The 218,039-nt window shown below is 35.5% G+C and overlaps 8 protein-coding genes across 12 annotated transcripts in view; 5 read left to right on the top strand and 3 right to left on the bottom strand.

Annotated features, from left to right (window-relative positions):
* Positions 1 to 13,501: 13,501 nt before the first annotated feature.
* Positions 13,502 to 24,813, bottom strand: LOC137400095 (centriole, cilia and spindle-associated protein-like). Its single transcript, XM_068086403.1, has 5 exons — positions 24,745 to 24,813; positions 19,964 to 20,179; positions 18,604 to 18,804; positions 15,205 to 15,404; positions 13,502 to 14,247 (listed from the first exon to the last, which is right to left on the bottom strand). Exons 2-5 carry the CDS (start codon positions 20,175 to 20,177, stop codon positions 14,053 to 14,055), a joined length of 810 nt encoding a protein of 269 aa, XP_067942504.1. The 5' UTR covers positions 20,178 to 20,179; positions 24,745 to 24,813; the 3' UTR covers positions 13,502 to 14,052.
* Positions 24,814 to 25,164: 351 nt separating this feature from the next.
* On the top strand, positions 25,165 to 89,298 carry LOC137399459 (tight junction protein ZO-1-like). Of its 4 annotated transcripts, XM_068085585.1 has the most exons (30): positions 25,165 to 25,190; positions 26,944 to 27,070; positions 28,926 to 29,157; positions 38,455 to 38,533; positions 53,945 to 53,992; positions 56,641 to 56,765; positions 57,304 to 57,491; positions 57,752 to 57,855; positions 58,370 to 58,512; positions 59,301 to 59,450; positions 61,117 to 61,251; positions 62,545 to 62,580; positions 63,887 to 64,040; positions 66,151 to 66,292; positions 67,221 to 67,340; positions 67,625 to 67,822; positions 70,891 to 70,941; positions 72,580 to 72,725; positions 73,646 to 73,787; positions 74,516 to 74,655; positions 75,686 to 75,908; positions 76,651 to 76,821; positions 77,065 to 77,171; positions 77,263 to 77,417; positions 78,361 to 78,510; positions 79,581 to 79,745; positions 80,415 to 80,577; positions 83,235 to 83,419; positions 84,908 to 85,070; positions 88,378 to 89,298. In XM_068085585.1, exons 2-30 carry the CDS (start codon positions 27,061 to 27,063, stop codon positions 88,678 to 88,680), a joined length of 4,128 nt encoding a protein of 1,375 aa, XP_067941686.1. In that variant the 5' UTR covers positions 25,165 to 25,190; positions 26,944 to 27,060; the 3' UTR covers positions 88,681 to 89,298. The 4 variants fall into 4 exon arrangements, with proteins under 4 accessions (XP_067941686.1, XP_067941687.1, XP_067941689.1 ...); XM_068085586.1 differs by lacking the exon at positions 62,545 to 62,580; XM_068085588.1 differs by lacking the exon at positions 84,908 to 85,070 and having other exon boundaries at positions 88,378 to 88,537.
* A 2,977-nt stretch (positions 89,299 to 92,275) lies between these two features.
* Positions 92,276 to 104,667, top strand: LOC137399460 (protein STPG4-like). The gene is made up of 9 exons (XM_068085589.1): positions 92,276 to 92,337; positions 94,505 to 94,589; positions 96,918 to 97,033; positions 98,585 to 98,659; positions 99,480 to 99,658; positions 100,287 to 100,439; positions 101,611 to 101,665; positions 102,394 to 102,501; positions 104,133 to 104,667. Exons 2-9 carry the CDS (start codon positions 94,553 to 94,555, stop codon positions 104,244 to 104,246), a joined length of 837 nt encoding a protein of 278 aa, XP_067941690.1. The 5' UTR covers positions 92,276 to 92,337; positions 94,505 to 94,552; the 3' UTR covers positions 104,247 to 104,667.
* Positions 104,668 to 107,010: 2,343 nt separating this feature from the next.
* Positions 107,011 to 135,705, top strand: LOC137401209 (BTB/POZ domain-containing protein 9-like). 2 transcript variants are annotated; one of them, XM_068087608.1, is made up of 15 exons: positions 107,011 to 107,147; positions 107,443 to 107,570; positions 108,072 to 108,177; positions 111,122 to 111,257; positions 112,456 to 112,686; positions 113,472 to 113,612; positions 116,055 to 116,172; positions 119,234 to 119,462; positions 127,167 to 127,286; positions 127,610 to 127,719; positions 131,047 to 131,181; positions 131,812 to 131,974; positions 132,094 to 132,172; positions 134,626 to 134,776; positions 135,123 to 135,705. In XM_068087608.1, exons 2-15 carry the CDS (start codon positions 107,492 to 107,494, stop codon positions 135,317 to 135,319), a joined length of 1,995 nt encoding a protein of 664 aa, XP_067943709.1. In that variant the 5' UTR covers positions 107,011 to 107,147; positions 107,443 to 107,491; the 3' UTR covers positions 135,320 to 135,705. The 2 variants fall into 2 exon arrangements, with proteins under 2 accessions (XP_067943709.1, XP_067943710.1); XM_068087609.1 differs by having other exon boundaries at positions 107,017 to 107,147; positions 107,481 to 107,570.
* Positions 120,446 to 124,473, bottom strand: LOC137399644 (uncharacterized). The gene is made up of 4 exons (XM_068085832.1): positions 124,353 to 124,473; positions 121,406 to 122,492; positions 121,187 to 121,294; positions 120,446 to 121,072 (listed from the first exon to the last, which is right to left on the bottom strand). Exons 1-4 carry the CDS (start codon positions 124,471 to 124,473, stop codon positions 120,547 to 120,549), a joined length of 1,842 nt encoding a protein of 613 aa, XP_067941933.1. The 3' UTR covers positions 120,446 to 120,546.
* A 26,438-nt stretch (positions 135,706 to 162,143) lies between the features above and the next one.
* Positions 162,144 to 188,339, bottom strand: LOC137399963 (protein angel homolog 1-like). The gene is made up of 11 exons (XM_068086238.1): positions 188,271 to 188,339; positions 183,573 to 183,698; positions 183,032 to 183,110; positions 181,435 to 181,655; positions 177,748 to 177,847; positions 175,795 to 175,911; positions 173,367 to 173,531; positions 168,596 to 168,756; positions 167,172 to 167,664; positions 167,027 to 167,072; positions 162,144 to 162,819 (listed from the first exon to the last, which is right to left on the bottom strand). Exons 2-11 carry the CDS (start codon positions 183,624 to 183,626, stop codon positions 162,711 to 162,713), a joined length of 1,545 nt encoding a protein of 514 aa, XP_067942339.1. The 5' UTR covers positions 183,627 to 183,698; positions 188,271 to 188,339; the 3' UTR covers positions 162,144 to 162,710.
* Positions 188,340 to 199,223: 10,884 nt separating this feature from the next.
* The window catches only part of LOC137401163 (complex I intermediate-associated protein 30, mitochondrial-like), a 29,149-nt gene continuing 10,333 nt past the window's right edge, over positions 199,224 to 218,039 (top strand). Inside the window, exons 1-6 of the mRNA XM_068087545.1 lie at positions 199,224 to 199,235; positions 200,673 to 200,851; positions 202,847 to 203,023; positions 207,043 to 207,207; positions 208,809 to 208,901; positions 208,987 to 209,079. Coding sequence (XP_067943646.1) covers positions 200,726 to 200,851; positions 202,847 to 203,023; positions 207,043 to 207,207; positions 208,809 to 208,901; positions 208,987 to 209,079 — 654 coding nt within the window. The 5' untranslated portion in view covers positions 199,224 to 199,235; positions 200,673 to 200,725. The remainder of the gene's footprint in view (positions 199,236 to 200,672; positions 200,852 to 202,846; positions 203,024 to 207,042; positions 207,208 to 208,808; positions 208,902 to 208,986; positions 209,080 to 218,039) is intronic.
* Positions 201,063 to 218,039, top strand: part of LOC137401162 (sodium/calcium exchanger 3-like) — a 69,075-nt gene continuing 52,098 nt past the window's right edge. The window contains exon 1 of the mRNA XM_068087544.1: positions 201,063 to 201,068. The gene's annotated coding sequence lies outside the window, so the exon portion shown is untranslated. The remainder of the gene's footprint in view (positions 201,069 to 218,039) is intronic.

The raw sequence follows: 218,039 nt of genomic DNA, 5'->3' as shown, positions 1-218,039 counted from the left end.
CAAAGATTCAGAAGAAGCTGGAAAAAGTGCACACAACCGTCTGAGAAGAGAAGACGGTGTTATAATGTGGAGTTTCTTCAAGGTGGTTTTATTGTACAGTCATACTTCAACTTACGAGCTTAATGCATTCCGAGACTGAGCTCGTATGTCAATTTACTCGCATGTTGGTGCAATTCATTTATATATAGAACAATTAAATATATATTGATTGGTTTCCATACTCTAAAAAAAGCAAATGAAACACTCAAAACAAGATATTGTAACAGAAAGAACATGTTGGTTATTGTCCTTACGTACTACATGCTTTCAAAAAGCAACAAATAATAAATAATGCAAGGAAATGTGATTAATTAAAATGTAAAATTAAATACATACAATAGCAGTTAACACTCGTATTTGCCAGGGAAGGAGATATAAGTTATCCTTCGTTACAGCAGTTGTCCTTGATAAATTTGGATTTTATCAAAGTGTTAAAAGACAAACTTAGAAGCAAACCTAAAAGCAAACTTTCATTTTCAACTAAACGTAATTAAAATTTCTTCGGCGTTCATAGTTTGAAATTGCTCGCTGGTTAGCGAGAAATTTTTCCTTTTTTCGCTCTCACGACTAGCCGGCCGTTTTAAGATAAACCTATCTAAGGACGTTTGCCTTTGTCGTCCTTGCAACATGTTGCGACTAGGACGAACACAGGTGTCGTCACAAATGGTTAACGCACGACTACTAGCCAACTTGTCCGAATGTCTAATAAACAGTTTGGATAGATAGCGCCGGCCTTTTCACATAGCATCGTTTCAGTTACGCTGTCACCGGCCAATTGTTTGTCCAATGCCATCAGCGGTCGTAAAGTTCGCTGCACGGTTTAGAAACTATGGTTAGTCCTTTTGCGAACTAAATGCCTTGAATATAATCCTTCTGTTTGATAATTATGAATGTATTTCTGTCATATTGCCGAGCTAGCTGAATCACGCATACACATTTCGCATATTTTTCCGTTTAATATCGACTGTTATCATTTGCTTTCTCTTTGTATTATCTTTCATTTTACTGGCAAACTTTCGGTCTACGCACAGTACTTTTAATTCACATAATTCTGCACAGAAAATCGTGCACAAAAAACACGGTACAACAGTATAACCTGAGCAGTTGAAAAATACAGAGTGATGCTGTTCTCATTAAACACCTCCGGCATACTTGGCAACTGACTCAAGTGCTCGTATCTCAAACATGGCTCGTATGTTAGTGCTAAAACTTGCTTGAAAGCTGGCTCGTATCTCAAGTTTCTCGTACGTTGGAGCACTCGTAAGTTGAAGTGTTACTGTACTTGGCAACTGACTCAAGTGCTCGTATCTCAAACATGGCTCGTATGTTAGTGCTAAAACTTGCTTGAAAGCTGGCTCGTATCTCAAGTTTCTCGTACGTTGGAGCACTCGTAAGTTGAAGTATTACTGTTGTAATATGTTGGTCCTAAGTTGCTCAAGTAAGGAATATTGCTTGGAGAATTGAAACGCAGTTTATTGTTTGCAGGTCTAGACCAGAAGAGAAAGTTTCAGTACAAGACACGTAGTTATAAACAAAGCTGATAAAGCAAAGCTGATAAAGCTAACACACAGTATAATACAAGGCTAATAAAGCTAACTCATAATATTATACAAAGCTGATAAAGCTAACACATAATATTATAATTGTAGCCACGTGATTAGTAGAGTTAGAAGCCACGGATGCATAGAATATACATAGAATGTTACATCCTTCCCCTAGTCGCGATATCGAACTGGTTTAACAACTGCACGCCCTGATCTAGTCACTGTCACAGGAGTGTCAGTTGCGGCGGCGGAGTCGGCGGGTGTCGAGCGAGCTGGCGGGTCACCTGGCTTGTCATCTGAGGTAGTAGACATAGTAGGTGGTGGCGGAACCCCAGTATCAGCGAGATCAGGAGTCGGTACGTGTAGCAGGTGGCGACGGTTACGTCTGTATGTTTTGCCGTTCTGCTGCACAACATACGATCGGGGGTTAGCTGTTCCGACAATAGTGGCGGTGGTGTCACAGAAGCCTTTGTCGGTCTGCATACGCACGGTATCACCTGGTGTGAGTGTCGGGAGTGTAACAGCAGAGTGATCAGCGTATGATTTCTGACGAGCACGCTCTTGTGACAGCTTATGTTGTACTGCCTCAGAGTCTATGATTGTGGGTCGTAGGAGCGTTTCGGCTGTCGGTATCGGTGTGCGAGTTCGGCGAGATATGTTTCTCTGAGCTGGCGAGCCCATATCCTTTCTCGGCGTGTTGCGTTGGTTAAGTAGAGCCATGTAGATGTCTCCACCCTCCTTGAACGTCTTCTCAAGCAGGCGTTTGGCTGTCTGAACAGATTTCTCTGCCAGACCATTGCTGGATGTGTGGTAGGGGCTAGATCTTACGTGTTCGATATTCCACGCTCGCATGAACTTTCTGAACTCCTCTGAGCTGTACGGCTGACCACAATCTGATATTAGAGTCACTGGTCTACCAAATCTTGCGAAATGGGCTTTCAGTTTCTTAATCACGGTCGCTGCAGAAGTGTCACGAAGTGTGTCGATTTCATACCAGCCTGAGTATGAGTCTACAGTCACCAAATACGTAATCGATCTCCAGTAGAACATGTCAGTGGCTACGATGCTCCACGGTTGCGACGGTACAGGATACGATAGTAACGGTTCTCTCGGCTGGTGATTTCTGGATGTCTGGCATATACTGCAGAGAGCTAGTGCTTTGTCGATGTCACTACTCATGCCTGGCCAGAATACAATGTCGTTGGCACGTCGCTTGGTTGCTTCGATGCCAATATGTCCTCGATGGAGCTGCTGGATATAGTCGTCTTTAAGCGATTGAGGTACAATAGCACGCTCACCTCTGTAGACTACACCATTCTCAACAGCGAGTTCATCACGAAATGCGAAATACGGCTTGATTTCTTCGGCTACACTGGCCTCCTTTCTGGGCCATCCAGCCAGTATGAGTTCACTTATCTTACTGAGTACGGGATCACTGGTTGTGGCTTGCTGTAGCTCGAGATACTTCTGGTCGGTTATCGGTGTTACTGCGAGTACGTCAAAGTCTATGTGTTCGTTATTGTCATTGTCCGGTAGATAGGCGCGAGACATTGTATCAGCGAGGTATAGTGTCTTGCCCTTCTTGTATATGATGTTTAGACGATATGGCTTCAGCTGTAGTAACATACTCTGAAGTCTCTTAGGCGCTGCGGATAACGGCTTATTCATAATCGATACGAGCGGCTGATGGTCGGTTTCTACGGTAAAGTCTCTGAATACATAGTCTCTGAATCGGTTGCAGGCGAATCTTACGGCCAGCAGTTCTTTTTCTATCTGAGAGTAGCGTTTCTCGGTATCTGTCATAGCTCGAGAAGCGAAACTGACGACTCTGTTGTCCTGAAGACAGGCTGCCCCCAGCCCAGATTGCGAGGCATCGCAGGTAAGTGTCACTGGCTTATTGACGTCATAGTAGGTAAGAGTCGTTGCATTAGCGATCTCATCTTTTATGGCTTTCAGCGCTTGTGCCTGCTGTGACTCCCAGGTCCACGCTGTGTCTTTACGGAGTAGGTCATTTAGTACGGCAGTCTTCTCACTCAGGTGCGGTATAAACTTGGCGAGATACTTGACCATGCCCATGAATCTCTGTAGTTCTTCTACATTAGTTGGGCTTGGCATGTCGGTGATTGCCTTGACCTTAGCAGGGTCAGGTTTCAGTCCCTGATTAGTTAATACGTGCCCTACATATCGGACTTCTGTCGTCTTGTACTTGCATTTACGTGGCGACAGTTTGAGGTTTATCTCCTGCAGTCGTGTCATTACTCTCCTGACGTTGGAGTCGTGTTCATCCTCAGTCTTACCAGCTATAAGAATGTCATCCATTATTATTTGGCACGGATAGTCGGTCAGCAGCTGTTCTATAGCGCGCTGATATACGTCTGAGGACGAGCAGAGTCCCATCGGCATACGCAGATATCGGTATCTGCCAAACGGTGTACCAAACGTGGTAAGGTATGACGAGCTCTCTTCTAGTGGTATATGGTAGAAAGCTTCTTTCGCGTCAACTACTGTAAAATGCTTAGCTCCAGGTATGTTTGCTGCTACCTGTTCGATTGTCTTAAGTGGGTGATGAGGTCGTTTAATAGCCTTGTTCAGGTCACCCGGGTCGATACAGATACGTACGTCGTTACTGTCCTTCTTGGCGGTTACTACGAGTGCGGATACCCAGTCGGTAGGTTCGGTTACCTTGGTGATAATCCCGCGATCCTCTAGTCGGTTTAGAGCTGCTTCTACTTTGTCACGTAGAGGCGCTGGTACAGAGCAGACAGGTCGAATGACTGGTGCTACTTCCGGATCTATCGTTATCTTGTAGTTACATGGCAGTGTACCTAGTTTGCCATCAAATAACTCTGGATAGTCTTCTAGTAGCTTGGCTGGAGCCTGCGGCTTTTGCTCTACTTCGAATACCTCCTGACTGAGTGTTACAAGTCCTAATCGTATACTGTCACTAAGTCCTAGTAGGCATCTGGCGTCACTATCGACTACTTCGAATCGCAATTTCGCCTGAGGGTGCGGTATAACTACAGATCCTACTGTTACTGTCTGAGCACCTCCAAAGCCTAGTAGTGTGCTAGTACGTGATCGGTCAATTTTACTGTGTAGTCCTATACGGCGTACTTGATCGAGCGAGATTACATTTACTTTTGCACCTGTGTCAATCTTAACATCTAGCGTGGTGTCATTGACAGTAAAATGAGTTCGTATATCTCCACGATTGTTACCCGGCAGTGATACTGTTTCGATGCGGAACTCTTCGTGACACGATTCTGTGAGTTCATCTACAGTTCCTGGCTGCTTTGCACCTGACCTGCACAGCTTTGCATAGTGATTGAGTTTACCACAATTGTTACATTTACGACCATATGCTGGACACTGTTTCGGTGGGTGCCGTTTCCCACAGTTACGGCATGACGAAGTGTTATGACTACTTGCAGTTCTGGGTCGCGTTGATGATTTAGCGTGATTACTACTACAGTTAGTGTTACTGTTACTCAGGTGTTGCGTATACGATTTGCGTTTTACTACGTCTACGATCGGTTTACTGAACTCGGCTGCGTTTTGCTCTGAAGACTCGTATATCTGACAAGTTTGTATAGCTTTGGCTAGTGTTAGGTCACTGTTTCTGAGTAGTTGCTTACGTACATTATCATTACGAATACCGGATACAATTCTGTCACGTAACAACTCATCTTGCAAGTCTCCAAAATCACATTGCGCAGCTTTAGTTCTAATGTCTGCTAAGAAAGTTTGGAACGGCTCACCTTCCTTTTGGCTGCGTGCATTAAATCGATGGCGTTCTAGGATTACATTGGTGATCGGCCTGCAGATCTCTCTGAACTTCCGCTTTAAAGTTGCTACCTGCTCCCTTGTTTCTTGAGGTACAGCTACAATCCCATGCTCCGCATCTTCTGTTATAGCTTCATTGTACGTGAACGACCGTTCTCTCTCTATTGCTTCTGGCCCTGCCAAGTTGAGCAGCATATACGCCCTGGCAGCCTCTGGTTTGTCACTATATATGGCATTGACATAAATGTCATATTCTTGCTCAAATATCCTCCAGTTTTCAGACACATTTCCCTCGAATGATAGCTGCTGTGGCCTCCTCAGTCCACTGTCCATGATTGACTAGTAGGCAGACTCTTGACACCATGTAATATGTTGGTCCTAAGTTGCTCAAGTAAGGAATATTGCTTGGAGAATTGAAACGCAGTTTATTGTTTGCAGGTCTAGACCAGAAGAGAAAGTTTCAGTACAAGACACGTAGTTATAAACAAAGCTGATAAAGCAAAGCTGATAAAGCTAACACACAGTATAATACAAGGCTAATAAAGCTAACTCATAATATTATACAAAGCTGATAAAGCTAACACATAATATTATAATTGTAGCCACGTGATTAGTAGAGTTAGAAGCCACGGATGCATAGAATATACATAGAATGTTACAACTGTACGAGTGTTGACAAGGATAATTCAAGACGACTGCTTAGCTAGGCTGCTTGATCAGTACTGATGAGTCATAGAGATAACACCAGCTAGACCACCCATAACATTGCTTCAAGGTCACACATACTTAGTGCTTATATAACAGTAAATCAGTGTGGGTTTCAAGGCTTAGTAAACCAGATAGGGCTTATGCCAAGATGCATACTCGAACAAGACCACCAGAGTTCTCAAGCCTTACTAATTCAGAAGTTTATATTTTGTGAGTCAATTGAAGAAACATTCTGAGACAGCAATATTGTTTCCCATTACAGATATATAAATTTTTGATTAAATATAGCCAAAAAAGTTCCTAGGCAAACTTAAAGTTTTAAACTCGATCATATATGAGTCATTTTGCTATGTATAGCCTGAGATTCTACGTTAGTTAAATGACTAGCTTTGGTTGTGCTGCTATGTTATATTGAAGTTCATTAGTTTACAGGTTTGCAAGTCAGTGCTCCACTTTTGTTTATGTTGTAGGCTATGAGGACATATCTCCTTCTAAAAATGAACCTGGAAGAGAATGTAAGGTGTCATGTGATGAACGTTGTAAAAGTGCTAACAGGTGTCCAGTGAATTTCTATTCATCGTCATTGATAGCTGCTGTAAGTTTGATGTATAAACTTTCACACTTGTATGAAACTGAAAGTTTTTACCTTTACTTGCAATTTTTACCCCACACTGTAGAAAGCTATCACTAGTTGATAGGTGTAATATTTACAGCTTATAAGGAAAGACAACTCTCAAAGCATGTATGAAGTTTTTGTTACGTAAATTGCAGTTTGTCGTATATCAACAATTTTATATATGTGAAGGTCAACATGAAAATAACTGCGATTGGGAACTTACTTGTAATGTAACTGAAAAGTTGTTCCACAGTGTTTCAGTCACTAATTGTTAATTATTTCTGTCCAATGAGAGCATCGGGTACCATGGTTGATGAGCAAGCTCTCAGAAAAAGGTTTGTCCATTGTATATTATATTGTGTTTAGATATCATTGCATAGTAGTACTAGGTAGATAGTACTAGTACATAGTAGTACATATTACTAGGAAAGATGACTAATTACTAACTAGCTAAACTTGTTGCTCCTGTTATAACACCCATGGTCCAAATACTATGGTAATTCTTTTATTGAATTAATTGCTTTATAATACTGTAATGATTTATTGTACAAATAAAATTTTGTAGTGAAATTTATTAAATTAAAAAACATATATGATTTATTATGTCATGTAAATTCAAAATTTTTATCTTTTAATTAATCTACCTCTTAATCTACAATGTAAATTAATATCTCTGCGTACCGATACTGAAAGCTTGCTGTTATAAGAAATCATCGTGTTGTTCATGTTGAGCACTTCTCTAGAAGTTTTATTGGTCTTGGAAGATCAACTCTATAATCTCAACTTGATGTTCAACTTGATTAAACAAAACGTAACTTTAATTGACAAGAAAGACAATTGTAGTCATTTCAAAACTACGAATAACAAGAAAAAGATTTACACTCATGTTTATTTGAACATAAGTGGAAATGAGATGTATCAATTTCAATTTTTGTCGTACAAACAATTGCTTAGGCAAGGTCATCTGGTGCATGTGGTTTTTTAAATACCTCTTTTTGATGGCTTTGCAAATATTTTCTCTGTTTATTGCTATAAAATTTTATTCTAAAATGCAGCTTTTTTATTGAAAGCAAAGTAAAATCTAATGATATAATACCATTTTATATCTTTTTCAAATATTGCTACCAACAAGACACAGACTCTGCCATGATTGGTTTAGATACTTTCAACATATATTTTATACATGAGAAGTTGAGATGCTTTTAAATATTGTAGACATTCGCTCTTAGCCAACTCTGATGAGACAGAGATGCTATAATGAAAATAGGGTTTTTGGTAAAAACTCGGTAAGTATTGACTATGTTATATATACAAAAGCCTAAAACATAGCAACGCTGAAATCACATGAGGCAAAATAATGTCAACAAACTGATAGAGTACCACTTCATGCAACTTTTAGAAGTAAAGAGTAAAATCCAATTACTTTCACGTATGAAAATAATTTGCACTCGTAAAGATTATTATAAAAGTGTTCACAGCGTAAAAATTTTTATTGTAATTATATTCTTTAAAAGAGTTTTTTGAAGTTTTGTGATTAGTTCATATTTAGGCCAGCTCTAGCACAAGCTCAGCTTAACTTGGTAGCTATTCAGTAATAGATGCATTTAAAATTTTCAAAAAAGACAACAAATTTTTTTTTTGTAGATGGGATCATCACGCCGTAATAGACGAAATCTTCACAGTAATCAAAGTATTTTGTACTCAGCCTTTTGCTGTAGTAGTGAAAGTTTGTATTTATGCTCTAAAATATTTGAAGTTTAAAAGTTAAAATAAAGCTCAACCAACTAACGATATCAAAATAAGCTGATTGTTGTAGTGAGCTGTTCAACATACCATATATAAACTCTAAGACCATGCCTCTTATTTGACTGAATAACTTATTGGTGAAAGTGTGATGAGTTAGTATGCTTGTTCTTACTGGAATTACATGCCCTACAATGTTTACATACGGGGTCAATTCTTGTTTGCTAGTTTTGATCTTCAAAAAAATTCATAAAATGAACTAAAATGTTAGTATTTTAATGAAAATTATATTTATGGTATACAAAAAGATGGTACACTTAAAATAGTTTTGGCTTGCATAGCTTTTATTCAAATTGACATATTTATCTGTAAGCCAGCTTTGCAAGTTACCTGGTCATCAGAGGAAAAGAAACTGCAAAGGTTCGCTTGCATCAGCATTTTGAGAACTTGCAAACTTCGTCTGATGCACCAAAGCACCAAGTTTCTGACTAGTTGCCATTCAGCTGACAAGCTTTTTTACACTGATTTAACCAACTAAGCAATTTGAAATATTCTATTGAGCCTTTCATTATTTGGATTTCAAATGGGCCCATGCACAACCATTCAGTGTGCCACAATAGCTTCTAGCCAATGTCACGCTGTGTAGATAAAACAGTTAATTGTGTAGTCTATCAAATATATACAATATTTATTTGTAATTGGTAGAGTTCACATCAGTGCACTTGCTACCATTTAGTTTGTATAGTGATTGGCTCCCATTTATGATTCTGTCCCATCAACTTCTTCCGCAAATATATTTGTGTTGTCCCTTTAAAGTTGATAGTTTTTTTCATGTTATGGAAAAAATTATCAGTGTTTAAAAAAGTGGGCTTTTTCCTTAAAAGCCTAGTAACACATTTAACACCAACTATTCATGTCAAACTGATCAGAGTTGACGAGTGACCACCTAGCAGCGAAGAAAAAATATTTGCCCTGTGGTCCAGGCAGCTGGTGACAGTCAACTTCTCAGATAGTGTCCAGCTCAACACTTGGGATTCTTGTCCTAGCTGACCTGTGGTGCCTCCAAAGCTATTAGCCTTTTAGCTCTGCTGCACCAGCAAGTACATTTGTGTGGTGAAAGGCAAGACTTTCTGTGCAAATATGACCAGCTTGAACTGTTCCATAAAAATATAAACCTATTTTCCTCGGTAGGATATTACAACTGCAAAACAAGGATTATTAAAGTCAGCATTGCCTTGGTGATCCTATAATTTCAGCCTACTGTGGCAGCATTATGATCTTGACATAATCAAGTGTTCATGTGTCATGCTACCGGCACTGCTCACACTCTTTCCAGCAGCCACTCTTAATACTCTTACTATGCATATTTGAAGATCATGACAAACCTTTTGCATAATCATACAGCCTACACTTGCTATCAAGTGTACGTCTAGCTAGCTCTATCTATTGACTGAGTAAAGCCTGGTTCCCATATCGATTGCGAGACTCCGGCGGTAACATGCGCAGCAAAACGCTTGCGACGCTATGCTCGGCGGGATCTGTTCACATAAAAGCCACATCGTTAATAATATCGTAATAAACTATTGCGATGCCGCTGGCAACTACCGGCAGTCCTCGGCGGTACCCGGCGCATACGTTCCCATTTCATCGCTAATAGCCTGCGTGCTGTCGCCGGTGCTTTGCGACGTATATGGGAACCAGGCTTAATCAGCTGAAGTTATATTCAGGAGATTCAAAAACAGAAAGCAGATGGATATTCTATCATGTGCTGTCCAAACTTGACAGCGGACCGGAGGACTACCAGAGTAATTTCTTAACACCTACTTCAGGTGCAGCAGCAACTTGAGTTGCTGAATTCTTAATTCAGTGGTCACTGATAAAAACTAAAAATTTATGCTGCAAATTCTGGAGCAGTACTGTGTAGGAGACAAAAATATTATTTGTGTGTAGCGTGTGTTCAACGTGCGATCCCAACTCGATGGAGAAAATTTTGGTACATTCTACACAGGCATTCTTAAGCTGGCTAACAGATGTGGATATACAAACTATCAAGCTGGGAGAGTTGGAGAATGCTAGCGGATGAGATTTTACAGAACAGAATAGTTCTTAGCATTTGAAATAATATGCTCAATAAAAAGTTAATACCAGAAGATAACACTTTAACTTTGAAAGTGCTGTGACTCTGAGCAGAAGTATGTAGTTGCTGCTGCAATGAGGTCTATGGTTCACTTAGCTATTGTTATGGTCTATAATACTGTTCAATCAAACCCTAAACAATGGAAACAAAACAAACAGCCCAAAAAGCCAACCCAGATTGGTAAGCTAGCAGCAAAAGTAGGCAGGAAAAATGTGTTCACACCGCAGAAACTTAAGCCAATCAAAAGCACAATGCCCTGCTAAAAAGTAGAATGCTATTAATGCATGGAGTTGATGACCGCTAAAATGTGCTGTCAAAGGGCGCTGTAGAAGGTGGAGGATATTAGCAAAACGAACGGCAAATTTGTGTATTTAGGGGAAATAGTGTTTGGAGAAGCCAGTGGATGGCAGGCACAAATTTCAGTGACAGATGACAGTGGTAAACAGTAAAGAGCCATGGATTAAAGGAATGATACTGCATAGACTATTTATCCAGTTATACAGTCCTGACAGCCAGAAATTAGATGTCATCAGTGCCTATTATAGGCACTGATGTTTTTAGATGTCGATTAGTTTTGCTTTATAATAAAGCAAAACTAGTCGACAAACATCGTAAACATCATGAAATAGCGTATGTAATTAGAAGCCAGAAAACTTGACTGTGGAGCAGAAAAGTTAAGTTAAGAGCTAATGATTTATACTGTAGCGGAGATTCTCAGCGACAATGGTTTCCAGCGGTTTCCTTTACAATAACATTGAGACCAGTTATTAAGCTTACATCTATCCATACTCCTGATCTGTTCCTCTACCGCCTAGAGAGAAATTGAAAACTAAATAGAAAGAGAAGGTTGTCCAAAATTGTCATCTTATTTATGGAACAGAGATGAGATGACATTTGGAGCAACTTTTATAGAGTGGTGTAGCCAATTGCTTGTAGTACAGAAACCATTTGGAGATGTTAGAGTATGCGTCCATTTTACTGACTTAAACAAAGCTGTCCAAAGAAAGGTTCATCTTATGGCTTTAGTAGAGCTAAAGCCATGGAGAGCATAGAGAGAATTAGCGTAATTTTATGCATGCTCAATCGTAAGAGCAGGTAGTTAGCTCTAATTAGTAAGCTTACTCAAATTAGCCATTGACAATGTGCCAGGATAATGGCATGTGGCAGGTAACTACATTATCTCTCATTGTTTAAAATAGGATTTTTAATGCCCGTGCAATGCTGAGCATTCCACTAGTATATATATATATATATTTCTAAAATTTTGTATGTGTGTGTGCTTGACCTTTGGTATATCCGGCTGTAGCTATTAAAATCTTAGAATGAAAATCCTGTATCGCAGAAGATTTGATCTCGGACCCTCCCGTTTGCCAGTCTAATCCCTTACCAATTAATCCACACGAGCTTGGTGGATTCATTAGGCGGTATATCTCGTTATATGGGTGCAAATTTGCTACCCCTCTCTGTTATGGTGCAACGTCATGGAAAGTGGTAGCGTCATTTTATGGGTGCTCAATGTGAGAGCAAGTAGTTAGCTCTTATTAGTAAGCTTACTCAAATTATCCATTGGCGACGTGCCAGACTAATAGCAAGTGACAAGCAACTACGTTACCTCTCATTGTCTATAAGCTGATTTTTAATACCTATGCAATGCTGGGCATTTTGCTAGTCATCTATATATATAAATCTAAGTGTTTGTTTGTCATCTGTACGCCCAGCTATATCGATCAAGTTTTAGGAACGAAAAAATGCTTTGCGTTGGAATTATGTCATTTAGTCACGAGCCATTTATGAGGACTCCAAACCCCAGCTCTGCCAACTTGCTATCCACTGAGCCACACGGCCTGATTGCCATACAATGGAATAATTATGCACATACTTATTACACTTGCCAATGTTTTACTGGTGATCAGTAAAATACACATGCTTCACGTTTCATCTTTTGTTCGCTTGAACTACCGGAAGAAAAATACATGCATAAACTGGTTCTATATTGCAAGGAAATGTTAAGAGCATATGCTATGTTGTGAAGAATTTGCAAAGTCTAGTTTTCCTGTGAATAGCTACAAATGCCAGTTGACTTTATAAACCAAATGGACTAACACGCAAAACTTGCTATACAATCTACTGTGCTCCAGTGTTATGGGGAGAATTAAGAGCGCAGAGCAAAGCTTAGTAAAACAGGGTGAAGAACTGTCAGCTACGAAGCTAGAACTACGAGGCAAAGAATTACTTTCCATATCAAGGTAAAGAACAGCACGTTGTGCACGAGAGCTATAATAACTTATTTAGTATAAGACAACCTGTACATAAAGCCCTCTTGCAAGTGGCCACTCAGCACTGACTTGTACAACACTATAATAAGTTTATTAACAGCAAAGTGTGTTTTACTAACACCAGAGTATTTGTCTATAATGACTACTCTCATGTAAGTAACTTAAGACTTGCCTGCTCTTGTTAATAATCTGACAGAATCAATTGCATATAATGCAATAATTATTGCAAAGAAAATGGTTTGACCATTTTGACCTCATACGCAGATATGATTAGCAGTTTTATGGATGTGTTCCACATAGCATATTCGTTTACAACGTTACATAAAATAACTGTTATATTATATAATCTATTGAAATATTTGTATAACAGGAACAGTAAACAAATTATAACATTTTTCCATTTTTCCTACTTAGCTGTTAGAAAATCACTTCTTTCATTTACTTTGACTGTATTTGTAAGCGAAACATTGCTGGTACATGTCCTCCGTGTTGTTACAAGTCTAAAGAAACATCCTATCTGGGTAATTTAACAGACTGTAACACTCTAAACCATCCTAGCTTGTGTTTTAAGAAAAAAGAGAAGCCTACAAACCGTTCACTTATTTGAAAATACACTAATTTTATTTATGATTTTATGTTTTGGTCAAAGGCTAGCACAAGGAGGTGCTCATGTCATCACTAGTTAAAAAGCACAGACAAAGACACTGCATCATCTCTCTTTAGCTGACTCTAACAGGCAATAATTAGTAATAAAAACAACTGCAATAAACAATGAAGTATTCGCATAAAGTAGCACAAAGCATTAAAAATAAATATAAGCAGTAAATTCATTGAGCAAATAATAATAATAAAATATATGTTAACCTTACAACAGAAGATGAAAAGGCAAAAAACACTAAGATCATTTATAAGGCAGCAAATTCTCCAGATTGTGAGTATCTTTGGAGTCATCTAAAATGCTAATTCGGCAGTCGACATTAATAAATGACTATCATAATATATAGATAAATATACAACTAGACTATTTTTACAGAAAAACACTCAGAACAACTTGAAAGCAAATGAAATTCTTAACAGCAAAAAAATTGAGTCAAGGCAAAGTCCTATGTAGCAAAATATATGCTATTGCATTCTCTAAAAGGTTCGCTTGTGTCAATTGATAGACACCCGCCATGGCTTGTCAGTCAATAAAGAGGGTTGATGTTATTACTTATAATGACATGTCAGATACTGCCTGAATCGCTTGTTATACTCGGACTGCCAGTTGGATGTCTGTTTATTCATTTGTATATCAAATTTAGGATCATGCAGAGTTGTCTTACTTTTACACTCTCGAGCAGGAGAGCGCAATCTCTTGCTTACTACATGTCGGTTTCTAGCTTCCAATGCAGTCGGGTAGACCTAAATGAAATAAAATATATAAGAACGATCAAGACCATTAATCAATAGCCGATTATTTAAAAAGGAGTTTCTACTCCAGTTTACTGCGGAAATAAAAATGGTTTATTTATTCAATAATCTTCTTACTACGATAAGAGTTGTCCACCCATAACCATGGTTGGAAATTGGAAAAAAGATTGCATTGCATATGGATTTGAACTCGGACATTCAGTCTATGCCGCTCGACCACCTTGCTGTATTTCAGAATAATTGTACATATAGTTATTACAGTGGACATTCTCTCACAGCACGCTAAACTACTAGGGTACTAATCTTCATGTATGGATGCACCAAAGAATGGAACGCTGCAATTGCGTATCGTTAAAGACCAACTTAAACAATTTTATGGAGATTATATCAGAAAGTATTGATATTTTTCTATCATTCGTGAGTTATGTATGAGGTGATCTGATTGCGCGAATGTTTATAGATTAAAATTGATATCACTTGATCACTATTAAAATGCTCAGAAAAAAAATGTACAGAATGACATCATTAGTTGCTATAGTTCATATCAGCTATTGCATTCAAGTTGAAGTGTTCTGCGTCTCTATTTTGTCGGCCTCTTGGTAATTATAGACATCATACTAGCACTTTTGATTGATCTGAACGTTTTAATCGCAATCAAGTTTTATCAATTTTAACTTGAAACATCCTGGCAGTCAGATCAACTCACGCATCAAAAACTATCACAAATGATAAAAAATACGGATACTTTGTGTTAAGATGTATAAAATTTTTGTGTTAGTTCAACTTTAAATGGGTTTGTGGAACATGTGGCTGAACATCATTGTGAAAAATCAGTTGATATATATCTATTTAAAACAACAAATGCATTGTGTCTGTCAGTGGTTGTACTTCTACACTTCTTGCCAGCACTTTTACAGGATGACAAAAAACTTTTTTACTTCAGCTTACCCCTTGACGTGACAAGACATTGTGAGTCCTTTTGTTTCCTGTTTCTTCCTCAGAGTCCCCAGCGCCGTACTGAACAAATGGAGAATCATCTATGGGGGCTGACTTTGGCCTTTGCCCATCAACTTCAACCTGTGCGGATCTCTTAGAAACCTTCTTCAAGGACTTTGAGATGGTGTCTGAGAGGAACCGCGCAGGTGGACCTGTGTAAAATCCGAGATATGACGAGAGTCTTGCAAGTGTTGCATAGTCTGACAACCATTGAGATAGATTAAAGCAAGCCACTGGGCCTATTAGGTAAGATAAAATAAAGGCAGCCATCTGGCTCAGCACCAGACAGGCACACCAGTCATGGATTGCATTCGAGATTATAGGCTACATGGCAGTTTTGTCTATGAGTTTTTGCAGTTTTCAATCGTAGTCTTAATAGAAAGATCTATCTTTTGGGAGCCAAAACTATTAGTAAAAATAGTTACGCTAAATTACAGACGGTCCCCCTACTTACGAACATTCGAGTAACGAACAATGGTACATACGAACAGGTCTGCGCGTATGTCCGCCGTTAATACCGACGGTATTACCGACGTATTAGCGGCAGAAAGAGGCACTACTCAGAAGCACCACCCAGCATCCACCTTCTTCTGCCCAGTTCGTTGCAGTGCATAAGTGCGTGAACGTATCTCCAATGCGCAAAGAACTTTTTATTTTTACTGTACGTATTGTAAAGGAATTTGCTGGCCTTCACATGGCACGATCTAGACTCATAAATAAAGAGAAGAGAGTGCGAGTAGTTTCATTCAGCTTTTTATTAGCGAAGGAAATTTCACTAGCCGAGGAGCGTACGGCTATCTGCTCTGCTCAACTAAATGGGCGCGCTCCTTTATATGACCCCCAGTAGGGGTCATATATGAGCGCCTACATATATGAGTGCCTATATGAGCGCCTAAAAATACATATTAAATTTTTGAATATCGCTCCAATCAGGTATGCATCAACCTGCTGTTTTACCTGCTTCAAGCTGGCAGATGACAAAGTTACACCATGCCTCTTGCTTGAGTATGGCATGCCCAGCTGTCAAGTCAGTCTTCATGACTTCCTGCTGGGAAGCCTCACTGACCCTCATCATCTCATACAGGCGGGCAGCGCAAGCGCCAAGTATGTGAATAAGTAGGTCCGTCGAAGCCAGCTGCTCCAGTTTGCAGAGCCTCTCATAGTCTCCCTTGCATGCAGTAATCTCTTCAGCCACATCGCTAGTGAAAGGGTTTAACAGCCGCCTTATTCAATCCAAGATCGATCCTTGAGCCCGGCCCAAGATGCTGGCCAATGTGCCAGCATTCCCACTACAGACGATGGCTCCCGTGTAACCCACGTCAATGGCCCAACATCGCCTACACCCCTACTGGGGTGTAGGCTCTTTATATGAGCGCGCAACCGTTCTGGCTAACGACAAACAGTAAAAACACCGGCTAACAAGGTGAATAAATAGGACCGCTAGCGCGTTGGTATGACAACAATATAAGTGACGATAAGTGATAGTGTTATGACGGGATATCACATATAACAATAGCATAACGAGTGAAACAACGATATATTAAAAGGACAACACATACAAAAAAAGACAACAACGATAAGTGATAGCATAACGATTAAAACAACGATATAATAAAAAAGGACAACACATACAATAAATAATAAATGCAGTGTCATGGCCCGGCGTCTACCACAGTATTCTCTCCATTTCATTAAATTTTTTTTCAGTACAAACCAATACAGGTTACTTATACAAGCCTTAAACATACTTATATAAACCTTCAATATACTTATATAGGCCTTAAGCATAAATTATAATACAAAATATAGCACTGAAGCAACTTACGAACAAATACACCTTACGAACAATCGTTCGGAACGTAACTCGTTCGTAAGTAGGGGACCGTCTGTATTGTCACAGAAAAGGAAACAGTATAGAATTAAAATAATTCTATCTATAACTCTTTGTCATTTACGCATCCATGTAAGACATATACATGTATGTCACTAACCTTGCAAGATTTAACTAAATAATGTTTTGGCCAGAGATACATGTATGTTGGTTAGCGAGGCTTATTTACTGCTTATACAAATCAATAGCTGAAATAAATGATCATTTTTCTCTTTATAGATTTTATTTGATATACATGTATGTATATGATTATACCAAGGTCCATTGAACTGACTCTATATTTATGATAAGATTCAAATGTTAGGGAATTGATTTGTCATAAATGACTACAGTGGAACCTCGGTTCTCGAACACAATCCATTCCAGAACGTTGGTCGAAAACCGAGTTGTTTGAGATCCGAAACAGGTTTTCCAATTAGAATTAATATATATAAGTTTTAATCCATTCCAACACCCTGAATTTTTACTTTTTTAGTATTTTATACATTATTTTATGCATGAAATTGCACATTAAAATGCTGACCAACACATAAAAAGCAATGTATATCTCAGAAAATGGCAAAGACACAAATACCATAAACATAAATGTAACCCAGGCTAATCGTACGTTCGCGTTGTCATAATCTTCCATACGAAAGATTACGGTAACATGAACGTGTAAAAATAAAAAAAGGATAAAGAAAAGAATTATGAATAGGATTTTTTACTCGGCTACAGGATGTTCTTTTCTCTTAAAATATCTATCCAATGACACTTGCTTCTGCCTTCTTTTTAGCACTTTCCGGAAGTGGTTCATGATAGTGTCATTAAAGTCATTGATGACTCTGGTGGCTGCAGCTTTATCGGGTTGGTGGAGTTCGACGAAATTCTGTAACTCGGCCCATTTGCTACACATTTGTTTAATCTCGGACAATGCGACAACAGTTGGTCACGGAAAGAGCGATCTACACCCGTACGCCGCTCGGCATCCCACCCTCACGTACCCACTCACGCGTCGTACCGGCGTTCGAACTCCGATTTTTGTTCGAACTACGAAGCAAGAATTTCTCGAATTTTTTGTTCGGACTCCGATTTGTTCGAACTGCAAGTCGTTCGAAAACCGAGGTTTCACTGTATATGCATAGGAAAGTAAATTGATTTGATAAAAATAACTATATTCGAACATTATGGAATTGATTGATATAACTAGCTGTATGCAAATGTTATTGAACTGATTTGATATAACTAACTATATGCAAAGGTTATGGAATTTATTTGATATAAATGACTAAATGCAAAGGTTATGGAATTGATTTGATATTAATGACTGTATTAAAAAGCTATTTAATTGATTTGATATATATATGTTTAAGCATAGAGGCCATTAACATGACCTTAATGGCTACATCCTAGCTATGCAAACTACTAGGAACTTGTCATGTCCACTTTGGTGCATGGCACAGTTTTAATGGTCAACTTACTTTGAACTTTTCCAGCCTGGCGAAGGTCAGCCCCACAATCACATTCGCTATCACTGTCTGATAAGGTATGCCTGCGACTCAAATCTTTCGGTGCTTGTTTACTTCCTGTTGAATGGTTCCCTTCAGATGAGCTATCACTGCCTGAACTTGACGATTGAACAATCATTTCTGGCTTCTTTTTACGTTTTGGACGACATTTATCTAAAATATTAAAGCTATATAAGTGAAACTTCAACTACCGGTATACTTCAAAAATATTGTTTCCTATCTAACTGTAGAATCGAGATATGGCTGCAACAAAGTCAGCTTGCGCCAAATGCAGAATTGTGTTCTACCAACACCCAAACTCAGTGACACTCCAACTCGTGAACACGTGTTGTTCCAAAATGTTCATGAGCTGAAATACTCATCAGCATTTCAGCTCATGAATACTCCAGTACATGAACACTCCAGTACAACAACAATCCAGCTCATGAACACTGTAACTCATGAAAACTCTAGTCCGGCTATGGCCAAATGGCGCATCTAGATCCGGATTTTTGAAGATTTCTTGTGGATCTTTCCAGTTGCCTGTCAAAAAGATTTTTTGAAGTATTTTTTAAAATTTGGTTTAAAAATATTGGTAAACTTTTCTTAGAATTTCTGTAAAATCGTTGTTTTCAGCAAAGAAGTGTGTAAAAAGTATAAATCATAGAACATGACTCACAAATACTCATCTTCATAAACTTTAAGAGTTGCTAAAAGTAGCAAAAACAGCGTTTTGATAGTATTGTGAAGTCAAAGCCCCACTCATCATTTTTCTCACTGATATCAGACATTTTCATTGCAGCACATTTAGTCACTGATTTTTAGTCAAATTATAAATTTAGTCAAAAGTAATTGCATATTTATGAATGGTATAATATAAAAATGCACATCTTCAGCTCGTTGTGGATATTTAATGCATCAGATTTGGCTGAAACGGATCATGGCCAAAAAAACTAGAGCAGGGATGGCCAAAATCATTTGGCCATCCCTGCTCTAGTCCATGAACACTGCAGCTTATGAACACCCAAGCTCTGGGTTGATAGCAGACTTCAAGCAAAGGTTCATCATAAAAGACTTGTCTGAGAATGCACCATTTTTCGAAACATGCCAGCTTGACCGAAAATAAAATCAGGGTTCATCAAGTGTCTGAAGTTGACACTTGTGAGTTACCTTTTTTAGCGTAATTCAAATTACCGAGTTTCCAGCAAAATCGCAGTGACTATGGTTTATGTTGGACCAGAAATCCAACAATTGCTTTCCGGTTCCAAAGATTAGTCCTGCCACAGTTGACTTACATATCAGCAAAACAGCTTCATGAAACTAACTGTTTTACCTTCCACTGGCGTTTCTTGTTCAAGAGGATTCTCCAGTTCATATTCCCAGTCATCCCATATAAACGGAGACCTGTGATGGCCATGCTCTACTTGGCGCCTATAACCACGGTAGTTTAGATTGGCGCTAAAATTTCGAACTGCCGCTGGCTGAGTGGCAGATCTTTCAGGACTAAACTCACGTCTGTATGTTGTTGTGACCTTTTTCTTTGTCATGTCTGCAACAGCAACGGAATGTTTTTAATGTTTTGCACCTGAGATTAGGTATTGAAGTGTTCTTGTCTAATCATGATATACTATCAGTTACAGTTTACTGCAGCAACATGTTTAAATTGCGATGCAAGATCGTAATATACAATAAACTCTCACTACTCCGAAGGTTCACCATTCGTGCTTCGGTACTTCGCAGGATAAAAAAGATTTATTCAGAATTTAAGCATTAACGAAAATAAATACAATTAAAAATACATAGACATCTTTCATACTCTGGCCAGTGAAATACCTTCGTGAGCATCACCAAGCCAGCAGCCGTTGCAGTTCGTGATTTTCCTTTTATGTTTTGTAAAGCGTAAATGTGCTAAGGGCTCGCGATGCCCTTATATTGTCTCTTAAATGCCCCTGAATTTAAATCATCTATAAAACCTAAGAAAAAGTGAAAATTCTTACAATTAATAAAAAGGTGACCTCATTAGTTATGCGCTTTATTTCACGGATTTTCACTTATCATGGCGCCAATTTACTGTAAAAAGTGAGAGGTTACTGTACTTCTTTTACTTTAAACCATAACTGTCACAAACAACTTTTATTGTATTTACTAGGTAAATCAGACACGCTGATTCCGATTTTGTACTCAAAATAATGATTAGTTCACTAACTTTCAGAGTAATGAAGGCTTTTTTACAGTGTTTTAATATCGGTCTCGAAAACAACTCGATCGGCATAACAAGCTCCGCCCATAAATACGTGACGTAACCTAGCTTTTTAGGAACAGAAGATACGTAGGGATGTTTAGACCGATTTAGAATAATAGAAATGGGTGTTTTAAAATCCATTAATATCTAAATTCAGCCTTAAATATAATATCAGTCTTTTTTGAAAGATAGATAAGCTATTTAGCATTGCATATTAAAAAAAGCGCGATAACAACGCTAGCTTGTGATAAAACCGCGCTTTTTGAGCTCACTTTTCTCGGCGTTCAGCCCATTTAAATGGCATGTAACAAGCTACGAGCAATTTTAAATAGTTTATATACCTTTCATAAAAAACTGAAATTATTTTACAGGCTGGATTTAGATAATAATGGGTTTTAAGACACCCATCTCTATTATTCTATATCGGACTAAACATTCCTAACTTCCGTTCTTGAAAAAGCTAGGTTTCGTCACATATTTATGGGCGGAGCTTGCAATGCCGATTGTGTTGTTTTCGAAACGGATATTGAAACGCTTTAAAAAAGCCTAAATGACTTTGAAGGTTAGTTGACTAATCTTTATTTTGAGGAAAAAATCGGAATCAGAGTGTCTGATTTACATAATACATACAATAAAAGTTGTTCGTGACAGTTATGGTTTAAACAGTCAGATCTCCATATACTTGGTATGAGAGTAGGTTTGTTTTATTATCTATGATGATGTTTCACAGCTTTTTTAAATTGTGAAACAGAGTGCCTTTAGATATCTTATAACCGCTAAAGATGAAACTCTGTGATAGAATATGTTATATTTTTAACGCGTGTCACTTCGAAACAGACAACTTCATGGTTTTGATGCAACTAACGAACCTGTTAAATTTCATATTAAAATCTTGGACAGCAAACCACTTGAGATTTGTTTCATCGAGTCACACATTTCAAGAATGTACAAGAACACACCAGAAGATATGAACAAGAAACTACTGACCAAATAATTATCTCCCGCTTGTACGACTGTCACAAATTTTGAGCTTAGCTGACCATGTTTGGTGCATAAAGATGTGTATGTGGTTTTATGAATATCCACCTTTGCTATTGCTTCTGATGACCTTACTATAGGAAGCTAGCACCGTGCGTTGTTTGTGACCATATAGCATGGTTTGCTGTGACTGCTGCATAGTTTACTTGATTGCACAATTGATGTGGAATTTTCTAGAAGTTTTTTTATAAGTCGGCAGTGCTCTGCGGTAAGAATCAACTCTATTTCAAAAGTTATTCAATCAGGTTACTTAATACAGTCAAACATGGATAACTCGAACTTCAAGGGACCGAGCAAAAGTGTTCGAATTATCAGAGCGTTCAAGTTATCAGAGCACTGTCACAAGTCCATATATTTACTTATTTATTAGTAGATACATGTACATATACAAACTATAATATAAATCAAAAGCACAAATGGCTTGTTTCAAATTAAATGCTTCTAATGTAAAGTTTAAAACGTTTTCATGAAAAAGTATAGAGATTTTTCTATCACTTGAGATTGGTTTGTTGTTTGAGGTGATGTTATTGCCAGGACGTTTTTCAGATTGACATTGGCAAAACTTGATCGTGGTTGAAATGCTCAAAAGAAAAGACATTTTTTTCTTTTGGGGTTTTACCCACGATCAATTTTGCCGTTTTTTCTTGAAGTTTATGCAGATTACCTTACTTTACCTGGGATTCGTTAAGAGCAACACTCCGAGGCAGTTCAATTAGAAGTTTTACGAGGTTTTACGGTACATTCTATATCACTCACGCTTTTTTAATAGATACTTATTGAATGTACACACGTATTCTGTGTTTAGGTCAAACGATGAATAGTTTTTTTGTAGCTCAGACAACGTATACGTTTAATTACAAGAATTTTTAAGACGATTTAAACATTCAACATTCCGACGTTGATTCAACACGGAATCAACGTCGGAAAACTATTCATCACGGGCTAGCTGGGTTACGCCACGCACTCAGGGATTTTCGCCACGCACATACAAAACAAAAACAACATGCGATTTTTGTTTTGTATGTGCGTGGCGAAAATCTTTGCACGCGTGACCCGGCTAGCCCGTGCTATTCATCGTATCGCAGTATAAATCGAATTTCACCAAACTTTTAGAAAAGTCGTTGACAAAAATATTTTGCCGATGGTGGTAATAACGACGCTTATGAATTATGAAAAGATGAAGTTTACCTCTATGGCTTTGAATAAAGTGATTTTCTAAAGCGATAACAACCGTTTCGGTAGCCGTTGGGCAAAAAAACAGTTCGAATTAACAGTGTTGAGTTCGAGTTATCTATAGCAATTTATCATTACGTGGGAACGGACCAAAGGAAATGTTCGAATTAACCATGTGTTCGAGCTATCCGTGGACGAGTTATCCATGTTTGGCTGTATTTTGCTGAGACACCATACCAAACGAAATTTAATTATATTCCAATGACAAATCGACTGTGATCGTCTTATCGACCTGGTTACAATGATATGTGTTCAATTAAGTTCAGTAACAAAGGAGGTCACTTACAACTACTAGTCCTTGATCTGTGTAGTTCATTAGTTAACTATTACTCTTGTAGCCCTGCACTACTCCATCCGATAAAATTGATCTACACAAAATTGAAGCTAAAGAAGTCAAGGCGGACGAAAATGAATGTCAATAAGAATAAAGTTACTTAAAAAGAGTCATAAAAACCGTTGGTTTTTTACATCAGTTGTAAAAAATGCTTTTACAGCATTTTGTAATGCCCAAGTTTGTATCGCACTGCTATTCTAGAAGGTTATAACGAGTTGTTAACGTTCATTCCCAACTGCATGAGTCTTTTCTACATATAAAAGCTGGACTAGACAGATTCAATGAAAACAGTTACATTGGCAACTCAATTACAGTTTTGGTAATCATAGGACACACTTGAAGAAAGCTTGCCTGCTGCCCTTTCATAAGAAGGTAGAAAAGTCAGTAAGTAGCAGTAAAAGTTAAATAACATACAAAAACCAATATATATATATCTTTTGCAATTTTGAACTATTCTCTGGAAGTTGATTTTTGAAATAATATTGAACACAGTCAAGTCATTATTGCTGACTAGCTTAGTGTAAAATTTGAGCAATTATCTCACTGTACATCCAAGTTAATTTTCAACATTTGATGTTTGCAAATGTTCAAGAAACTTGTAGCTTCATCAGTGAGTACGATGAGGTTGATAAAAATTAAAAGTAAATAAGACAAACATAAAAAATATTCATGTAAAGTTAAATAAAACTTTGCCTAATTTATCACGTATCACGTATTTTTAAAACGGCCTCTACCTCTGTTTTTACAAATCGCATAGCATCCTACTCTTCTGTATCTAAGGCAAAGCAACAATAAAAACCATGTCATTGATTACTACAATATTGTAAAGTTTGTTACATGTATAATCTTTAATATTTACATTTAGTTTCACATTTATTTGTAGGATATAACAATTTTCTTGAAATGCATAATTATTTACCTGCAGTATTTAAAAAGAGTCATCACACGTTTGTGTAGAATAAATTAAACGAATTTCATTTGTTCCTAGAGAGTTGAGGGTAAACTATGGCACTTGTTGAGATCGCTAGCACCTGTAAGCATCTGTCTTAAACTGACTTTCAATAAATATTCGTTATTATGTGAACACCTGAACATTGAAACAACATCCTAGTGACTCTGAGATCTAATTATTTTCCTTTCGGGAAACAGATCCTCGTTGCATCGTTCTCCTACCCTCACATATCACTATCACGCACTATAAAAATAGATAATTAACAGCACAATTAGAATAACATTTGCTAGTTGCAACTTAATTTGTTTCACATACTTATAAGAAAACAACGTCTTTTAACATTATGTGTAAATGCATATGCGAAAAAGCGAAATCTGGATAGACAGGATGTTGAAACTGACGTCTTTTTATGTGTCCTGGTTACCGCTTGAAATCATCGATGCAGCCAATGAGATTTCTTGGCACGTCATTGCCGAAGCAATTAGCACTTTTTAAGGATTGCTTTCCCATGTTTACGTGGTAATTCATTGAGTTTACAAATTGAAAAATTTTTTTATGGTTTTATTGTAAATAATTATTTTTACAAAAATTTAAAAATTACATGTACAGTATATTGACCGACGAACGAGTAAGTCTTTGAAGTATTTTTTCAAATCGAAACTACAAAGCTCAAAAATTACTCCCAGAAGTCTCTCACAGGAAACTGCTTGGGTTGTTTTACTTTCGTATTAACCAACAAGAAGCATTCGGGTTATTCAAAAGTAAGTGGCAGTAGTGCTATTTGCTTTTGTTATGTATGGAAGGCTTTGTATGCTATAGTTTTATAGCTATGAGCAAACGAACTTAAAGTGTAACGAGTATCTGCTATCTACATACGCGTCTAAAACTGACGAGTAACAAGATTAGATTTAAACAATGCAAGTGAGAATGTATTGTGAGAGTTCTTCACCAAAATTTTGCACGTTGACTGTATAACTCTTCATTTTGTTGGCTTGAATAGTAATGTCTAATAACCAATTACTTTTGGTATTGAAAACTAAAAAAGGATCAACGTTTGTCACATTCACGTTTGTATACATGGCAAAAATTCTATGAAACATGAAAAAGTATGCTGTTGCGTGGTGAGTTGTTACGCTGCTTAGTTCTATGGATAGATTCATGTGCCATAAATTGGTTTTTATCCAGAATGAGTCTTAAGTGCTGTTTTAATAAAAGTTTTACGCTTTTTTTTGTTATTGCAAACTTGCAAAGCCCAGAAATGTTCGATTTTTTTCTAATTTCAACTAAAAGGTAGGTACATTCCGTAAATTTTTGTTTTATTTTCTCACTTGCCTTCAATTCGGGATGCTGAAACTAAACTTGATGTTGCTTTGAGATTGCAAAGGGTTTCGATGCTCGCATTTTGCATCCAGTTTGGATGCGATTTTTGTGTGTGTTGTAGTCCATAAGTTGATAATCCATAAGATCCGTAGACCCTCTATCTAGACATCAATAAATATTAAATCAACGCATAGTATTTAACATTAGTTTGTAGGGTGGTAAAACTTGTACATATGAAGCTAATAGAAGTTTCTGTACTGGAACAGATAAAATCTGGCATTGTCAAGCTATGTTACAAAGTATGTTGAACTTTTTTTTAAAGATGACATATTCATCAGGTTCAACGATGATTTCAAAATTGCTCAATAGTAGTCTATTATATTAAAAGCTGTTTTGCATCTAAACACGTTTATTAACATTGATTTGATTTAAAGATTTAACATTGTTTTTCATTGGATGCCCTAGGAGAGTCAACAAATTTCGCAATGTAAATTTTAAAATGAAACCGCACTAACTAAATTAGCTTGAAAGTATTGCGCTGTGGCACATTGCGTCGAAACTTTTTAATAGTTTAAGTCATCATGCTCTGCACACATAAAACTGTCTACAGTAATATTAGACTGGGCAATGTGCAGCGGCTAGGGCAAACTTTTTACACTCTGCAGGCAGGAAAGGAAATTTGATATGTGATATTGTGCAAGCTCATGGATTTGCATAGATTTGTATTGCGTGCCCGATTTTATTTTATCTACACACATATGCATATTGTGCACCGACCGGGCAGTTTGCCAATGCTATTGTTTTGACTTGTTTGATCATTACTAAAGCTTAATGGTTAGCGTACCTAATGTTTTCATTTGTTAAGCTCTTACTCGAATATACACTCATGCACATGAAGAATAAATAATTGCTTCAAGGCAAATGCTGAATTAGGTGCACATTGTCTGTCATTACTTATGCCAGCCTCATATTTGTATCATGTAATCTTACTGCTATATGAAATGCTCGTTTCAGGGACAAGTGTTTGTCAGATTACTTCTGGCACTTTTTTTTGACATGCCAATGTCAGGGTGATAAATCTTTATTCTTGCTTCTGTTCCGAGTGTGTGTTAAGGCCAACCTTCTTTTCATCAGTGTCCAAGTTCTTAGCTTACATTCCTTAAGCGAGGCATCGATCACTAACTTGTGTTGTAGTATTGAGAACACAGAGCTAGGAAAAAGAAACGTGTCTGGTATGCATTGATAGCTCATAGACAAGTTTGGCCATAGATGTCCTTTTGTCGAGCGTTGTACGAGGTTTAGAGGACAGTCATGGATGTCGGTAAGTAACCTTGTTGTTCAATTTCTTAACTCTCTGTGTACCACGAGCCGGTCGGGTCGGCACAGCATTTGTGTATGGCCAAGAATCTAGTGATGCGGCTTTAGTAGGCTTTGTACAGAACATTTCTGATTAGTAAGCAGTTAATTAACTAGCCTATCATATCTGTACATAAACAAAAAGAAACAATCATCTGCCTGCATCGAGCCAATAGAAAACGTGTTTACAGCCGATGTTGAGTTGAGTTTCGCTTTGCAAAAACTGCATCTTTTATTGTGACTTCTTCGCAATGACCTGCCGTATCAGGCCCATAATAATTACGGAGGTTTCAGTAATTGCAGATCAATGGACTTCTGATAATTATCAATTGAACAATCCTACTACTGAAGGTGATAATTTCAGCAGTGATTATAACGTCGTAAGCTGTAACAATATTGACAACTTGTCCCGCTCGGAACATACGGGCAGTAGAAGAGAAAGGGGTTGACGAAATGTCTGAGCTCATTTTACAATACATTTCTAGCCTTGTTGATTTATTAGCAAATTTTTTTATAAGTTATCTAGTTAAAATGATACGATAATTTATATGCATCTTTGTCAAATATTAGGTTTTACCAAATAATTAATTATGCTTTGAAAATTATGCTAATACAATGACTGGCAATATTCTTGCCTAACACAATAGGGCACAAAAGATACCATATACTTTTAATGCTTCAGTCAAACTTTTCAGCTTCAGATTATCATGTTGGCCAGAGCTAGTCAGACTAGTCTCTGTAGTCTAGCCAGGACGTCCGCTGCCATAAAGACGTCACTTTTCACTAACTGCTGCTGGATTTGGAATGTATGGCATCAAACAGGCGCATTTAACAAACAAGGTGTTATGACTGTTTCACTCTTGAAGCAGTATGTACAAATGTGGACTTCTTCTCATATGATTTTAGGACTCTCCTCAAAAGAGTGATTTACTTGAAGATAAACATCTTCTTGTTTTATCTCAACATTCGTCAAGTCAGCATTTCGGCGCACTTGGTTAATGGTTAAAATCTTGATTAATGCAGTTCGTATTTTCAAGCTAGACGTTTTAACATTTGATTGCTCTAGATCATTTTTAGGAACTAATGAAGGAACAATTCTTCTTCTGATTTTTACCGTGTTTGAAGTTTCCAATACCTGAAATTCCTACAGCAAGCTCCTGCCTGTTGTTTATGGCAAACATCTGGCAAACCATGGTACTCGACATTAAATGCTTTTCCATTTACCAGAGATTTGACTTGTACAGTAAACTAGAAACAGCAGAAAGCTTTTTATCTTGCACAGGAAGCTCATTCTCTGATGGTTGCTATTTGAATAAAACGGTTCTCATGAAAGGTTGTTCGATGCATTAAAAAAATCTACAGTTTCAGCACATTACAAGCGGCAGCCTATTTAGTTGCACGGGCAGCATGCTATGTTATTAATTTATATTGACTGAATTTATGTGATTGGCTATTTATTTAATTTTAATTTAAAATGAAAACACCAAATACTAAATTAATTGTAAATAAGCAAAAAGCTGGTCCTTGAATAAGTAAATATATAGCAGTAAAGCCTTTAGCCTGTGAACTAAATAGCTTGGCCTGTGAACTGATAGGTTTCTTAGTCATAACAATCGTGTCAAAGTTAAGCACCTTTAATTACATGTAATATTCTCCGAATATGCCGAAATGTACATCTGCAATGGGATAACAACTCCTAAATGGAAGGTTAAAAGCTAACATGGTACATCATAAGCAGGAATCGTTGTCATTAGTTGTAAAATTGTCAAATCTTGTGACCGTAATGTCCAAATGTTTCATGAGAAAGTAATTTTATTCAGGCGTGGTACCACCTGAGGATGTAACATTTGCCGCCACCGCACAGTCTGACAACCAATCACTGCAGCTGACTTTAGAGCTGGCTCTGAAAGAGCGAGACAGCAGCTTGCGGGAGAATTCCAAGCTGAATGAGGAAAAGCATAGCCTCCTCGATAAGTTGGAACAATTGCGAGTGGAGAGAGACCGCGCTATCGAAAGTTTGAATGGAGAGCTAGCTGAAAGAACCAATGATCAGTAAGTAAACTAGGTCAAATGGATTAACTAGGTCAAATGTATGGTGAAAATGTAAAGTATATGGCACCGCTATATTAGTTAAGTAAGTTATGCATAGAACTATGCCAATTGTCTTGCAATGTCTGAAAATGAGGTCACGTTGTAAGTACAACAATGTTGGTTGAGTTGTAAACTTGTACAACAATGTAGGTTGTTTTAAATACAACACTGGAAGTCAAGTTGTAAGTGCATCTGTATAAGCCGAGTTGTAAGTGAAAAATGTATATTGAGGTGTAAGTACAACACTGGAGGTCAATTTCTAAGTACGACAATTTAAGTACAACGATGTAAATACAGCCATGTAAGTCACGTTGTAAATAAAGTACCAAGTGGAACTAACCAACAGCTAGTACAACTTGTCCTAAAAAATATTACTAACTCTTCCATATGATGAGTAGAAAAGCGTTTATCATATTGGCCTATGTCACAGCTACAATGCTGTATAGATCAATTAGGAAGTGGGTATATTGGCTTGGTTTCAAGTTGCTTGTAGGTTATACAACATAGTTTTAGTAATCGACCTTTATGTCAGTCGATAGTTATTACGCTGAGGTGAAGCTGTAAGTACAACGATAGGGTATTACAGGGTCACTCTAAATACACCATTATGTTGTATTATTAAGTCAAGTTGCTGTAAGTACAACAATAGATTGTACTAGTAAGTCCAGTCTGAGGAAGCCCAGCAATTGGAGAAGTATTGAATGACATAAACAGAATGTGTTCAGGAGGATAGCACGCTCCAGCTGTTTATCCTCTTCGTCTCTGTCAAAATTGGCTCGTGTTGCTAATCATTCAGATTAATCATCAGTGTCATTAAATTCTACACTCGAATGACTTTGTCAATTTATCTTCTGCCAGCGAAAAAAATGCTAGTGTTTGCATTTTTAATTTGGTTTTGTATTCAAATCTGCTTTGACCCAATTTTGTGTGACATTGTCTTCTCTCAACAGTGTTGGCTCTGGATACATGAGTTTCACTCTGCATCAAGGTGATATTTTACAGTTCTACAATCCACTCTTTACAACAAAGTAAAGCCACTTCCTTATAGCTTAATCAAAACAACTTTAGTCCTCGATTTCTCTTAATAGCCAGTCACAAATGTTGAAGTTGACACAAAAAATAGAGTAATCTATAGAGCTTAATGGAGTGTGACAACTTTATTGTTTGCACTGTTGGAGTCATGTCATGTTGGCTGGAAACCAGTACTCGAGTGACTATACCAATTGTAGTAAGTAGCTCCATTCTACCAAGGTGTTGTGCACCATGGACTGTCGGGATCTGTTATGTCCCCTTGTTTGACTTACTGCAATGGTTTACATTCTTTTGAATGAAAAGCAGATGATTAATGATAAATTTAGAAGATTCTCTTTCCTACTATCAAATTTGGGCAATGTCACATAAGTGTCACAGTGAAACGATAGGATAGTTGTTGTCAAGATATCTCTTAACGAGCAGTCGTGGACTAGTGGACCCGCAAACAACAGGTTGAGTTCGATTCCCAACAAAGTCTATTGGTGGTGACAGGAATGATATCCATCTTTAAATTGCTCTCTGCAACTGGGCATGTCTCCAATCGTCAAGGTTCCCTCGCCACGGGACTCAGACATGTTCAGCCATGTCCGCAGAGACTTTGATTGTGTACGAATGCTGTTAAAAACATGTACAGCCTCTGCTGGCAGTACACTAAGCAGAAGTCACAGTCCATCTTCAAGGGATTGCTCATTCATCTATTAAATAGCTTCTCTTGCTATTACCTGCTACCTCTCCGCTCACTCGTCTGGAATAACTCTATTAGTCATTGCATAATGGTCAAAATCTAAGCTTTGTCCATGCCCTCAAGGTCTTTAGATTATAAGGCAGTGTTTTCATGACTACTCCGTAGTCCTACCTAGCTTTGCATCATCGTTAGAGAGAAGAATCGCTCTATTATAAATGCTTGCCGTCGGTCCAGTCCTATATTCATGTTCTAAGGTTCTTTTATTGAAGGAAAGTTCACTTGTGATTCTCGAGTGCTCTTATCTGTTGTGCGCTTCTATTCAGTTAGTGTCACATGAATAGGTCATTTCTGGACTGTCAAGTGTTTGGAATTCATTTGACTGGCTGGTTTCATACTTAGTGAACTATTACCATTAATGATTTCTGTTGTGTCTATAAAGCTCTAACTAGTAGAATGGTACGTCATTGGACCATGTCCTGTGTCATGAAAGAAGTCTCTTGATTTTAGTAGTTTGATGTGTTTTCAATAAATAACATGTCGCTAGTCGTAACGAGGAACTGGACTTTGATGGCTGTTTTTGCTGATAATTGAGCAGCAGACCCATAAGATAATCGAGCAACTGCAAATGGCTTTTTTCGCTAACCTCACAGGCCTAGTTCTCAGAAGAAATTTGATCATGCATTTCTTTTTGAATTCAAGTACGCTGTATTTGATCTCTCTATGGGGTTAATTAACGTTTTAAAGGGTTTGTGCACTGGATTAAACTAGGGAGTGAACACCTCTCTTCCCAGAGTGGGTATCATGTATCTTCAGCACACTCATGTTTTATCACTGGGTGGTTTGTTTGTGTTTTTAGCTTGTTGTTTTCCATACTTGAGCCTTTACTAGTCCACCAGTCAGACTCTCCGGTTAGACTCATGATTCATGTCTATAAGAGAGAAAGTTACATTTTTTTTGTATTCACGGACATTGTCATACTATAGCTACAAGGGTAGGCTTTCTGCAGCGCATCATTTGTGAGAGTACAGAGATCATCAGGTCCTTCAGGTGCTTACATATTCTAACGATTCAACACTTTTCAACTTTTCATAACCAGAAGTCATCTTAAAATAGAGAGTGGTTTTGAAAATAAGCCAAACAAAATTGTCAGATGGTTCTCGATGCAATCCAATTTCCACTTACAATCTATACAATATGCAATTTTTTCAACGTATACCAAATTCCAGCTCATTTCATTTGATCCATCATTTTTTTTTATGTCATCAAGTCGTTTGCACATACGCTCGCTCATTCACGAAAAAGCCGCCATATTTGTAGAAAACGATCATTATACTTTTGTTTAATAGTATTTATTGGTGTGGTTTTGATACTATAATAAAAAGAATTGCTAACAAAAGCATCGTTTTGAAAATTCATTGCAAAAGATTCGTGTTTTAACGATAAAAGTTGTCTATAAAGATGGCCGACAACAATAAAATGATGTCACAAAAAAATGAAAGATACTAGAAGTTATTTCCAGCGTTCAACACTTCAAGTTTTCAAAAACTTCATAGTTTTTGATTGAACGGGAAGAGGCTGGCAAAAATTTTAAAATTTTAACAAAAATAGAAAAGTACATAAAATATTGAGTTTAGTTCAAATTTCACCTAGTCAGCGTTGAGCAAGTTACATAGCATATTTCTATCACCCCACATCTGAGATTATGTGTTGCCATGGCTACACTTCTGATCACATGTCTCTGTTAATGGAACAATAAAGACTTATCTTCATTGATTATTACTTTATTAATTCAGTTTTTTTTCAAATAGTTTAGTTTTTTGCTTGTAGTTTTCTACTTTGATTTATACAGTGCACTTACTCTAAGTTGATACGTGATTAATTACCTGCGGTATTTATTAAGGAGTTATCCCATGTTCTCTGACTGAAATGAATTAAAGTTTTATCGAGGAACTAGCATTAAGTTCGATGCTGCTCAGGATTACCTTTATTTTTAATCCGATAGTCCGGAGTCAGTGTGTCCATTTTCACCACACATCTCTACAATGCTTTACGTCCACAATCCATTAGCGTGTTCATTTAAGGCGATCTTCCTTAATGGTTGCGGAGGCGCAATTTTGAGTTTTTAATCCGATAGATCATGGCGTAATTGTATGGAAAATGACAGTTGTAAGATTGCCAATTGAGCCGGACGGTTGCTTGGAGCGGGCCATTAAATAAGCCGTAGATAATCTGTGAAGTTCTCATAATATGCTCTTCCAACTCTTCCCTCGCATGGGAAATCTTCAAGTGTCCCTGGAACACCGCTCTCATTATAATAAGGCTTATTCTTTGATCTCTGGAGATGGTCAATTAGCATAGGTAGTGGAATGGTAGTCTACGAAGCTGATTGTCATGAGTTCGAGTCCCATGCTAAGCGATCTTTTATGAAGCACTCTAATTACCACCTATACTGATTCTTCAGTACGGCAGGTTCAAACAAGATTACAAGTTGAAAGTTTTACAAGTATGTAGGTGGATTTGCTTCAACGTGGGCTGATTTTAACATTTGAATCAACTTCACACTAGAGTTTTGAAGCGCGTTAAGTCCAGAGACTGTCCAGCAAGTCTAGTTGAGTCCGTTAAGTTCGGCAACTGTTACTAATAGTATATGATGTCTCATCAGAGTTGGATCAATAGTTTCCAGAGTAGCTGTGTTCTTTTTTTCTTATGTTCATTATGCTGGATACAAGTTTGGTAAGATAGCGTCTTGAAGTTGCGTTAGTCCAAACCATTCACCTGTATCTCTCTTGCAGTCGGCCGTTTCGAGAATGACTGTCTTATGGTTTAGACCAGGGTTGGCCAACTGATTTTGGCCATCCCTGGCCTAAATGATCCGTTGCAGCCAAATCTGACGAATTGAAGATCATAATGAGCTAAAGATGTGCATTTTTCTTCTTTACCATACATAAACATGCCACTATTTATGTATATTTTAAAACAAGGCATCAAATACAGTTTTAAAATTTGTTTGTCTATATACATAATTTAACTAAAAATCAGTGAATAAATGTGCTGCAATAAATATGTCTGATATCGGTGAGAAAAATGATGAGTGGGGCTTTGACTTCACAATATTATCAAAACGCGGTTTTTTGCTACTTTTAGCGACTCTTAAAGTTCATGAAGATGAGTATTTGTAAGTCAAATTCTATGATTGCTTTTACAAAATTCATTGCTGAAAATAATGAATTCACGAAAACTCTAAGAGAAAGTTACAAAAAATCTTTTTTAAACCAAATTTTTAAAAAATACTTCAAAAAAATTTTTGATAGAGAACTTGAAAGATCTACAAAAAAACTACAAAGATCCAGATCTAGATCCGCCATTTGGCCATACCTGGTTTAGGCTTTATTGCTGACTTCCATGCAGCTCTGTTTTCTGCCTCTTCCTACCAACCGTTTATGTCTACTCCCCTCAACTTCGTGTTACGCTCAGCTACATATTTGTATCTCAGTCTGGGTCTGCCCTGATTCCTCTTTCCTTCATAGAGTTGTGATTATAATAGTTATCTTGGTAGTCACTCATGGACCATCATGTGTACAAGTGCCAGCCCTCTTAGGCCTTTTTTTATCAGGGTGTTCTCCATAGACGGAAGGCCAGCTCGTCTTAGGATTTGGTATTATACTTTTGTATTATACTTATTATTATTTTGGAAGTCATGGCTCTGGTAGGCATCAACAAACCAGTTTTGAGAATAACACTACTATTCCTGTTCCTACACAGACAGACCTCATAATGGATATTCATGGCTGATGACTCTGTTTTGAAATTTATATTAATATCGCAGAAATTTGGGTTTGTGAAAGAGATAAGATTTCCAAATGTTTTTATATAAAGTACTTTACAATGCCGTACCCCCATGAACTCGTTTGATAAATGGCCTTTCAGTATGCTCTCAGTGTGGAGTGTAACCTCCACTAGATACTGTCAAAGGTTCATTATATTTTTCTGTATAACTATACTCACGCTCCTATTTTGAATAATTGCCTTCTTCAACAGGGTCTTGTACTAAACAGCGCGATTAGTTGTTTGAAAGGGCTTATGCCAAAATACAATTACTTCTCAACAAACAAAGCTAGTCTATTTCAATATTTGTGTTATACACGTATGTCGATATCATTGTGTTGAAAAAAATAGGTAAAACAAAATAAAATATATTGTATTTTATAAAATAAAATATATTGTATTTTGATAATTCATAGAACCCAAAAACAATGATAAATACTTAAAGTTATTACCTGGAATATGAAAACAAACACATTATATGTATAAAAAAACTTGAATCAAAAACATGTATTTATTAAAATTATATTATCAAACCAAATCGATAAAATGTGGATTTAGGGGTTGCGTTACCTTGAAAATAATTAAAGATGAACTTTCACAAAATTTTTAGTAATTGTTATCAGAAAGTATCAGTATTTTTCTCTCATTTGCAATTGTTTTTGATGTTTGAGGTGATCTTATTGCCAGGATGTTTCAAGATTAAAATTGTTAATATTTAATTGTGGCTAAAATGCTCAGATCAAGAAAAGTGTGATGATTATGTCTATAGTTGCAATGAGAGACTAACAGAATAGAGACGTGTAACACTGCAACTCAAACGCAATAGCCGATATCAACTATAGCAATGATGACAACCAATGATGTCATTTTGCACACATTTTCTTTCTGAGTGTTTTAATCAATTTTAATCTTAAAACATATTGGCCATAAGATCACCTCAAACATCAAAAACTATCTCAATTGACAGAAAAATACTGATACTTTATGATGAAATATACAAAAATTTGCCGCAAGTTCTTCTTTAAACCATAACTGCCACCATCCTGAGTAGAAGTTTTGCAAATAGCAAATCAACTATGTTGATCACTATGGTCACACTATTTTTCATATTTATTGCTTCAATAAAAAAATTCCAAACAATTTTGAGATTAATTTGCATTTTGTACCCAAAACGATGTCATTTAGAACGCGTTGCTATTTAGCGGATATCGTTAAGTTAGTGGCGTAACCTAGCTTACAATTGGCCAATTAACAACGCTAGCTTATAATAAAATCGCGGTTTTTTGAGCTTTATTTTCTCGGCATCCAGCCCATAAAACATCCGGTAACAATCTACAAGCAGCGTTGCATATCCTATCTACCTTTTAGGAAAGACTGAGAGTATAATACTGGCTGGAATTAAAAAAGAATAGGTTTTAAGACACCCGTTTCGATAAAATCATTTCACCGCATTCTCTTATCTGCCGTGTCATTGGTCAACCATCTTTTAAATAGTCCTGGAACACAATTATATCTCGGTAAAGTTTCCATTGAAGACAGAAATGTAGACTCAGCTGTAGGTTCTTTTACTAGATATACATTTTTTGTAGCTGCACTTTGTCGCTAAATTTTTATTGTTTTGGTGGCTTATTCTCAAGTTTGACCAGCTGTTTTGTTTTTACTTAGCAAATCATATGTTTTAAAAAATGTTCATATCGTGTGTTAAAAATTACGCCATATACAGCTTGCACAAATTTTGACTGCAGAGGTGACCATAAAGCCTGGTTCCCATATCGATTGCAAGACCCTGGCGGTAATCTTGCGCAGCAAAACACTTGCTAGGCTCGGCGGCTTCTGTTTACGTAAAGCTGCATCGGTAATAATCGCATAAAAATGTTCGCTCGTCATGCCTTTTCTATAATGCTGACCTTCACCTGTACAGTGCATTTCGGAAAGGTTTTGTCTCCGGCTCTTCGCGAAAGTTGAACAGTGCTGAACTCTTGCGTTGACTGCCGGCAACTACCGGCGGTACTCAGTGCGTAGGTTTACATTTCTGATAGCCCTGCGGTGCTGTCGCCGGTGTCGCCGGCGTGAATGGGAACCAGGTCTATCTAGATCTACTTGTTTATGATTGACTAGCCAGATACTCCAAGTTGATGCACTGTTTCTGATTAGAGAATAGAACTGCCCAAACATAAAATTATTGCAAAAGTATGAATCATGGAGCTGTAAAAGTAGCTACTATTCTGAGATGCTCCATAAATCTCCTCAATTGGCTTTTGTTGAGGAGAGTGAGTTGCTGCAAGAGGTCTCAGTCAGTGCGAAGTTATTAAGAGTCATATGGCTGTTGTTGTTACTCTTTGACCTCACATGTTAATCTTCTGGGCTTAAAATGAGGGTGCTATTAGACTATTCCAGCATATTATCTTCTTGCTTCCGCCGTGTGATTGAAGTCTGAGTTAATCTAGTACAAATCTACAGCGTTCGTAACCATGAATTCATAGTTTTCCTGCCTTTACAAAGACTGTTACAGTTTAACTAACCTAACAGGGTTTTTACTCCTCTTTACAATCATTCACCTGACAACTTTCAGAGTCTTCTAGTTAGATTCAGTGTAAGACTTTCAAGTAGTGTATACATGAAGTAATGTCGGCTAGAGTGGGAGAGCCCAATGCGGCTGCTTATGCTTCCAGTGGCGTTATCAGCCATATATGGTACATAGCTCTGTGACTAGCAAATTGCAACAGGGACAACATATTGACCTTCATCAAACTACTAGATGCATGCCTGGCGTTGCCCGGGTAATAAAAAAGTTTTTGGACAGAAATTGATTTGTATTTAACATATAACAGCATTTGCCATTCTAACTAGTGTACATATCATGAGAAAAGTGTTTTGTGTAGTTGAAATAAATTAAGAGGGAAAGTAAAAACAACTGTGAAGGTTTTCAAATTTTGTCAAACAACTAATTTTCACATTTCATATAATGAGGAAAATGTTTTGTGCAGGTCAAATAAATTTAAAAAAATAAAACGACTATAAAATGTTTAATTTTAAATGTGAAATAATTAGCAAGTAATAGCGAAATTAAGTCTGTTTTGCTACAATTACAATAAAAGATGATTCGGCAATGATACAACTAATACAAACTGAGAAACTAAAATATAAATCTTGAATATGTTGAATTAATAATAAAAAAATTTTGCATAGATGAAGTAAAATATATTTTACGAGCAGGTTCTCAAGCTAATTCCACTTTGAGCGGCAAATTTAATGGCGTGTTCCTTGCAAACACATATTTCATATCAGACCAGTGAAATGATCGAGTGATGTCACCGATAGTAGAAGGGCACCATACTAGGCCTTTTTATGTTTAGTATATGACATAACTCTCTCTAAAAGGCCCTGTGTAAGACTTTTTGTGATATATAGATTATACTTAGCATCCTGTAGATGCTGGATTATATCGACTAACACGCATTTAGCATGTGGTATCAGATCACATGCAATAACATGCAAGTCTATTGCATTGTTTCCTGGTGAATTATTAAATTGATTTGCTAAATGTTTATTATTTTTTATGGCTGTTTGGAGAATAGTAGTTGGGAGATTGACCGACCATTTGCAGCTGTTTCAACATTCAGTGCGAGAAGCATTACTATTTGTAGTTGTATCCTCTATAAATTCGATCAGGAAAGAGGACAACTCCTGTTATATTAATTGCATATCAATTGTAGAGAACAAGAAAACACAAATCGAGATATGCTGGACATTCCAGAGAAGCTTGGTCTCATCGAATCTGAAATAATTGACACGGTGAGTCATTTTGGATCCTGGGTAGTTCACACGCCTCAGTTATTCGCTAATGTTATTGAGTTGCACTCTAATTATGGCTTTTCCTAAACTCAGGTTAAAAATTACCCATCCGTTTTGGAACCCAATTCTTAATTTCATTCACAGCTTATTGCTTGATTGTCAAATTCAAGTGACACTTCTGTTCACCATCACCTCGGCATTTTAAACTTTTCAACATACTATTTAGAATTTGAGCAAATACTCTACAAACAAGTTTCTAATCTAGTGGTTTTAAAGTTCTTCAGAAGATTGTAGTTTTCTTCGCGAAAGTGAAGAGGTGGCTAAAAATAAATATTTTTAATTAATATAAACTTGACCTCGTCTAAGTTGGAGTAAGTTCTCAAGTAATGTCAAGTTCTCAAGTAATGTCAAGTTCTAAAGTAATGTCAAGTTCTCAAGTAATGTCAAGTTCTCAAGTAATGTCAAGTTCTCAAGTAATGTCAAGTTCTCAAGTGATGTCAAGTTCTCAAGTAATGTCAAGTTCTCAAGTAATGTCAAGTTCTCAAGTAATGTCAAGTTCTCAAGTAATGTCAAGTTCTCAAGTAAACAAACTCTTTATTTATTATTATTATTATATTAATTTTTTCATTTTGTTTAATTATTCTCATAGTTTTACGTGATGCATTCACTTACGTAAAGCTATTCGTAATTGCCCGAAGTATTTGTCTTTAGGCTGTGAGGCTATAAAATTTTCCAGAATTATTTGCTCCTAATGCGTAACGTTTTTGACAGACAGAGATCTTGAACCAGATTAACCCCATCTGTAAAGGGGTGGCTGTAATCAAGGTGTTTGTGATAATGCCCAGAGGGTGACGAAGAGCTATAAAAAACCTCTAACGACAAGCAATCTTGCAAATATTTTAATATAATTATTATAATTGTAACAAGCAGTTTCAGAATTTTCAGCATTTAGCTTTAGCGGATGTTCATCTCATGTGTGAATATAACACTAGGAGTTGGCCATTCTGTCTCAATTTTTGGGTTGTTTACACTTTTCGGTGTACCTTCTACGGGGTTTGCATTGATAACGGAAGGGTAAGAAGTAAAACAGTTTTCAAGTTCTTGACCAAGGCAATATTTCTACTAGCTAAAGAGGAACAATATATACTTGCTCAAGAGTGTAATACATTCAGGCAACTGGTGTTTAGTAGAGCTGAACTATTACTAGTCAAGGAAAGATGAATACTTGTCAATAGATTGTATTGTCCCGGGGATCGTTATGTTACTATTGAAAGGCCACGCACTTAATCCACTTGCCCTATAAAATGCATGCCTACATCAGATTTTATTATAGGTAATAGTTTGCTCTCCTATACTTATTTCCTTATTTTGTAAATAGGTTAGTAACTTACTTATTTACAAAGTAAGTAAATAAGTATAGGAGACTCATTTTGTTTACTTTGTTTATTTAATACAACTAAATTATTTAAGTTATTTTAACAATCAGTTAGACATTTAAATATGCATATGAATGAAAAACTGGTTGGTTTCATTAGGCTTATGATTAGTTTGAAGCACTAGTTATTGCTTGAAAACTAGGACTTATTTAACTAGTTAAAACATCAATATAATCAATCTGATGGTGATGAACAAAATAAATAGGCCTATAGTATTCTTGTAAAGAGTTTATATGATTGGTTGGTTTGTGTGAGGTCATAACATCACAAATAAACAATATCGAAACATTATGTGTAACGGCAGATTTAATGTCAAGATTAACCTATATGTAGACACAGAAGATAGTGGTATTGCGTGTTCATCTCTGAAGTCTCCTTCGTGATTTTGAAATATGTTGAGAGAAAAAGAATGAGACCAGGGGTGTAGAAACTGGAGGTTGGTTCATGCTGAATGCCGGGTCAAATTGTATTTTCATGTAAAACATCAAAGTTATCAAATTTCATTCGCATATTCGTATGCGTCAGTATCATGGTGAAGATCTTACATAATTGTTTAGTCACAGCTCTGGTTAAAACTCCATAAGATGCTAGCTGCGGCCAAAGGTTTATTTGCAGAAAGGTCATCATCGTTGTTCAGGCCAATCATTTTTGTTCGCGACTAGCATTTACACACGTAGAGAGTCAGCAAAGTTGGCTGCATTGGCAGAGGTATCTATTATACCTATCTACGTGTCTTGGCGACCAATATCTTCTTTCAGAAATATTTGTTACAACTATAGGAATGGTAGTTTATATTACGGATAGCGATCTGCTCTTCAGTTGGTTTTATAGTCAGGTCAGTTTTGGGGTGTTTTCAAATACAGTGAAACATGGATAACTCGCCCTCGGATATAGCAAACACATGGTTAACTCGACTGGATTTGCTTGGTCCGTTCCCACGCAATGATAAATGGCTCTATATAACTCGAATTCAACACTGTTATAACGAACTGTTTTTTGCCCAATGGCTACCGAAACGGTTGCTATCGCTTTAGAAAATCACTTTATTCCAAGCCATAGAGATAAACCTCAACTTTTCGTAATTCATAAGCGTCGTTATTACCTCCATCGGCAAAATATTTTTGTCAACGACTGTTCTAAAGGTTTAGTGAAATTTGATTTATACTGCTATACGATGAATAGCACGGACTGGCCCGGCCACGGGCGCAAGGATTTTCGCCACGCACATACAAAACAAAAACAGCATGTTGTTTTTGTTTTGTATTTGCGTGGCGAAAATCCTTGAGTGCGTGACCCGGCTAACCCGTGATGATTAGTTTTCCGACGTTGATTCCGTGTTGAATTAACGTCGGAATGTTGAATGTTTAAAACGTCTTAAAAAAATGTTGTAATCAAACGTATGCGTTATCTTAGCTAAAAAAAACTATTCATCGTTTGACCTAAACACAAAATACGTGTGTACATTCAATAAGTATCCATTCAAAAAGCGTGAGTGATATACAATGTACCGTAAAACCTCGTAAAACTTTTAATTGAACTGCCTCGGAGTGTTGCTCTTAACGAATCCCAGGTAAAGTAAGGTAATCTTTCCATAAACTTCAAGAAAGATCGGCAAAATTGATCGTGGGTAAAACGCTCAAAAGAAAAAGATGTCTTTTCTTTGAGCATTTCAGCAACGATCAAGTTTTGCCAATGTCAATCTAAAAACGTCCTGGCAATAACATCACCTCAAACAACAAACCAATCTCAAGTGATAGAAAAATCTCTATACTTTTTGATAAAAACGTTTTAAACTTTACATTAGAAGCATTTAATTTGAAACAAGCCATTTGTGCTTTTGATTTATATTATAGTTTGTATATGTTCATGTATCTACTAATAAATAAGTGAATACATGGACTTGTGACAGTGCTCTGATAACTTGAACACTCTGATAATTCGAACACTTTTGCTCGGTCCCTTGAAGTTTGAGTTATCCGAGTTTCACTGTACCTTGTGCATACACTAGAGGAGCAGGCATTATGAAATATTCACATGTATCTGTCGTTGAATAGGTACAAGATAAGCATTCAGTTAGTCCTTGAAGATAGATCTATAAACATGGAGGTACCCTTTATATGGTGATTATAACTACCTTTACGCGACTGATGCAGTGATTACGGTATCCAATAAAAACATTTGTATGTTTGGTTATCATACCTTACAAATGTTAAGCTAGCTATAAAATCATGGTCAACCGCTTCTGCTGATGTATTGACACAGATGTACTTGTACACTCTCAACAAACCATGTCTGACTCAGTCATTGCGTACGGTCATGTACACTCAAATTGAGGCACAAATGACTGATTCTGCCACAGTTGTAAAAGGTACTTCATTTCAATTCGACTGCCACAACCATACCCCTTACACATATATCCTCTTCTCATAGGAAATCTGGAAGTGCCCTCAGTCGACTATATTGTATAGAGAAATTTAAACAGCCAAAGTACCAGTAACTGCCTCTAGAAATTAGTGTAAATGTTTCAACTTAGTTAATTTAGTAAAATATGACTCTGTTCATTATTTGATGCCGTTATTGTTCATGGAAAAGTTTTTTAAGTCAAACATTAATATTTGTGACAGGCATACCACATCTACTATGTCAATGTACGACAGATGTATATCTATTATGTCAATGTACGACAGATGTATATCTATTATGTCAATATATGACAGACATATATCTACAATGTCAATATATGACAGGCATACATCTATTATGTCAATATATGACAGGCATACATCTACTATGTCAATATATGACAGGCATACATCTACTGTGTCAATATGTGACAGACATACATATACTATGTCAATATATGACAGGCATACATCTACTATGGCAATATATGACAGACATAGGCCTACATTTACTGTGTCAATATGTGACAGACATACATCTACTATGTCAATATATGACAGGCATACATATACTTTGTCAATGTATGACAGGCGTACATCTACTGTGTCAATATATGACGGGCATACATTTACTATGTCAATATATGACAGGCATACATCTACTATGTCAATATATGACATGCATACATAGATCTACAGTGTCAATATATGACAGGCATACATCTAGTGTGTCAATATATGACAGGCATACATCTACTGTGTCAATATTCGCACTCAATTCTCACCAGTTTTCTGTCAATACACTTGGTATTGACAGAAAATTGGTGCAGGCAGGTTCACATTCAACTTTTCAAAACAGGAGTGTTGCTTAATATCAAATGACTTGCATAGATAATCCTTGTAACCAACATCCGCTCAGCTTCTATTACATAACCTTTGTCCCTGTTTTTTATTAGTTATAATACTGTCAGAAAAAGTGTTATATTATAATATTTTCGATTGTAAGTGCACATTTCACCACAACATATGGCTCCGTGAATTCATATAGTAACTCACTTTCTTTTATCTAGTTGAAATAAGGTAAGGTCGGTTGCCTGAACTTGACTTGGCTTGCATGTTGAGGTTTTTTGTTTTATGTTGCAGTTTTGCTTCTCACCATAAGACTTGCATGTCGATGTCTATGGTCAATTTCGTGTTAGACACCTCACTAGTTTTATATTGGTCCTTGTATTGGCTTGTTCATGTGAAGTTATCTTCTTTTCACCGATAGCGTCTACTGTATGATGGCTGGTTAAAAATCGTAAGCCTTGATATAATCGCGGCTAGTTGTATCAATGCTATCTTATAAGTTGGTCAACTACAGGAAGTTTTTAACAAAAGGGCAGGAATGGGGTTGCTAGAATGGCAGAAGCCCTTAATTTTAGTAACAGAAGTCTGATACCTGTTCAACAAAGGCTTTTCTAGTCATTCAGGATATGGATCACGAATAGGTCTTAGTCTCTAATCTATTGCTATCTATGAAATGCAAAATAAAGAGTCATTTCTTCTCTCATGTCAAATAACATTAGGAAAAGAGAAGATGACTCTTTTTATCGTATTATATTTTATCGTCATTCGTTAGTTATGCGAAGTATTGTTTAAACGCATAATTTCTGAAAGTTCTTGTGGTTTGAACGCTCGGTGAACAGATTATGAACTTATCTTGTGTAAATATTGTTTAGTACATTCTCTTATAAAATAGCCCTGTTAATAGCATGTGTTGCGCCCCTCTCATTAGCCGGTTATTAAGGTAAATACATTATGTTATGAATATCCATTTACTTTTGCCGTACCAGCCATATATATCCCATACACTTCTTGCTGTGCTGCCATTTATTTTAAGCTGCTTTTACTACGTCAGAATTAGTCATATCATTGTTGTACCTTCACGTAGTCAGGTGGAGTTTGTATTCCACAAATAGGCTGGCCTTCTTCATTGAAGGAGGTGGAACAGCAGTAAAGCTATACATTTTGATAGAATGATTAGGGGCAGACAACTTTATTTTAATTCATGTGAAATATTTATAAATCATTCGGCATGCGTGTACAACAGCAGTTGCGCGGGTCAAGAGCAATTATTGTTGATAAAAATTTATTCAATGGGTCAATTTCAATTTAAATGGGTTCAATTTATTCAAGGAGTTATTCAATTCGAATCATTCCTTCACCATTCTTTACATGCAAGGCTTTAAGTATCTTTCAAGGATGTAACTTTACCCAATATTGGTGTGGGCGCTTCGTTATCATACCTAATTTCCTGAGTATGTATGGCTAGGAATTCTCTGCTGCTGTTATCATTAGCAGGTATGCTATTATCAGCCATGGTATTTCACTATTGCTGCATCGCAATATTTTGAACTTGGTGAAAAAAGTCGTAGTTTGTTTTCATTCAGGTTTATGCTGAAGAAATAAAAACGTAAAATTTTCTAGTCATAGCGGCACGAGAAAAAATAACACAATCCTTCGTGTTTTCGTGACGTCATTCTATCGTTGTCGGCCAGCTTTATGGACAACTTTTATCGTTAAAAACACGAAGCTTCTGCAATTAATTATTGCAAACAATGCTTTTGTTTGCAAATTTTTTATTTTAGTATCAAAACAACACCGAAAAATACTATTAATCAAGAGAATGATGATCGTTTTCTATAAAGATGGCGACTTTTTCGTGGACAAGCGCATGTGCAAACAGGGTGATGACGTAAAAAAAAAACGATGGATTGCTATTTACAAATTTTATAGTTGCAGCCGAATGATGAAAATGTGCAGCTAGCAGTATTAGAACATATCAATACAAAGGGTGAGCCAAGGGAGACAAATCCAATTTTAATTTTGACACATCGTCTTATAAAAAAGTTGCCACTTTTTAAATTTCTTACTGTAAGCTCGCTTGTCATGGCTTTAACTGATGAATTAGTTATCTGAATGCATTATCTGACAGTCTTCGCTTCTGATAGAAGAGACTGAAGTTTGGACTTGGCATTTTCATAGCAAAGCAATTTGAATGTTCGGCACTTGTCAAAATTGGTTGTTCATCACTAAGTTCTAGTCAGTTGTTCTTTGTTCTTTTGCTTGTACGGTTATGTTACCTTCAACTAAATTTGGTGTATCAGCTGCCAAGTGGGTCTCGTAATTACTGGTGGGGTGCGCTTAGACTCAGTTTCTGTAAGCAATAGGAGAAGCCGTATCACTTTGAGATATTAACTCCTTAGTCCTTATAGTGAATAATTAGAGGAGGTGCTTTTATCGCTGCAGAGATTGAAGGGAGGGCAGCTCGCAGGCATTGCTGGTATTTGCTCAAATTAATTGCGAGCACCCTTCTTATACAATCCTATTACCACATCCATTACTTTGTGCTTAGACTAGAGTACTACCCGCATTTCCTCTTAGCTTTAGCTGACTAGATGAGCTACTTCTCCACAGAGGACAATTATCACCATTGCTAGATGTGAATGCGTAGCCTGTGATACAATTTACATTTGGAAATCAGAAAACCTTCGGGATTATATAAAGCTGTATCGTCCCGTATGCTTTGATATCATGGATCCTTTGGCGGTAAATAAAGTCGATAATAACAATCACATGGAAACGCTGACTTTATTACAACCTTCACCGGTGTCATGGTACGGAAGTCATGAAGAGGAGTCTGAACAGTCATCGCTGCAGCAGCGCGCAAGCTCGACAGTCTCGGAATATGCTACGCTGCCGAGCAAATTCGCCAAGCCTCCCAAACCTAGGAGACCGCTTTCAAGCCTTTTTAGTAACACCGCTGGTTTACAGAGATCATCAGAGAGATTGTCAATGGGCGGTAGAGGATCGTCTCGTGTTTACAGATATTTTGATTTGCTGCCTCGATACCAACAGGTTTGTTAGACTTGGAAGTCTTTTTCCTGACGGGGCACATTATCACAGTATCTACATATAATGCACTTTCCTGTCAATAAAAACAAGCAGCGATCTTCTGGTTAATCAAGTCAGACATGTTGTAAGTCGCCTCCCAATTCTCCACTGACTTGAATTTAATGTTACTTTGAAATATATAATAACTTTAATATATTTAAACTTCTCATATATAATAAAAAAAATATTAAAAAGAAAGTAAATTTTCCGTAAGAGCGCTACGAATCTGTTTCGTGCGATGCACTCCTCAGGCCCGGTTTGACTAAAATGCCATTTTAGTCAAACCGCGCATGGGGAGTGCATCGCACGAAACAGATTTGTAGCACTTTTACTGAAAATTTTCTTTGTTCTTAATATTTTTTCCATTATTCTATACTCCACTAATTATCTTTTAGGTTTTTAGTATAAAGTTCTCTTTTTATGTGCTTTTGCACCTGCTTTCAGTTACTATATAGATATATCTATATATTTATATTTAGTTTAGATTAGTTGTCAGATGAAAGCTCAAATTTTAAACAATCAGCTGCCAAAAGACAAGTGAAAATGAAGAAGTTGTTAAAGTTAGCTATAACTTTTGACCTTACTAACATAGGTTATATTTACCACAGCAAACTATGTAATGTTCTAATAGCTAGTAGAGATTGCGGCAAGGTGTGAATATGTTGAGGGCTGTTTATTTGAATGTAAACACACTTGGTTAGATAGTATCTAGTGGTGTGAACAACATCTTTATCAAAAAGTAATTTGTCTGTTTTTCTCCTTTCACCATTTAATAACTTTCATTAGACTTCCTAAAAACGAACCGAACCCGTTCAGTATGAAATGCTAAAAATAGTCATTGGTGTGAAAAGCAAGAAATTTTAGCGTATTTCTATTTAAGTGAAGAGCACACGAAGTTAGTTGAAAATTAATACCCTACAGGATGAAAATATTTGACGGATTTAATAATTCGCGAGTTCATGTACAGTCAAATCTGCGAATTATTAAAATTTGCGAATAATTAGTTTTATTTTTAACACAAGAGAGAATAGCTACTACCTCAAATTGAAAACTAGCCGCTAGGCAAAGTTAGTAAAAGTAGCTGAGTTCCAAACTTCTTTAAAATTTTCGCCGGGGCTTTGAGTTAAATCCCATTGCCAATGCATCACACTTATTTACAAAATTTTTCATGGTTGTTTCAAGTTATTTGGAATTCAGCACGGCATCTTCATCGAAAAAAAATCTGCAGTTCTTTACGTTGAAAAACTCATGACTTACCACAAGTTGTTGGTTCACCAAAGGCCTCCAAATCGATGAACATTCATGAATACCTCTGGATGCTGCCAAAGATTTATAGCTTAGCATGGTCAACATAAAATTCTTAGCTAAACGGAAACCTAAACACATGGTAAACGCACGTGAAGGTTTTACTCTATTGCTAGCTGCTTTCACGGATTAATTTATTCGCGAATGTGTTCATCCGCGAATAATTTAGTCCATGAATATGCTTGAAAAGACAATTTTCGCGGAATTTAACTCCGCGAATAATTTCATCCTGTAGGGTAATTAATTTTGGCAGCCATCCTGTAGGGTAATTAATTTTGGCAGCTTGCTTTCGTCTCAGAACCTGAGCTTTTTAGACCTAATATCTTGATCTTAAGCCTAGCCCTTTAGCGACCGGGCGCTTACGGCTGGGAATTCCCCAGCGTACCAGAGCATTTACTACGGCGATCTGAGCCTTCGACTCGACTGCGTAAAAACTGAATATACGTCCAGTAAACTTGAAGTAGATACATAAATTAACATGCATAGGAATGCTGAGAAATTTCTCTACAAACTGATATATTTTTTATGTAAATAGCTTGCAATTGCTATCCTGCAGAAGTCTCAACTTGTTGAAGCTCTCAATATTTTATTTTCGTACGTCATTTTCAATTGTGTTTTCTAAATGATAGAAGTAATTGAAAATTTTGTACAAACAGTAGTTCTATGGATTCATATGTCCACAACAATTTGCAAAAGAAATTGGTCGCCCAAGAGCAATGAAAGTGGAGTTATGATCTTTGATGCAATGCGGGAGCGCCGCTCAAAATGCTCAGCGCGTGGCCCTAATGACAAGCGAAAAATGGAGCCTTGACATGGCCGCCTAAAATTAGTTATAACTTTCATGCTAACTGGCATACAGCCACAAATAAATATGCATTAGAAAGCTTAGAAATTTCTCAAGAGACTGCCGTTTATTTCCTGCAAATTAGCTGTAAAAATTTTGGTCAGTGTCCTGATTCGACGAAGCTGTCAGCTTTTTACCGTAAAATATCGATAATAAATATTTCTTTACAAGCAATAGCTCTAAGAAAATAGTTTATGATAAGCATCTGCACGGCGGCAAATATGTTTGCTACACGCAGCAAAAAAAATTGGTTGTCCAAGTGCATCAAAAGCAGAGTTATGCGCTCACATGCATTGCGCGTGCAGCTCTTAGAAATGCTCATGACGCCATGTCTGTAAGCAGAGCACGAGAGGGCTGACAAGACCTGACAGGCTGTGCCATCAATGCTATAACTTTCGTGCAAATTGGCATTTAGCTGCAACTGAATATGCATTTGAAAGCTGAGATTATTTTCTAGACTGATTTCTTCCTCCAGACAGCTTGCAAAGCTTTACAACTTGAGATCTATATATTGATAGTTATGATTTTTTGCTGATTTTAGTTATGATCTTATGCATTTCTCAAAACTATATTTATTTATTTTGCATATAAACCCATTGCACAAATTCATGTGTGCTGCAGCAAAATTTTTTGTGCATAAAATGAATTGAGTTGTGAGCCTGCATTGGCACATTTGGTGAAGCAGCACAAGACAGAAGGCAACATTTATTACGAGCACAAACAGCAAATCATGGACTGCTAGAAAGCATGTGAACTGAACTCTTTGATTATATGGGTGCCCTAAAAAGGGCAGTCTGTAACAAATAAAACCTGTAAATGCACAACAAGTACAACCTGTAAATGTACAACAAATACAATACATAGACAATGACATTTTAGCAAGTGTATGTACAAAAGCAAGTGATACAAAGCAATGAAGAATTTGCACACGCTAAATAAGTTTTAAAATGAATTTATTTAGCATGGTAAGCATCAAAACACGACTCGCACAAAGGTACTCCGCATGCTAGACATTTAAATTTAGTTTCGCTTCGCTTAGGTTTGTTGTCATCACCGCGCTTTTTGCAGTGCCTACAAATTCTGTATTTTGCCGGTCTACCTTTCCCTGGACTATTTGTCACTATTCGATGAGTAGAAGAAGTTGAAGCGCGGGGAGTACTGTTTTTGCGGCAAGAACCGGTATATTCAAATATCTGATGAATTAATTTCTGTCGAAACTGCAAGTCAGTTATTTTACAGCTGCTATGAATTCTATAAACTATGGCCGCATTGTATACACAAATATCTAATAAATGAAAAAATAGTTTTTTATACCATTTCATGGTTTTACGCGCAGCATTATAATAATGCAAATTTTGATCCGATTTGTCAACTCCCCCCATGTATTTGTTGTAATCCAAAACAACAGCTGGTTTGCAAACTTTATCCCCTTTATAATTTATTTTGCCTGTATCTGCGACATCCATGTTTTTATGCATAGTTGAAATTACAGAAATATATTTTTTATCTCTCCAACAGCCAACCATACTTTCCCCATTAGAAAAGCTTGTTGTCTGACCTTTTTTAATTAATTTTCCATTATACATTTTCAAATCTTTGGGGACACCTTTTCTGTTTGGACGCAAAGTTCCACAAACATGAGTATTATTTTTTACAAGTTCAGCTGCTAACTCTGGCGAATTATAAAAATTATCCATTAATAAACAATGACCTAAATTTAGTAAACCACTCATTAATTTCATGACTATGTTGTGAGTGACTCCTCTACCAGTTCCTTCGGCTTGCTCCTGCTCATCACCAATGTACACAGACAGCTTGTGCACATAGCCAGAGACAGCATCGCAGAGAGCAAACAGCTTTATTCCAAATCTAGATCTTTTAGATGGAATATACTGTCTGAAGCTGAGTCGCCCTTTCCAAGCCAGCAAGCTTTCATCTATAGATATAAATTTACCAGGCAGCAAAACAGAAGATAACCGGTCACATATCATGGCAAAAACACTTCCTAATTTGAACAATTTATTGCCAGCAGGGTTTTCCGAATTGTCAGTGAAATGCAAACTGCTTAAAACCATTAGAAACCTGTTTCTTGAAATCATTTTACTAAACACTGGCGTAGATAACAAAGGATCAGTAGACCAGTAAGACGACAGAGTAGGCTTTTTAACAATACCCATAAGCAAAATTAAACCAAAAATTCGCCAAATATCTTTTTCATCGACAAACTGCCAGGCATCGCCATGTTTTTGAAGGCCATATCTATTTGTTTCATTAACTATAATATTCATGATGGCCGATGTAATAAACAGCTTTAAATAGCCAAAAATACTTATCTGACCAGGAATTCGGCTTCTTACACCTGCCAAGCTGTCATCAAAATGAAATTCTTTGGGTTTTAAATCGGCTCCTCTCTGAAATCCGTCATGACTCCCTCCTTCAACGCCGGCCGTTTCACTCTCACTTTCGTACTCCGATTCACTCTGTCGAATTTCTTTTTCACTTTCATCTTCTTCTTCATATTCTTCTGCACTGAAATCCTCTGCTTCACTTTCATACCAGTCGATATCTTCCTGTAAACGAATCTTTTTAGCAGCGCTTGAAATATCGCGTCCGTTCATGATGATAAGCTTTCCAAAAAGAACGATCAACTTTTAGCAACGTGTTCTTTTTGCACATGCGTATAATGGACTCATTATTGCCTCAAAATAGTAGTGTGATATCTTTTAAAACTCCTAAAAATATTAATTAAAAATTTTAGTGCCGTTTTTAAAATAAATAAATGAATTTAAAAAATACGTATCGAAGACTCAGATCTGACGGGCAATTACGGGTTTGGTACTCTGAGACTGCGCTCTCAGCCCGTAAGATTACGGGAACGGGAGTCAAAAGGCTAGTTATTTTGTGGGCCTTATTTTGTCACCAGTGGTCATTTCTGTAGCATTAAGAACACATTTGTTCAAATTTTAGTAAAAATGTCATCAATGGCAACAACTGAACATTTTTTTGTTTGCTGTTAGTTTTATTCTTATTTTAATTGCTATATGGGTGATTGATACAGCTATAAAATATATCTCCTATTCCGTTTCAACATCTAGAAATTGGCTTCTTGGAAACGACCAAAAGTTTCTAGTTGTCATTGCACATTGGATTAATTCCAAGTTGGAAACCGTATTTTCCAAGAGCTGTGTTGACACATCCTCATGTGACTTGTAGTTGACATTTTCCAGCTGTTAGTCTATCTAATTAAATTCATGAGAGACTAGCCTTTCCCGTAGCAACATTGATTCTCCAGGCACTGCTGGGCGTCATACTCAGCCTCGGTTGTTTTTGTTTACTTACTGCGCGGTCCTGATTGGAGGGTATATATATCTAGGAAATCCCAGTCATGTCCAGGCTTGTCCAGTCATCCACGAGAAACGTGGTCGCGTCTCATTTTACGTTACGATCTCGTGCATACTGGTAGTAATTTTCACTACTAGCCAAGAAACTAGACAACATGAAAGACTTCTGCGTGTCTAAGTTCTACAATGAACATTTCACCAAAGATAACTGCACTAAAAGGCAACTAGCACTCCACAGTTACAGTTTTGAGGTACTGTTAATTCGCATTTCATCATTTGTACATCTGCTGATCAGCTCAATATTTTATGGTGTAGGTACTATTTACTATATCAATCATCTTGTTTAGAGATGTTAGTATTGGACTGGTGCAGTCTGGGCAATTAGTGATAATTAGGGCAATCAATATGTTATAGCATCTCTTTAGCTTCTATTGTTGTATGACCCATGCTGGATATCCAGATCCTTCTACACAACTACCAGGAATGCTAGATAATGTTATATTTTATACAAACTGGCACCAGAAACATCAGCTGCTAGTGAATGAAAAAGTGAGAGAAGATCACAAGTTACAATTTCAGCGAAGTCTATTATAGCACTGGGCATATGTACCTTTGCTACTACGTACTTGTGATTGGGATGGTCCATCATATCCTTGTAGTAAGGGTTTTACACATCAAAAATGCATGATGGTGTTTCCTTTCTTCGTGAATATTAACTACCATATATGCGTTCTGGTATAACGTTCACAGTCTTGAGAAGGTCATATTATGGCAGCTTCTCTCACAAAGTTGTTCACCGGTAAAACTCGGTACAGATGTGTTTTAAAGCCATCTTTTCAATGGCCTTCTTTTAAGGCCCTGATGGTCGACAAGGAGCATCATGTCGATGTATTAAAGGCTACACCAGCCGAGGGGTTACATCCATGGTTTATCATCATACTTTATACAAAATTGTACCTTTAGGTAATGTTAGAAATGATCATAGCTTGGTCAATTCATATAAGCCATTACGGCTTTTCATTGTATTTCTGCCAAGGAAGTTAGCGTTGATGGTAATATGACATCCTTTATTATTTTTATTAGTCATGGAAAGAATTAGTGTACTGCTTAGTTTGTCATTTCTATAAGCACTAAATAAGGACTCGGTGCAAGGATGTTTTGTACAAACTCTAACAAGAGCAGCCGGGTCTTAGTCTTCTAGAATACTTGACCTGTAAGCAAGAGGTTGGTGCTTGATTCCCTAAAAAAGTCACTGATGATCACAGTTACGGCATCAAACCTTAAATTACCCTCTGCAACCGGGCATGTCTCCAGCTGTCGAGTTTCTCTTGCCACTAGACTCAGACATAGTCAGCCAAGATCACAGAGTTATTGTATGTACAACAATGCTCTTAAAACACACGCAGCTTCTGCTTGCTGTAAGCTAAGCAGACATCATACTTGGTCTTCAAGGGATTACTCACACACCACAAGGGTACCTTGTGCTATAGAAAGTGTGTTCAGCATATGCTTTCTATTGAAAGAGTGTGCTAAACATGTTAATGTTTGAAACACTAGATATTAGGTAGCCAGCTCGTAGGAATACTTTAATGTTTTCAGATGCATGTAACTCTAGAGGGATAATTTTATCTGTAACAAGGTTGAGTTTTTATGTAAAGTAGTATTTTTTGTGTGATTCATGATTACGTTATCCCTTCAGCAATGTTATCTAGCGAGGTTACCGAGCTATGAACTTCTGTTATTTATTTCCTTCATGCTCTTTATGTATTTACGCTAGCTCGTGCGGCCAATCATGAGTGATGAGTTATTCATGGGAATCATATATTGTGTTTATGACACGCTGAATAGTATCAGAGAACACTCCTTAGGTCTCCTTTGTTTTATCTGACATCCTTCCAGCTTTGCGGTTGGGGAGTAGAATATCTTGTTTACGCACGCCAAACTTGCCTGGCAGGTTTGGGCCTACCTGGTTGCCTGGCAACAGATTCAGCTTCTTAATTGCTGTTCTTTTCACAATAAGCGTGTGTATATATCAAAGTTTACCCAGTAATGTCCAGAGAATCAGTCTGTTTAATCTTGGGATTATATTGGAGTAGATTTGAGGTTCACTGAGAGATTCACACTTATCTGCAATATTTATTTTCTAGGGAACAGATAAAGTCATCTGGGAGACACACAGAGTTACCCTGGAGAGGGTAGGTTGTTCCTTGTTTATGTACCTGACCTGTTTTCCAGGCTTTCTTTGTTTTTGTTATTTTTTGCATTTGTCTCACTTGATTGTTTCATAGCTACCTGATTAGGAAATGCATATTTGTCACAAATTCAGAAAATGCTAAGATTATATGGTTCACACAGGCCAAAATAACTGTTGGATTAAATTTCTATTCTGGCTAAATGTTACTACATTTCTCAGACTAGGCAGGCATAACCACCTTGTTCTCTAACAACGTGTGCTTATATTAGAACTTTAGTTGGTTTGGTGAGTGATGTTTGCTAAAGGGAACAGTCAGTTGTAGCTGTCAGACATTGCTTTTGTATAAAAGTGCTATGTGCCATTGTAGCTTCACTACATTGACACACAAATTTGTTGCCCCAGATCTGTGAAGTATATAGATTTCATTAGCCGGTGAACAAAAGCGTCAGCTGTTTGACAGTTGAATGGCTAAACTTTGCCCGATTTTGTTCAACAAAAATAAAAGGCCCCACAAAAGAGACTCCCAGCAACTGGTTGAGTACAGCATCACTTGAACACCTCAGCAATCACTGTCATCGCTAATTTGTGATGATTGGCTGTACCGGCCTTCTTTGACCGGTCACTGTGAGGGTACTTACCTTTTCTGCAATTAGTTGCCAGTTTCTCTGTTTTCCTGTGTCCAGAGGATGGCCTGCCCTTTTGCGCTTCCCTCAAAACTGGTAATACAAGGTGTCACAGGATACAAGGTGTCACAGGATACAAGGTGTCGCAGGATACAAGGTGTCGCAGGATACAAGGTGTCGCAGGATACAAGGTGTCGCAGGATACAAGGTGTCGCAGGATACAAGGTGTCGCAGGATACAAGGTGTCGCAGGATACAAGGTGTCACAGGATACAAGGTGTCACAGGATACAAGGTGTCACAGGATACAAGGTCTCACAGGATATCGGTCGTAATCTCAAAATACAACCTTGACCGTCTGTGATAACAATGTTCACACTCACAAACTCATGTACAACGATTAGTATGTGACATAGCGTTCTCATCATATAATGCGGTCGTTGAAACGATGAAATACTAGTCCCGCAGCGACTATCGTGGAGGGAAAATCAGGCAATCTCTGACAGCCAGTCACGATTGTCATCGAACTGGTGCATATTGCACGGACTGTCATGGATGCACGGCGAGTTATTGGACAAAGTTGACCGCTGCAATGTTTCCCGACACACCTGCGTTGCCTCGATGACTCCATCAGTCTACTGTGCGTATAGTCTACGAATAATCGCTGAGAGGGCAACTCCACCATACTGCAATACAATGGGTACCATCAGCCTTCCGTTACAGCAATACTGCGATAGATTTTTGTTTACACTACACTAATAACATCGAGCTAGATATTAACTGTCTTTATAATAACTCTGTACTAAAAGAATTGATCTTTCTGTTTAGTTGCAGGCTATGATATTTAACAGGATTATCCAGCATTAGAACTGGTCCAGTGTTGTCATGGTTACTGTATTTCATAGTTCATTTATATGAGAGAAAATAATTTACTAAAGGGCAAAATCTTTCATGCCATTTATGGATAGTTCCAACCAAAGTCCAAATCGCTACTGATTTAGTGAGTAGTTAGGCCAGGTCAATCGCCGTCATGACCATGAGAAGATTCTAGAAGTCTGCTATGTTACTGCCTGAGTAACAATGAGAATTTCTTAAAGGTTGACTTGCAACAAAATTCACATTACAGTTATTTGATATGAAAAGATTCACCATGTCTTACTCTGTTGTGTTGTAGGTGCAAAATATGTGGAAAGGTGATTACAAGCTCTTAAAAGCTAAAAAACGAACAGAAAATCGCAGCCCCACGAGACCGCCGTTGTTTGGATTCCCTTTCCAGAACGGCTCAAATGTGATGTAGTTGTGAGAGATGGTTTCTGTTTACACTTTCATGCAATCTTATTCGTCGAAATATTTTCACAAATACACTTAACGCATTCAATAAAACTATGTCTATTGTTCTTACGCGTCAGTTTTATCGTCATCGTAATGCTGTCACTTTTAGCAGTGATATCTTATAACTTACCATAAAAATTCATTAAACATTTTAACCTTACCTCGAAGGAGTACATATCATTGTCTAATAATCGTGACAAGCCTGTTGGTCACCTGTGATAATCGAAAAGTGCTGCAAAAACTATTTGCGAAGTATTGGGTCACATGATCAGATTACGACTACCCAATTAGACCAGGCCGAAACAAAACTGTAAAGTAGCGAGCATCTATATTTGATACGGGGTCTTCGGTAAAACCCGAAGTGTTTATCATAAACTAGTACTACGATAAGTTTTATATTGAGCTTTGTATTGGCCTTTCAATTCACGTGAGAACATACGTGACAAGACGATAACCAAATTTCGTGACTATGTCATCGAAATAAAGAGATTCTAATCTACGGCGGCTTTTCGTTTTTGATCTTTTAAGAGCTTGTAATCATATTTCCACATATTTGGCACCTACAACACAACAGAGTAAGACATGGTGAATCTTTTGATACCAAATAACTGTAATGTGATTTTTGTTGCAAGTCAACCTTTAAGCGTAACCAGCGGGTTAGCTGGTTACGCTAACCAACCTTTATCGTTGTTGTAGATACCTGGGTTTGGTTTTGGTATTGCCGTAGCCGGAGGCAAAGACAACCCACACTTCTCCAATGGTGACCCATCGATAGCTATATCTGATGTGCTCAAGGCTGGACCAGCCGAAAACAAGCTCCAGTAGGTTTGATGAGACTTTGAAGTGTTGTATGTGCATGGTGGATTTTCTTAAGACTTGAGCACGCAAGCATGAAATTCACAATAGCGATATTTTGGGCTGTGAAAACTATTACCATGCAATGAGGTAATTGTAATTAATTACAACCCTTCTGGTTTCAATTCGGCAAATTGGGTGCAGCCTGACAAAAATTCAAACCTATTCTCACTTACAACACAAACAGACCGTCAGGGCACCAAAAAACATGAACCTTGACATGGTTAATTCATCCAATGAACATACGTTTTTTTTTCATGAATAAAAAATCTCAGTGTGCTAGTGAATTGCATATTAATTTTGGTCTTTTTTATTGATTTTGTGTTTGGGGCTTTACATTGTTTTACCATAACAAAAGTATTCATCATTGTATTTTGTGACACTTTGCCGATCGATTTTAGATTTCATCATTCACGTAGTTTTCTATTGCGCTAAGTATCCTTTACCAGTTTACATCTCTATCTGTTGAAGTTTTGTTATGTTTTCTTATTCCTTCAACAACAGGATAAATGACAGAGTGCTAAGTGTGAACGGAGTAAGTTTTGAGACGGTAGAACACTCGGAGGCCATCCGTCTTCTAAAGGAGAGCGGAAATCAGGTGGAACTCGTTGTGAAGAGGAAGCTCCTTGTTCCCAATCCACAAGAGTTTCAACCAACCAAAGTTGTCCTTCAAAAACGCCACAAGCGAGACGGTATGTCAAGCCAAGGGCTTCTTTAATTCGTGCTGCTCTCTCGGCAGCCATGTTGATAAACAAATATATCTAGCCTGAGTGGCATGAGATAAAATCTGTTTTGAATATAGCAAATAGGGGGTTGCTGTTGCACCCCACGTTATTTGTTGGAAACTGGGCTTTGTTTATCCACATTGACTTGATATTTTGTAGTAGAACTCAAAATGTCCTTTCCTCTTTACTGATCAACAACTTACTGTCTGTTTTCCATTTTATTGCAGACTATGGTATTATTCTTGGTTGTAAGTTCTATGTGAAGGAGGTGCTGCCGAATTCCCTCGCAGCATTTGATGGGGCTGTGAAGGAAGGGGACACAATCCTCAGGGTAAGCCACATATCACCTCTACTGAAAGTCTATTACTTGTAAAAAGAACTGTTAAGTTTCATTTGTCCCGCTGCTAAACATGGAGGAAATTTATATTATTTGAATTATGAGTATATATTTGAATATTTATATTATTAGAATTATGAGTATATATTTGAATATCTATATTATTTGAATTATGAGTATATATTTGAATATTTATATTATTTGAATTATGAGTATATATTTGAATATTTATATTATTTGAACTATGAGTATATATTTGAATATTTATATTATTTAGATTATGAGTATATATTTGAATATTTATATTATTTGAGTTGTATAGCTTCTATTACAAAAACACAAAATTAATTCCACCTGTGTTGTAATCTTCTATCTGGATGTGTGTGTCCGCATATCGATTCTATGTTTGTTTGGGTTGGAGAGGTGAAAATGGGCTATGATGGCGGCTGTCACAATGTTCATAAGTTTCCTTGTTAGCTAGCTAAAGTGTTTATTTCGTCACCCACAGATAAACAACATCGGTGTGGAATCCATTTCTTTACAAGACGCTAAGAGACAGCTTGACAAGTCTAAAGAGAAACTGCAGCTAACTCTGAAGAAACCACCTCGTGCGCCCTCAGTCACCAACCTCCTACACAAACGCCAGAACAGGTGATCTGCTGTCTGAGTTCGTTGTGTAGTACTCTATTGTCTTTGCTCTAACTTGGAATAATCAAACGTCAGACATGGCAGGTGATATTCCTTCTAGCTAGTCTGTTACAGGGTCAAGGTTTAGTAATAGCTAGTACCTTTCTGTATTCAGTTTTAGGTGCCAATAGAATCATCCAAGACGAACTTGGTTCAATGCTTTGTAGGATGCGACTATTTGATTTTCATGGAGATTTGCATGCTTTCAATTAATTTTTGAAGTTGTTTTCCCTTTTTCGATTAGTCATTTGCTGTGTAGTTCTGCGAAAATATCTAACTGTGCAGAGCACTTTGTGGTTGTTGTTACTATTATCCTGATAGACTAGTGTGACATGAGAGCTCATCAAGTACCATAACTATACGTTTGATTATTCTAAACAGCGGGCGGTTGACTGGCACAGCTGTTGAGAGTCGATCTAACATGCTGGAAGTCGGGAGTTCAAACCCTATACGATGCAATATTTTTTCTAGCTCTAACCTATAATCATAGCTTTATTTGGACAAACGGACACATAATTATTATAATTATGTCTTCGTTTGTCCAAATTATTATAATCATAATTTTTTAAGATTTCAAATAAATGCATAGTACTTACGAATAACTTGTTTGTAACGTTTCAACTTGTTTGTAAGAATAAGAAGACTGGTTGCTACCAATTTTATCTTAATTTTAAATATTCCGTACATTTCCTATCATCCTCTGAGTAACTCCGAGAACTCTGACAATGAACAATTGTGTCTTGCTCACGCAGTGATTTGGATTACATGACAAAGTTCCAGCCGTTCAAGACAGACAACATGTACCTCAGCAGCGCTGCTCATGAAAAGGGTGACTACGATAAGCCAAGCATCAACTCCTATGTCAGATCTACTGCAACAGAACAATTGTTATCACCATACAGGTAAGTTGATATCTATGGCAGGTCTGTCACATAGGCACCATCTGGGGCTAAGCGTAGATGATACGTCAGAATCAGTTTCCTTATGTTTGTGATGTGTTTCAATTGTCAGTAGTCGTTAGAAAAGCAGCTCTGGTTTAGCTGTCTAGACGCCTGACCTGCAACAGTTTCCAAAAAGGACACTGGTTGTGACAGGAATGAAATCCAACATTAAACCATAACTGCCACGAACAACTTTTATCGTATTTACTAGGTAAATCAGACATGCTGATTCCGATTTTGTAATCAAAATAAAGATTAGGCCACTAACTTTCAGAGTAATAAAGGATTTTTTATAGCGTTTTAATATCGGTCTCGAAAACAACACGAGCGGCATAACAAGCTCCGCCCATAAATACTTGACGTAACCTAGCTTTTTAGGAACAGAAGTTGCGTAGAGATGTTTAGACCGATTTAGAATAATAGAGATAGGTGTTTTAAAATCTATTAATATCTAAATCCAGCTTTAAAAATAATATCAGTCTTTTCTGAAAGGTAGATAAGCTATTTAGCATTGCATATTTAAAAAGCGCGATAACAACGCTAGCTCGTGATAAAACCGCGCTTTTTGAGCTCATTTTTCTCGGCGTCCAGCCCATTTAAACGTCATGTAACAAGCTGCGAGCAATTTTAAATAGTTTATATCCCTTTCATAAAAAACTGAAATTATTTTACAGGCTGGATTTAGATAATAATGGGTTTTAAGACACCCATCTCTATTATTCTAATTCGGACTAAACTTTCCTAACTTCCGTTTCTGAAAAAGCTAGGTTTCGTCACATATTTATGGGCGGAGCTTGTAATGCCGATTGTGTTGTTTTTGAAACGGATATTGAAACGCTTTAAAAAAGCCTAAATGACTTTGAAGGTTAGTGGACTAATCTTTATTTTGAGTACAAAATCGGAATCAGCGTGTCTGATTTACTTAGAAAATACAATAAAAGTTGTTCGTGACAGTTATGGTTTAAATTGCTCTCTGCACCTGGACATGTCTCCGGTCATCAAGGTTCCTTTGCTACTATATTCAGACACGTCTAGCAAAGATCAGGTAGCCATTGTTTGTGTCTCAAAGGGCTTAAAACATGCACAGCCTCTGCTTGCAATAAGCTAGGCAGGCATCATTCTTCGAGCAGATTCGTCTGATTGTCTGCCAAGATTTGCTGTCATTACAATATTACTGTTACTAATTGTGTGTCTGTAAGTCACAAGTCTGTAAGTCGCGAGTCTGTAAGTCACGAGTCTGTAAGTCGTGAGTCTGTAAGTCACGAGTCTGTAAGTCGTGAGTCTGTAAGTCACGAGTCTGTAAGTCACAAGTCTGTAAGTCACGAGTCTGTAAGTGTTTGGTTGGTTCCTATGGCTGGATCATGTGTAATAATCGCAAGCCAGCTTTTGCCATCAAATCTAAAGCTAAAAAATATTGAGCTTTAACAAAAATCTTTACTGCATTGCGGTTTTACAGTTGAAAGCTCAACACTTATCTAACAGATAACAAAATAGACAAGCAAAACCAATGATGCTAGATACTGTTTATGTTCCTTGCTTGACTCTCTTCTCTGTCATCATCAGCCATTTGAAGCTGTCGCATGTTGTGGTCTCTTTGACATCTGTCGACTGGTGCTCTCTTTTAAAGGACACCTGAGCAGACAGGTCACTACAAGAGGCCAGACCAGGCGGTTATACAACTACCCATAGTCAATGGCTATGCACCAGAAATGCCAGCACAATCACCAGCCCCAGTATATTATGACAGCAGTCGCCTCTTCGGGTACGTAGACATTATCCATCATATTTATCATGGTTTGTCATTAGTTGAAAGGGTAGATAGAGCTAGCACTCCCATCTGATGGCAAGTTTACTATCTAAGATTGTGTTTTCATTAGACTCATTAGGTGTTCCTCATTGGTTTCTAAATGATGGTTCACACTATCTCGCCGTATCTCGGTGTTTACTTCGGCGATCATCGATAATAACAATGTTCAGACTATCACAAACCCATCCACGTTTGCATCAACAAATACTCTGTGATGTAGAATTATCATTTTTCTTTTTAAATGTCCGCAAAGAAACTTCTTTGTTTCTGTTTGAATCAAATACTAGTCCCGCAGCAACTATCATAAACGGACATAAATCACATTATCCGCGACCATGAATTACTATGGTAATGCCGAAATGATTCACATTGTAAAGGCGGTTGTCGATGCTCGGTGACAAAATTCGCATTGCTTCGTCGATGCCATTGGTTTACGGTTCACATTATTGACGATGAACGTCGAAAAGAAAACGCCGACATACTGCGAACCAGCCTTTAGGTTTCCATTAGACTTGTAGAAAATGATGTAGTAATAACAACGTTCAGGTTCAGACTATGAGATCGGCTATGATGTCATCATGTGCAGTGGTCATACTCTTTTACTAAGGTTCCATACAGTGATAGTGTAGAGACACTTGAGTGCGCCAGTGCTGAAGTGCTACACTGTGTCGACAAGCAAGTCGTGTTTCCATAAGGTGCTATTATAGTAGAGCGATGGTTGTGCGACGCATATACATATAATGCAACAGGAAAGCGAGTCCTATGCACACACGTGCACCGCTGTTGGTAACTAAGGCCATTTCCTTGGCACAACAATGGCGCATTTCATGGGTGTTTCGCTTCCAACTAGCGACACTAAATAATGACGGAATGAATGAGAGCGACACAACAGTTTCCATGATGGCATTGCTGGGCCACATGGGGTGTGTCGCTACGATATCAATATTTGGAAACTTGGTATATGTGTGGCTGAAATGCTTCAGTTGCTCTTCTCAATCGTGGATTTTTTGCATTAGATTATTATGTATAATTGAAATTCATTTCGATGGTGCAATCTAAAAACTTTTCGGAATCTTATTAGTAGGTCTGCTTTAGGAATACTTCTACTGATTAGGCATTCTTGTGTTGTTCTTTGTTGATCCTAAAAATGGGTGAATTCCATGAATCGCAAACTGATCACCATATTCATACACTGATGACACTCTACAACTGTCATGGAGGTTAATTTGATTTCCTTGTGTTTCCAAGACCTATTCAACCAGATGACGCCTACGTTCCTATACGGTACGGTAAAGCATACGAAGGCATGCAGCTAACACGCTTTGTCTGCCTTCACTTCCCTTTCAGTCATTCACTTTACCTCTCATTGGCTAACCAGCTTCACTGGCCGTGTCTTATTGGCTGACACGCTTTAAAAGTCCACGCTTCTTGACCAATAGGACTAACCAAAGTCATACGTGATGGAAATATGTGACTGTCAGTGTAGCTGTGATGTTTTGAGCAGGGTTTATAAAAATTAATGTAATTTGTTAAAACAGTATGTCTGTGTAACCCAAACCACCTATTGCCGTAGCCTTTTACAGAAAACAAAAAAAATTTTTGCCACTTTTAATCCACACCCTTCTGCCTAACAGTAGTCAACGGTTTAAATATAAACTTGCACAAAATTGTAATAAATTTATTAGAAAGTATCAGTATTTTTCTACCATTTGTGATTGTTGTCGATGTTTGAGGTGATCTGACTGCCAGGATGTTTTCAGATTAAAATAAACAAAACTAGATCGTGGTTAAAACACTCTGAAGAAAAAGACATCCAAAATGAGGTCACTAGTTGCTGTCATTGCTAAAGTTGATATTGGCTATTACGTTCAAGTTGCAGCATCTTTTTTCTCTATTTTGTCAGTTTTTTCGCAACTCTAGACGTCATAATCACGCTTTTCCTTGATCTAAGCCCTTTAACTGTGATTAAGTTTTGTTGATTTTAATCTTTAAATATCCTGGCAGTCAGATCACCTCAAACATCAAAAACAATCGCAAATGATGGAAAAATACTGATACTTTCTGATAAAATCTACTAAAGTTTTGTGTAAGTTCATTGTTAAGCTAGTTGGCTAAAGTTAACGTGTATTGGTACGCTTTTCACTATTGGCTGAGCAAAACTGTTTTACTCAACTCGAACAGAAGTTATTAAGAGCTGATAACTCCAAATTGTTGGAGCATGGACCACTTCTGCTGAGCTGCCTGCTTAGTACACGCGTAATTAGTATACATGGTGCATTTAACAAAACATATCAAGCAGACTAGAGCCACTTTATTATTTTATTTCTGCTAAAGGTTTCGTGCATAAAACCACTTGAAAAGACGGCATCAGATTTGCCTGGACAAAAAAACAATCATTCACTCAAAAACTGATTATATCGATCTTTTCATCGTCTTTGCTATGCTATATTGTTTGTTTTCTGTTCTCAATAATCCAAGGCTACATCATGAGAACCTTTGGAGTCGATGTAGTTGGATTACGCAGTACATCCACTTTATCTCAGCACACTTGTTCTTGTACCCATAGTCTCTATAGGGTCCTTGTTTGCAGGGGAGAAACAAGGTACATATCTTATAACAAAGAAGGAGGAGAGGCCGGTCTACGGATAGCGGGTGGTAATCATACAGGGATATACATAGCGAGTGTGCAAGATGGCTCACCTGCGCAGCGAGAGGGCCTAAGGGAAGGTGATGAAATCATTGAGGTTAGGTTCTTCGCATTTCTGCCTTGTTAGCAGTCAGGGTTTGGAGGGCTTTATGAGGAGACTGGAGTAGTCTGCTCCATTACAAAACCATCAAAAACTAGGTCAGGCCAGGTGTATTTCAATGTAAAGTGCACTATTTTAAAGTGTAGTGTAAAGTTTAACTATTTTACTGAATTTCAACTTTTTATCACTAAAATTCTATCACCTATTAGTTTCTAGATTCGTTTTCAATATAATTTTAGCTGATCTCATTAAAACCTTTTTCAACCTAATTCGGCAAAAAAGCCCAAACGAAGCTGTTTTCGTAATGAAATGGATTTTTGTTAGCAGGTTAAGGGAAGTTGTCTGACCACTGACCTTCTATTTGAAGGGATCGCAACTCCAACTTCACTACTTGTTCTAAAGGGAAAATATTATCGTTTTATATATGAAAATTGTTGAGCTGGTAAAACATGGTTATGGTAAAACAAGATTCGTATGGTGAGGTGAAAAAATCATCATCTTCTACTTTGTAAGGTGAAAAAATTGTATATCAGAGTAATCGCATCTTGAGGGTGCACTGTTAACGATTGGAATTGCCTTTCCGTGCCTTACTAACACTTGATATAAAGCTTGTAGCCTACTCATGTTTGCTGCGCATTCGCCATGGTGTTGCTAGAGATGCTTGTTAAATGTTAGAGATGTTAGTCAATGGGAAGCACACAGTTATATCAAATGCTGCGTACGAAGGTTTGGTGTACTTGTATTAGACAGCCTTGAGCCTTGTTCTCCATTGACCAACAAACGTGAAATATCAGTACAACATATGGATATAATGACACTGCATGAGAGGTTATGTTTAGATTAGAATATTTTTACAGGTAGACCGTGTGATTGACTGTAACAAGATGTATGCTTGCTGATATTTTTTTCGGCGGCATAGCGAAATTGACCAGTGATCCCTTTCGCCATACTATTCACAGCTTCACAATCTTAGGAGTTTGAATAATTTGATAAAATTCTGCGTAAACTCTCAGAATATTTGTATTTATCCTTCCATACATATGAAAAATATCATTTTCTATTCTGTGACACCAACATACCCTAGGACGTTAGATGACGCGAATACATAAGTGTCCTAGGGTACTACTACATCCACCATCAGGTTTCAGTTTATGAACTTTCTGTTACTAAAACCTTAAATTCACTATCCCAACTCTTCCACAATACTATTAGATTGCCAGCTTTAAAAACACATTTTTTCAACTCACTCAGTAATTACCAATTTCTATTTTCTCATTTTTCTTTTGGCAGATAATGAAAAACTTTATTGCATTGGTTACTACTGATGTCAACAAAATGTTATACACACATAGACGAGTATACTTAGCATCTTAAAAGTTATACACACATAGACGAGTATACTTAGCATCTTAAAAGTTATACACACATAGACGAGTATACTTAGCATCTTAAAAGTTATACACACATAGACGAGTATACTTAGCATCTTAAAAGTTATACACACATAGACGAGTATACTTAGCATCTTAAAAGTTATACACACATAGACGAGTATACTTAGCATCTTAAAAGTTATACACACATAGACGAGTATACTTAGCATCTTAAAAGTTATACACACATAGACGAGTATACTTAGCGTCTTAAAAGTTATACACACATAGACGAGTATACTTAGCGTCTTAAAAGTTATACACACATAGACGAGTATACTTAGCATCTTAAAAGTTATACACACATAGACGAGTATACTTAGCGTCTTAAAAGTTATACACACATAGACGAGTATACTTAGCATCTTAAAAGTTATACACACATAGGCGAGTATACTTAGCATCTTAAAAGTTATACACATATAGACGAGTATACTTAGCATCTTAAAAGTTATACACACATAGACGAGTATACTTAGCATCTTAAAAGTTATAGCTTACGTTTAAGAACTTAGAAGTTTCTTTAAAATCTAAGCATTGTTTTTATTGTTTTCTCTCTGATCGTTTTGTCTAATCTGTGCAGCGACATAGCGACTCTTATATTTCACCACTGAACTCTCAATTAAAACTTAGTGTTCATTTTGGAAATTGGTCTACATTAGTGTATTTTACAGATTGATAATGTACCCACAAGAGGTATGACTAGGGAGGAGACTGTACAGAAAATAATGGAGTCGGAGGATAGGATTTATCTAGTGGTTCAAAACAGAATAGTCGAGTATCGTAGAGTTCTTGTTTTTACTAACACTGACAGCGGTGAGTCATTTGCTAACACTGATTTTGATGAGTCATTCCTTAACACTGACAGTGGTGGGTCAGTCACTAACACTGACAACAGTGAAGGAATGAGTCATTCGCGATTCTGTTAACTGGCAAAATTGGGGAAGTACTTCTACTTACAATCACTGGGTCTCCATGCTTGTAATGGTTTCGGAGTTGCCCGCTGTCAACGGAACTTGCATCCTACCGTTTCAACAATTCAGCATTGCATTATAGATCTTTCTAAGATTTCCGATGTTAAAAACTTGTTAAAGTGGACTCGCTTTTGGGTCAGGATCACTTTTTAGTTCATACGTAGTTGCGCTAAGAAAACAATTATTTTGTCATCCACATATAAGCAACGCATCCTTGGCATGCAAATGGTGATGTAAATGCCAAAAATCAAGCAGAAACAGTAGTGAGTAGCAGCAAAACTTTTTCATAGCAGTAACCCACGTGGTTGTGCGCTGGAATCTTTTTACTTCCACTGGGAAGAGCTTAGCCTAGTGTTAGCAATTCGGATCTATCAGCAGTGAGGGTTTCTATGATGCCAAAGTACTCCCACAGCGAATGCCTTTGCTCAAATGTGGCAAAGCCAAGTGGCATCGAATACGTTAAAATTTTGCCGTTTTCACGATTCGGCGTGGAACAGCTCCAATCCAATTTGAAGCATAAAAACACAGTGAATGATAGTGGTGATTCATTTGCAAAATTCTCTAACTGGAAGTTTTATCTCTTCTTTGGAAGGAATTGAATGCTAATCACTTCATACAAATGGATTTGTCACATTGTCAGCAGAACCTTCAACTTAATGACTCTTTGTTAAAGACAAACATTTACACCACCTGTTAAGAGATTGTGTGAGTCCTGCAGTCACACATATAACATCATTGCGAAGGTCTATGTTTTTTAATACTGCTTTCAGGTGATCTTTTCCATATTCGAGTCCACATGAGCTATGAAGCGCCGAAAGGTTCGAACCATCTTTCCTTTCAGCCCGGTGACATCTTCAAGGTTACAGACACACTCAGATCCGGCACCAGGGGTAACTTACCTTCCATTTAACTTTCATTTGGTGTAAATTATAGCTCTAAGCTTGCATAACGTCTCTCATTTTAATGCAATGGCAATGTCACTTCTGAATTTAGATTTTCTGACAATTCTATAATCATCAATCATCATCGTTTCAGTGCACTAGAACCGGCAGTAATTACTTGAGTACGGTTGCCAAGTATCATGCACTCAAATCTACCGTAAATTTACAGCAGTCCGTGTAGTGCTGCTGGTGTGTGAGATATACCCGCTTCTATCGCAATTGCTTTCTTATAGGTGAGTGGAACGTTGTTAAGCTTGACGCCCAGAATGAGGAGCTTGCGCGTGGTGTCATCCCTAACAGCGTGAGGGCCGAAAATCTGAGGCGGCCAAAAGATGAGAAGGAGAAATCTGGTAAAGGAAGTATATTCAGACGTAAGAATCAGAAGAGATCAAAGTCTCTTGGAAGAGATCACTGGGAGGACGTTATATTTGGTTAGTGGAAGAAGATGTGTCAAAGTTTTAAATTTAAATTCTTATTGTTAGAACTAAATCTCTAATAGTTTCATTGTAATTCTTGTTTGATTGCTTTTCTTTTCATCATCAATACTTGTCCTTGTCTTACCAATCTTACCTATTCGTAGAAACGTTTCGGGTTAAAATTGTCTTAAAACATAACTGTTCTCCTGTAAATCTCACCGGGTTTACATATTCAGCTACGAAAAATTTGATAACTGATCTCTGTTTAATTCTGGTATCTGTTGTCTTGGTCGGCCATTTTTGAAAATCTCCAAAATGATGACATGACCGCATAATCTCCAAAATGATTATGTGAGTCATCAGTAGCGATTATATAAACATTCAGAATAAAAATTAGGCTTTTACTTAAATAATTTTCACCTTATTTATTGAACAGCCCTCGTACACTGTATCCTTTTGTTACCATAGTATTACAACATTCTTATAGCCGCAAAAAATAAATGTATTTTAATATTATGATTTACCTCGTGACTAATGTACCAAGGTGCTGTAATCAAAATACATTTATCTATTAATATTATATTAATATTATTTATAATTTAATAGCATTTTTCTCACGCGCTTCGTGTATATTTAGGTGATATGATGTGAGCAAACTAGTTTCTCACAGTTACATCACATACTATCTAAATTTCCAACACAATTACCCTGTATTCATGCTATACTAAAGAGAGTTTCATGCTTTGTTATGAATTTTCGAACTTGGCCAAAATCATTGAGTTGTTTAAACCAGGAGCCAGTGTTTTCACACACATTGTTACGTTTACAGTAAAATTTAACGTAACAAACACTTGATACATGTTATGCCTACTTTGTGTGTGGTCTGTTCATATTATGCCTACTTTGTGTGTGGTCTGTTTTACATGCTTGAACGTCTTGTTATGACTCTCCCGCTACAGGTGATCTCTAGTCAATATCTAACTGGTGAATTTCATGGTCTTTGTTCTTACTCATTGTATTTACTAGTCTATTTCATAACTTATACTCTATGATTTATTGATCTTAAAATACAGAATTAGCTCTATTCTAAGTGCAGGGCAGGTCTTTGTATAAAAGCGGTAATTCGTTCCGGAAAACCCGTTATCATTCGACAATATGGTATCCCTCACTTATTTCTTACTTTATAACTTAGACAAAATTTTACTTGATTTGATCGGTATTTTGAAAGTATCGGTATTTTTTATCAGTAACGATTTTTTTATGTTTGACGGGATTGAAATCAACAAGACTTGATCGCTATTAGAACGGCCAGAAGAAAAATACATGCACAATGGCAACCCTAGTCGCTATCATTGCTAGAGTGGATATTGGTTATTGCTTTCGAGTTGCAGCTTCACTCGTCACTATTCTGTCGGTCTCTTTGCAACTATAGAAGTCATAATCACACTTTCGCTTCATCTGACCGTTTTAATCGTGATCAAGTTTTGTTAATTTTAATCTTGAAACATCCTGGCAATCAGACCACCTCAAACATAAAAAAATAATCGCAAATATAGAGAATACTGATACTTTCTGATAAAATATACTAAAGTTTTGTGCAGGTTCATCTTCAAGGTCTTATTTAATTCTTTGGCATTATATTAGTCTTATTAATAATTTAGTCATAAATATCAAGACGTTAAAAACTTAGGCTAGACTAAATTATTGGAAATGAATGGGTATGACCGTGTACTACCATACATACAGCATTTTTTACTTTCTATTCTCTTTTTATTATATATATTATATATTTATTGCCCTGAGGAGTAGTACGTTTTTATTTTTTTGAAATTTTGAAAGTATATAAGAGTGCACCTGATAATGAACAATACATACGAGTATAATCCTTTAAATCGTATGACTAACGGGTGAAGAGACTGAGTGAGAGATCGGCAGAGGGTAGCTGCGTTGTCTTAGCCAACTTATCATATGTATGGGGCGGCTTGCTGTTACGCTTATAACTGCGCTGCCACAGCATCATCATAACTACAAGGGACTTGAGTGAATATTGGAGGAGTTTTAAAGTCCGTCGCCGCTCAGAGTTGTGGTTAACCGAGTATCGCTATGAATAAGGGCTACTTGTAGTTATGCTTTGAAGGTATACTGGTTGACAGTATGTGGTATCACTAGCCGTCACTGAATATATGCAATGCTAGTAAAGTAATTCGTTTTTTGATTGGCTACAAAGAATTGCTCTGTCATTGCTGGGCTGCCTCTAATTGTAAAGATTGGCAGCTGTATCAAAAAACTTATTCTATTACTCTAGTTTTATTGAAGGCATTGCGACTTTTAAAAGCATCAAAAGCAGTGTTTGCTATGGTGCAACATAGCACAATATTTACTGATAAAAGGTTATAGTTGGAGTTGTCATTTTTGTCTTTTTACGCCATGACGGGCTTACTTTGTATCCTCTTATAGTAGTAATGGGAAAAGAGTAGCTTCACTCTCCATTTGTTGTTTTTACAATATCTTGTCTTCTATTTTCAGTTGACCTAGGTAACTGTTATTGATTTGTAGTTATAACCCTGTTTAACACCGAGCCATAAACCTCCTAACAGACTTGCAACAATAACTGCTACTATTCCGCAATGAACTCTAGCTAGGGCTTATTCATCAACCTGCCTCGCCTCATTCCTTGGCAAAATTATCAACCAACCATGTTTCACCAACGGAGTCATGGTCCTCCCTTCCCAAAAGTTAAAAAACTTAGTGCTAACGTATTTCTGCAATATAAATGGTAAAATTATAACTTTTGCAAATATGCATATAATTGTGAACAATGTTATTTGAGTTTATTCGCTAATAACGCATTTTGTTTGATCGAAAGTTATGACATGTGGCTTGCAATAACTGCGCCTTTGTATTGATTACTGTTGGTTGGCAGTTGATTGGTATTAACAGGTGGAGTAGTAATGATGCGGCCATGGTCTCTAACCCACTAACACTCATGATTATCTATCGATGAATTCTATATGCCTAACTTGAGTAGCTCCTTGATCGATCTGGGCTAGTAGCTGTGAAGTTGTGCATCTTGTCTGTTGTAGCCAAGGAAACATCCAAATACGAGGCGTATGAAAGGGTTGTTCTACTTGAACGTAAGTCAGGCTCTGTTTCTCTCATCATTATAATATTCGAATTCATCTTCTGTGATTGTAGTTGATAGCTAATATCGGTGTGACCTTCACAGCACTGCTTCTATTTGTGTGTTTGGTTGGTCAGGGGTTGAATGTTTTAAGAAGCTCAAGCTAAACTTTAGAGAAGGTTGCAAATCTTACAAAAATTATATACAATGTAAAGTATAACGAATACATAGCAGTAAGTCAACTCACTACAAACTTGTTTCAAAACAGATAGAGATCTGCTCTCTTCAGGTGCTTCTCAAGGGATCACTAGAGAGCAGATCTTTATCTGTTTTGAGACAAATTTGTAGTGAGTTGACTTACTGCTATGTACCCTAGGACACTTATGTATTCGCATCATCTATTCGCGTTTTCGCGGAGTCATCCTGTCACGAAAATTTCATGAGCGAAACTAAATTATCATAATAAACGAGCGAAAACGCGAAATTAAATAGCTTTGTTTATTGATATCCACAATAAAATCGTCATATTAGAAATGGAGGTAATTTTCGTGTGTTGTTGGGCTCATTGGGCAATTTCTGCTAAACTCATTATAACTAATACATTCGACTGAGCAGCGTGGCAAAGCAAATTAAGATAACAAGTTTTTTTGGAAAGCCAAGACAAATGAGGAAGATGATGATATTAGTTTAGTCACTGAATTTGTAGCTGATGAAGATGAAAGTGTGGTAATGAAAGTCATGAAATTGAATAATAATTATTGTATTGATGAATTTTATGACCAACCAAAAACAATAATAACCCTGAGCCATGGCCACCGCGTGCTATAAATACTTGAGATCTATTATTGGTATGGCAATATTGGTGACAAGGACCGAGACGGCACTGATAGTCCAAGAAACAAATGGCAGCAAGCGATCAAATTGCATTATTGATCTCACCCACACATTTCTACCTGCGGTTCACAAATACAAACTAGTCTCAAATTAAAAAAACATTTCTCACCAGTGAACTGGACCTGCGGAATCTAATTATGTTTGTTCCACTGCATTTATTTTCACATCATTATATTTTTGCACTCATCAGAGCTGCGAAATTAAGGTGCTGCGAAATTAAGTTGCAGCAAAATTAAGTTGCGGCGAAATTTTACTCTGTATGCTACTCAGGAAACTAGATACTAGCGAAATATAAGTGTCCTAGGGTACTCTATATTTTATATTATCGTATATATACTTGTACTTTATATTTATGCATAATAATATATATAAGTTTAAGGGTTTTTCAACATTCTCTATATGTACATGTAATCATATCCCTCGGCCGCAGTATTAGTGCTAGTTTCCTAATTTAAATTCTGTTATACTTCAACCAGTGCTGGAAGTCTCATTCACCATCTTTAATATTCATGTGATTCTAATATCACTTGCGTAATTCATCTAGATAATCATTCACTCTTTCACCTTGTAAATAAGGGATAAAAGACAAGTGCTTCAGGAACAACATGAATTATTCTAATAGAATTTTGTAAATACTTTGCACTTTAGCCATATACTTATTTTATATAATTGTTACTTTAATATTATTATCATTATTATCTACTATATATTAAGTATTTATATTATTGTTCTTATGGTTTACTTTATTAATTGATAGCTGGCTTCATGCGGCCCGTAGTCATCTATGGAGGTCTTGCTGACATTGCTCAAGAACGACTGCTCAGAGAAGTGCCAGAGCACTTTGAATCCCCACCAACTCCTGAGAATCAAGAGGATGAAGTGTCCAAGACAGGAATTGTTAAGGTATGGGTTAGTCATCAACTCCAACAATCAGTGTGGTCTGAGGCATGGTATCTTCTTTGTTTTGTGGGTTGAGCTGCTTATTGCCGACATCTCAAAAGGGTTGAGCATTTTGAGCTCTTTCTTGAATTCAACTAACTGAAGCAACTGTGTTAAGAGTATTTAGTCACATCAAGTATGCTAAGACTATTTACAATCTCATTTAGAATCAGACAAAACAAAATGGTGTCATACGTAGATCATCAGTCTTGCAATAATCTTATTTCAGAAATAAAATTTAATTTAATAAAAATAATTAAATCTCTTGTTGTTTTATGTATAAGATAAACATATAGCAATTTTATGAATGTGTACAGTTGCCAGCCAAAGTAGATGAGGAATACTTACGGATAAATGAAATATACTTGGAGATAGGCAAGCAATACATGTAGATAGGCAAGGAATCCGTGTAGATAGGCAAGGAATACATGTAGATAGGCAAGGAATACATGTAGATAGACTCCTAATTAAATGAAAGTTGTTTCTTTGCACAACATTCATTTTCACATATGACTCACTTCTGTGAGCATATGTTCATATTATAGGTACTTGAAGTGTTTCTAATTATCAACTATAGTGTGTATTATTACATCTGCAAGTGAATGTAATGACTTGTGAACAATGTCTAAACAACGTATCGTGTTGCTATTATTCAAAATGGTAATTCAAAAATCTAAAACAGGTGGAATCTTTTCTGCACACTCTCAGTGGTTTTTTTATCAAGTTGGAATAAATTTCTGTTTAAGTAAAACGTCAACTTGTAATAGCTCAGGGTGTTATCTTGTTTTATGTTCGTGTTGACTTTATGAATCCATGTTGCAGAAATAACGAGTCCATTTTATCCATATTCTCTCTACGTATTCGTTGTCATTCGTTGTTTGTAGCTTGGCTCGATACGAACAGTCATAGACCTGGGAAAGCACTGTGTTCTTGATGTTGTGCCCAGCGCCATAGACAAACTCAACTATGCCCAGTTTTACCCGATTGTAGTCAACCTCAAGTCAGACAGGAAGGATGTCGTTAAAGGTATTCTCTATTTCCTCTGGATGCCTTATTAGTGTAAACAAGTTGCATTTGGTTCATAGCACTTCCAGTTCACATTGTTAGCTTGTATTGCTGTCATTGTGGCTATCGTATGGCTATACGCTGAGATCTTGTTATATTACATTATTTACTGCTTTGCTTAGCAGGACGCTTTTGTAGAACCAAAAGGTGTTTACTGTAATGAAGGCCAAAGGTAATTTGTGTAACAACAATAGTTTGGGATGCAATTAAACATTTCCTTGAAGGCTTGCAAGTTACGTGTATGTTCGGTGGAAATAAGGTTCTACTCACAGTTTGATGTCCTGTTAGTCTGTGCACTCGTTATTCCTCTTACTATCTCATTCTTTTTGTGAGCGTAAACTCCATGTGTATTGGTGCGCTTGTGAGCGTAAACTCTATGTGTATTGGTGCGCTTGTGAGCGTAAACTCTATGTGTATTGGTGCGTTTGTGAGTGTGAACTCTACATGTACTGGTGTATTTGTGAACATGAACTCCACGTGTATTGGTGCGTTTGTGAGCGTGAACTCTACATGTATTTGTGCATTTGTAAGCATAAACTCCACGTGTATTGGTGTATTTGTGAGCGTGAACTCCATGTGTATTGGTGCGTTTGTGAGTGTAAACTCCACGTGTATTGGTGTATTTGTGAGCTGGGAAGTTTATGGAGACAATCCTCAAGTACTATGTATTAGTTTCTGATTCTCCGTAGATCTGAGAGCAAAATATTCATCCGCTTCAGCTAAAAACAGTAGGAAGTTGTACGAACAAGGGGTCAAGGTTGAGAAGAGTTATCCTCAGATATTTACGAAGGAGATAGAGCTGCACCCTCAAGCTGACTGGTTCACAGAGGTGTGTTTGCCAGACATCGTTGAATTTTCATATACACAATCACTCTACTGTTGAAGCCAAAATTGCTACCGACACATTTACAAGCGCATTGTGTGTGAACTGACCGGTGTACAGTATAGGAAACGATTTTATTGATTAGGGAGTTCGCTTGTTTGGGTAGACAACTCCGCAGGTTATAATATCGACATTAAACAAATACGACTGCTTTGAGATTGCTAGATTAAAATTTTAGTTTGCTTCCTAGTATTGTAGTTTCATGGCGCACCAAGGAAATGGCAAGCACTTCATCCCTCAAAGATAAAGTGTGTTTGCTGCTCAGTTTGAGCTTAGAAAAATTTGTTTCTTTGAGAAAGAAAAATTTGTTTGATGTAAAAACGTTCTCCTCTCTTTAAAAGCAGAAGTTCAAGAAAACATAATTTCTGCGAGTTGCTAAAGACATATTTAATAAGGCTTGAGAAGTTTAGGAAATGCTAAAAGGGAAAAAAGATGGCAACTTTTCACTCGCAATAAATCATGAATTTATAATAGTAAAATATTGTTTTAACTCTGTTCAAGTTGCCAACGATAACCATATTGCTGATGCTTGTTATATTGTCAATGTCAAATGGCATGGCATATGCTAAATTGTTTAAAAAATTAAGTTGTTTGTTGTAGTTGAATTGCTAATGCCTATTACATTTGTTATTGCCAGTACCGAGTGACAGCAACATTTGCTAACTTTTAATGCTAGTTATATTACCAATTCTGTTCAAATGCTAGAGCTAGTGTTACTACAATTGTAATTAAAGCGCTCATATTTGTCATATCATATATTTTAGTTGAAATACTAAAGTGCTTCATATTGTCTATTTTGGTAGAACATCTAGTATTTTTATAATTACCATTTGACAAGTCTTCTGCTCATATGATGTTGTCATTGTTCATGCCAGTGTTAGTTGTGTTGCTGTTTTTATCAGGAGAAGACAAACCTCTTGATTTTTACTTCCTCAATTGATTCATCAAGATAATCTGATTTCATAATTGCCTTTAGTTAAGGGAAGTCGTGGCCAAGGAACAAGTGAAGGCTCTGTGGATATCGGAATATAAGCCAACAGAAAACATGGCCGATGATTTCCTTTTTCCAATGGCGAATAGACTGAGTTACATTGGCTCAGCTGAGAATGAGATGGAGATGTCACGCATGGCCGATCAACCTTATAATTGTGGAACTTTGGATAAAACTATGGCTAGGTCCTCTTCAGACCCACACTTAGGTTCGTCTTTCTCTCGTCTCTTCCTCTCTAAATAGGTTGTTTTTCACCTTATGGTATATTCTGGAATTTTGTAAATTAGAACATTTGATACAAACTATCATTTCATCTATGGAGTAGATAAACTTTGATGAGATATACTCACCATGTTTTTTGCCATCTATTGAGTGTATTAGGAATATAACTCTAGTGGATAAACAAAATGTAAAAAAAACTTCACAGAATAAAACGGGTGATCAAATCGAATAATAAAAGGTAGAATAAAAGCCTGGAAAGTTGTTACAATGATGAAAGGTCAAGTCCACTGTGTACGCATGAAGATTTGCACTGTCCACCATGTCTCTATGTTTAGTCAACAGTCGACATCGTGACCATGTATATAACCAACTAACAAACATGATAGCCATGTGTGAGTCAGAGTCTCAGTTCAGCCACTCACTGAGAATCTTCTCCACAGTAAAATTTTATTTAAAAAACTATTTTATACAAAAAACTTGGAAACTTATAAAGTTCACTATAATTTATTTTACAGTAAATTCTTTTTTCTGCTCTCAATTGTTGTCATGTCTTTCTTCATATCTCTGAGATGGTTTCATTTTTTTTCTAAATTAAATTGTATCGCATAGTGATTCTGTTATCAAATGTGAAAATCAAGAGTTGTCTTCCCAAGTGCTTCTCTCATAATTACAGTCAATCGGTTCTAGTTTTTCCTGTTGGTTTAAACTCAAACCCATTTATCGTGCAGCTTCTCCTGATGCAGAGATGCCACTGACACCGGGCTATACTACCCAGCAAAGTATGCCTGCACCCGTGTCCAACATTAGCGGAGGGGCAGCAGCGCCATACGCCAGTCGGGCAGAATACGCTGCCGCTATGCAGAGAGTACCGAGAGATCGAATGCTTTCAGATTCCAGAGGTTGGGAGGCACTTGTCTTGATGAATTTAGTTGACTTTACTTTGCTTATTTAGTGTTGTTTGTCTATAGGTCGCTTTCTAGCTTTTGATATAACCAAACTGTCTTGCAAATGATTGACCAGAGGTGAAGGTCGTTTCTTAACACTCATAGGTTGTTAGGTAAAACCCCATCCGTCTTGTCAGATCAGTATGGTTCACCTTGTTTATATTGAATAGATGGTCACATGACTTCTTGCTGTTTCAGTTCACTATCACTCTTCTCCGTTCAACGGTTATAACAGCATAGACAGGAGAGAACATTCTGGTTCCATAGGAGGGGCTAGAGGCCACCCGTCAAACACTGGTCCCAAGGTGAGCATAGGTACTCGTATACCAATGTATTATATTATAGTGTGTCAACATGACGGTTAAACTAATAATCTATTTAATGGATTAATTGTAGCAAGAGTCTGACAACTCCAATTTAATTGGAGCAAGACAAGTAGACAGACACTCTCACTATATGTCACCTCGCAATGGCAAGTCTACCCATGATCCATATAAGTTTACTAGGATGACATCACAGCCAGGATTCTCTAAACCAGCTCCCCCTGTCAGGTAGGAGCTCCCAACACTACACTGTTGTTGATTGTTTAGTTTATTGCTAAGACTGCTGTTGTAACACCCTTGTCTGTTCTATTGGCAACCAAAGGCATATTGAAATACTGCCTAAACCGGTTATTTGGTAGAAATTATACAAAGAATGTTATTGAACCCTGATCTGTAATCTTATTCTCTACTTTTAAAGGGTCACTCATGTCAAAGTTTAAAACATCTTAACAGAAAGTATAGATTTTTTTATTATTTGAAATTTTGTTTGCCGTTTCAAGTGATCTGACTGCCAGACTGAGCCAAAACGATGTTTCTTAAGTTTGCTTGGAGTTGTCACCTCAATTCAAGCTAACTCGATTCAAACTAAAAAGGGTTATAGGTGAATAAACTCTGTGATTTAACTTGTTGTGAAGAGGTCAGTTTGGCTACTAATAACTCATTCAGTAAAACTCGCTGAAAGGCACTGCTAGTCTAATAAATTAATTTGGTTGATGTTTCTTATCTTTCTGTTTTTTTGTTCATTTTCAGCAAGTTAATACTGCTAATCAACTCGTGGTTAAGGAATAAAATCAAACCAAGATTTGCTAGTAATTTTATTTTTCCAAATAAACTTGTGGTTAGTTTGTCATACTTTCCAACCAAATTCGAGATTAGATTGTGTTTCACCAAACTACTAAATTGGGCATAACCGAGGCTGTTTTATTTTAATCCGGTAGCAGCGGCTGGTTTGTGTCTGCTGGAAGCCTTTTTGTAAATAAGTTTGCTTTGAGGATAGCTGTAAAGCTTTACCGCATCACCTGTTTTGTGCGCATAAGTTGTGTTGGTCATTTGCGTATGCCTCTCTTTCCTGCTTTCCCTTTCCACCTGGTATGACTGGATGATGTCACTATCTGTTTCTTTACAGTTGGCGTATTTTACTGAGTTCTAAACATTAGTGTGTGTTTCATAGGACGGACTCGATGGGCTCTGGCACACACTCGGAGAACCCGTATGGCCATTCTAGGCTAGTCAAGCAGAAAAGAGTCAACCACTCCATGTCTCTGGACACTGGCCAAGCTGACGAGGAGATACATATCAGAAACTATGAAAACTCCCCCAGGTACTCGTCGATTTCAGTAACGTTGCTTTTCTCTGCAGGGGAGGTGGTTTGGTGTATTTATCAAGTTGCTTCTAGTTCATTGTCAAATTTCAGGATAGACTTGGAAGAAAGTATTCTGTCTGTTCACTTTTATGTACAGCAGACGCTCGGATATCGTAAATTCCAGATAGGGGAAAAAATTTGTGCAGTTTCTGCTGCGTACGACATAAAAAATTCCATATAATGTAAAGTGCCAAGTAGGGCAACTTCTCAAATTTGATTTGAATGGTAACATATCTCGTCGTACTTGTGAGAAAAATGACATATGTATAGTGTTATATACACAACTTCCATGACATTTTAGTTCATCTTGGTAGATCATCAGATTCGTCGACAAAACAGAGAATAGGTAGCTGCGCGATTGTTAATAAACACTTGAAGGCGATCAATTGATGCATGTATTACAGCATCAGTCTACCAATCTGAATGTCACGAGTTGAGAGTATCGCCGAAAGTTGTTTTTATCCTAGCCTTGACCCCTGGATACAAATAGACTACGAGCAGGTAGACACTGTTCTTTGTATCATAAAAATATATATTTTTGTTTTGCTTTATTGTAGACATATAAAATATTTGCTATTAGTTTTACTTTGTAGAATAGACTGCTGTATAAAAAAATAAACAAATCGTTGTAAATGGTCGTCAAGTATGTGTGTTCCCCATCAACTTATTCTAAAATTATCATAGTCTATAAAACCAGTGAATTTGATCAGAAAATGAGACAAGTTGTTGATGCATGCTCATAATATTACAGTTATGGCACAGCCAACAAATTAAAAAATTAAGTCTAATTTTTTCTTTTTATGACCAAAGATGTGAGTTTGAAAATATCTTGGAATGTATTACGCATTTTACATGTATTTTAATGTTTGTACAACATGAAATCCTTATAACGTAAACGTTCCGGCAACAGATTATTTACGTTGTTGGAGCATCTACTGTATCTTCCTTTAGAATCAAATTTTATAAAACAGAATGCAATTCCGACTGTCAGGCTTTTAGTTTACATAGCTTAGGTTTGACTGTTACAGGCCGGCACAGGATACTCCCAACCCATACACTGCCGCTGGTAGGGTACGAAGGCCTTCTGGTCCAACCGCTACTTCTCACTACCTTCATCCACAATCACCAGCGGCTGTCGGTTCCCCCAACATATTCTTCCCGTCGACACCTTCAAGCAGGTCTCGTAACAATGGGTATGTGTATTTGCCCTAAATATATGTAGTGTTTGTTTTTTGTTCTCCTTCCCTGCAGTCTTTTTGAGAAAAAGAGATTTCTTGGCAAACTTTTCACTCTGTGTGTTACCTTTAGAGCCGGTTTGTTTGTCTTGAAGAATATTAACAATAGTAATAGGGTTTTAATGATTTTTGCAATCTTTACTAATGCGCCAATGTCCAATTTTGTTAATGAGTTGGTAATTGGCCAACTATCTTAGCACTCTGAAAATGTTGACAAATTGATAGCATTCCTTAGCAACTAAGAACAGTGCAGCTGCAATTTACAGCAAACAATAACTGTAAACAAAAGTAAATATGCACTGAATGTTAGACTGTGCACTTATTGGCTGGCATAAACAATTGTGTCACTCCAATTGGTCAATGATACATTCCCATTGATTCCTGATTCTTGAGTCGGTCTTTCTAACATTTTCATTGGCATGTAAAGATCTTTCTAACATATATGATGTAGAAGCTTATCTGTCAGAGTGGATAACTCCAAAGTTTTCTCTTGGCAATTTTGTTGCTCATCAAATAAATAGCTGTATTATTTATTTTATTTAAGAATAATATGTTTGTCTCATTGAAACTGAACAATCCTCGTTTACTTGCTGTTTGGCATGATGCCGATGTTGCTATACATTCCAGACATTACGCGCAAGGTCTGATGTCGCAATCGTTACCCGCCGATGACAGCGTGTTCCACGCTACTCCTGTTTCTATTCACGCAAATTCATCATACACCAATCAGCTTTACATGGAAAGCAAAGAGGCATCTGGTATAGCCCCCTCCAGTCAACCAGCCACTCAGGTATTTGATCAATCATATACAGACTACTATAAACATGACATATCAGGGCATACTCTGTCCAGTCCAAAGTCTCTCTGAGTTATTGTTCAGTCCCTTCTAGGATTAGCCTAAGCAGCTAGAGAAGTTAAATTTATGGAATAAAAAAATGATTGGCATACTGAAGATACATCAAGTTCATGGGCTAAATGAAGGCTAGCGATTGTAGAGCTCATTGGCACCTTCATAGCCTTCGATTTTAAAACCTAACATCTAATAGAGGTAAACAGCAATACTAGGGTTGACAACTCGTTTCAGTTACTGCCGTGATAGGAATGATTCGCCATCGCTTAACTCCCAACCGACTAATTTTCATGCGATCTACCTTAAATACCAGTTATTTCTCAGAAAAATGCTATAATTTAACTTACTACTACAAAAAACTGAATTGAGATAAGCGACCCATTCAATTTTCAAAATTACCAGCCAAGTCTCCTCTTTCAAATGATATAAAATTCAGATAGAGATTTCATATTACTTACATGTAGACATGTGTTTCAAAAAAAGTAGTGTTAGAAAATTTTCGATTTTCAAAAACCTTGCTGAAACAAAGTTAGAATTTCACAATTAAAATGTAAAAAATATAAGTAGTTTAGCAAAAATTATTGTTTTGCTACATAAAAATAAATACACAGTTATAAATAATATTTCTTATATAACAGTTAGTCATGAACGTAAAAATCATGAAACTCTAATTTCGAACTTTTCCTCGCAAGTAGCATCCTTCAAACCGAAGCATAGCTAATCTGCATGCCAATATAACTCAAATAAACTGTCATAAACATGTTTCAAATAATAAAAATATGTTTAATAACTCTGTTCCTGACTTTTCAGACTTCATAGACAGCTCTAACAATCAATATGAACCTATCGAAGTGAATGATAACTTTAGTCTTACTACGGTTGACTACCTAAAAGGTGCATTTTTATTCAAGCATAACGATTCAAATTGGCAAACTTCAAAGTTAATAAAAACTTTGAAACATTAAAAGTAATGTTTTAATTTGATTTATGCAGTCTTTCACTGTCTTATCACTTCTGAATCTGCATAATTCTGGAGCTGAAAAAAAATTGATCGCGAACGATAAAATTTTAAGTCGCCATGATGATTTCTGGTTCAGGTAGACGTCAATATGGGCTTGCTATTTTGGTTATAACTTTTGCCAAAGATATCATTGAGGCATATTTGTAAGTTTTTCTAATTAGCCAGAAATTTTTCCTCATAACCAATCAAAAATTTCTTTAACTTGGAAATAACTATACATGAAATGGGTGAATTTCCAAGGCGAAATAACTCGTATTAGTAACCTAGCTACGATTAAAATTTGTGAGTTAACTCGCGATGGTTGCGAATGAGTTAAGCGTGATGGATTTTGTTATTATAAATGTGAAATTTGAGCTTCAACTCAAATCTAGAATAGTTTATATGTATGCAACCCGTCGTCATGGGTTCTTTTTGATAGAAACATTTTTTGTTGGCCAGTTTGACACGTTAACCAATTGCGTCTTTCATGTTGTGTTCCTTCCTCGAGAATATTGTGCTGGTCCGGAGTTATCTACACAAGTTATATATTCAATCGTATAAAGACTACCATCGCACACATTATATTGTTGGAGTAGCGCTGTTGTATTTGAAACTAGCAGTCAGCTCGGCGGTGCACAAGATGTCTTTCATTGTCAATCAGAGAGTCCGTTGGCGAGTCTTTACGGGGCTGGTTTTCAGGAACTGGTGGGAGTTGCGGAGCCAAATATTTTTTGGTGCCTGATGGAAGCATATGCCTGTGGAGTTTGAATGGAATTGGGTGAGAAATGTGGAAACCCTAGCATTTTATTCAGACTAACAAACAGACCCACAGCAACAGAGTGGGATTTAATAATATGCAAAAGTGTTTTGTTAACTGAACTTCCTGTTTTGATTATATATCTATTTTTCAAAATTTAGTTTTGTGAAATAAATTCTGTTGATTTTCTGTCCATAATTGTGTTGCAGTGGCATAATTGAGATGCAGTGTTAAGACTTTCAAAATGTTTGAGGGCAATATCGGACCGACGTTCAGTAGCATACTGTGATGCCTTACTCTGGTGATTCTGTATCAGAGAAGTTCTAGCACCTTTGGTATGCCCACACTATATAGTGTTGCCATCAGTGGATTTAAATGTCACTCATTGTAACTTCAGATCGGATCAGAGTGTAAAAAATTGTTGTTACGCAGTAGTTTGGCCAAAGAGTGTAAAAAATTGCATAATGTCATTAGAAAATAATAGATATAAATGGTTGCATGTGCTTTTAGTAGTGGCAGCAGTTGAGAAACATCAATTTGAGTCATGCTGTTCTGCATAAAATATAATGACTTCACGAGTGTCTATAAACTGTTAACATCATAAGTGTATTTCATTATAAATGTATATAATTATACTGTTAACATCAGAGGTGTACTTCATCATAAGTGTCTATATAGTGTTAACTTGTTAATCTTGCCTTAAGTTATCTATAACTTGCAAGCAAGAGTTATTGTCTGCTGTTTAAATTATAAACTAATATGATCTTTGCTTGTTATTGTTTTATTAATATACTTTGACTGTTAAGTCTGCGCCTGTTGTATCCTTACTTTTGTTTGTAGCCTGTAGACCCAAGCAAGAGCTCTTCAGGTTCTTTTGAAAATTACAAGAAGTTTGTCAGTAACACTCCATTTTACGGAGCTCGAAAAGAAGGCAAGAAGTCACGCAAGAAGAGCACTGGTAGCGATGGAGAAACAGGAAGTGCTTTTGAGACATACAAAAAGGCAGATCCGCCTTTTTCAACAGAGTATGTGTCTGAAAACCTGGTGGTGGTCAAACAAGCTAGCATAGGTTATTTTAGCTTGGGTTCAGACATGCTATCGGGCTTCTGCTTCGCCGCCTGATCATTGGTTCATCTTGAAATGGTACACTTTGTTATTAACAAACCATCGCGTGTATGCTATCCGGTCTCACTTCCTGTTCTTATATAAGCATTTGGTAGCTAAGGGACCGAGACTTGCTATCATAGGGAATATGTTTTTAATCTTTAACTCGTTCGCACCCGACTAATTTCTAGCCCAAAATACTGCTAATTTTTCAGGAAGTGCCCGTAATTCAAATTACTACTACCGGAGACAGACTTGAGATAATTTACTCATTCATATTTCACAAGAACCAGCCATGTTTCATCTGTCAAATTATGTTACATTGATATAAACAACTCATATCCCTTTTATGTCGATCCGTGCCTCAAAGAAGGTAGTTTCAGGAAATTACCAATTTTGAAAAAATTGTCATTTGCTGAAACAAAAGTGAGATTCGCACCATAAAAGTTGCAAAATATACAAAGCTTGACTGAAATTACTTATTTATTACATACAATACATAGTTATGAGTATTATTGATACATATGCAGTTAGTCATGAACATGAAAATCATGAAACTCTAACTTCGAACTTTTCCTCGTGAGTATCATCCTTCAAACAAAAGCATAGCAAATCTATATGCCAGTATAACTCAAATAAAACGCCATGAAAATGTTTCAAATAATAAAAATATGTTCAATAACTCTTTTCTTGACTTTTCAGACTTTATAGACAGCTCTAAGAATCAATATGATCCTATCGAAACTGAAAGATAACGTTAGTCTGACTGCGTCTGGCAGCCTGAAGATTGCATTTTTATTTGAGCCTAACGATTCAATTTGGCAAAATTAATAGTTAATAAAAGCTTTAAAACACTAAAAATAATGTTTTAATTTGATTTATGCAGTCTTTCAATGTCTTCAATGTCTGCATATTTACTTCTGGAGTTGAAAAAAATTATCCCGAACGATAAAATTTCAAGTCGGCACGGTGATTTCCGGTTTTGGTAGATATTGAGATATGTGTACTAATTTGGTTATAACTTTTGCCAGGGACGTCATAGAGGCATAATTTAAAGTTTGTCTGATTGGCCAGAATTTTTTCTTTCTAACTAATCCACAATTATTTTTTATAATTTGAAAATAGTGATGCAAGGATTTGGTAGATTTCAGATGCGAGTTAACTCGCGGCTGGGTGCTTAACAACAATATAAATACGTGAGTTAACTCGCGTCTGGGTGCGAATGAGTTAAGAGCGTTCATTTTGTATTTTTCACAAAATGATTGCTACATGTCTGTATTATGTAAGGGTGTTCTTGATTGGCTGGGTGTCTACTCTAGCTTTTTTGCTTGAGTCGTCTTCTTTCCGCTAGGTCTATGGATGATTGCTCGCTCTTGTGGCTGGGGTATAACAAAGCCTGGTAATTGTAGATTGGATATGGAACCTACGCCAGATAATCACATAGTTCTTGATACTGTTTCGGGGGTAATCGACTCAGCTGGTGGTGTGCTTAGCTCTGAGTCTACTGGAGTAAGCCTGTACTTTCCCCATAATGCTATTCCCAATGGAGTCAGACAGGAAGTTTATTTCAAGGTGGGTGGGAGGCTAGCCTTAGCGCTTACTAAGAGTTCTCTATCAGCTAATTAATGGATTAGGTAGCAGACTATCGCAATAACAGACCTGCCAACTGGCTAACACTTACAATAGCAGACTTGCCAACTGACTAACATTTTATAGTGACAGGCTATCTAATTTACAAACACGTAACCACTTTGGATCTATTAAATGTTACTTGACAGCATTTTTAAATTACATCTATTCTTGATGTAATTTATGGTCATGATATTTCATTTTTCAGCCATGATTTGATGTTAACTCTTGCGCTACCATAAGCCGATGTATTGGCTTCCATGGTAATAGAAGTGCAGATCATAAGCCGATGTATCAGCTTCCGTGGTAGTAGAAGTGCAGATCGTAAGCCGATGTATCGGCTTATCAATAAGGTTCTACTTTTTTGTCATTACAAAGCCCGCATATTAGCTAGACCAATCAAATTTGTCTCCAGCGAAACAACTTTGTTGCCAATCATGTGCAACCAGTCGAAAATCTTGTTGCTAAACAATTCCATTTCTAATTATTTTTCAAAACGGGAAAACCAGATTGCTATCGTCGTGGCAATAAGAAATTCATCGCATTCTTTCAATGGTAAGGAAGCGTCAGAAATTTTGCGAGGGTGGGATTCACTAAACAATTTTATACTTATCTTGTAAAGAATTTTGTTCTGAATAAGATGCATTTTACAGTAAAATAAAATCTGCATTGGTGCTCAAGATATCGCATAAACATTGGCGATATATCGATTTTTTTTAAATCCATTCGAATTAATTTGGTCAGAATAGCAAATTCAGCGCGTTAGTGAGAGAGTTAGAAGAACATAAACCTAGTTTCAGAAACAAAAGCACTCGTGATGTAAGCTCCAAGCTTTGACATAAGGAGGTATTTTTGTCGGCAAAGCATGGACATGAATTACGAGCTAGAGCTTTTCCTACAACTAGTTACAAACAACTCATGAAGATTAACATTTAACACAAACAGCAGTTACACAATGTAATTGAGGATATAAATGCAATACAAATGAAACAAACTTTTTTGTGATAGAAGTTCAGTATACTGTATGTTCGGTATACTGTATGTACTGTATGTTTGGTATACTGTATGTACTGTATGTTCGGTATACTGTATGTACTGTATGTTCAGTATACTGTATGTACTGTATGTTCAGTATATTTTCTGTACTGTATGTTCAGTATACTGTATGTACCGCAGCTATATTATTAATCAATATAGTATACTATCATGTTAGTAAGTAAATTCGATGGTTGAGAATGGATTTTTAAAATTGAATTTTAATGGCTAATATTCTACTCACACCGTATATACAGTATACATTCTCCCCATCTTTCCCATTTAGTCACCGTGCTAGGTCGTTATGCTAGGTCTTTATGGCTAGCTAACGTGGCAGGTAATTATAACACAAGGTCCAAACAAATTTCACAAATACCGACAAAGTCTGATTCATGTTTATATATCCAGCATTAATTTTTAAATGGTGGTTATAAAATGACGCATATCGGTTTGTGCGTATTGTTTTGTGTAATATGCTAGCAAAAGATCCTTCATTTGCACAAATTGGAAGTTCAAAGCATTTTACATAAAATTAGCTATTCTCTGAAGTCATATGTTAAAAACCTATTAATACTTTTTTTGCTTTCATAAATAAGAATTTTGAACCATTTAGTTTAGATAATCGTAAAGTTCTAAAAGATAAAGTTTTAGATAATATACCATACTTTTTGGATTATTAACTGCACCCTTATATAAGCCGCATCTGCTTTATTTTCAAAAAACGATAATAAAACCGTACATAGGCCGCACCTTTGTATGGGCCGCAAGTTAAAATGGAACAGTTTAACCGACACTTTTTAACCCAATGCCTAACGGAACAGTACCGTTAGGCATTGTTTCATAATTTCTTTCACCGCCTAACCGGAGATTAGCCTAACCTAGGGCGCACTAACCAGAGATTCCAGTTAATGGGCCCTAGCGGTGAAAGAAAAAAAAAACAGAATAGCCGCACCCTCATATAAGCCGCATGGCTCAAAACGTCAGAAAAAGTAGCGGCTAATAGTCCAAAAAGTAGGGTAGTTCAAAATACTTGTGATTTTAACATAATTTTGCAGCGTTGGAGTTGTTTCCTGGTGATGTTTTGCAAAGATCAAAATTTTTTTGTCCATTCTCACTACTCAAAAATGTGGATAAAATCGGTACATGGGCAAAATTGCTATTAATGTTACTGGTAATGCAATAATATTTTGTGCTGTCTGTAAACCTTTAACTAACTACTATATATGCTAACAGATCAGCCAAGTAACTAACATACTCTTCTTTCTTGTATCATACGCGCCAGTTATTCAATGATTTGTCTAAAGGTGAATTTGAACAAAAATTTAGTAGATTTTGTCGGAAAGTATTGGTGTTTTGCTATCACTTGGCGATTGTTTTTGATGTTTGAAGTTATCTGATTGCCAGGATGTTTCAAGATTAAAATCGACAAAACTTGCTTTCAGTAAAAATTCTCAGAAGAAAAATATGTCTCCATAAATGGCGTCAGTAGTCGTGTTTCCTGTTTGTCCTTCTCATTATCACATCAACTATCATGTTCAAGTTGCAGTGTCTCTATTGATATACATGCATATTCTATTTTATATTTGCTCTTGATTGGTAAAATATAACTCCAAATATAGCTTTGGCTACATCTCTATAGATGTTTCAAATAATTTAAAGATGGGTTTGGTTGGTTAGAAATTATCTGACTTTTCCTTCTAAATGCTGTGTAAACATATGAGTACCCGATGTCGATGAGACCATATGTATCACTTATAAACAATATACACAACTTCTATCGTCATTTTTGGACGAGTTTGGGCTCATCTTCTGAGCACATTAACTTTGATCAAGTTTGTCAATTTTAATCTTGAAACATGCTGGCAGTCAGATCACCTCAAACATCAGAAACAATCGCAAATAATAGAAAAAGACCGATACTTTCTGATGAAATTAAACTAAAATTTTTTTGCAAGTTTATCTTCAATTTGCCTATTATATCCACTGTTTGACAGATCTGCCCATTGATGACCATGTCTGCCAACAGACCTTGTTATGCTTTGCTTTAAGTTTAAGGAGAGTTTGTTATAGATGCTGATAGATTTGGTGGCGCATTGTTGTCTTGGAAGATTCACAACCAGACATCATTGCAGTATTCAATATTTTATTAAGATACGAAACTCACGTCATCAGTAGCCTTTTCTGCCATCCTTATATGATGCTGTTCCTAACTTAGGTTTCTAAACAAGACGACAGTTTAGTCTCAGCCCTCGATAAGGATGCTGGAGAACAACTGGTGTCACCTTTGGTAGTTTGCGGACCACAAGGCCTGAAGTTCCAACTTCCTGTAGAGCTCAGGCTACCATGCCCCGCCGCTCCGGAATCTAACAATGTTATGTTTAAACTCAAGTCCTCGAACGATGGAGCCGCAGAGGCTGCCGATAACGGTTGGCAGTCTCAAAATCTAAATAACATTCCTCCATCCCCTGGTGTTAACGGGCAACAGAACCCTTTCTCCATTTTTGTTGATCACTTTTAATCACTTATCATAGGGAATCACGTGGGCCCAGAGTTGCTCATTCTTCTTAACTTTGACAGCTAAGCTGTCGGAATGTAACTGCTCATCTGCCCGATGGTAGATTTGCAGCAATCTATGAAATTGTAACAAAATGGAATCGCTAAATGGCGGGTAAAACTGTTGTAAGATGAGTTAACACGCAATATTTCATCTGATACACATTTGTCACACCTGTTCTTCATTACAACTCTTATTACACTCACTTTATTATCAATTTTGTGTTGCATTCTCTATCTTTTTCTTTACTAGTGAATATGGTTTCTTCCAATTTTCCTCAGTCAAACGTATCACACTGTTTGTCATGCATCTTTGGATGCAGTCGTTTTTTTAGTCTTGTTAGCCGTGTTTCCGTTCATTCGTAGAATGTGTTTTATACATGGAAGTGCAACAATTTGCATGGGCGGATTCGTTCTATGCTCATAAAATTTTGTTTGTTATCACACAGTTCACTGGCTGAATCATTCTTCATGCCATACTACATAATCTTTAATACTACATAATCTTTAATTTATATTTTTATATATTTGATGAATTATTGTACATTTCCTTCCTAATAATACACGCTGTACAGTCACCGTACACTGGCATTGTTTGCACTCGCTGTTGGGTGTCAGTCACCTGTTTATCCATGTCGAACATTGAGCAAATACAAGTTGATATTGGATTATTCAGTTCATGTATTTGTGAAAGAAGTTATTACATTTACCAGCTCAAGTAATGAGGTATTGGTTTACTAACATAACTCTTTTGTTTTCTCTATGACAATCATTTCTAGAAGCTTCCAAAAGGGCATGAGTTACAAATAGATGGAAATTAATATCAGCTATTAATGTTATCAAACTTTGCTGTAAAAGGTCAAAGGTTCAAACCTTGATGATCCCTAATAAAGAGAGATAATAATAATTGCCCCATTATTAGCAGCAGCTCAGGGTTTCTCTGGTTGACAGGGCTTTGTCAAGGCTCATTGGAATAAAGTTTCTATGCCCACTCGCTTGTAAATGGACATAAAATACATAAGTCGAGGATTTGCAGACGGATAAACTAGTTAGCTCCGGCATGTTAGCCTTAGCACCTAACAAATCAAAATTGTTAGTATAAGCTGCAGCTTTATTATTTTCACTAGGCTTTCAGTTTAATCATGCACAAATTTGTTACACAGCTGAAACGAGCTCAAAGCTCAGACTAGGAGCTCTCCTAGCCGGTTAGACACAACCTCGGCCGATTTGACATACAACACTTCTATGGCGCTAGATGTTAGCTTTTTATACTGAATTTACAAAACGAGCAGCGGTGGGATAAATTCAAAGCGCTTGCTTTTTGTTTGTGGTCAGAGTTCACATTACCTGGATCGTTGGCTAGTGCTTTTCTTGACCATCTTGAACTCTTGCTTCATACCATAAACCTGACGAGATATCATAGGTGATTAAAGTGTTTCATTCTACTTGCAGTATCCAGTGCTGATAACATTCAGCTCTGGATACTGACAACTTTTCAACTGAGACTATTTGGCCACCATCCAGGTTTGACCAACAATCTTTATTAGATGAATATTGATGATCTGTGTCTTTAAAAAATTTTTACTCTAGGAAAAGTTATAAAAGCAGACTGCTCGAGCTTATTTAAATTGAAAAAAGCAGGACAACTGCAAGCAATGCCATTCTCGATTGGCAAGACTAGAACTTTCATTTACCATATACATGTGATTGCTCAACAATTGATATGATTACACACTCAAAAATGTACCTTCGAGAAAGATGGAATTCCTGAGCAACGTCGAGACTATTATTGCTAGTGTGTATTAAGCAATAGTCTTGCTCATAAAAATACTTCAATGTTACAAAACAAATATTCTTGTCTTGGTATTGTAACCAGAGACTGTTTGTAGAACATACAGTCACCAACTAGTACGTGTGAATGTATTTGCTTTGTAATTAAATTGTATGCCGTTAGTCTGGGATCCTAAAGGGTGTTTAAGTGAGTTTGACTCCAGCAATTTTATATCCGATAGTTGATATTCAGCATACAACTGGCCTGTTTGGTGGTTGGGGGCCTGCCAGAGGCCACCATCAGTGGAACTCTCTTTTATAGGTCGGTACCACTCTCAATTCACTATCCCAAATCCTCCACGATACCATCAGATTATCAACTTTCGAAACGCGTTTGTTCTACTCACTTAATAATTCTCGATTTCTGTCTCCATTTTTTTCGTTTGGCTTGTAACGAAAAACATTTTATTGAGGATTACCAATGGCGATAAAAGTTACACTGTACATATATTCCTGAGCTGCATTGTATCTGGAAGTGTTATAGTACTCACCATAATGATAAATGCTCCTTCTGAAACACAAAAACATGCGCAGAGAATGGAGAGAGCGTGACATTCTCAAGCTTAGCCAATGACAGCAACAGCTGGCAAACAGGGCTCATGCTTTTGTGTGGTACGGAGAGAAGCCTGATTTACAAGAAAGTTAGTTGAGCGTAATGTGCCGCTGTATCCTGAATGACCAAGCAGAAAAATCAAGTAAAACGGCATCAAAAGGAAAAAGTTGGGCATTACAAACCTTGATGGTACAGGTCAGGTCGTTGACTGTCGCAGAAAGAGAGACTGCTATTTCTCTAGTCAGTCAGTAGTATCAGCAAGCATTTGATGTTTCTTGCAAATAAGCACAAAGGAGAAATGTGAGAAACTTTGACTAGATTGAAAGTGTTAGCCATAGTTTGAGATAGTCTCTGACACTTGTAGAGCATGAGTGCCAGCCACCATATTTTCCTATATCTTAAGCATCTTAAAATTCATCTAGTAAAGTGTCTCAGATAATCCCAGCCCAATCTGTACCGTGTCTCAGGCCATAACGAAAGAAATTTTATTATGACTTAAGTCATGGCCCAGATTGGACTGAGATTATCTTTCCCAAAGTTGAGATGGTAGAGTGCAGAAGAATGTTCTGGAGTGTCGTAAGATGCGCTGGACAACCAGCACATCTTCCGACACTGCAAGTCACAAAAATAAGTTATATATACGACTAGCATTTATGGCTTGCAGTGTCATAAGGTGTACTGACTGTCACAAATAATTCCGGAACATTCTTCTGCGCTTTACCATGTCAATTTTGGGAAAATGCCTGTTTGATTTTGACAAATCTGTTATCATATAGATGTCATTCAACTCTGGAGTAGAAACAGAGGTAGGAGGGCCCTTGTGGGCCTTTGAGGGCCTTGCGTGGGTCAAAACATTCCTTCATCGAAAGATTTCACAAAGACATACGTACGTCGGGATAACCTTTTGATACAAGATCTGTCTCAGTCATAATGAATGACCTTCAAATTTTCTCTGGCTATTGACCACATAAACAGAGACCAATTAAAGGCAGCGACCTTTTTAACTTCTGCTCGATTAAACAATAGAAAACACCCAAAGAGCTATTGATATTCAAACAGTTCCTTTGTTACTGTTCTTTGTGTTTGCTCGTGTAATAAACACTGGGTTATTGATGCCCGATGCATAGGCAATACTGTTGCCATCGACAACAACACTAATATACTGCATTCAACTCTCGAGTAGCCACATGCTCGTGTTGGCAGCGTAGTGCTTTGTCCTTTTTTCTAATCACCTCGCATGTAAGTTACTTTCTGTTTTATTAGTTTAGCGTGTGTCTAGTTATTGGAGCTACACGTAGATCTGAAAGGGTGCCAGAGAAGACTTTTAGTAAGTTGGTTAGTTTAACATAGAGAATCTGAGGCTTAGACTTATCTCATAACAAGTTTTTTCGAATGATTGTACTGTATGTCTTTTCGGCTTCCTAGTTCAGCGTTCAAACTATGTCAGCAGTTGCTCAGCATAAGAACTTAATCGTATTACTGTAAGGCGATCAGTAGTACCAAAAAAATTGTGTTGAGTATTTGCAGTGTAGCTGACTCGAAGCTTTGATTATCGTATTTAAGTTGATAATGAGATATAAAAACTCATTTGGCATCTACAGCTTAGACGATTTCAGTAGTCTCTTTTCGACGAAGGTGTAAGTACTTCATGCAAAATATCTTCTGTAATTAGACAGGAAACTACATCCTTGCAGATTGCCAATATCATTGAATAAACAAGTACTTACTCCTCTCTAAACATAAGCTCTCCATCAACTTTCACAAGCATGAGGTCGTTTTAAGGTCAATTTAACGTAGCAGCCTAACTTCCTTTGTAATCAAGCCCATCAAATAAGAAGTCGCCTGTTTACATTTGCTTTCATAGCGTGAAGCCCTGAAAGCAGTTTTACTACTTCTATCTGTCAATTATGTAAACAGCAAACGATGGACTCTACTGCAACGATTCAGCACAGCTTGCTTGAAGTTATTCTTTGCTGTCTATTGGTCATGGCAAGTTGCAATTCCACGTTTCTTGTTTGTACATGTTCAGCCAAACGTCGACTCACGATCACCTCAACATATGTAAAATTTAGGCAAAAACTTGACTTTACATAGTGAATCATCAACGTATGACAACGATGATCAACATCAACATCAACAAGATCAACCTAGCCTACGACATTCAGAGTGTCTAAAAGCAATGATATGTTGCAAATCAGTAAATGTGTATGCAGTAAACCTTAAAGTATATGTTGTTTTGTGGCCTTTTTCAATTATGTGAAATGTAGCTATTTTAAAATACATTCTTAGACAGGAATAATTATGCTCAACAGTGAATATATGCAATGTTTGGCAGCCAACTGTGGAATTTGATTGGCAAAGGCTTGACAAAAAACATTGCATCTATCAAATGCCCAGCAAAAACCTACCTTTAGTTTAGTATAAATACGGTTATATTTAACAGTGAACTGTTTTACATTCTTTGAGATGGTCTGATGTTATTCATATAGGCCTATGCTGGTAAGCTGACCATAGAGATATGACAGCAGGGTAACTTATGAACTTCATGTTGTGTTAACATTTATGTTAACATAACATGAAGTTATTTTATCATTAACGGAGTTAACTTTATGTTAACTCAAAGCAATTTAGAGTTGGCTATTATTTCGCAAAAGATTATTTCTACTGTCGAGCCATATCTGTAGTCACATCTGCATTCACATCTGTAGTCACATTTGTAGTAACACCTGTATTCCCATCTTCGTCACATCTGCTGTCACATCTTCATTCATATTTGTAGAAACACCTGCAGTCACATCTGTAATCACGTCTGTAGTAGCATTTGCAGTCAAATATGTAATCACATCTCCAGTCATATCCGCAGTCATATCTGCAGTCACATCCATAGTCACATCTGCAGTCACATCTGCAGTCACATATGTAGTCACATCTGCAGTCACATCTGCAGTCACATTTGCAGTAAGCCAATTTACTCTCTTATTAGTAACTAGCGATCATCTCCCTTGCTTGCATGCTTCACACTAAGTAAGGTAACATGGTCATCTCCCATTCTAGAATGTCAACGGAGAGTATAACTCCTGAACAACAACTGACTAAAGGTAACAAGTGTCTGACTGTCAGCATTCATGAAAATGCTTTAAATCAAAGCTTTCTTTGCAGATTCTATGTTTCACATATTTCTTTTGTACCTCAGTATATTAGTGAGTTGGTGTCATCTATTGACAGCGCTGGGATAATAGCGGTGATCAGATATTGGTTAATTTCACAAATCTAAAAGAATCCTCTATCGCTTTATTAATCAATCAAACAATGATATTTTTTTGGTTACTTTTCACAAATTTTGTGACTCGGTTTGATTCAACTTTATTTGTTTTTCTCAAATTTCTTTTCTGCTTATTATTTGCAGTTTTCCTTTCAAGCTGCTTCACACTCTTGTTGTCGCACTGACATCACTATGGCCGCTGTTGCGCCAGCTTTAAACTCTATGCAAGGTAACAGTTTCTTATATTTCAGCATTTTTCTTTCAAATAATAAAGCCTTTTTTTATTTCAATTGTTACGAATAACAACTTCATATTTTCAGGAAATGACAACTCCATGCCCGTATATTTACAACTGAACTTTCTTTAAGTTTGGTGAGTCAATAATGTAAAACATTTCTTCTTGTGACAAAATTGTCCTAGATACAAGGCCTCTTTAAAACCTTTATCTGTGGTGACCAAAAATTTCTAGACTCAGATTAAAAAGTATTTCTATGATGCAAGTTTCGTTTTATAGATTCAAACAATTCACTACATCCTTTGTTTAAAATGGAAGTATCATGCAATAATTTTAAACACAAATAATTTTCTTCTATGAAAGATTTGTTAAACTTTTGGTAAAGGCAAAGTTATTCTAGATATTGTAGTTGACTCTCTCAACTAGGAGATCTTAATGCTTATCGGCTAAAAATCTATTATTCATGCTGCCAGCTTTCAGCTATCAGATTTGTAAGTGGAAATCATAGTCGATTTCAATAGACCACGATTATGTCATGGTAGAGCTCATTGACCTAAAGAGTGATGACCAATGGTGGCATTAACCTCTTCAATCCCTTTTCTAGTGTCACTAACTTGCTTCTCTTTAGCGCATATAATTGTCTTGTTTAGAGTGTTCAATTCCTGCTAGTCAATTTTGTAATAGTATTCTAGCTGAATGAAACAACAAACTGTTGAAAATAATCAATTTTAGAGCTGGTATAAAGCTGCAGGTCAATTATCGCTGTAGTCTCGGGAGAAGTCTTTCGCTTTACATTTAAACCAGAGGGAAAATCAGTCAGGTCATTAGATAGATTAACTTTCTTATCACCTGTCAGTGCCGTGCAAAGCAATTTAGATCGTTAGACAGAAATAAAATATAGTAAAGGAAAATTATGCATATTCCAAGAATAACTTTTTTTGCATAACGCTGTTATAGAATGTGGACTGGCAAGGTCTTGGTGTCTGAAATAGGGTGTAGTGAATTTTCTGGGGAAGTAGAAATGTTATGGATAAACCATGAACAGAAAAAGTCTGTTAAAAACCATACTACTGAGCTTTTTTAGATCATGTTTGTATTAGGAATTAATAGTTTGAGCTATACTGAAAAAAGCATTTTGCACGAATGAGATGTGCAGTATTTCAAATTTTAATAGTTTCTCAACAAGAAAAGGCTTTCTTCGGTGTTCAGCAGCAGTTGAATGTTCAAATGCTAAGTTTCTCTTGCAGTCGTTCTCAGAGACATCTTAACGTTAGTTCATTGAATCCCTTTTCTTAGGCTTGCAGACCTTCAGCATATAATAATCAAGAATATTATAGGGAAATGGTACTGGCGCTTGTTCATATCCATATTGAAGACAACAGTGCTTAACTTCTATTCAACTTTGTACTTGTACAAGTTCTTTTACTGCTGATATAAAATGAAATAGTCTCCAAGCCATGGAGTACAATTATATAAATCAGATCTTCATCTCTGACTGATTCTAATACTGATCTTGTCCTCAACACTTGGGCTTTTCCTATATGCGATATAAACAGCTGATGCTGGCTGATACGGCAGGTGCGACTGATTCAGCAAATACTGCAGATGTGGATTATCCTTCAGATATGAGAGATTCCAAAATATGAGTCATATCACTTACTGCACATTAATTAACAAAGGAGAAACCCAATTAAAACACTAAAAGATATGACAAACTAAAATGCTGGACAGTAGTTATAAATATTTCCCAAAAAAAACAAGTTTTAGATAGGCCTACATAAATATGTGACAGGTCATATCGTTTTCAATGCAAATGAGGTCAAATCACATAATTGATTTTTAGTCTTGTGTAATAGGAAATTCCTCAGCTTTTCAATACTGTTTTCGGAATTGAAATCAAAGCAATTTAACCTGAGATACAGCTCTTTATCGAAAGTGGAATTGGTCAATATGGTCAATACAAAAAACTGAGAAATTTGTTTTCAAAGATAATGGATTGGATTTTAAACAGTATTTTTGTTGACATTAAGGAAGATCGTAGCAACCGCGTGCTACAAACATTACATTTTCATAAATGTTGGGAATTACTTAGGTTTTTAGTCTAAGTCTAAGCCCCATAGACAAATTTCACTTTGGGAGCCTAATGTACTCTATATGTATATGAAATGCCTCATTTGTATTGAAAATGATATGACTAGTCACATAAAAAAGAGTCGAACACTACAATAAGCCTTACTGGCCATGTCTAATAGTTTCAGATGAAGCCAACTGTATTCATAGTTGATTCACTGAACATGATTATGCGTTTTATTTTCTGAACAGAAAGTAAAACGTTGGACATAGCCAGGCCAACAATAATACAGACGAGAAGGAAGAAGCCGACAGAAAAAGTCCGAATTCCGATATATGACAGAAACTACAAAGGAGCCAACACCCAGGTAATCACTTATACTAACTGACCTTGACATACGCATAACTAGATGGAATACCTAACACCTTAAATATTGCATTCTAAGCTTTTGTCTCTATCGCTGACAAATACTACTTTATAATTTCATAGACAGCAACATGCAATCGGAAAATCTTTCAGATGATAACACGTATAGTTTTACTAGCTAATGGAACCTTTGTGTTATGACTTCAACATTAGGAAAGTTCTGAAAACTATGTAGTACGATAACAAGGTTACAATTAGTGCAATTTCCAACTTGAATGACAATTATAACATACTGAGTTTGGTCAATGAATCGTTCCTAAACTATAGTTTGAAATAGCTTTGGATCATGAAGATAACAAAAGAAGCAGCGTATTGCGCCTTGATAAAGCCAGTGCATTGGTGCATATGCATTTAGTTGAGAGGTATTATGATAATGTTTACATTTATCATGACAGCTCCTTGGTTATTACAACTGATACCAACACCTTTGAAAGCAAGTTAGACAACTATCATGAGATGTAGGTAGTTCTATGATTAACGTTACAAAAATGTGTTGGGATACCTCTATGGGTGAAGTAGCAAACAGTTTAATAAAAAAGTATCTCTATTATAGATGTTAGCACCAATACTTTGATTTTGAGTTAGCTCACAAAACATTCAACTGTAAGGATATTGAGGTAGATCTATGATAATTGAACAAATACTATGGTGAGATACTTCTATGATTAGAGCTGCAAGTAGTTTAAAACTTTTATGCGATAGTATTAATACTCTGATATTTCCTCAGCTCCCCAACTAGTACAATCAGTACTGTACTTATAGATTGTTATCATAATTGTTTGCTGTTGCTGGTTGTTGTTGTTATTGTTGTTGTTATTGTTGTTGTTATTGTTGTTGTTATTGTTGTTGTTATTGTTGTTGTTGTTATTGTTGTTATTATTATTGTTGCTTTTGTTGCTGTTATTGTTGTTATTATTATTGTTGCTTTTGTTGCTGTTATTGTTGTTACTGTTGTTAATGTTGCTGGTTGTTGTTATTGTTGTTGGTATTGTTGTTGTTATTGTTATTGCTATTGTTGTTGTTACTGGTGTTGTTATTGTTGTTGTTACTGTTGTTAATGTTGCTGGTTGTTGTTATTGCTGTTATTGTTGTTGGTATTGTTGTTGTTATTGTTATTGCTATTGTTGTTGTTACTGTTGTTGTTATTGTTGTTGTTATTGTTGTTAATGTTATTGTTGTTACTGTTGTTATTGTTGTTGTTATTGTTGTTGTTATTGTTGTTGTTGTTATTGGTGTTATTGTTGTTGTTGTTATTGGTGTTGTTTATTCTGTCACATAATGAGAGTCTAACCTATTAAGCCTTAAATGTACATTTCATCAGCCATATCAGATATGCTTATATTTATCTTTATCTGTTTTGTGCAGTTTAGAACAAGCCTTGTAGAACCTTGTAGATTAGCTCTGAATTACATCCACTCGCTCTGTACCAGCATACAGTGTGTCTAGTTACTGAGCTCTGAACTACTTACATAGTTATTCATCTTATTCACAGATAAGGACTGGGTTGGCAGATGAGTATGAAGGTGAGAAGTCTGGCAGAGAGTCATGGTGGAGGACATACATAAGGGTGCGTTTGGGAGTTGTCTTACATCCTCGTAACATACGTACAAGCATTTTTTTATTCTTTGTTATACGTTTTGGTAAATGGGCTAAAGTAAATGTAAAATGTATGCATATATGCCTCCGGGCTTGAGCTAAACCAATTATACCGTACTATAAAAACTACCCAAAACTGCATACAGCAACCCAAAATTGGGACCAGAACTGACCACGAAAAGTGAAAAATATCCAGTAACATCATCCTCACGCTTTTTATGTACAACTCGTTCAGATTTAGTTACAAAATGTGGGCTATTTTGTTTAAAACAAGCATAGTCAATAATCTAAATATTGGATTCGCTGGCTCGCTCAACTTAATTATAATGTCTAAACTGGCTAACTTTGGCATCTAGTCGGTATGGCAAGTGCTGTGAGAAGGTTGTCAAACCAAAGAAAGTTTGGCGAATGACCTTCACCCATTTGTTGTTTGAAAAACAGCAGGGTAGTTCAGCAATTTTTGTGTTTAAAACCTGGTTAATACAAGAGACTTGCGGGGAAATACTTAATACTTTTGTAGTTGTTCAAACCATTATTGAATTTATGTTGACCCATCTTCTTTCCCACATTGAGCACGAAAGAAGTAGTCTATTAAAAAACCTGCAATGCATTGTGGGAGAACAAAGTGAAGTGTGAAGCAATGAAAAAATGCCATATTACCTGTGAACGAAATAGCAATATGGCAGTTACAGCAATTATAAGTAGCTATATATTAAAACACATCTTAGACAGCTTTATACTAAGGACCATAAAGGGTGCAGCGCGGCTAAAATCTATTGCCTTATTTGTAGGAAACACCGCTGCCTTCTGCGTACGGAGTAGAGGAAGCTGACACATTCATATTAGACCTAGAAAAAAGCCAAAAAACGTATAGCTTCAAATCTGATGGAAGAAAGCTAGAAGTAACCAAAGGTGGAAAGGGAGAAGCACTTATGCCAGGGGCATACAACTTCAAACAATTTTCTGAGATGTATGTAGCAATAGTGGTTTGTTCATAAGGACCAGCATTATTGTTTTCATTGTCAGCACTGCTCCGATTTATTGTAACAGATAAAATATTTTCATAGTGTGGTTGTTTTGAGGGAATGAAAATAACAGGAGTACTATATTATTTAAGTTATTGACTTCTTTGTCATCTGAGAAAGTCTGTTGAGAGCAGGGGGGTTTGAATGAAAATGTGATTTTAGGCATTGTAGCAAAAAGCATCAGCATACCAATACATGTGTCTTAGCTATGCAAAGTATTTCATTATTGCTGTTCGAACATTGAGTTTTTAAACCTTTCAATAATCTTTCTAAAAGACACAAGGTAGGAGTACATGCTTCGTATACTAGTCCATGTTGAGGATTACAAGCTTGGTATACTAGACAGTTGTTAGGAGTACAAGCTCTGTACACTAGTCAGTAGCTAGAAGTACAAATGCTGTAGGCTAGTCAAGAGTTAGGAATATAAGTTCTGTACACTTGCTATTTCTTATAGTACAAACTCTGTATATCTGTTAAGGGTACAGTATTTATATACTGAATGTCCTGAACAGTTACTGCTAGCATAGAAGTACACCTCTGATTTGCTAACAATGATATTGCTGGTTGGTTCAGGATGGCTCCGATGACCTACCGGTTTAAGAACACAGGCAGAGAAGGAAGGGATGTGTTGAATGAGGGAATTATAGACAAAGATATAAAAGTGGCTCCAAACCAGTATGAGACGTTGAAATATGGTTGTACTACAGTGAATGACCCGAACAACAAGTAAGGCTTGTATAGCAGTCTGAAGGTGCTCATAATATGAGCACCTATATATTAATAGTATTAATATATATAATATATCATAATAAATGTAATATATACAATAATATTATAAAATATTATTATATAATTATATGTTAATATTATATACAATAATATATAATAATACATATAATATTATAATATCAAAATACAGTAATATATATTATAATGTTATATAGTCAAATCTCTATCTCTAGTCACCTTCATCTATCATATTCTCAGATAATGTCATAACATTGTCGCAAATATTTGACTGCACGCTCAAAGTAATTTACAACCTACCACGGTTAAAGTTTTTCAAACTTATCAGCTTTTTTAATGAAAGTAATGAGACCGGTTAAAATGTAAAGATGTGAAAGCTGTAATACAGTAATACAAAGTTACTTGACTAAAGATAGAATCAAGTTACTCTAGACAGATCTTTATCATGACCTTTGAACCGATCATCGCAAACTCACAGAACACAAAACATTTATCGTTAAGTCTATGTACTGTGGAATGAACTAAGCAAATGAACTAAACAAACTAATGTCAGAACAGACCAGTTTTGTATGCAGTAGTTTTACTATACTTTGCGAATTCATCCTTCATTAGACCTCGATATTCTAGTATTTAGAAATATTAGACAAATGGCAATACAAATATTTCTAAATATAAAGTATATAGAAATATTTGTATTGCTGACTTACTTGGAGCTAGCTAAAGCTTGTTTTATTACATGAGATCACATTTTTATTCTATACCAACTTGAGCTTCCTTGTGCATACACCAAAGTTCATGACTAATTCTATAGCTACGCTCAGTTGTACTACTATTAAAGGATACCGTAAAGATAGGATAGAAGAATAGGATAGGATAGGATAGGATAGGAGGATAGAAAAGGATAGAAGAAAAAAAAGATAATGTTCTTGTGATGTTATCTATCAAACAATTAAAATAACTACAGTCAGAAACTTTCAAGAATTAGGGTGAAAGTGCAGGGAACTCTGTATATTACGCATGTTATATATGTATATATGAATAAGTACTAGTGTTCTGTGAATATTAATGATCGCGTTAGTAAACTTTATTTAATTGTTCAAATATGATATTCTTGTCCACTGATACTAATTAACCAATTTAATTATTTTAGAAATTATACTTTCAAGTCAACAAGCAAACGCTTTCCAACGGTATACTTCACACCAGTAAGTAATAGCTTCGTTTGTCTGTTTGTCTGTCTGTCTCTGCCAATCTGCATGTTCATCTGTCTGTTTCTATGTATCTGTCTGTTTATGTGTCTGTCTGTCACTCTTTCTCTTTTTTTCTCTCTCTCCATTATTTTCCACTTCTTCCTTTTTACAGAGTAGGATATTTGGATGTTTGCTTGCTATCTGTGAGCTTTGTTTGTACCAAAATACCAAGATAGCATGAAAAATAGGAAACATCATTTTTGCCATTATTTTATCTGATATGCATGTGAAACTGTTTAAAATTAAAAAATATATTTTGTATATGTATAATATCATACAATGGGGTACAAAATCTCCTAACGTTTTTTCTCATAAAATTCCCACGCTTTCACATTTTAGTTAACTTTAATAATCTAATAGAAACTATAACTTAACTTAAACTGAGAATAATTGAATAGTTTATTGCTAAAGACACAAATATATATCAGTGAGATAATTCAAGCAATCTATTATATTTGTAGCAACTCCTTTGGTTAGCTAACATAGTATCATATCATCTCTAAAAGATATTTTCTATCAAAGAACGGTTTCAAGAATGTGTATAGGCAAGCATTTTATATTTTTGAGTTTTACATACTGCTTTGCATCATGCTAGAGATAAAATGTAAACAAGTGGTTATTTAGCTGTTCCAACCATCCCATCCCTCCTCAAATCCTACAAGTATGATATTCAACTTTTACAGAAAGATGGACCAGCGCCTGGCCAATACAATGCAAAACCTCAAACCTGTATTCCTGTCATATCCTCTAGCTTCAAGTCTTCAACACCCAGATTTAAGACATCACATACCGTAAGTATTGCTGATACTAACTTTGTGTAGACAAGACTTTATAGCCTCAGAATCACTTTCATGTCATATAAAGTCATTGTTGTTGTGTAGTTTATGAATCTAAAACTTTCATAGAAAAACAGTAATTTTGTAAAGACTTTTTAACTGTATAAACAGGTTGAACTTTACTGGTCAAATGACGGTCCTGATTTTTTTAGACAATCTTCTGTTTCATAAGCCTTTCTACTCATTAATTATTTTTCAACATAATTTATCGAACGTTAAATGATGTATAATACATAATATGTATAATAAGTACATATTATGTATACTAACTACTTATTAATATGTTATATTAGTGCATATCTATGAATATGAATGCATATATCATATCAGCGCGTAGTATGTACTAATATAATGCTTGAATACATAATGCTTTATGTCTATATATATATATGAATCTCAGTGTTTTTCATTAGTTAAAAGCACTGTGTCCAGTTACAGCAACTGAAAACTAGTAATGAAAAATCCACACAGCCGGGGATTTGATCTCCCAGGCCTACAGATCTAGATTCAGCAAACTTAACCATTAAGCTACTTAGAATTAGTCATTACATTGGTTCAGATACTTTTGCTCGAAGCGCTTGCTTAGGGTTAATAACTAGCGCTGTTGACCGCTATGGTATGGTATGCTATGGTATACGTAACAATTGTTAAGCTGACTCAAAATGCGGGTATTGTTTTAGTAAAGATCTAGCTTTTCAAGTAAATTACTCAAATCCATTAAGTAATTATTCTACTACCCGTGCAATGTCGAGCATTCCGCTAGTATTATAATAATGCAAAAATCATTTTCATATAAAGTTTCTATTTTTTCTAAAACTATGTTTGTGCATGTAGTTGCAAGTACTCTGCAATGATTGTCAGCCATTCAAGTTTTGATCACTAATAGATAAAGTTTATTTCTAATGGCGTTTCGGAAAAAGCTTAGTAAAATATTCAAAGTGAACCTGAAGTATCTATGAGTCTGTGATCCATCGTAATGTTTAGTCAGAAATCAATTCAATCTTATGTCATACTCCAGTTAGCTTCCATAGGCCATACAGCCATGGTTAGTGAACTGCATTTTCATTATGTACCCACCGAATGCCCGACATTGCACGGTTTATAAAATAATTACTCAATGAATTTGAGTAACTTACCTGGTGACTTATTTGGTAACTTACCTGGCAATTGTTTTAGTATAGGTAAGCTTACCTTTACTAAAACAATTGTCATGTTAATAGACGGCCTAATAATCGTTTCATTATGGGTAACTGTCAACTGTGCGAGTTAATGGCCCTATAAGCGCTTAAGGCCTGAGTATTTTGACCATCAAAGTCATAACCATCAAGGTCATACTGTATCACTTGGGTGCCGTAATCTAAGAATTAGGATTGCCACCGCTAGATCTAGAGGTTCAGAGATCAAACTCAGGTTGTGGCAATTTTTCATTGCTAGATTCTAATTACTAATTACTATAGTTAGGCATACACACAACGCAAAGACTTTTAAACTTATATAGATTCATTCAAATCACTAAGCGAGAGTGACTCTATCACAAATACATTATGTTCTATGTCTACTTGTAACCTGCAGTAATTCTGTTGCAGAGAGTTCCTGGGCCAGGAATGTATGAGTCAACATACCAAAGTCGACCGATTAAAACTCTCACTAAAATGGGAAGAGTTCACGGACTTTTCTTCTCTTGCTCATTCCAAAAGTGACAGATAGAACGATATTCAAAAAGATTAATTAACACTTTCTTAACACAATCAGTTCTAACTTTGCGAACAAAAATATTATTCCTCAATATTAGTAACTTATATATATTAATATAATATATGTAAGATTAATATAATAATATTAATCTGCTTATAAACTGTTTTGCAAACATTAATGGTTGCTTCTTAATGATTTGAGTTTTAGAAGTAAAGTGAATCTCTAATTTATAGCTTTGAGTAGGCTTCTGTCAGATTACTGGCCAAGTACCATCCTCGATATAATTGCATTTCAAAATATGCTTCATGCTGCCTCACACATATTTTATATCTTGTCATTTTATTTTATTGTCATGAAGTGCCAGAAGAAATTGCTCAAACTTTGTAATGTTTTGTAACTTAAATTAATACTGGTAAAATTATTTCATCTACACCATAATAAAGGTATGTTTAGCAGGATTGTATCTGTGGAATAAACATGCAACTAGAAATCTCTTATTAGGCTATTAAGTTTATAAAATAGTAAACAAGTAGTTGTAAGAATTTTGAGTTGAATGTATGACTGGTGACAGCAGCAATAAAAAAAGCAAAGGTTGCTCGAGCTCAGAGACTGCAACATAAACCGTTCATTTCTAGTGAGTATAAGCCGCCTCTTTGCTACGAAAGAAACAAGAGTCAGGGCAAAATCAGGCTGAGATACAAAGATGTAGCTAAACATTTCATGAAGTTTAGGGTACTTAGACAGATGGCAAGAGAAGACAGAAAACAGAGCTTCATGGAAGTCAGTGATAAAGCCTAAACCAAAAGAGAGAGAAAGGGAGAGAAAGGGAGAGAAAGGGAGAGAAAGGGAGAGAAAGGGAGAGAAAGGGAGAGAAAGGGAGGAAAAGGGAGGAAAAGGGAGGAAAAGGGAGGGAAAGGGAGAGAGAGGGAGAGAAAGGGAGAGAAAGGGAGAGAAAGGGAGAGAAAGGGAAAGAGAGAGAGAGAGAGAGAGAGAGAGAGAGAGAGAGAGAGAGAGAGAGAGAGAGAGAGAGAGAGAGAGAGAGAGAGAAGAGAGAGGGAGAGGGAGAGAGAGGGGGTAGAGAGAGGGGAGAAAGAGAGAGGGAGAGAGAGGGGGAAAGAGAGGGAGGAAGAGAGGGGGAGAGAGAGGGAGAGAGGGAGAGAAAGAGAGAGAGATAGAGAGAGAGAAGAAGGGAGAGAGAGAGAGAGAAGAAGGGAGAGAGAGGGAGAGGGAGAGAGAGAAAAGGGAGAGAGAGAGAGATAGAGAGGGAGAGGGAGAGAGAGGAAGAGGGAAAGAGAGGAAGAGAGAGAGGAATAGAGCAAGATCTACAGTATACTGTAGATCTACAATATATATGTGTATCTACTGTGTACTGTCGATCAATTGTTTGCGGGAAATCAATGTTGTTCAGTCACTGCATTGTCATTGGCTGAATCAAGGAGTGAGACAACACAGTCATAGAAATTTTTGTCCTAACATATGTAATCTCAATGGGCAAACATGTGCAATCATCAATAGAAAGTTATTAAATTGTACACAGCCTTTAAATATCATGAAAGTACTTGAGCTGACAATGATTAACTTAACGATAAAATTCTATGGAGAGTGAAAAATGTCAGTGCTATGTATGGAAACTTGAAGACTAGGCTTGAGGGTAGCAACCAAGTTTCCATCAAAATGAAATGATAGATAGATCAATCTACAGTGTGGAAGACTGCAGAAATCTACAGACTGCAAGCACATTTGATGAGATATGTGTGATCAACCATGAGTATTTTGTGTAGGTATAAGGTGCTGGGGTATCGAAAAGAGCAAAGATACTACCACTTAACATCATCGGGCATGTTGAGAGGATGCATCATTGGGGTCTGCCAAAAGAACTTTTGTAGGCCTGCTTTTGTTTGAAAAGAGGAAAGCTCAATCAGGGAAGGTCAAGATTGAGATATAAAGATACTGTTAATAGGAATAGGAAGAAAGTGGGAATGGCTATCAATGAATGTCAAAAGGTAAAACTTAAAACAGAATAGAGATGTTTATTTAGATCAAAATACAAATAGTCATTGTCAGGATGATGAGGAGAGAAGGAAGAGAAAGAAAAAAGATGGTTTGATTTGGGTTGATTTGCCCAGGGTTGATACTTCCTCTCTCAAAGGCCCATTTGGTTCAGCCCAAAATCACGTTTTATGGGGTGTTTTCAAACCATGGAGCACTGTCAGTGAATTTGCTACTTTAGAGGGTTTTTCCACAGCCAAGCCAGTGAAAGGGCCCGTGATTCTCATAGCTAAATAAAATTTACTAAGTCTTGCTGAACAATTTCTTTCATTGATTGGCCTGATTAGGTGTTCCCCTAGATACATAGGGGATACATATGCTATAGGCCTAGTGGAAATTATTTTTATAGCTACTAAATCACATTGGATGTTTAGCGGGGCGTGGGTCCTGGGCGCCCCCTAGGGAACTCCCAGTGTTTAGGGGGTGTATTCCAAATTGACCAACCAGATGATTGGGGGTACAATATTCAAGTCTGGGCCTAGCCAGGTGGGTCTTTCTTTCTTTCAGAGTATCAACTATCAACCCTTGGCTCGGGAGTATGCTTATTCAAACCTGAGATAATCGTCCAATCAGCATGGCGATGCGCAAAGATTTCTAATTTAGAGTTGCCCTAACAATGTTTTTATGCGAGAGCCGACAACTACAAACATTAAGTTTAATCGCGATACCACAACGAACCCACTTCTTTACGACTATTGGTAATGACAACGACTACTATGATATGGGTAACATGGAGGTTGCTTCTGCTTGACTAATGTTGCTCGGTCTCATACAGGCGCCAACTTACTTCACAACCTTATAGTTTTTATTCATCAATTATTAAGATTTATGTATCTTAATTAATTGCTTGTTGCAAGGTATGTTTTATGTATTTACGATTTGATTTATTTTATAGCTGCAATGGCGCGCAAGTAAACTCGTAGCGTTCGACATGAATGTTATTGAGCATGAATTTACAGATTTGTGAATTACATTATATTTATTTCAGGAAGCTTATATATTCGATGAAGGCAGGAATTTTAAAATATATGTGTAATAAGAATCAGTTGCTCTAAGATATCGGGCACGCAATGACGTGTAGGCCGCTGACTTCGCCTCAATTTGATAGTGCGAACTGTTTCAAGCTTTAGAATTATCATTTTATATTTTCAGAAATACTTAAATCTTTGTCTTTTTGATATCGTTGAGAGATTGTCTAGGAATGTGTGACCACCGACAGATGGCGTCAACCTACTCTCTAGGAGAGATTGACCATGTTCAAGCTCTTTCAGATGACATAGGTATTGTACTTCGCTAATATCGAAGCTTTTTGTTTTTATAAAAATTTTGTTTGCGTAAAAGTTACACTATGAAATCATTATTTCTCATTCCAAGTTTAACATTTCATTATTGTATCTGCTTAGCTGTAGGTGTGTTAGTAGTCCACTCAAATCACGTACGCATTTACAACCTGGACAACGCATTCACAACATGGACAAAAAGGCTGTAGGTTAGCATGCTCAGTTTGCAGTCGACAAATTTAGGGCCAGAGCCGTACCATATGTTATTTATGACTTGCTACAATAGTAGTTCACCATGTTTAAAGTGCGGTGAGCAGACCTTCCTCCAGCTTAATTAGTTAGCACTAGGACGTGAAAGCGATGCTACTTATAATATAACATTAGTATGCTTTGAAGTGTTTATCAGCAATATTTAGTGTGCTAAATTTATTAAATACAGCTACAATTTTTAAAATGCATAGTTGTTGGGAGAAGCACTGCAGTAACCTTTCATTTTCGCAGGAAACTTATATCAGAATGAGGATTGTTCAGATATCGTTCTCGTAGTTGGAAATGAAACATTTGCCGCTCATAAAGTCATCCTTGCTTCTCGGTGTGAATATTTCAGGTGAGTTTTTAGCAAACTTCAAGTTTAGCTCCATATCTGTTTTGGTGCTGGGACTAGCCAATTTGTTATATGAACTAATCTAGTGGACATTGCAAGAAGTGCAACTCGCAATCCGGATAAAGCCGAATTATAGTCTACAGGAATAATCGGCTAGTATCAAAGGTAGCCTTTTTGAATTATAAAATATATTACAATGACTTATCATTTTAATCTATGTTTTAGCCTATATAATGAAGCATTATATTAAATCCAATTTGACTGGTTTGAAAAGTTTGCGTGCTATCACCACTACCTTTGTTTTACTTTGTGATATATATGATGTTCCAATGTTAAAGATGGATTATAACTTACACAGAATTGTAGTAGATTTTATCAGAAAGTATCAGTATTTTTTCATCATTTATGATTGTTCGGGATACCTTCGAGGTGATTTGACTGCTGGAATGTTTCAAGATGAAATTTACCAAAACTTGACTGCAGCTAAAATGCCCAGAAAAAATACTCGCCAAAATGACGACTAGTCGTTATCGTTGCGATAGTTGATATCGTCTATAGCATTCAAGTTGTAGTGTTACGCTTCACTATTCTCTCGATCTCTCTGCAAATATAGTCATCATAATCGCACTTCGCTTGATCTGAGCTTTCTAACCATGGTCAAGTTATTATTGTCATCAACCGATTGGGATTGTATTCTTGAAACATCTTGGCGGTAACATCACCTCAAACATCAAAAATACTTAAAAATGACAGAAAAATACCAATGCGCTCTAATAAAATCAACTAAAATTTTGTGTAAGCTCATCTATAAGACCAACCCGGGAATCCAAGTTTTATTACAAATTTCCTGCTGTACGACTGCTAATCCTCACAACATCTCGTAACCTGAAGATGAACTAATTGTTGCTGCTCTAAGTGTTTGTTTAATATAAGCTGGTCTAGTTACAGTATATTAATCCTACTAAATAATATATCAAAATCTAGAATCAAACAAAATGCCGTGTATTCTTATGGTAATATTTGCTTTAACTAATGGTGGTTTTGACATACAAAAAGATTCAAATCGTTCAACTTAATAATCATTATACTGTTATGTAATATCATTCTGTTATGTAATATCATTATACTGTTATGTAATATCATTATACTGTTATGTAATATCATTATACTATTGTGTAATATCATTATACTGTTATGTAATATCATTAAACTGTTATCCACTATCATTATACTGTTATCTAATATCATTATGCTGTTATGTAATATCATTAAACTGTTATCTACTATCATTATACTGTTATCTAATATCATTATGCTGTTATGTAATATCATTATACTGTTATCTAATATCATTATATTGTTATTTAATATTGTTATACTGTTATCTACTATCATTACACTGTTATCTACTATCATTATACTGTTATCTAATATCATCATACTGTTATCTACTATCATTATACTGTTATCTAATATCATTATATTGTTATTTAATATTGTTACACTGTTATCTACTATCATCATACTGTTATCTACTATCATTATGCTGTTATCTACTATCATTATACTGTTATCTAATATCATTATGCTGTTATCTAATATCATTATACTGTTATCTAATATCATTATATTGTTATTTAATATTGTTATACTGTTATCTACTATCATTACACTGTTATCTACTATCATTATACTGTTATCTACTATCATTATACTGTTATCTAATATCATTATATTGTTATTTAATATTGTTATACTGTTATCTAATATCATACTGTTATCTACTATCATTATACTGTTATCTAATATCATTACACTGTTATCTACTATCATCATACTGTTATCTACTATCATTATGCTGTTATCTACTATCATTATACTGTTATCTAATATCATTATGCTGTTATCTAATATCATTATACTGTTGTTATATTAACCAACTTGTTTAAGGGAGGGTATAATATTACCTGCTGATCATGTGTCGGATATGGCTATTATGCACGACACAGTTAACTTTATAAATTACTACAGGTGTATGTACTGTATATACTTTATAATGTACTAATCTACTTATGATTGTTTTCGTATGTGCCCTCATCATCATAATATACCTCTTTACATTGTATGTTTGAAGTAGTTAATCCTGAAGGGCTCCTTCATTACATCGATTTTTTTTTTCTACACCTGATAATAATTGGTCTTATCTGCCGCTATAATCTCCTGGTAGTAGTCTCACCTGCTGCTATAATCTCCTGGTAGCAGTCTCACCTGCTGCTATATTCTCCTGGTAGTAGCTTTACCTGCTGCTATAATCTGGTAGCAGTCTCACCTGCTGCTATAATCTCCTGGTAGTAGCTTTACCTGCTGCTATAATCTGGTAGCAGTCTCACCTGCTGCGATAATCACCTGGTAGTAGTCTAAATTTGCTTGCTATAATCTTTTGGTAGTGTAACTCGTGTATTCAGTTAGCTGTCTTATTGTGATATTCAACTGCTAGTTTTACTTCCTTTAGTATTTTGTTAGTAGTTTTACTTTTTGTTATATTTTTGGCTATTCTACTTCCTGTTATATTCAGATAGTATTCCTTGCAGTTTTACTGCAGACGTGGTGTTCTTGTAAAGCATTATTCATCATTTCTACCTTGCTGGCATCGCGGCAGTTCAACTTGATAGTGTGCAAATTTATAGCTAGCCCTTTCTCTAAGCCCTTTCTCCGAGTATTTTCTCTGAGCGCTTGCTCCGAACCCTTTTTCTGAGCCCTCTCTTTGAGCTTGTGATTATAAGTGAGAAAGGTTTGAAGCTATCCAGATGCCATAATTTTGCAAACGGTCATAAATATTTTCTACAAGTAAAATAAGCTTTCTATGTAGTTTCTATTTTAGCTATGTAGTATTTTTTGCTATGTAGTTTCTATCTAGTTTCTATGTATAGCCAGAATTATATTTTAGAGCTCTTTTGTTCGGGGGTATGAGTGAGTCCCTGCCTGGTGTAAGAACCATTGAGTTGAAAGATGAGAAACCTTTGCCATTCTCTATTCTCCTCTCCTACATATACACAGGAAGGGTGCGGCTCTCGTCTCTCCAGGTTGGTTCATTTTACTGTTTAAGCCTGTCTCCGTACAACTTACTGCATGGACAAGCAACATTATTAAGATGTTGTTATCAACATTTACCGGTAATGTCATTTTGCTTGGCTACTTAATATAAGGAAAACCTCTCATCACATCTTTCCACTCGCACTGGCACAAATACGCTGTTGCCATGGTGATATCTTTCACTAATCAGTTGCCTGCGCATTATATCCTATAAACATTCGCGTAATTCCTCAATCTGGGGAAAAATATTGTTCCTTCTTTGAAGCCTTTAACCTTCATCATAACTGATGAGGGGGGGTTCTGATGGGGGGAACCCCCCTCCATCATAACTGATGAGGGAGGTTCTGTTTTAAATCACTTCAGATATGACTTTAGTTACATTTCATGGTTTTCCTGCTTTTTAGAAAGCCTCTCACTTTGTTAGTTGTATGAAAGATGATTTGAATAGATGCAGCGGTACTGCTCGTCAGCAACTGAGACAATTTGCCGGATATGACCATCTAATCAACTGTTGTTCTCTTTCTGTGTTACTGCACTGAGTGTTGCTCACACAGGAGAGGACGGGCAGACAGCAAGATGTCATCACCTCTATATAAGAATTTATTGACATTTGGCTCAAAATTTGAGCAAGTGTTAGTCTAGACTGATGAGGCGATCTTCAAAATACCACGTCAAAAATGTTTCAAAGTATTCAGTTTTGTAAATAAAAATAGAAAAGCTATGGAAACTTAAAAAAATAAATAACTTATAAATTAAGTTAATTTAAAGTAGGTCTATTTTAAGTAAGTTGGAGTAAGTTATGCTAGATATTTCTATCATTCGCTTTGACAAGGAACCTGTTACAGGATACGTTTGTGTTATTGCCATAACAATTATTTGAAGTATTCATAATTGTTTATTGGGCAATGTGGTCTTATAAGAATATTTGTTCCATTATACAAATGTTTCATACAGAGGTTTCAACATACAAACCAAACAGACGTGAAGGGTTAATTACATATATCAAGATTTGACTGTATTAACACTATGGTTGGTTACGATACGCTTCTGCACGTATATGAGTAGTTGAAGCTTTCTCATTCAGTTCATTCTAAAATAATTTGGTTTTAATTATTTTAGAATGAACTTATCAGTGGTTTTGTTTTCACACTGAAATTGCCTCTATATTCTCGAGATCAATATGACTAGGTGACTGCCCAGCTGGACCTCCTAGGTATGGCCAACAAGTACGGTTTTCAAACACTCGAGGCATCGATATCTGATCACTTGAAGACGTCATTGACGAAAGAGAATGTGTGTAACATCTATGACATGGCAAGCATCTATAACTTGGACAAGCTAAGTCACCAGTGTCTTCTCTACATGGACCGGTATGCTGGTGACATTCTCAAATCACCTGGCTTTCTCGAAATGAGCAAGGTAGGCAGGGATTAGAGGTCAATGCATTACCAATCTTATTATCAGAAGGTGGCAGACATTATAGAGGTCAAGGCATTTCTCTGCTTCTACTCAGATTAGTGGGTCTGATTTGACGTTCTTTTGATGTTCTTTAGCATGCTCCAGTGTGTGTGTGGCAAATCTCTTTACCTTATGCATTTACACTTCCACTGTCGCGCGTTTGATAGGTGTACACTTGCTGACACATAGGCCTACATGTTGCATGTGCACCTATTAATATGTACAGGCTGTGTACAATTTTTGTGTCACAGTTGGTATGTGTACACTTTCTTTAGCAAAAATGTGTTTCATGTTTACTGATTAGATTATTCAGGATTAGTGTAAGTTTGCTATATCACACGTAGAATGTGTATAATTTCTATAGCATATTCATTGCACGCGCGTTCATTGGATTGTACAAGTTGGTTGTTCAATTTCTGTGTCACACTCGGTGTGCGTACACTTTTTGTAGCATACTTGTTGCGTATGCAGTCATTTTATACAGTAGAGGCGGAGTGTTCACTCCCTATATTACCCTTGGTAATTGTACTCTCTATTTACTATGCTTGTTGATTGTACACTTCATGTATCTTTCGGTTTGAGTATACACTTCGTGTATTATGCACATTGAATGATATCTTAATTGCGATACATGCACGTGTCACACGTGCTAAGAACATGCCTTTCTGTAGCAAATTTTCTGTTTAATTCCTTTGTATCATCCATGCAAGGTGTAAACTACGCGCTTATTGAGTGGATTTTTGTAGAATTCTGTGGTGGAGGTTTTCAAAAGAAGTTCATTCTGCGTTGATGAGATAAAGATATTTGAAGCAGCCCGTGATTGGTTCGCTAAGAACAATGGTGACCCAAACAGTGGTGATGTCATCAGACAAGTCAGGTTCTCTCTGGTCAGTCTTAAAGCGTACATCAGTCTTACTGTACACTAACTAGTCACGTACACTTATTCATGTGATTACTAACTTGCCCAGACTGGATACACTGCTTCCTTTCAATGATCTCAAGTATTTTGTGTTATTTAAACCTGTAATGGTAAATCAATATTTAAACCTATCAGGATAAATCAATAATCAACTCTAACGAAAAGTATTCAGCAAGAATATGAGTATTTGCAGTATTGTGGACGTGCACAGTTAACCCATTCTCATATTTTTTTGTATCTTAAAACCGGTTTACATGTATGTTGGAGTAAATGTTCTTATAATAATACATGGCCTTGAAGCAATGTAGAACCAGACTGTGTGAAGGTGAAATGTGTACGTATGTACTGATTTTCTAAACTCTCTTGTTTTTAAAAACTTCGCATGTCGTATGTCAGAAATTAGTTCCCCCGTTGAGACAAATCTTTGTTGAACTTTTATGTCATGTTTAATGATTTGTGTGTAGAGATTATCCTAAACTGAGGTTTGCCTGTCTAGCTGAAACTGGTCTGGATATTCACAAACAAACATATTTTGTTGAAAAACTGCTGAACTGTCTGTTTTCTAGCTTGAGTTCCCACACTAGTACTCATGAAGCAGTCTCAGAGTGTTGAACACGATTATACTGAGCAGCTTAAACAGTAGATCTTTAGAGTTGATGAAAAGTATCCGTGTGTTTTACGACTATGTATGCTTGGAATGGTTGGTAACCTGTTTGCTGTATAAACATCTGCCCGAAGCTTTTGTGCAATTGCAACTGGTTTTACAATTTAACATTCTGTGCTAATAAAGTACTTAGACGATGTGTATTAATTTTGCTACAGACCAGCTTTAAAGCATGTTTTATTATTAGGGTTGCTACGAAGAAATTAGAGTTTCCGTTTTTTTAAAATCACCAAACAATTTGATATTGCAAGTAGGCGATTCGCGATATATCATGATATTATTATTATGTAAAAAAGAATTGCAAATTTTGTTAATATTTATTGTTATATTTCAACTTGAAAAGAAATTGTTTTATGTTTGGGATAGTTAGAAACATCTATTTCATGGATGTCTGTTGGCATGCAAGGTCATGGAATGAGGTTATTCTAAGACTAGACCGTCCGTGTGTTTTAGTTCCAGTATCACTCACACTGAACATCATCAGGTGTGAGATAAATTGTCATTACACTATTATATCCTTCACCAAATTGGCAATATCTTTTTAAATGGTTACGATTTTCATATCATCTACCTTCAAATGGCCACCAAACAATTAAGTTGCGATTTCGCGAAGTTCTATAAAATACACTGTTCACTAGTTTGTCAACAATAGGTATGTAGATAAATATTCAGTGCTCTGTTTGACTATATAGTTAAATATCAATTTAGGATAATCACTAAACACAAATTTGTAGACATAAAAGTTGGACAAAGCTTTGTCTCAACATGTGAAGTGATTTCTTAATTTTTGGCACACGACACGCGGAATCTTCTCAAAGTTTGTAAGTTTAACAATTAAAATAGGTAAAATCAAAACAGGTTTGTAAATATCCAGCACTCAGCATTGGTATGCGATCAAATCTTGACTCATGATCATCATCTATACACAAAAATTTTTCTATGTATAAGATAAGCTAATTCGCAAATGTTTGCCCGAACATTTGAAGCAATTCTCAACATATGGTGTCAAAAACTTATCGAAGTAATGCAATTTCAAGAGCGCAAGAGAAGAGATGGTAGAAATAAAAAACAGCAAAAAATATGTAATTTAGGTGAAGGCTGCATATGAGTTCACCAGCTATAACTCATAGATATATTACTATTTTTCTTCCTATACAAGCTCTTAACACAGTCTGTCATACATTTTTCACGCAGCAGTTGTTGCTAACTCACTCTCAACTAAGCTCCCTGTCCATAACCCCTTCAATATTATGGATGTATGTAGACTGCTAGAAAATCCTAGGCCAGTTTTTCAACCTGTTTATGTAGTTCTCATGATCCCACATTTCATGTGGCTATTGCTGCCTTGGCAGCATTTCTCTGTGAAGCATTCTCTTCTGCTGCACCGATGGTTTAGAGAAAATCCTTGTGTAGTTTAAATGGTGTACGCATGATTATTAACGGAATATACTTTGAGCAATCCTGTGTACTAGCTTTGATAATACAAGATATCTTCAACGATTTATGGTTTTCATTTTAAATTTATTTGGCTCAAAGCTTTGTATTATAAAATGTTTCTTTAATACGTGATAAACAGCATTAGGAGTTGTGGTACGCGCTTATTCTACTGAGGGTAGGCAATTGCTAATAATTAATGTGCATTAACAGAATGCTAGGATTGTTCATAAAGCATGGTGAATCTCATGTTAGCAGCCTTCATCTAACCACCGCGGTGGTTCAGTTGAAACTGTGTGTCGTTAAATGCAGATTCGAAGAGATGATTTACTGCGTAAGGTGCGACCTTCTGGTCTAGTCGACCCAGATGAGGTTCTTGACGCCATAGATCGGCAGGATAACAGCAAGAACGCTGACCTCAACTATAGAGGTATGTTATGTTTGATGTGTTATGAAGTGCTTTTAGAAGTACATCTTTGTAGTATCCTGCATTATTTACGTTGTTAATCAATGTCTTTGTCTGATTTAAGGAGACAGTACACCTCAATGTCGATTCAAATCAATTGTTTTACTCTTTTCTACACGAGGGCTATGCTGCAAAGACAAATTGTATATGTCCAAAATAAAGTAAAATATACAAATGTATTCTTCTATATATATAAATCTCCAAGTTTATCTGTGTGTGTATTTGTGTACTTCGATGTCCAGTTATAGCTATTAAAATCTTGGAATGAAAAGCTTGCTGCATGCTGGATTTGAAATCATAGTGATTGCAACCGTAAGTTTCAAACCACGTGTTTAACCACTGAGCTATATAGTCCTTAGCATACTATTGCTCATATCATATACTGTATACCCTTATTTCGATTGCACACACTAAATGACGTATTAATTGGAACTCTGAAAAACTATGCTTTTTCGTGTACTTCTATTTCCGGTTTTTCGCAAGTTTCAACTGCTAAATCGGTAAAGGTTAATACTTTTCACGTGGACAATGGTATTATCTCTGTAGGAAGAGCCTAGACATTCTCTTTCTGTTTGGTCAAACAAAGACAGTACGATATCTCATTTTTACATTTGTACCAGTATCGAGAGATACCAGTATCATCTTATTTACAGTTTTGATGGAAAGCTTCTGCTGGAACAGTAACCTTTTTTATACCCACACACCTCTATGCACGGATTGTTATTATTAATTCAACATATTCAGAATTTTTATTGTTTTCTCAGTTCATATTAATTATATCATTACCAAATCATCTTTTATTGTAATCGTAGCAAAACCGATTTAATTTAGCCATTACTTGCTAATTATTTTACATTTAAACACTTTTAGTTGTTTTGTTTCTTAATTTATTTGACCTGCACAAAACATTTTTTCCATGATATGAAGTTTAAAAGTTACAATGGTAACTGTTGTTATATGTTAAATAAAAAAAAACTTTCTGTGCAAATATTTTTATAACCCGGGCAACGCCGGACATTCATCAAGTGTTATAATGAGAGCGCCGTCTGTTTGTACATCTGTCTGTCCGAAGCCAGGGTAAAAGGTTAAAATAAAACAGCTTTCAGTTAGACTGCAACTCGTGACATTCAGATTGACTGACACTCTAGCACCAGCCGGCCGCCTCTTGTATTTTTGAATAATTATGCAGCTACTTATCTGCGTTTTATCGGCACACCTGACAATCTCTCACGGGACACCAGACTACCATGGTGATAGTAGATATATATATATATATATATATATATATATATATATAACAGAGATACTTCTATAAGTCGTTTTGTCTCCCAAGTGTAACAAGAGAAAAAATGATACTGTTAGGGTAATTATGAGATTCTCGTAATTCAAATCGAATTCTATAGCTTGGGCTGACTTGACTCTTAGACTATGGAAGTTTTACATAATATGAAGCAACAACTTTACAAAAATTCTTTACATTATGTAAAATTTACGTTAAAGGAGGTTTACCGTAAAACCTCTAATTGAACGCCACCTCTATTTGAACGCCACCTCTATTTGAACGCCACCTCCATTTGACCGCCACCTCCATTTGCCCGCCACTTTGACAATCTTTGATCTTTACGAACCCATAATATCAAATGATCAGTAGAAAAGTGTCACAAAATTTTATTAATAATGAATAGTTTACATCAATAACAATTAATTCTCTTGTTGTCCATTTCCAAGGTTTTTCGTTTTTTTGTTGTTGAAACTTTGAAAGCAATAATGTAGAGATAGTTAATAACTGTATCAGGCTAATAGTAGTTCCTTGTTTAAAGCGGTTTTGATACTTCGAAGTACATGTATGTGAAAAAACGGTTTACATTTACGATAGTATATGAACGACTAGTTTTAGTCTAAAAGTTGTGCTTAACTCCCATGCGGCTAAAAGTTTATCATTACATGTATTTGTATGAAATGCAATGTCTAAAAGTTTTGCTCTGCTAACAAAATTGTTTCAACCCTTATATCGACTAGTTCATCTGTGTAGAAGATTTGAGGTCAGACGAAATTGTGGAAGGTATTGAACAACCAGAAGATGTTCGTTCCATTCAAAGCAACAATCAGAATGCAACTGGCCGATCAAACGATGCAAATATTTTTGTTTCAAAAACATTTATTTTTGTTTCTGCATGTAATATAAGTGTGGTTCGTTTATGTCACTTGTTCTTGAAGAAATGTTTGTAGCATTTGATAGATCATTAATATACAACTTATAAATTTACAGATTTATAAAATATTATTTGATAGCATCATTGCAGTAATCTGATCTTACAATGATCAACGCGCGTAACTCCTCTTCTGTTGTACATAAAAAGCTAGTTTTGGATGCAAATTGTAGCAAACATATGGATGAGTGCAATGAGCTTTTATGCAACATCGTTAAATATACATATAAAATAAAAATATGTCTTCAAATTTAGAATGAAATAAAAATTGAAAGCTCCAACAATTTTCAAAGCGGGACACAGGCTATAATATAATCGCAGGTTAATTACAAGCAATACATGTAGTTATCAACTGGTAGAGATAATTTTCGGCTTTTCAATGCATGTTTATTAAGATATCTATGACAAGTTGGAGGTAAGTTATCAGATGTATTGCATCCAAAAGGGTTAATGTTGCTCCACTAGAAAGAAAGGGCAAAATATAGCCGACATTAGCTTCTCCCATAAAAAAGGCTACATTTATCTTCCCAAAATTCTGACAAGCCATTTAAAAAATACAATGAGTCTCTATTTGACCACCACTATTATTATAGAGGAAGAGTTGAAAAATAAAGGGCCATGGCGTTCAAATAGAGGTTTTCCGGTAAATTCTTTACGCTATGTGGAATTTATTTTAAAGGAGGTTTATGTTATAAAAGCATCTACTGTATAAAAAAGTTTCATGTGTTATTGGTGAGGGAGACAAATACAAAGTAATTTAACAGTACAAATAATCATCATTTCTTTAAAGTTGGCGTGACGTTTTTATTTTAAAGGCATGCTCATACCGATGGAGAACATAGCTACAAGCAAGTATGGAGCCACTGTAATTAAAGGAGAGATGCGAACTGCTCTGCTAGATGGAGACAACTCCAACTATGACCTTGACAGAGGCTTTACTAGGCATGGAATAGATGATGATGATTGCGATGGAATAGTAGTGGAGCTAGCAAGACCAGCCATTATCAACGCGATCAATATTCTCCTATGGGATAAAGATACAAGGTTGGGTCCTTTCTAGTTTCATGCATCTGCTTAAGTTACGGCTCAATGTAGAATGCTTTATGATTGAAGGTAGGAAATCATTAGTAGGGAACACCATAGTCTGAAAAACTTAGCATAGTTGTCATAGTTACAACATCCTTGATATAGATTATGTAGCCTCTTATTTTCTCAGTTTTTACAGCAATAGAATGCTAGTGATGTTACTATAAAAATACAAAATTACTTTGTTATACTAACTGTTAAAGATAACTAAATAACTTTTAAGCATAGTTAAATAACTACAGTAGTTACTTTTTTATACAAAGTTATTTCTTATACTAACTGGAAAAGAAATGGCATTATAAAAAGATGGATGTTGTTGCTAGACTGATAGGAACTTCATGTCTTTGCTATAGCAACTGGCAGAACAAATAGTGTAAGATTTATCAAAACAGTAAGTAAATGCTAGAAATCGAAAGTAAATATAAATGCTATAGGAACTGTAATAGAGTTATACAAACAGGAGGTGAATATAAATATTATAGGAACTGGAATAGAGTTATACAAATAGGAAGTGAATGCTAATGCAACAGTCGTTATAAAGTGAAGAGCCTAGCGCTAAAAGTGCCTAAGTCACACAATGTCCAGTTCCATCAGCAGCTCATTAAAGATTTAAAGTTTATGGTAAATTATACTAATAGCTTTTTTGAAACATCTTTCACACCTTTCTTGACTACTGTGTTAACTTGACATTTGACATGAGTTACGAAGTTTTTTTAAAAACGGTAGGCGAGTAAGCAAAAAAATTAATTATGGACTTATGTACTTTTCACTCAAATTCCGGACTTGAGTACTTCTTGCACCGCGACATATCGCTGTGGCCTAATACAATCCGCTAAAATACTAGTATCCGACATAATACGAGACTGTGCAATATAATATATGATCAGAATATATAATGAGGTTATATTATGATAACATGATACATGACTGGAATATGAGACTAAAATATTGAGATAATTAATACTAAAAGGGGTGACCTGGAGAGTATAATGTGACTAAAATAATAAAACGAAACAATGTAATAAAGTAAAAGTTCTGCGCTCTACTCCCTATCATCATCTAGATCTGCAATGGCAGCACTGTATGGTTTAAGTTTGTCATAAAAAGTGACTCTGGCATCTAGATGTACGTGGGCGAGAAGCGCCTTCACATCGTTGTATTTAGCCTCTTTGATCGCGAGGAAGTTTCCTGGTGGGTAGGCCTGGCAAAGATTGGTAGGGTTAGTGAGATTCACCATCTTCATTCCTCTTTTCAAGATGGTAACTGGAGTGGTACAGTCAGCTGTCATGGCAGTTCGGCTTGTCACCGTCTTTCCAAGTTGGAATCGAACCCCCCGAAATGCCGCAATACCAGTTACTGCTTTTACAACGGGCTCATAAGCATCTTTATAGTTCATGACAGTTATAACTGGTGTGTCATCTGGTAGCATATCATCTGTCAACGAGTGTTCAACAAAGGCTATCCGGAATGGTTTCTGTTGGTCTGTCGTCTTTATTAAGTTGACCCACTCCGACGGTAAAGTCACACGGTCCTTTTTCTTTCTTCTTTTCTCGATGCGGCCAAAGTCTCTGTATAATAAACACCTCACGTTGGTAAACGCGTAAGATTACAAGATTGCAATATATTTTTTTTCGCAATAACGTGAACTTAGAATCACATAACCAGTAATAACATCTACTCACCGGTCACAAGGCATACGACTATGTCCTGGTAGAGGGTACTTTACTTCGATCTCCTTGAGTGTGCATCCAGCCTTGTTGACTAGGCCACAGAGATAGGCGTAGATGTATCTGAAAAAATAGAACACATGCATAAGCCTATCATTCTCATACTAGAAATATAACAGTACAACGCTTTAAAATGAGATATGTGTAACTAACACTGTCATGACGTATACTAACCTGTTCTTATTTTGCGAGAAGCAGTTGTCAGCAAAGATGGTCAGCTTAGTAATATTGTCCGGAAGCTTAGATATGTAATCGTCAAGGATTGAAATTACATCATTAGGGCCCTTCCCAGCATAATGTTCCGCATATAAGTACATGTAGGGCTGATCGGTAACCATGCTGTGTATACATAGGTTGTGTATCCATAGCTGCCGCTTGTAATATTCTTGGCCAATTCCAGTTAATGGGAGTGGTAAGTTCTTTTCATAGTCCATACATATCACATCTGTATTTCCAGCCAGTTTCGCTGCTTCCGAATCTTCTTTCATTTGGACATTGAAGACATCTGCCTTTCGAATGTGGAGCTCGTGTTGCGCCGTCAGCTCTCTAGCTTTCCCAGGCTCCCCACCCGCCTTGGCAGCTTTAATATCTGCGGTGAACTTTTCACATTTGTCACAAATATCACTGCGGGGATATCCGAATGCTATGTTAAACTCAAAGTTAAATATATCGTGGTACAGCCAGTATTTGACATCGTTACACTCTGGCGTATCTTGTATAAATAGCCGGTGCATTTCAGCAATGCTGAGTTTGGCATCAAGGTAGCTTTTATTCTCATTTTTTGAGCGACTATAATGACTCTCACGTGCTGGAAACTGCCTGATATGCGATCTTATCTTATCTCGAATATCTTCTGCAATCTTTGGATGGTTTCCATGATTGCCACGTCCATCTTTGATGTCTACTGCAAAGTCGAGAACCTTTTTCTTCAACCGTGACTCTTTGATGCCAAGTGTGCCACAAAAAGCTGACTTGCAGACATCTTCTGTACGTGTTGGTAATGTGATAGAGTACATGTAACTAGTGCGCTTTTTGGCGTCATCTTTGCGTGGTCTTCTTCTAATCTGGGCATCAGGTGTCACTGATATGCAGCCACGTAGATATATATTTTGTTTATTGTGATCTTGTAAAGCATTGAAGTCTTCAAGGATTTTAGACAGTTCAGCTGGCGAAAACTTAGTGTTACACTTGCAGCGACACTGCACCAGCACCTGGACTCTTTCAGCCACCGCTCTGCCTCCATAAGATACATGCTGCTTCCCTAGAACAGATATAAGAAATGTGACCCAGGCAGTCAGAATGTACAATCGTGCTAAAACCACATTTTTGAGTTATTTAAAGATTTAAATCCAGCAAATTCTGAGGATTTTAATGCATTTAAAATTTTCAAATCGGGTTATTTATGCCCAGGTTATGCAAGATTTAGTAGAGAAGGTCTTGTGATGAACTAAAACTGTTGTTTTGAGTTTAAGCAAGATAAAGTTGGTGATTCATGAACTGTAAATCATGGTATTTGTTTACGAATCAAAATGCCATAGCAACCAACCACTTAATCTCAACCTATATTGATGAAACCTGGCATTCTCTACAATAACACCCTGAAAAAGCTGATCGTTGCATTTTTATTCTAATTCGATTAACGGTTAACCTCCCAAAGGTCATGGTAAGATTAACAATACATGTGGCTAAAAGCTCACCGTCCTGGAGATATTCATTAAAAGGGTGTGCTACAAACTGGACACTTCTTATCAAGCTATATCGCTATGACTGCATATAATGACAGTCCAACAACTTAACAAAGAGTTGGAAGTGTATTCAGAATTGTCCACCTATAGGCCTACAGAAGGTCGTGGTAAGGTCAACAAAAAGTGACAACAGAGGGCATCAGGATGCGGAAATATCAACCCAACTCATCAAGTGACCATTCAATCTAGAGCTCTTTTTATGTAATTTAACACTCACACAGTGTATCACGAGTACAGTGCAGAGATTTATTGTAGAGTATTGGAGGGGTTTGTTTGTTATGCTAGTGGCAATTTGTCCCAACACAACCATATCCAATGTTTCCTTCGGTAATCCTTGATACACAGTTCTGATGAGGGTTAATTGTTCAGATGACATACATGTAAAACTAGCGCATAATTCCCTACATTTGCACCCACTTATTAGTTTGATGTCAACAGCTACAATGAGAATGTTATCAGCAGTGATAGGCTGATCGTTATTCTCTGTAATTTGAATTAATTAATTCGCATTATCGTTAGCAGCCACATATTGCGTAAGCAGCTGTATTTCTAAGGTTGCCCTATTATTACAATCCTCATCATCGCTTTCACTATGATCTGAGACAGCTGACTCAGATTCTAAGTAGAAATACTCATCTAGCATCAACTAGCTGTAATTTTTGCGATGGTTTTATTTTGTTCTAGCCTGAAGCATTAAAACAGGAAATAGCTACATACATGCGCGCACCCGCAGTTAGAGCCTATATTTATGATCTCGGGTTATGAAAAATTCCATAGCAACCACGGATAAGGGTATAGTTAAATGGCAATTCTGGCTTTATGAATGGTCAGACACAAAAATAAACAAGACCATCTGAAAGAGCAGGGTTGAATGCACTATAAACCACTGTTTACTAAAATAGTGACGGTGAGTCATATAATAGCGTAAAGCCCGCTTAGCGCGCTATTGTGAACAATGCGATTACCGCACGATTGTACATTCTGGCGGCCGGGGTCACAAATATTAATATAAACAGCATGAACTTGACACAAAAATCACAAAGCAGACACTGCACTCCACTAGATGCACTGACAGTTACAGTGACACGTGAAGCTGCAGGATTGATTGGAAAATTTATCCAGAATTATATAATGATATTAGTAGTAAATGTTTTATTCTAGGGCTCATTATCATAGCCTGCATATGTTCCATCCTTCTATTCACTAAGATAAAGCTGTAATGAATGATTGATGAACTAGAGTCAGCTTGTTTTCTTGCCCATGAGTGAATCATACTCACACTCACAGTCACATCACACTGACAAGGCAGATTGCTAGTTTCAAAAAGGTTGGTAAAAGCTTTGAAATAGCCATTGGCTGTATTGTTATCAAATTACCTGCAGTCTTGGCTGTTTTTATTTCATTTCTCTTCCACTTGCTTGGGGTATATCGTCTCTTCTTAGCTGAATTTGGCTGCTCATTCTCTCTATTCTCATTTATATCAACATTGTCAGCCATATTGAGAATCAACAATGAGTCACATGACTTCAACAATACACAAGATTGGCCAACTATGGACTTATGAACTTATAGCATACAATCCTTGGACTTAAGTACTTTTAACTAGGAGTGGGATGCAGCCCTCATAATCTCACTGCTTTAAACAGGGACTTATGGACATTTTTCATACAAAACAAGTGAGGACTATGTTGATTACACCCAGAAGAATTTACAAGAGATGACAACTCAAATTTTTTGAATTTGTGACTTAAGCACTTTTAGCACTAGCCTCTTCAATTGTCGAACTAGCAGGATGCCTGTTTGTCTGCTGGTTGTATAGTAACCCATTAAAGACTGCCCAAACTAGGTGTCTACACGCAGAGTGCATAATTTTACTTTATTGTTTATGGCTGTGTTAACAGTACTACTAGTTACTAATAGGTTGAGGAAGGGAGGACAATAAAAGGAGCCATACAACTCCCTGATTGTTTTAACTCCTCCACTTCTCACAACAGTATGATTAATAATAATTTGAGCTACATGTAAGGAGAACCGATTACTTTAAATGAATCTCAAGTCTAAACAGCTTTATAGTCCTAATACCTTCTGCTAAGGCCAATCTATCTCTCCTCTTCTCCTGCTGATCATGTGAAGTAGGAGAAAAGTTGGAGTTGTCTGTAAACATTTCAGTTTCAGATTATACGAGGGTCTTTCACATCATCTAACTGATACACACAGACAATTGCATATTAGCTTTAGAATAATTAGAATTCACCACATTTATTCAAACGATTATCTATATATATATATATAGTATATATCTAGTATATATATATATATATATATATCTAGTAATCTATATATATAAATGTCAGTTTGTAGTCTGTCCATCTATATTGGTTAGTATCTAACAATGACAAATCCATCATCATAGAAGATTCGATCTCGGAACCGCCCGTTCACCAGGCAATTACTTAACCAATTAAGCTACACGAGATGCATTGGGCTCATAGGACGATACGAGTCACTATCTGGATTAAAATACACATAGTGCTCTGCGTTACGTTACGCAACAGTTAGCTTACTCAAATTAGCCATTGGCAGTGTGCCAGGCTACTACATTACCTGCCACTGTTTATAAGCTGTTTTAAATGCTCGTGCAACGCCGGCATTCGGCTAGTGTTGAATAAAGTTGAAAGGTTGAATAATGATGCAGTATGATTGCCAATGTGTGGTATGGAGACGGTAGCACTGACTAGAGGACAGGAAACCAAGTTTGATGTTGCTTAGCTGAGAATACATAGGTTTGCAATGGAGTGACAACGATTGATATGATCAGAAAATGAGGATAGCAGGTATTAAGCAGGATGGGAAGCGGTTGACAGAGACAAGGCTGAGGTGGTATTGACCTGTCATGATGAGAGATGAAAATTACATAGAAATAGGGATCATCGGTCTGCCTAGAATAAAAATTCAGGTTTTAGATTTATAGATGCAATCAAGGGAAACATTAAGGCTTTGATAGTTCCAGAAAAAATTAATTAGTGCAAAACGATTAACCAGAACAAAGTTTTGCTGCGGTGACCTCACTTGGGAAAATTTTGGAACCAAAATAATGATGCTGGCAATTTCAAACATTCACATCAACTGGTACCGCAAGGGAGGCAACTCTTATGAGATGAAGGGACAATGCTTTTTCCCCTGATCACTGCAGGTACCACAAAGGAAGCAATTCTTATGATAGAGTTTAGGGAGCAATGCGTTTGCCCCTTATCATCTTTTTGGCACCCCAAATGAAGCAAACCTTCTGTAATACATGTAGTTGAGAGATGGCCATGATTTTTCTCTTGTTACTTTAAAAGCCATAGACCTATTGACTATACGTATATATATATATATATATATATATATATATATATATATATATATATATATATATATATATATATACATACGTATAGTTAATAGGTCTATGGCTTTTAAGGTAACAAGAGAAAAATCATGGCCATCTCTCAACTATATGTATTACAGAAGGTTTGCTTCATTTGGGGTGCCAAAAAGATGATAAGGGGCAAACGCATTGCTCCCTAAACTCTATCATAATAGTATATATACTATATATATACTATATATACTATATATAAGTATAGTTAATAGGTCTATGTTAAAAGCTAACTGCTCTACTTAGTAACACTTACACCGTTAAATTGTTAACCCACGAGGTTCTGACTACTATTTAGTCCTTCAGGTGGTCCTACAAGGAACTCTTTCACCACCATCAAAAAAATTTTTGATTGATTGCCGTAACAGGCATGTCTGTGAAGCAAACTAATTGCATGTCTTGCCAACACTTAGTTTTGAATAAAACAGTCTTTTGACAAACAAGGTTGTCACAGCCATATTCTTTAACACAAACTTTTGAGTCTAAATAATTAATTTTGCATGCATTGCTCATTTTAGTTTTAGTTTATTGGAGAACTCATTCTGTTGCTTTTCTATTCTTGTGTGAAATTTGTAACATAAGCAACAGTTAAATAAGTTAAACTCTCAGTAGTTTAGTCATTGTATTGGTCCTATAATTGACTTCATGAAAAGAAGCAATAGTTCACTTATCCCGGCCCTATCTGTCTATTTTGTCGTAATACTGGTCGAGGCTCTGGCATGCTTCAACGCATCACTAATAGATGTACATGTAGAAGTTTGTATTGCAGGTCTTATGCATACTACGTTGATGTGTCTATGGATGCTAAGGACTGGATACGAGTTGTTGATCACAGGAAGTACTTGTGTCGCTCTTGGCAAAGACTTCACTTTAATCCAAGAGTCGTGAAGTAAGTCGCATGCGCGTAGAGTAAGTTTGGAGTGTCTAGAGTTGCTAGGTGAGGATGATGTCAATTCATAGAGTTGTTCGATTAGCCATGGGACTATAAATCATAGAGTTAAGAAGTGATCACAAGATTTTCAGATGGGGTCTTTTTAAGTGGAATGATGGGGTTGTAGTGTTGCAAATAACAGCACAGAGTTGTCACTCAAATCATAGAGGTACTGTTCAGCAGTGGTTTTTCCATGATGCTGTAGATTTTCTCTAGAGGTATTCTACATCGATCCATAGACTCAAGAGCAATAAATAGAAGAAGTCTAATTATATTTTCAGGTATATAAAAGTGGTTGGCACTCACAACACAGTGAACAGAGTATTTCATGTTATAGCCTTAGAGGCCATGTACAGCACCGTTCCTTTCACACTCAAGGAGGGGCTCATCAGTAAGTGTTCTCAGTATAGTTATAGCTTCATAAAGCTATCATTTCCAGCTTTCCTGGTTGTGATCTTCTCATGATTTTGTCTTGGTAAATGAGTAAAATAGTTAAATATGGCGTTTAGTCGGTACAGCGAACACTAGAACTTCACAATTTTTAAAAATGGCCAGACAGGTCGATATTGCAAACGGACGATTCACAATATATTGCAATATTATTATGTAAGAAAAACTTGTAAATTTTTGTTAATGTTTTTTGTGTATTTTAACTTGCAAAGAAACGGTTTGATGTTCGTGATAAGTAGGAACATTTATTTCATGAATGCCCGTGTGCGTGAGAGGACATGGGATGTGCATATCATAGAATAGAAGGCCCATGCGTTTTAGTTCCAGTATCACTTATTATAAAAATCATCAGGTGCGAGGTAAATCACCATTACACGATTATATCGTTTATACGATTGGCGATATCATTTTAAATAGAAACGACTTTCAAATTGTCCACCTAAAAAATTGACACCAAACAATTAAATCACCATGTTGTGAAGCTCTAGTGAATGCTGATATGTGGCAAATCTATTATTTTTCAATTATTAAATCTAATAGTTTTTTTGTACACAATAAAATCTACCAGTGAAAAATTTTGCAGTGATAAGTCTGGATTGCACTGGATTTGATCTCAGAACCTCTATATCCAAAGGCGGCGAGCTTAACCATTAGACTAGGTGTCCAACCGAGCATAGTGATTAGTAATATTCAAGATATTCATTACACTGGTTAAAACACTCATGCTCGAAGCGCTTGGCGCTAGCACGGTTGACAGTTGCGCATAACGGAACGATTATTAAGCCGTCTGCAAACACGGCAATTGTTTTGCATTGACTAGTAAGGTAAGTTTACCTTTACTAGCCTACCAGGTAAGTTACTTAAATTCATTTTGTAATTATTTTTTTAACCGCGCAACGCCAGGCATTCGGCTAGTATAGTTATAAAATAAAAACATGATTTCAAATTTAGAATGAATTATTAAATTGAAAGCTCTCACAAATTGCAGCACAGGCTACATGATCTTCATTGGTTAATTACGAGCAATAGATATCAACTGGTGGATTGTAGAAAATTTTTTCAGTTTCCCCATGCATATTTATTTAGAGATCTACGACGAGTTGGAGCAGGGTTAAAATTGTGCTACTGATTAGTTTGGTCCCCGGGCTGATACTCTGAAAGAAACACCCACCTGGATAGGCCCAGACTTGTATATTGTACCCCCAATCACCTGGTTGGTCAATGTGAAATGGACCCCTTAAACACAGGGAGTTCCCTAGAAGGCACCCAGGTTCCATGCCCCGCTAAACATCCAATATGATCCATGCATTAATAAAGCAGAAAAAAGCTACAAACAAAATTCCCAATTTTATTTAAATACATTTTTATTTTGGATTTTTCGCTTGTTTAGTATTGCAAAACGATCGTTTTTTTCTTCTGCAAAATGCTTATTTTTTTGTTGCTAACAGAGACCAATATATTGTAGTTTACAATTGGTAAAAAAATTAAACAAAAAAAGCAATTAGCTAACCATAAATAAATTTATAAAAACCGTTCGTGTGGCGACGTAATAGTCACTCTGCCCACTAACGTCCGTACGTATCGCAAAATGACAAAATGTCGCCTATGCCTGCAAAAGGGTTAATAAAACTGATTCCAAACATCAACCATCAGATCATCATTTTCATTTACAAAGAAAAATATATTGAATATCAATGAAATAAATATCATTCATTCTGAGTATATTGCTAAAAGGTTGCTAAGATGATGCAGTGTCGACTGTCTCTCTTTTCCATTCCTTTCCTGTCAGCAAGCAAGCAGCAGCAATCTGCATTAAAATGAAGACTGGAATTTCGGTCCAATATTTTGGTATTACTTTGGCTGAATGAAACCTTAATTAGCACGGGTCCATTTACTGGCTTGGTTGTGGAAACCCCCCTAAAGTAGCAAATTCACTGACAGTGCCCCATGGTCTGAAACCCCCCTAAAATGTGATTTTGGGCCGAACCTAATGGGCCTTTTGGGAGGAGTATCAGCCCTGGTAGTTTGGTTCCCTGAGCAATTCCAAGCCAGATGCGCTTGTTAGCGAAAGGGTTAACATAATCCATGGTACTGGAAACGATATATTAGTGTTGGGCCGGTATATAATTTAGTGCCGGATAGGATATCCTTGCACTTTTTTATCGGTTTCCCGGTGTCGGTATCCTCAGTATTTACCATCTTCGGTATCCTTTGCCAACTGAGAAAGTTCGGTATTGTCAGTATTGTAGTTCGGTTTATGGTTTTCAGTGTGTTAGCTTCAGCTTACCTACTGCCCATTTTTCTATAACGCAGGTGGGTAGATAAATCAAATATAAAACGAATAAGTATATCAAACGTATCAAATATCAAACGGGGGTTTTATCAAATATAAAACATAATATACGTTTTATATTTGATAAAATATAAAACGTACATTGTTTTACATTTTATCAATGTAAGACGTAATATAATACTAGATACCTATAGGTAAGCGTGGTAATGTTTGTTGAATAAAGAGTTATAATATAATTCGCATGTTTTGTGTTTTCAGAATGTCTGAGAAAAAAGTTGTGATTGCCAATGTGCGCTGAGAGACTCTTTTGGGTTAGCGTGTTCGTTAAAGATGCGTTTTGCTATGAACCATAACATCAATTGACACTCGATTTTTCTCATTTCTTTCTCATTCTGTTACATAGCGATTGTGCGCGAGACGTCAAATGAGCTCTTACTTAAGCAGCTCATTGTGCGGGAGATTCTCCCACGCACACGTCGCTGGTAATGCTGTAGCCTGTCAAATACAAAAATCTATCCGGATAACCATTTACCGATAGGCTTTCACGGATAAATACCGATCATATCAAACCGGCCGCGGATAACTTGCTGTCACCGAAAATGATTGGTTTTCTGGATACCGATAACCCCTCGGTGTCGGTAAGAGCGGATAACTCCTTACTGGCCCAACACTAAGACATATAGTCGCTATTATCACTATTCAATTGTGTTGATTGGTCAATCTTACCGGTCAGCGCTGCCTTTAATGGCATTGTTAGTGGTCTGCTGACATTTCACTATTTACATCAGACTGTCTACTGGGCATTTCGTACAGATTGCATTTTCACAAAAATACCTACCTACAGAGTAAACCCGAGCTTGAAACCTGATTTTATACATCTCCTAATCTATGAAATTGAGCCATTGTAAGCATAGCTTGTCGTGCAACACAATGCCTTTCACAACTGATACGATTCATGAATTCTATTGGTTGCAGTGCCTAGTTGTAATGTGGCTACAGAAGCATACTCTGCATTTGTGATAGAAGGTGTCGCCCGAACTCGCAACTCTCTCATCAATGGAGATCTGAAAAGCTATGATTGGGACAGCGGCTATACTTGCCATCAATTGGGTATGTATATCTGTGTTGGCCACATCTGCAGTGCATGTTCATAATGTTGGTGGTATGAAGAAATGTTGAGAGATTCATCAATTGTATGTACATGTATGTGGGCAACACAATATGTATAGATGATATATTTGAAGTCGTGCTACCTTGGTATTGTTTATTTGTTTTTTAGCTTACGTGTCTTTATATGGACAGTTTATATATAGCGTAGATATCTCCTTAAATAGACAGTTTATATATGGCGTAGATATCTCCTTATATGAACGTTTATAGCTTAGATATGATCTCTTATGTGTACCGTTTGTATCTTAGAGATGACCTCATATGGACTGTTTATAGCTTAGATATGACCTTATATGGACTGTTCATTGCTAATATATGACCTTATATGGGCTGTTTGTATCTGAGATATGATCTTATATGAATAGTCGATATCCTAAATATGGCCGTGTGTTGACTGTTTATATCTGAAAATTGTATCCATTTAGAACATAAATATGAATAGCCTTACAGAATATCTCACATCAGTCATCATCATCAAATATAGCCATTTAAATAAATGACGAGAGATAGCATGTGCATCCGTTACCGGTAACAACCCGACTCTAATAGCTTCAGTGCTTTATTACACAGGAAGTGGGGCTATCGTTGTCCAGCTCGCACAGCCCTTCATAGTAGACTCAATGAAGCTGTTGCTGTGGGACTGTGATGACAGGACATACAGCTACACAGTTGAAGTGTCTGTTGATAATTCCAAGTGGACCATTATTACGGACAAAAGTAATTTGCCTTGCAGGTTTGTATGCTATTATCAAGGAAAACATCAATGTGTTCTGCAGATTTGCATGCTATTGTTTCATATTTATATACCATATTTTAATCTCTAAGTTTTCCACCCAACTCTGCTTGTTCCAGGAGCTGGCAGACTATACGTTTCGAAGCTCGTCCTGTAACGTTTGTCCGTATCATTGGTACAAAGAACTCCGCTAACGAGGTACGTAGTGGCTGCACGTCTGTAGTCAGGGTTTCTTCATCAGTGTTTGACAGACATCTTCCGACAATTCACAGGCTATTGCTTTATAAGTATTGACATATGGTTAAATCTATTGATATTTTGAAAGAGGGTCAAGTAGCTCTGTTTGTCAAGGTTACATCCGCTTAGCTTAAATATGGTGATAGTATATTTTGATTTATTTAGTAAATTGTGCTTGTAACTTTTGGTTATTTCTGAGTTTTTTTAGAATACACAATATAGGCTACTAATAATATAATACAATATAGTAGACGTGTTTATAGAATGTAATGTACATACAGAGTTAAACTTCTGCTTGACGTATGAACCTTTCAACATTCGAGTTCAAAAAAATATTAGACTCTAAATCCTTGGTTGTTTTCAACATACAGTATGAATTTTTTTTCAAAATTGTATTTTGAAAAGTTTAAATCAAAGTATTAAAATACAAACTAAACCGTACAAGTATACAGCATAAAGTTACAAAAGTAATTCAGCTATGGTAGTTTAGACTCTACCTAACATACGTCGAATCAAGTTACACTTATAATCTCTATCACTACCTCCTGCTCCAAATATACTCATTATCAGGCCTCCATTTACTTTCTGTGTCTCTAAGTCATTGTAAACATTAGAAACCTTCCAAAGACTCATTTGTTAATATATTTTTCGCATTTAATTATTTCTTTTCTTGCTATGTGTGTTTGCAATATTTATAAACTGGTTGTTATAGCTTTTATTGCTATGTGTGTTTGCAATATTTACAAACAGGTTGTTATAGCTTTTATTGCTATGTGTGTCTGCAATATTTACAAACAGGTTGTTATAGCTTTTATTGCTATGTGTGTCTGCAATATTTAAAAATAGGTTGTTATAGCTTTTATTGCTATGTGTGTCTACAATATTTAGAAATAGGTTGTTATAGCTTTTATTGCTATGTGTGTTTGCAATATTTACAAACAGGTTGTTATAGCTTTTATTGCTATGTGTGTTTGCAATATTTACAAACAGGTTGTTATAGCTTTTATTGCTATGTGTGTTTACAATATTTACAAACAGGTTGTTATAGCTTTTATTGCTATGTGTGTTTACAATATTTACAAATGGGTTGTTATAGCTTTTATTGCTATGTGTGTCTACAATATTTACAAACAGGTTGTTATAGCTTGTATTGCTATGCGTGTCTGCAATATTTACAAACAGGTTGTTTTTGAGTTGTGGAACAAATTAAATGAATTAGAATGTAGTTGTATATGAATGTATGACCCAACATACAACTGTTTTAATATAAGAAGCAGGTGCCCAACCAAAGTAAATTTATATTAAGAGGTTGGGCTGTCCATGTACTTCTGAGCTGTAGCTTATAGGGTTTTGTAAACCAGTCATCTGTCAAACTATCATTGTCAACTATCATTGTCAAACTAAGGACAGATAATTCTTGTTAAAGGTTGACTCGCAACAAAATTCACATTGCAGTTATTTGATATGAAAAGATTCACCATGTCTTACTCTGTTGTGTTATAGGTGCAAAATATGTGGAAAGGTCATTACAAGCTCTTAAAAGCTCAAAAACAAACAGAAAATCGCAGCCACACGAGACCGCCGTAGTTTGGATTCTCTTTCCAAAATGGCTCAAATGTGACGTGGTTGTGAGAGATGGTTTCTGTTTACACTTTCACGCAACCTTATTCGTCGAAATATTTTCACAAATATTCTTCACGCATTCAATAAAACCATGTCTATTGTTCTTACGCGTCTATTTTATCGTCATCGTAATGCTGTCACTTTTAGCAGTGGTATCCTATAACTTACTGTAAAAATTCGTTAAATTTTTTAGTCTTAGCTCGAAGGAGTACATATCATTGTCTGATAATCATGACGGGCCTGTTGGTCACTTGTGATAATCGAAAAGTGCTGCAGAAATTATTTGCGAAGTATTGGGTCACATGATCAGATTACAACTTGCCGATTAGACCAAACCAAAACAAAACTGTAAAGTAGCGAGCATCTGTATTTGATACGGGGTCTTCGGTAAAACCCGAAGTGTTTGTCATAAACTAGTGTTACGATAAGTTTTATATTGAGCTTTTTATTGGCCTTTCAATTCACGTGAGAACATCACGTGACAAGACAATAACCAAATTTCATGGCTACGTCATCGAAATAAAGAGATTCCAATCTACGGCGACTTTTCGTTTTTGAGCTTTTAAGAGCTTGTAATCACATTTCCACATATTTGGCACCTACAACACAACAGAGTAAGACATGGTGAATCTTTGGATATCAAATAACTGTAATGTGAATTTTATTGCAAGTCAACCTTTAAGAAAAGCATTAGATCTATTGTTTGATTCTCAAATCCATAGACATATAGATTTACTCAGAGGCTTGATATTTGAAGTGCAAACGTAAAGTTTTTTATTGTTATTTTATAGGTCTTCCACCTCGTGCATTTTGAATGCCCATGTGAGAGGGTGACAGAGCAGCCCAAGCAGGAAGCAAAGCTGTCATCTTCTTCCTCCCCGAATACACACAGTATCCCTCCTGCCCCTGCCAACACCTCCAATGACCTCAACAACTCATCTGGTTGGTTGAGCTCCTCTCAGCTCTGCGCATGTCAAGGTCCCTAACATAGCCTCAGCTTTTTGGTAGTAACACTTTGTTGTCATAATCAGAATGTGATGAGGTGTGGGAGAGTTGAATCGTTAGAAATCATGCAGTTATTTGTGACTTCCTCTCCCTAAAAACACAAAGGAAATTTGAATACATCAAAAAAAACTATGATTTGACAAATTTTTACCAATACTTGTTTGTTACGATGCTGATTGGATACAAGCACCCAATCACGAACTGTGCTAACTTTTCATCCTCATCACAGTTGCCCTGTTTATATCACTCTATGGTTTCCCAATCATTTTTATGGCTATTATAGACTCAAATATGAGCTGTATGCTGCGGGACACCGCTCCTCCCATCTCTCCGACATCTCAGCATGCCATCCCCAAACATCAGGTTGATGTTAGGCATATGGAAACTCTGGTGAAAATGTCTGCATCTAACCGCCATTCACAGCCAACTCAAGGAACTGATGAAGATGAGGAGATATGGGCTGATCTGGAAGATGACTAATAGTTAAAGAGAACACAACTATTATTTATTTTCTCACTGAAACCGTTGATAAATCTTGTTATTTTATTTTTATTTACATTTGTCTCATCTCATTTGTTTATTATACTTATAACGCTGCTGTCAATGCTCCGTGTACCACTCAGCGCGCCACATGTGAAGTCAATATAGTGCACTCGCACCCTGTGTGGTCATTGCAATACACACGCTCCATGTGTGGTGAATACAGTGCGCTTGTGCCCTGTGTGGTCCTTTCCCTCAGTTACATTGTATGTACTCACTGCTTGCTAACAATTTAATAGATGCAATCCGTTTCTTTTCCATTTTTAGCAAGGTTATGTGGAAGTATTACCCTTGTTTTACTTGCTTACTATATCCCATAGTTGAAAGCTGCTGCATTTTTATAGAATACATATATATTTTATATTGCAGACTAGCATTACGCCCCGCTTTAGGGAATTTCTTTCATTCCCATTCAGATAGCTCTGTGTATGTGTGTAGATTTTGAACACAAATTGCTAAACTGCATTCATGACAACAATCCATGAACACATTCATTGAGGGCAATTGTCCTTGATTCATGTGAAGGTGTATTCTTGAGCTTCTAATCAGACTAATGTTAAAAATGGAGTCAGGAACCTGTTTGACTGAGAGAGCCAAAAACCCACATGTTTCAAAATTTAATTCTAGGAGAGCCATATGTATAGTTCGAACCTCGAAAACAAAATGGAAAAAGAAGACCAACAAATTTAGTATGTTTAAGCAATTTTAGAGTATAAGAAAACGAGTTATTTTGAACAAAAATGTTCAAAGAACAATTTTTTTAGTCATATTTTGGTTTGAAGGGTTTACTTTTTGATCTAAAAATGACTCGTGCAGTCTCTGTGTGGCCTGCTCGGAGCGGAGTACAAAAAGCACTAAAAATCCTTTGCTGTGCGTGCCACATCAAAAGGTTGCAAATGAAAACATATTTCTATTAGATGGACGTTATTTTTTATTTTGTTTATTGTTACGGTAATTTCAGCATTATTTGTATTATTATGTTAACTAAATTAACAGCCAAATTACGGATTATTTTTTCACTGGTTTATCAAAGAGCCAGATGCAATCCTTAAAAGACCCACATATGGCCTGAGAGCCATAGGTTCCCCACCCCTGGTTTAAGAGGCTGATTCTCAGGATCAGACGGAGTTTTGAATTCAATTTTTTGTGTCAAAATGCTTTAAGGTACAAAGCATATGCAATTTAAATGATATTGGACAAAAAACACAAAGACTAACGGACAGACACACACAATGACAAATTGGGGTTTATTAATATGCTTGTTTGTTACACCCAAGTTTTAGACTTAAGTGGATTTGAAGCCTTGTAGAAATCAACAACAAATATTCTGTAGTTGCTGGTTTATGGCTTTGAAGGTAGGCATTTTGTGCCAGCTTTTTAAGGAAAATGTAAGTGAATTAACAGACCACACAGAATCCCAACCAAACATCCAATAACATCTTTTTGCCTCAAGGCTTGCGCTGGAAGACTTTGGTCTACCAGTGATGTCATAAAGTGGACAAGTTGTCGATGTACTTAAATTCCATTGCATGGTGTATGCATGGGCTTGCACGTTAATGTGGGTTATTTTTGGAGTTACGTTATTACCTCTTTGTTTAATTTAGAGATGATAACTCTAAGAAGTTAAAACATTACAGTTGTTGAAGTCGTCGAACATTGTCCTCAGCTCTAAAAAAAGGTAGAAAAAAATGTTAAAAGGAAATAAAAAGAGAGAAACTGCTTCTAATGCAAAGAAACAAAAACAAGTATTTTGAATAATTTTAGGCAAGAGCTGTGCTGGTATAAATATGTGATGCTGTATTCACAGTTTATCCCATGCTTTTATTATTACCTTTATTATTTATATTTCTATCAATTCTGATGATATTCAGAATACAAGCATGGTCTCTGGGCTCATCACTACTAACTGTATACAACTACTTAGTATATACATTTATACGACTATATTAAAACTAGAAATTCCACTGTCATACAGCCCACGACCAAAGTGATATTGGAAAATAAGAAAGGGTACTGATGGTTGAGAAATGCAGTATTAGCAGTCAAATGGCACTGCAGTGCAATAGGATAACTGCAATGGTAGCTGTAATGTACTGGGTTTGGGTGTTATTATATACAACAAACAGCAATAATGAAAGGAAAAGATTATACGTTTATATCTCTCCCCTGCAATAGGAGAAATGCAATATTGGCCATTATTAGAAGTAAAATGCACTGATATTATTAGAATAACAAATATTATTAATATAGTAATACAGTAATATTAGAAAACCAATGCACAATTTCGTTTACATTTCAAAACATCATAGCTAACAATATCAAGCAGTTGTGATATTTATATAGATTTTTAGAAAATCTGTACTACGTAGTCATTGTCCTGTAGTCATCCAAACTTATAATTAAATATTGTAATAATCTCATAAGAATCGTTAGAAAAAAATATCATCGTCATTTCCTTTACTTACACTGCGTTGGACATTAGTTAGAATACCAAAGTACTCAAAAGTGTCTAAAGTGTCAGTTACTTTGAAATCGACAAAAAAGAAACAATTTCAGTACTCTTACGTTAATTACAGAAATCTTCGGCAATTCGACAATGCTATAGACTGGTGAAATGTGCACGTTATTTTTGTGTGAAATGTGCACGACTTAATAGTTCTGTTCTCTGTCGCTTGGCGTTTCAATTTCCGGTCTTAAGTTTGAAAAAGGTAAGGCTTATACATTTTTTATTTCGATTCAAGGCCGAATTAATCTGTCTAATTATGTATAATTCGATCAGATGGGTTAGTTTTAAGGTTTTGAGGTATCCTTTCAAAGACTTGGTAACATATTTAAAAAAATTTATATGTGTTTTGTATCGTTATTATATTTAAATGACTCTACACAAAAATGGTTAAATTTGTTGATAAGATTTCGGTACAAGGGTTTGCGACGGCCGTTAATGAATACTTTTTGGGAGTTTTGTGCACATGTGCATTTATCATAAATCTCCTAACCAATCGCTTCGCTCGTGTTTGGTCGTGGGATTATTTCCTCACCCCTGTTGACTAATGAAGGTTAAAATGAAGTTTGGGTCGCCTACCAAGGACATGACAGTTTGAGCACCTCAAGATCTTGTGCAGCAGCAACTCATGTATGCTGACTGTTGCCAGTATTTAGACTATGAACATTTAATGTGCAGGTGTTACTACACCCAATGATACTACTGGGATTAGAGGTGCTCTTACATCCCGGCACTTTTCAACCTCCTCTCTGAGTGGAAAATATTTGTCACCTTTCTCCTTTTTTACTGGCTATGTTGTGGTCACTGGGTACTGCTACATCTATCATAGTACTTTTCTTGCTCTCTTTGTCCACAACTACGATATCTGGCTGGTTTGCTAATATGCGCTTGGCTGTTCGAATGTAGAATTCACAGAGGGCATGGCATGGTCATTCTCATTGACCTTATTCAGAGTTGTTGTTGTTTATTGAGGTCATACTCATTGCATAGGCTTTTGTACAACACATCTGGTGCAACATGATTATGCTGCTCAGTGTATGCATTTCCAGCTAGCTACTTGCATCCACTGATGATGTGTTGGATGGTCTCTGGTGCATCCTTGCACAATCTGCATCTAGGATCTTTACGAGAGTGGTAGATCTTTGTTTGAAGTTGCCTAGTTGAAAGCACTTGCTCTTGTGCTGGCATAATTAGTGACTCTGTATTGGTCATTAGGTCACCTTTGTTCAGTTGCATGTATGACTGGTGAGGGTCACCAACCTCAGATATCTGCCAGTGGTAGGCATCTAGGGAAGGTTTGGTGTGCCAGTCAGATTCCTCATCATCAGTGTGCGATTCCATTGTCAACAATTGAGTGTAATTCAGCTCGAAACTTGCCTATCGTGGGTGTGGGGGTGCCATGGCTTTCATGGACTGTTATTTTTTCTTCTTTTGCTCTCTGCTGTACATTTTTAAATCCTCTGCTTCCTACTAAGATATAACCTAGCAGTGTCAACTTTCAGAAGAGTGTTTCATGTATGGACAGTAGCTTGCCAGTAGCTAAGTCTGTTTTATTGATGAAATTCCCACTCCACCTTATTATGCCTGCTGGATATCTTATTACTAGTACAATGTGTAAGATTTATTGCAGTGATTTGGTTCTTGGCACTGAGCTGGTTTCGTAGGAGCTGTTGAACGTGTTTTTTGTATTCGACAATGGCTTTGTGATGAACTTTGGCTTCATGGTCAACATTACTTTGCCTAATTTTCAGGAAGTTGTACTCTTCCTCTATGTCCTCAGTGGTACCAGCTGGCACTACCAGACCATATTTGTGCAAAGTATGATCTTTCTTGAAGATTAAGCCTTCCACAGTTCTCAATACCAAAGGTCGCATCAATATCCTAGTTGAAGGCCTGAGTAAGGTGTAGCAACGGATCAATGTCCCTTTCCCATTTCTCCCATTTTGCATACAACTTGATTTCATCCATGTTGATGAGGTGGTTTATTTTGGCGCCTCTCTTAAACTGGTACCCATATTGGTACCTTACTATGGCCAATCTAAGCCATAGTAAGGTGGGCATACATTGTCCTGCAGTCTTAACAAACCATCTAATCCACCAGCAACTGGTGTTTGGCTCCTCGGTTGTTGTGTCCATGTTTTGATCTGGGCACTGGTCATATGCTGTCTCATGTGTATTCTAGTTTGTCTGGAACTATTCCTAAAAAGCAGTTTTCAGGTGGTGAGTAGGCACATGATTAGCTGCTAGTTTTTGGAAACGAGCGCTTGCTGAGGTACTTTCACCCTTTCTCGATGGTCAATTTCTTCAATCAAAAATCTTGAATCATGTCAGATTCATGTGCTGCCCGGTTCATAATACGCTGCACTTTACACAGAATGTCCATTTCACTGATGATGAGTCTTTATGAGCCACAATGTTTTGGTGGCTCTCTTTTAGCCTTTTTACCCAGTCTGTAGGGATGTTGTAACCTCTTTCTCTCAGATGTCCTTCCAGAGCTCTAATGTTGTAGACTTGAGAGAATCTAACATTAACCTCTATTATTCAACTTTGAACTGAGAATAAATACGATCTTGATAGATTATGGGTGAACAGTTTTTTGCTCTTTGGTATACCACTTCAGTTGGGCCGAGAGTGTTATTTGATGCTCGGCAAATTCTAACGCTCCATTTCGTCACAAATCCTTTGTGACTTTCCTATTCGTACACTACAAACTGCGGTTTGATTTTTTACTGAGTCTGCTAACTTTCTTACGCAACCCTCTGATTATATTTTTAAGTCTCATCTGCCAAGGTGGCTGATCAAGATGGCTGGCCAACAGTGGCATAATTCTCATCTCCTCTAGAGTGTTAGTAACAATGGCTTAATACCCATTTCCTCTAGAGTGTCGGTTGCCCATACTGTAGATTAGTGCAATAATTTCAGTTATTAGGTTCATCCAGATGAATTCAGGAGCTAGGTTAATACTTTCTAGCAGATTCTCAAGTATGGTCTTTCTGACTCTTCGTAATAGTATTCTGCTTTTATAGTCTGTAACAGCTGAAAGGTTATTGAGAATCTCACCTCTATGGTTTTTCACCATTTGGTCAAGGGTATCAGGGTTCATAATACGCTGCACTCTACACTGAATGTCCATTTCGCTGATGGCGCGTCCTTATGAGCCACAAGTATTGGTGGTTCTCTTTGAGACTTTTTACCCAGTCTTCAGCAATGTTGTGACTTCTTTTTTTCATGTGTCCTTCCAGAACTCTGATGTGCTGGACTTGGGAGAATCTGAGATTGACCTCTACAATTCAACCTTGAATTGGGAATAAATATAATCTTGATAGATTATTGGTGAATAGATTTTTACCCTCTTGCTATCCTGCTCTTCAGTATACCGAGATACATCTTTATCCACGAATGTCACATCCTCCTTGCATCTGAGATTCACTCATAAAGTACTGTGAATCTGGTGTCATTAGTCAGAGTCTAATTTTTTCTGCTTTGTCCTGGTTCAGCCACAAGCAGATTGGACCTTGCTTGACTGGGCAAGATCAATACCGAGGTGATTTGTACTTTTGTATTTTGTACATTTGTTCAATGTAATTTGTACTCCTGAGACCACCAGAACAGTGAGCAACGATGAGAGGAAAGAAGTGATAGAATGTGAGGGGATAGAACCTGGGTCCTCACAGTCACTTTCAGCAAGCACCGCTACCAACTGCGCTATCTGTTCTATGTACATATTCAATGCTCATGCAATCTTACAACTTTTGATCCACCTGGTAATTATAAAATTATCACATTTTTAGTGGTTACCAATTGTTGATTAATTGCTTCTTTCATGTACCTACAAAAAACTGCATGTATGTGTACTGTTTAAATGTTAGCAATTCCAATTTTTATACAAGAATATACAAACGAAAAAAAGAAATGTCTTGCTTATGTATGCATTCAATAATTATGCTCAATTATACATCCTATAGATATTTTGGCGATAAATGGAATTTTTCTGAATTTACATGTAGATATTAAACAATACAAGATTGATGCTTTGATAATACCAGCTTTTATTATTAAAGAAAACTAGCATTACTCCATTTTTGTAAATGTTATTTTCAAGATTCAGTGAAAATTGGTTTTTCTACTGACATAAAAGTTCTTATTAAATATTTTGAAGAGAAGCGAAGCTTTACAAAGCACCATGTTGATCAAAGCAGCTAATTTTTAGCATTGTAGTAAGCTAAATTTTGATGATCACTCATGATTATGTGTGACTGTTTGACTTGACTCTGGGAATTGACCACTCACACGAATAAACGCAATCAATTGACACGTAAAGGACAAACATTCTCAAATATCATTCGAATCAGATTTAATTTTTCCATGTTTAAACATTTAGTCTTAATTGCAAGTTGGTCATATTATTTGTCATTAAACTTTGACAGTTGCGCTGTAATGGAGGCCAATTTGCTGACTGAGCAAACACTCTATAAGGAAAGTTAATGGGTGGAAGCAGCTGCCGCCGTTGAGAGAGCTGCCGCCGTTCATGGGAACTGAATCCTGTGTGATGTAAAACATTGCTAAACTTAACTGTACCAGATGATACCAGCTCAACTTTTCCTAAAACATACCATTTTTAATTATAGCTGTCCTCCATAATAAATATATATATATATATATTATATATAACAGGATAATAATACAAGATATATAATAGTATTTATAATAATATACAGTATAACATAAATATATACTTTTATTGGGTAGTCCCATAATTATTTTTTTAGAAAAACATTTTTACACAAGGTTTCATCAAAAAGATTAAATAAAAACAAAGGTATTGTGATGTTGTGTCATAAACGCAAAAACATACATTTATACAAGGAACACATTAAACTGCTAAGGTAAAGTATAACTATAATAACAAACTCATCATTTTTTAATCGATGTTTTATATAATTCTGTTGGCAGTTTAATTGTTTTTATAGTAATTGTAGTTTGAAATATTAGCTGTAGTTTTCAGGGTACAGCTAATCTTGCCCTTTTGAATTTTCCAAATGCAGTATTTACAAATCAGCAGTCTCTGTTACGTGCTGTCGTAAAGACAGCTCAACTTCCTACTTACTCCACAGTGCTTATTATATCACAAATACTATTTGATGAAAATTTGTCAATTCTGTAACTGAGTGTCACTATTTGATGATAATCTGTCAATTCTGCAACTGAGTGCCACTATTTGATGATAATCTGTCAATTCTGTAACTGAGTGTCACTATTTGATGATAATCTGTCAATTCTGCATCTGAGCGTCACTATTTGATGATAATCTGCCAATTTTGTATTTAAGTGTCACTGTTTGATGATAATCGATCAATTCTGTATTTGAGTGTCACTATATCACTAAGATGAACAGCGACGATCTATCATAGAAAAATAACTAAATTTCTTTCCACATAGTATCTCAGCAAATTACCAAGTAACCTGATTGAATAACTTCTAAAATAGAATTGATCCTTACAGCAGATTGCTGCCTGCTTATAAACAACAACATAACTTCTGGAAAATTCCTGAATGGGCACGGGTATTCCAAATTAATTACGCGATCATGATAAATATATCATGAGTCATGCAGTGGCCATGCACAGAGTATTCTCAAATAAACTATGCAGTCACATCAAACCATGTTATAAGTTCACAAACAACACAAAGTACCGCAATAAAATTAATACAAACAAAAGCGGAAGAGAGTCATAATAAAACTACATGCACATCTAAATGTACAGGTAAGCCTAGAATTTGTGACATCGAGCTTGTTTTAAGTAAAGCATTTTTTTTTAGTTTTTACTTGGCTTTGCTGAACAAATGATAAAAGTAATTCAAATTAATTTTATAGCAGTGACACTTCCACCTACATTAATACTGCCATGCTTAATACTGTGATGGAGGTGTACAGTCTTGAAATGGTGTTACAATGAATGAAATTCAGGTGAGACGAATTCTTACAACTGCTAAAGGTGTGTTTCAATGAAAAGGATTTATCAAGCAAGACAAACGTAAAAAGACAAAAATCTTTCTTGGAAACATTGAAAAATTTATGAACAGCCAAGTACTTACCAATCTCTTGTTTTTAAAAATTCAATTTTTAGCAAATGAAACTTAACTTTTATCAGCTGAATCATAAAGGCGAGTTTACACCAGGATGGTTTGTTGGAGTTGTGTTTCCATTGAAAGTTTGACTTAGACTGGCTTCTAGTAAGTTTATGATTTGAAATACGTATGTGCAAACTTTATACTAAGTGAACTCACACTTCAACTATACAGCATGGGTCACCTTTTTAGACAATGATTGGCAACATCGATTTTCATTCTATGTGCATGTATTTTCGGCGCTATTGCAAAATGTGATTGGTCAATCCCCAGCTGTACTCCATCAATGACAGGCATCAGAAACAAACAAAAAGAGTATGCAGCGTTTCACTGATGAAGTGTCAGTGACAGAAACAATGCTGTTTTAACAATCTTTTTTGTTTCACATTAAACAGATTTTGTCAGCGTGGAAGCCACTACAATAAATCGCCTTGGTGTAAACTCACCTAAAGCTTTAACTTCAAATCATTTAATATATGGCCACTTTTCTGTTGCCATTCTTAATATGTGCTTTACAATATCAATCCTCTCATTGTTAATTAAGCTACCACTCTAGATGTTTCACTATGACATAATGTGCCACAGCATATACATTATGTACGGTATGTATAACATTTTATTGCATTTAGTAATCATCAAAAAGATGTTTTTTGTTACACGTCGAAACAAAAATGAAAAGACAGAAACCAGGAATTATTGAGTGAGTTGAACAAAATTGTTTTGAAAGTTAATAATCTAAGAGTATTGTAGGGAAGTTGAGTGAATTGTGGGCTGTAGTAACAGAAAGTTCATAAACTAAAACATGTGATTGTGGCTGAAGTTTGTTGGTGTCACGAAATAGATAATAATGTTGGTCAAATGTGTAAAAGGATAAATACAAATAATCGGAGCAGTTTACGCAAGATTTTGAAACTAGTAACACAAATGCAGAAGTCAATTAGCGCTTGACTCATTGCACTTGGCAACCTGCAATGATTGCAGGTAACTGTAGCCAGAAACAATGAATAGGAAAGTTATACAGAGAGTCAAGCAATCATAGATATGAAATATGGAAACACAAGCTGTTTCCACCTTATCTACGCTATGAGTTTTGCATCGGTTAAGTTTTAGCTTAAAAATATTTGTTTACAAAAGAGCTGGCAAGGTTTTGTATAAACTAAACAACAGAGCCATTGATTTAGTAACTAAATTTTCTAAGACATGATATGTTTGTCAACCTTGCCATAAGGCATAACTTAGTGGTTACCACTTGTATTATACTATATTATATTATGTCATATGATGCTTAAATTATTATAATATATATTATGATATTATATTTTTTTATTATACTAAATTAAATTTATATAAATATTAGTTATTTATATAATTAATATAAATAATATATATATTTAGATTCATTATATAATATTGTATATCATATTAATTAATAAAAATAATATATATATTTAGATTCATTATATAATATAATACTCTGTACATTATATCAATTAATATAAGTAATATATATATTTAGATTCATTATATAATATTGTATATTATATTAATTAATAAAAATAATATATATGTTTAGATTTATTATATAATATAATATTGTATATTATATCAATTACTATAAATAATATATATATTTAGATTTATTATATAATATAATATTGTATATTATATCAATTACTATAAATAATATATATATTTAGATTTATTATATAATATAATATTGTATATTATATAAATATTATATTATACTATTATGCTGGCAGTCCTACAGTATGTGCCATGATTTATTATCATGCATAATCAGCATTATTCCATAATGCTATGAGGTGGTCCGGTGGTGCAGTTGGAAGAGCATGCTGCGACGCTGGATATCTGCGCTAAATTCTATGCAATGCATTTTTTTCTAACGATCTTAGCGTGGCTTCGAACAGACAGATGGGCACGGCTCATATTTCTTATTATAGTAAAGATTATACCGTATTATATATAATATATTATATACTTCTGTTCAGAAGATGGCTGTCACCAAATAGGTTTGCACAACTTCCATTTGTCTTGGTGAGCTCACCCGATTGATGATAATTTAATTTCGTTACGTTTTGTGATGAGAATACGTTGAAACTAGCAGCTTGCTCTAGCTCATAGTTTTGATATTAAGGGTGCTCGTGCTCCTACGAGGTGTGAGCTGTTGTTCATGTAGGTGCAAAAATCAATCATGAAAGTGAAGAAATTGTATTTTTCATTGAAAAAACTTGAACTAAAATTGTTTTTCGTAACTAGTCACGACCTATGTGCGAGTTCAAATAATGAAAAATATTGTATGAAAAATAAATGTATGCACTCAGCCACAAAAAACATGTTTTGATCAGTTAATAGCAGAAGAAAGGCATGGAAAATTCGAAGACCATAAAGTGAGTTGCTTTTCAGATGTTGTTCCTTGGTTATCACGTTACGCTCTTCTTAGAATGACCTTCAAATAACATATTATTTTCATATATTTCGAATGTGTCTGTCTTTTTATTATTTTTGTAGCCTTTTGTTTCATTCTAAGCAAGGAGGTGCAAAATTGCCCCCGTCAGTCGTAGGAGGTTCTCTGATACGAATGAATAAGAAAGCACGGCTCTAGCTGTGACGGTACAACTTTCGTGCTATGCCATTATGACTAACCATCAAGCTCAGAAACTTCTGTTACTTTATGCCATTCACTCACCATTGTTTGAGTCATTTAATTACGATGTAAAAGAAACGGTATAACATAATAAATTGTTAATAAATAATGAAGCAAATAGTTGTATGACATAGTTACTCTCACAAACCTCAGATACAAAACGATTGACATATGCCAACAAGTGTCCTAAGGAAAGTCATTGGGAGTAAGGAGGAACTCATAAAAGTGATTAGCTAATAGAAACACCTGTAAATATTAAACCCTACATTCGCTCGCTTTATGAAAGCCTCTTCAACTTCTCAGAACTAAATGTAAATTACTATGAGCCTTTGTATTTCTCTGTGCATCATAAACATATTCTAATAATTAGTTACAATTAATTACTGCATGATGTGATTCTGAGGCGTCGGGAACAGTTAAAATCTATTTTTCACCAAATGCTTATAATGATTCTTCAAGAGGCTTCAGTAAATACAGAATAGCTTTATTTCATCTTATATCAACTTGCTAGTCAAAGTGTCATGCCTTGAGCTAATTTACTCACCGTTACATTTTCGCCGAAGTCATTTGTGTCACAAACGCTGACAGTTTGAGTGAAATAGGCTAATGGTTATTGTTCGGCTGTCACAACAATTTCACAATACTAAAACTATTTGTATATGAGCCAGACAAATATGATATTATGGTGTTTTATATATTGTAATAATGCGTAGTACGATATTGTAAATTTAATAAAACCAAATTTAATATGATCCGTTGCTATATAGGCTCTATTATAATTTAATATATTATAATACAATATTATGTAACATTATACATGTATATTAATATTACGTATATGATATGACATTATAATGTAATATGATATAATATAATTTAATCATATTTATATAATATATTTATACATTTAAATAAAAACATATATATATATAAGCCACTAGCATTGGACATCTTAGTCGTGTTTTTTATAGCAAGTATTAACAACGCTAAAAACCTCTCCATAGATGTAGGTAACAGTACATTTGAAACAAAATAAATGCAAGAAAAAAAGGTAAAATAAACATTATTTTAATTCAACTCATCTGAAATGGCAAGTATAGGCTCTGCCTTGCTTGCTTATCTATAAATGGCAAGTAATGGTTTTATAATTTTTAGGAATGGTTTTACATTGCTGGCAGAGCTATGTGTTTTACAGTGTTGGCATAGCTATGTGTTTTACTGAGCTAGCAGAGCTATGTGTTTTACAGCGCTGGCTGAGCTATGTGTTTTACTGAGCTAGCAGAGCTATGTGTTTTACAGCACTGGCTGAGCTATGTGTTTTACTGAGCTAGCAGATCTATGTGTTTTTTATTCTAATGTTGATATTTTTCATCAGTGTGTATATTCAACTTGTTTCATACAATTTTTCCTACTTATGATAACAAAGGAACAGGCTTGGCCCTGGCTGGTCAATCATTAATTTATCATCAGTACACCTGAAATTTCTAATATATAACTATGTCAAAAAATTATCTGTACTGTAATAAGAAATAGTTTTCATGGCCAACAACTAGTTGGCAGTGCTGCAGCAAATCATTAAAAAAATCAATTCCATCTCTCAAAATGGTTACAACCATGTATATTTTGGCATGTTTACACCTCTAGCTGATGTATAACACTTATGGCTTTTACAAAATAGTATAAACATGAAAATTTAACAATATCCACTTTATCTCTGCAATTTGACAGCTATAATTATACTATGTACGGTGAATTAACAACTTCGACTATAATATATCAGTTAACAATTATGTAATATAAGTTCATAGTTATACTATATCAGTTAAAAGTTATTGTTAAGCTACACCAGTTAACAGTTATAGTTACGTTATATCAGCTAACATATATAGTTTTGTTATATGAGGTAACAGTAATGTTATATCAGTTAACAACTATAGTTATGTTATATCAGTTATAACAGTTATAACAGTTATAGTTAAGCTACACCAGTTATCAGTTATAGTTATGTTATATCAGTTAACAGTTGTAGTTATGCTACACCAGTCAACAGTTATAGTTATACTATATCAGTTCACAGTTATAGTTATGTTACATAAGTTAACAGTTACAATTATACTACACTATACCAGTTAACGGTTTTAGTTATGTTATATCAGTTAACAGTCATAGTTAGTGAGTACATGTATGTCTTGATATCACAATGGCAAGGGATGAAGAGAGCTTAATATATAGAAACGTATTTTATTACATACGTTATAACCTAAAAATAATATGGACTGTAAAACCAGCACCAATTAGCTTTATTTTAAGTAATCAATTGTGGAGTGTACATACATATATATATATATATATATATATATATATATATATATATATATATATATATATATATATATACATGTACAGCCATATATATAACCCACGTATATAAATATATATACCCATATATATATACCCGTATACATGTATAGCCGAAAAAGCACTATCTGTAGCATTAGTATATACATAATACATGCTATACTCGATGTTATATATACATATATAAAATAAAGTAAAACACAGTATATATTTATTTAAGTGATGAAATATGGGAAATATATATATTCTATAGTATATATTTAGTATATATTCTATAGTATATATTTAGTATACATTCTATAGTATATATATATATACATATATATATATATATATATATATATATATATGATGTGAAGAAGCCATCAAAGAAACAGATATAGCAACTCGTAAACTGCTGACCATGCATGGAGCACTCCACCCAAAATCTGATACTACTAGATTGTATCTTGATAGGAAAGATGGCGGTAGAGGACTCAAAAGTGTACAGCAGACAGTGAAAGAGGAGGAGCAAAGCATCAGAGCATATGCAGCCTCCATGGCCATCTCAAATAAGTTGCTAGCTGAATTTCAATCGGCTGCTCTTACAACGGACCTACGCCCTGATGATGAGGAAATTAACTGGCACACGAAACCTCTTCATGGTGCTTTCTACCAACAAATATCTAAGGTTGGCGATCTTCACCAGACATACATGTATATTTGGCTGAACAAAGGAAACCTAATGGCCAATATAGAGTCGTTAATCATGGCAGCCCAGGAGCAAGTGCTCCCAACAAGGCAACTCCAAACGAAAATCTATCACACTAGAGACGATCCTAGATGCAGACTGTGCAAAGATGCACCTGAGACCATCCAACACATCATCAGTGGATGCAAGCAGCTAGCAGGGAACGCATACACTGAGCGGCATAATCATGTCGCAGGTGTTGTGTATAGAAGTCTATGTGATGAGTATGGCCTTAATAAACCACAACACTGGTGGGAAGCTCCTGGTAAGGTCAATGAAAATGACCGCGCTAAGATCCTCTGGGACTTCTACATCTGAACTGACAAGCATGTCCTAGCAAAACCAACCAGATATAGTGGTGGTAGACAAGGAGAACAAGAGGGCTACTATAATAGATATAGCAGTACCCAATGACTACAATATAGCCAGCAAAGACAAAGAAAAGGTAGAGAAATATCTCCCTCTTGGAGAAGAGATTGAAAAATGCTGGAATGTAAGAACAACTGTAATTCCAGTAGTCATTGGGGCACTGGGCGCATTAACACCGACGCATAAAATGTGGCTTGCCCAAATACCAACAACAATCAACTCAGGTGAGTTGCAGAAAAGTGCGCTATTGGGAACAGCTAAGACCTCGAGGCGAGTGCTCAAACTCCCAGGTCTCTGGTAGGAGACCCGAGTTAGAGCAGAATTTACCACCCATATGGGGTATCCGGGGTGAGGAAACAATTATATATATATATATATATATATACATATATACTAAATTTTCTAAATCCCTAATAAAGTTTTGGCAAGGTTTTGTTTCAAGTAAAGTGATACAACTTCGAGAGTGATACTTCAACGTTTTAATATTCAAGTGGGTGTGGTGGAAAACTCATCACATCTGTAATATGAAATACTTTCAATAGATTAATTTGTAAGCACTGGGCTTTCAATAACTCCGTTTATTCAAACAACACTCAAAACCTTTGTAATAACTTCTGTATATAGATATATTTGTGGGCGAGAGCTTCTTGCTTTGTGATTGGCAGTCAGAGTTGTGACATCATAAGAGGTTTTCATGGGCTAGAAGCCATTTACAGTTTAGCACGCTGGGAAGCAGACGAAACAGAGGTGGAAAGAAGCAAACCTCTTACTCAACGTAATATGTTATAATGTTTTATAGACTAGCTTGACTTGTAGCTCTAAAAACTTGGCTTTGGTGATTTGAAGGAGACATATAAAAAAACATTCGTATTTAATCATTCACTGCATGTATTTAGTAAGTGTCGATTTTAATTGGTTTGAACTCAGGTGTCTTTAAAGAAGAAGTTAGATACATTATACAGTATGTTACAGTGCAATTTGACCATCTGTCAAGCACTGACTCTGCGTATGCTACCGAGCATCATACAGCTGTCAAACTACAGTTTTGTAATATTTATAAGCAGTTTTCAGAACTGCTTATGAATAAGGTTATTTTGTTAATTCATGTGCAGAATGATATAAATACGTTTTTTGGATAATTTGGATAATTTTTAGTTTGTTAATTAGAAACCAAATCAATATGGCCGCCACAAATATTCCTTTATAAAATAGCATCTTTTAATTACATTTAAAAAGGGCCTAACTCCACTTGTCACTAAACTGAAGAAATCTCGCCATTTTTAAAAATATAACTTTGACCAGTTTTTACATAGCGTCTGTTCTCTTTTATCACTTTCAGCATAGTATCACTAGCTAAAAGTTTGAAAATGATTAATTAAATGTAAATATTTTTATAAGTTTAAAATAAATACTACAAAATATATAAAATTAAACATAACTTTATTTCAAATATGAAGGAGTTCTACTGCGCTGCAAGTGCTCTACGCTACCTACGAAACTGCTTCACCAGTTAACCAGATTGGTTGCTGGATAGAATCAGTATTTAGCTGTTTTCTCTATAGACAGCCAAAAAACTTAAATTAGTTTTAACACAGGAGCATCAGCACAAATGTCAGTTGTTTTTATTAGAACATAACAGTATGATACGTGTAGTATATCAGCATTTGTTAATTTCACTGATTATGGACAACACAGTCAAGTGCTAATGTGACAAAATGGAACACAGCATCGCATTAGTGATGAACCTAATTCAAAGTATGTAATTTTCATCAATTTTTCATGCTATTTGGTCAAAGATAGATAAATAGATTGATAGATAGGTAGATAGATAGGTAGATAGATACAGACGCAGATAGATGTAGATAGATGTAGATAGATAGATGGATGGATAGATATATAGTTAGATATGCAAATGGGTAGATAGATAGATATAAACTTTGTTATCACTGATCAATGCCGTTCAAAGGAAATTTGACCATGTGACAAAAAATACACAATATAGAGAATAGTAAACAATTGATATGGCTGTTGCTATGGTTATGACTAGTGATATTTTTTAACTATTTTTCTATTTGAAATGATCATTTATTTACATATTGTGTCAACAAAACTGGTTATCAGGTACTAAATCTTATATGCATTGTTGTGAAGCAGTCAAGGTTATAGTCCACTCTAGTAGGCTACAGCTCTCGCTGCGTACTAACAGCTGTTTTGACTTGAATCATTCTGGTATCAGTCGTGTTGCCGATTGTGTTAGCAATTGTGTAAAATTCTAAAAAATATTTGTGAGAAGTTCTAAGTAACTATATATTTTTGTTACAGACAAAACATGAACCACAGGCTACCTGGATTGTCAACTCCTGTGCAGAGTCCCTTCCAACTATATTATCCCTTCATCCCTCCGCCATACCTGCCAGCAATCGCAGCTCACCATGAAACTACTGTTGTCTCTAAGGCTAGACCTACCTTTCCTCTCTCAGTATCAACGCATCCACCACAGGTAAATATATGTAAATTTTAACTATATGTAAAGCATTTTGTTTGTTTAAAAATAATTAGCTATACCTACAGGAAAAACCTCTTAGTACAATATGCAAAACCCTGTTTTTGCAACATGAATTTAAAAATTCTATTGACTTGCTGCAAGCCAAAAAATTGCATATATTTTAAAATTTGTTTAACATGTCTCAACCATTGGGAGTGTTAACAAAAAAACTGGATTGTCAGACAATTTTTTTTGTTATTATTAACATATGTTTGTTATTCATCACAACAATGGCAAAGGTTCTATTGCCAGAATTAGGACAAAAGCATAATATCGTAACTATTACTTTGGAAAAGACTTTATACTACTCCATAGCTACATCTCGCAGACATGAACCACTGAACATACCAGACATGAACATCTTGCCCTTCTAATATCTAGAACATCCTTACATAATAAGAATACCTATTTTAAATGCTATTGAATACTACTATGTTACCAATGTTATCATTTTTCCCCCACATGACCCGATTTGTGTCTGTCAGCATTGGCCAGTGAAATAAAGTTAAGATGAACTCAAAGGATTGTTTAGTAGACGTTATAAAAAAGATCAGCAGCATTCAAGCTTTATAAATAGACATCTTTATAAATAGACATCTTTATGAATAGACATCTTTATAAATAGACATCTTTATAAATAGACATATTTATAAATAGACATCTTTATAAATAGACATCTTTATACATAGACATCTTTATAAATAGACATCTTTATAAATAGACATATTCGGCAAGTTTATTGCTTTAGTTAGGAGTTGTTTGTCAACTTTATTTGTAGCTGTTGATGTTATTTACTCCTGACTGCTCACTCTCAGGTCTGAACTTGCTACAAAACTCTTTTTGTTGCCAGATCTTGAATTTATAAGATCTTTTTTGCGTTACAATTTATGTCTGTGGGCAAGTGAATACAGTACTTTGTTTTAAAACCAATTTTAACTTTTAGGTTGATGAAATTTTCAAAACTTGTGTAGTTAATTTAAATAAATTCAATACTTTTGAAACCGGAATACTTTCTCTGTCAGGGAACAATATTTGGCAATTTATCCATAATTTTAAAAGCTGTAAAATATTATTTTCTTTAACAGTTTACTTAATAGCTAAACATTAATGTAAAATCCAATAAAAAATCTTCAAGCTAGAAACTGCCATTTTTTAAGTCTGTTAGCACAAAAGCGATATGACAACAAGTAGAAAAAATAGTCACTATGATGTCAGAAGTTGCGTCACATGCCGTTGTTGCAGCTTTTGATTGGCTTATTCAACTTTATTACTTGTATAGTGTTTTTGTCGATTGTTAGAATTTGAGATTGGCTCTACTAGAAAGTTAATAATTCTGTTTTGTTTTTATTGACTCACGATTTAGATCATGTGACAATGTCAAGGTCAATTTGTAGCATTCCAACTTCAGTATCAGCAGAATACTACAGACTGTAGACTCAACTTCAGCTTCCACTAGTGATGACGGCATCAACTCCTCATTTGCAGCGAGTACAGACGAGGTCATTAGCCCGAGCAGCAGTGTTTCTATTCATCAAAAGTCGCTAATAGATACGGCAGCAAAGATGCTTTGGCTTCAGCAAATGGCATCTGCTCATCATCATCCAATTATATCTCGTAAGCGAAAGGCTTAAAAAATATAGCCTTAACACAGCAATATTTGGTTGTATTTCAAAAAGTTAATATTTAAACAGAAATGAGTTCTTTTGTATGTATAAACTTTTATTGGTGTTAGTAATCGTCAAAAAACTATGTTTTTGTTACACACTAAAAGAAAGAAAAAGAAAAAAATGAATAAACAGAAATCGGAAATTATCAAGTGGCTTAAACAACAGTTGGTCATCTAATAGTATTACGGAAAAGTCGGGATAGTGAATTGTACTTGTGGTAACAGAAAGTTCATAAACTGAAACATACAATGGTGGATGTAGTATGTTGGTGTCTCGAAATAGAAAATAATGTTTGCCACTTATGTGGAAGGATAAATACAAATATTTTTGGCCTAGTTTGTGCAGGTTTCTGATTGCTCACTGGTAGAAGCAGCAAGTATAAAATATACTGATTGCAGGGAAAATGCAAATGTCAGTCTTTCGTTTTATCCTTGTTATACTAGGTTAGTATTAGGTGCTGATTGTTTTAAAGCTTAGGTAAAATCTAGAATCATTATAATTTAAAACATAATAATGATAATCTTTAAAATTAAATAGCTTCTGTTAGGGTTATATAAATATTGTTAGATAAGAATATGCATGTATAATATGAAATGTATATTGTAATATAATGTATGATATAATGTATAATATTATAATATACATATATTAATATATAATATTAATATATGTATAATATTATTATATAATGTATAACATCACATATATTGTTATATTATATAAATATATGTGTAATATAATATATAACATTATATGATATAATAGAATTGTATATAATATATAAATATAATATATAAACATTATATATTTTATATGTAATATTATAATATTAATATATGTATTATATTACTATATACAATATATATTTATATTATAAATATATAATATAGCCTATATACATGTAATATATTATTGCACGAATTATATAATATGTGTAATATGTAATATAATGAATGTATAATGTACATTGTTTTGTAAGGATGCATCTTTTATGAGCAAATAGTAATGAAGCCCAGCACCATTTCTGCCCTTGATAATAGTTTTCATCTCAGTTTGTAATATTATCTTTTTGTTTGTATATTTGGTAAAGTATGGATGCTCTACTGTAGCTGTGCTATAATTAAACTTGTGACTAAACTAAACAACTCTGTGTTGGTTGCTCTGTTTACAGCTTTTCCTGTCTTACTACAAACCTACCAATGTTTGCTATTCTTGTATTGTATATGATTATCAGGGCAAGCACTTTGCGAAGACAAGAAAGTCACTAAGAAAAGAAAGTTAGGTCGTAATCCTCGCATCCCATTTACTCAGCAGCAAATAGAGCTCTTGGAAAAAAGGTACTCAAACAACCGCTACCTGAGCAGCATGGATGTAGTGGAATTATCCAAGAGCCTGGAGCTGTCAGAAGCGAGGGTGAGTCTTTTTAGACGCGTATATGTTTCTGAGATATGATTATACTATACTTGGCTATCTGTGATTGTGGTATGTAGTTATACATGATTTGTATATAGGGCACTTCCCTATCCTTTTCATAGCTATTCTCCCATCGACTGGCGAGGGCAACCTTGCACACCCTTGTCAATAATGAAAGGCTCAAAACATGATAAAAAACAAACATATTACGAATATATGAAAACAATATATTATTTAAAAGTCATTCTAAGAAGACTCTAGTGTTTTTACACAGCAACAACATATAAAAAAAGATCATTTTATGATTTCTGAATGGTTACCTGCCTCTCCTCTGCTATTATCGGATCAAAACGTGTTTTCTTGTGGGTGAGTCAAATCTGTGAACATTTTCATGATGTTTGGAGTTACGATATTTATCTTTGATGTAGGCCCTATAGATGATATGAAACGTGATTCTTTTACCTTCACAAACAACAGTTTGTACACCAAACTGAGAAGCCCTAATATATAGCAAAACATTAAACATAAAATGAGATATATGTTTCTGTAATACCAAGTAGTTACATCAAAGAATGTAGTAACATGTGTCTGATTATATACAGTAAAACAGCAGACAATACTAGCTGTCAGTTTCCAATACATTGCTGTGGTTATAAATAACTAGCTGTGAAAGATGCACTGGAAATATGGTTTGTACTCATTTGTTATAAACTGTTTATAATCATATAGAAAAAGGTTTTAACATAAATTTTACGATTTTTCAAAAAAGTTAAATTTAAAAATCCAAATTCCTTAATTATAGAATACCAACTAATAAAAAAAATAGTAAAACATAAATGATATTACTACATTTAAAAAGAGTAAAATAAGATATTTAAAAAGACGAATCTCATCCTGACTGTTAAAATAAATATATTGAAATAATGTTAATATTTATATATATCTATCTAATGATGGTAGTTACAAATAGTCTGGAACTTTCCGATATAAAACTGACACAGGGCAACAAAAGGAAGCCATAGAAACAAGTCGAGTGTGTTTTGAGTAGGTTTCATTAACCGGTTATGCAACCGTCATCACTTTATGCCATAATGCCATGATTTACTATATATTTGCTTTACTCATGAAAAACAAACATAATCTTACATTTTACATTGAACTGCCAAAACGTGCAAATTATAAACTGTTTAATACTAATAATTATTATAAACTGCTCTTTAAATAAAATGGCACCCATAGATTAATCAAATAGAGGTAAATTGATGCTCAGCTCTGCATTTAATACTATATATACCCGAATCCACCCGTCGAGTGGTATCAAATCAGTAAGCCCAATTATATGGGTGGTCACTTTTACGATAATTATATTTCACCTGTGCACATATTAGAATCAATACGCTGAATACCTCCTTTTCTATAGCCACTTTCGACTGCTCCTCATTTCTCCATAGAATGATCTAGCAAGTAGCAACTCTATAATCTCTTAAACTAATCTTTTATTGCAATAAAAAAGGTTTAAATGGATGAAGTAGGCAGGCAATTTAATCCAAGTGTCGCAGTGATGTAACAGCATAGAGAGAGAACCAGGTGTGAGTCGTTCAGCGGGAATGCCTCGATTACAGATTAGAGATAATTGTTCCATCGCCTCATCTCTTGCGGCTGTGTATTATAATCAGAGGGTGGCTCGAAATCTGTTTATAGGAATAAATGCCTTATGGTACAGCAGCATCACAGCGAATACACTCTCTGCAATAAAATTGAGTAATAGAAAAAGTTTCAGAGCGAATCATCCTAGTTATTGTTTTCAGTTGTTCCAAAAAAGGTTTGTGAGCAATCCAATTCAAACCGGTAGTACAATATAACATTATAACAGTTATAACAGTAACAATATAATATTACAATTAAAGCAGACAAAATGTGTGAAAAATCTATTTCAATAAATCTCACTTTGTCATTGTGTCTGTCTGTTAGTCTGTGTAAATATTATGCATTTCCACATTTTTGGTCAATTTTATCCAAACTTGGCACCTCCTCTGTGCTTTTTGCCAGGCCACTAAAATATTTGGTTTCAAAACTTTATCTGGTTCCTGAGAACCAGATGAACCCCCCAAACTAGTCGGTTGAAAATGGAAGAAATCCGGCGCATCGCTATGCATACTGCTAGCACCATCTGATTTGAGTGAATTTACACATTAGAATGAACAACATAGAATATCCTTTAATTCAGTAAAAAAGGTAAACTCAAAGAACCAACAATGATCAAAGGATGACATGGTAACTTTTACTATAATAAGAGCCGTGTCCTTCTTAAGCCACAGTTGGATGCTGGAACAAGAAGATTATAACGCACAGCACTTGAACTCAAATATTCAGCTTAACAGCCAAGTGTAGTACCATCTACGACACTCGACCACCTTGCTGTACTTAGTAATAATTGAGGACATAATTATTACAACTGCCACAGTACTAATAAAAATAACAACTAAAGGAAGAGTTGTTCCTAAGGAAGGTTGTATTTCATTTTTATTAAAGGAAAATATTTACAAGTGTGTTACTTTATTTCCTTTTTGTAAAAGCAGTACTGTGAAAGCATATAAACTTTCTCGAATAGACGAAACAAGCCACACGGTAAAGAGGGAACTCGCTTCCGCCATTAAAATGCGGCTAAAGTTGGTTAATTAATGGTAAGACGCAAGGAAAGCAAAGACGGAGTCTTCAGTGAGTTTCAACTTCTGTTTTGCACTTTGTGCTTTGGAGAGACCCTCAACTAATCTTGAGTGGAGGATTTTGAGAGGAAAGCAATTATATTAGTAACTGATCATTATAGGGAAATAAATAAGCACTATAAAATGCTACCATAGCATTGTGATAGGGTTCACTTTGATAATATGCCAATCTGTGTCCACACTGACTCCGCATTACGTCTCTTTATAACATAATATTCTGATTTACAATTATATTCTCCATTGAACCCATTTGCACACAACAGTATAGAACTCTTCAGATTAATTTGCTAGCCTATTCCTTTCAGCATTAGTAATAGGTATAACCGCCAGGTAGACAGACTCTCCGGCACACAAACTAGTCAAAATATGTAACAACTTTTCGTTATTCTCACCATAACAGCAAAATATAGATTTTTACTCATAATTCAGATATACTATTTTTTAACATTTCAAGAAAAGCTTCATTAAATACTAGTACACCATAGCACTTCTGCGTGCTATAAGGCATTGTCAGGTGTAATAACTACATGTATATGTACAGATTTATTCCAAAATTATTCCTTGTTTTGCAAGGTAGCTGGGTGGTGAAGTTGGTAATGCACCTGCCTGCAAAATGGAATGTGTGAGTTCAATTCCTGTATGTGGCAATATTTTTTCCAACACTCTGAAGCCTGGTTCCCATATTGGCTGCGAGACTCCGGTGGTAATCCGGCGCAGCAAAACACTTGCGGCTTACGCTCACATAAAACTGCATCGCTGATGATCGCATAAAAATGGCCATTCGCCATGCCGTTTCAAAAGGGCCGACCTTAACCTGTACAGAGCATTTCGAGAAGGCTTTGCCTGCGGCTCTAACGAAATTTGAACAGCGTTGAACTTTTGCGTTGACCACCGGCGGTACTCGACGCGTAGGTTCTCATTTCACCGCAAATAGCCCGACGATCCTGCCACTGGTGTTTGCGGCGTAGATGGGAACCAGACTCTGACTTCGGATGGACGGACAGACGGACACGGCTCTTACTATGGTAAAGACTAGCACCCAGGTGGTCTAGTCTGTCGTGAGAGAGATCATCAGGTGTCCTGAAAAACATTGAGAATACCTATCTGTGAAAGTATTCGGAAATGCCACAAGGCGGTAGATTAATGCAGGGGCTGGAGTGTTGGCCTACTAATCTGCAGGTCGCGACTTTGAATCCTGTATGAAGCAATGTTACATCCTGACCTTTGACCTCTAACTCGTGTTTGACTGATGAACAAATAGACATGATTCTTATTATAGGAAAGAGTAATGAAGATTAGAAATAGTATATTCACCTTTTTGTTTAGAATTTTAGGGATATAGCACCCACAGTGAAATTTATGCGCACCCACAGGGGGTGCGCATAAATAAAGGTTCATACCTGGCTTATTGGCAGCGCTTAGCTTCTTTACTCCGGCCTGTTACGGGTAACTTTTTAACATTTAACATTACTCAGATAGACAACGAGCTTGAAGGGAAAGTTGAGTATTTAATAAATTTAAGATACCCATATTTTAATTAATCTAATTAGATATCTAAAAACATATGTTAAACTTCATAAAATTCTGATGTTAGTTTCGTATTTTGAACCAACTCTAAAACATCACATAAAACAAACATCAAACTAAATCTTTCACAACTTATTATCAAATTCAGGTCATGGAAAAAACCATTTGAGCCTTTTTTATTACTCTCTTGTAATGTACTTGTTTTTACAGGTGAAAATTTGGTTCCAGAATCGACGAGCGAGAGCGAGACGAGATGAAAAAATAAACAAATGCCTATCATCTACATCGTCTACAAGCATGGCTGACAATGCGAACTGCATGATGATGCATTCTGCGGTAGCATCTTCCTCACCTCTGCTCAGCTCGGTTGCACAAAATCCAACTGGAAATGACATAAGCATTTGGAAAAATTTACCATCTACTAGTACTAACACATCAAATTTACTATCGATTGACGATACTTTAAGCCTTGAAGATCACAGCCTCGATCGAACATCTCCAATCTGCAAACTCGAAATGTTGACCGACACGGACTAACATCATATCAGTGAGCAGAGTGGGAGAACATGCGCTGCCAGCTGACAGCGAAACCTTTACTAATATTATATATTTTCCTATTACATGTAAGCAGACGAGATCTTATACTTTGTAAATGTGTATTGATTTAGCTGACAGATTGTAATTAGTGTATTATACAATAGAGAAGGTTTTGTTTAACCAACTCAATATAACAAAGGAGAAGCCATGGACATGAGTTTTCATTACATGAAGATGGGCCATTGCCTTTAAAATATATTAAATAAATGTTTGATGATTTGCTTTAATCTAAAGAGATGGAAAGAAAATCATGTAATCAAAAGTTGTCGAGTGTTTATGAGCTCGGCGTTTGCTTGGATTGCCTCTCTTTCATCTCCATCCAGTCGATGTAAATGAAAGTCGATGTTGCTATTATCGCTGAAAATAAGCTAAGTACAATCTGGCTATCCTAGCAAACATACTTAGGTGTCTGGAAAAAATTAAAGTTCAATTAAAAAAGTTTAATTTAAAAAAATTAAACTGAGTACTTTGCTTTAAAATATTAAAAATACGTAAAGCTCAGCTTATACGGAACAAAACTAAATACCAAAACCGGAGTGTATTTACTTTGCGGTTTTTTCATAGTTGACTTTTATAAGCCCTTTTCATGGCTCACAAGTGCTTAGAATTTTGGCATTTATTGCTTGGCATCATAAAGGCGCTAACACAAAGAACGTTTTGGATATAAAAGTTATGCATAATATGCATAACAATATTATTGTATGAAGGTGGTCAAGGTGCATATAAAGTAAAGATAGTATTCTACAGACGAAAAAAACAATAGGTGTTCAATGGTTACATCATCTTTTTTAACATCTTATTTATTTCACTTTGTTAAACAGACAGTTGAGACAACAGAAATCTTTTTTTGCAGCTACCATAGTTTTTACTCATTTCTCTAGTCGTAATGTAAAAGTACCAACAAACATTTGACGGTTAAAGTTGAGAAAATTTACTGCGATGTATTTGTCCTTCGATGGAGAGAGGCTTTTCGCCGAATCTGAATGCTGGAAACAGTTTATAGAGCAAATTACTATTGACTTTTAATTAAAGCCAGTATATATATATTTTACATATACATGAATAAACTTAAATATGGTAAATTAAAAGATGAGGTGGTAAGCTCCCTGTGCCTCACCACCATAGATACTGTCGTTTAAAACAGCAAACAACTAAAAAAATAATCATATAGTTATATAAAATTACCAATTCAACATAGCCTTTTGAAATAAATCTGTTGCTAGAAGATTAAGTATTGTGTGAACTTTCGTTCTTGTCCAATTATTACTAATGTAGTAACTAAGAGCGCACTACCTGAGTAATTCCAAGTTTGTTTGTACCAGTGCATACAAAGGTATTTTCAAGCGTTTTTAGAGAAGGAAATGCATGCTTAATGATCAGTGAAAGCGCTGGTGCGCTCAAGTAACCAATCACTTAGACGATGCACGATCGATGGGCCAATTGGTGAGTCAGTTTCTTTGACGGATGAGAGCAACCGAGCGCAGACAAAGACTCGCAACACAACTTTGAGAATGCCAATTTGACAGCGATGACAGTTGTCCAACATTTAATTTATTAGGCTATTTAATTCATAAAAATATTAGCCAAGTCAAATAAAATTATTATTTGCTCTATAATAAAATCTTATCACCGTGTAATCCTGAGCAAAGGTGGTTCTATAGAACTGGTGAATGTCAACAATAAAAGTCTATAAAAATTATTTGCAAGTCGTCCCCTCTCTGAACTGTGAGAAGCCTGAAGAGGTGACAGTAATTAATCTAGCTATACAAATCTTCCTGATTGTATACCTAACCATGCAAAAACAATACTAATTATACAAACTAATATGAGCCAGATTTAAATTCCAATAAAAAATAAATAAGATAGAATGGATCTAAAATATCTTCTTCTGGCTGGAGAATTTCATGCGTAATAATAATTACTCAAAACACAAACTTCTTGCAATGATATGCATGAGACATTCAATAATGTCTTTCATAAAAAAACAGGACTCTGTCACTAACGATCTGCAACTGAAGAACCATTATGTTAACAAAGTAATCAATGCAATATGATGAAAAGCAGACAACTCTTGATGTACCAGCTTGTACTAGCAGTTCCTTTTACTTGGTCAAGCAGAATTCTGCAACTATTGGGAGGTGATCGCTAGGGACTTCCATATTTGGAATATGTCCGGCAGCAGAAATTTCTTGTTCAGAGACCAAACCATATCTGCAGGAAAACATTTCATCATTACTTGTTGAATATTATGTCATCAATTACTGTGATACATTAGACACTCCTATTAATGTATACCTCCTAAACGTAAATTCCACAAAATGTAAAGAATTTATGTCAAGTTTTACTTCGTACTACTCAAAAAATTCCATATAACGTAAAGTGTAAAGTCGGTTAAAATTCTCAAATTTGATTTAAATAACGAGCATCTTGTAGTCAACCTTAAAAGTGGTGTCTTCTTCCTTGCCGCAGTTAGAAGAGTAAATGACGTATAGGGTTATCTCTATTATATATGTTGTAATCCAAATTTGTTTTGTTTAAAAAATTTGAACAAATCAAACAATTATAGCCTAGTCTGAAAACGTTTGGTTAGCTTGAAAATTCCAGTCCACTACATATACAACTACATACAATGTATTATTGTTAACCGAACAAAACAAAAAAGAGCAAATAGTTTGGTAGAAACATATTTACTGAACGGTGCTTATGCAAGCTTCAAAAAATGGTATTTCCTAAGTATAGTCAAGTTCATTAGCTTGAAAGATGCTAGTGCATTTGGTTAGCCTTGCGACGCTGATTCACTCATTTATGATAACTTTTTGTAACCATTTTGACATAATCACTGGAGACCTCAGTAACTTGACTGACTGGAATGTTTGGGTGTAATCTGGTCACTTTGTCTGGTATAGGGATGTTCAGAGCTAATGTTTCACCCACCATCAATAATGTTTTTGAATTATGAGTTTGTACAACCATTTGTTTGTTGGAATTGCTTTGGTTTTCATGAATCTGTTTGAACTTTTTCTTTTGTGTTGGTTCATCCTACTTGACATCTTTATCTTTTTCAGGGTCTATTTTGTTCTCTGCCACTTTAGTTGCTTTGTGGGCTTTTCTGCCAAATACAGCTTCATAGAGAGATACAACTACAGCTATACGCTTGATGATACCTATGATACATTGTATAACATACATAAAGCGTGTGCTGGCACCGTTTTGTCACATTTATCTTTTCTCCAGTCAACAATGCATGTATGTATTCCTGCCTTGTTCTATCACTCCTTTTCACTAAACCTTATGTTGTAGGTGTTCTGGGTGCACCATGCGCTATAGCAATGGTAATTTCTCCTGCGAAATGATCTAAAAGCTTGTTTATCAACTCTTTGCCGTTGTCACATAAAACATTTTTAGAATACCCAAATGACCAGCAGTAACTCTGAAGTACTTGCAACGCGTCTTCCGCACATTTCTTCTACAAGAGAATAAATGTACATAAACCTTTTTACGATGATCGATAACATTTAATGACCATGTATGTGGCAGTGTTGAGCAGCCACAGGGCAAGTTGCAAAATCCACAAAATCCATCTCCAGAAGATCAAGGAAACTTTTACTTGTAAAGGGTGCTATCACTGGCACAAAAGTAGTTGGGACATCTCTGGTCTGGTCATCCAGTCTAGTTATCCATCTAGTTGTTATGTCTCTACCTTTATGAGCTACTCTTTTGTGACCCAGACACAAAGTATCATGCAGCTGCCTTTCAGGCACAGCTTCCTCATTTTCTTGGGTCAGCAGATTTCCATCTGTCTGAGATTTTCCAATTTCTCCTCTTGATTGTTGCAATTTCACTCTTAGTGGTGGTCTTGTCATAGAATTCATCCTCAAGAAGGAAATTAACACTTAAAATTTCACGCCTCTGTTTGATCTTTAACAGTTTAAAAAAAACGCATCTTTATTCACACGTGCCATGGTCCAGAACAGCTGCTGACCTTTTAGCTGCGAAATTGCAGTAGAATATTCTCTGAAAACTTCCATATTAAAGCTGGCTTTATTCTGAGCTTTTCAATTGAAGCTTACAAGTCATAGTTTGATACAATAACATAGCCTAGTAATGATATGTGACTTATTTAATGCATGGCTAGCTTCAAGCAACTGTGGTGTAATGGTTAGGGTGCTGTTTTATAGATCAGATGTTCTGGGTTCAAATACAGGTGAGTGCGTGCAAATAAAGTGTCTTGTGTAGTTACATGTTTGTTCTGTTACAAGTCTTAGAGGTTGGGATGGTGAGGTGTGTGAGGTGGAAGGGTTGTTGAAAAGGTTTTTTTTACTCTTGAAGAGATATTTTTGTTCTAACAGTCTAACATTTTCCTTAAAAATCTGTTCACGCCTTTTTTGGGCTCAATTTTTCCCAATTAAAAATTTGTTCATCACTTTTTCGGGCGCAGTATATTCCAAAAAACGCCATTTTTTGTCCAAGGCTGAAATTTCTCAGCTAGTCTAAAAATTTTGAACTGTTGAATGTCACAAATTGTAGTTCTGTCGAAAGGTATCTTATTAACCGGACAGAGACCTAACTTAAAATAGTAAAAATATATTTTATGCATTATTTTAGAAAATGTTCTTATTATTTTTCTTTTGAAGAATAGACATTGCTATCTACAATAAAAATAGGGAAAAAGTCGATGTAAAGTGACATTGAAGGTGCGCGCTCCCCTAAACTTATTGTAATTTTATCATAATTCTGAACTTTAAAGAATAGAGAAAGCATAATGTTATTATGCTTTATTATTCATCTTGAGGTGTCGACTGATGTTCTAAAAAAAGAATCAAGGAGATTGACCAACCAGAAGCTGAGATATAGCCAGCCAAACACAGGTCTACCAAAAAACAAAAGTGTTTTGGTAATCATCAATATATGACGTATGAAATCGACTTGTGTGCCATTGGTCAATTAAGCCAACTAATGCGGTCTCCTATAACAATCACGGCATTTTAATTGGTTTAATCCCTGGGAGTATAGAACAATCAAATTGGGCCTAACAATCATCGCTCCTAGTATTCCGAACCAGTCCCTCTGACGTGTAGATTAGTTTTAGCATAAAATAATTACACGCATCTATTATTTCGCAACATTTCGCTATCTTGCTAGTTCAGCTCAGTTTTGTTGTTCTCCTACTTAGCTTCCCTATTCAGACTCATCTTTAGCGTTGTTCAGATTTTTTTAATTATAGCTAATAAATGGAATCAATTAAATCAATCATCAATCTCGGTTATCATTTGGAATTTTATACAAATTATATTAGTTACATCATTTATTCTATTCGCAGTTATATTATTATTTTTTTGTATAATATGCATTATGAATATTATATAAATCATAAAAAATAATCATAAATAAGATAATAGATCAATAGAAAAATCAAAGCAAAAGTTATCGTTTTCTTTTATAGCAAGAGCAGCACGGTCAAGTTAGTCTTTTTAAGATTATGGCTGTAGTGAACTTCCAGTCTGTTAATAGTGACGATAATCATGAAAATCAACTGAATGCTGCAGTAGATACACAGTAGAAGAATGCTGCAGTAGATACACAGTAGAAACATGATGAAGGAACAAAAAGTCCCATTCCTATTTCTTATTCTTAACAAACTGCAACTCGCGGATATCGCATATAGACTATACACGCGCCGTTCGTTGAACAGATGATTTTCGGAGCATATCCGTGGAGATCGAGTTAAAATTTGAAGCACAATAGTCAAAATCTGCTCTTCTGCTTTGAAAAATCATGGCGAGGGGTTGTGGGCAAATGCCTTTACCACACAATGTTTGGTTGATTTTTCTGAGAACCCAGAGCTAGTATGTAAATTATTTACTATCGCGAGAAGCGTTTCACATCTCGTAGCCAAAACAATCATTATACATAACGGCGGTAAGGGTGCGCAACTCCGGCACATGACCATTAAGTCGATTTTATACGTCACAGTTTTCGGGATTTTCGAAGGGTTTCCTCTGATTCTTTATTAGGTAGACCTGTGTTTGGCAGGCTATATCTCAGCTTCTAGTGGGTCAATCTTCTTGATTCTTTTTTTAGAACATCAGTCAACACCTCAAGATAACTAATAAAGCATAATAATATTATGCTTTCTCTATTCTTTAAACAGAGTGAAAGCGATAAGAAAAGTTGTCGATACAAACCAATAACACTACTTTTACTGAACAGTCATTAAATCCAAAAGTCAAGTCTAGACTTTTTCCTTTTCAAAGGATCAGAGGGGTGAGTTTGGAAAGATGTTGGAACGAATTAGACAATTTACATGTATTTTACTGTTCATATAACGTAAAGTCCCTATAACGTAAACGTTCCTGGAATGGATTACTTACGTTGTAGGGGCATCTAGTGTAAACTAAAAACAGATGAAGATGATTACCTGTTGAGAAGGAGTAGATTATACCTTCCCTGAGGTGGCTTACTACCTACAATATGACAAAAACCAAGTTAGAAGACAATTCCAGAGAGCAACTCATCGGCAATCCATAGAAATGATATGAAACAGTGTACGACTGACTATTCACCTGCATAAAATATATGATCGACTTTCAGACCAGCTTGACCGTGATGCATGGTAGTCACACCAGGAACATTATAGTAACCGTATCTATCGATAGTATGCTTGTAGCTAGAGCAGAACTTAAACTGATGCCTGAGCTCTCCCCAGGGTTCATCTTGACCAGGTTGAGCAGCCCTAGATGTGCTGGCAGACATATTGCAGAATTGATTGGATGAGCGGGCTGCTGATGGAGCCTCTGAAGAAAAGACGCTGTCAGAAACTTCCGGCTCGTTGCGGGCAGCAGCAGCTTGCGGAAAGGCCAAAATATCAGATTTTTTGGTTTTTGAAGCTTCGCTCTGTGAATTACTCGGACTTCTGTCACGCTTGGAGCTGCCAGTTGCGGATAATCTATCGTCAGAAGGGTTCGTAGCCGTGCCAGCAAAGCTAGTTGCTGCAGGCAGCAAGGTACACCGGTGTGAAAGGAAGGGAGGTAGAATGCTTGCAGGAATAAAACTCCTCTGTAATGAGAAAAGTAATAACTATAAGAACATAATGTGAAAGAGAATCACGATACGAGACTAAATGGATATGAACTCCAGAATTACATGCTCTGACAAGCTCATAGACAAGCTCATAGACATACATTGTCAATAAAGGCAGTTGGTGTTGTTCATTCCCACCATGATAAACAAATCATCATCCTCATCAACTCAATTACGTTTTAGGTTTGTTCAGCAACACAAATTACAAGTTCATAGCAGAAACCAACCCATATTGTTGTTTTTCATTATAAAACAATAACAATGTTTGTGTTATCATATAAAATAAAATGTATATATTTGTTTGTTTTATATTATTATACTAGCTGTGCTACCCGGCGTTGCCTGGGTAATAAAAAAGTCTGGACAGAAAATTGATTTGTATTTAACATATAACAACATTTCCCATTTTAACTTTCAAACTACATATCATGAGAGAAGTGTTTTATGTAGTTGAAATAAATTTGGAGAAAAATAAAAGCAACTGTAAAAGTTTTAAAACCTTGTCAAACAACTGTAACTTTCAAGCTATTAGCCTGGCACACTGCCAATAGTAAATTCCAGTAAACTAGGCTTCTAATGACGGTAAGCCATGACATTGCGTCAGCATTGTTGTTCAGCTACAGCTATTCTATTAATAGCTATAGCCGGAAGGCAGACAGACATACTTTGAGAAATATATAGATTGTTTGTATTATGCATATTTTTGGTTTGTAAAACAAACATATGATATCGTAAGACAAGTAGATTCCTTGGCAAAAATACGCATTTAGCAATGGAACAAGATACACAAAAAAATCCACCAGAACTCGAAAACAACCAATCACAGCACCCAAATTACAAAGGAACCCGAAAGTAGCCAATCGCATGGCATTGCTTGACCTCATACTATTAATTCACAATGTCATACCCGAGTTTGAGGATAACAGTGTATTTGCCCTGAAATGTAGTATTTATCCTTTTCTGCATAGTTTATATAGCCGGACTTGATGAACGTGCACAAATCAGAGTTGGGTGTTGAGTTAAGGTCTCCGCACAGAAAGCTTGGATAGTAGCTGCCCGCTGGTTGGTCTGAAACAGCAATGTCTTAGCAGTTGAATGTACAGTGATATGTTGTTATGAGTTGAATGAACAGTGATATGTTGTTATGAGTTGAATGGACAGTGATATGTTGTTATGAGTTGAATGTACAGTGATATGTTGTTATGAGTTGAATGTACAGTGATATGTTGTTATGAGTTAAATGAACAGTGATATGTTGTTAGGAGTTGAATGAACAGTGATATGTTGTTATGAGTTGAATGTATAGTGATATGTTATTATGAGTTGAATGTACAGTGATATGTTGTTATGAGTTGAATGAACAGTGATATGTTGTTATGAGTTGAATGTACAGTGATATGTTGTTATGAGTTGAATGTACAGTGATATGTTGTTATGAGTTGAATGAACAGTGATATGTTGTTATGAGTTGAATGAACAGTGATGTTGTTATGAGGTGAATGTACAGTGATATGTTGTTATGAGTTGAATGTACAGTGATATGTTGTTATGAGATGAATGAACAGTGATATGCTGTTATGAGTTGAATGAACAGTGATATGTTGTTATGAGTTCAATGTACAGTGATATGTTGTTATGAGTTGAATGTACAGTGATATGTTGTTATGAGTTAAATGTACAGTGATATGTTGTTATGAGTTGAATGTACAGTGATATGTTGTTATGAGTTGAATGAACAGTGATATGTTGTTATGAGTTGAATGAACAGTGATATGTTGTTGTGAGTTGAATGAACAGTGATATGTTGTTATGAGTTGAATGGACAGTGATATGTAGTTATGAGTTGAATGAACAGTGAGTGATATGTTGTTATGAGTTAAATGTACAGTGATATATTGTTATGTGTTGAATGTACAGTGATATGTTGTTATGAGATGAATGTACAGTGATATGTTGTTATGAGTTGAATGAACAGTGATACGAGGGCGATTCGATAAGTAAAGATAATTTTACAATAAGTCAAGTTGTAGTTGAGTTAGATACTTTATTTTTTTTTCAACATATTTGCCAGACAAGTCAACCCATTTCTGCCATCTTGGTACCAGTTTCTTGATCCCATCTGAAGAAAATTCTGCAGATTGCTTTCGTAACCATTCGCTCACAGTAGCTTTGACCTCGTCGTGAGTCTCCATATGAATCTCTCTGGTATAGGACTTTAGAGCACCAAAGAGATGATAGTCAGAAGGTGCAAGATCAGGGCTGTAAGGTGGGTGGTCCAACAGTTCCCAACCTAGTTGGTTTATGGTCTCAATGGTTTGAGTGGCAGTGTGGGGCCTTGCATTGTCTTGGTGGAGAATGACGCCACGAGATTGCATGCCTCTTCTCTTGTTCTTAACCTTTTGACTCCCGTTCCCGTAATCTTACGGGCTGAGAGCGCAGTCTCAGCGTACCAAACCCGTAATTGCCCGTCAGATCTGAGTCTTCGATACGTATTTTTTAAATTCATTTATTTATTTTAAAAACGGCACTAAAATTTTTAATTAATATTTTTAGGAGTTTTAAAAGATATCACACTACTATTTTGAGGCAGTAATGAGTCCATTATACGCATGTGCAAAAAGAACACGTTGCTAAAAGTTGATCGTTCTTTTTGGAAAGCTTATCATCATGAACGGACGCGATATTTCAAGCGCTGCTAAAAAGATTCGTTTACAGGAAGATATCGACTGGTATGAAAGTGAAGCAGAGGATTTCAGTGCAGAAGAATATGAAGAAGAAGATGAAAGTGAAAAAGAAATTCGACAGAGTGAATCGGAGTACGAAAGTGAGAGTGAAACGGCCGGCGTTGAAGGAGGGAGTCATGACGGATTTCAGAGAGGAGCTGATTTAAAACCAAAAGAATTACATTTTGCTGACAGCCTGGCAGGAGTATAAGTTTGAATTCTTAAACAGGTAAGTGTTTTTATTATTCAAAGCTTTTTAAACATCGGCCATGATAAATGTTTTATTTAACGAAACGAATAAATATGGCCTTCAAAAACATTGCGATGCTTCGGAGCCTGTTGATGATAAATATTTGGCGAGTTGCTTGTTTAGTTTTGCATATAGGTATTTTCAAAAAGCCTACTCTATTGCCTTACTGGTCCACATTCCTTTATTATCTACGCTGATTTTTAATCAGTTTATAAATTGAAAGAAAATTAGGAGCAAGTTTACACTTTATTGACAATTTTGAAGACCCTGCTGGCAATAAATTGTTCAAATTAAAAAATGTTTTTGCCATGACATGCGACTGGTTCTATCCTGTTTTTCTATCTGATAAATTTATATTTGTAGATGAAAGCTTGCTGGCATGGAAAGGCTGGCTCAACTTCAGACAGCATATTCCATCTAAAAGATCTAAATTTGGAATTATGTTATTTGCTTTCCATTGCTGTCTCTGGCTATGTGCACCAATTGTCTGTATACATTGTCGATGAGCAAGCTGATTGCACTGGCAGCGGAGGCAATTTTGGAATATCTTTGTGCGAGTCATGTTTTGATCCTTACCATGCTAGCTAAATTTATTTACAAATGGTATTTTGTTTAGTTTCTGCAAATGCTTCACTGCTTTGTATTGCTAGCTTTTGTACATACATTTGCTAATCTATTGTATTAGTTGTGCATTGATGTGCTGTATTTGTTGCACACTGCCATCTTCAGAGCAGCAGTCTAATCAAATAGTTCAGTTCTCATATTGTTCTGCAATCTAGCAGTCCATGATTTGCTGTTTCTGCTCATAAATGTTGCTTCCTGTCTTTTGCTGCTTCACCAAATGTGTGAATATAGGCTCACGACTCAATTCTTCTTGCACACATCCAGTTAATCTTTGCTGCAGCACACATGAATCTGTGCAATGACTTTATATGCAAATTTTTTACATAAATCTAGTCTCAAGAAATGCATAAAAATTCAGAGCAAAAAATTGTAACTGCGCATATATAGATGTCTAGCTGCAAAGTTTTTGCAAGCTGTGTGGAGGAAAAAATCTCATTCTGCAGGAAAATGTCTCAGCTTCCAGATGCATATTCATTTGCAGTTTTGTGCCAATTTGCACGAAGGTTGGAGCAACCTTGTCGGATGACTGTCTTGCGCTGCTTATGGACATGGCGTCTCGAGCTTTTCCAATGGCGCTCCCGCTATACATCGGAGCTCATAACTCCGCTTTCAATGCTCTTGGACGACTAATTTTTTTTGCAAATTGTTGTGAACATATGAATCCATGCAAGAATTATTTATACAACATTGCCAATTGCTTTTAGTGAATATAAAATACAATTGAAAATGACGTACTAACATAAAAAAACTCGTAGCTTCAACGAATTGCGACTCTTGCAGGTAAGCAAATACAAGCTAACTACATTAAAAAAGTATCAGCTTGTAGAGAAATTTCTCAGGATTCCGATGCATGTTAATTTATGTAACTACCTCAATTTTTAAAGAAAATTGATGCAGTTTTTACGCAGTGGTGTCGAAGGCTCAAATCGCCATAGTAAATGCACTGGTACGCTGGGGAATTTCCAGCCGTAAGCCCGCGGTCGCTAAAGGGTTAATGTCCTTCTTGACTTGCTGTAGCAGTTGGCAGTAATTTTCACTGTTTACTGTGGTTCCCTGCTCAAGAAAGCTTACTTTAATGGGGCCTCTCACACCCCACAACACTGTCAACATCACTTTCTTGACACTTCTCTGTGCTGTGAACTTCTTTGTGACAGGAGATGATGGGTGTTTCCACCTCAATGACTGCTGCTTTGACTCTGGCTCATAGTGTGCCACACAGGTCTCATCACAAGTCACAAGTCTGTTTAAAAAGGAATCACCTTCTTTTTGAACCCTGTCCAGATTCTTCCTAGACATTTCCAACCACTTAGCTTTGTTGGCATCACTGAGCATTTTGGGTACCCACCTGCAGCACACCTTTGAGTACCCAAGGTCTTCATGAAGAATGGAATGCACTGTTCCAATGGAGATGCTCAATGATTCAGCAATTTCCTCTACCTTTATCCTCCTGTCTGCTCTGACAAGCTTGTCCACAGCCTCCAAATTGGATGGTGTGGCTGCCTCTTTTGGCCTGCCTGACCTTGGTTCATCCTCAATAGAGGTCCTTCCTTCCTTAAAACTGCTAGCCCATTTGAAAACTCCGTTTTGGTTTAAACAACTGTCACCACATTGAGCTTTCATTCTCCTATAAATGTCACTTGGTCTGACTCCTTCACTGACAAAAATCTTATTACAGCTCTCTGTTCAACATGTGAGCAAATTTTAAGAGGGGCAGCCATTTTGAAAGTCTCCAAAAAAATTTATAGCCTCAAAGTTATTGAAAAAGATTAGTGTGAAGACAACACCTAAAAGAACATAATTTCAAAAAATTATGCATGTATCACAATAATATTCCAACTTATAAGGAAATTATCTTTACTTATCGAATCGCCCTCATATGTTATTATGAGGTGAATGAACAGCAATTGACCATTACCAGCACAGAAACCCACAACGAGCCCCAAGAACGAGCCCCAAGAACGAGCCCCAAGAACGAGCCGCAAGAACGAGCCCCAAGAACGAGCCCCAAGAACGAGCCCCAAGAACGAGCCCCAAGAACGAGCCCCAAGAACGAGCCCCAAGAACGAGCCCCAAGAACTCACCAGGTTTTTGAGCAATTTGGTGTAAGTTAGCCAAAAGGTAAGCGAGCTGAGCAAGTTTGATGTCCCCTCTCTTCATGTTGAACAGTAGATGGGTATTAGCCACACAGACCCGTGTCGGTAGCCTTAGCTCTTTGTATTCTACGGGCTGTAGCGCCATAACCATACCTGCAAGAAGAAGAACGTCAATTGGAAAATACGGAGTAAGAATGTTGGTCGTCCTTGAACAATAAGCGATGATCATGCTAAGGAAAATAATGGCCCGTTTACCGAATGTTTGAAATGAATAAATTTTAAAATGTTAGTATTGATACTAAGTGTTAACACAATTTTAGCGAACTTCAACACTTTAGAATGAGTTATTTGCTTTGTTTGATAACAGAGAGGACAACCCTTAATTTCTGATTAGTAGTGACAGCGCTTGTGATGCACTTGCCTCTTTACCTTACTGTAAGCTAAATCTGAAAAAAAGGCATTCAGTGAGCAGTTACAGGGATGATCAGAAAGTAACTTCTATGAGAGCTTTCATCGCCACTGCACTATTCCTCAATTTGTTACAGCCTACTGACTGGGTATGTCGCAGGGATCAGAAAACTAAGGCTCCAGACCCACTTACGGCTCTTTCAACCCATTGCTGCGACTCCCTGTAAATTTGGTGTTTCTTCTTATTCCTTTTTAACCATATGCCAAGTAATACATAAAATGTAAAAGTTTTATCACTAGATTTTGTAATATAACTTAGAAAATTATGGAATAAATCAAACATTGTCACTTGTTATACGCCATTATTTATGCGCCAATAAAACCACCAAAATTGCACTAGCCAGCGCCAAACTTATCGATTTTTCTTACCCCAGGTAGGCAGACTATGGCGAATACTAAAAAAAGAAAAGTGACAGAGGAAAATAGAACATTTAGTCTTACGTGGAGTGATTCATTTGCTTTCACTGCAGATGAGACTGGTTCACCAGTTTGCTTAATATGTAATGAGAAATTTGCAACAACAACAAGTCAAATGTCGCAAGACACTTTCAGAATAAACACGCAGCCTTTGCTAAAAAATATCCAGAAAGAGATGACAGAAAAAAGGCCGTTTCGAAACTGATGCTAAAGCTAATTCGAGCAAAATTCATTTGAAGAAGTGGGTGAAGTCTGCAAATTCAACTACATATGCAAGTTTTGTGGCCGGTCAAGAAATAATCAGGATGAAAAGCCGTTCACCGATGGAGAATGTATAAAAGAATCATTCGTTAAGATTTGTGAGCATCTGTTGACAATCTTTTAAAAATAAGACTGAAATTGTGGTCCAGGAGCAGAAATCACACTAACCAAATACAATAGTTTAATATTTTAATTGGCTATTTCGCATTATATATTCATACTTTGTCATTGTTTGAATAAATTGTCTTTTATTATTCCGATTGACAGCTAATGCACCGTACGCGCTAAATGACAGCCCGCAGAAGAGACGCAGCACATTTGCTAAATGACAGCCCGCAGAAGAGACGCAGCACATTTGCCGCAGTTAGAATTTAAGTTCGGCATTTTGTGAAAAGAAGGACTGAATTAAACATGAAGTTGCAACTGTTCTAGAAAGTAACCTTAAAAACAACGTAATATATTCATGTTACGTTCAAGTTATTATTAGCTATTTTATCGTTTTTCTCGCAAAAGTTTAATTTTGTTTTCTCAGCAGTTAAATCATTATACAGTCCACACCTTTTCGTTTTATGGTGTAAACATGGTATACAAGCATTAAAAGCTAAACAAAAACATTACATGTAGTATTTGTTTTCTTTTTAAATAAAATATCAAAGGGGGGGTTGTGGCTTCTCTGCGTTCTTTCCTGTGGAAAACGGGTCCAAATGGCTCTTTGAGTGAAAAAGGTTGCAGACCCCTGGGGTATGGTAACTTTTCTAAGATGCAAATTCTCTTACCGAATGACAATGATTAACATAATCAAAGGTTTAATCACATTACAATAATTCTAATGACAAAAGTCAAAATAAGATACAAAAATATAAACGTGTATCTTTTGAATCACACAAAAACCAAGTAGATTCCATTCTAAAAGTCATAACCTCACTAATGTAGTGAGGTTATGTATCCCACAGGATAAGACCTCTCTCTATATAGAGTCAAAACTTCGCTAGTTGAAATAGCACATACTATGAACTGTTATAAAGTCATGCACAAGTGTGAACATCTCAGACTGTTTGACCAAAGCGGTCTAACAGTCTGTCCGACCAATGTGGTCTAACGACAACCAAAATAATTACTGTGTAATTTAGCCAACAAAAAATATGCAAAATATATCTTTCCTGCCTCTTCATCACAGAAGTGCTAAATTGAAATTCCAAACCAACCTTTTCAAGATACCAAAGAGAAGAAACCTGGAGACATGGTGATAAAAACTGGTAAGACAACTCACCAACATTACCACGATTTAGTATGGCTGTCTTGCTCACAAAGTACTCCACAGGCTTCCACTCGAGTAACTTAAAGTCGATTTTCTTATAGAAGATGGCCACCCCATCGACATTGGCATCTAAAAATCATTGATCAGATGCAGGGGCTAAGCATAGCTGTATCATCAAATTAACACTCAGCTGCAGCGACTGCCAAAATATCTCTGACAACTTGACAACTCAATCAGCTGATGCAGAGTGTGGAGATAGCTGAGTAACAAGTTACAGCCTTGCCATAGTTACCAATAAAACACAAAATGGCAAAGAAGATATTACCCTATAATCTACTATTTAGGGCCTTTTTAAAAATCGCAATATTGTAGGTGTAAAATCACCATCTCAAGGTTACGCATGCACAAGAAGTTACTCACGAGATCGGCCACAATGTAACAAAAAAAGGGCCAATAAATATTAATCTACGAGTGCCCAAATGTGTAACACGCCGTTGTTACATGGGGCCCCTGAGAATGACCCACTCGCTACATCTCGAATTATCCAAAAATATAACAAAATCCTATCTTTGGAGTGCCCGAAAACATGAATAAGGTATAATAATCGAAAGTTTATAGAGCCTAGTTAGATAAACTACATCTATCTATCACTCATAACAACAGTAATATATTACTATGAATTGAATGTACAGTGATATGTTGTTATGAAATGAATGAACAGTGATATGTTGTTATGAGATGAATGAACAGTGATATGTTGTTATGAGATGAATGAACAGTGATATGTGATTATGCGTTGAATAAATAGTGATATGTTGTTATGATTTTCAGCCTATTTTCTGTATTACCGAGGCTATGCCAAATTTCCTGTCTTTAGTATTAAACCGGAATCTTTACTATAATAAGAATTGTGTCTGTTCATGCCTCCGAAGCGGCGATTGGAGGATGGGATAAATGATTGCACCGTATGTTATTGTATGGTACTGGAAATTTCAGAATGTATACTTAATTTCTGTGTTTTATTGGCAAACCTGACGATCTCTCCCGGCACTCAAGAATGCCATACTGCTGGTGACGACAAAATACTTGTTTTATTGGAAACTAGTACCATGGCAGTTTAATGTGCCGGGAGAGATCGTCAAGTATGCCGGTAAAGCACAGAGAATAAGTATACACTCAATAATTCTTAACCCCCCATTCTGAACCACTGGTCTGGACAAAGGTTATAATCATTTAACTCAAATTTTAGTCCTTTTCTAGAACTTACATTCACATCTGCAAATAAGCACTAATCCCAAAAACATCCAATAACTGGATAAAAATCTAGTGCAATGTGTTTAACTCAAAGTATGGGGTGTCCCATCATCCGCGGTGTCTCATTCACAACAGCTATCAAATATGACAACTGGTAGAAAGCTGTATTTTATGGTATATAAAGTGAATACAATTTTTACTTAACACATAAATTATTTTTGCTGTATTCACAAATTGAGCTGAGTATGAAAACTTGAACATGTTTTTCGCGAATGATGAGACATTTCTACCAGCACTTTTTATAATGCTTGCCCTACACTTTAAAATACAGATATCATAGTGATATTTTACATATTCATCTAGAAACAATGTCTGAGTGGTGTTCACAAGAGAAAGGATTGTTTTGACATTCTACTTTCCTGTTACAATACATTTAAAAAACTAAAAATTTTATAATTAATTGATGATTCAAAGAACCTTGAAGTTCAATGGTGAATAGACCCAACAAAAATATTCATGTACACTAATGCTGATATATCTTTGCCATTCAGAGCTTTCTTAAGTATATGGGAACTTTCAAAATTATTCACCAAATATTAAAAATTATTTTTAGCTGAAAAATCATTTATTTCTGGATAAGTCCTATTCTTATAAAACTACCAGTGGCCCCGCATGATGCTACAAACCTGCATTATGACCTGCGGAACTTACCTGTTCGTCGCACAAACTCGCCGTCGTATCCATTCTTGGACAACTCATGCAAGTAAAAGCTTTGAAAATACTCCTCATCAACTTCTTGCAAGCAGACAATCTGTATGTGAAACATAGTATATATACACACACATATACATGTATATCCGTTTATCTGTCTCCTAGATTTATATATATATATACAGTGAAACATGGATAACTCGCCCTCGGATATAGCGAACACATGGTTAACTCGACTGGATTTGCTTGGTCCGTTCCCACGCAATGATAAATGGCTCTATATAACTCGAACTCAACACTGTTAATTCGAACTGTTTTTTGCCCAACGGCTACCGAAACGGTTGATATCGCTTTATAAAATCACTTTATTCCAAGCCATAGAGGTAAACCTCAACTTTTCGTAATTCATAAGCGTCGTTATTACCTCCATCGACAAAATATTTTTGTCAACGACTTTTCTAAAGGTTTGGTGAAATTTGATTTATACTGCTATACGATGAATAGCACGGGCTAGCCGGGTCACCCGCGCAAGGATTTTCGCCCCGCACATAACAAAAACAGCATGTCGTTTTTGTTTTGTAATTGCGTGGCGAAAATCCTTCCGACGTTGATTCCGTGTTGAATCAACGTCGGAATGTTGAATGTTTAAAACATCTTAAAAATTGTTGTAATTAAACGTATACGTTGTCTTAGCTAAAAAAAACTATTCATCGTTTGACCTAAACACAGAATACGTGTGTACATTCAATAAGTATCCATTCAAAAAGCGTGAGTGATATACAATGTACCGTAAAAACTCGTAAAACTTTTAATTGAACTGCCTCGGAGTGTTGCTCTTAACGAATCCCGGGTAAAGTAAGGTAATCTTTGCATAAACTTCAAGAAAAATCGGCCAAATTGATCGTGGGTAAAACGCTCAAAAGAAAAAGATGTCTTTTCTTTTGAGCATTTCAGCAACGATCAAGTTTTGCCAATGTCAATTTAAAAAACGTCCTGGCAATAACATCACCTCAAACAACAAACCAATCTCAAGTGATAGAAAAATCTCTATACTTTTTGATAAAAACGTTTTAAACTTTACATTAGAAGCATTTAATTTGAAACAAGCCATTTGTGCTTTTGATTTATATTATAGTTTGTATATGTACATGTATCTACTAATAAATAAGTAAATACATGGACTTGTGACAGTGCTCTGATAACTTGAACGCTCTGATAATTCGAACACTTTTGCTCGGTCCCTTGAAGTTTGAGTTATTCGAGTTTCACTGTATATATAAATATGTATATATTTCAGTGTTTGTCAGCCTTTTTATTGGTCTTTTTGTTTTCATACCTGTGTATCGAGATTAAAATCTAGCAATAAAAATCTGCTTAATATAGGATTTGATATCAGAACCTCCAGTTCTGGAAGCGTCGCATTTCCCACTAGCGAAGCATTCCCACTAGACTGGCATTCAACTAAGCAGAATCATCAATAATGGTGAAGATAAGATATTCATTACAGTGGTTGGAATATGCGTAACGACTTTGAGTCACACGTAACTATTAGCAGCCGGCCTTACTAGGTGAATGCTCGGAGTTGCACGGGTAATAAAAACGGCTTATAAACAGTTGCTAGTAATGTAGTGTAAAGGTAATGTAGCAGATAAGGTAATGTTTATAAGCTGTTTTCCATTACGCGTGTAACCCAGGGCATTCAGCTAGTATATATATACAGACATGCACGCGCACAAAAACACATGTGCATTGTGTGTGAGCATTTAAAAAAATTTGTGATTATCTGCAAGCCAAACCAATGCACATTGAATACAAGAATTAAATTTGAATCATCATGCAGGCACGCTAGGATTATCTGCTCATCCATTTCAAATGGCAGTTTGAAATCTCTTAGGCAGTTCTCATCGGCTGATGGGGATTATCCATTGAGATGTGATTGATAAGTCATTCCTACACTCACTGGTAGCCATCTTGAATTTCATCTTTATAAAGTTAACACCTGATGAGAGCAGAGCTATATCTGCTCGACAAATTTTTAGTGATTGACTAACTGTTACAGCCAAGTGCTCTTTATATTTAATATATTTAAGTTTCTATACCCTTCTATACGGCGTTTTCGCTATACGATGCCAACCCTGGAACGGATTATAATCGTATCGCGAGGGCGCACTGTACTGTAATGAGCTTTTGTGATGAACGCGCATAATGAACTCAAAACTCGTCTGTTGATGAAAGGAAATTCTGCATGTTAATGTACTATATCCATATAACATGCAACAACATGCATACAGTTGACAATATGCATACAAAGGACAATGTTTTAAACGAAATTGATAAAAGATAGTTATAAAACATTAGTTTTGAATAAAATAAATAAAAGAATAACGTAAAACTTTAAATAAATAAAATAGGCAAAGATCTGCTCATATTTAATGACTGTGTCACGCAAGCTGCTTAGCGCGTAAGCCAGCTAAACCAAGCTACGTTTTAAAAACAGCCTTTTTCAAAACGGATGTAGCTCACAGAAAAACTCGCAACGCTTAAAAACTTGAATATCGCGTTGCTAAAATGTTGAAAAAAAAGATTGCACATCCCATCAATCGAACTGGGTGCATTCAGATGCACGGATGCAAAGTCACGCACACTTTGATTGGGAGCTGCAATAAGTACCCGTGCTATGCCTTAGCAGGGCAGGATAGTTGCTTGGAGTAGTGGGTTAAATGCGTGGAGAAGTGGTTTGAATGTGTGTTGTCGAACGCACCTGCTTTCCAAGTTCAATCCCATTGCCAAGCAGACTTTTCATTGCCAGATTTCAATCGCCATAACTGGACATAGAATGGGCAAAAAAGCAAACACTGAGATATGTATAAATAACCATGTATTAATAAGTTTATATACTAACTAGATGAATGCCCGGTGTTGCACAAGTAATAAAAAAGCAGCTTATAAACAGTGACAGGTAGTGTAGCTGCCAATGGCTAATTTGAGTAAGCTAGTATATGACTCAACTTACTAATCAGAGCTTTGAGAGCCAACCCCAGTGATGTTGCGTGAAACACCTTGTCGTTATGCATGTCTTAACCAATGTAATGACTATCTGCCCAATGAATCCTGTGTGGCCTAATGAGTAATATAGCCGCCTGTGAACTGGCAGTTCCAATCCAGCGCGATGCGGATTTTTTATTGCCAGATTTTAATCAGCTATAACTGGATATAGCCTACACCGAAATACTACAGGCAGACTTACATATGAACAACACACAGAGTTTGAGATTTATATATGAATAGAATACAATAGACCAAAACCAGAAAAACACTAGGAGTCGTCTTGCATAATTGCAATCATGCTGTAAATTAATTTTTTCTCGTCAGAATAACTTTTTGCAAACTTTTTCTTAAAAATAGCTTCCTGATCACGCAGAAATGATAGAGAAACAAGCCTTAAAATCTTATAGTAATAAATCATGTTGACTTTCATGGAGTTTTTAGACTTAAATTCCTGAGCAAAGCGCATCTCAAGAAATTTGGTTTGACATCAGGGCACTCATAAACCTATAAGGAGTCAGAGTTGTTTTCTCCCCTAACATCCTAATGTCACCACTTCTACTAGAAAGCATGTGCATTGAGCTATAGCTTGCTTACCTAGTGCATCAGGTAAGTTAATTACTATCGAGAACTAAGACTTACCGAAGGACGAAATTTCAATATTTCGTCAATAATTTTCCTCTTCCTGTAGCCAAAGTCAAGGGCTTCCCGCTGGCAGGATGTATAGAGTTCAGAATGTATTTGGCACAGATTGTCTGAGAGGACGTTGTATGACATAACCCGGAACACCTTCTTAAATGGATAATTTGGAGGTGTTCTTATAAACTCGTTTTGCCGACAGTCCATAATGGATAAACCAGGCCCTGTAATGAATACAAGGAAGTAAATCCTCGTAATTTAGCAATCAATGAATCAAATATCAATTCATTTATAAGAAGTTTCAGCATTCCATGTGAATAAGATTTTTCAATAAAGCATGTCATTTCCTAACAAAATTTTCCAATAACAATACAAGATAATCTTTACTTTAAGAAAATAAGAGTCGTCTTTCTGTCTCTGAAGTTACGATTAAAGGCAAGGATAAAAGATTGCTTTGTTCAGAATTCGAACTCATGAAATTCAGCTGAGTGGACCGACACTCTAACACCTGCACAAATCGACTGGTTTCTAGCATTTCAGAATAATTGTCCAAAAGGTTATTCACTGTGCTTTATGACAGTAAAAACAAAGAGAATTCATATAGACGAGTTTGAAAACAGACCAATTACTGATAATTTTCCGACAATATGCCTGAGGATCTCTCATGGCACTTTGAACAGCCAAGGTACCGATAATATTGAACATTGACTAATTCTTGACGACTTCAGTATCTTACCAATTTAGTTTTTCTCTTTCAGGTTATTTAATTAGAATTTGTTAGTATTACTAAAAAGGGAATAAGAATACTGCAATTAACTGGACAAGTGTGAGATGCAACTTTAAAAACATCGAAAATACGATCAAAACGATCAAATAGATATTCGCAACATCACGTGACAAGACAATAAACAAACTGTCATGACTACGCCAGAGAAATAAACGGATTCCAATCTACGACGGCTTTTCGTTTTTGAGCTTTCAAGAGCTTGTAATCACATTTCCACATATTTCGCACCTACAACACAACAGAGTAAGACATGGTGAATCTTTTGATACCAAATAACTGTAATGTGAATTTTATTGCAAGTCAACCTTTAAGTATTAATTTTACACATCCATCACAACCATGTAGGTCATTGGCGTTAGAGATCTATGGAGTGTATATGTCAAGGTAAAGAGAAAGCAAAGATGAAGATTGGAGTATTTCTCAACAGATTGTGGTGCCACAACTGAAAATGTTAAGTGTTTACAAGTACGACTTTTCAAGAACAATTGAAGCAGTACCATCATGTATCGCTTCAATTGGTCTTGAAGCAATACGTGTTAATCATCTCAGCCCAACTTCCAAATAAAATGAAAGAATTGATCCGTTTACTAGGCTACAGAGTATGTAGCTGGTAAAAAATGGTTTTGATTATGTTTGTCAAGCCTCTCAAAACCACCATGGCACAAGTAAAAAACTACTTATGCCATGTACAGTATGTACGGAAGTACATGACATAAATTATGAGCTGAAGAACGCTAAATTTGTAAAAGACACAGACAAAAATGTAGGAATTGTATTCATTGTATCTCCATTGGCACGCAAAAATAATCCTACCTCTTAGGTGGTACCCGTTTACTTGTATTTGAGGTCCCCCGTAAGCCATGGCTGGCAATGTTTGCCCTCCACTGATGAACTAGAATAAAAACGTTAGTACTTTTCTTAGCTACTTATTTCTGAACCCTCATCCAAAGCACTTTATTCACCACCAATTGGTTTCAGCGCAACTTTGTCTTCAAAAATTATGTTACAAATACAAGTAGTTAGCATGCCAGATTCAATGGTTCCATCAATAACAGTTAGAAATTATCGAATTCCTAAGCAACAGTTAAAACGAGGCTTATGCCAGCCTCGATTTTAATGTTCAATTTCATTAAATAATAAATATATACAGAGTATACACCACAAATATACAGAGCCATGTATGTGGAAATAGAACACATCATATGTGTACAGCACTTGAACAAGGAAACAGACCAGATATCTGCTCAACATATGCTCATCAATTCATATGAGAATGCCAGAGTTGTTTTACTAGGGCCTTTGGAAGCAAAACCTGAAATAACAACCAATTTTGTAACGGTCTGACATAACCTACCTCTGGAAAAGAAGCAGAGAGTGCATGAACAAAACGCTGGTTTCTGGGCAACATAGAAGACTGTCTTTCTTGGTAATCTGCTCTGTGTATTCGGAGATAAGCTAATATTCCACAGCACGTAGATTCCTTTAAAACATACACTGATTTTACACACTTAAAATAAATGCATTATTTATTACTAATTCATAGCTTGTTAAGTATGAATTAGACGAATTATGATACTCTGTACATCAATAGAAAGCTAAGGCTGTTTACACATGAGCATTAGTGAATATTCTACACATGAATATATCAACTGATATTTGCCTTTTTAGCATTGTTTTGGTGTAATGTAACGGTATCTGTACATTTTGACAAATATTCAATAAAAACTGAGTTTACATCCGTTAAAGAAATTGGTCAGGTTTTACATGGTTTTCGAATATGCATGTACCTAAAAGTTATATGTATACAACTTGGTGGCCTCTGAAGTCTTAGAAACATCTTAATATTTAACTGGCCAGCCTTCATGTCAATCACAAGATATAAAATGGTTACCCAATAAATAGATTACATTCTTGAAAATGCTTCTAGTGACAGACAGTGTCTACAAAACTTGCTGCTCAAATGTGAATAATATGTATGGTCTGAGATAAAATAGAACATGAGTTTATACCACAAATTTCAAAAAACGCAAAATAAATTGCTAGGTGGTCCCATAATTACGATCAGCCTTGTATAGGAGTAGATGACAAATAAGAGTGCAAAATAGCATTTATTCCTAGAAAGATTGATTGATAGGCTAGCTGTGATGGTAAATTTTTCTCTTGAGTTTGAGGAGGTCTCGGCAATCACCGAGTTGTGGTATAAATTCTAACTATAGAGTGAAGAAGATCAATGCATAATGTTGTTTAATAACAACTATTAATGGTTAATGTGAATTACTTTACACAACAATAGATTGAACTTAGTAAAACTCCGTTTCTAGATTTACGTGTTAAAGCTAAGGATCGGAAACCAATTCACCTGTTTGCATCTTTTGATAGGGTCAAACACTGAATCAACTAATTATGATTGGAAGATTGAGTGATGGGCGACTAAGTTGAGGTAACAAACCTATTTGTTACACGTGAGCGTGAGTTGAACGGACATAACACGCATCAACTGAGGGACAATAATGGCTACAAACTTAATCAGGCAACACTTCTCCCTTAAGGCAATACTAATTGTTTAGTAACAATGGTCTAATCTAAATATTTTGGCAATCCTCTTATTTATTATTTAATTTATTACTATACTTGTATGTACTTAAATTTACTTATTATTTACTCTATTATTACTATTATTATTTATAGTACTTAATTATTTGATAATTGTTTTGATTTGAAAGAATTGCATGAAATCGATTAGTACATTTTAGTTGTGTCACATCTAAATTAACCTAGCGTAGTTCTCCATGAGAAGTTAACTCCTGACTTATTATCTGTGCTGCCCAACTTTCTATGCTGGGCTTATCTGGCTAATGCTATTTTCGCAGTGCAGAGACATCTCTGGAGTGCAATGCTGAAATTTTTTGCTAGCAGAAACAATCTACAGTTCTTACATTACATGCAAAACTTCTTACTGGGATATTAGGTTGCCCAGGTGCAGAACCCCTAGTAGGGAGTAAGTCAGGGTAACTCATTCTAACCTACTTATGCAGGTTTTTTTTCGAAGAATAAAGCGCTTTTTGTCAGCAAAACTTGCTTCTTCTTTATGGCATGCGCACTTGCAAGACAAATCAGTACTCCTTACTATTTCCTGCCAAGCCTGTAGGAATATCAACTATAGCTAGACTGACTGAGAGAGTTCAAACTTTGCTTTTATTTGCTCTAAATCTCATTTCGAAATATGTGTTTCCATCATGCTTGATTAAAGTTGTGGAAATCACTTTGCTGCTGCCACCGCATGTAGCAGAGTACATTATACTATTGGACTCATCTTCAAAGAATAGAGGGGCCCATGGCTAGTGTTTCACCACATGAATAATAATAGAAAAGATGCAACTTCAACCTGGGTGCAGAGTGCTGGCAGTAACATGAACAACTATTATTGATCACCAAATAAAGCAATATATCCACTAATGCCTTAGTAATCGCTAACACTTAACTAACTTGTTCCAGTGACTGCCTCTATGCTGTAACTAGAATCCTGTGCAAAAACAGCTGAGACTATTATGGTTTGACCAAGTCTGATGATAGACCAGATGTAATTCTTGTTCATCAATATACACTCTGCCAATCTAACAAACGAGCAATTAACCTAGCCCCTCTCCTAGAGTAAGAGGCATGAAGTAAACACGCATAGCCAGATGAACAACACTCTTGTACAAGGTGGTGGCCCTGAAAAGGGCCATTTGGGGGAGAATCAGCTCGGAACTATAGGCTATAGTCCGAGTCGAATATCTCAAGCGGAGCTAGTTGCCGAACAGCCACAGAGGGTACTGCCGGCTTTGGCTCAGGCTTCGAACGCTTTGCAGGTCGCCATTGGGGTCGCCTGGGAGGAGGCGAGTGCGTTCGAGGGCGTCGTGCGGAGCGTGGAGGAGACTGTCTTCGAGGGTGCCGAGATTCAGGTCTCTGGTGAGGAGGGCGACGTCGCGGAGGAGATCGGCCCCGGCTGCAGGGTTGCTCGGTCTGACAGGCTACAGTCCTAGAGTGCTCCTGTAGCTTATGAGTCTTCAGTTGGTCTAGTGATGTAAATTCGGCACTGCATGTGGGGCAGCTCACACGTCGACGATGCAAGCGCTCGTGTTTCTTCAGATCACGAAGGCTATTAGCTTTAAAGGAACATTCTATGCAGTAGGGCACCATGATTGCAACTGATGTGTGTTAGAACTAGCTTACGGTATTTATGGGTAATAAGCGGGCGTATCAGAGAGAGGACTTGTAAAGCGGAGGTAATAGACACTCGTTTTGTTTGTTTTGTGCTAACTTCTGCGGTAAGATTTGACTGGGTGCTTATTGAATCTTATCGTTTTGCTGTCTTATCCATGTGTGCAACCAATTACCGTCAGTGAAATTGACCTATATTATATTAACCAATTATCTTAGTTTTGCCATTTTTTGTGTATATATAAGGACATGCAATCGTGTTGTGAGGGCGTTCTGCTCGTGCTGTGCTTTGTGCTGATATTTGTGAATAAACTCTGACGCTTTCTCAATGTGTTGTTAATTGATTCATAGTAGACTAGCTAGTAGGGAGCACTAGCTTTATTTGTTTTGTCTTCTCCTCATAAGCCGTGGCTTAAGACTGTGTTTCATAGCTGCAGCCACACAAGGCTTCGAGGGACGACCAACAGATTTGGCGGGTCTGTAACGCTGTGCGTAGGCACGTGGTATTAGACAGCGAACCACAGCTGCATCCACGCTAGTGCACCACCTCAGCCAGACAAGTGTTCTGCTAACTAATAGGAACTAGACATTTAATGATAGTTGGATAATTTCATGCCTGAAGCCGAGTAACTCTAACTTCCAAGAGTTTTGTTCAGGAGTTACAGTGTTGGGGTATACCGGCAACCAGGTTACGAGGCCAGTATTCGGTCTGATCCTACGAGGCCAGTATTCGGTCTGATCCTACGAGGCCAGTATTCGGTCTGATCCTACGAGGCCAGTATTCGGTCTGATCCTACGAGGCCAGTATTCGGTCTGATCCTACGAGGCCAGTATTCGGTCTGATCCTACGAGGCCAGTATTCGGTCTGATCCTACGAGGCCAGTATTCGGTCTGATCCTACGAGGCCAGTATTCGGTCTGATCCTACGAGGCCAGTATTCGGTCTGATCCTACGAGGCCAGTATTCGGTCTGATCCTACGAGGCCAGTATTCGGTCTGATCCTACGAGGCCAGTATTCGGTCTGATCCTACGAGGCCAGTATTCGGTCTGATCCTACGAGGCCAGTATTCGGTCTGATCCTACGAGGCCAGTATTCGGTCTGATTCTACGGGCCTGTGTTCGGTCCAAATTCATCAGGGCCAGTTTTCGGTCCAGCTCCCGTATACGGAGCTCCCGGGTAGCTCCCGTATAATCTTGACGGTCGGGTGTGGCATCATTAGCGAGAATTACTTTAGGCACAAGAAAAATCTATCCCATATAGCAAGAATTAGACTTGAGAGTGAGATGGGATTATGCTCAGGATACTCTGCCAATAGCGCCTTACTTACAAAAAATAAACTAAAAAACTAACTAGTTGGTTTCCTGATTATCGACAGAAGGGTAAAACATGTACATTTGTATTGACAAAAGATTAGGCAATAAATATAGTACACCGGCTTACATACTCTTAGCGCGTACACCAGCGGAGATTCACACTGTCTCTGTTCACGTAGAAAGCCCAAAAACAGCCAAGGTGATGTTTGCGATACTATTCATTTGAGCCTGGTTGCGATTAGCGGCTTCACGTCCATTACAACATGACGCTACGCTGTATGAAAATTATCCAGGTAAAACTTTTTTTAACGAGGCCTACCACTAAACAACTTACATGTATACAATCCAATCCTACGATATATTTAGTATTCACTGCTTATTAAATGCGCACAGGTTGTACAAACCTATTGTGTGGCAAAATTACCGTTCGCCTATGGTTTACTCAGGATGAAAATGTTTTGTTATCAATATTAACAAATTCCTATTATACTTAACACATCAACACAAAACAGTATGCAGGACTTTAAAAACTTACAGATGTTAACTGATAGCATTTAAAAATGACATCTATCTGTAACAATATACATATACTCTAGCTATCCCGTCACTGAAAAAAGATTTTAACGAAAATCTTATGTATAGCCCGTAAGCCTGGCAATTCCGATCAGCTATGGGCTAGCATGCTGATGCCACGATTATCTGATGAAATGTTTCCTCATGATAAAAGCTAAAACTGCTAAATAGTCTCCAGGTTAGTTAGTTAGTGATCTTTTATTTTGCTGATAACAAAATAACAAAAAGCCTTTATTTGCAGGCATATTATCCAATAAAACGGAAACTGTAGAATAATCCTGAATGCAAGATAGTAGTGAACAATTCATGTTTAGTTTGAGATTATTTGTGTAAAAATTAAAAGAAAATTTACATGAGAGGATGACTTCAAATAAGTAATGCAGAATAACTTATACAAAGATAAATTGATTGATATGTACTATAATTATACAAGGGTTCAGGTCTGAAGAATAGATCCTCTATTCTTCAGACCTTCCTGTTGATTGTGGCAAGATTGATTGTTATTAATAATTGAATGACTATAATATGGTCTCCAGGTTTTCCATCTAGTTTTCTTTGCAAGCACACACATATTTTATAGATTTGAAGCAAAATACAAGCATCTTGCAATGATTATAATGATGATAAAATACTAACTTCCCAACAATATTGAATGGAATTGAGGTTAGCAAATTAATTAAGGGTTGTTTACTCTTTGACTCTTTATTCAGAGAGATCGCAACTTTTGACTTTCCGTTATTTAAAACAAAAATACTACTCTTGGGTCCTGACGACTGGAAGTGACCAGGGAAAACAACTGCCCTGCCACTGTAATGTAAAACTCAGATCCTGAAGCAAACAAGCCAAACAGGCACATTGTAAAAGGTTGCCAACCCAGCCACTTATTGAAAAGTCAGTCTTGCTGGTGCGAGATAGAAGGCTGCCCAATTCAGTTTAGCGCAACAATCAGTTACTGCTGGTGCCGTGTAGATAATCCGTAGCCAGCCTATGCTTGTGTTCAAGTTGTAGAAAGATCTAGAGAAGGTTGTAGATTTTGGTCTTATATTGTGCGCAAGAATGACAATGAACATGCATACAATAGTAGTTTATACCTTAAAAGGCAGGCCTTGGCAAGTTTAAAAAGGCACCGTAAATGTATTGATTATTCCAAATGACTAATTATGCAATGATTTGTAGTCAGTAAAAACAGGCCTTGCCCTCAACATTATAACATATATGGTAATTCTATACAATTACTAGCCCTACAATAATAGTTCTACTTGGAGGTACATGTATATACAAAAATGAATAATACATTTAATACGCATTTAATAATTACACACAAACGGAACAGATAAGGATGTATTGAGTACTTATATTATCTACCTCAGTCTACATCAATATGCTCTACTTTGGCTCTTCTGCTAGATTAGTAAATCATTGTTTAAACAGTGACGCAACAGAACCAGCCAATCAGGGCACCAGGGTTTCAAGGTTCCTGTAAGCCTGTAAGGATGTTTACATATACCTTTATCATATACCTAGGATATTTATGATTTTGATATTAGTCTTTTCTGTCATTGCATGTGTGTATACACCTTTTGGGTTCATCTAGAATGCTCTAAAAGAGCTATCCCACCACTGGCATTCATGAAATAAATTCTCAGTCAAGTGTCAGAGAGAGGACAACTCCCACATTGAAATTAGTGTTTATCAGTTTTTTATATTCTGGTGTAGTCAGCTGAGTGACCTGAACCCAATGCTTCCGGTAATGCAATCTACTAGACGCAATAGAAGAGAACTTAAACTAACTTTTTATATTCTACTGAAATTAACAGAGTGCGTTGAATCCAGCTATACCTAAAATACAACCTCTCCTAAAATACAACCTGGACCCAACAGCAAAGAGCTGAAACCAACAGATCGCTGAGCCTAATACTTCTGGTGGCACAGCTCAACAGAAGGAAACTAAAAACTTTTTTACGATATATGTTTATCTGAATATATAATATTTGCTTTGATGTTCAAATGTGGTTATAGTCATTGGAAAATGCTCAAACAATAGACAATTTTTTGAGGTAATAAAATGATTTATTTACAGCTTATTAGTCATGAACTTTTTAGAGAACAAACCACCAACTAAACTAGAATAACATATTGGTAGTATTTATTATACATAAGTGAGTGTAATTTAGCTGAGCAACCATTGTTTGAATCTACAATCACAAACACCAGCAACCGTAAATTACATAAACATTTTGATTACATTCTAACAAGAGAAGGTTCAACAAGCAACTAAAATTATACAGCAAAATAAACCATATTAAGAAGCTTTTGAAAACTACCTATAATTAGCAATGAATAACATTTTATGATAACTTAGGCCCTATTTACAATTTCAAAGTCAAAACAATAGATTTACTTTTCTAGGAAAACTGTAAAGAAAACAATAAAAATGCTTCATATAAATTTCCAATTGCTAATAATTACTAGAAATCTTCTAATTATTTGGTAGGCACACAAGATATCATTTGAATTTTCACAACCTGTAAACATAATGAAATTATTTTAAAATAGGTGGTCAGACTAAACTAGTAGGCCTATTTAACATGATCTAGGTCAAGACCATCTTTGATTGAACACAACTCCTGATTCTTTGGGGCCACCATGAGTATCATAGAGTTCAGTAAGCTATCTCTACTGATTTCAGGTTTACAATGGACGTTAGACAAAACATCTAAAAATATAATTCTATACCTACATATAGAATATATTTACAGAGTTATATACATAATGTTTGCAAAATTGAGTAATACATTTTCCTATAGAAATACCGCTATTTCTATCACAACAAGCTAAAATCTGTTTAGATTTTTAAATTCAGCATAATTTGTTGGATATAAATACAGAAATCTAGATAAATATCACAACTTCTTGATATTGGTTGCTATGACGTTTTGAAGTGTAAACAAAATTGTGCATTGGTTTTCGTTTTTCAAACTTTATCACCAGTCTTCTCAGAACTACATGTATGTTTTCGCAATAATGGTAAACATGCATTCAGTTTATTGACCATAAAATCTGCTGTAATTAAGCTAGAATCAAAAATGTTTTGGCAAAATAATTGTGAGATTTTTCTTCTTCTGCTAGTGTAGATAACTCCAAATCTCACACATCCAACTTAACCATGGTTTCTGAGATCATGACCCATATATATAATTACAACTAAGTTTCCGCTATATTATAAGCTAATACAGTAAAATAAAACAGCTCTACAAGAAATTGGAGCAAATAGTACTAGTTATAAAAAACAGTTGTACTGACGTATCTTTGCAGCTCCTGTCAGTTTCATGACCTGTCAATCATCAGGCTGCTACTGATGATTGACAAGTCAGGTCAGTTTAAGACCTGTCCTGTCATTCAACTGAGAATTTACTTAACGAATTCTAAACTCTAAATTCAGGGTTGATTTAGTATACTGTATATATGTACATATATATACGGTAGATATACGGTATATACATATAGTATATACATACGGTATACATATACCATATATATACCGTATACATATACAATTTTTCTTGGTGCAAGTGTTACAGTGTCGGTCTACCAGTCTTAATGTCACGAGTTGGAGTATCGTCGAAAATTATTTTAATCCTAACCTTGACCTCTGGATAGTGATAGATGACGCACAGGTAGAACTGCTCTTTATAGTAAAAATATTTTGTTTTGCCTTATTGTAGTTGTACAAATATTTGTCATTAGCTTTACTTTGCAAAATAGACTTTTCCATTTAGAAAAATGAGCAAATTGTTGTAAATTAACGACGAAAATGTGCAGTCCCTATCAACTTGTAGATTTACCGCATTCATGGTCTATAAAACCAGTGAGATTGATCATAAAAAAGAGAGAAGTTGTTGATACGAACCAATAATTCTGCAGTTACGGTACAGCCCACAAACTAAAAGAGTTGAGCAAAGTTTTTCTTTTCAGCATGGCTAAAGGGGTGAGTTTAGAAAGATCTTGGAACGGATTAGGCAATTTATATGTATGTTACTGTTCTTATAACGTAAATTCTCTATAACGTAAACGTTCCTGGAATGGATTATTTATGTTATAGGAGCGTCTACTGTAGTAGTATACTATATATAGTATATACATGTACATATGCATATACATATATATAGTACACTAAGGCAACTTAGTTGTTTCATGGCAGGAAGTTAAATCTCATTGGCAATGGGATTTGTCTCCCATGCTGGCTCTGAGCTGCTCTGATGAGGCTTCAATAGCCAAAACAGTATTGTCTGTAGCATGAGTATTTATACATATATGTATATATACAGAATTATATAATCGCAATTGCTATAAGTGAACACAGCGTTTAAAAAAGAGACAACCACTGAGATATATAGTCTCACCACCATAATATATAGTTTATGGACATGTATATTTATAGTGGTGAGACGCGGACTGTCCCGTAGCGTGCCCATTACCAAATTCCTAGCCTAAGTGATAAGAGGTTTATGATGAGTCATGGGTGTTTCATTGCGAGATAAGGTACTGAGAAAGCAAGAATACAATTTTCCAAAGCCATTTTTGAACACAGTTGGTCTGGGACATAACAAACAACAAAGCTTGAGAAAAACTAATGCAGGCTGGAGATGTCAGATTAGATTGGAATAAAAACAGTCAGAGTGACAACCTGCTATGATAATTATTATTAATCTTGGTTGCAGAACTTTATTTAAAGGCCGCAGTGAGATTAACTACAAAGAAAATTATGTTTAATGAAGATACTCCTGGCACTCGTAAACAAATAGACAGAAACTTCACTAGCCAAACTAAAATCACAGACTATCAATAGTTCTTCTTTAATGTCTAGTTGACCCAGTTTAACTCAAGCTAGTCAGAACAGTTTGCCTTTAACTATGTCCTGACTAATCACTGCGGATAACATGAATAAGAAGTCACCAGCAATAAAGTTACCTGGGGTCATGCACAAGCTATTAAACACGGTTTTTAGTAACAGAGCCTTTATATCAGCTCTGGTTTGTTTGAATTTACTAGTAAATCTTTACTGTTATAAAAGCCATGTCTGTTCATCCGTTAAGCCATGGTTATGGGTTGAAGAAAAAATTGTATGGCATGTGATTTGAACTCACAACTTTCACCATGGCAAACTGATACTTAACGATCACACTAATAAACAACCCACTAACTTTGGAGAATAACTGTTCATGTAGTTATTACATTTGACAATTTCTCAAAGACACCCTACACTGGCACACTAGATTGGCACACTAGACTGGCACACTAAACTGGCACACTACACTGGCACACTAGACTGGCACACTAGACTGGCACACTAGACTGGCACACTACACTGGCACACTAGACTGGCACACTACACTGACACACTAGACTGCCAGGGTACTAGAACTGTTGAAAAGCAGGCGCAAAATTATTAGTTTTATTTGAACAATCAATTATGATTTTTAGCGAGCGAAATTCTCTGCCTCAAAACAGATTAAGAATTACATACCTGCCTGCTCAACAATCAAAGTGCAAATGCCTCGCCCATCGTATTAAATTTAATGCGACCTATTACTTAGCTTCACTTTGCTGAGTTTATTTGTTGCGTGTCAATAGATAGTGATGAAATAAGTGTTCATGGAAAGCTACTTATGGTGATAAAATCTGAAGGTTTAGTCACGCTGCCTCATTGCAAACCTTTAGTCTTAAAAACTCCCTGCAGCAGCTATACAAAAAAAAGCAAGCTCAGAGTAGTCAACCTTTTCCCTGGTTTCCAGCGATGTGTGAGCGACCCTCAAAAATTGACTATGATGTCTTGTTACCTTAATAAGTCTGCAGGTTTTTGTGGTTGCACAACTCACAAAAGTGATTTCACCAATTTAAATTTAATAAGAAAAAGTATAATAAGCTGATTGTACAAACTTTGTATTCATTTTTCTTTTATTAAATTTGTAAACAGATTCTGTTAGTCTAAAGAAAACATGCCTTTTACATGTTATAATAAAAATAAAGTTTTTCAGCTTAGAAACTCATTTGGAATCCCAAGGTGAGTCATAAAATACGGCAGTAAACGATGGAATCCTATAGTGAAGAGGCTGGTCGCCGTGTCCCCCCTTGTAGTGAATAAAACTACGTACTGCTAAATACTGCTAACTTTTGCTTCAGTTATATAACTGATAGATTATACTTTAACACTGACTAGCTAAATGCCCGGCGTTGCCCGGGGAATAAAAAAAGCTTTTGGACAGAAAATTTATTTTTTTTAACATATGCAAAAATTACCATTCTAACTTTTAAATTTCATATCATGAGAAAAGTGATTTTTGTGCAGTTTAAATTAATAAAGAGAAAAAGATAAAACAACTGTAAAGGTTTTCAAACTTTTTAATTTCATATCCCAAAAGAAGAGTTTTGTTGAAATAAATTAAAAGGACAAATAAAACTGTAAAGATGTTTAAATGTAAATGTTTATATGAGGGCATGCTTTTTTATAATTAGATTTGTTTGTCAAATCTCAAATCCTAAATCTGAAAATTTAATTGAATCCGTACAGAAGTAGAGAGGAATTGTTTAAAATATGCAAAAGACCATAGATTTAGTATTTAGTATTAGGATTTAGTATTAGCACAGCTCTAGTATTAGACCATAAGCTCAAATATGGTATAATATGGTGGTATAATATAGCTCAGCATGGTGGTTGCTCGTGCATAAGCTCTACTTGTTTCTCTGAGAACTGCTAGGTAGACAGCTAAACGAATACATGTATTTCTTTCTGTATATTGTACTGTCTGGCCATCCGTCAAGGTCAAACACTGCATCTTTACAGAATGTCAGTCATCTTTGAACTGTAAAATTACTCTGAAATCAATTCATCCAAAAGAGCTTAGCCCAACTAGTTTAATTCACCTAAAATTAGCTCACCACTTCAATTTAAATATAGTTATTTAATTCCAATTTTCTGATAAAAAGCATATGTATAAATTGGTATTAAAAGTTATACCCTTGCAATGGCTACTGTCATATACCAGTCCTTGATAGAGCACTTGTCCATTTGGCAAGATGTCATAAACTACTGTAGTATATGATGGTAACGACACTTGCAAAAAAAATTTACTTATGTATTTTTGACAAAGCTTATCAGACCACCTAGAGGATGGTGGATGTCAACTGAACTATAAAATCACTAATCACCGTATTTTGCAATTTCTATGCTTATTCAGATTTGATGTGACACATCGATATATCTATATATATATTTCTCAAGGTATGTCCGTATGTGTATTTTAGGTTTGATTGTCCGGCTATAGCAATTATTAGAATACCGTAGCTGGGCAACAATGCTGATGCAATGTAACTGCCTACCGGCATTAGAAGCTTACTAACTAGCTTAGTGGAATTTTCCATTGGCAATGTGCCAGGCTAACAGCTTAAAAGGTACAGTTGTTTAACAAAGTTTTAAAACCTTTACAGTTGTTTTGATTTCTCTCTTAATTTATTTCAACTACACAAAACACTTTTCTCATGATATGTAGTTTGAAAATTGGAATGGGAAATGTTGTTATATGTTAAATACAAATCAATTTTCTGTCAAAAGATTTTTTTATTAGTTGGGCAACGCCGGGTAGCACAGCTAGTTGCATATATACATACATGTTTATATATATATATAAACATGTATGTATATATGCAAACATATATATATATATGTTTGCATATATACAAAACGAAATAAGAAAAAGAAAGATACAAAGAGAAAGGGATCTCCCATGTATGCATTCTTAAACTACAATGAAAGAATGAGTACACCACATAAACAAGATTTGCATTACATAAAATTACATTTTAAATACTTATATTTTAGGCTAGTTTTTTACTTTTGGTTAATCTTTAATTTTGTCACTTTATGTTAATTTTTACTTTTAGAGTACTCTGGCAGCATCAAGGTAGTCTTTAACAACTAGCAAACTCATGAAAAACAGTTCTTCTAACTCCATTTCAACAGGATTCCATTTAGTCACAAAATTTTCCAAGGAGATAGATTTTAAGCAGAGCCTCTAGAAAATAGAATTTAATAATTTTTCACAGCTCAAATAAACTTTCCAAAGATATAACATTTAGAAAATTAAAAAGAATAGAGCAAACTACAAATTCCCAAATTTTCCAAATCTCAAAAGCCTACAACATGAAAGATTAAAAACTTGAATCTTTAAAACTAAAATTTTTAAAACTTTAAATTTTAAAAGTTAAAATTTTAATTAACTCTACACTCACTAAAATGACTAAGTTTTTTAATCATCATGGTTTTCCACAAAGTGAGGTAACAGGCTCAACCACAGCAAGTATGATGTGCTATGCCTACTAAGTACTTAGCAAATAACTTGCAAAAGACCGACCATGTTGGTCAACAGCCCAAGTAAATCAATTGTACATAAACAGATTGGCATTGATATACGTTTACCCTTTTCACCATATCGACATCAGAAAAGGATATCCCTCTTACAGAAATTTATACTAAGACCTGTGTAGGGCCTACTACTGATCACGTATTCCAGCTCACCTCACTTCCACCAATCACATCACAAGATCTTTGAACATTCTGCCTTATGTCTAACTTGCTCGTTTTGCATTTGTGTTACAGGTTTCAGAAATCCTGCGTAAAATATACCTAGACACCAACATACTACATCCACCATTGTATGTTTCAGTTTATGGACTTACTGTTACTACAACCTTCAATTCACTATCCTGACTCCTTCGCAATATTATCAGATAACCGACTTTTAAAACACGTCAGTTCAACTCACTTAACCATTCCTGATTTCCATGTTTTCATTTTTGCCCTTTCTTTCAGCATGCAATAAAAAATATTATTCTGTTGATGATTGCCATTGCCAATAAGAAGGTTATACATACATATCCAAGCCGGGGGTTCTAAAGGTACTTCTGAAAGAGACTAGAGAAATCAACAGGCCAGGTGGGAGTAGAGTTTCCACTTTTTCATCGCGCTAACAAAGACTCGTAAGCAAACAGACCAGAAAGGCCAAATCCGCAAAAGTTTTGCTATCCTTTCATTGAGGACTACATCAGGATTCCTTTTATTTCATACACGAGATTTAAAGACAGCCAATATTTTGACTGTCAATATTTATTTGAGATACTTATACATGTATATGGATTTCTCTGTATCAGACCAAGCTCTGATCCATTTTGTGTTTCAGTGAGGCCCATTATTATTGCTTGGATAAAGACTGTATCAAAGCCTGAGATAGGCTAATTTGTTGTTGAATTAGATAGTTAGCTTACTTCAAAAAGATGCTGTATGATTGCATAGAGATTTATAATTGTTGAGAGAAAGAAAGAGAGAGAGAGAGAGAAAGAGAGAGAGAGAGAGAAAGGGAAGAGGGAGGGAAAGGGAGAAAGAAGGAAGAAAAGAAGGAGAAAAAGAAGAAAAGAGGGATGAAAAAAGGGAGAGAGGAAGAAGGAGAACAAAAAGAGGTAGGGAGGGTAAAAAAGAGGAAGGGAGGGAAAGAAGGAGAGGGAAAAAAGAGAGAAAAGGAGAGGTAGAGGGAGAGAGAGAAAGAGGGAAGAAAAGAAAGAGGTAGATAGTGGGAGAGAGGAGAAGGAAAAAGGGAAAGAGAGAGAGGGAAAGAAGGAGCCGGGAGAGAGGGAGATAGAGAAGAAGAGGGAGAGAAAGAGAGAGAACATGCAGTCATGGCTGAAAATGGATACACATTCACAATATTGACGCGTAGATGAGGTTATTCAAATATCAAATTGAAGAGCTGGTATCAGCGCCCAACAAAAGGCAAAACAGACATACAATTTTTACGAGGGAACAAATTGTGTGCAAATGATTAACTAAGCATTGCAGATCATAACACAAATTCACTGGATTATATTAGACAGTTGATGATTGTGTACTAGTGCTTCTACCTAGCTGAGGGAGCCGCTTTGTTAGTTTGAAATTTATGATACATGCAATGGTTACAGGGAAGCCTCAGCCGGTAGTAAACTTTTACACAAAACTATGGAATCAAAAAATTATTATTTTTCATTTTGCAGAATTTATTTCATATTTTTTTCTTATCTGTAAAAATTATGTTGCGGTATATTGTTTGTCAGGTGAGAATACTTTTTGCAACTTTACATTACAAATATTTGTGAGAACATTGCAGTTGTTCTTGCACCGTGAACTGATTTTGCAATTATCGTATTAATCAATGGAACACGTGATTTTGTATTGGCAGTCATATATCATTATCCGTGACAGTTCTGTAGTGCCACTACTTCCATTCTTCACGGTTTTCCTAGAGAATTTGCTAAAACACGCCATCCCACACTATCCTTAGAGATAATCTTCACTTATGTTAATGCCTAACTTATCCAAGTCTGAGTGCAGATTTTTCCTCCATGTGAATTTAAGTGCTCTTCTGCTCATTTTGAGTGATCTATAGTAATTGACCATAGCAATATTGATGAGCGCTTCATCATCCATCCTACTAACATGTTCATAGAATCAATGATATACAACCCCAACATGGGGTTTATACCAGGTTTATATCACCGATAGAATCTTAACCTCCGCATCCGAATTACTTCACTCCATGGTTGTACTCTGGTTAATTTATACATCAGGTTTTTGCTATTTTTTTCTGCCTGTATGCATTTGCAACCTTCCCTAGTTGTTTTTGATAGAAACTGTCTACTGGCAGTCAGGCCTGGCCATAGCATACATCTCGAACCGTCCATTTGAAGATTTGAAAGGAGTTGTGTCCTTTCTCTAAAATTATGCATTGTCGATATCGTAATTCTAAACCAGAAATGTGAGGGCCATGAAACGGGAACTAGATACCCTAGATCCGAAGCGAGCCCAATTCGTTAGTTTAACTCTCCGGCATCGGGTAGCATCGTAAGCACTAGCAAGTCAACGTGATTTCAAGTTTTGCAAGTTGCATAATTGCAAGAGGCAAGTTATTGGTTTTAAACAATGTGCTCGGCTGTGACTTAATTTAGGACCAACAGAGATCGCTAGTTCGTAATAAATTTAGCGTTACTCGGCCTTTGTTTAGAATTTTTATAGAAAGTAATGAGGAGAGGAAAGTATGTAATGAATTTTTGCGCTTGCCTCTCGCTAATATAGCGGGTACTTGCAATCACTACTAAGTGGGTTCTGGTTACAAGTTGTCTTATACTGATTAAGTGTTAGCTCTCATGCACAACTATAATTGTTGCAAGCAAGATGACTGGGATACTGAGTATGGCTCTTTATTACGCAAGCTAAAGCTGCACAGAGATGAGTTGATGTTCAAATAATCCACAAATGTCCATATGTAGTTTCGTCGCTTGTAGACAGTATCTGGTGCTCTGTGCTCTTTGTTATTCTGTCTCACTAGCGTATCCTCCTTTGTGACTTATTCTTACCCATCCTCTTCTACACTGGCTTACATATCCTTATATGCAGTGTTCCATATGTGCGTATTACTATTAGGCCTACTATTTGCTAGTAAAGGATGTAAAAGTAAAATAATGGTAAAAGCATATTGGTTTTTAAATTGTTTATTATCTTTTCTCTCTATCCTTTCTCGGCCTATAAATGTAGCCAAATTACAATTTGTAGCTAAATGCTAGAAAATTTAGGAAAGCTACTGGGTTGTTAAATATTTTTTTGAATAATGAGGTACTTGATTAAGAAGTATATGTAAGTGTGTTGGGAATTAGCCAGTAACATTTACAGTTTCGATATTAAACCTAGCATAGCAAATTTCGTATAAAATATATATTTCATAGGAAGTGTACCTCAGGGCTCTAAGGCTAAGATTCCAGGCGTTGTTGCAGATTAGACAATCGCTTTCCTGGATCTTGAATGTCAGTTTGAAACCCAAGATATGCAATTTCATCTACCTTTAATCTAGTAGCAACAAACTCTACACTCGTCAGCTATAAAAAAAGACACCAATATATCATGTTAAAATTAGGTTTTTAGTTTATGATAATTTATAGTATGCTAATTATTGGGCTCTTTTATATGGGCACATAGCCTATCTAGTTCAATCACTTCGTGTGATAGACTATAATTAAACAGCTATCAGCTATATCTACATATTCCAGATATCAGCTATTGCTGCCAAGGTCCTTCTAAAGCTGGCCGAATGATCTGCAGAAACATTTTCAGCACAATTTGTAATGTGATTTATTACTCGAGACAGGTTAAACCACATTTTATGTAGTGTCACTCTATTTTGTTGTTTTCTGTTTTTTGTTTCTGACTTTCGTGTAGGGCCTCTAGCTGTCAGTGATTATGTAGATGTTAGCCTATTTCTATGATGGGTCTTGGGTTTTCTTGCAGATATTCAGGAACAGCCATCTACAATTTTCTTCTGAAACTTGGCTCATAGCCTAATGCGTAACTCTAGCCATGCAATCGGCCTGCTAAGGCGTATTGCATGTCACCAGTGCATTGTCCTTCAGACCTGTCGGAAGATAACAGTTTTTGAAGATGATATTAAAGGACCCTGGAAACATAAGGTCTGTCCTAATAGTGGATATTGCTATTAATCTGTCAGACTCTGATTTCCTTAGTCGTATTCTGATGGAATAGTTGATGGTTTATAGGTTTAACAGGAATTATCTCTTGTATTCTATCTCTGTTGAGCTTTATATGGTAGCACACAGAATGTAGATCTTGATCTGTATTGTGTAGTGTGGATAGTTGAAACATGTCTAAACGTGGCTTCGTGTAGAAGTTTAAAACTACTAGAATAGGACAGTAGACGCTCCTATAACGTAAACCTTTTATTACATATATTTCACATAGTGTAAAGAACTTATGTATAGTTTTAGCTTAGCATCATTATTCAGAAATACCCAAAGGAGGTCGGTTGGTGCAGGCGTTAGAGTGTCGGTCTACCAAGCTGAATGTAACGAAATGAAGTCTTGTTGAATACAATGTTTCATCATAAACTCTAACCCTGGCTTTGAAAAAATAGACCGACAAACACTACTCTTATTATAGTAAATATATATTTTTATGTTACTTTGTTTTAGACATCTGCAGTTTTTATTCTTTACATCATAGATTTTTTGCACAGAAAGAAATGAAAATGTCGATTTAAATTGACATTGAAGGTGTGCGCTCCTCTTAACTGATTGTAAAATTACGGTAATCGTAGACCCTAAACCAAGTGAATGTCTTAAAAAAAAGTAATAATACCATAGTTGCGGTACAGCCAATAAATTAAAAAGTCTAGTTTTTTTCCCTTTTTGAAAGGCCAAAGGAGTGAGTTTAGTAAGATCTTGGAACAGATTAACGAATTTACATGTATTTTACTGTTCGTATAACATAAAATCCACATAGCATAAACGTTCTCGTCATGGATTATTTACGTTGCAGGAGCGTCTACTGTAGGAACTTGTAAGTTGTGACCAAACACGTATACTTACTCTACAGGTGTATATACTTACTCTACAGGTATATATACTTACTCTTCAGGTATATACACTGACTCTACAGGTATATATACTGACTTTACAGGTATATATATACTGACTCTACAGGTATATATACTTACTCTACAGGTATATTTTATATACTTACTCTACAGGTATATATACTTACTCTACAGGTATATATACTTACTCTACAGGTATATATACTGACTCTACATGTATATATACTTACTCTACAGGTATATATATACTGACTCTACAGGTATATATACTTACTCTACAGGTATATTTTATATACTTACTCTACAGGTATATATACTTACTCTACAGGTATATATACTTACTCTACAGGTATATATATACTGACTCTACAGGTATATATACTTACTCTACAGGTATATTTTATATACTTACTCTACAGGTATATATACTTACTCTACAGGTATATATACTTACTCTACAGGTATATATACTGACTCTACATGTATATATACTTACTCTACAGGTATATATACTTACTCTACAGGTATATATACTTACGCTACAGGTATATATACTTACTCTACAGGTATATATACTGACTCTACAGGTATATATACTTACTCTACAGGTATATATATACTGACTCTACAGGTATATATACTTACTCTACAGGTATATATACTGACTTTACAGGTATATATACTTACTCTACAGGTATATATACTTACCCTACAGGTATATATACTTACTCTACAGGTATATATACTGACTCTACAGGTATATATACTTACTCTACAGGTATATATACTGACTCTACATGTATATATACTTACTCTACAGGTATATATACTTACTCTACAGGTATATATACTTACTCTACAGGTATATATACTTACTCTACAGGTATAGATACTTACTCTACAGGTGTATATATATTTACTCTACATGTATATATACTTACTCTACAAGTATATATACTGACTTTACAGGTATATATACTTACTCTAGAGGTATATATACTTACTCTATATTCATAAACGCAATGTGCCATCTCAGTCATGCCTATGAATGATACCAATGACTGGATTTTAGTTTAAAAAGCCAAATCTTTGGGCGAGATCCAAGAGAGCTGCTAAGGCTTTACCGGGTGAGTTGGTGAAGTTCAGAGAGGAAGTGAAAGAACATTTCCAACCCCAGCATTGGGAAATGGAAAATGGGGACTACAAATATCAATGGAGGCTCAACACTCAACAGGCTATAGATGAATGGGTACCTGCTTCCACTCCAACCAATCTTACTCTTGATACACCATAGCCATCTCCTATTCACTTGCTATGTTATTCCTCGCTGCTTCTCTCTATTTCATTAATGTTTTCTCTTTTTACTACAAATCTGTCTCTATTCAATTCTCTCCTCGCGTTGAGTTATTTTATATTCTCTCTGCAGGTATATTTCTTTTCTATTGTTTCCATTTTAAATCTCAAATGCTTGTAATTCTTTGCTCGGTTATCTCAACCTTTTGGCTGTATCTGCTATTATCTGTCAATTCTGTGTTTTATATATTGTTTCTATTCCTTCACGCCTGCTAGTGCTTATATTATTTATAGCGCTTATATTATTTATAGCGTTTATATTATTTATAGTGTTTATATTATTTATAGCGTTTATATTATTTAAAGCGTTTGTATTATTTATAGCCTTTATATTATTTATAGCGCTTATATTATTTATAGCGTTTATATTATTTATAGCGTTTATATTATTTATAGCCTTTATATTATTTATAGCGCTTATATTATTTATAGTGTTTGTATTATTTATAGCGTTTATATTATTTATAGCGATATTATTTATAGCGCTTATATTATTTATAGTGTTTGTATTATTTATAGCGTTTATATTATTTATAGCGTTTATATTATTTATAGCGTTTATATTATTTATCAGCTTTTTTTCTCCAATAGCCTGCTTCCCTTTTCTCATTCTCAAGTTATTCATCTCTTCTCTATTATTCAACTCCAAGTGTTTTCACATGAATTCATATTCTCACTGCTCCCTTGTTCTATCTCCTTCAATACTCAATATTTATGTTTGTTTAAATAGCTACTAGTACTTAGTGGTAGTCTTTAAGTGCTACGAGAGTTTAATGTTAGATGATATAACATTTCTGGCTGAGGAATTCAGCACATTTTAAAGATAAGCTTATGCAAAACTTTAGTAGAATTTTGTACAAGTTCATTTTTATAGATTTTATCAGAAAATATCAGTATTTTGCTATCACCTGCGGTTGTTTTTGCTGTTCGAGGTAGTCAGACTGCTAGATGTTTCAAGGTTAAAATCGACAAAACTTGAGTTTGGTTAAAACACTCAGATCAAGAAAAAGTGCGATTATGACATCTATAGTTTCAAAGAGACCAACAGAATAGAGATCCGTAACAGTGCAACTTGAATGCAATAGCCAATATCAACTATGGCAAATGGTGCCATCATTTCAAATATGTTTTTCTTCTGAGCGTTTTAACAGCGATCAAGTTTTGTCGGTTTTAACCTTGAAACATCTAGCAGTCCGACTACCTCGAACATCAAAAACAATTACAAACGATAAAACAATACCAATACTTTCTGATAAATTTGCAAGTTCTTCTTCAAAAGAGGCCTGGCTGAAGATTTTTGCAGCTTTGTAGCAAAAGCTAATACTAGATTTGGATTTGCATTCCCTTGTCATGGTTTTAGTGCCGCTACATTCAAATGCTACTTCCCTCTTTTGTTGCTGCTAATGCAATAGTTTATACATACCTACATGGTGCAGACTGCTTCCTGTTGGCTCACAATTTCAATTTGAAGAATTGTGTCAGTCTTTAAAAACGGCAGCAAATATTGGATGACTTTTTATTGGCTCTTGTGTGTGATCATTTAGGAACGGTTTTCATGGTACAATCTGTCTAACTTAGACCAAGTTCTTTATCTCATTATCTATAATTCAATTATTTAAGTTTACAGTAGTAGACTCATAGGCTAGTAAACAGGCATTTCTTTTACCACAGCGGATTTCTATGCTCGGGCCCAACCACTTTGTCATAATATGGGCAGCTCTTCCTTTAAAATGGCTGCTTTGAATTGAATGCCTAATGAACTCCAACTCACTTACCGGCCAATGCTGACAAAAGCAAATCAGCTCTTGTAGAAAAAATGAAATAAAAATAATAACATATTAATTCAATAGTATTTACAAAAAAATTCTTATGCAAAGGTGTTTTAGATGTAAGAGTGGCAAGTTGTTTTATCTGGTGTGCTTAGCGTATTTTGGCTGTGGGTGTAGCTCTGAATTGGGTTGTTGGGTATACGGGAAAGTCTGGTAAAGTACTTATTTGTAAGTTTACATGTAATTGAGCACAAATTTTTATTTTGAGCCTTTTAATCGTGATCAAGTTTTGCTGATTCTAATCTTGAAACATCCTGGTAGTCAAATCACCTAAAAGAAAAACCTAAATTTCGAAGAATAGGAAAAATATCTTACTTTCTGATCAAGAATTTTAAAAGTTGTCGCAGTTCATACACAACAAGTAAAAGTTGTCGCTGGTCATCCATAGCTGGTTTGGGATGGACATGTTTTATCATGAATCTTCCTATAGATATAGCTTAGTTGCTGTTTAGAATAGTTAATATTCATGTTCTTCTAATAAATTTAGAATAGCTGTTTAGAATAGTTAATATTCATGTTCTTCTAATAAATTTATTAAAACTCCAACCTCTGTCAAGCAATTGTAGAGGCTACTAACAACTATTATCATGTTATTGAAGTTCATTTGTTGTTAGCCACATTTTCATACCTCAAAAATGGGGTGTTGTCACTCTAACAGCAACCTACACTATGTTTACTATAATAAATGCTTTGTCCATCTGTCTGAAGCCAAGCTAAGAGCGTTAGGAAAAATATTGCACCTTCCAAGCGGGTTCATTAAAACGCATGATGAATTGCATGAAGGCTAAAATAATACCAGATCGTCATAAAATTGCTCCCAATGGCTTACCAGATGCATTTTAAGTAATATCTAAACAAACCAGTGATTTTCTTTCCAAGTTTAAATTTCTTTCACGTTAATACAGGTCGAAGTTTTTTCCAAGCATGTGTGAATATGACTCCTGACAATTTATAATAGATTTTAAAGTGTTATTAACTAGTTTTAATACATTTTGGACCAATTTTGACCCGCATGCATTTTTCTAGTTTGTTGAGATTTTTGTCAAACTAGAGTAAATGCCAGGTGTTCATATTCCCAGCCAAGCCTGCTACTAGCTGCGCCACTCGAGCACCTTGCAGCGTTGAGGAATACTTGTGCACATAGTTATTACACATGACGACCTCTCATGGCACTCGGGATTGCCTGGGTACTAGTTTAATATAACATGCTCAGAACCTGATCAGGCTAATATTGTTTTCTCACAAGGATGTTTGCATCTAGTATATTATATCGATAGTTGTGCACATTTATGTCTTGCATTTCATGAGACAAAGAAAGTTAATCTGTTGTGTTTGAAGCAGTAAGCTTTGATTCATTGCTATGCTAATGAAGGAAGTGTATTAATAACTGGTCACCTATGCTGCCCTCAGCAAGCAAAACGCCCTATCTGACAAGTCAGGAAATCAAAAGGTCTTAAGTGAAATAACTCCCTTAGATTCGAGTTTTCACAGAAGTTTTTCCGATAAAGATTGCGATATCTAACCATAATAAATCAGAAAAAAATAATTGAAATACTGTCAATACTAAGGCCAGGCTTCATATAAATGCGTTTGTGCTTGTACCTAATAATTTACAACAATCAAAACAGAAAAAATCAAATTTTTTTGATTTCAATCAGATTTTTTTGATTTAAATCAGATTTTTTTGAAAACATCAATTACCAGCTTTTTTTCATAAACACTAACATAATATTATTTTATTTTGTTGAAGTGTGTCACATGAAAACATTAGCATCATAACAAAACAACTTTACATCACTTTAATTTATTAAAAGTTGTTTTTATTTTAATTTTGACCAAATTGCGCAGTATTCGCAGTAGACCCTCTATAAGTCCCATTTTTTGACATGGAAAAAATAAAAAAATCATCGAATATGATTTTTTTAGGATGATATAAATTATTTGATTTTAATCGACCAACCCTGGTTAGCTTCATCTTTCTTATACTTATTGTATTTACTTATTACTATCTACTTTACTTTATTTACTATTATTACTATTTTTATTTTAGTTTCAATTGTGCCATAACTTACATAACTCTTGGTAGATTGTTTCTACGGATCAAGACATGGACCAAGGCTATAGCACAGGCAAGACAACCCTGAGCAATCAGCAATGTATGCTGTTTCACGGTTTTCTCAACACCAAAGTGCCTGATGATGGCAAAACTCGCTATGCTGGCTATGTCAACGTAAAGTCCCCCTTGCGAGAGGTACGGATAGATTTGGGGCCTGAGGCTTGCTCTCTCTTTGTTAGTTGTGTAGAAGACGTAAATAATACTGTGACACACTTTTATTGTCTGATAAAGTCGATTTTAAGATCTTGATTCAATTTTATTCGTCGCCAACACAAGCTAGTAACAACGAAGATTGGTATTCGAATGACGATGGCAACAGGGCCTCACACAAACAGCTATTTATTTGTAGATGAATATGTTCTCTCACTAATAATGTGTAAGATTGTAGACCTACAAAAATAATTATATCTATGTTACTCACTCCAAAATGTTATAAATATAATCGCAAGCTGAATGATAGCTATCGCTATCTCCGTTCGTACGCCTTCTTAATCGACGAATGAGAAATAACTTATCCATATTTGATTTATTTAAATGAGTCTTCATTGGACAGACTACAATCTCTGTTGTAATTCTTTCTAACTGAAATCAGCTTCACTTGAGATTCGTCCTTGATGAAAGGTGAATTTTAAGTCAATCATAGACTGTGATCAAGTGCAGTACGGATGTCAAAGCCTCTTAGTTTTGCGCTATCAGTTATTTTAAATATTCCAACTTTAACTCAAACACGAAATTCTGTACATGCAATTAATAAGCCGACTAAAATGTTGGCCAATACGGGGCTCAAACCCATAACATTGAGTTTATTAGACTCACACTCTAACCAACTGAGCTAATCAGCAACCTTCTGAAGCCTCTGTGTAATGAAAGATAATCTTTATTTGTAGTGCTTTTTGACAGAAAAGCTAATAAATGGTAATAATATATATATAGTTGATGTAATAGTATATGATGATACTGATAGTATTATAGATGGACATTGGAACAGCGAAATGCTATATTGTGGTGATGCAATGTCGTGTTGTGGTGATGCAATGTTCTATTGTGGTGGTGCTATGTTATATTGTAGAGGTGCAATGTTATATTGTGGTGATGCAATGATATATTGTGGTGATGCTATCTTATATTGTGGAGGTGCAATGTTCTATTATGGTGGTGCAATGTTATATTGCGGTGGTGTTATATTATATTATGGTGATGTTATGTTATATTGCGGTGGTGCTATGTTATATTGTGGTGATGCTATGTTATATTGTGGAGGTGCAATGTTATATTGTGGTGGTGCTGTATTGTGGTGATGCAATGTTATATTTTGGTGGTACAATGCTGTATTGTGGTGATGCAATGCTATATTGTGGTAGTGCAATGCTGTATTGTGGTGATGCAATGTTGTATTGTGGTAGTGCAACGCTGTATTGTGGTAGTGCAATGTTATATTGTGGTAGTGCAATGTTATATTTTGGTGATGTAATGTTATATTGTGGTAGTGCAATGTTATATTTTGGTGGTGCAATGCTATATTGTGGTGATGCAATGTTTTATTGTGGTGATGCAATGTTTTATTGTGGTGATGCAATGTTGTATTGTGGTGATGCAACGCTATATTGTGGTGATGCAATGTTGTATTGTGGTGATGCAACGCTATATTGTGGTGATGCTATGTTATATTGTTCCAGTAGCACCGAGGTAAAATATGGGCATACATTATGAGATGTACAATATCATTATAATTTCAGAAGTCATTTGCGAGATTGGAGTCATATGATTGGACCAACTTTACCCACCTTATCATCAGGTGTAGAGGAGACGGCAGGTCATATGACCTCAATGTAAGTACCATTTTATATCACTCCTTCTCTCAGCCCTTTATTGCTGGCTCATACCCAATCAATGCATAGTTGTTTCTATTTATAGCTGAATATGAATAACTTCTATGATATACAGTGGCACGATGTCTACAGCTTCACCCTTTATACACGAGGTGGTCCTTATTGGCAAATAGCCAAGGTAAGCTCGCGCCATCGTTATTTTCTCTTAGATATCTTCCCACACTTGCACAAATATTACCGTATTTATTTAAGTATAACGAACAAAGTTTTGTATTGATTTTCAATAAAAAATGAAGTCTCCGTTATACATGAGTAAATAAAAGTACAGTGGAATCTCGGTTCTCGAACGCTTCGGTTCTCTACCAACTCGGTTTTCGACCAAAAAATTTGAGATTTGTTCGTCTCGGATCTCAGCCATAAATTTGGTTCTCGAACAAACCGGAACATATGCATTAGAATTAAACGTTTGGACAGCTCAAGAAACAGCATGTTTAAACGTTTAACGACGTTGTTGTGAGCCACTTGCGAATGGTTCTCACAAAAGTGAGAACCTTTCGCGTCATAAATTCTTTACAAATAGGAGCCATCTGGGAGAACGTCGCCTCTACCAAAGAGATCTTCTAGGGACACAATTCCTCCAGTCGAGTTACCCTAAATTGTTTTGGAGGAAGATTCTTCTTCAAAGATGTCAAGTAAATGTGCCATTGCTGTTTCTATTTTCTTTTTCACACGATTTTTGATGTAACTGATCTGTTGCATTTTTTGCTGTTTCATTATCAGTTTCTGCGATTTTTGGTATTGTATCGTAACCTTTAATGTTTTTGATGTTTAAGAGCAAAGCATACGAAGTGTTTACTTTTTGTTTTCTTTTTTCATCATCATAAATAAAAAATCTTTTATTAAAGTTAAACACGATCTGTATCTACCCGTTTTTATTTATAGTATGCAGTATACAGTACATTTTATGGTGTAAAATGTTAAAAGTACTTTACCGAAGTTGTTAAATTGACTCGGAACGGATTAAAACTTACATATGTTAATTGTAATGGGAAAACCTGTTTCGGATCTCGAACAACTCGGTTTTCGACCAACCTTCATGAACGGATTGTGGTCGAGAACCGAGGTTCCACTGTAGTCGCATAGTACGTTGTTGCTTGATAAATCCTTGTAGCAGCAAGCAATGCTGTCATTATCAAAAGAAGATGTACACGAAAGATCTGACAGCATGTGGTGTAACACATTTGCTTTTTGATCATCATGTTTTAAAAACCTCCCGAATGTAAAATATAATAGCATGAATAATATTCTTTGTGATTTTGATAAAGTAATTCCTAGTGGTTATTTTATCAAAGGCAGCTCTAAAAGGTTCAGGCAGAACTAACCAATCACTAAGATGCTTGTAAACGAAGTGAGTTCTCTCAAATACCGCTGACTTAATGCTGTATAATAATATACTTTTTGTCATAACACAACGAAGAGTTCAGTGAACTTCATCATCTGGTTTATCTGCTCAGCATTTTTTAAACATCTTTATGATCGTCATTCTTTACCTATTTCTCTTTCAGTCATATAGACAACCACTCGATGATCCCCTGTTTTCTCGTCAGAAACAGAATTTTTGCTCCCTGTGGATATCCCTCCCATCCATAGTGTATGCGTAAAATAATATCTGTCGATGAATGGAGAGGCGCAATAAGGAACTGTTTCCCCTTACATATAAATCTATAAAATTGAATTTATCTCCTACCCGCGACTTTTAAAGAAATGCGATGCAAATAGTAATAGCTCTTTTGATTAAACGATAATCCTTGAATGAGACCAATAAAAACATTTGCAACACTCTTAGAATGTGCTTGTTGCATGGCAAGAGTTCGTTTCTTTTAGCATTCAAACATAATCTAGTTATAAAGATCTCAGGCTATGAGTTTTAATGATGCAATGAGTAGCAGATGATCAACCACTGCCAACAAGTGCTACATTATACTGTTATTGCAAATCATCGGGTGCTATAGTATTCCCAATTTTTTTACAATTAAGAGGTGTGAAATCGGAACATTTGTTTACTCAGGCTTGGGAAATAGTGGTACGCGCACTTATATTAGGTTTTTATCTCGACTTCTGCTGCCAAATGATGTGACTTAGAACTCTGGTTATGGCTGCGCTAGCTCTTGCAAAAATAAGCTACAAGAGCTAGCGCATAATGTCAAAGGGGTTAGTTTTTGTCATATCAAGGTCATCTCTGAAGTTGTCAGATTGCATCTCACACCATATGTTGTGCCTTTGACCAATCAATAGTAAGCAATAAAATGCACCTTGATAAGCCTCTTCTTCTTGAAGTAAGATAGTCCCTTACTACTTCGCAGCTTCAGTACTTTCTGGGGTAAAAATATTCATTGAAACATTTAAAAAGTGAAAAGAAATAAAACAAACTAAAATCCATAAATCTCTCTCATACTCTGGCCCAGTGAGATCCCTCCCCCAACATCGTTGTGATAACATTCACCATGGCTTGATGTTTTTCATGTTACTGAGAAACATCGAACTGTGGTGACTGCTATCACAATGTTATGTTGCTATGTACACAATGTTATGTTGCTATGTACACAATGTTATGTCGCTATGCACACAGTGTTATGTTGCTATGCAGACAATGTTATGTTGCTATGTACACAATGTTATGTTGCTATGTACACAGTGTTATGTTGCTATGTACACAATGTTATGTCGCTATGCACACAGTGTTATGTTGCTATGTACACAATGTTATGTTGCTAGGTAATGCTGCTGTTTTGTTGCACCCTTTATTATGCCTTTTAAAAACCCTTGACCCCCAATATTGTTTATGGATCCTAAGAAAAAGGGAAAATGTTTACTGTTAACAAAAAAGTGACTTAATTATTTATGAGTTTATTAGTTTTCATTGAGTATGTCAGCAGGTTTTCACTTTTCGCGATGGTGCCGGTCCCGATGAACTGCGAATGATGAGACATTTATTAACAACATCATTAGCATTATTATTATTTATTAACAACATGGGTGTTTAACAGCATTATTATTATTTATTAACAATATGAGTGTTTAACAGCATTATTATTATTTATTAACAATATGAGTGTTTAACAGCATTATTATTATTTATTAACAATATGAATGTTTAACAGCATTATTACTATTTATTAACAATATGAGTGTTTAACATCATTATTATTATTTATTAACAATATGAGTGTTTAACAGCATTATTATTATTTATTAACAATATGAGTGTTTAACATCATTATTATTTATTAACAATATGAGTGTTTAACATCATTATTATTTATTAACAATATGAGTGTTTAACAGCATTATTATTATTTATTAACAATAAGAGTGTTTAACATCATTATTATTATTTATTAACAATATGAGTGTTTAACAGCATTATTATTATTTATTAACAATATGAGTGTTTAACAGCATTATTATTATTTATTAACAATATGAATGTTTAACAGCATTATTACTATTTATTAACAATATGAGTGTTTAACATCATTATTATTATTTATTAACAATATGAGTGTTTAACAGCATTATTATTATTTATTAACAATATGAGTGTTTAACATCATTATTATTTATTAACAATATGAGTGTTTAACAGCATTATTATTATTTATTAACAATATGAGTGTTTAACAGCATTATTATTTATTAACAATATGAGTGTTTAACAGCAATATTATTATTTATTAACAATATGAGTGTTTAACATCATTATTATTATTTATTAACAACATGAGTGTTTAACAGCATTATTATTATTTATTAACAATATGAATGTTTAACATCATTATTATTATTTATTAACAACATGAGTGTTTAACAGCATTATTATTATTTATTAACAATATGAGTGTTTAACAGCATTATTATTATTTATTAACAATATGAGTGTTTAACAGCATTATTATTATTTATTAACAATATGAATGTTTAACAGCATTATTATTATTATTTATTAACAATATGAGTGTTTAACAGCATTATTATTATTTATTAACAACATGAGTGTTTAACATCAATATTATTATTTATTAACAATATGAATGTTTAACAGCATTATTATTATTATTTATTAACAATATGAGTGTTTAACATCATTATTATTATTTATTAACAACATGAGTGTGTAACAGCATTATTACTATTTATTAACAATACGAGTGTTTAACAGCATTATTATTATTTATTAACAATATGAGTGTTTAACATCATTATTATTATTTATTAACAACATGAGTGTGTAACAGCATTATTACTATTTATTAACAATACGAGTGTTTAACATCATTATTATTATTTATTAACAATATGAGTGTTTAACATCATTATTATTATTTATTAACAACATGAGTGTGTAACAGCATTATTACTATTTATTAACAATACGAGTGTTTAACAGCATTATTATTATTTATTAACAACATGAGTGTTTAACAGCATTATTATTATTTATTAACAACATGAGTGTTTAACAGCATTATTATTATTTATTAACAATATGAGTGTGTAACAGCATTATTATTATTTATTAACAATATGAGTGTTTAACAGCATTATTATTATTTATTAACAATATGAATGTTTAACAGCATTATTATTATTATTTATTAACAATATGAGTGTTTAACAGCATTATTATTATTTATTAACAATATGAGTGTGTAACATCATTATTATTATTTATTAACAATATGAGTGTTTAACAGCATTATTATTATTTATTAACAATATGAGTGTTTAACATCATTATTATTTATTAACAATATGAGTGTTTAACAGCAATATTATTATTTATTAACAACATGAGTGTTTAACAGCATTATTATTATTTATTAACAACATGAGTGTTTAACAGCATTATTATTATTTATTAACAATATGAGTGTTTAACATCATTATTATTATTTATTAACAATATGAGTGTTTAACATCATTATTATTATTTATTAACAACATGAGTGTTTAACAGCATTATTATTATTTATTAACAACATGAGTGTTTAACAGCATTATTATTATTTATTAACAACATGAGTGTTTAACAGCATTATTACTATTTATTAACAATATGAGTGTTTAACAGCATTATTATTATTTATTAACAACATGAGTGTTTAACAGCATTATTACTATTTATTAACAACATGAGTGTTTAACAGCATTATTATTATTTATTAACAACATGAGTGTTTAACATCATTATTATTATTTATTAACAATATGAATGTTTAACAGCATCATTATTATTATTTATTAACAACATGAGTGTTTAACAGCATTATTATTATTTATTAACAACATGAGTGTTTAACATCATTATTATTATTTATTAACAATATGAATGTTTAACAGCATCATTATTATTATTTATTAACAATATGAGTGTTTAACATCATTATTATTATTTATTAACAATACGAGTGTTTAACAGCATTATTATTATTTATTAACAACATGAGTGTTTAACAGCATTATTATTATTTATTAACAACATGAGTGTTTAACATCATTATTATTATTTATTAACAATATAAGTGTTTAACAGAATTATTATTATTTATTAACAATATGAGTGTTTAACAGCATTATTATTATTTATTAACAATATGAATGTTTAACAGCATTATTATTATTATTTATTAACAATATGAGTGTTTAACAGCATTATTATTATTTATTAACAATATGAATGTGTAACAGCATTATTATTATTTATTAACAACATGAGTGTTTAACAGCATTATTATTATTTATTAACAATATGAGTGTTTAACATCATTATTATTATTTATTAACAACATGAGTGTTTAACAGCATTATTATTATTTATTAACAACATGAGTGTTTAACATCATTATTATTATTTATTAACAATATGAATGTTTAACAGCATCATTATTATTATTTATTAACAACATGAGTGTTTAACATCATTATTATTATTTATTAACAACATGAGTGTTTAACAGCATTATTATTATTTATTAACAACATGAGTGTTTAACATCATTATTATTATTTATTAACAACATGAGTGTTTAACAGCATTATTATTATTTATTAACAACATGAGTGTTTAACAGCATTATTATTATTTATTAACAACATGAGTGTTTAACAGCATTATTATTATTTATTAACAACATGAGTGTTTAACATCATTATTATTATTTATTAACAATATGAATGTTTAACAGCATCATTATTATTATTTATTAACAATATGAGTGTGTAACAGCATTATTATTATTTATTAACAACATGAGTGTGTAACAGAATTATTATTATTTATTAACAACATGAGTGTTTAACAGCATTATTATTATTTATTAACAACATGAGTGTTTAACATCATTATTATTATTTATTAACAATATGAATGTTTAACAGCATTATTATTATTATTTATTAACAATATGAGTGTTTAACAGAATTATTATTATTTATTAACAACATGAGTGTTTAACAGCATTATTATTATTTATTAACAACATGAGTGTTTAACATCATTATTATTATTTATTAACAATATGAATGTTTAACAGCATTATTATTATTATTTATTAACAATATGAGTGTTTAACATCATTATTATTATTTATTAACAACATGAGTGTGTAACAGCATTATTACTATTTATTAACAATACGAGTGTTTAACAGAATTATTATTATTTATTAACAATATGAGTGTTTAACAGCATTATTATTATTTATTAACAATATGAGTGTTTAACAGCATTATTACTATTTATTAACAATAAGAGTGTTTAACAGCATTATTATTATTTATTAACAATATGAGTGTTTAACAGCATTATTATTATTTATTAACAACATGAGTGTTTAACAGCATTATTATTATTTATTAACAATATGAGTGTTTAACAGCATTATTACTATTTATTAACAATAAGAGTGTTTAACAGCATTATTATTATTTATTAACAACATGAGTGTTTAACAGCATTATTACTATTTATTAACAATATGAGTGTTTAACATCATTATTATTTATTAACAATATGAGTGTTTAACATCATTATTATTATTTATTAACAATATGAGTGTTTAACAGCATTATTATTATTTATTAACAACATGAGTGTTTAACAGCATTATTATTATTTATTAACAACATGAGTGTTTAACAGCATTATTACTATTTATTAACAATATGAGTGTTTAACATCATTATTATTATTTATTAACAACATGAGTGTTTAACATCATTATTATTATTTATTAACAACATGAGTGTGTAACAGCATTATTACTATTTATTAACAATATGAGTGTTTAACAGCATTATTATTATTTATTAACAATATGAGTGTTTAACATCATTATTATTATTTATTAACAATATGAGTGTTTAACATCATTATTATTATTTATTAACAATATGAGTGTTTAACAGCATTATTATTATTTATTAACAATATGAGTGTTTAACATCATTATTATTATTTATTAACAATATGATTGTTTAACAGCATTATTATTATTTATTAACAATATGAGTGTTTAACAGCATTATTATTATTTATTAACAACATGAGTGTTTAACAGCATTATTATTATTTATTAACAACATGAGTGTTTAACATCATTATTATTATTTATTAACAACATGAATGTTTAACATCATTATTATTATTTATTAACAATATGAGTGTTTAACAGCATTATTATTATTTATTAACAACATGAGTGTTTAACATCATTATTATTATTTATTAACAATATGATTGTTTAACAGCATTATTATTATTTATTAACAATATGAGTGTTTAACAGCATTATTATTATTTATTAACAACATGAGTGTTTAACAGCATTATTATTATTTATTAACAACATGAGTGTTTAACAGCATTATTATTATTTATTAACAATATGATTGTTTAACAGCATTATTATTATTTATTAACAATATGAGTGTTTAACAGCATTATTATTATTTATTAACAACATGAGTGTTTAACAGCATTATTATTATTTATTAACAATATGATTGTTTAACAGCATTATTATTATTTATTAACAATATGAGTGTTTAACAGCATTATTATTATTTATTAACAACATGAGTGTTTAACAGCATTATTATTATTTATTAACAACATGAGTGTTTAACAGCATTATTACTATTTATTAACAATATGAGTGTTTAACAGAATTATTATTATTTATTAACAACATGAGTGTGTAACAGCATTATTACTATTTATTAACAATATGATTGTTTAACAGCATTATTATTATTTATTAACAATATGAGTGTTTAACAGCATTATTATTATTTATTAACAACATGAGTGTTTAACAGCATTATTACTATTTATTAACAACATGAGTGTTTAACAGCATTATTATTATTTATTAACAATATGAGTGTTTAACAGAATTATTATTATTTATTAACAACATGAGTGTTTAACAGCATTATTATTATTTATTAACAACATGAGTGTTTAACAGCATTATTACTATTTATTAACAACATGAGTGTTTAACAGCATTATTATTATTTATTAACAATATGAGTGTTTAACAGCATTATTATTATTTATTAACAATATGAGTGTTTAACAGCATTATTATTATTTATTAACAATATGAGTGTTTAACATCATTATTATTATTTATTAACAATATGAGTGTTTAACATCATTATTATTATTTATTAACAATATGAGTGTTTAACAGCATTATTATTATTTATTAACAACATGAGTGTTTAACAGCATTATTATTATTTATTAACAACATGAGTGTTTAACAGCATTATTACTATTTATTAACAACATGAGTGTTTAACAGAATTATTATTATTTATTAACAATATGATTGTTTAACAGCATTATTATTATTTATTAACAATATGAGTGTTTAACAGCATTATTACTATTTATTAACAATATGAGTGTTTAACAGAATTATTATTATTTATTAACAACATGAGTGTTTAACAGCATTATTACTATTTATTAACAACATGAGTGTTTAACAGCATTATTATTATTTATTAACAATATGAGTGTTTAACAGAATTATTATTATTTATTAACAACATGAGTGTTTAACA

Source organism: Watersipora subatra, chromosome 7 (assembly GCF_963576615.1).
Source record: "Watersipora subatra chromosome 7, tzWatSuba1.1, whole genome shotgun sequence".
In the NCBI taxonomy this organism is placed as follows: Eukaryota; Metazoa; Bryozoa; class Gymnolaemata; order Cheilostomatida; family Watersiporidae; genus Watersipora; species Watersipora subatra.
Note: the sequence above shows the minus strand (reverse complement) of the source record. Positions and strands in the feature narration are given on the sequence as shown.

Excerpts from the sequence above, each read along its gene's own strand:
- LOC137399460 (XM_068085589.1), top strand. The coding sequence starts at position 94,553 with ATGGCCGCTGTTGCGCCAGCTTTAAACTCTATGCAAG. Across the intron at positions 97,034-98,584 it reads ACAAAGGAGCCAACACCCAG|ATAAGGACTGGGTTGGCAGA; the intron begins GTAATCACTTAT and ends TCTTATTCACAG. Across the intron at positions 102,502-104,132 it reads GATTTAAGACATCACATACC|AGAGTTCCTGGGCCAGGAAT; the intron begins GTAAGTATTGCT and ends ATTCTGTTGCAG.
- LOC137399963 (XM_068086238.1), bottom strand. The coding sequence starts at position 183,626 with ATGTTGCCCAGAAACCAGCGTTTTGTTCATGCACTCTCTGCTTCTTTT. Across the intron at positions 183,111-183,572 it reads TCTCTGCTTCTTTTCCAGAG|TTCATCAGTGGAGGGCAAAC; the intron begins GTAGGTTATGTC and ends TTTTTATTCTAG. Across the intron at positions 167,073-167,171 it reads CGATCATATATTTTATGCAG|GTAGTAAGCCACCTCAGGGA; the intron begins GTGAATAGTCAG and ends GTCATATTGTAG.
- LOC137399459 (XM_068085585.1), top strand. Across the intron at positions 57,492-57,751 it reads AAAACGCCACAAGCGAGACG|ACTATGGTATTATTCTTGGT; the intron begins GTATGTCAAGCC and ends ATTTTATTGCAG. Across the intron at positions 77,172-77,262 it reads CGTCAAACACTGGTCCCAAG|CAAGAGTCTGACAACTCCAA; the intron begins GTGAGCATAGGT and ends GATTAATTGTAG.
- LOC137401209 (XM_068087608.1), top strand. The coding sequence starts at position 107,492 with ATGTGTGACCACCGACAGATGGCGTCAACCTACTCTCTAGGAGAGATT. Across the intron at positions 131,182-131,811 it reads CTATACTTGCCATCAATTGG|GAAGTGGGGCTATCGTTGTC; the intron begins GTATGTATATCT and ends TTTATTACACAG. Across the intron at positions 132,173-134,625 it reads CAAAGAACTCCGCTAACGAG|GTCTTCCACCTCGTGCATTT; the intron begins GTACGTAGTGGC and ends GTTATTTTATAG.
- LOC137400095 (XM_068086403.1), bottom strand. The coding sequence starts at position 20,177 with ATGACAAAGAAAAAGGTCACAACAACATACAGACGTGAGTTTAGTCCT. Across the intron at positions 18,805-19,963 it reads ACAAGAAACGCCAGTGGAAG|ATAAATGTCGTCCAAAACGT; the intron begins GTAAAACAGTTA and ends TTAATATTTTAG. Across the intron at positions 14,248-15,204 it reads ATGTCTTGTCACGTCAAGGG|GTCTACCCGACTGCATTGGA; the intron begins GTAAGCTGAAGT and ends TATTTCATTTAG.
- LOC137399644 (XM_068085832.1), bottom strand. The coding sequence starts at position 124,473 with ATGGCTGACAATGTTGATATAAATGAGAATAGAGAGAATGAGCAGCCA. Across the intron at positions 122,493-124,352 it reads AAAAACAGCCAAGACTGCAG|GGAAGCAGCATGTATCTTAT; the intron begins GTAATTTGATAA and ends TATCTGTTCTAG. Across the intron at positions 121,295-121,405 it reads TTCTCGCAAAATAAGAACAG|ATACATCTACGCCTATCTCT; the intron begins GTTAGTATACGT and ends CTATTTTTTCAG.